General features: G+C 40.9%; 1 protein-coding gene and 1 pseudogene across 4 annotated transcripts; both read left to right on the top strand.

Annotated features, from left to right (window-relative positions):
* The first annotated feature begins 31050 nt into the window (after positions 1–31050).
* Positions 31051–239571, top strand: AIG1 (androgen induced 1). Of its 4 annotated transcripts, none has more exons than XM_037034809.1 (6): positions 31052–31511; positions 73107–73262; positions 99104–99205; positions 198539–198654; positions 231548–231711; positions 232508–232809. In XM_037034809.1, the coding sequence occupies exons 1-6, from the start codon at positions 31371–31373 to the stop codon at positions 232531–232533; spliced, it is 705 nt and encodes a 234-aa protein (XP_036890704.1). In that variant the 5' UTR covers positions 31052–31370; the 3' UTR covers positions 232534–232809. The 4 variants fall into 4 exon arrangements, with proteins under 4 accessions (XP_036890705.1, XP_036890704.1, XP_036890703.1 ...); XM_037034808.1 differs by lacking the exon at positions 232508–232809 and adding an exon at positions 238897–239571 and having other exon boundaries at positions 31054–31511; XM_037034810.1 differs by lacking the exon at positions 198539–198654 and having other exon boundaries at positions 31051–31511.
* On the top strand, positions 110205–110321 carry LOC118979012 (uncharacterized; annotated as a pseudogene).
* Positions 239572–250441: the final 10870 nt, after the last annotated feature.

Genomic DNA, 250441 nt, shown 5'->3' with positions numbered 1-250441 from the left:
TAATCTCATTTTAATGGTTTTAAATAGCCCCCAAACAGTTCCCTGATCCGAGAAAAGCTAGTGAGCTTATACATAGGTAGGTACATTGGCACCTTGACATAAATTAACACAGAGAGCCACAACCAAATAATTCATTTTCTCCCTGATGGTTCTGAATAACTTTGCATGTGCTCCTCTACCTTCCACCACTGGCTAAATATTGGCCAAGGAGAATGCAAAGTAATACATCCTTTGTGGACTTCTCTTCTAGAAGCCCATGTGGGAAACTCACAGAGAAAGACTTACAGAGAAAAATCAAGAATAAGGAGATTTCTGGAGTCTAACGGATGGGAAGCCTAGAAACTTGGTTTCGGTACTAATTTTAAGAAGCAAGCAACTGAGAAGCATGTCAAGCTTCTGAACAAGGTAACAATAATTAAAGTGTTTTTTAACATTTTAATTGTAGTTACTGTTATTAGCTTAAAGATAAAGAGGGAGGGAAAACACTAGGGATCTTTAGGGGTTTCCAAGAAGATGTCTGTTTTAATCTGTTTGGACAGCAATAACAAAATCCCATAGAATGGTTAATTTACAGGCAGCACAAATGTACTGCTCTCCGTTTTGTAAGTTGGAACACGGAGATCGGCATAGTGGGTGTGAGGGCCCTTTTCCGGTCCCAGACTTTTTACAGTCTCATGTGGTGTGAGGGACAGGGAGCTCTGGGGGATCTCCTTCGTGAGAGCGAGCACCAGCCCAGTCACGAGGGCTCCATCCCACGACCTCCCAAGGGCTCCCTCTATCAACACCATCACCAGTGGGGGTTAGGATTTCAGCGTGCGAATCGCGGGGAGGGGCCCAGACATTCAGATCATAGCATTCTGAGTGCATTTTCTGTTGTACACAGGATCGTTGTATCACGTTAGGCAGAAGACTGGGCTACGGGGCGCCCGCACAACTGGTAAAACATTACTTGTGAGTGTGTCTGCGGGAGTGTGTGCAGAAGAGATTAGCATTTGACTGAGCAGACTAAGAGGCCGTCTTCCCCAATATGTGTGGCCATCATCGGGTATGTTGGAGGACAAAATGGAACAAAAAGACGAAGGGAGGGTAAATTCCCTCTCTCTTCCTGAGCTGGGGCATCCATCTTCTCCTGCCTTTGGACATCAGAGCTCCTGGTTCTTCCACCAGGACTGAGTTATACTACCCACTTACCGCTTTCTCTAGCTTACAGGGAGAGCAGACCCGGGGAACCGCTCGGCCTCCATGCCTGCAAGAGACAATCGCTATACTGAATCTCCTGCTATGTGTACATATATATGTCCTGTTGGGTTTGTTTCTCTAGAGAACCCCGACTAATGCAATGTCATAGCAAATTAAATGGAAACTAGGTAGAATTTTGGATTTTTTGTGTGTCTGGAAAAAAGTAGAAAAAAAGTAGTTACAAGAAATATTTTAGAGAAAGAGACACCATAATGTGGAACCGCTGCCTGCGAAAATGAGGACTGCACTGAGACGTGAGGCAAGCGTGCTACCACCAAAACACAGACTGGAGTGAACCCCGAGGTCAGTGACTAGCATTAAGGCCCATGCAGGGCAACTAAATCTGGAAATGCTAGGTCACTAGATTTAACCAAAAAAATCTTTTAAATCTCAAATGGATATCTAATTAGGAATAGTCAAAAGGGTGTAAAAAGTGTTAATAGAAAGAAAAGGAATAATGAAATTACAATGAGAGATATAGGGGCAGGGGGCCCAAAGGAAAGAAGCCACGTGATATGTCTGGACCTCAGAAGACACTGAAGTATGTAGAAGAAAGGCAAATTAAACTTAAGGAGCGTGAGTAAAGGCCAGAATCGCTCTGGTGATTTGAGAACTCCTGCTACTTTTTGGGCTCCAGGAAGTATGAGTGATAGAGCCTAAAAATTGTCTTGAGCACAGCATGAAAGATGGGGGAGCACCTGGCCTCAGCACACAGTGCCTCTGCCTTGTCACCCATCCATGGCAAGGACAGACGTGGCACCGTGCACGCAGGGGAAGAGGAGACGCTGCTGCTTGAAAGATATCACAGAAAAGATGAATACGATTATGGGATAATGATGAAAGAAACAGAGGAAATAAGTGTAGGGAGGGAAAAACATATATTTCCTAATCTGAACCAGCTGCTCTAGATACATTATCTCATTCAAACTTCACCACAGTCCTGGGGAGTGCACATCACCATCGCCCTTTGAGGCCTGAAGAAACAGGAGGGTAAGAAGCCTGCACAAGGAATATAGAGCTACATTGAAGCTGAGACTAGAGTCAGAGGCTAGTGTCTCTGTCTCCTTGATGTGGAAAAAATAGCATGTATAGGACAGAAGAAACAGAAGGAAAAAAAGCTAAGTAAAAGTTATTGAATAGAAGAAATCCTAGAAGACTGATGGTAAAAACCTTACAACAAGTCACCAATGGTTAATGTCAAAGGTGTCATTGGACTTTGATGGGAAATGATCCTGGACTATTAAGGAAATGAAAAGTACTTAAGAAAACTTAATTTTCACATATGGATTGGTGGGAAGAGACTTGATAATCAACTGAGACACAATATGAAAATTGTGAATAATGAAGAGAATGTCATGTTTCCGCTGGCATGAAAATATGGCCAGATTGTGGCAACAGTTTAAAATTTTCATGAAGGAGACCCCCTGGAGAAGAGTCATCTTCCCGCTCCCTTCCCCCCCAGTTCCTTCCTTCAGCCAGATCTTCCTCAGCAACTCAGATTTTGGGAAATAAAAACGGCAGGAAACTCAGCATTTGCTCTTGGCAGCACGTCTCTGCTTTCCAGACCACCCCACCCCGCATTCCCATTCGATCCATCTATTATAATGTGTATCCTCATCTCCTACCCTCCATAAATATTTCAAATAAAAATACTAGCTTTTAGTATAAAAATACCTCCTTCATAAGCAATTTTCTTAAACATCATTAGGTGACGTTCACAGAGAATGGATAAATCAATAAAATGTAAAATGTCTCTCTCCCTGGACAAAACAGTTTTGAAAATTGTTTATTTCATGAGAAATGCATGACAGATGGTGTGAGTAGTGGTGAGGCATTCAAAACAGTACGAAGTTTCCTACTGTTCAGTCAGATGTTTCCACTCTGTTCCATCCATTAAATGCTGACTTATTTTTCCTCCACGAACTTCAGTTTGGCTTTTGAAAAATAAATAATGCTTTTGGTATCCATGTCAGGTTTTCTCGCACTACTATTGGAAACCTCCACCTGAAATGTAACTTTCCCATGACATAGAATAAATGGTTAGAAGTATCTACAACAATGTAAATATCACTACACACAGAATATAATGCTCATTGTTCAGTGAGAATAAATTAAATTCTATATAATCATTGAAACTATTAAATCCAATGTGTAGATTGATACATAAATATTACTTAAATGTGTTTAGTTACAATTACTGTTAAAATTCTAAACATCCAATCAGCCAATGACAGATTTGTCGAAACAATATTCATAAAAATTGTATTACCTCCAAGAGAGCTCCATGAGGCTGTGTTTGGGTAAACAATGAGAGGTGTTCTCACTGAAACCCACTACACTCTCTCACCGGGAGCTGATGAACACATACCGCTGAAGTCTTTGCACGCCTCCACACACATGCACATATGCAATGTTTAACAGATACTGTTTAAACATGGTCCTACAGGACCCACATTACAAGTCTTCTCATACTTCTCTCTTGTACAGCTTATTTTGAAATCTTTTAAAGAACAAGTTTGTAATGAAAGGAATAATGAGCTTCTGGAGGAAAACTTGTCGATGTGGACAGTGATGTTCCCAGTGGGCTTCCAAATGAAAAGTGTGTAATATTTTCTTTTGCTGTGTCAGATCCTTTACAAAATAGTGTCTCAACATATGCTGATCTATATGCATTTATGAAAAACTGAGATAATTGCATCTATCAAAATACTGTAATCTCTGCTACTATAAATAATGTTTCTATGGACTCAATACTCCAAGATATGGAATCAGCCTACAAGTCCATCAATAGATAAATGTTTAAAGAAGATGTATGCATACAGGAGAATATTGCTTGGCAATAAAAAAGGATAAAATACTGCCATTTGTGACAACGTGGATGGAATTCATTGGTACCATGAAAGAGAAATAAGAGAAAGACAAATATATGATTTCATGTATATGTATAGTCTAATAAAACAAAACAAATAAACAAAACAAAACAGAAACAAACTCCTAGGTACAGAGAACTAATTGACAGTTGCCAGAGGGGAGGGAGAAGGAGAGGTGTGGAAAAGAGGAAGAAGGGTATTAAGAAGTACAAACTGCCAGTTATAAAATAAGCAAGTCATGGTTACGTAGTGTATAGCACAAGGCATATAGTCAATTATATCAGAATGACTGCACCATGACAGATGGTTACTAGACTTTTCAATGTGATCATGTCGTAAGGCAATAAATGTCGAATCGCAATGTTGTCCACCTGATACTAGTATAATATTGTATGCCAACTATACTTTAATTTAAAAAAAACCTATAATCTCTAAAAAGAAGCAAGAAATAGAAAGTATATGTAAATGAAAGACCCCAGTTAAAGTCCAAAAACTTTTCAGCAAGACCATATCTGCTGAAAATCATTTTCAAGGTTATTCTGGAAGTAAGTTGACTCTCTTTGGCAAGCCTCACAAAATGGAAAGTACTGCAATTACTCCTGCCAGTTTTCTGTGTGCAACTGACCAATGCTAATGAGAACCAAACCCCAAACTCCTTTGCTTTAATTTTTTTGTCTGACCAGCAAACCAACTTAACGAATTATTTTATTTTTATAGAAGGGATTTGCAAAGTAGATTGCCATCTGTAATTTTTTTTTTTAACACAGCACTCGGTAGCATAATTGGTTACACTTTTGTTGGTGGTGGAATCCTAATGGTAATTACAAACTGAAGAGAAAACTAGGATATTGAAATCTGAGTAATTTGAAGCAGCATTTTTAAAGTGGCAACAAAATAATTGTTCTATGCAGATTTGCCTCTTAGTGGTTTTTTTTCTCCCAGAATTCAAATTTGTGACAAGCGCAGGTTGGTACTTCAGCTTTACAGAGTTGGAGATTAATGAGCAGGGATTGGGTGGGGACCGGGAAGAGGCCAACCGGTGATTTTATAATGTCATGTGGCCGCCAGTTCAGAGCAGACATCTAACTCCCATCGTCCTGACTTCCATGGTGTTCTCTACTCCTCTTGGCAGGACAAAAACAGTGTGATTCCTTCTTCCAAAGCTACCTAGCTATTTTCATGCATCCACTTACGAAATGGGCATCTAGCATTTATTTGCCAATAATAACAAAGTTAATAGGATCCTGAAACAGCAGTTTCATGACCAATGGTGAATACCACCACTGAAGAATGGCATTCTTAGGTTTCGAGCCTCTTTTTCTGATACAAAGATTAACTAGGATGTGATTCTGCTGGGACTAAATGTTCTCTTGGAGCCAGGGAGATATGATAATCATTATCTTTCATTTATTTTATTTTTTTGATCAGTATTCTAGTTAGCTAAGATTTAACTCAACCACTCCATTCCCTAATTCTACCGGATGTTCTGCTCAGGGGGCAAAACATCGCTAAAAAAGATACAATTCTTACACCCTCTCCATAAGATCATGATTCTTATTGCCCTTAGGAGGAAAAAAGCAAATGCGTTTCTTGGACACAGGAAGCTTTCTGCAATCTGGTTCCTGCCTATCTGACTGATTTCATCTCATACTGTGTTCCTCCACTATTCTCTAGCCACACGTGTTATTTGTTTTCCTATAACATTCTAAGTCATTTTTTAACATTATTTTTTGTTATTTGTACACTTGCTCTTCTCTGTCTGAACATGACTCAGGTCAAGTGTCGTTTCCTCAGAGGGACCTTCCCTGGCCTTCTTAGTTACTATTACCTGATCTTGCTTTCTTCTTCATTGCATTTATCTTTATTTGGAAAATGCTTGTTTCTCTATTTATTTAGTTGTTTGCTGTCTACCTTCTGTTGCTGAAAATGGAAAAAACAAGAAAACATGAACCTCATGTCTCTTTTCCTTTGTTGTTTCCTGGGATTATAACAGTGTCATTGCTAAATAAATCTTTGAATAAGAGGATATACGGAAAAAATCAAGATCTCTGTTCACAAGACCTTCTGGTTATCAGAGGCTTGGATCTATTCTTTGTTTTTCACAACCTGCCAGTGCAAGTGGCTCAGATCTTTGATATTTCTCCAGATTTGGGGACTCCCAGCTGGTTCCAAATTCAGGAATTTTTTAATGTCTTCAAAACTTTTCTGGAAACCTCAAATCATTTTTAATTGTATTAAAGAGTATGGGGACTTAAATGAAAAAGCCCTGGGCAGAGGAGGTGACATGGGAACACCTCACGGAGCCAGTGTGGTTTGTTTCCGGTGGGTGGGATTCACACACAGGACGAAAGAAAAGGAGCATTCTAAACAGAGGCAAAAACATCTGCAAAACCAAAGATGTACAGTTCCAACTAACTAGCAGATGACAAACAGTGGTTAATGTTTGTGGTTAGTGGTTTCTCCATTAACAGGTTTTAAGTGTGACCTAGCATTATTTCCTGCTGGACTCAGAATTAGGGATCGAGTCACTGCGTGTAGAATTTTGCATCATGTCCCCAAACTTCTTGTCTTTTACACATTCAATGCTATTCCCTCAGGGCCGATAGTACTTAGTACTTAGTACTTACCACTCTCTTCCTTGAAGTAATGCGGGGCCTGGAAAAGGACACAGTACTGGGCCAGTGAAGAACTCAGGGCCTACAGTGGCTGTTCTGTTACCTACTGGTTATATAAGGAGTGGGTATAATCATCTTCCTTGACTGTTCTGATTTGTTTATCTCTTTGTGATATTAGCACATTAAACTCTGGGTTGCTATAAGCATTTAACGAAGTGAAGTAATGTAGAAGGTTTTGGAATAAAAGAAGTGCTTAATACATGTTTGATATTCTTCTCAAGAAGTAGTTTCTCCCTAGGAGGAAAGGCTGCCTTGTTTATCTTGGGATCTCCCACCACGCAGTCCCTGCTGCCCATCAGCTTGATTTCTCTTATGAAAAGACAAACAGCCCATCAACATAGCTTTTAATCCCACTTGGGAATTGGACTCTGTTGCTAATATTAATGCATAGAAAATGCAATATTTTATATTATAAATATCTCAACATTAAAAAGCTCCCATTGCATAAATTTTCTTTAAAGAAAATGAAGATCAAAGGGGTTAACGGATTTTCTCAAGAGGATGTACGTCAGCTAAAGGCCATGTTACTCCTATGAGTTATTTCCTATTCCATAAAAAGCCAACATATATTAAGTATCTATTCTGTGTCAATCACTATCATGGGTATTTTCAAAGAAAGGTTTTTAAGTCAGGACAATGAGAAAAAATTTAAATACGATCTTGCTATTTGGCAGTTACTTCTTGCATTCTAACAGTTTCTATCCTGACTGACTGTTGAATTTCATTTTGCTTGGGAATGGTTAGAGTTAGATGCCCCTACCTAAGAGTGGATTGTGGCCTATTTCAGTCCACTGTCTAAGCTAGTTAAATTCCTAAAGTCACAGGACAAGTTTTAAATTACTAAATTTTAATTTAGCCTCCTTTCCCCACTATAGCTCTTTCCTTTACCCATACCTCATTCCTCTGCCGGCCTATGACCAACAAACTCAGCGTAAGGTAACTCATGTCACATTTGATGAGTGATACTGTTTAGGTAAAAAAAAATCTGCTTCTTCATTCTAGGTGGAAACTGTATTTAATTTAGATAATATACAATGTCATAATATGTGATAAGTGTGATGATATATGGTGAAGGAACACAAAATTTTCCTGCTGCTTTGAATGCCAAATTATGTGATGCTGTGCTTCATTTTTATAATTAGAGGTATAAATTTGTCATATTTCTCAAGAGAGAACTTACATTCTATATGTGTGTGTGTATATATATATATATACTTACTATACCATGTATGTAAGCCTATCATATATGTGACACTATAAACTTACCATAACTGAGTTTCTTATTTGTAAACATTAAAAATATAAATAAAACTTGATGGGTTAGTCACAATATTAAAATCATTGGGATGAGTGTTTTTATTTTTTCCCATCACATTTGCAAATTAACAATATTTTATAAAAATCTCACTTCTATCTAGGCAATATTAAACAGTTTTGGAGTTGATATAGAGTAAAAAGTCTGAATTTGGTTGAAAGCTGTATAACAATATTTTTAGAAGCTGTTTTGGAAGCAGTTTTATAGAGTGTAGGGCTTGACACATGTGTTCATCAAGTTAACTATTAACACACAGTAATTTAGTAATTATGGCTTTCCTTTTTATATTGTAAGAATACATGCATGCTTCAGTGAAAGATGTAAGACAAAGATCTCTTCTTTCCATGTAGGGAGAGTATGTTACCTGCTCAGGTTCTTCCACTCGATAGAGGTAAAACCTGTGTGTTCAGTACCTCCTTTTCCCTGCTGAAGAATTATGTTGTTTTTCAATGAATTTAGTAGAAATATTTATTTTATGCTTGTTAATTTGCTATTTGTCTAGTACTGCTTTTTGTTCGGCCTGTAGGTTCTTTGGCTGATGTTAGGGTAGATGAGTACATAGAAATATTTACTGAACTTTGAGCCTTTCTAAGTTTCCTGTGAATGCTCTTCATTAGTCTTCTGCATAACAGTTTTATCCTTTGGGTTGTGAGCAACTCGCTGAAGAAATAACTAGGAATGTAGATAGGGTAAGAAAACATTGTATTTAAAAAGCAGTGATTTTTTTAGAGCTTCCAAGATGGCCAAGATGCCAAGATGGAGGTGTAAGTAGATGTGCTTTGCTTCCTTGTACAACCAAAAGAATAAGAACAAATTTGAAAACCAAAAACCAAAAAACAAAAACATAACAACCCCTGTACACACAAACACACACACAAAACCAGAACTATCAGAATTTCTTAACTATGGAAATCCAACAACCAAGGAGTTAAAGAAAAAAACATTCATACAAACTGGTAGGAGGGGCAAAGGTGGGCAGCCAGGGTAGAGAAGACATGTAGCAATTTATGCAAGGGAGGACCAGGATGGGCTAACTCATGGTGGGCTGGGTGGTCCCACATTTGTGTAGGGATAAGCCACATTTGTGTAGGAACAACTGGGGAGTGAGACAGAATCATAACCAAAGGTTCCAGTGCCAGGAAATTAAAAAAAAAAAACCTCTGGCTGTAAAAATCTGTGGAGGTTGTGGTGGTGACAGAAACTCCCAGCCTCACAGGAGAGTCAGCTGGACCCATAGGGCCCTAGAATGTACACAAGCCTACCCACCTGGGAATCAGTGCCAGAAAGGTCCAATTTGCTTGTGGGTAGCAGGGGAAGTGACTGAAAGCAGGGCGAGAGCTGAGGAATCAGCATTGTTCCCTCTCTGACCCCTCCCCCACATACAGTGCCACATCGCAGAGTTGCCCCACCCTAGCAAATACTTAAGGCTCCACCCCTTACAACATAATAGGTGCACCAAGACAAAAAAAAATATGGTCCAAATGAAAGAACAGATCAAGACTCCAGAAAAAGAACTAAGTGAGGAGGAGACAGCTAATCTATCAGATGCAGAGCTCAAACATTGGTAAACAGGGTGCTCACAGAAGTGGTTGACTATAAATGCAAAATAGAGGAAAAAGGGAAGGCTGTGCAAAGTGAAATAAAGAAAAATATACAGGGAACCGATAGTGAAGAGAAGGAAACTAGAACTCAAGTCAACAATTTGGAACAGAAGGAAGAAATATACATTGAACTGGAACAGAAAGAAGAAACAAGAATTCAAAAAAAAGGAGGAGAGGCTTAGCAACCTCTGGGACAACTTTAAACATTCCAGCATCCCAATCACAGGTATGCCAGAAGGAGAAGAGGAAGAGAAAGAAATTGAAAACTTATTTGAACAAATGATGAAGAACTTCCCCAGTCTGGTGAAGGAAACAGACTTCTAGGAAATTCAGGAAGCTCAGAGAGTCCCAAAGAAGTCAGACCCAGGGAGGAACACACCAAGACACATCATAATTAAATTGTACAAGCTTAAAGATAAGGAGAGAATCTTAAAAGCAGCAAGAGAAATGAAGAGAGTTACTTACAGAGAAGTTCCCATTAGACTATCAGCTGATTTCTCAAAAGAAACTTCATAAGCAAGAATGGGCTGGAAAGAAGTATTCCAAGTAATAAAAGGCAGTAATCCAAGATGACTCTATCCAGCAAAGTCATCATTTAGAATGGAAAGGCAGATAAAGTGCTTCCCAGATAAGGTCAAGTTAAAGGAGTTCATCATCACCAAGCCCTTATTATATGAAATGTTAAAGAGTCTTATCTAAGAAAAAGAAGATCAAAACTCTGAACAGTAAAATGACAACAAACTCACAACTATCAACAACTAAAACTATAAAAGAAAAACAAATTAAGTGAACAACTAGGAACAGAAATTACAGAAATGGAGGTCACATGGAGGGTTATAAGCAGGGAGTGGGAGAGGGGAAAATGGGGGAAAACATACAGGGCATAAGAACCAAAATTGGTAGGTACGAAATGGGCAAGGGGTAATTAAGAACAGCATAGGAAATGGAGAAGCCAAAGAACTTACATGTACGATCCATGGACATGAACAAAGGGGCGAAGGTGAATGCTGGCAGGAGGGCGTGTGCAGGGTGGAGGGGGAGAAAGAGGAAGAATTGGGACAACTGTAATAGCATAATCAATCAAATACACTTAAAAATAAAAAACAGTATTTTTAAATGTATGCATGTGTTCTATTGAATCATGCCATATATTATTGGAGTCCGAAAACATGATAGTATAATTTCAAAAGAGTTGCTCTATAGTAATTTCTTTCATAATTTGCACACATGCAATTGTCTGCCTACTCTTTTGCTCCTGTAATAATAGCGAGGTTCTGTAAACTCCATGCTTTCCACAAAGATTCCTTTGACAAAATTGACTCTCTAAAAGAAGATACCTTCAATAAGTCTACAATTACAGTCCCCAGGAGGTCAAGAAAATGGCTCCTGCATCCTTTGGCACATCCACACCATTTTGAGCACCTCCTTACTTTCTGGTACCACAAAATATTCCCGATTTGTCTTACTCTTTTTTAGGAGGTCTCAATCCTAAAATCAGCCATTTCTGTATGGAGTTCTGAATTCTTTTACTGGGGAATAGTTCAATGTATTACTAATAAAAAGGAGTGCTCATAATCCACTACTCTAAGTCAGTTCTAAAATATTAGTCTAGGAAACAATGTGAGTTAATAAGTGGCAGTAAAAAGGTGAGAAGAGACATGTGGGAGCTTGGATGCTTATCAAGAAATTGGCTTTACAGTAAAAAGTGTTGCTGGCTTTCAGTTTTACCAGCCAAAACACACCTTGGTGTTTTACATACTATCAAACTGATACTGGATTCGGAAGGTGGGGGGGGGGGCAGACAGAGGGTGTTAAGCTGCCATGGGAGACCTTGTGGGACTACCCAGAACACCTCAGACATGGGTCATAAGCAGGATCATGGATCTAACATTTGAGTCATACGGAAATCTGGGCACAGAGCGTGGGGAAGAAGAAATCAACTTGGAGAGTCGATGAATGAGCCACCTGAGGCCCCAAATGACTTGGTAGTTAGGGCATAGCTTACAAAAAGGTCTGGGTACTCTCTGGCTAAAATTCAACACCATCAGTGAGAGAATCCAAAAGAGAACTTCAGTCTCTACTGCACTGAGAAATGGGATTGAGACACTCAAAGGCATTTTCCATGGGATTTCTGTGGAAAGGGGCGATTCTGTCAGAATTTTAAAGAAATCACCACTATATGGGCCATTTCACTTGATAAATTCAGTTTTCAGAATGACTCTCCTAGGCTGGCATAAATAAAGACAAAGAAATAGCACACCAGAGAGAGAGAGAGAGAGAGAGAAAGTCTTGACTCTTTTTTTCAGGAGTACATTGTGTCATTTTCTACATTTTCATGCCTTTTCTCTGATTTAAATGTTTTTTTGAATTCCTTTAATTTTAAGAGTAGAGAGGAAGGAATCTTCTCCCTGCCCGCCCCAGTCAGGTTAGAATTACTTAGACTTGCTGGGGGTGAAGACCTCCCCAGGCCCCTGCCTTGTGTTGATGCCAGCTCCTCCTTCGGTGGGAAAGCCTAAGAAATCTCTAAGGAGACCAAAAGGTGCTCCTGTGGCTCTCTTCTGGGCCTTCCTCCACGTGGCCTGTCGTCTCTGCCTCATAAAGTAGACACGTGAGCCATAGTCTCGCATTCCACCCCAGAAGTTCACCTTGAAGCGCCTTGAAAAGTCGGGCAGAGGAGGAGTGCCCTCTCTGGAATGCCCCACGGGTACATTTTCACCTGGCACTGTCACCCTGGATTCACCCTTGGCCCTGAAAGCTTCTCCTCACCTGTGGTCTGAAAATCAGCTCGCCCTCATCCCACTAGCTTTATTCCACCGCTTCAACTGATGGTTGTTGGTGACAGTAACATCTCTGCTATCTGCCTGTGGGGGGGTGGAGATCATGAGGTGGTATGTGTTACAATGAGGGGCAATCACTCAGCTGCGCCCTCTGCCAGGGCATAGAGCCATCGAACACATCAGGTCCCCAGAATGCCTCATGAGTTGATAACAGAAGGTACCCTTTTACACACAGGAACATTCTTGAAGTGTGAAGAGACTTAGAAACACAATTGATGATGCAAACAACCTCAGTGGAGCTAAAGTGTCCAGATTCCGAGGGCTACGTAGAAAATACTGGGTCCCCCGAATCCATGGAGCACGTGCAAGACCCAGCTTCACAGTAAAGTTAAAAATGTGAAATGTAAAAAAGTAAAGATCACTGTTCAAAACAATCACTTATCATTTTGGTTAATAAACTACCCCCCCATTTTTATTGAGGTATAACTGACATATAACATTGTGTAACTTCAAATGTATAATGTGTTGACTTAATACATTTCTCCAAGGAGCCTGGTTCTTTTTATTGGAGAACAATGTTAGAAAACAAGATATGGAGAGGGTTTAGTCCTTTATATTCTGAAATCATGGGCATATTTTCTCCAATTTTAATACAGTTCTAATTACAATTGAATATACATATAATTTTATATTAGGCATATACTATATCTCCAATTTAAACCGAATCCTTTTGTCCTATTTTCGGTAGTGCAGAGTCAGGATATGCTAGATTTCTTGTAACATTAATATGAGTAAGTGATGCATGGGTGTTTATTTCAGGAGCAGAAGGTTTTTACTCTTCCTGAGGTCTTGCTGAAATTCTCGGCCTCACAGTTACGGTAACCCTTCACAAGCTCTGTGAACTTACACGGGAGAAAGGAGAAGCTTTGCTCTGTCATTTTGCATTGCCTCAGTAAACCCAGCCATAAAGAACCAGTTCTAACCTAGTTTCTCTTCCCTCACACCTCTCAATAAAGAACGCCAAGATTCTGCCTCTGAAAAGTCACTTTTATACAGCAAAGTGGCAGCGGAGCGAAAAAGGTCCTGAGTGGAGGCTCCATTTTGTGCCATTCCATTTTAACACCTTGTTGTGTGGAATGCCAAAACATAAAGAGCAAATTGAAGAAACACGAGGAAGGCCATTAGTTTTTAAGCAGGTATTGTAGGCATTGGACAATGACAGGCCCATTTGCATCAGAGCTGAAATAAGAACAGAGAAGTAGTGCAATGGGGAACCTGTCAATCACATTAACAGCAAATAGCCTGCTGATCATTTATTTATTACTTATCGTGCAAACAAGAGTGTCCTGTCTAGACTGCAGAAGCGCTTAAATACGAAGGTGTCAATATTTACAAATAGAGAGCTTGATTAAATAATAATAAACATTAATTATAAATTAAAATGAATGGAATATCAGGATAAATACAATTTAGAGTTTATCAACATAGCCTATTCTCAGAAATTGTCATGGACATGGTTTAGGTTAGCAGCTAAATCTGATTTGGGGAACTGGGTAAAAAAATGCTTGTTTAACTCTTTCAAATTAGAAAAACATTATTACCCCAAAAGGGTCCCTGACTGAACAGAATTTAAGATTTTTATAACCAGTGGTTTTGATATTTCCAAATGTTTTTATTTTATATTCACATTTTTACTCTATCAATTTTGTTTCCAATAAAAAGAGCTACAGGAAATGGTTTACCTTGACCAAATTTGCCAACCATGACTTCTATAGCCTTAATCAAGAAAGAACACTTAAAAGACAATTACTATCATTATTTTGTTAGGTAAATCACAAAAATGCATTGTAGAACTCAATATATATTTAGATAAAGTCAGGAAATAGCCCCCAAATCTTTTAAAGTGTTTTTTTTTTCATTTGAAGACTGAGTTTCCTCTTTTGCTGAGTTGTGCAGTTAAAGGGGTATTTCATTTGGAGAGTGCCGCCAATGACTCACGGTAAAACAGGGCAGGGAGCAGTGAGCCAGGCCTGACAGAGGACAGGCCCGCTCTGCCTCCTGGGAAGGCTGACCCACCTTCTAAAACGTATAGCCTGCATTCCAGCTCATGGGCACTTGCCCAGAGGAAAGGAATTGAGTACATCCTCAGGGCCAGGAACCGAGGGGGGCCCCTCGTAGTCATTACCTCCATCTAGAGAGTTCTTGGCACAGGTGTCAGAGGGCTGAGCTGAGAGAGGAGATCCATGGTGTGATACCAGCATCTCAAATCCTGTGCAGGACAGGGTGTCCGGGGAAGCGAAGCAAAGTCTTAGCTGGTGGACTGGGTTTCCGGATTCCAGTATCTGGTAGGGAATGGGCAGCATAAAACAAGCTCCTAGTTTTCTGGGGCGGGGGGGAGGGGGAAACCAACAGGTCATTTTACAAAGATATTGAACTGGATTAAAAGAGAAGCCCAAATTTAGGATCAGAGGCACATAACAAACAAGGGTGTGTTTGGGGACAAGATCACCTTTTAAGAGCATGGCACTGAAGGGAGATTGTGATTTGGGCATGCGGGTAGAAGTTGAAGTTCAACAGGGGGTATTTTATCCTAGATCGACTAAAAAGCAAAGAGGTCCTGGGCTCAGGAAGGCGGTTGGTGGAGGAGAGCACCATGCTAAGCAGGGAGGAATTCAGGACTGCTCTGCTGCCTCAGCCAGCCTATCAGTTCCATGAAGTTGGAACTTGAGGTCAAGGTTTCTGTCTGTTGGGCCAGAACAGCTTAAATATTGCCCGACCCGTGGCTGGAGCTCGGTTAGTGAACGGGAAGTCAGGAGGCTCGGCACTGGGGAGCTTTTGGGAGCTACAGCAGCTCCGATGAGAGAGGGAACCAGTGCGATGTGGTTGAATGAATAGGATCCTGGGATACACAAAGATCACTGGGTTAAATCAAAGGACAGCTGAACGAAGTATGGACTTCAGTTAATTAGAAGTTCACTTAATTCCTTGTATGCTGTTTGTTACAAAAGTATCATAACGTAAGACGGTAATGACAGGAGAAACTGGGGCCGGGGTATGCAGCAGTCTCCTGTATTACCTTTGGAACTTTACTGTACACACAAAACTACTCAAAAAAGTTTAGTTTTAAAAAATCAGACTCCTTATCCTATCTTCTTTCTCTTGTGAAGACTCTTCTCTGTCAATGAGAAAACAGGATTTGTAATTTGCTTGATCTGGGTACTTGTGTTATCACCAGACTCAAAATGTCCTCAGGGTGATATGAGATTAATGCGTATGCAGGGTGGGCCTAAAGTAGGGTTAGCCTTGTTCATGCAGAAACAATAAAACACTGTTTTATGTTCTCACAACTGGAATCTACTTTTGTTCTACCCTCTATTTTGTACATGTTGTATACAAAAATTGGCTCATTTTCTTACCTACAACTCTCTTTATATCATTTCAAGAGCGAAGAACAACATATTCTATGACCTCACATATAATAATAATACTCGTATTCATTTGAAAAAAGCATATTTCAAAAACAATGTCTTTGCAAAAACTGGAAAACTTTACTTTTGTCAATAAAAATTAGCTTTTAGGTTAATATTGGAAATCATTCCAAATTTAATTTACCCCTTAATTCCTTGTTTCCTTCATCTCTTTCTGTTCTTTTTCACTCTACTCCTCCCCCCTTCTCTTGCTTCTCCTTACTCCCGTTTCTTTTGCTTTTCATTTTAATAGATTGGAAGTCCTTACATAAGCAGGTTTTTAATGAATTCTTTCCCATTCTAACATTATTTATCAACTCTACAAATTAGTAAGCTGGATATCTATATCTTACAGTATTTTGTGGAAATTCTACACTGATAGCTGATAACTATAAACATCTAAACCAAGACTATCTTTTAATTTAAAAAAATTGAAGTTCGGGGTTTGGGAAGACTGTCATGATGAGCTATACAACTCCATGTATTAGTAAATAGCAGAACTGGGCCTAAATCCAGGCATTTACCTGGATGCACAGTGTTGCCTTCACTCTATAAAAATTACTTTATTTGCAGAGTTACTCTAGAAATTTCCCTTCGTTTAATGAGAAAAACAAGTTTGTGCCAATAACTATTTGCCTGAACTTTATCATGTATCGCTCCAGGAGGATGTTGTGAATCTTTATACAGCTCGACTTTATTATCTCACTAAAAGGCAATTCTGAGAAAAATGCATGATTCTCCTTCTTAGGTGAAACCCCAGCTAGTTAATAATTTATAAAATAATTTTACTACCATATGGATTTTTCTCCCATCTATCCCATTGTATAAGTACATATATGTGATAAAATTTTAATACTGTAAACAGTGGTGTTGTTTTTTAAATCTTCTCTCCAAAGAGTTGTAAAGCTGTGAAGGAAATGGAATTTGTTAGCCTTGAAGGTGATGCTATAAAGACACATAATTACTTGTAGGAAGAGATGTGTTCATTTGTACACTGTGGGCTGTTTTTATTTTGTGGCTGCAGTCTATTTGCTGCAATGTTCTCTGAGGGAATTTCTGCTTCTCTCACAAGTGGTCTATGTTCCAAAAGACCTACTAGATTTAATTTCTAATATCCTTTCCTTTCCCTACAAGTCAATGTACTGCTATAGTAAAGATGTTTCCATGTCCTTAGAGCATCTCTTTAGCCCAAAGTAGCAGCTGCCTCAGGTGATAGCAACTGATAGCAACTGTTGTCACCATATGTGACCTTCAACCATGGTTCATGAAACAATGGAAGAGCTTTTAGAGGTGACTGGAAGTAGGGCTCAGTAGGTCAGACCGTTGTTTCGCCAGGTGCTGGTTCCTTGTTTTGCTGATGCAGGGACCCTGCTCAGTGGCTGAGTTTGGTTTGGCACTTGGTGACTCTGGCATCACCCATTGGCATCTGGATCCTAGGCAACGGCCTTTGACCTGGCCATCAGTCAGAGCAACACACCATCTCAGAGAGACCGGTGGGGAAGGGAAGGTGAAAATCTGTGCCACCCATCCATTTCTAGAGGATTAAGAAAAGCCTAAGTAATTTTCTTTTAAAATTTATTCTCCTCAGACATGTAAAGTCAGGGCCAGTACAAGTTCAACCTTGAATTCCCATTTGGACCATATATGTGTTTAATTTCCATTTTTTTTTATTTCCTATTTTTTTATAACAACGTAAGCATCACTGGAAAAAAATCATTCGAAAGGAAGAAGTAGCGGAAATCTCCAGCTCACCCCTCAGAGAAAACTACTGTTCACATTTGGTGTATATATTTCCAGCTGTTTTACTGCATTTATGCAAACATATATCAAAAAGTACTATAAAAAATACACGGTGTGGTCTCTATGTGCATACGAATGTATGTGACTTGCCCTTGCTTTCTTACTGGGTGTCTTTCTCTACCAATACACAGTGTCATTCTATTCTTTTTAACAGCTACATAGGACTCCACTCATTATATGGAGGAATCGTAATTCATTTAACCAGTTCCTCAGTCATGGACATTTACAGTACTTTTATGTTTTTGCAAAGGGTAACATCATCATACATAAATTTTCAGAAATTACTAGGATAAAATATTATTCCAATTTATACTTCTACCAAGAATATATTTATCTATTTACCTATTTACATACCATCATACCTAATATCATAAAATTTTAATCATTTTTATTCTTTGCAGTCTAAATAAAATTTATTTTTATATACTTATAAGTGAGTTTAGGTATTCTTTAAGGAATATGTTCAATAATTATCTGTAGTTCTTTCATGCATCTTATGTTCATATTTTTATAATATTTTCTGTGGTGGTGTTTTTATTTTTTTGTAGATTTGTAAGACAGAAAATATTATCAGCTTTTTCCCCTCTATGTTACAGGAGTTATTTAGAAAAATGTTTGTATTTGCAGATGATATTAAACATTAACTCTTTTTGATGTTAATGTCACATTTATTTCACTGACTCAAACATATTTCCTGTACACATTATTAATTTTCAAGTAATAAACTTTTAAATTATATAAGTAGCATGTGAATGCATTATGGTTGTGAAAAAGTCATATAATGTAGGTAGAGCAATTTCCTCTAGCCTATCTCTCATGGCAACCCTCATTATTGGTTTGTTCCTTATTCTTCAACCTGCTTATTCATTTGCACACTATCACCAGTGACTAGTTCATACATACCTACTGTGTGAGAGCTTGTCTTCCACAAGAGTTCTGTTTTCTAAGGATCCATGACATCCTTTGGGAACTTTTCACTGAGGACCTATATAGATATCTCAGGGCCTAGGGGTTTTAAGCTCTTGATAGATTAGAATCAAGATTCCTAGAACTGGATTTTTTTTTGCATAAAGCAGAGAGCAAAATCACTGATACATCTGTGAATAAGGACTTGAAATTCTTCCATAATAAGAAACAAAAATTTATGACACTGGAGCTTGAGAACTAAAGCAAGCTATTTGTCTTAGGCCAAGGACAAAATACGTTCACATAGGTTTGGATGCCCAGAGTCATAAAACCAAGTATAAATTCCTTTTGAACTGCTGAATATCATACATCAGGGCAAAAGCAACATGAAACTGCTCAATAATAGGGCCCCAGAGCATTTGACGAACTCTTTAAAATATGATGGATCCAATTGCCATGAAAACAGTCTACGGCCATACCACCCTGAACGTGCCCGATCTTGTCTAATTGCCATAAAAACAAACTATGGACTCATTATTAGAAAAATTAATTTTGGAGGAAGTAAAAATATTAGACTTATTGAAAAGGGATGTGAATAATAAAATGTTTAAATCGTTCGAAAAATAAAGTATTTGGTTCACAAAAGGAAATCAATGACTGGGATTCAAAAACAAGTGAATATAAGAAAGAACCTGACTGAAATCCTAAAAGCAAAAAAAAAAAGGCTTATTTCAACATGGCTGTTGAAATAAGAAAAACTCAATACAGGAGTTAATAATAAATTATATAAAAGTAAACCGATGAATTGGAAGGCAGATTTGAGGAGATAATTATGAATTGGACATAGAGGGATAATAAGAAGATATGACAGAATTTAGGAGACCTAGAGGAGTGATGGAAGAGTTTTCTTAGAGGAGTTTTTAAAGAAGAGAATAAAGGAGAGAAAATATGCGACAGGTTATGTACACAATACCTGGAAATTTTCTAGAACTGAATAAATATTGAAAATGCACAAGCATGTTAAATAATCCACATTTTAGATATGTTATATCGTGCATAACATTAATTATTTTTAAAAATACCTGCGAGCTACCAAGGAGAACATATAGAGCAGGGGTGTCAAACTGGTTTTCATGGGGGGCCACATCAGCCTCACAGTTGCCTCCAAAAGGCCAAATGTAATTTTAGACTGTATAAATGTAACTACTCCTTAACAGTTAAGCAACATCTTGGTGCTGCCACTGGGTAGGAACAAGGTGGAAGGCTGGATTGGGCCTTCGGGCCTTGTGTTTGCCACCTGTGATGTAGATTGTCCCAAAAGAAATGCCAAGTACACTGACAACAGAGTTCTCCCTGGCATCAGTTAATTTTAGAAGACAAAGGCAAAGTGTGTTTAAAGTACTATAGGAGATAGAAAGACTATCAGCAAAACAAATATTGAGGGGTTTTCTTCTCAAAGCCAGTAGATCTGCTTTGCAAGAAAAGGTCAAAGAAGTTCTTCAGAGAGAAGGAAAATAACATGTCAGAAACTAGAATTTATGAGGAAAAGAGAAAATTATAACATATTTGCACTTAACAATAGAGCATCAAAATACAGGAGCCCCAAACTTCCATAACAGGAAACAAAAATAGACAAATTCACTATTACATTGGAACATTCACCACTCTCCATCAGTAATTGACAGACCTAGCATGGGGGAAATCAGTAACAACATAATTAAACTGAAGTGCATTATCAATCAACTGGATTGAATTGATATTTATAAACTATTGTATCCAACAACAACGGAGAGTGTACATAAGGAAACTTCACCAAGATAAGAGCACATCCCAGGTCCTCAAAACACCTTAACAAACGTAAAAGAATAGAAACCATACAAACTATGCTCTCAGACAACAGTGAAATTAAATTAGACGTTAACAAGAGATAGCTGGGAAAATCCAAAAATATTTGGTGATTAAACAACACACTTCAAAATAACAAATTGGTCAAAGAACTCTTAAGAGAAATTTCAAAATATTTTGACCTAAATAAAGATGAAAATGCAGCTTATCAAAATTTATAAGATGCAGTGAAAACAGTGACTAGAGGTAAATTTTAGCACGAAATGCATATATTAAGAGAGAAGGGAAATGTAAATTCAGTAATCTAAGCTTCCACCTAAGGAAACTAGAAAAAAGCAGAGCCAATTAAATACTAAGTAAGAAAAAATAAATAAATAAAATACAAATAAAGCATAAATTAATGAAATTGAAAAGAGAAAAAATTGAGAAAATCAATGAAATCAAAATCCAGCTTTTTAAGAAGAACAATAAAATTGGTAACCCTCTAGCCAGGTTAATAAAGAAAAATGAAAGACAGAAGTTACAAATATCAGAAATGAAAGACAGGCTATTGCTGCTGGTCCAATGAACATTAAAGAATAATAAAGGAATATGGTAAACAAGTTTATACTCACAAATTTGTTAACCAATGTGAAATGCACTAATTTCTTAAAGATACAACCTGCCAAAATTTATACAAGAAGAGATAGGTAATTAGAATAAGCCTATGTCTATTAAAGAAATTCAATCAATAATTAATATCCCTCCAAAACAGAAAGCACTAGGCCAGGTCAGCTAAGTTCACTGGTGAATTCTATGAAACATTTAAGGAAGAAAAGACCTCAATTCTCTACAATCTCTTATAAATAATGGAAACAGAGGAACTACTTCCTAATTCATTCTATGAGGCCAACATTACCCTAATATCAAAATCAGACTAAGAAATTTTAAGAAAAAAAATGTCAGACTACTATTTTTCATAAGTGTAGATGCAAAATCTTCAAAAGTGTTAGAAAATGAAACACAACAATACATAAAAAATTATGACCAAGTGGTTTGCTCTAGGTGTGCAAGTTTTGTTCAAAGTTAAACAATCAATTAATGTAATCCATCACAGTAACCTGCTAAAGAGTAGAAATCATGTGATTATATTAATAGAGGCAGGAAAAGCACTTGACATACTCCAATACCCATTTATGAATAATACTCTTAGCAAAGCAGGAATATAGGAAAACTCAATTTAATAAAAACATATTTTAAAAACCTACCACTAATATCACACTTAATGGTGAGAAATTAGATTCTTTCTCTCCCAGGCTAAGAACAAGATGAGACTATTCCCTCTCACCATTGCTATTCAATATTGTACTGAAAGTCTTAGGCAATGCAATAAGACAAGAAAAGGAAATAATAGGTAGGTATACAGATCAGGAAGAAACAAATTAAGCTGTTTTTCTTCACAGATGATATCTACATAGAAAATCCCCCCCAGAACAACCACAAAATTCCTGGAAGTAATAAATTATTATAACAAGTTTGCAGGAGAGAAGATTAATACACAAAGGTCCACTGTTTTTCTATATAAATGCCACTTGCTCATGGGACTGCAAAATGGTTCAACCACCTTGGAATACGGCTTGTCAGCTTCTTACAGCGCTAAATGTAGTCTTAGTATATAATCCAGCAATTGCACTTGCTGCTATTTACCCAAATGAGTTGAAAACGTGTGTCCACAAAAATCTGCACACATGTTTATAGTAACTTTATTTATACCTACCAAAACTCTGAAGCAACTAAGATGTTCTTGGATAAATAAACTGCACACATCCACACAATGGAAAATATTATTTAAAATAGGAAGAAGTAAGATGTCAGGTCACAAAAAGACACAGAGGAAACTTAAAATCATATTACTAAGTGAAAGAAGCCAGTCTGGAAAGGCCACATACTATATGATTACAACAAAATGAAATTCTACAAAAGGCAAAGCTACAAGACAGTACTATGATTAATGGTTTTCAGCTGCTCACAGAAAGGAAGTGAGGAATGAGTAGGTGGAACATGGGTCATTTTTAAGGCTATAGTGAAACTATTTTTTATGATACTGTAAGGGAGGATACAAGACATCACACATTTGTCAAAACCCATGGAACTATACAACACAAAAAAGAATGAATAATGGTCAAGTGTAACAAATGTACCATGCTAATGCAAACTATTAATAACAAAGGAAACTCTATGTGGCAGGAGAGAGGGTATATACGGGAAGTCTCTGTACTTTCTGCTCACGTTTTTTGTAAACCTAAAATGGCTCTACAAAATAAAATGACTCATTTAAACAGAATAAAAAGAAAAGAAAAAATGAGCCTAAGGAAAGTTTTAAATCCAGCTCTTCTACTACTAACAAGTGTGACTTCAGGCAAGTTACGTAGCTCATCTGAGCCCCAGTTCCATCCCGTGTGAAAGGAAGGGCCTTCACTGGGTGATCTCGCAGTTTTCCCCCAGAGAGAGGAGTCTATCATTCTATGATGGTCAGTATAAAGATGTCTGGCCTCCAAGATATACTAAAGCAAGGGAAGAGGGTACTATTTTGAAAGAAAATGATTCATCAATTTAAGCAAAACTTGAACATCATTACACAGTTCTGGAAAATAAATAAAACTGAATCTAATTATTGAATGAATCTGATGGTCAAATGAAGAAATAGAACATAAATAGGCATTGGTGAAGCATTCATTTAAAGAAGCTAGAACTCAAAATTTTAAAAGATAATTTCAGATGCCTCAGACTCCATGAAATTAAAGGACATAGTCAAATGATAACAAAAAGATTGTCAATAATGCAAGTTTCATGAAAATTATTATGAAATGATTTTTGACTCTTGGGATTCTTATCTAAAATTTTCTTGTCCTTATGCATTAGACAATAATGTCTATAAAGATGCTCAAAACAAATGTTGTTTCTGCCTGACATGGTATGTTTCTGTCAGATATTAGCATGGGTGAAGTAAGCAGCTGTGAGTGGAGGTCAGAATTTTAACACTGGAGAAAACACAACCAAAACCACCCAGCTAATCAGTAGCAGGAGATTCAGACCCTACAATGTGATATGCACTGACTGGCAGTAGCAGACAGCATGATGTAACGATTAAGAAGCCAAATACATGGTTTCATATCCCAGTTCTCCCATTTACTTGCTGTAGGACCTTGGCAGTTTAACTAATTTTCTCTACGCTTCTATTTCCTCTTATGTGAAATGGAGACAATGGTAGTAATCACCCTCGGCGAGGATGAGTTAATAAAGTGCTCAGATCAGAACTTGGCCTACAAGTATTACGTGAGTGTTTATTAAATTAAAAAATACATAAATATAAGCCTTAGTCTCCTTCGTAGTATCCCCCTATCCTATGATCCAGCACTTTCTAAAGCATTCCAGGAAATACCCCCAAATATCTCCTTGTACCACCATTTAGCTGCCTGTGAGAGAATAGGGGTTTGGGTGGAAGTCTGGCAGGCATTGGTTCAGCTGGAGCTTTGATGTCAGGAGGAACATCTCTGAGATTCTCTGGTTCTTCTCATGCTTACAAGGTGGCTACTGTAGGTCCAGCCATCACACACACAGTGAAACAGGAAAGATAGGGATAGAAGAGGGCTGGTCTAGTGAAATATTTCTCAGGAGTCTTCTAAGCGCTTTCCAACTTTACTCAGAACTGTGGCCTGGCCCAGCCAGATCATGGCAATCCCAGGTAAACTCCCAAACATCCTTATGGACCTGATAGCTTCATCTATGTTCGGAGTCTAGCTGTCAGTGATAAAAGCAGTTCACCAACTTTTCTTGACAGATGAATTTTTGAGCAGAATGGAGACTGAATGCTCAGCTGCACAGGGCGTGAAATGTCAGAACTAACCTTGGCTCCAGCAGGGCTACTTGGGTACCAGGGTCTTCCCTCACAAGGAGGGAACAAATAGCTCTCTCAGCTCTGAGTTGGCCAACCTCACAGATCATTTAACCAGGCCTTGGCAGGCCTGCCTGACACTGCCATCTCTCATGGAAAATCACATGTCTCCTAAAAGCGAAATGATGGGTGTTTGGTGTAATTTCACTGAACTCTTCTTTTGTGCTGGGTGTTTATTATATTCATTTTTAAAACAGACTTTTAACTAGCTCTGAGGATAACTAACACAGAGGGCCAATAAATGGACTGCAGACATTTTAGCTGCCCTCCCTAAATTCCAGAAAAACTTGCTTAATATGGTAAGAAGTAGCAGCCCATCTCATCATCCCAGCATTCCACATTTCTGTGCTGTTGCTTTATTACAGAGGCCACCAGTTCTCCCAAAGGCTCGCCTTAGATGGTCAAAGAGTCTGGTCCCAAGGGAACAGTTTGATTAGCTGCTTCACATAATCTCAGACTTTCGGGGAATACAATGCCCATGCTACAAAAGAGAGAGAGAATGCTGTCTGACACAGGTGTCCCCTATGGATTGGCTGGTTCCATTCGAAGGGCCTCTTGGAGCATTCCCCTCCAAGAAGGTGATGGTGTGCATGCCAGGGAGGCTCACCTGCTGCCCCGTGGGGAGTAGATGCCACGATTGTCACTTAGCATAAGACAAAAGTGCTTCCTAGTTGGCAGAGTCTTTGCAAATATAGGTATAATTTGAGAATTTCTGCCAGGGCTGGGCCTTCAGAAATGAGTAGAATTTTGACAGATGGAGAAGATGATATGAATTATTAGTGTTCCACGGGCATGAAAGGGTAAAAGTAAATGTCGAGTTTTGGGGGAGGGCAGATAAGTATTCTTATGATAATGGAATTCATAACTCTTTGAAAAGGTGCAATAATGGAAGTTGAAATGCTAAGTTAAGGTCAAATACACCATGGAAGATGTTGAGCACCATGCTAAGGAAGTGAGAGTCACTGTTTTTTAGGAGAGGAGTGATAAAAATCCAACCTAAAATCTCAGGAAGATAATTCTAGTGGCAATGCTAAGGGTGACATGGAGACACAAGGATGAGGTGGGGAGAGCAGGTACGGAGTTTATTCAATAAGGCACAAACAGTAGAAATAAAAATAAAGGCTCAGATTTGAGAAATGTCAGAGAGAACAGATTACTGGAATTTGACCACTAATTGGATATTGGGGTAGAAACTGTTAGCGATCTCTCCCAGTATCTTTTTTCCTTCTATCAGCCTCCTAGAGATGCCAGACACTGCATGGCTTAAGACATTTATTGTCTCCCAGGTCTACAGGATGGAAATCAAGTCTGTAGAGTTGGTTCCTTTTGAGGCCTGTGAGGGAGAATCTATTCCAGGCTTCTCTCCTGGCTTCTGGTGACAGTCTGCAATTCCTGTCATTACTCCAATCTCTGACTCTATCATCAATGTGGCATTCTCCCTGTGAGTCTCGGTCTTCTTATAAGGACCGCAAGTCATCTTGGATTAGGGACCTAATCCACGTCAGTATGACATCATCTCTTAACTAATAATATCTGCAATGTTCCTATTTCCAAACAAGGCCACTTTCAGAGGAATGAGAACTTCAGCGTATCTTTTGGGGGAACACAATTCAACCCACAATACCCCCCTTCTTTGAAAATGGAGCCCTGATTTTGGACTGAGAAGGCCCAGGATGAAGGCTGCTTTTTCTAGCTTTGGCCACTTGGAAGGTTGTGGGCCATGAGGTGAAGGTGGAATGGTTGTGGACAGATTCTTCTGCAAGCTTGCCTTCAGAGACAGTGTATGTGTGCCCTTTTGACTTTCCTGTCTTCATGATTTCCTCCATCCTACTTCCAGAAATAGGGTTGTCAGCTTCAACAAAAGCCATCTTCACTCTCACTGATGACGATGACAGGTGAGCGATGAGGCCCTTTGGACACCGTGGGTAAGGTGTTAACGTAACACCCTTTCAAAAGGATAATCCAAAAGTTTCTATCTGCAGCTGGCTGTAGCACACAGCTGTGCTTTTTTTACTTTTTGGCTGACACAATTTTTAAAAATTTGAATTAAAATGCATTTGTGTTAGTTTGTTATAGACCCAGCCATGCCCCATACCTTACTCTGGCTTTACTTAGCTGTAATGCATGCCTGCTCTCTGAAGGATGTGCTGTTAAGACCTCTGACATACCTTTTGGCTATCTGTTTAACATTTGTTAGGCTAGAGGCTGAAGGCTGTGGGGAAGGGCCCCTGGTGGTGGTGGTGGTCCACCCTTTCTCCACTACCCCGAGCAAGTGAGTTTTAGTATCAAACTCATGTATGGATTCTACTCAGCAACACAGAAACTCTGCAATTAACCTGACACCTGAAATTTAGCAACAATTTGTGTAATTCTCTAATGTTTTAGGAGGTCTCTCTTCACCAGTTACTTCATCCAGCAAAGTAGTTTATAAACATGTGTCTTCTATTTAAAACACACAGTCTCCTTCTTGAGAAGAACTTTGGTTAGGGGATTACCTTGCCACACTTCCCGGAATATTTTAGCACCTTAAAGGTCTGACACTCTCAGGCCATCTAGCTCTGTCCAACACTTCAAACACAGCAGAGTGGTGCAGTTCCCAGAGACTGGGGGACACTGCAGAAGGGGCAGTTTTTGAGGAGGAAATAACAAGGTCAATGAGTACGTGTAGAATTTGAATCACCAGCCCTGCCTGGTGTGGCTCAGTGGATTGAGTGCTGCAAACCAAAGGTTCACTAGTTCGATTCCCAGTCAGGGCACATGGCTGTATTGTGGGCCAGGTCCCCAATGGGGGTGCATGAGAGGCACATTGCACCCCACAATGTGAGAGAAACACATTGATGTTTCTCTCCCTCACTTTCTCCCACCTTCACCCTCTCTCTAAAAATAAATAAATAAATAAATAAAATCTTTTTAGAAAAGCATTTGAATCACCAGTAAGCCATCTACGTGGATCATTCGGAGCAGGAAGACCATACCCTATGTCCCAGAGGGGTTCTCAAAGTGGATTTACACCTAGTGCTGCCAGATGTGCCAAGTCTGGATATGTGCACACACACACGCACACACGCACACACACACACACACACACACACACACAGAGTTCAACCAGGACACACAGCATGGGCTAATGCACAGAAAGTTTCAGGGGAGTGGGAGGATGTTTCAGATCTATATGAGCTCTACAGGTGACTCGCTCCACACTACTCCACACTACTCCATACTACTAATCTCCACAGTACTTTCTCTAAAGCTTTTCTGCGACTCTCCACAGAATCCTCCTTATGTAGAAATCTCCTCACTGAGCAGACGTCCCTAGAGCAAATACGGTCCATTTATAAATCAGCAGAAACTGCTGCAACCAGCGACAGGAGCACAACTGCTGATAGATGCGGTAAATAACAGCCCGTAAATAACAGCCCTTCCTGGTAATAGCAGAAAAAAAAACCCACACACAACAAAAACCCTGACTAATTAAATGCATTGGCACTATGCTTCATACCTAAGGCAATTTAAAAAATCTGCAATGAGCATAAGGTGTTGGAAAAAAGAATGATTTTGACCTATTTCTTTCACTTAAATCTTAACCTTTCCAAACTGCCTGCTATGGCAAAAGATCTCTGCTTGGCTCAATTCATATAAACACGTGTGAAAAATACACACATTAGGTTATAAAAGGGTGGTTTTTTAATTGCTGTTAAGCTACAAGTAATCCTTAAAAGAATGACCTTCTCAGCTCAAGACATTACAGGACATTTGTAGCATTGAAAAGCTGGGAACAAGCTAAATATCTAAAAACAGAGAAAAGTTTAAGCAAAACATATGTTCATATCATGACATGTTATGTAATAATTAAACATAATTTTACAAAGAGTTTTAAATAATCAGAGAACATTCTTCTTAAATATAAAGCAAAATAAATCCACATGGTGCAAATTGTTTCACAGTATGTCACAACAAGTTAAGTAAAGAGGGGTGGGCCAAAATAGGTTAATAATAATAATAATGATAATAATAATAATCATAATAATAAATGCTAATACAAGAATAAACCTTGTTTGGGGTATACTTTTCCCCACATTGTAAAAAGACTTGCAGGTAAATGCTGAAATGTTTGCAGTGTTTTCTCTGGTTGGTGAGAGGCCTTCCTGTTTTAATATCATAAATATGCTACTAGTATAATAAAGAAAAAATAAACAACTCAAAGCTGTACTTTTTGTGACAGTACAGGGGTCTTTCCGATGCCCAACCCTCTCAGAGGAACACACCCCAACTTCCGCCCTGTGGTGCAGACAAAGGTGGAGGAGAAAAAAATGATTTGTTCATATATATTCATATTGTTAGAAAATGCTTACCTAATGTACATACATAATCAAAGGAAATACATACACATAGAATATTGTAAGGATATATATATATAAACAATTCTTCCTCCCGCATTTTTAAGCAAAGACCCACGGCTCTATGAAGTTGGCTTCTTGGAATACAACATAAGGGAGACGCAGGGGATCCTGTCATTTCCAAAACTAGCAAGGATTATCATCACTAACATGTCAGACACCCTCCCCCTCAATGAAAAAAGAAAGAGTATCATTTATTAGCATTACTCAAGGAAGTATACCTTCAGCCCACATACAGACTATGTAAGAGTAAGGGCTATTACAATTTCAAAAAAACCCACTAATATAACTAGATGCTAAAACAGGGTCTTGAAATACCTCCTTGAGAAACATGTTTCCATGAGAGTCACAGGGATAACGCTATTCTCTTCCATCCCTACTAACTAGGTGGCAGAATGAAAAAGATAAACAAGTGACATGTAAATATTTCCCCTTACAATGTATTCTTTAACTCAAATATGGAATCATCATGTAAATATTTATCAGTAAATAATGTACTGCAGTTCGTAAAAAAAGGATAACTTCCTATGAAGTTTTAAAAGCAATATCCCATTGTATTGTTTACACTGTAAAAATGCAATCAATCACTAAGAATATCTTGAAACATAATTCAGATTAGATAGTATATAAAAAGTAAAATGAACATCCTGGACATGGTAATACATAATTACCAAGAAGTTCCCAAAAATTGTGGACTGACATTCTCTGTAAAAGATTTGAGTCAAGGTTTATGTAAACATTTCATTAAACCCCCCCACAAAACTCTGTCTTGTGCAATCACAAGTAACAAAGGCAACCCCGTTGAAATAACTATAGCACTTCTTTGAGTGCTATAGTTATTTACTTAAAAAGAAACTGACCACAGAATAAAATTTTAAGTAGCCTTATGAAAATATTTTTATGGTTTTTAATGATGAGGACAGGGAGTCTTATTAAAGATTTTTTAAAATTGTAAGGTAGGAAGTCATATCAAACTAAAAGGATATCCCATGAACAGATAAAACTTTATCAAGGACTTAGCAAGACAGATCTTCAGATCTACTTTTCAATGACAATCTTACGAACATGTACCATGGACACACAGTTAAAAAAAATTAGACCCAACTTTACATGAAGAGAAAGCTACAAATCATCAATAACAAATAGTTTTAAGCTGGTGGAATATTTTTGGAATTATCTTAATGTTTTTGTGACATCATTTCTACTAGCATAACTATAAGGCCAATGTAAAAAATCTACTGGATTTCTTAATTTTGGTTTGGAGCTTGATTGGAAAACTTCAGGCAAACCTTTGTGAGGCACTCCTTTTTCTTTCACTTCGCCTTCCCTGGCCCCTCCCTCCACAGTCTCTGACTCTCAGAGTATTTGGAGAAGACACCTGTTTTAAATAGAGCCACAGGAAATGCCTATGTTGTCTTTTCATGATTTGCCTCTGCTTCTGGTTGGCTAAAATGTGATCATGTTGCCCACAGACTGATGAAACTCCAATGTGACAACATTTACTGGAAGGCAAAGGACATCCAGTTTATATTTATTTTCCTTCCATTAAGCCCTGGATGTGTAGTGCAGGAAAAAATAAATAAGTGAAAGGGCAAAGCCAGTCTAACCCTGAAAAGATTAGTGTTAAGTTACACACACGAGTTTTATATCCAAACTTCGAATGATTTGTTTTTAAGCAGAATGTAATCTTGTAGCATAAAGTTATCTCACTCTTTCTTTATAACCTTTTATTTATAAACCTCTTCTTCCAAAGTTCAGTCTGTCTTCTTATATATGAACAAAATATTTATAAACCTCCAGTGGAAAGAGCAAGGAAGTCTACTGGTGAGGGAACTTCATAATGATCAGTAAATAGTCTTAACACTACAAATCCAATCGGGTCCAAAATAAAGCAGTCACTCTACCCGTGCTCACGTTGACAGCCCACGGGTTCCGTAGCACCAACCATCCTATGTATCCAAGAAGTACAAACCAGGGACCCTGCTCCACACACCCCCGTTCCCCGAAATCCCGCAGCTGGAACACTTGGTCGACGCTGGAGCCTTCTTCGTCAAGGCAGGGTTGCCGACTTTTGGCCCCGCCCCATTATTGTCACTGGCAGCAGCCCCTAGAGGTTAGAAGGCGTTCCCTTTCTGAGCCCTGCACTTTCACCGGGATAACCCCACCCACCCACCCACCCAGCCACCCACCCACCCAGCCACCCACCCAGCCCAGCCCAGCCCTGCCCTGCCCAGCCCAGCCCAGGCCTCAGGCCCCGCCACTCCCGGGAAGCCTAGGGGGCGCCCCGGGCTGGGTCTCCCGGGGCCCTAAAGCACTGGAACAGAATGACGGAAATGACGAAGAGCTGACGCCACACCGCCTGCCCGCTGCGGCCACGGTTAGAGCCCGAGCAGGTCGCCAGGGCACTCGCTGTCCCAGATCCAGTGGGGCTCGCTCCGTTCAGCGCCGTCCCGCCCCTCCACCTTCTGCGCCCGGCCTCCTATCTCCTGCACTCTGCGCCACCCGCGTCCTCGGCCGCCCAGCCAGCCCGGGCCTCTGGTGAACATGGCGCTTGTCCCCTGTCAGGTGCTGCGGGTGGCGATCCTGCTGTCCTACTGCTCCATCCTGTGCAACTACAAGGCCATCGAAATGCCCTCGCATCAGACCTACGGAGGGAGCTGGAAATTCCTGACATTCATAGATCTGGTAAGGCTGTCCTCTCCCTTTCCCCGTCCGCCCCGCACTTTAGCCTGAGAATATCTGTGAGTGCTCCAGCGCCTGTAGGCACGCGCCGCCAGCATCCACTCTGGTCCTCGCCTCTTCCCCACTGATTGCGTCTAAAGGCCTGCCTACCCTCTCGGTAGCCCCTTTGTACCACCCACATTACCTGGTTGCTGTGGTTCGAGTGGAGGTGGGGTGCAGCCAGGTTGTGGGCTATTTGGAGGGGAACACAGATATGCTTCTAAGAGGTGACACGGAAGGATGCCCACCTTAGTAAATGGATTGGACGACCTTGATCATGAGGGGCCTCCGACTCACTCGCTCTCAAGGTGCTTTCCAGAGTGCCCGTCGTGGGATCAAGTTACAGCAACTGTGGAAACTGGGTACTGTCGAATTACTTGGAGCTTCCTCTGCAAGGACCAAGTCCTCCACGCAAAGAATAGAAAGCGCCTAATAAAGTTGTCTTTTTTTGCACCTGGTTATTTTTGGGTTTGGCCCATTGTCAGTAATTTCCTTACTTCCTGTTACCCAGAAACTTTAGGAGATAGAGATTTTCAAAATACCTTTCCAGTGCAACTTTACACCCCGGTTTCCTACCATTCCATGTAAAGTCTGCATTAGTTTGCATACACAGCCCCTCTCTTGGCACAACTTAATAGCTTTGGCAACTGCAGGGTTTTTTTGTTTGCTTGTTATTGTTTGTTTGTTTGTTAACATATTCACTTCTGGCACTAAAAGGGCCAGAGAAACAGAACATGAACATAAGGCCCAGGAATGACATGGGGTGGAGTGTAGGAACTTCAGAATGAAAGGTGGCTAATTTACTCTGGGTCCAATAAACCCTAAAAGATGGCCACACTCAAGATGACCAACAAAATCGGGGTAGAAGATTCAAACAAAAGCAACCCATGCTAAGGACTACAGAAGACACTGAACCAATTCCTGGGATGCCAGAACTGTCTGTCCAAGATTATACACCAGGTTGGCTACACAAGCAAGATTGTCATCTCTAATCTTTGGCCCTCCATTTTGTTGACGAGAACTTGATATTTGCTCTAAGATATTTCCAAAGGCTTCAGATCTGTCAAAAGACAAAAGTGCAGTCACAGAGTTTTTGTTTAGAAAAACCACCTTACATTTCTGTCACATTAGGTTCCTCAGAGAGGACCTTAAGTTCTTTTTCCCCCAGTCTCCAAATTGGGCTTGTACCCTAGGGCACATGGTGTACCCAAGACTTCCCAGGCTTTCAAGGGTATCATTTTTCAAATCTTCAACTTCTACGTCTTTTTCGAAGTTGATCTCCCTCTGAATATAGGTAATACCTATCGGTTCTTATTTTCTTTGTCATGTGCTCATCCATTCACCCAAAGGATGAGCACATGACAAAGCTCTCTGTTGTATTTACCTGTTCCTTTTAGCCTTCAGAAGCTAGGTGACTTTTCTCCAAAACTGTCTTCATATTTAATTGAAAAACAAAGTCAAGCTTGTTTTGACAGGAAGGTGTATTGGGTTGACTGGCTCTGCCAGTTATGATGTACAGTATACATTTGCTATAGAGTGAGTCAGTGAAATCTACAGCCTTGATGTTATCATACATATGCACACACATGTGTGCATCACATATATGATATATGTCATATACACATCATATATATATATATATATATATATATCGGTGTTAGAAATCATGTCCCTTTTTCAAGTGTTTAAACTTATGTTAAAATGTTTAGACGTTCCCTTAAAATATATGCCTAGTTTTTCAGAATTCTTTTAGGGGCTCTGTGAACAAAATTCCCCTTAGGTCACTCCAGTGTCCCCTTCCTCAATCAGATCTCACTTAGAGCTGGCTCACTTCCATGTCACCAAGGAGCAGTGTTGACCTAAAACACTGACGGAGCCCCCAGCAGAGCCGCAGGAAGTCGGAACAGTTCTCAGACGCACCTATGGATTAGATAAAGTGTGGAGCGGGGCAGAGTAGGGGGTGAGCCCCTGAGAAGGATAGAAAGTGAAGGTGTCGGCTAATCCATGAGAAATGACTGCTTCTCACATTGGCGCTGCTTACTGTGTGTTGAGAAATAAGACTCACAAAGCAATATATTTCTCATAACCCCTGTGATGAGAAGCCATGGTAGGGCCAATTTGACTCTACTTAATCTGTCATATACTTTATACTTTAGCATTAGATCATTGGACTTGTCTCTTTTAAATGATGGTCACCACAAATTGACTTGGTCTATCAAAATTCAGGCATAAATTCAAATTGGATACTTTTACTTGGTTTCATATCCAGATTCAGTTTGTATGGGGCCTTCAGCCAGTCATTCAGATTTCTTACTCTCTGTGGTTCTGATTGAGATATAATCTCTTTAACCATGAGTTCTTGTGAGACATTTATGTGTAGAATATATTTACAGAGGGATACCCAAAGTGATATGTATATATCAGTATATATACATATGTAATATTTACATATATGTATATACAAAAAGTCCAGCCATTGATCATATAATGAGAATGGTTTGCATAAACAACATTGATATAACCTTGCAGCCAAGGAGAGGGGCCTAGAATGCTCATGTGTGAACAATGATGACTTCACTGTACCAGTCAGTGGGGGTGGTAGACCCCATTGAGTGAGCGTGCCCACTGTGTGGCCTTCATATTCAAAATGATTGAATGAGTAGAGCAATGAATCTATGTTAGATTTTGTGATAGGCTTGAACATTCCTCCCAGAAACTATTCAGATGATTCAGAAGGCTTTGGGGGAGGATGCAATGAGTGCAGTGCAAATTAAATGTGGCACAAATGCTTCAAAGATAGTAAAAAATCTGTTGAAAGTGATCCACATTCTGGAAGGCCTGCAACAAGCAGAACACCCGAGAATGTTGAACATGTATGGGCTGCAATCAACAGAAATCAGTGACTGACAGGTAAGAACTAGAAACTGATCTGGAGATTCCAAAACTACGGTGTCCAAGATCTTGACAGAGGATCTCGGCATGAAACGTGTCGTGGCAAAATTTATTCTGCAGCTTCTGCTACCAGAGCAGAAGGAACATCATACTGAAGTTGCCGGTGACTTGATTCAAACTGCTACCAGTGAACGATATTTCCTCAAGAAGGTCACAGCTTTGAAGGGGACTAAAGGGTCATTTTCCAATGTACAGTGTTTCTTGTGTCTTATATCTTCTTTAGTAAATGCCTCTATTTTTCTTATTGCCTGGCTGGATATGTTATGGGCAGACTGTATGGATTTATAGTCTTTAGAGCTTAAGTATTGTATAGCTGTTAAAACAACCAACCTGTCAATCCTTAGGAATGGCATGAAAAGATTAGGCTGCTATAATTTATCCATTTAACTTTTCATTTTTGTGTGTTAAAAAAAAAACTTGATTGCTTAGTGCCTTGGACAGTTTGAACGATTCGAAGGTCATTAGAGCAATTTTGGAAGAGGGTTTAGCTTCTCCAAATTTCAAGGAGAAAACCCTTTTTCTGGTCATCGGGGCTAGTGGGGTGTCTGGATCTTTATCCTGGTGGCCACAGTCTGGTTCTACGTTCCATGGCATCAGTTGGCCAGCATGCAATGTGGAAATCTAAGGCTACATGTGTCCAAGAGCAGATGGTTGCGTGGTAGGGGCCGTTCCAGCTGCAGCCATGCCTTTCTCTGAGTGTGAGTCATCCCACCAGAATCAAAGCTCATGGTTAAACGCTGCAATGCAAGATACTCCTCTCAGTGATTTTACACTGTTATTCCCCAAGAGCTTCTTTTTCCAGCATTAAAAAACTGCAAGAGAACTACAGTGCTTCAGGAAAATTCAAGTTTGTAAATGGAAATGGAATGCTGTGGTGTGGTAGGCAGAATGACGGGTCCCTAAAGATGCCCATGGCCCCGCAATCTATGAGTATCATAGGTCACAAGGCAGAGCAGAGTTAAGTTTGCTCATTGGCTGATGTTAAAATAGGGAGATTATCCGGGATTATCCAGATGGGTGCAAAGTAAATCACACACGTTCTTAAAAGTGGAGGGGGGCAGAAAAGGAGTCAGGTGGACGATGTGACTGCTCAAGAAAGTGACAGAGAGAGGCAGCATTGCTGGCTTTGAAGGTGAGGAAGGGGCCAGAGCCAAGGGATGTAGAGGGGTGTCTGGAAGCTGGAAAGGACAAGGAAATAAATTCTCCCCTGGAGCATCCAGAAGGAGCACAACGCTGCTGACACCTTGGTTTTAACTTGCTGAGACCCATTTGGGACTTCTGCCCTCCAAACATGAAAAATAACAAATAGGTGTTGCTGAAGGCACTAAATGTGTGGTAATTTGTTACTGCAGCAATAGAAAACTAGTACGGGCGGCTTTGTACCCTCTGGCCTAAAAACGAAATTCTAAAATGTTGTTGTACTTAAGCAATGACTTAGCAGTTCTTCGTGTGTGTTAGGTAACTGTGTAATTTGTATTTTAACCAAAGTACAGGTTTTAGCATTTACGAAACTGTGCGGAGGAGACGGACATGTAACAACAGGCAATATGAGAATCTATAAACACGGAACAACACTGGAAAAACTAGAAAAATACTTTGCTGTAAAGTATTTTGGAGACTCTCACTATGCAACATGCCCTGCCAGGAGGAAAATACCCTTAACTGGAAATAAGCTTCAGAGAAAGAAAATTTATACTAACTGATTTCAAATACTTCCTTAACCAATATTACAGCTGATGAATTTTCTTCAGATGATGCAGATTTGTTCACTTACCACTAATGAAACAATAATTGCCCCCCTCAAATTATGTAACAGTGGCCCCCAAAATTATTAAAATAAATAAACCAGAATAAAATAAATAAAATAAATTAAACCAGAATAAAATCAGCATAAATAAGGTGCATGTTGAGGCCTCAAAGTAGTGCTGGAGTTTAGTAAGTATTCCTATACTTATGAACAAATAGAGTTTTTCTTACCAAATTTTAGGTGAACATTCTTTTCCTGTCCTAACTCCTCCTAAAACATTTAAAATCATAGGGATTTTTTAGGGGGAATTATCAATCAGAACTTTATTCAGATATGTGTGGTAGAATGCTAACACATAAGCCACAATCAACTTCTTTGAAAAACATGAACTGGACATTTGTTACTAAGAATTAAACTACTACTGACATTGGGTTTAGGACCTTTGCTTTTTAATGACTGAATCAAAAATTTGGCTCTCCCATTTGCTCTGCTTCCTGGTGCCCACCATTTTGAGAGTTACCTCTTAGGGCTGCATCTCACTCACTGTTCTCCCTGTACTGACTTCGGTTATGCATGCGCAGAAGATCGTTTTAGGTCTTGCCTCCTCCAAGTGTGGTCTGGCAGCCAGAGTATCCACCTGATTTGGGAGCCTGCTGGAAATAGGGAACCTTAGGCTCCACCCCAGACCTTCTGAATCAGAATCTACACCTTAATAACACCATCGGGTGGTTTGTCTGCACATTCTAATGTGATAAATGTTGCTCTAGGCCACATCGTTTCTGCTTTGTAATTTAACATGGAATAGTTTATAGAACACAGCATCCATGTATTAATTCTGCCTACTGTATTTAAAACACCTTTAAACATACCCTTGTCGGTGTGGCTCAGTTGGTTGTAGAGTTATCCTGTAAACCATAAGGTTGTGGGTCTGTCCTTGGTGAGGGTCCATGGCTGAGTTGTGGGTACAGTTTGTAGTCAGGGTGTGTGTGAGAGACAGTTGATCAGTCTTTCCCTCTCGCATTGCCGTTTCTCACGCTCTCTCTCCCTCTCTGTTCCCCTCTGTCTGAAAGCCAATAAGAATGTACTCAGGTAAGGATACAAAAAGAGTTTAAACAGATTTCAAAATATATTGAAGGTGACTCTTATGGTGAATTGGTTTAAAACGTGTAAAAATGACAACTTTAAAATAAAAGGAAGAGAAAAATGTGTTAGGCACCAGGGATAGATATTTATTGCCATTATAAAACAAATTTAGCTAATCTTCAGGGCAACCAAGGCGAAAAAGAATACACATTTGCTTCCATTGTCCCTCGTGTTGGCATAAAGGAAGCAGAGCAATTTATCAGAAAAATGCAGTTCTTTCCAGGTGCCGACTTTTGAAGGTCATTTATCACTCAGACTGTCATACAAAGAACATTGAGTAGAAAGTAGATAATGCTTTTGATTGATTTTTAGCAGAATATATAGGAGTATTTTTATAGTTGATGTTTCTTATATCACGATTTGAGGAAAGCCAGAGGCATGACCTTATATTTTGACTGGGTGAAGGCATTTTTGGGGAGGTTTAAAGTAATATAATTTAGGCACTTATTTTTGTTTTCTCAATTTTTATTGCAAAAGAACTTAAGAAAAACACAGAGTGAGAAGGGTAAATAAGGGCTCAGATGTTGAAATACTTGGGATGTTCAAAGTGTAGGAAATAGTCAATATATTTTTTGCTTTTAGACATGCTAAGAATTTTTGACTTTTAAAAAAATTAAAAAGATACACTTACATAAATGTATTGAACAATGCATTTGAGTTTTTCTTATATTTTACCTATTATAATAAAATATTCTTGACTCTAGTTCATGGCTTAATATTAAATAGGAAATAAAATATTTTGAGAAGGGATTCTGTCATTATGTAACTAGGGTACTTAGTTTGCCAGTTAAAACCACAGATTGCCATGTGAAGGCCAATAGTTCATTGAGTCCTCAGTGGAAAAATGAAGTGGGTTTTTTTTGTTTTTTTTTTTTTGGTTTGTTTTTGGATATTTTACAAAGGGTGAATCTGCATTTTTTTAGCAGAGTCATTCCTGACCCTGAAACATACACATGAACTTAAAGGGTTAATGCTTTTTCTTAGCCTTGGGGAAGAATTGTGAGTACAGTATTTTGCATAGAACCCGCTTTACCTTCTTTGAAAGTGTTGTTTTGGATCAAACATGAACTAGGGGCCTGGTTTTGTCAGCGTGGGGAAGGTAGTGGAGGGCGTTCTCACCCGTTCCCTTTCTTAGTTGCGACTGTTATTGAAATTACAGAAAGTCATCTGACCGCTCTTTGAGGTCACTTCTTTCCCCATCCCTGCCATTCCCCATCTCTGCTATAACATTTAGCAAAATTAGTAGCTGCTCTTGAGGGTTTTCATTTGCTTCTCTGTGTTACCCTGAAATGTCACGTGTTGCTGTGGGGCTGCTAACAGTAGTGTAATTTTCCATACTGAATCAGATATTCCTGTGATCCCAGTGTGCTTGGAAAAACTTTACTGCTTAGGATTCCACAACAACTGGAATCCTAAGAGAATCTCTGGTGCCTAGCATTCTCTGACTAGACAGCTAACTGGCCATTTTCACCTGCAGGGCATGTGTCCTACCTCAGCTCAGCAAGCACAGGGCCCCCTTTCAACACGGGATGTCTGTGGATCAGATCTGTTTTGGAGAAAGATATGGAATGTAGCTTTGATAGGCTCGGTCAAGATGGACTAGTCAAGAATAATCAGAGAAATCACTTGAATACTGTTCTTTTGAATCTTGAGAAAATAGAATGCATTCATTACAGTATTTTAGAAGCATGGCATTCTAAAAAGTCAGTTAGATAAACACATAGCCCCTTCATATTGACTTATATTTAGATGTGTCAGACTATTATTATTTAAGAATTTAATTTCACAAGCAACACATAGAACTATAGAAAGTTTGTATAATACAGAGAGCCATAGGGAAGAAAATATATCCCATTTCGATTACCCTTAATTTGCTGTGCATCTTACATTTGAGTGCTTTAAGATGGCATTTATCTGAGAACTTCATACACACACAGAGTCAGACTACAGTTATATATATTGTATATGTTTACAGTGTGTGCACATATGTATAGTCAGATTGCAGAAAAATCCTATTTTTATAAAAATCATTTTAAATTACAGAGAAAAACATCACTCAGAAATGCCGATGTTAGTATTTGGTGTTTGCCTTTTGAACCATCTATATATTTCTTTAAAATAAAAGCTCAATACATGCATACTGCCTCTATGAATTAATATTTTTAATTAACATATACTAAAATGAACCCCTTTTGGTATACAGTTCATGAGTTTTGACGGATGCATAGACTCACATAGCCACCACGACAGTCACCTAAAATATCCCTGTACACTATACCCTCATAGCCAAACCCTCCCCTGAATCTTAGTGACCCCAGATTTGTTCTTTATTCCTATAGTTTTGCCTCTTCTACAAAAATATGTGACACACAGTACCCAGCATTTGAGTCTGGCTCTTTTTGCTTAACATGATGCATTTCAGATTCCTACGTGCTGTTGCCTATTGATTGTTCCATTTTGTTGCTGGATAGTATTCCACAGTACTCGTGTATCACTGTTCGATCCACTCATAAGCTGAAGGGCATTTGAGATTTTCGTAGTTGTGGTGATAGTAAAATAGCAGCTATAAACATTGGGGTACAAGTTTTTGCATGAAAGTGAGTGTTTGTTTTTAGTGGGTTATGTACCTAGGAGTGGGACCTCTTGGTTACATGGCAAGTGCATGTTTAACAAGAAACTGCCCAACTGTTGTCTAGGGTGCGTGTGCCATTTGCATTGCCAGCAGCAGTGCATGAGCGATCCGGGGCTCTGAGTCCTTGTCCGTGTGTGACATCCTCCGTTTCTCTTCTATGTTAGCGGTTCTAATAAGCCCTGTGTTATTAGGATTTCACTGTTGTTTTAATTTGCATTATACTCATGGCTGTGCATTTTCTCATACATACAACTTCTTTGAGAAGTGTTTGTTCAAACCTTTTGCTTATTAAAAAATTAGATTGTTTCTTATGGTTAAGCTTTGAGAATTTTTTGTGTATGGTGAATATAAGTTCTTTGTCAAATGTGTAATTTGCAAATATTTTCTCCCAGGAGTATCTTTGCATTTTCTTAGTACAATAGTTTCTTTTGCGGAGCAAAAGTTTATCATTTTGATGGCATCCAAATAATTTTTTTTTATGGAACATGCTTTTGATATTTATCCAAGAACATTTTCCCTAACTCAAAATCACAAAGAGTTTTTTTTCTTCTAGTTCCTTCCAGGAGTTTTACTTTTAAGTTTTTAGTAGGCCAACAGTCCGTTTCGAGTTAGTTTTTTCGGTATGGTATGAGTTAAGTGTTGAGTCTTTTCATTATACTTTCTTTTTCTTGCGTACGTACAGTTGTTCCAGCGCCATTTCTTGAGAGCTCTGTCCTTTCGCGACGGCCTTTGTGCCTTTGTCAGAGAGCAGTTGGTGTGGGCCTGCTCACAAGTACCGCGCTGTCTTGATTTTTGCAGCTTTATCACAGCTGAAACTTTTCAGTTTGTTTGGGGTGTTCTAATTATTTTGCCTGTGTTTAAATTTTAGACTACTGTTGCTCATATCTACCAACTGTTCCACTGAGATTTTTGAGTGGAATTCTGTTGAAGCTATAGAATGATTCGGGAAAACTTGACATCTTCACATTTACCCTTTTAATCCGTGGACATGATACAACCTTCCATTTATTCAGATCTTTGATACCTTTCATGGACATGTTGTCGTTTTCAGCATATAGCTCCTGCATTTACCAACTCCTCCTGTGTTGGTAAATGCAGACCTGTTTTGTTTTTACTGGTGCTATTATCAACGGTATTTTTAAAAAGTTGCCTTTTATTTTTATTTTTTAAAAGATTTTATTTATTTATCTTTAGAGGGGACGGGAAGGAGAGAAGGAGAGGAATATCAATGTATGGTTGCCTCTTGTGAGTCCCCTGCTGGGAACTGGCCTGCAACCCAGGCATGTGCCCTGACTGGGAATCAAACCCCGATCGTGTGGTTTGCAGGCCCGTGCTCAATCCACTGAGCTACACCAGCCAGGGCTGCCTTTTATTAAATATGTTATGTTTAATTAACATTTTTATTGAGATTTGTGTCAGCGGTAAGACATAATACAGAGAGACCTGGGTAGGCTTTACTCAGTTCCCCCAGGGTGCCATCTTGTACAACTGAATCATAATATCACAACCAGGATATTGATGTTGAAGCTGTCCAAATAGAGAACAGTTTACGTCACCACAGCGTACCTCGTGGAGCATTTTTATGGCCACACCTACCTACTCCCTTGCCCCCACCCCTGACCTCTGTCAACTATTGGTTTATTCTCTGATTTTGTCATTTCAATAATATTACATACAAGGAACAAAACAAACAAGCAAGCAAAATAAAAACAAAGGCACTGAAATAGAGAACAGGGGGACAGTGAACAGAGAGGAGAGGGGAGGGAATTTCAAGGGAAAAGGGGGAAGGATTTACAGGAACTAGTATAAAGGACACATGGACAACAACTAAGGGAGGTGGAAATGGGAGGGAAGTGGGGAGTATTGGAGGGGTGGGCTGGGATGGGAATAAAAGACAGAAAAGTGTTCTTGAACAATAATTAAATAAAAAATTTAAAAATAGGTGTGGATAGATTAAAATAAGATGTTTTTAAGGTAAGCTATTGAAAAACTGGAATTGGATATTCATGAAATCTCTGAAGAAGGGGAGAGTTTAAAAAATAATATTACATAAATGGTGCCACATTTGTGACTTTGGGGGGTTGGTTTTTTGCTCTCAGAATAGTTCCCTGGAGATTCACCCAAGTTACACGTGTTGGTGGTTTGTTCCTTTTGCTGTGTGGTATTTCGTGGTATGGGTGGACCACAGTTTGCTTAACCAGTTCCCCATGAAAGGATAGCTGGATTGTTTCAAGTTTGGGGCTATTGTTAATAGAGCTGCTATGAACCTTCATGTACGGGTTTTGTGTGAACATAAATTTTTATGTTTTTTGCATAAATGTTCAAGAGGGCTGTTGCTGGGTTGTATAATAGTTGTCATTTTAGTTTTAGAAGAAACAGCCAAACTGTTTTCCAGAGTGGCTGTGGCATTTGACATTTTAACCAGCAATGTGTGAGTGATACAGTTTTTCCTCATTTTTGCCAGTTACATGATGTCAGTGGTTTTTTTTTTAGCAGTTTTGATTGGTACATAGTGGTATGTCATTGTGTTTGGAGTTTGCATTCGACTAACAGTGGCTGATAACACTGAATGTCTTTGAGCTTACTGGCCATCTGTTTATCCTTTCAGTGAAACAAATAGTATTACTTTGTTAACTTGTCCTTTCTGAGGGTTTATTGCTAGCTCATTAGGGATACATTTGATTTCTGCACATCCATCTTGTCTTGTGATTTGGCTGAACTTACTCATCCTTAGAGCTTTGCTATGAATTCCATGTGATTTTTAAAAAGTAGACAGCCTTAGCCCTGGCTGTTCTGGCTCAGTGGATTGAGCACGGGCCTGCTAACTAAAGGGTCACAGGTTCGATCCCCAGTCAGGGCACATGCCTGGGTTGCAGGCCAGGTCCCAGTAGAGGACACATAAGAGGCAACCACACATTGATGTTTCTCTCCCTCTCTTTCTCTCTCTCTTCCCTTCTCTCTAAAAATAAATAAATAAAATCTTTTTAAAAAAGTAGACGGTCTTGTCATCTGCTAATAAACAGTCTTCTTCTCTTTTAATCTCCAGGCCTTTTATGTCTTTTTTCTGTTTCATTGTATTGTTTCAGACTTCTAATATGATATTGAATAGAAATGGTTAGAGTCAATATTTCTGCCTTATTTTTTAGGAAGAAAATAGTCTTTTGCTGTTAAATATGATGATAGTGATAGTATTTTTTTCACTTTTCATTTATTGGTTTTCCTTTATATTTTCTTCTACTCCTAGTTTGCTGGAAAGCTTTAAAAATCATAAATGGATGCGGAATTTTCTCATAGGCACCGACTGCATCTAGTGATACGTTCACATGCATTTTATTTCTTTTTCCTGATAATATTGGTTGATGTTAAAATATTGAACTAGTGTCGCACTTGATCGGGACATATTGCCCTTTTACACATTGCTGACTTAGTTGGCTGTATTTTGTTGATTTTGTCTCTATGTTTATTATGTTTCGAGGAATACTTGCCTTTTTGGGTGTGTGTCTGACTTCACGATTAGTGTAATTCTAGTCCTTGTTGGTCTTTTGTGTCCTAGAAGAGGCTGAGTAGACCGGCTACTACCATTCCCTGACATTTTCTATAGAATGTATCTGTGAAAAGCACTGGGCCCGAAGTTTCCTTTGTTGGGAAGTTTTAACTAAAATTCTCATTTGGTTGATTACAAGCTGGGGAACTATTCAGTTTATCTACTTTTTCATCATGATTTGGTAGTTTCCGCTTACTAAATGTTTTTTTTACTTTTTTAAAAGATTTTATTTATTTATCTTTAGAGGGGAAGGGAAGGAGAAAAATATCAATGCACGGTTGCCTCTGGTGAGTCCCCTGCTGGGAACTGGCCTGCAACCCAGGCATGTGCCCTGACTGGGAATCGAACCGCGATCGTGTGGTTCACAGGCCCGTGGTCAATCCACTGAGCTACACCAGCCAGGGCCTTACTAAATGTTTTTTATTATTTTTTAAATTATATTTTATTGATATGTTATCATAGTTGTCCCAGTTTCCCCCCTTCGCCTGCCTCCACTCGGCACCCTCCACTCCCTCAAGCAATCCCAACAGCATTATTCATGTCCATGAGTCATGCATATGAGTTCTTTGGCTGCTCTATTTCCTATACAGTACTGTACACCCCTGTGGCTATTCGATACCTACCTATTGGTACTTCTCGTTGCCCTCATCTCTTCACACGTTCCCCCATATCCCCCTCCCGTCTGGCAACCATCAAAACGTTCTCTGTATTCATGATTCTGTGTCTGTCCTTGTTTGCTTTGTATGGTTTTTAGATTCAATTGTTGATAGATACGTATTTATTGCCATTTTATTGTTAGTAGTTTTTATTTTCTTTTAATTAAACAAGTCTCTCTAACATTTCATACAATAATGGTTTGGTGATGATGAACTCTTAGTTTTTTTTCTTATCTGGGAACCTTTTTATCTGCCCTTCGATTCTAAATAATATTGTTGCTGGGTAGAGCAATCTTGGCTGTAGGTACCTGCTTTTCATGACTTTGAATATTTCTTGGCAATACCTTCTAGCTTGCAAAGTTTCTTTTGAGAAATCACCTGACAGTCTTATGGGAATTCCCCTGTAGGTAACCAACTGCTTTTCTCTTGCTGTTTTTAAGATTCTCTCTTTATCTTTAACCTTTGACATTTTAATTATGATGTGTTTTAGAATGGGCCTCTTTGCATACACCTTGTTTGGGTCTCTCTCTGCTTCCTGGACTTACATGTCTATTTCCTTTACCAAATTGGGGAAGTTTTCTTTAATTATTTTTTCAAATAAATTTCCAATTTCTTGCTCTTTCTCTTCTTCTGGAACCCCTACGATGTGAGTGTTGGAATGCTTAAAGTTGTCCTTGAGGCTGCATATGTTATCCTTGCTTTTTGGATTCTTTTTTCTTCTTGTTCTGATTGGTTGTTTTTTGCTTTCTTATGTTCCAAATCACTGATTTGATTCTTGGCTTCATCCACCTTACTGTTGTTTCCCAATAAATTGTTCTTTATTTCAATTAATGTCTTCTTCATTTCTGATTGGGTCTTTTTTATGCTGCTGAGGTCCTCACTAAGTTCTTTTTTAAAAAATATTTTATTGATTATGCCATTACAGTTGTCCCATTTCCCCCCTTCATTCCCCTCCATCCTCCACACCCCTCCCCCATCCCCCCTCTAGTTCATGCCCATGCGTCACAAGTTCTTTAGCTTCTACACATACCATACTCACTAAGTTCTTTGATCAGCTTTATAAGAAGTGTTTTGAACTCTGCATCTGATAGATGGCCTATCTCTACTTTGTTAAGTTCTTTTTCTGGAGTTTTGATGTATTCTTTCATTTGAGCCATGTTTCTTTGTCTCCTCACTTTAGCAGCCTCCCTGAGTTTATTTCTATGTATTAGGTTAAGCTGCCATGACTCTCTGACTTGGTGGCGTGGCCTAATGTAGGCCCAGCACTAGCAGTAGCCTGCTGAGATTCACAGCTTGGCTTTGCCTCGTAAACTTTAAACTCAGCACAAGTAGCAACCATCTCGATTGCTTTATAGCTCGTGCAGGGTAGCCCCAGGTAGAACACAAGCGGGGACTAACCTTGACCAGAACCACCTGGGAAATCCCAGGGCCAGAGCACTCAGTAGATGGCTATAGACCACCTGTATCTGGAGACTAGCCCTGCTAGTCTTCCCTGCACAGCTGATCCTCCATGGAGGGCTGAGGTTGGTGGTCAGTGGTAATAGCCAGTTCTTACAGCTGACTGGCCTAGGTAAATCCCTCCCATTGACCTACCAAAAGAATTCAAGGCTCAAGTACAAGAGGAGGGTGTACTCAGCCCACATGAAGGGTGCACATTTAGTACCCAGATCGGGTGATAGGGGAGGCTGTGCCACTGGACTCTATAGGACACCTAAATGTTTTCTATTAATGTTCTAATTGATACATGCTTACCTAAGACCGGGGACAAGAACCATGATTAGAGAGTATTGTAGTCATTTTAAGGTGAAACTAATTGCTTAATCACATATAAGATTCAGAGAGGATATAGAATTCAGCAATTAACTGCACAGGCTCTGGGGTAAGATCTTGGGCAAGTTACTTATATGCATACATGTGTGTATATTTTTCATGATTAAAGTTACACAGAACTAATCTGACTAAATATTTTCTAGTGGAGATAGTACTTTAATGAATGCATAACAATTTATTTGCAATTAGCACTGAAAATACTAACCTGAGCAGTGTAGCTTATATGAATAAATATAAATTGATATGCCCTAACTGGCTAAATTAGCTTTAATAAACTATTAATGTGCTTTTATCATTCATCAGTTTCAAAGGTGAACTCCAGTCATATAAGCCTCACCCACTCAGACTGTCCTGTCTTTGCTCTTCAATTGTGACTTCAAATAGCATAGAATAAATGAAAGAACTTGTGTCAGTGTCACTCACCTTGATGCCTCACAAGGTGAGTTCCCTGGGGCTAAGATTTCATGTACATGTATACTACCACAGTGCCTTGCTGGTGTGGAGAGTTAGTAGATAACTATAGGACAATAATTGGTAAGCAGTTTTCCTAATGACTGCTCTTTCTTCAAAAAATAATAATAAAAAAGAAAATATCTTTTAATCTAGACATGGATCTCTATCAAATATAAGTGAGAAGTCCATAGGAGCGTACCATAGATACTGTGATACAGTTGCAATTGCTTTATGTCTAGTTCACATTTTTTACTGAAGGTCAACCTAATATAACTTAAAATGATCTTTTATTCTAATACATTTAGCGTTTCCATATGTTAACATGAGTTACACTCGTACGTACCTTCACTGTAATAAACATAATCTGAGCCAATTTCTGTTTGCTGTAGGAAGCCATTATGATGCGACCTATTTTGATATTTTAAAAATTGCCATTAGTGACCTTAGGGACAAATAGGAAAGGGAGCAGCACTGTGCCAGAAGATCTGAAGTGTCAATAGAACGCTTGTCAGATGTGTCTGTCAGATGTGACCTCCCTGGGTTTTTTTCCACGAAATGGGCTCACTGTTATTTTGTAGTGGGAGAATATCCCAGTCTTTATGCCTCCTTCATCTCCTCATTTTTTAGAACCATAGATTCCATGTCCCAACATCACAAACACATACTTGCATATCCTCAATGACCATATCCCTTTTTACATTCATTGTTATTCACCCAGAAAATCTGTGATCCTAATTAAACCCAACTACCTCCCCATTCCCGTCTGCAACTGAGCAGGTGAGCACTGCTAAAGAAAATCACAGAAGCGTGCTGTTTGGTCTTGCTTGATAGTAGTGACCACAGATATCAGGTGGGCCCTCAGTGCCTCCAACAATGCACTGCATTTCCCTAGTCAGTTGAACCTCCTGCTTTCACAGTGCCTCCTTCACCTATGTCCCCCTGTCTTTTAATCTTGGTCATCCCTTCACTGATCCTCTCATTGGTCTCTCAGAGAATGAGTAATCTTCCCATTGGCCAAAGAGTCTAATGAATGAACTTGCTGCTTGTTGCAGTATAGATGGACTTGGAGCACATCATGCTGAGTGAAATAAGTCAGTCAGAAAAAGACAAATACTGGATGATCTAGTTCATCTGCGGAATCTAGTGAACAAACTGAACTAATCAGAAAAATGGAGACAGACTCATAGATGGAGAGCAGGATGATAGCTAGTGCAGGGGAGGTTAGTGGGTGGAGGGATTGAGCAAAAAGGAGAAAGGACTCATGGACATGGACAACGGAGTGGTAATTGCCAGGGAAAGGAGGGGGAAGAGGACTAAATGGAACAAGATAAATATTTAAGAAAAACAAAAGCAAACCGAAGAGACTTATACATTCTCCCATCATCATCACATCGACCAATCTACTTTCAATGAAACTGCGCTCTGTGTTCCCTCCTGTTACGACAGATGAGCTGTTTGCTCTTCTAAGGACTTCTCTTCTGGGTGCGCATGCTCCATGGCTTCTCGCGGGCTCGAAGATTCCATCGCTGAGATTGTCTCCTCTTCCTCCTATAGTATGTCACTTTCCATTTTGATTGCTTCATTTCCATACATCTGCAAATATACTATGCTACATCCCATTGTAAACAAAACAAAACAAAATTTATCTTAGTCTTGAGGTTTTTAGTGTCACTCTATTTTTTAAATTTATTCTCAGCCAAACACCTTTGAAAGAACTGTCTACACACCCAGTTTCTCTTCTGCCATTCTCTCTTAAACCCATTTTGCTGAAAGAGCTATAATGAAGGTCATCAGTCACCACTACATTGACAGATATAAGGGCCACTTTCAAGTATTTATTTAACTTAAACTCTCAGCAATATTTGATCCAGTTAGTTACTTTCTGTTTCTTGAAACAGTGTCTTAAACTTGGCTTCTGTGAAAATAGGCTCTTCTGACTTCCCTACTACTTTTCTGGCTGTTTCTTCTAGGTTCCCCTGTCTGGTGTCTCTTCCTCTTTTGGGTCTCTCAATGTCCAATGCCCCAGAACCAGTCCTAGATCCTCTTTCATAGTCTACAGTCACTGGCTTGGGGGTCTCACCTAGCGTCATGGCGCTCAGTCCATTCCATGTGATGATGGTGCTCTAGGCTTACATCTGGAGTCCCAGTGTCCCTTGAATTCCGCATTCCTGTGTCCAACTGACTGCTTTATGTCTCTGCTTAGAGGGATAATATATATTTCAAATTTATGCTCAATATCAGTTTTCTTGGTTTCACCTCCCAAACTTGTTTCTACCACATTGTTCTCCATCGCAGTAAATACCACTATTGCCCAGGACTATGGTATAGTACAAATCCAAAGTACGTTGTTCTAAATGGGTCAATTGAATTTTTATTTGAATCTCCTATATATTTTTTCCAGTGTGCATCTTATTTGTTTGAAATAGACTTAATAATGCAACAATTTGGCAGGACTTTGTAACTCCTAAAATGTTTAACATCTCTGAGGAACTATTATACTAATTACATGATGAAAATGGCCAACTAACATCCCTTTGTTTGAGATATTGTGGAAGATCAGAGAATAACCTTCATCATGGTCAAGAACATAATGCAAAAAAATGGTTTTAACCAGTTTTCATGTCTTGGACAAATTTCAGCAAAGGCTTTTAGGTTTTTTTAAATTTGTTTTTACCTAGCATATTCTGATTCTACCAATATGGATGATTGACATGCCCAATTTTAGACTTAACTATAAAGCTACAGTATGAAGACAGTGTGGTATTAGTGAATGAGTAGAAAAATGAATCAATGGGAAAACAATAGAGCCCGGAAATAGACCCAAATAAGTACAGACAGCTTGTCTCTAACAAAAGAGCAAAAGCAATTCAATTGAATAAAGATAGTTTTTTTTTTTTCAGCAAATGGTACTGGAAACAGGACATCTACAGGCAAAAAAGTGAATCTAGACATAGACCTTATACCCTTCATAAAAATTAACTCAAAATGGATCACAGACTGACATGGAAAATGCGAAACTATAAAACTCTTGTAAGATAACATAAGAGGAAATATAGATGACCTTGCATCTGTGGTCCTCTTGGGTATTTTTAGATACAGCATCAAAGCATGACCCATGAAAGAAATAACTGATTAGCTGACTTCATCAACATGAAAACATGTAATTCTCTAGGAAAGATGATGTGAAGACAATGAGAAAACTAACCACATACTGGGAAGCAAATATTTGTAGAAAACACATTGGTAAAAGACTATTATCCAAAATATACAAAGAACTTTTAAAACTCAACAATAAAACAAAGAAACCTGATTAAAAATTGGCGAGAGACTTTGCCAAAGAAGATATACAGCAGCGAGCATAGGAAAAGATTTTCACATCGTATGTCATTAGAAAAATGCAAATCAAAACAACAAAATACGGCTGGATACTCATTACAATGGCCAGGATCCAAAACACTGACAAGTGCTGGAAGGACCCGGAGCAGCAGAAAGTCTCATTCATTTCTGGAAATGGTTCAGCTATTTTGAAAGACAGCTTGGCTGTCTCTGAAGAAATTAAATATACGCTTACCATACAATCTAGTAATCTGTGCTCCTTGGTATTCACTCAAAGTCAGTGAAAAGGTATGTCCTCATAAAAACCATCACACAGGTTTTATAGAGGCAATGGAATAGTACTCAGCTTGGAAAAGGAATACATTATCAAGCCGAGAAAAGATAGGGAGAAATCTAAAATACATATTACTAATTTAAAGAAGTCAATCTGAAGAGGCACATATTGTATGAGTCCAAGTGTAAGACATTCTAAAAAACACGAAACTATGGAGACAGTGGTTGTCCAGGGTTGAAGGTAGGGGGAGGATGAATAAACAGAGCAAAATGATTTAGGCCAACTAAAATACTCTGTATGACACTGTAATCATGGAGAGATTTACTATACATTTATCCAAATCTATAGAGTGTGTATCACTAAGAATGAACCCCAAGGTAAACTGTGGACTTTGGGTGGCATGTCCATGTAAGGTCATCAGTTGTGACAGCGGTACCCCTCTGGTGAGGGGTGTTGATAACGGGGGAGATGACACTGTGGACCCAGGAGTTATATGGGAAATCCTTGTAACATGCCCTCAATTTTTCTGTGAACATAAAGGTGCTCTAGAAAGAATTATATCTTATTAAAAGAAAAAGTGGGAAATATCAAAGAACTGAAAGCACATTATTAGCTCTTTTTATATGCTGTCACCACTACGGCTGACTTTGTAAGCTTTTTGGCCAGAAACATTGCAAAGATCAAAGAACTTTCAAAGGGATTTCTAATTAGCAACAAATATAGGTTACTCTGTACATAATCCAGGCTTGCTATGCCCCATTCTTTATAGTCTAAGCAAGATCGAGGCTTCTCAAAAGTTAATCATGGGAAAAATGATAAATATGAAAGAGTGTAATTGATGTATGCCTAAGGTATTACACCAACTTGTGTCACTGATCTTACTAGTGTTGTTGCTTTCTATGTTCTCTTTCCTTCCCAACCTGTATTTCTGCCTCCTGCCTGGAGGTAGCTACCATTCTGAATGTTGTGTTTACCACTCCCTTTAAAAAATACTATGTACTCCTAAACAATACATTGTGTTGGTTAGTTTAGCTTGATTAGGGCCTTCATAAGATGGTCTCATTATGAGGCTTTCTTTATCCAAATAGAAATAGCATGCTTAGACAGGCGAACTTGACAGCACAATGAACCATTGTGCTGTTGTTTACATGCCTGTATTCCTTATTGCCTTCAGTACTGTGTAATTTGGTCGTACAACTGATTAGCCAATTAGGAGTTGGAGGGGTGATGTGTAAATGTTACTGTCTAACTGACAGAATGATTTATTAGAAGTGTATCTCTGCGGAATTTCACCTGCTTTGTTGTTTAGGGGGCCCAGTGCCAAACCAAAACATGTGTGTCCATGGCAGACCTGTGGCCAGCTTTTTAAGAAAATTCTGCCAGAATTGAATTCCATTCAAACATAATTTGGGTTTGGTTAGCCGATGGGATTGCATTGATTTAAAAATATATTTACCTTTTCTATAGCTTCGTCCAGCATTGCTGAAACTTTCAACACACATGGCTGTAACCCAAGGGCCCTGATGCCATCCACTGACTACATTGATTTAGTTTTTGCCAGGGCTTGTGCTGGTACTCTGTGTTCTTCCCATGCCAACTGCCAAGTGAATTCTCTGAACTGTCAGATTTCCATGGAGATAGCTTTCCTTTGCTCTTCGCATGGGGCCCATTGACCCAGGTTGTTTCCTTTGATCTCAGAGATGGTTGGACTTTGGTTCTCATTGAAATATTCCTTTGGTTTTAGTACTTTGCCTCGATGTAATTTGGATAGGCAGGGCTATAAATTAGTTTTATAAGAGAAAGCAGAAAAAAGAGAAAGTAACCATAACTTTGATCTACAAATAAAAAAAGAGCATTGATTTACTTTAGGAGATGATAGAAGTCAATATTATGAAAACTGTTAGTTGAAGCTTTGTAATTGGAAAAGTGTTCCCTTAATACTTTGTTCTCTCTTTAGTCCCATTGCTTTAAAAGGGAAGCGAAATATGCATACCCTGATAATGATATTATAAGATGCTAGTGATCATACATAAAATTGATTGCCTTAAATAATGAGTTATTCTTATTGTTATAAAAGTTAGAATTTCAATTTTGGTATGCATATCTGAGAAGTTGTTATATTTCTTGTAACTCTCTTTACTCATACTGATGTTGAACTTATGCCCACTAAGTAGTGGGCATAAGTAAGTTTATAAAAGTGAAATGTCAGGTTACTAGCTTTTATCCTTCAAGTTCCAGTTTTCCAGGAATAGGTAAGAAAACATGACGGTGAGGTAGCACACGCAGAGGCATCTGGAAGACCAGTGGGCCGGATGCTCAAAAAAAAATTCTGGCAAGCACATTTCATCAATGAAAGTAAAAAGTGTCCTGCAAGGGTGGTACCTATCAATTATTCACAACCTTGCATGAATTACTCTAATTAGGCAATCACCTTGTTCGCCTTCTACCATCCTAGCTTAATTTCTGGGGAATTACTGGTTAGAGGAAAGAGGAGCAAGTCGGAAGGGCTGGGGAGGGGAAGACCATGCTTAAGAGTGTGAGTACCTGCTAGCAGGGGGTTGGGAGCAGGTGGAGGTCTGCTCCAAGCCTCATGGGGGCTTAACACCGTTGGAGGGCAGCGTGCGGCTCTGAAAATCGGAGAGCCGAAGTCCAGAGCTGTTTGGCATGAGTCCCGCAGAAACCACCTATTCTGACTCCTGACTCAGGAGCAACCATTTTCAGGCCAAAGAATGACCGAAAACATGTGGGAGATGTTGAATGGAAATGTCATTGTTTTAGGATTCTTCAGATATTTTTCAAAACCACAGACAGATAATATTAATTTTTTGGCACTGCATTCACTGTATCATTCTGAAGCCCTGCATGTAAAAGTGCCCTAGATAAAATAATAGGGGTTGGTATTCATTTCTATCCCCCTCATACACCTTTACTTTTTGTTCAGTTAACAGATATCTGACTTAATTTAAAAAAAAAAACTTAGTTATGAGCAAAGACTAGACACGCCAAAGTAGTCATTTAATTTTTCATCAAAGCTAAAACCAAACTAAAAAAAACTGTATGTTGGATTGACACTTTATTTTTATATTATTCCCAAATTCTGAAGATTTGTGTCTACATTAGGCACAAATACCTAGCGTGCATATATGTCTTAGGCCATTAGGAGTGAATGTGTTCTTTCAGAAGGTGTTATTGAATTACACATAAAAGGTAATGAAAAATATCCATTTTTTAGTCAGTTGACTTGTTGACTCCACAAACACCTTCTCAGTGCTTACTGTGTGCTGCTTGGGTAGGTTATGACAGGACAGTGACAAGCAGTGCACTCACTGAGGTATCATTTATAGCACTGACAAGGTCGATGTGATGAATGCAAAGTTTTCTGAAGTGAGCTACTGTTAACAGATCTTGAATCATAGGAATGTGTGCTTGAAACCTGTATGATCTTATTAACCGATGTCAGCCAACCCAATAAATTTAATTTAAAAATAAATGATTTTTTAAATGTTTTTTAAAAGGTAATATAAAGTGAGCTACTGAAGGTTCTTTTTCCTGGTACCTTCTCACCCAAAATTATTCACTAAAGGCAAATTACTAAGGTCTTGGGAAGGGTTAATCATTAGCCCAAGGTTCTTCCGAGTAAATGAAATGAGTGAAAATTCCATGCCCCGTCAAAACTTCTTGCTTTCCTTTTCTGCCCTAAGTGGGTGGCCTTGTCAAGGTTCCTGACTGCTCTTGCCACTTCTGGTGGTGATGACAGCGGTGGGGATGATGGGAAGAAATTTCCGTATTTTAACCGACCCCTGAGCGCTCCCCTGAAGCCCTGTGTGAGCAGAGGTGGAGGTGAGAACTGGTGCGTGCTGGTATCAGGGAATCTGCTGCCTTGCCTTTCTAGTGCTTCCTTAAGACTCTTAAATTTGAGTCTTAAAACTAATTATTCCACGGAAACGTACAAGACCCTAAAATACAAATACTAACAATGAAAAGTAACAGTGCTTACAACCCTATTGCCTATGGCTTGGATTTTTCAAATCCCTTCATCATAGTAAATGGAGGATTCCGGCCTCCTAATTCTGAAGGTGGGGTTTCTTTCTGACCTAAAACATTAACCCTCCAAATTTAGGTTGTTAATGAAAATAACATTGAATCCATAATCAATTTAGGGAGAGTTCGCATTTTGCAGTATTGTACCTCTCGAGAGCAGAGCACATTTCTCCATGCCTTTAGGGCCTTTTTAATGTCATCTCAGTAAAGTTTTCGTGGTGCTGTTCGTGGTCGTCTTGCACATCTTTATTAGCCGTATTCCCAGTTATGTGCCTTCTTTTTAGTGTAGAGCAGCTCTGGTTTGTACCCAAGCAAAATCTCCCTTTGGGCTCACACCCTTAAACCAAATGTCACGGAGAAACTCTATTGAAACTAAAGAGAGGAAGTACCCTTGCACCTTGAGGAGGAGGTGTGGGGTTCGTTCTTCCGTTGGGTTGAGGTAGGTGAGATGCAGTATGTCTTGTCCAGATGGAATCTTTGAAATACCATCGTAACAGCAGATGTGTGTGGGAAGAATGACAGAGTATATTGAGAAGCAGGCTGACTTACTGCCTTGGGTAATTTCATAGTTGAATGAAGAAACCAATGTGTGTTTGAAGCATCTAAAGCACAGCCATTGAGGGGAAACAAATGACCATTCTAAGTAAATAGATTACATCCTGGACCTATCTTCCTAAACCTATGGATTTAACTTCACCGATCACCCGAGATTAATGTTTTAAAATAATGATCACATTATTATTAAGGTGACTGAGTAGGGGAGAAGTTTGTTGTATTTATCATTAAGCATATTTCCCATTAAATAAAAAAGAATCTTCAAAATTCAGTCAATCATGTGTGAGTCACTGAGAGCATTCTGTTTCAGAGTTGAAGTCCTTTGGAAATATATCTGTTTACTACTTTGTTTTTCTTCCCTTTCCCAGTCATACTTTGGGAAAAAATATTTCTCACTCTCTGACCTGAGTATCTCAGCTGCACTTCACTTCTCCCTGTGGCTCCTGACTCCTGAAGACCATTGAAACCGCTCTTACCATGAAGCCAGAGAGGCCTCTTTCTTGTCAGATCCAGTGAAAGCACTTCAGCTTCTTACAACATTTGGGGTTATTGAAACAGCCCTTCTCCATGGAACTGTTCTTTCAGGTCTTCCCTGACAGCCACCGTCCTCTCCTCGTCCTCTTCACGTGTCTCAGACACTCTTTTTCAGGCCTGATCTTGGGCTCCCTTTATTCTATAAGTGTTGGTATTGCACGCCACCCATTCAGACTCGTTGTCCTATTGCAGACTTTCATTCTGGTGGAACTTGTTCACTCCCAAGGGGTTCGCTGACAAAGCAGTATTCCGATGTTTTGGGAGGCTGTTTTCCTACCCTACAAACACATGTCCAAGTTACCTGATGGACCTCTCCAATGAAGTGCCCCAGAGGCACCTTATATGTAGTATGTCAGAAAGTAAAATTTGTAAACGTGCTCTTCATCTTGGTCAATGGCACCCTTTCCAGTAGCCCAGAAGCATGGACGTGGTTATTGATCCTTCTTTCTCCTTTCTCCTTCCATATCCAGTGCTGGTCAGTCTTATTCCTTCACATCCTTAACATAATTCCAGTCTTCTTGGCCTTCATCTCTATGACTACTGCCTTTTTTCTGTTGCCACATGTTCTCATACCTGGCCTCTTTTAAAAAATATATTTTATTGATTATGTTATTACAGTTGTCCCATTTCCCCCGTTCACTCCCCTTCACCCCCTCTCACCCACATTCCCCCTTTAGTTCATACCTATGTGTCATAAGTTCTTTAGCTTCTACTTTTCCCATACTCTTCTTACCCTCCCCCTGTCTGTTTTCTACCTACTATCTATGCTTTCATTCTCTGTATCTTTTCCCTCTTTGTCCTCCTCCCACTCCCCTGTTTCTAACCCTCCATGTGATTTCCATTTCTGTGGTTCTGTTCCTGTTCTCGTTGTTTGCTTAGTTTGTTTTTGTTTTTGTTTTAGGTGTGGTTATTAATAATTGTGAGTTTGCTGTCATTTTACTGTACATTTTTTATCTTCTTTTTCTTAGATAAGTCCCTTTAACATTTCATATAACAAGGGCTTGGTGATGATGTACTCCTTTAACTTGACCTTATCTGGGAAGCACTTTATCTGCCCTTCCATTCTAAATGAAAGCTTTGCTGTATAGAGCAATCTTGGATGTAGGTTCTTGCTTTTCATGACTTGGAACACTTCTTTCCAGCCCCTTCTTGCCAGTGAGGTCTCTTTTGAGAAATCAGCTGACAGTCTTATGGGCACACCTTTGTAGGTAACTGTTTCCTTTTCTCTTACTGCTTTTAAGATTCTCCCCTTATTTTTCATCTTGGGTAATGTAATTGTGAAGTGCTTTGGTGTGTTCTTTCTTGGGTCCACCTTCTTTGGGACTCTGAGCTTCCTGGACATCCTGGAGGTCTATTTCCTTTGCCAGAATGGGGAAGTTCTCCTTTTTTATTTGTTCAGATAAGTTTTCAATTTGTTGCTCTTCCCCTTCCCCTTCTGGTACCCCTATAATTTGGATGCTGGAAAGTTTAAAGATGTCCTGGAGGTTCCTGAGCCTCTCCTCATTTTTTTGAATTCTTGTTTCTTTTTCTTCATTCTTTTCTGATTGGATGTTTCTTTCTTCCTTCTGGTCCACTCCATTGATTTGAGTCCCAGTTTCCTTCCCATCACTAGTGGTTCCCTGTACATTTTCCTTTATTTCACCTAGCGTAGCCTTCATTTTTTCATCTAATATGAGACCAAATTCAACCAATCCTGTGAGCATCTTGATTACCAGTGTTTTGAACTGCACATCTGATAGGTTGGCTATCTCTTCATCACTTACTTGTATTTTTTCTAGAGCTTTGATTGGTTCCGTTGTTTGGGCCATTTTTTTTTGTCTTGATGCCCCTATTACAGAGTGAGGGGTGGAGCCTTAAGTATCCATGGGGACGGGGTAACCCACGTCATTGGGTTGTGATGCTGTATGTGGGGGCGGGGTCCAAGAGGGAACAATGGTGCTTGCTCCACTCTCTGCCAGATTTCAGTCACTTCCCCTGCTTCCCACAAGTAAATTGGGCCCTTCTGGTGCTGGTTCCCAGGTGGGTGGGCCTGTGTGCATTCTAGGACCCTGTGGGTCTCTCCAGTGAACTCTCCTGTGAGAGTGGGAGTCTCTCCCAGCACCTCAACCCCCCCAACAGGTGTTTTCCATCGGTGCTTTTAGGCTTTATTTCCCAGCGCTGGGGCTCTGGGTTGCGTGGTCTGTCTCTCTCCCCAATTTTGCCTGGTTTATCTGCACACAAATGTGGGACTGCCTGGTCCACAAGCCACCTTGTGTGCTGCCCGTCCACCACCTGTCCACCATCCTTTGCTACGACCCCTCTCTGCCCTGGTGCTCAATTCCGCCCTCTCTACCAGTCTGGATGAAGGTGTCTACTTTAACTCCTTGGTTGTTGGACTTCTATACAGTTCAATTTTCTGTCGGTTCTGGTTGTTTTTTGTTTCTAAATTGTTGTCCTTATTTTGGTTGTGTGAGGAGGCACAGTGTGTCTACCTACACCTCCATTTTGGCCGGAAGTCCTTCATACTTGGCCTTCTTAAACAGCCTCCTCGCTGGCCCCTCTGCCTTCGATATTGTCACGCTCTAATCCATTATCTGTTCCCACAGTGATCTTCCAAACATGCTACTCCTCTGTTTATAACTATAGGGGTTCCATTTTTCCCTTTAGCACTTTTCCTTTTCCTTTAAGCTCTTTATCATAGTTTTCTAAACCTAGTCATACTCAAGCCCCTCTCTGCTTCTTCCACCTTATCTCTTGACCATGTCCCTTCTCTGCCTGACATGACTGGTCTCCCAACGATCTTACAGTTTGTTCTATCACTCTGCCTTCCCTTTAGTAGTGCTGCTGCTTTTTCTCAGAAGGGGGGCCCCTTACTACCCTTACTGTCCCCCTTACCACCCTCCTTCTAGGGACTGCCTCTTACTCATTCTGCAGAACTCAACTCAGAGAGAACCTACTCCAGGGGAGACCCTTTCCCTTCCTCCCCACCAGTCTAGACTATATTATTTTGCATTAGAAGTGTTTGCTTCTTTTGATTACCCGAATCTGAACTTCTTGAAAGCAAGAAGCCTTTCATGTCTGTGTCCTCCCTCAGTGTCTGCTTTTATGAATGGGCACCACACTAGGCTCTGGGGATGCAAAGATGAATAAGACTTCATCTCTGCCCACGGCGCTCTCACACTGTAGAAGGTGCTACAGAAACATCAGCAGATAATTACTGTGCAATTTGTTAAGTGCCACATTACAGGTATTTACCAAACAGGAAAGAAGGAGCACCTGATTCTGGGTCTGAGAGACTTTTGTTTAAGTGTACACAAGGGATCTCTAGAGAAATGATGTGTGGAGAGATAATCCTCTGAGTAAAGATCATCAAGGAAAATTCCTGGCAACACGCAGCCTGTTTCTCCAGGGATCATTCCCTCAGATCTCTCTGATGCAGAGAATTACATGGGAGCTAAAATATTTACAAATGATATGTGAACATGCAAATAAACATTATGCACCTTGGTTGGAGCGTTAGATGCATTGAGATGTGTTTGGGTTGGAGAGATACTTGTGCGTCAAGCTTAGCTGAGACTTGAAAGAGGCAGCGACTTATTTTGTGTACCTAGGAACTCTCTGACAAAAATTCTAACCCTGCTTGAAATAAAATTCATGCTGCTTTCATCTGTAAATGTTTGCCTTTATGGTAAATAACAGCCAAAAGCCTTGAAAGGTTCATTATATCTTTTTCAGATATAATGTGAAATCCCAGAAAACAATCCAGCAAAAGATCTTTATATGTTGATTCCCCTTAGCCACATTCCAGGAGAGGAATCCAAGGAAGGAGCCTGGGCAGGAGATGTAAGTGCAGGAGTCATTACCATAGAGATGGTATGCAAAGTGAGGAGGCGGAATCAGATCTCCCAGGGGCTGACCCTACTGCAGCTGCAAGAGAGAGGAGGTTCAACGATGGGGCCCTGGGTACATCAGAGGTTAGAGACTGAGAAGGTAAGGAAAACCCAGCGGAGAGACAGTGTCATGTCCAACAGGGAAGAGGAAAGGGTCAACTAGCAAAACAACCTAAGTGGAAGCACATTAGATGTTGTATAAACTGCCATATAGGAGATCATTAGAAGCATTATGCACTTTTGGAAAAATGCAGTAAACCATGATTTTTGGTGCAGATTTTGATTGGGGTTTGTTTCATGCACCGCCTTTAGACTGTGCACTGTGGTCACCACCAAAAAATATTTTTTCTTGTTGTGTGGTGAATTATTTGTCTCAGGAGAGGTTTGCAGATGAATTACTCTTTTTAGAAGGGTGTATTTTTATTACTACCTGTTGGAACTCCATAAGATTTTGAATTTCCTTTTTTCCCCACCACAACAAAAGTGATGACACTAGCTTTATTCCTTTATGGGGTATATTCGCCATTTGTTTTATTGTTCTGTCCATATACGACTTTGGCTTTTGGTGTTTTTTTCCTATTTATTAGCATCTAAACACATATTTTATATGTTCATGGGAACAAAAGTATGTCAAGATCAAAAGAAGCTGCAGTTACTATGATGAGAGGAAAATGCCTTGCTTATAATTCTATTGATGTAAGACAGTTGTTAATTATTTTGTAAACATGTGTTTTATATTGATATACTTAATATATAGATTTCTACAGTGTCGCTGAAATTTTTTAGAACCTATGTTTTTTGTATTTTGCCCCAGAATTTACGGTAACACCACTCCTCACAGTCCTTTTTCTCCCTCAACTCTGCTGACTTTCGTCTTATCCACCCTGGAGCTTACTGCCAAGCCCACCCCTGCATCTCACTGTCATCGAGAACAGCTTGATTTCTAGATCATTCTCCAACCACGGTCTCTAGCTTCATATTCTCTGAAACTAAGAGTCCTGGGATTTTACAAATACTCCATCTAGAGGTAAAATATTGTGGATTCATTGGTGAACTGGTGGAGAACAGAAATGGAGAGAACGGTAAATTACACCTTGTAGGCTCTGCATCATTAAACTTCAAAATGATAAGATTAAACTAATTAACTTGGTATAACAATAGCCAGGTTGAGTTAAAAAAAAAAGCAAACATCGTCTGACAGGGAGAGACACTTCTGGAGCCCATCCAGCAGCTTTTGTCTGAAAGATCCTATTTCTGAAGGCAGGAGTCGGCATCCAGAAACGGGGAGCTGCCTTTAAAACTGTTTTAACATTCACTCCCCTGCCAAGTAATTGTCCACAATTGCATAGACTTAGCCTTTACGTAGACTCAATGTTTGACCAAAATCAATAGATTTCTGAATATTTTAAATAGCAACTTCTAGGGTCAGAGGTCATGTATTTCTATTGGTTGTATTCACACAATTTTACCTGCATATGTGCGTATACTCATAATATATACAATTTAGTTTATGATACATAGATTATGTATGCGTGTGTGAGATTATCTGATTCTATAACATCTAATCAGTTAAGATCTGATTTGGTCTTCAGGTCTAGGTCCTTTTTGTTTAGGTTTCAGGTTTATCTTGCTCTTTAATGATTATGTTTGGCACTTAAATCATCTTCTGCTAAAGTAATTCATTACCATGGGTAAAAATTTAGAAGGGTAAAGAAACATTTTATAATGTTAGAAAGTCTTCAGAATAGACTTGTGTTATAAAAGATGCACCCCTTTTCAGCAGTCTGTCGTTACCATTATTGTGCTTACATCTAGATATCGTATACTTAGCAAGTGAAGAGTGCACTAAGGTAGAACGTAAACCTTTCCAAGCACATTCACACTTACAGCACAACGTACAGTCATTTAGTAGTCTGCATGTCTGCATTAGTAGTTTACTAAGTGCTTTGTACCTACTACTTAATCAATACATATTTACTAAATAAATCAATGGTGTGTTTAATAATAGTGTTCAAAATTCACGCTAATATTAATAGTTTCAAAAATCTTTCAGCCTATCAAAGTGGCGAGTAGCTCATAGTGTCAGTGAAGCGCAGGGGAAGCACCCGGAGGGGAGGGTTGTGCTACCATTTGCAGACTAGGATGGAATCTCTGGGAGGGCCCTGCCGGGCACGCTCTTCCTGGGCTGCTGCTGGAACACGGCGTGATTGCGCCCATTTGCGGAGCCAGGCCAAGTGCCTTCTTCAGATGACTCTTCTCCCTGCTACTTATACATCGAAAGCGATTATGTGATATTGTAACGAATTTTGTGGACGAGCTTTCCTTTTCAAAGCTGCTTATCCAAATGCATTATTTCTGACTGCAAAGCTTATTTTTCTTTCTTTCTATCTGAATGAATTGCTTGCCAAGGGTGATTTATGGCTTACTTCATCGATTTTCAGTAATGAGATAGAGCAGTATGAGGTAAATGTCTGCGTACATGGGCAAGGATTCTAAATCACATTCTGAAAACCACAGGCTTGATGATGCAGTGAGTCCATCTCCTCAAAAATGCTTGTGGTGAAGATTCCTTGAAAATGCTTGGGCTTAAAGCACATCATTTAAATGACAGATTTAGAAAATAGAGTTACAATCATTATAGTTAGAGAACCATACTGGCTTATTCAAGCAAACCCTCTCCCAGGGTACTAGAGGAAAATTCACCAGGCAGTGCATCTGATGGATGTAGTCTCAATGGCCGAGGGAGGCAGAGAGAGCCTCTGGTACTTCTACTAAATGCATTGATTTCTCTGCAGAGTAGCATTCGGACATGTAACTGATCGTAGCTTCCATCTAACTGGTAGACTCCATACTCTCTATCACTGAGACAGACCCCTGTGGCTGGAGGTCTGCTAGGGATGTCTGGTTGTCTTAGGCAAGGAAGGCACTGGAAACCAACTCGAAGGAATCCTTGTGGAATTCATTCAGCTGATTTCTTACTGAGTTACTGTCGCATGGTGCCGAAATTCTTTGGGCATTCACCCTTGATACTGATAATAAGGAGAAGGAATTATGCACCATTAAAAAGTAAGATATGTGTGGAATGGAGGGGGAATCCCTTGAAGATTATGTTTAATGGTCCTGCTATTTCATGGCTTTTGGATCCTTCTCACATACTATTTAACTTCTCAGTCAAATTCACTCTTCACTGAGCACAGATACTGTCATGGATTGGTTTCTGGCCAGAACTGCCTTGAAAGTTTTATGAACTGAAAACAAAATCATGGTTTTGGCTACATGCTGTGTGACTGTAGGTGAGATACAGAATGGCCTCGAGCTCACACCATTTCTTTAAATATGTTATTCAGTATTCTGCATGGGAGAAATCACACACACATACATGGTGCACATACACCACACACAAATGCCATGTATGTTATGTATGTGTGTTATCTATCCATCTAGTATACTGTTCTTTCCTAGACTACATATACATTTATTAAAAGTCACAGGATACTTTGTTCTCTAATTATGAAACAGTTCAGGCAGATTTTCACTTCTTCTTGGGCAATTCCCCTTAAATCAGTGCCCTTATCCTGTCACAGAGAGGACCCCTCTAGGACTTCCCTTGTGACACCTGTAAATCTCCCCCCCTCCTTCCCATCTGTTCTCTCTGCCGTTTTTTTCGTTTCATGATCTATATCATTCTGGTTTTGTCTCTGCCCCTCAGAGTTCCATGTTCTTGTTTCTTCTGTCTCAAAGTCACTTCAAGCAAAACCTTCAAAATAAACATTATGGTACTCATTATGTTCATTTTATGGAAGTACAATATAAGTAAAATGTGGTACACTGTAGTATAAGTCCCTGGAAATTTTACTCCCCAAGGTCAGGACAGCTATAATCTGGTCTTCAAAAATTCATATAAATAATGTTTCAAATTCTTATTTAATGTGAATTTCTGCTCTGGTTCATTCTTGGTTCTTGCCTGAGTCTGGCCAATTAGGCAGAAATGTAAAAATTACCAGCTAATTAAAGTAATGACATGACCTGATATATAGACTATAAGTTTGGTGCAATTACACATAATTGAGGATATTGAAGATGATCTAATAAAATGAAATTAAAAAACCTATTCTGTATAAGCCCTATCATATATATTTGGGACTAAATGGTAGAAGTGTAATCAATTTGCCCTATACAAACAATTTAATACTAGTTTAGTGCATTCCAGAGGAAAAAAGGAAAAATATTAAATTAATTTAATGAAAACCACTTATGTGTAAAAAATATAAGGATATGAATGGAATTTGGGTACATTCCCATACTTGTGGAAATGAATCCTATACCTAAAATGACTCAGAGAGAGTCGTTTCTCTGAGAAATGACCGAAAAATGCAGTGATTTCCTGACAGGGAGAGTTGAGGAGATGGAGAGAAGATGCAGAAGGAATTAACCAGTAGAGAATGTTCTAGAGGAACAACTGCTAGAGTGACTCAAAAATAACCTGGGATATGTCTCTCATTCTGATAAATCCCTGTTTGTATTTCTTGGGGAGAAATGGTACAATTGACCACTTCATCTCTATACATGGCCCAAAATCATAACAGCAGCCAGCCTGTTAAGAACTCAAAGCCAGATGGTGCATGTGTGTGTCATGCTGAGTTGATGGTGTGGAAATGCCAGCTCTGCAGAATGCCTGGAGCCGAATAATGCTTCCAGGTAATCCTACTGGAGATTCTCCCTCGTATCTCCAGACACCCTTGACATTTTTAACAGTTATTTTAATGAGTTTTGAGTTGCAGTGGACAACGTGACACCTATAGGCAATAGAAAAACACAAGTAAAATGTCTCTAATATGATTTGTTACCTGTCAGCTCAAATCAAATTCTAATCCTGAAGCAGAAATCTGAGATGGTTTAAAAGTATTGGTTAATTGCATCTTAAGTGAGCAAATAACCAAAAGTCAGTCCTTGTTTCTCCCCAGGAAATAGCAACCTATTCCATAATCTCTGTGATCATCTTTTGAGGATTAGTCAGTGTGAGTTTGAATTTAAAAAAAAAAAGACCTGGCCGAGGCTCACAGTGCCCTCTTTGCCTCCTGTTTGTAAATTAGGAGGAGATCAGTTTGTACGAGCTGTTTTTCCTGACCTCTGAGTATGCCCTTTGGGGGCAGTGCTAGCAGGCAGGGGTCAAGCTGCTGGAGAGGTCTGCAGACAGTGACAGGGTAGCCACTAGGTGATGGGAGTGCTGTGTTAGGTGACACCACTGGATAAGAAGAAGATAAATCAACAATAGGAAAGTGCAACACTTCCTAGTACCATTGATCTTAGAAATGGCTAAATGTTTAGACTATTGCATTTATATTTGCAGAAATTCCTCGGTTTTTGTATTCTAGAATACCAGATTCTGTTCCCCCTTTTGTATTTTAAGGTTCCCCCCTTCTTTTGTAAATCTTCAGAAAGGCATGTTTGCCAAGAATCACTGAATTGTTATTTATTTAACAAACTTTATTGAGTAATTTAATTCCTTGCTGAGTCAGGTTTTGTTTCCTCTATTTTGAAGCTCAGCTATTGAGGTACATTAATGAATTCACCCTTCATTATTATAAAGTGCTTTTCTATATTTTTGGTAATATTTCTTAATCTTTAAACTCATTTTTGATATTAATAATTCCAGCTTATGTTTAGTGTTTGCATCCATATGCTTCTAACAAATCTGCAACTTTGTATTTAAACTACTTTTTGCTTGTTTGATTTTTAAGTGCAGTCTGTCAGTCTCTGATTTTTAATTGGAGAGTTTGAACCATTTGCATCTAATGTAATTATAAGCATCATTGGCTTAAAGTCTGATAGTGTATTGTTTTCTCTGCCTCATCTATTCTTTGTTCCTTTCTCTCAACTTCTGACTTCTTTTTGGTTATCTTCATTTTGTTAGTATTTCATTTTATTTCCACTGTTGGCTTGTTGTCTGTGAGAAACAGAATTCTTAAATTGCTCCCCAAAGATGGCCCCCTCTAGTCTCAAGAACTTCTGTATCAATGAGCTCTAACCCCTCGGGTTGTGTTATGATATATGGCAAGGCTGACCATAAGAAGGGGCATTATCCGTGGAAGCCTGGTCTTCCCACATGAAGCATTAATTAAAGGCAGGAAACTTTTTCAGTTCGATGGCAGAAGGAAAAGTTAGAGATATCGGAAACGTGAAACGCGTTTGTGTTCTGCCTCTAGTTTTGACAGTGGAGGTGGCCAATTGTGAAGGTTGGAGAGCAGATTCGAGGGACTGAGAGTAACTCTAGCTAACCGCCAGCCGGGAAACTCGAACCTCAGTTTTGCAGTCAACAGGGACTGGGTTCTACCCACAACCAGCCAGGTGGGCTTGGAAGTAAACCCTTTAATGAAGCCTCCAGACAAGAGCCCTGTGTGGGGACCACTTGGATTTGGGGGTTAGGGTTCCCTGAGCATGGAAGCCAGAATAACCCACCTGGGCTTCTGACCTACGGAACTGTGAACAAATAAATTGGTGTTTTAAACTGCTAAGTGTGTAGTAATTTGTTGTGCAGCAGAGACAATTAACAAATTAGCTAAAAATCTCTACTTCATTCTTTTAGTAGTTGCTCTAGAGTTCAGAGTATATGTCTTTAACTTATCACTGTCCGCTTCCAAATAATGGTCTATCTCTTTATATATAACTAGGAACTTAATGACAGTCTGCATTTCATTCCTCCCTCCTCATCCTTTGTGCTATTGTTGTCAAAATTTTACTCCTAAATATGTCTAAAACCTCACAATATATCATTATATTTTTGCTTTAGTCAATTATCTTTAAAAAATCAAATAAAATAGAAGTTAAATCTGTTATATTTATCCACATATTTACTATTTTTAGCAATTGTCATGGCCTTGAATAGAGTTGAAGTTTTACCTAGTGTTCTATTCTCCGTTCCTTTAATATTTTTTATAGTGAAAGTCTACTGACAATGAATCTTCTGTGCTTCTCTTTGTCTGAAATGGTCTTTCATCTCTGACAGTTTCCCCCCCTTTAGAGAACTTTAAAGATATCAGTGTTTTCTGACTTGTATTGTTTTACATGAAAAGTCTGTATATTTCCTGTCTTTATTTTTTTGTATGATGTATCTCCTTCCTCTAGCATCGTTCAATATCTCATCCCAATTGTCAGTGTTTGATTGCAGTGTTCCTTATGTAGTTTTCTTTGTATATACACCATTGTTTAGCTTGTTGAATCTACGAGTGTATAATTCTCATGAAATTTGGAAAAATTTCAGTCATTGTTTCTTAAAATCCTTTTTCTACATGATCTTCCTCTTCTCCTTTAGTACTCAAGTATACATATTATTAGATTGCTTGACATATTCTGAGAGTACACTGACATTCTATTAATTTAAGTGTTTTTCTTTCTCTGATTTCTTTTGGGTAGTTTCTGTTGCTATGTATTCAGTTTTTTTAAGAGTGAATATGGAATTTTTTTAAATTTTTTAAAAGATTTTATTTATTTATCTTTAGAGGGGAAGGGAAGGAGAGAAATATCAATGTATGGTTGCATCTCATGAGTCCCCTGCTGGGAACTGGCCTGCAACCCAGGCATGTGCCCTGACTGGAAATCGAACCGTGATTGTGTGGTTCACAGGCCCACGTTCAATCCACTGAGCTACACCAGCCAGGGCCTGGAATTTTTATTTACACTTTTTGAATCTGCATTCATAAGTAGGCATTTTTAGTATTAGGATTAGTTCATTGATAACTTTTTTATTTTTCTCTATGTTTTTATTTCTCTTGATTATTAGTGGGGTAAATGTTTTTTTAAAATCTGTATTCAGTTTTTAATCTTTCCTTCTGCAGTGTGTAATATGTTATTATTTCAGTGACTTTTATTATGCCAGTGATTTTTTAATTCTAGGTAATGTCTTTCTAATGTTTAAAAGTTTATTTTGTTTTTTATATGTCTTTTATTTCTCTCATTATTTTCATTTAACTTCTTGAACTTATTTTATTCGTTTTTTAATATTCTTGTCTGCCAGTTACAATATTTCTGTCATGGTGTACATGGAAATCCTATAGACTGTACCCAAAAACTGCTCAAACTAATAAATGAATTTGGCAAAACAGTGGGATACAAAGTCAATATCCAGAAATCAGTGGCATTTTTGTTTACCAACAATGAAACACCAAAAGCAGAAATCAAGAAAAAAATCCCATTCGATATAGCAAAAAGAAAAATAAAATACCTAGGAATAAACCTAACCAAGGAGTTAAAGACCTGTACTCAGAAAATTACACAACACTGAAGAAAGAAATCAAGGAAGACACAAACAAATGGAAATATATACTGTGTTCATGGATCAGAAGAATTAACATCATCAAAATGTCCATACTACCTAAAGCAATTTACAGGTTCAATGCAATACCTATTAAAGTACCTATTACCTATTAGTAATGGCATATTTCACAGACATAGAACAAACACTCAAAAATTTATATGGGCCCTGGCTGGTGTAGCTCAGTGGATTGAGCACGGGCCTCCGAACCACACGATCGTGGTTTGATTCCCAGTCAGGGCACATGCCTGGGTTGCAGGCCAGTTCCCAGCAGGGGACTCGTGAGAGGCAACCATACATTGATATTCCTCTCCTTCTCTCCTTCTCTTCCCCTCTAAAGATAAATAAATAAAATCTTTTAAAAATATTTTAAAAATTTATATGGAACCATAAAAGGCCCTGCATAGCAGCTGCAATTTGGAGAAAAAAGAACAAAGTAGGAGAGATCACAATACTTGATACCAAACTGTATTACAAAGCCACTGTAATCAAAACAGCCTGGTACTGGCATAAAAACAGGCACATAGACCAATGGAACAGAACAGAGAGCCCAGAAATAAACCCAACTCTCTACAGTCAATTAATATTTGACAAAGGGGGCAGCAACATAAAATGGAGTAAAAAATAGCCTCTTCAACAGATGGTGTTGGGAGAACTGGACAGCTACATGCAAAAAAAATAAAACTCAAGCACCAACTTACACCATACACCAAAATAAATTCAAGATGGATAAAAGATATCTTAAATATAAGCCATGACACCATTAAAGTCCTAGAGGAGAACATTGGCAGGAAAATCTCAGATATTTCATACAGTAACATTTTTACTGATATGTCCCCTAGAGCAAGGGACATGAAAGAATAAACAAATGGGATCTCATCAAAATTAAAAGCTTCTGCATGGCTAAAGAAAACAGTATTAAAATAAAAAGAGAACCAACTGTATGGGAAAACATATTTGCCAATGATAGCTCAGACAAGGATTTAATCTCCAAAATATACAAAGGACTTACACAACTCCACTCTAAGAAGACAAGCAACCCAATTAAAAAATGGGCAAAGGGCTTGGACAGACATTTCTCCAAGGTGGACATAGAGAGGGTCCAGAGGCACATGAAAAGATGCTCAATATTGCTAGCTATCAGAGAGATACAAATTAAAACCACAATGAGCTACCACTTTACACTGGTCAGAATGGCCATTATAAACAAAGCAACAAAGAACAAGTATTGGAGAGGTTGTGGAGAAATGGGGACCCTAGTTCACTGTTGGTGGGATTGCAGACTGGTACAGCCATTATGGAAAACAGTATGGAATTTTCTAAGAAAACTAAAAATGGATCTGCCTTTTGACCCACCAATTTCATTGCCAGGATTATATCCTAAGAACCCCAAAATACCAGTCTAAAAGAACCTAAACACCCCAATGTTCATAGCAGCACAATTTGCAATAGTCAAGAGTTGGAAGCAACCTAGGTGCCCATCAGTAAATGAATGGATCCAAAAACTATGGTACATTTACACAATGGAATTCTATGCAGCAGAAAGAAAGCAGGAGCTCCTACCCTTTGCAACAGCATGGATGGAACTGGAAAGCGTTATGCTGAGTGAAATGAGCCAGGTGGTGAAAGATAAATACCATATGATCTCACCTTTAATAAGAACCTAAACAATAAAACAAACAAACAAGCAAAATATAACCAAATACACTGAAATACAGAACAGGCTGACAGTGACCAAAGGGAGAGGGGAGGGAATTTCAGGGGAAAGGGGGAAGGGTTTGCGGGAACAAGTGTAAAGAACACATGGACAGCCTTGGCTGGTGTAGCTCAGTGGATTGAGCGCGGGCCTGTGAACCACACAATTGCGGTTCAATTCCCAGTCAGGGCACATGCCTGGGTTGGAGGCCAGTTCCCGGTTCCTGGCTTCCGGCAGCAGACACATGAGAGGCAACCATACATTGATATTTCTCTCCCTCTCTTCTTCCCTTCCCCTCTAAAGATAAATAAATAAAATCTTAAAAAAAAAGAACACATGGACAAAAACTAAGGGAGGTGGAAATGGGAGAGAGGTCGGGAGGGATGGGTGAGTGGGCTGGGATGAGAGTAAAAGACAGAAAACTGTACTTGAACAACAATTAAAATAAATATTTTTTTAAAAAAACAACCAATATTTCTGTCGTGTATCTGTTTTTATTGAGTGGATTTTCTCCTGGTTAAGGATTTCCTACTTCCCGGCATGCCTAATAACTTTTGATTGTATGTTGGCTCTTCTAAAGTTGGATATTGTTGAGTGATTGCATTGTGTTATCCTCCTTTAAAGATTGAAGAATATTGTGTTTGCAGGCATTTAGGTTTCTTATAGATCAGCTCGATATTTTTGAGGCTTGTTTTTAAGTATTGTTGGAGTAGATTCAGAGGAGCTTTATTACAAGGCTATTTTAGCACCAATATTTAGGTATGAAACTTCTTAGGTGTCTACTGAATACTTGGGGTAGTCAACAGGGCCTCCCTGTTTGATTGATCAGAACTTGAATAACTCTCCATTCTGAGTGAATTCTGGAAATCGTTTAACCTACAGCTTGCGGTAGGTAGAATTCTAAAATGACCCTTAGTGGTGTTAACACTTGTAGAATCCCCTCCCACTGGGTTTTGGAAGATAATACTTTATCTGGCAAGAGGGAGAGAGAGAGAGAAAGAGAGAGAGAGAGAGAATTTCAAGGTGTGCCTGACTTCATCAGATGATCCCTTTAAAAAAGAGATTTCTCTGGCTGATTGCACAAGGAAAGTTCCAAATACGAAAACATTGATTATATATTAATTTCAAATGTCTAGTTTATGGTTAAAATGCAAATCTGGTACTAGTTACTTGACCATAGAATTTTAAAATTCACTTACTTTGCAGCTCACTAAATCCTGCTATTATTAGCCAGTCTTTAGAAGTAGGAGAAACTGCCCTGGCTGGTGTGGCTCAGTGGGCTGAGTGCCAGCCTGTGAACCAAAGGGCTTCTGGCTCAATTGCCAGTCAGGGCACATGCCTGGGTTGTGGGTCGTGTCCCCAGAATGGGGTGTGTGAGAGGCACTCACACACTGATGTTTCTTTCCCTCTCTTTCTCCTTCCTTTCCCTCTCTCTAAAAATAAATAAATAAAATATTTTTTTTAAAAAGTAAAAGAAACTAAGTTGGAAGGGAAGGAATTGAAAGAGAGTAACTGTATCCCTGAAGCATAAAAACCACTCTTTTTTACCAAAAATATTTCCAGGTGACTTAAAAAAGTCATGACTTAAAAAAATTTATGACTTAAAAACTCATGTGGAAAAATTTTATAGTAATGAATTATACAGAGAATAATTAATAAACTTCTATGTACTTTATAATCACCTTAAGAAATAAAATGTCAGGAGTACAATTAAGGCCCTTACGTCCTTTCCCTAATTTCTCCTTGTCAATGTACCTGAATTCAGTGTCATTAATTCCCATACATTTCTTCATATTTTACTTTATATACATGCATTCTTAAAATTATCTTTGCATTTTTGAAATGTTATTTAATTTCAAAATGTAGGGTTTTTTTCTGATTTCCTTTTTTGTTTAATGTTTTGTTGTTCTGAGAATGAAAAATTGACTAGTGCTTAGAATTTCATCATGTGCGTATACAGCACAATTTATTCATCCAGTCAGCTACTGAGAGACATTTGGATCTCTCCGGCTGGTTTGAAGCAGTGAGTGCTGAAACTAACTTTCCCACAGATGGGCCGAACACACCTATGGGTATGGGGGTTTCTGTCGGGTGTGCCCTTCATGCAAAGTCAGTGGACACTAGAGTATTTGAGTCTTTACATGACTAAATTATTGCCAGTTGTTTTCAAAGTAGTTGTCTCAACTTGCATTCCCACCGTAAGGTTTCTAGTTGTTTCACATCCTTATAACCCTTGCTCCTATCAGAATTAATCTGTGAATAATTATATAGATGAGAAATGTAATTTTATTGTGATTTTATTTTGCATTTCCCTGATTATTGATTATACAGAATGCCTGTCAGTAGGTTCTCTGACAGATTGGTATGGATATGATTATTCCTGAATATGGCTATTTCAATTTCTCAAATCCTGTTAGGGTGGACTTACAGATGTAACATCTGAATTCATAAGGTACGCTATGGAAAATGTTCCCAAGTATAAAGTTATTCCCTGAGTCATTTAAATTATTTCTGGTCATCACGGCATAATTTGTGCCAGCCATTTGGTTGTGCCATGCTCAGGTGTGCAAGTGTTAGCCTCTCCTACTCTGGCTTTTCTGGTTCTAAAGAGAACAATAAACCTAAGTCATTGAAGCAAAAAGAGAGTCTAAGTTATTAGGCAGAATAGACATTACTCTGCCTAAGACTGGCTAATGGCAACAGGATTTGGTGAGCTCCAAAGAGCCCAGTGTATTATATATACACATATTGCAGGCTTTTTATTTAACTAAATCCCATGACGGAGTCCTTGTTCCAGGGAGTTTTCAAAGTGGCTTCTATAAGAGTTGAACAAAATGAGTAACAGCGTGAGCGTGAGCGCGCTGGTGCTATGCTAAGGGGTAGAGCCAGGTGGGTTGCAGGCCCCCTCGTCCCTTTGCTCTGTGCCTCAGGGGGAAGCCAAGGACAGCCCTTTCCCAGATTCTCGCCACTGCCGACGTGGGAATCTGCCGAGAAGAAATTGTGTCTTCTAAACAGGTAACAGGTAATTGTGTCCTTTACAAATACATACATCTTTTTAGAACTATTTCTGGTGGAAGGAACCACAATAATCCCCCTGAATCTCTTCTTGCTGCTAAAGGGGCGTGGTTTCGAGCCCAGGGAATATATGTCTTTTCCCTAATTCTGACGATCCTTTGCCAAGCCATATTACAGTGTGCTGCCTGCCACCCCCCGCGGCTCTGGATCATCCATGCTTTACCCTCACTTTAAGGATTTCACGAATAATTGGGTGATGGCATTTCAGTGTTTCTCTCTGTTGTAGTCCAAGTGAGGCACAGCTAAGGTAAGTAATGCAATTTATAGTAGATTTGGGAATGTACAGTTGGTCACTTTATTTTGGGGAAATGACTAAGCTTGAGTATCGAAGTTTACAGTGCTTTGTAAAGACTTTAGTTCATAAACACTGAAGATCTGAGGAGTTTCTTTAGTTCCAACTTGACAGCAGTTTGCTCTGCATCAGTCTTTATTTTTGCATTCAGTTGATTTCTCTGTGACTCACGGACTAGACTCTTTCTGCCACTTCCTTTGGTAAAAATTTCTAAACCTATCTGATTAGAGCATAAGAAGGTTTCTTCACATGCAGACTAAATTGTCTCATTTATTATTTACACTACCCTGATCCTCTTCTTTGCACATCTTCGATGTTTGTTAAACACCACCCGTCAATATAACTAGACCATAAATGTGATAGTTCAAAATCATGGGCGTGTCGTTTTGATAATTGGTGCCTTTCTGTTGAACCATGGGTGTACATCCATGTTTTGCACTTGTCCTTAGGTCAGCAAAAATGAAAGTAAGGTTTTTAAGATGAACTTTATCACCTACCTTTCTCTTTGTTTTATGTTTATGACCTGCTCTTTAAATGGGCTTCCGATCTCCTCTTATCACCAGTTGTGTTGCCCACATGTAGCTGTCGTGGACTAATACCAGCCGTTGTCTCCCTCCAGGTGATCCAAGCTGTCTTTTTTGGCATCTGTGTGCTGACTGATCTTTCGAGTCTTCTGACTAGAGGAAGTGGGAACCAAGAACAAGAGAGACAGCTCAGGAAGCTCATCTCTCTTCGGGACTGGACGTTAGCTGTGTTGGCCTTTCCTGTCGGGGTTGTAAGTATGATGTAGATTGCATTTTAGCTACAAAGAAACTCGGGTCTTATTTCAGAGTTCCGAGAGAAAGGACTCATTATAGGCGGTTGAAGTATTGCTTTGCTCTAACTGCCGTCACAAAGCACCACACACTGGGTGGCTTAAACAGCAGAAATTTTTTTTTCTCACAGCTCTGGAGGCTAGAACTTTGAGATCTAGGGCTGGTTTCTCTGAGGCTTCTCTCCTTGGCTTGTAAGTGACCTCTATGGACACATATTGGATTAGCCCCACCCCCTGCAATGGCCTCATTGAACCTTAATTTCCCTTTTAAAGGCCCTACCTCTAAATACAGTCTGAAGTACTATGAGATTAGGAATTCAACATAAGAATTTCAGGGAGACACAATTCAGCAGTTTCTTAAATTACCCTAACTTGAAGTGTATGGCCCTTGGGTCTATGATCATTCTAGTGTTTTTGAACTTGAGAGAGACAAAGTCAGAATTAATTTATACTTCTTCCGTTACCCAACTGTGCCATTAGTCGATATCACTTAAATAAATGTTCAATATTTGGATCTGTTCTGAACATGTTAGGGTCTGTCTGAAACATAAACCGTATTTCATTAAAGGACCAGGAACCTATGAGATTCTGCAGATATTTTTTAACGTGTATAGAGCCAGGAGATGAGAGAACTCATAAATCTCAAATTGTGAGTACAAGTAAGAGTGTATGGCCTCATTCATATTGAGACCTTTCATTTGACAGCTGATTTCTGGGTATAACAGACACCCAAGTGACCTAGACCTGCATGTATCACATCCAAGGTCCAGTGGAACAGGAGTTGGAAGTTGTTTCCAATGGTTCGTATTCCCGTTTTCAGATCTGTAGCTGGTGGAAGCTCAACATGCTTCTTCTCAGACTAATTTTTGCTGTGTATAATGCACACCCACATTTTGGACCAAAACTTTCAGGAAAAAAGAATCTTTCATTTTAATTTTTTAATTCAATTACTTATTTGTTTATGTTTAGATACTTGTTTTTTATACTATAAAAGAATTTTAGCATTTATTTTTGAATACCTTTTGGTACAAGAAATTTTATGTAAAAATAATTATGAAACAGAAGCACAGATACAAGGTATTTCAGGTATTACTACCCATATATAATGTGCTTCCTTATTTTTCCCTCAATAATTTGGGTAAAAAGAGCACACTATATATAGTAAAATATGGTAGTAAGTGCCCAGACTATCACTGAATTGCCTTTTTTATGGACTGAGTTGTATGTTCCTAGATAAAACAGCCCTTAGCTCTAGACAACAACACAGGAGGTTTATTATCATCTGGCTGCACTTTTCTCATTCTTATCCCCTGAAAACCTAAATGGGTGCTCAGATTGAAGCTATCTAGAAAATCTCTCAAATTCTATTGCTTAATGTAACAGAGTTAAGTGTTTTATGTATTATTTAACATTTCCTTCTTTGGACTTGCCTCCTAGAATTCTAATGCTTTCTATCAAAATAGTCATCTAAGAGAAAATTGCTATTGGCATGAGGTACAAAAACATACACTTCCCGCATAAAAGACTTATTCAAGTCCGTATGCTTTTTTGTTTCTTTTTATCCCTCACCCCCTTGGTATTTCTATAGACATGGCATCGCCTCTGGAATTCTTCCCTGGCTGGAAGGAACACAATAGTAACACAATACCAAAGTAAACAGGGATACAATAGTACCGTGTATTCCATCAGCTCTGCCTCTCCTTCTGTCATGTGATGTCAAATGGTGTCTCCAGGGCTTGAATTGTGAGTCTTGCCACTCTTATCAAAGGCTCATTACATCTGCTCTTTGGACCTTTGGACATGACTTTGGCCAGGAACTTTTTGCACCTGCTTGAGACTTGAGGTATTTGTTATATACAGATTATTTGATCCATGTTTGGTACATGCTTCAGCTTGTAAAATGAATGGGGGACTTTTTGTTTGATTCCTTGTTTGAGCACATCTGACATTTCCCTCCATGCTTCACCATTTTTGTTGTTTTCTTTGTGTCTTAAAAGAGGAAAGAGCAATAATACCTTTGGTATCTTCTCTCCTTTTTAAACCGGAAGTTATAAAATACTTTTTTATTACATATGTATGCACCTTTCCTAGCTGAGGAGTGTCGTAGGAAAATTTACAGACAAATAATCCATTGGAAAGGTACAGCTTCACTGATTTCTTTACCTCATTTTTTTCCTGCCCACTGATACTTTATAGTCAATATTTCCATTTTTTTATAATCTTCCCTGTTTTTATGAGTCACTTACCATTTTATAGTCACTAGCCTTAGGTTCCTCTGTTACATTTGTTTCTTCCCTTCCTCCCTTTCTCCCTTCTTCTCTCTCTCCCCACCTAAGTATTAGGAAGAATCCTGGCCAGTAGTCTCCAGAAATCCCCTTATGTTCTCCACTGTTTCTCTCTTACTCTTTCATTTGACTTTTTATACCTATTTATCCAATTTCTACCAGATTTCCGACTCGAATACTCACATATTTATTTTGAAGCAAAAACTGGCAAAGGGCTTCTTCCTAGACCCCATTAATTTTATTGCAAAGTTGTATTAACACAGGGTATAAACTTAGCTTTTTACATGCATTTTAACCTGTCAAATATCAAAAATTTAACCTAGTAATGTTAGGGATCAAATTGACTTTATTTATGATTCATGAATTGGATACCATCCTCTGTAGCAAATAGAAAGGAGATCCACCGAGCAATAGAAAAGGAAAGATTTTTTTAAAGGCAGAAAGGGGTCAGAAAAAGAAATTATTAGGAAAGAATGTGCCGTTTCAGGCAAGGTTGCCCTCCTAAGGGGATCAGAAGAAGCCTATATCCTGGATTATCTCACTAATGCCGACCAGGTCATTTCGTGTTCACTGGTTAAAAGTTACATTCCTGGCCAGTGGAAACTATAGCTACCCTAAGTATTAAATCTTGGTTTGCTGACCTGGGGCCTAGCATGAGTGACTCCATTTGGGGTCTTTTGTCTCTTTTATAACAAACCCAATATATTTTTGTCATCAAAACCTATAATTTTATTGTTTCTTTTGCCTTCCTTTCCCCAAGCCTATTTCCTAGCTGTCTTTTCCTTGCCTTTGCTGTGACCTCAAGAACTGTCGCCTGCTCCTTCTGGGTCTCCCCTCAGAGCCCCCAGCTGTTCAGTAGGTCCTGGAATTCCACTCGAGTTCTACCTTTCCTCCTTATGAAAGTGTGAACCCTTCCTGGAGCAATGCCCCGAGGAGTCATTTGCAGAGGCGTCAGGTTCACTCTTGTGGTGGCTCCTGGCCTGGAGTAAGGAGCCCAGCCAGAAGGGTTTTTCAACATGAGAAAGAAGGGAACAGTACTAATGCCCTGGACCTGCTGGACATAGAGTTATACACATAGCAATCCGCAGAGTAAGAATGTTTATCATAGGAGCAAATGATTCGTTATAACATTTGTAATTAAACATCTTTCACTGTGTTGGTTACAGTCAAAACCCCCAGAGCCTTGGGTGCAGCTTCCTAAGGAGGAAGGTGCAGAGCCGCTCAGAACCTGTCTGTGGCTCCTTCAGGCCCCGGGCTCTGGTGGCCAGGTGACCACCCACCTCTCGGAATGTCTCCCCTGCTACTTTCTGCTGCCTTCCTCAGCCCCACACCTTTTGTTTGTCATCCAGAAGTTTGCAGGGAAAACTGTCTATTTTTGCTTCCTGGTGCAGGGCAAAGAGGCAGCGGGCAAAAACAGAGGGCATGGTGGCAGCTGAATTTAGCACTTCTGCCCAAATTTTCCCGAGGAGACCTCTCAACCCCAGGCTTTTCCTGGTGCTCCCATTCTCTGTCTCTCTCACCTCAGCTGCAACTACAGCAGCAAGGGTAGGTTATCTAGGGTTTGCATTTTTTACACTAATGCTTCCTCCCATAAGGAGGTTAATTGAGAATTGACAGTAATTGCTTTATGCGGGCACGAAGCCCTCCATGTGGCTTTGTGACCCATGACCCTAATGCATCTACTGCATGGATGCCCTCTATCTCAAGGATGTATAAAAGTAAGGAAACATTCCAGTCAGAGATAATTGGAATAAAGTTTGTTGCAGCATGACCCTGAGGAAATCAGGCAGAGTTGCTTGAGTGAGCGTAGCATGTGTCATCCTGATTTGAGCAGATTCCCATAAACGCTAAGCTGGCCTTGGTTAGTAATGCTAATGGCGGGAAACCACCACCACTCCCAAAACCTTGCCACTCACTTTGCAGGCGTAACCCATGGGAGGCTCCTCTTACCATGTGCAGTTTATTTCTGAACCCTGTCACCCTTTTAAAGAAGCATTACAAACAATTCTATGACATTATGTGGTCTGGAAGCACTGAAGCTTATTGGGAGCAATCAGACTAAGAATGTCTTTTGTCTCCTGTGAGTTCATTGCCTTTTTGGCTGGCAGATATTCTTCTAGTTAAGAGAATAGACTAAGGTTTCAACCCCCCCAAAAAAATGATGAGGAAAAAGAGTAAGAGCAACAGGAAAAATGAGCATGATGAATCCTACATGTGTCTCCAACTGCTATCCTAAGTAGCCCTTTTAGTGACAATGCTCATATGTTTTCCATTAATTCAAGTCTATGCATCCCATTCAATTGCAGCTGCTTGGCTTGCGTAATACACGTAATTCAATCTCATCACCTCCCCAGTGTACCTTTGTCCATGGTGCTACTTGGTGGCTCTAGACCAGATGCTGTCTCCTGCTAAACTACCCTTGACCCACTCAGGGTGACGACGGAGGATGCCCCGCCCTTAATAAAGAGGAGTTGTGTCTGGGAAAGTCCTGGAAGTTTGGATATGTTCTAAGCTGTGATGAGCATCTACTATACAAGGGACAGACAGATCAGCATGTACCTGATGAACTTTTCTGAAGTTTGACTGCCTTAGTAAACCATTTAATTAATCTTTTGCTCCTATGGTATTATTAACATGTTCTTCTAAAGGCTTAGGGAATATTTTATTCTAGTCTAGGATCCTTTAAAACTTGTTTTCATTCTTGTGATGAGAACTACATGCATGGTACCTGCTTCCTGAGGAAACATGGAAAATGGAATTTGAAATCTCAGATACAAACTCAAAGAAAGTGCATCCACAGATTTTCTTTTTAAAAATGTTTCTTGAAAAGTCTTCATTTACTGACACACTAGCTTAAGCAATCTTTAAGAAAAAAATTTTGGTGCCTATACATTTGGATCTTCAAAGCCTTACAATTTAAAATACATTATTTTTATTTCTGATTTTAAAAGTAAGAGTTTAATTTAAATATAAAGAAAATATTTTAAATGATATTAATTACTTATATTAATGTCTGTCAATATAACACACAGGAGAAGGGCATTTGATTCTATTTGAGGTTGTAAATAAAAGCAAATGCCTTTCTTTTTGTGTTTTTTTTTCTTTTTTAAGTTACATTTTATTGATTATGCTATTTCAGTTGTCCCAATTTTCCCCTTTGGCCACCCTGCATGATCTATAAAGCAATCTGAGATGTCTGCTACTTGTGCTGGGCTTCTCCAAGCCCAGGCAAAGCCAAGCTGTGAATCTAGGCTGGCTGCTGCTAGTGCCAGGCACGGGGTCACTTAGCAAGAGGTACTGGGGCTGAGGGGTACCTGAGGTCTGTTGTTGCTTGTTTGATAGAATTTAAGAAGTTGTGAAGCATGAGCCAAGACCAGCCATTCATGGAAAGGTCACAGTTAACAGTTTGGGTGGGCCCATAAGTTGCGTGGGACAGAGCCTCAGGGGATCTCCAGGGAGGGGCAATCATTGTTAACCAGGTTGATAGAGTCTCAGTTATGGTACCTGCCTGCTGGCTCTGGGGCTCTGTAGGGGAAGGGCTCAGAAAAGGAACAAGGACCTCTGCCCACCTTTCTGTCTGGAAGAAAGCTGTCCTCCAGCTTCCTGCCTTGATGCCAGACACTGCAGTTCCCCCTGTGTGCCACTGGTGCCTTTCAAACTGCTACCCCAGTGTTGGAGTTCAGAGGGAGTGAGTCTGAGTAAGTTCATTTGTGGGTTCTTTAAGAAGAATGCTTGGGACTCCAGAATTTTCTTCCACCAACTTAATCCCCATTTGTTTTTGCACCCTGACATTTTGGGGACTTATCTTCCTGGCACTGGAACCCTGGGCTGGGGGGCCTGGTGTGGGAATTGGACTCCTTGCTCATGGGATATCCATCCTGAATTTTTATCCACCACACATGGATGTGAGACCAGCCCATTCCACATCTTCACTTCCTCTACCAGGCTGGAATCAATGTGGTTTCTTTAGTTCCTTAGTTGTCAGACTTCCCATTCAACTTGATTTCTGACAGTTCTGAATGATGGTGGTCCTACATTGCAGTTGTAATTCTGATGTGTTTGTGTGAAGAGGTGAGTCATGTGTGCTTATGCCGCCATCTTGACAGCAGTCTATCTTCCTTTTATTTTGATATTAAGGGGGAAAATTTTTTAAAGCACATTGCTTACTTTATCCTATAAACTCTACATTTAATTTTAAAATACAGTTAATATCCACTGATCCTCTCTGTATTAAATTTTCACAGTTACCTACAATTAAATTCTTTTTTTATTTTCTTTAGGCCTGCTCTGATATTTTAAGTTTTCTTCGCATGCCCTTTCCTATTTAGTCTCCTTTAAAGTTAAAAATACAGGATCTGTTAGGTTTTATTTTATGGTAAAACCCAGTTCATTTAGAGTTGAATCAACAATATGCTTCCCCTCCCCCCAACCTGAAATGAGTGTGAATTGAGTTGCCTAAAAAGGAAGATTTACAGATGAGGATTCATTCAAGATCAATAAGCAAAATGAGCCTTTTCCTCCCCAACCAGGAGAAATGTTCAGAAGACTGTACTTACCTAGTCTAGGTGAGTGGTCTTACAATGAATTTTTGATAGAGTTTTCAAAAGACCAAGGTGTTAGTGTGGTTAGACAGATGTAGCTGATAGGGAATCACTTCTTTCTCAGTCATCTTATATATTCTTTTCTCCTAAATGAAAACCGAAGGTTTTCTGCCTACGCGACCTATTTAGTCTGTACATGGTCATGCTAACTCATAGTAGTCAGCTTTCTCAATGCTTGAAGATAGATTTCTTCAGCACTAAATATAATCTTGCTTCACAAAGTTTATTGTAAGTGCTCATTAATAATCACGCTACAGTGAAAACCACACGTTTCTATCCAGAACAGTCAAAGGAGAAAAGTCTACCAGGCAGCAAATACTTACTTAGTGCGAGGAGCCAAAATAGTAGAGACTAAGGATTGGTCTTGTCTTTCCAGGGTCTTGCAGTTTAGAGAAGGTGACTTTATAAGCTGTGTTACTAGTAAATTATGGGCATGATGGCGCTGACCAGTTTGGTTTAGTTGGTTGGACATCATCCTACAAACCAAAAGGGTAATTCTCGGTCAAGGCGTATGCCTGGGTTCGGGGTTCAGTCCCTGGTTGGGGTGCTTATGGAAGGCAACCAATGGACGCTTCTCTCTCACATCAGTGTTTAGACAAACATCCCTCTCTTTATCTCTCCCTTCGCTTTCTCGAAAAAATAAAAAGAAATTAGTACAAAATAGAAGAGGGCATGATAAGCATAATACTACGTGTCTAAGGTACAGAGTAGCCCAGAAGAGGAAGTGATTAATATTAGTGAGTGGAAGGTCCTGGAAGACATCCCAGAAATGATGATATCTGAGCTCTGTTTTGAAGAACAGCTAAAAACCTCCTGGATGTGTAAGTTAATGGTACGTCCGCCTGGAAGGAACAATGTCCCCAGATATCCCCCAGCTCACTTTTCCATTTCATCCAAGTCTCTGCTCGGATGATTACCCCTTAGAAAAGCTTCCATGAATAACCTATAGAAATTAGCCTCCCATTATTCTCTATCCCCTTACCTTGTTTTATAGGCTCCATACTGATTACCATTCACTGGCACATTCCATGGTAGTTTTTTGTTTCGGTAGTGTCTGTTTTTGAGTGTCTGCTCTGACTTGGTACATTCCGTATGGTGCCAGGGGGCGGTGTATCTGATATACCGCTGCAGCTCAAGCATCAGAAGCCGTTGAAGAAGCTGACTACCATGAATAATTCAGTATTTGCTGAGTAAATATCCCACCAACCGTGACTTAAGCAATAAAGATATTTAATATCTCACAAGACAAGAAGCCTGTAAGCAGGTAGTTTCAGAGTGATATTGCTCATTATTGTCATTTGAGACCTAGGCATTTTCTGTTTTCTACTTTTCTGTCACCAAGTGTTGACTTTTTGTCCTTGGGCTTGCCACCTACTGCCTCAAAAGGGTTGATAAACACCCAGCTTCGCATTTTCACAGCTGTATTCAAGGCAGGCAGAGGAAGACACTCTTTAGGTTGCTCCCCCGCCAACCCAGGTTTGTCTCTTCATCAGAAAACGAATCTTTCCTGGAAGCTCTGCCAGCAGCCTCCGCAGGTCTCCTCGGTGAGGACTGTCACTTGGCTAGACCAAGACGCATGGGAGGCTGGGACAGCAAGTAGCAGTGAAGGGGATGAGGTTTCCATGGGGCTGAAACCAGCTCTGATTTGCCTTCATTGGTTGGCACACTGATCTCAGACAAAAATTAGGGGTTTGGGAAAGTGAGAGTAAGCAAATTTTGAGAATAGCAATTAAACAAAATAAGTAAAAACTAATAAGATTTTAGATTAACACTGTTTATATGTGTTAATATGAAAAATAGGTACAGTAAAACTATGACACTTATCATGGACATTTTTTATTATGGCTGCAAAAAGCATATTTCTATTCCCTGCCAATACCATTTTTGTGCATGTTTCAGTATTATCATAAACAACTATCTAAATCTGATACATGAAGAAGTTCTTTATGTTACACAATTGGCCAAATGGTTTATGTTCAGTTTATGAGTGTCTGACATGTGTCACAAGTGGCCCTGTGGAGACCACCAGCTCAGATATGCAGACAACTGAGTCCAGTGAGTGAACTCTTCCTTTCATCGTCCCCTAGAACTTGTAGAGAATTATCTTGCCCTGTGTATCATTTTATGGAATTACCACTCTCTCTAGGCAAGGAGCCACAAAAATATCTCAGAAAATGAAGATCGCTTCTTTCTGCATTTATATCCATAAGTGAAATGTAATATATGAACTATGTGGTCAGGAAGAAAAAGAACTGATCTTCAGTAACATGAATAATGTGATACATACTAAAAAATAGACATATGATTCCTGTTCTCTAAAACAGGATCCCCAGACCAAGATCTTTTCTGTGTCCTTGTTTGGGGACCAGGAACAAAATGCAATATTAGTTTTTGTTTAAAAGAATAGAAAAGGGGAAAAGGAACACTATTCATTTTTCTTCCTCCTTTTCTGCATATCTGTGTTTCTCCCTGTCTCTCATTCTCTTTGTCTTTCTGTCTGTCTCTCTTGCCTCCCCTGCCCCATCCTTCTACCCAATCATATCCTTCTTTTTTTAAAAAGGGAGCTGATTTGCTGTGTGGGTGTTCTCGAAATTACTACCATTCCTGTGGGCATTTTGAGGTAACTCTTACCTGTTTAGCTAGATCAGAGTGTGCTGTGATATTTCAACCCACATCAAAAGGAACATTTTCCCCCAAGGAAGGGGCTAGTGGACTTTCCACCTACACAACATTTATCAGCTGTTAGCTGTGCCCTGTGCCCCGGGCACTTACCATGCTGATGATTTGCCGGTCCTGGATAGAACTTTCATTCATCATGCCTTTTTATACAGAAGAAAAGTTGCAGCATAATCCTGAATCTGAGGGACATGTGTCACAGACACGGGTGGGAAGTTGGGATGGGGAGGAGTGGGGAGGGGGAAATTGTGGGGGAGGGATGTGTGCAGCCAGACTTCGCAGGCAGTCCTGCTGGCCCAGTGCGCTGTCTCCCCGGCTCCTCTGAAGAGCAGCATTGAAGAAATTTCCCTTCCAAATGCCCCTTTATCTTGTGGATTGCCTGTGCATCATTTACTCATAGGAACAGATATGAGCTAGGACTTGGGCTTGTGCTGGCGGACTTTTCTGCCACATGAGGAGAACGAGGGGAGCTGTGTCACAGAGGGGTCAAGGTGTCCTTCTGTCCAGTCCACTTCTTTGCTCCTCCGGGTTCTCTACCAACTTGTTCACCAGTCTCCAGGAGGATACTGGCAAGGTATGTGAAACGAGAAAGAACCCCAAGCATGAATGAGAGGTGTATTAGAGTTGGAAGGCATGAATGGAGGTGAACTTTCTGCGCTCATCTCTATGACCTCATTCCGTGGTATTAGCAGGGCTCCTCTCGTTTGTTCTACCTTAAAAACCTACTACAAAATTAGAACGGCCACCTTTATACCAGCACAAATAACTAGACAGAAAGAAGGCTTGGCGCACCCATGCCCAGAGTATAACGTGAGCAGATCGATGTCAAAATGAGCACTGGGTCAAGGAAGGGAAACAGCCCTGAGATTCACTGCAATAATAACATGTTTGTATGAATATTCAGAAATACTACCTGTGCCCCTCCCGCCACATTACCTTAGAGTTCTAATGAAGACACCTCATTCCCAGAGGTGGTTGCTGTCACCTCCCTTTTGGGGTCCAGCCTGTGGGCGAGCAGTTTTACTTACACTGTCTGAGACTTTGCACTGTCTCTCTTCCATCGTGGCAAAACCCACAAACAACACACAAGGTTAAAAGAGCTAATAATGAGAGCTGACTTCTGCTACATGCTGCTTCGGGCCAGACACTGCCCAAAGCTTTATTCTAGTTATGTCATTCTTGTTGTCCCAACAGGTGGGACTTCCCGTCACTCCCACTTCACAGAAGATGCTTCCACTTTAGTTTCAAAGATGGGGTCCCCACTTTTCAGGTCACTTGCCTGAGGCCCCCAGTTAAGTGGGGTGACCAGGACTTGAAGCCAAACACTCTGAACAATGGAGCCTTTGATCTTAGCAAGTACTATAAACTTTCTTAACAAAGCAAACCTAACTTGAGTTTTCATCATTCGCTTGATAGAAATTTTTAGCTTCGTACATAAATTCTGAGCTGACCACAATTTCTAATTTAGAAAAATGCATCCAAATAAGAAAGGGAGTTATGCAGAGTCTGGATCAAAAGTCACTGAAGCTGTTTCCTTGAAGCTGTTTAACAAAAGGCTCTTCGTTTGTGCTCACTGCTGTGCCCCTTTGATGCAGTAGTTGGCCCTCTACAGCCAGTGGTTTTATGTGGTTTTACAGGCAAGTTTGCAAAATACACATTTTGGCAAGAGGAGAACATCTTTCTGGTGTGTCTTCTCATTTCAACAATTGAACACAGATTTAACTTCCCACATATTTCTCCAATATGCTTATTTTCAATATGTGAAAATAAGGTCTTATCGGTAGAAGTAACTACATTTTTTGAAGTGGTTACTAAATGTATCAAATACCATCTGTAAATCACCCCTGGGCTTCCAAGAAGGCATGGTTCATAGCTGCATGATTGCACAAGAATCTTTTTGGCAAGAAACGATACAATACATCCTGCATGGGTATTCTAACAAGTGAACTGCACCTACCCAGTGAGATTCTTTTAGCAAGAATTCCTTCCTGAGAGCCACTTCATTCTGCTACAGCAAGAGAGTTTTCATTCAAATCTTCTCTCCTTTATAAGTGTGTAACTTACCCTCTCACCTATTTGCAACAAGGACTTGAGGTGGTCTGCATCCGAAGTGGTCTGACCTCACAGGCCTCAGTGGTGCTCAGCGAAGGCTTCTGTAAATAACCTCGCCTGCGTGGTGTCTTTTGTGTTATGTCGCAGGATACACAGAGGAACTTCTACGCACTTTATCTTGAAAAGTGAGGCAAGCCAGAACATTGGGGAGAAAACTTCCAATCTAGCACATTTAGTTCACATTTATTGAGTGCTATGTCCAGCCACTGTGCTGGACATGATGACATCTGTTCACGTACCTGGAAGGGGATCGTCTGTGAACAAGAGGCAGTAGACGGTAGGAAGCATGCTGGTCCCTGCAAACTGTGACAAGAGCCCTGGGCCCCGAGGTGGGAATGCTGCCGCGGCCCTGGCCGTGCAGGCTGGTCTGTGCTTGGCCCAGTCCCACCTCCATAAGATGCCTGCCATAGTGGGCAGTAATGTTGAATGAACACTTTGCGCTTAAAGAGTGTGAAGCAAAAAGGGGAGTAAGGGAGTAAGGAAAAAAACGTTCTAGGAGAAAAAAAATACCCACACGCAGGAGATTTTCTTTGGATTTCCTGGCTTTAAAAAAAATTTTTTTTGGCACATCAACATCAAAACAGATGTTTCTCCCCAATCCTGGCACCTTCCTGAACTGCTCATCTTCAAACTAAATAGTTCAGTATAACATCCTGGCTCTTCATTGATGAGAAGGGCTCTTCAGCCACATACACACACAAAAAAAAAAACAAGCAAAAAAATCCATATTGGTTAGCAGTTCCAAGGGGCGGTCTGAGCAGATGACAAGGATTGCAGGTCAACCAAATGCCAGGTGCTTGTTGTCAGAAGATGGTGGCTGAGGCTCAGAATGAGACGGGCATCTGTGAGCCCTTTTGGTTCCAAAGATGACCATTCACTTGTTGATTCTTTCCACTTTGTTTATATGACACAGATCAGCATGGGATGATTTAAGAGGCAAAAATGAATGTCCACACACATTTTCACAATGAGCATTTATTACTCTAATAATTAAAAAACAGAAAGGTATGAGAAAAACCCTCACACAACTACTCATATTTGGGAAAGAATCACAATTATGTTGGCAAATGTATTCTCGTTTAGAGATGTTCATGTTCTAAATTTAGAGGGTAAACTGTTTATAGAGGACAAAAGAAGGAAGATTTATATGTAGTTGACATGGTACTAAAAAAGAAATTCACCAATGTCTCCAAAAGTCCTTTTCCTGTTGCAAACTATGTACAAAACTTGCGACATATTTTCCTAGGTTGTTTATGCATATAATCTAAACTGAACAAAGACAGAAAACCTTAACCTTCTTCCTGTCCTATCTCCTTGGCAACCAAGAGGCAGGGAGGGGGCCATTTGTGGGTGTCCCAGTGTGCTGGGACAGTATTCAAGTGTCATTATAGCCCAGAACCCAAATGCAGACACTCACTTTGGTCCATCAATTTTGGGGTGATCCTTCTCTCAGTAAATGAACTCATGCCAACTGAAGCGTAGTTCAGAAAAATAATTCAGCAATATATAATGACAAAAAGATTGTCAGGAAGACTGGAGTCTGCGTAAGCTCTCCTTAGAGGCAGGACAACTCTGAAGAAGACGAAGGATAGCCAGAAGATTTCTGGGTGAACTCAGATCAAGGCAGTAATTGGAGATATTCCTGTTAGGTCGTCAAATTACTATCGTGTGATGCGTCCTTTTGCACCATAGGGACTGACTTGCAGGATAAGTCAGAATGCTGCCTTGAGTGGCGTGAACCCGGTTCTCTGTGCAAAGCTGAAGACACATTCCTGCTCTTTTATACCCATAAGCTGCTACCCACTATGGCGGTCACTTCTCCTGTTGACACATTCTTCTGGGAAGGATGTGATTCGTTCTGTCCGGCTTCAGCTCCCACTGTTACAGTAGCATTCTGGTCAGGCTGTTCTGACCCACTCCCAAGCTCTCTTACGAGGTCATTGACGCAGAGCCACCTAACACAGGACACTTCTACGAAAGATGCTCTAGTTACTTACATAATTAAATGTTATTAGATTTGATTAAATGAGATTTTTCTTAATTTTATTCTCAGATAGTAACTTTAAATTCAAGTTGCAATTAGCTGGATGTCTTTCCTATGTACTTTTAGCTGCCCTGTGGATACTCATTTTAATGTAATCCTATCTAATAACTACACTATAGTCCCCATTTTATTGAAAGAGGGAGAGAGAGAGAGACAGCAAGAGTTTGATTATTCAGCGATTTTATGATGACAAAAGTCCAAATAGTTTCCTGAAAAAGAAACTTCTATCTCTGCTAATTGATTGGCAGTGGTTCTCTAACATGATACAACTAGTCTTGTGTGAGGTTTATGGATATGCTTAGTTATTTTATTTGTTGCCTCTTGACAGACAGTGGAAGAAGCCTTGCTTAATTATTTTGGAGTGGAATTCAATCTAAAACAGAAATAACTTTGAACCCATAAGAACATGATGACTTATTAAAATGCTAAGATGACCCACATGGTGGGGTGGTCTCACCTGTGTGAGGTAAAAAGAAACAAGATGTAGTCAAAGGCTTGAGCCGTGGAGACAGACAGACCTGGGCTCTAGTGTTGCATCCAGCACTTCCTAATGAACCTGCCACTTCATGTTATAAGCTCTCAAAATCTTAGTTTCCTAATGTAAAGAGAGGGCTCAATGACACCTAACTTATCTGAGTTATTTTGAAGGGCAGTGAAAGACATGGAGTATTTAGAACAGTGGGTGGTACTTGACAGGCAGTCAAAGACCGTGAGCTTCCGTCAGTTTGCCCTACAAATGGCCGCATGTCACAGAGAGTGGCATGTTCGATGACAGCACCCATTGGTGAGGCCCGATGCCTCCCCACTGCAAACACTCACTCAGGAGGTTACTGAAGGCAAGTTCTTAAAATCCCAAGGGTACACGTGGTCGTGCCATCCACAATCCCAGAAGGAATTCTTGTATTTTTAGATTTCTAAGTGTGTAGGGATTTTTATTCTTTCTGTTACTGATTTCAAACTTAGGTGCATTTTGACCAGGGTCTATGATTAGTAAGATACTGGTACTCTGAAATTGCTTTGAGACTTTCTTTTTTTGACCTCAACAGGGGGCCAAGTTTTCATATTCGCAAGGTGCGTGTGAACAGAAAACACGTGTCAGACTATGGCACCTGGAAGCGCATATCAGGCCATAAGCACCCTTGGTTGTCTTATGGTTCTAATGACTCTCTTACAGTTATAAAGTTTCAGGGAAATTTTTCCTTCTCTTTCCTCTCAATACAAAGCTAAGGGTCCAGCCGGATGTTTCCTCACTGCCCTCTTCTCACACTTTACTTATCACGCCTCCATTGATGTCCCACTGTATGCAGGCCCTGCTAGAGGACCCAGAAATGAGAGTCTTTGGTGTTTAATTTTTCTTTTTTTTAAGATTTTATTTATTTATCTTTAGAGGGGAAGGGAAGGAGAGAGGGAGAGAAATATCGATGTCTGGTTGCCTCTTGTGCGTCCCCTGCCGGGAACTGGCCTGCAACCCAGGCATGTGCCCTGACTGGGAATCGAACCGCGATCGTGTGGTTCGCAGGCTCGCACTCAATCCACTGAGCTATACCAGCCAGGGCTAATTTTTCATTCATTCAATTGTTAATTCCTTCAGAAGCAGGTATTGCTCTGTGCAAAATATATTTTTAGAGACTGAAAGCACTGGCTCTGGGGTCCTGCCGTTTGGCCTCACATTCTGCTTGGCCTCTTATTAATTTTTAATTTTGGGAAAGTGGTGATTGCTATCTCAAGGTAGTTGTGATTGTTAAATAAGATCTTGCTTGTGAAGCCCCTGGCCCCTACATAGTAGAGGTGTAACCGAGCCTTCCTAAAGCACTGGGAAAGATGAACAACACTCCTAAATATTCTCACAATGACAAAGTGCAGTGATGGAGAACACATTCGTGGTTGCCAGGGATGAGGTTGCAGGTGGGTGTGACTCTAAAACAATAGCATTAGGGAGTTTCTCTGGGCTGATGGAACCCTTCTGAATCCTGATCAGGGTAGTGACTACACAAGTGTATACATGTAGTAAAATTTCCACAGTATACCCTCCAAAGATGGCAGCACATAAAAACTCATGAAATCTGAATAGGTCTATAGTTTAGTTAATAGTCTTGTACCAATGTCAGTTTTCTGGTTTTGAAAAACCCACCTATACATAACACATTATTGCGGGAAGCTACATGAAGGATACCCAGGAATTCTCTGTATTATTTTTCAACTTCCTGTGTGTCTTCAATTAATTTAAAATCAAAAGTTAATGCCCTGGCTGGTGTGGCTCAGTGGATTAGGCACCGGCCTGTGAACCAAAGGGTCACCAGTTTGATTCCCAGTTAGGGCATCGGCCTGGGTTGCAGGCCAGGTCCCAAGTTGGGGGTGTATGAGAGGTAACCACACATTAATGTTTCTCTCCCTTTCTTTCTCCCTCTCTCTAAAAATAAATAAATAAAATCTTTTAAAGAAATAGAGAGTTAAGAAATAAAAATATAAAGCACCAAGAGAGACATGACAATGCAACAACAAAGAAATAGATTGGCCCTTGCTCCAAAAGAGTTTGCATTCCACTGAGGAGAGAAACTAGTCATTACACTGCCGATTGTTTAGCCACAGTTACACTGAGTGCTATGAAGGAAGAGCAAAGCGTGGCATGACAGCATATGCAAGGAACAGGGGCCACTCAGGGGAGGGTTCTTGATTTTTCATCCCATCTATATGGTAAGGATGGGCTGGGAAGTGGTGGGAGGCATTCCAGGCAGAGGGGCAGTGTGAGGCATCCTTGAAGAGAGAAAGAGCTTTCTGGTAGCTGAGAGGGGCCAGCAAGTTCAAGAGTATATAAAGGTCAAAGTTAAATGGGCTAGTGTTACAAGCAGAGTGTCATGGTGGGCCAGGGAAAAAGTCATTACTTATGACAAGAAATTGGAAGGATAGGACCGCACAATAAAGGTAATACTTGATAGAGCTTAAATTTTGAAAAAAAAAAGGAATGAATTTCAAGCTGCAGTTATAAAAAGTGCAAAGAAATGGATACTTGAAATGTGTGGTGAGCTTGGGAAACTGCACATAGTATGGGGATTGGGTTCCTGGAAGAAGCTTGAAAGAGACTGGAAGGAGAATGTGGGGCCAGGTCACAAAGGCACACCTTCCTTTTTTTTGCATTCAACTTTATTTTATTTTATTTTTGAATTAATATGATATCATCCTGTATTTTATCTTATTTTTCACATTGGCTTTTTTATTTTTTATCTTTTAAATTTTTGTGTATTGGGGTGATATTCGTTAATAAAATTATATTGGTTTCAGGTATAGGATTCAATAACACATCCTCTGTATATTGTGTTGTGTATTTACCACCCCAGGTCAAGTCTCCTTCCATCACCATTTATCCCCACTTTGCCTCTGGTAATCCCCATCCAGTTGTCTGTACCTATGAGGGTGGTTTTTTTTTCCCTAATCCCTTCACCATTTTCATTCAGGCCCCCAAACCTCTCCCTCATGACAGCTGGCAGTCCGTTCTCTGTGCCCATGATTCTGTTTTTATTTTGCCAGTTCATTTTGTTCATTAGATTCCACATATAAGTGAGATCATATGGTATTTGTCTCTGACTGGCTTATTTGCTTAGCGTGTTTTCCAGGCCTGTTCATGTTGTTGCAAAGAGTAAGATTTCCTTCTTTTTATGGCCGAATAGTATTCCACTGTGTCAGTGTACCACAGCTTTTTTATCCACTCAACTGATGCGCATTTGGCCCGCTTCCAAATCTTGGCTGTTGTAAATAATGCTGCAGTGAATGTAGGGGTACATATATTTTTTGAATTAGTGTTTCAGGTTTCCTCAGATATATATTCCCAGAAGTGGAATCACTGGGTCATAGGGCAGACCCATTTTTAATTTTTTGAGGACCCTCCATACTGCTTTCCACAGTGGCTGCCCTAGTCTGCAGTCCCACCAGCAGTGCGAAAGGGCTTCCCTTTCTTCCCACCTCACCAGCACTTGTTGTTGTTGATTTTTTATGATAGTCATTCTGACATGTGTGCCATGATATCTCATGATGGTTTTAATTTACATTTCTCCGATAATTAGTGACATCGAGCATCTTTTCATGTGCCCGTTGACCATCTGTATGTGCTCCTTGGAGAATTGTCTGTTCAGGTTCTTTGCCCATTTTTTAATTGGACTGTTGGGGGGGTTGGTGTCCAGTTGTATAAGTTCCTTATACATTTTGGTTATTAACCCCTTACCCGATGTACTATTGGTGAATATGTTCTCCCATTCAGTGTGTTTTCTTTACATTTTGTTGATGATTTTCCTTGCTTTTATTTTGTGCAAAACCTTTTGATTTTATTCTGCAAGCAAAGTGGAGGGGCAGCATCAGAAGTTTTAAACTGAGGAGTCCTTAAAAGTTTTAATAAGAAAACTCTGAGTTCAAGGTAAAGCACAGACGTAATATTTTTAAAAAACTGAAGCCATTGGGTCTCACCAAGAGGCTACCTCCACAATCAGGATTAAGGACACTATGGCCTGAAACCTTGTGAAAGCCAGCTCAGCATGCAACAGTGACCTCAGACCCAGACACTCTGCTTCTGGGAATGTTGTCCTCTGGCGTGCATAACAACATACACAGAGCATACCTACTGCAGGATTATTGGAAATAGCAATCATTGCAATCACTGTGCACATCTGTTAGTGTGCGCTTAAGTAAATGATGGTGCATAGTCATACAGTGGGGCACTATGAAGTGCTTAAGGAAAATGGGGTCTCATCAAGTCAGATAAATTGCATCAAAAGAGTATTTTCTCGAGCCTCCCCTTTCCCTGAAGAAATGTGTGTGTGGGGGCATATTCCGCTTCATCTCTTCTTGGGGGAGGCCCTGTGGTATCTATGAGTGCAGTGCATGCTATTCTTTTTCTCACGATTGCTCATCCTCACGTTGGTCTGTTCCCCCTGCGCCAGCTCTTTGTGAAAGGCTGGAACTGGAAAGAGGCTAAGCAGTGAGTTGGAGCAGTTTGAATTTCCAACTGTTTTCCTCCACCACCACCACCCCCTGGAAGAGGGCCTCTTTCTGGGCTGTACTCATTCCTCCTTCCTTGGCTCATTTTGATCACAGACCTTTTGTATGGTGACAGCTTGGTCCTGGCCACCCGAACCTGAGGCTTAGTAACCTGAGGCTGGTTACTGTGGATCCTTTCTTGTGCACCTTAACCTACCTATGTCCAGCTTCTCGAACAGATAGCAAACTGGCCCATTTTCACATTTAACATGAGCACTTAGGACCCTTGAAGCCAAGCAGGGATCTGGACATTTCCCCAGTGCTCTCATGCATCACAGACCTCCGGTTCCCAGCAAGGGTCATTTCGTGTGCCTCCGAGTGCACCATCTGTAACGTCCTCTCTGTTATGCTCACTCGACCGGAGAGCCCTTGTGCCTTGTTTCTGACACCAGAGTCTTCCCCGTCCTGGTTCAGTGACCCTAATACTTGGCAGTGCTTTTAAAAGAGTGATGTTTGGTTATGGGTGTTTTCTACTTCCAGTGGTTTCATTTCTGTTTCTCATTCTCCTTATTCTTGGTTGATTTCAGGAAAGAGAGCCGCTAGTCTTCCATTCTGATCTCGAGTGCAGAGGAGGATTATTTTAGGATGATGGGAAGACTTAACCAGGTGAGGGAGGAGTTCACTCCCCCTGAGAAGGGGTGGACTAGAAGAATAGCCTTCGAAAGAAGGACATGAGAAGGCCGTATCTTCCTCGCTGATGGAGGACTAACTGTAGGGCGAAGAGAGAGAGAAAGCTGAGGTCAGCAGGGAGAAAAGTGGAGGTGTAGAACAGTATTCGCTCCTGTGGGCAATGTGGGGTCTGACACAGATGAGAAGTGGCATTATACCTTCGTTCATTTATTCGGGGCACTTTCGTCATAAATGTATTACATGCCCAGCATTGGGGAAATAACACTAGACAAGAGAGACAGGTTCTTGTTCTCTTGAGACTTCACTTTCTCATAAGAGAGTCAGGCAATGAACAATAACAACAGCAACAAAAAGAGCCTATTTTAAAAAATCAGGGTCTATAACAGAAAATAAAGGCGCAGTGGAGTCACCAGGGAGGCTTCTATGAAGAGGTGATGCTGTAGCTAAACCTGAAGGAACAGAGAGTCCGGCCATGGGAAAACGTGGTAAGAACATTCCTGGCACAGAGAGGAGAAGATGCTATGGCCATGAGGCAGGAAAGAGCTTAATGAGTTTCAGGAACAATTAAATCGCCAGTTGGAGCTTATAGAGCCGGAGAGAATATGGTAGGAGCTGAGGTTGTTGAGAAAGGCAAGCACCAAATCACATGAGCACTTACAGGAGTTGGGTTTCAATTCTCACATTATTTGTTCATCATGTGAAATATGAATAATCTGGATAAATTATAAATTCTAATGAAAAAATGATAGTTGAGAACCATGAAAAAAGCCACATAACATTAACATGTGCTTTAGAAACTCTCTAAATAGAGATTCTGGTTTTAAGATAATTTAAGCAGAACTCATGGCATAAAAAAGTATAGCCTTGGCTGATGTGGCTCAATTGGTTGGAGCATCATCCTATAACTGAAGGGTTGTGGGTTTGATTCCCCATCAGGCCACATATGTAGGTCATAGGTTCAATCCCCCATCCAGCAACTAATTGTTACTTCTCTCCCACATTGATGTTTCTGTCTCTCCCTTCTTCTCTCCCTTCAAGCAATGAAAAATGTCCTTGGTGAGAACTGAAAAAAGTATGATGTCATTCATAGCCTCATAATTACAAGTAGAGGAAATCCATGTCACACTTCTAGGAATAAGTACTAGAAACTAAGTGTACTCTGGAATAAAAGATACTACAGCACTTCAGAGGGCCCTAGGCTTCACCACACAGTTCTGAATTTGAGGGTATGGCTGAGGGAAGTCAGTCAGGAGCGTGCACTCGCTGAGTCGGGATCTAGACCTGGAAAGGAGAAAGACAAGGGCCATGTTAAAATGGGACACCCACTTTGTGCATGGGGGTCATCCAAGACAAAGCCAGCTAGTGTCCAGAACACACAACTTATGTTCATGCTTTGTATGTTTGGAAATAAAAATCACAGCTGGAAACCTGTCTAAATACAATATTACCTCTAAGCAACGGTATGACCATGGAAAGAATTGATGGGAAAAAGGCATGCATAGGAAATCTGCAAGTAAAGGAATAGAACCCAAAAACAGAATTTAAATTCTTCCAATCTGTATTTGGTGAAGTCTGAGTACTAGCAGATTTGTTCTCAAAGAGAAAGCAGCTTCATAGGATATATCATGTTGAAGCTGTAGACTTTAAACACACTCATTTATGTCTCTCTGTTTTCCTTCTTTCCCCTTCCTTCCCTCATTCAACAGTGGATGTCTGAGATCACACTAAATGGCCTTTGTAGACCAATCTATAGATAAGTAACTTTTCTCTTTAGCCAAATCCATGGCACTATTCTCTGCAACATCCTTTGTATTCTAATCTGTTTTGCTAAATGCCAAAAAACTCCCCACTGATCGATGAAGCTGCTTCTTAGAACAGGCTAATGCCAATTAGCTCCAGCTTCCGTGGGACTCCATAGAAGAGACTCCTCACAGAAAGAGACAAAGAATGAACCCAGTTGCCTGTAGCTTTCATTTCTAACAGTTCCAGGGGTTCAAATGAGGGCCTAAGTGACTTGTTGTGACACAGGTATTTTTTGTCTGGGACACTTGGATGACTGGAAAGTGACAGTGCTCCTTTCGCTCTCAGCTCAAGTACAGTATTCTGGTCCTGGCAGCTGAGAAGCAGCAGGTGTGTGCTGAGGAATGGCTGGCCATTGGTCCTGGCCCGAGAGGAGCTTCTCCACAACAGGGGAATGTTTCACTATCACTTAGCCTGTCCAAGAGCACCTATTTTTATTTCACATTCGTGCCCTGGTAGTAAAGCTCAAGCTTATTTTGGGTTTGCTGGTGACCGTACAATCAGGAGGATATCAGTGCAAAAAGCCAAGAAGCTGTCACCTGTGCCGTGTTTATATCCCAAGACTTGTTTAGAAGGCTGATTACTCAGTTAGCCGTGCCTCTTGACCTTCTAGTGGTACACTAAGAAAGGTGACTAACATGTTCTTGAGAGTCACTTCCCTTTTAATAATCCATATAATTCCCCCAATATATAGTATGAAAGGAACCAGATTGCACTGTTAAGTATTGATCCCACAATGCTCTTTGCCTGTGGTAAGCACACTGAATGATCATTTGTGGTTAACAGAAAGTAGCTCCCATCAGGGGTGTGCTGGTGAATGACTAACAATGAGTTCTGTAGGGAAATAAACTGATCTGTAGTATTTGCTGATATCCATAGTGGAATATTAAGAACAACTTTATAAATTCAGAAAGTGAGATGAAATAGAGTAAAATGCAAAAATAACTAAAACTACCTCAAGGGAATAAAAAAACAGGATACTCTGTACTAAAGAAATTGAATTCACAGTTAAATCTCACAAGAAGACATCCAAGTTCAGATGGCTCCACTGGAGAAGTATATCAAATAGGTAAGGAAGAAATAACATCAGTCTTGTTCAAAGTCCCTCAGAATAGAGGAGGGAACACTTCCCAATCTATCTTGTGAGGCCAGCATTATCTTGTTACCAAAATTAGAAAAAGACATTATCAGAAAAGAAAACTAACTATAGATCAATATACCCTATGAATAAAGGTGGAAAATATATGCCCTGGCCTGTGTGACTCAGTTAGTTGAATGTCATCCCACAAACGAAAAGGTCTCTGGTTCGATTCCCAATCAGGGCACATGCCTGGGTTGCGGGCCAGGTGCAGGATTGGGGGCCTGTGAGAGGCAATCAATCAGTGTTTCTCTCACACACTGATATTTCTCTCCCTCTTCCTTCCTCTCTTCCCCTCTCTCTAAAAATAAATAAATAAAATATTTTTAAAGGGTGAAAAATATCCTAACAAAATGTCAGCAAGTTTAATACAGTAATACAAGAAAATTATAATGCAAAACAACTAAGAATCAAAAGTGATTTTAACATTAAAAAATCAATAAATATAATTCATCATATTAACAGAATAAAGGAGAAGTTTATACAATCACCTCAAAATACAGGCCAAAGCTATCTGAAAAAAATCAGTACTCATTTATTACATAATAATTCAACAATAGATGAGCTATTCCTCAACTTGCTAAAAGGCGCACAAAAACCTATAGCTAAGATCAAACTTAAATGTTGAAAGACTTAACACTTTCCCAAAAAGGGGGAAGAAGGCAAGAGTGCTTCCTCTCAATTACTTCTAATGAATATTGTGCTGAAGGTCCTTGGTTGTACAACAGGAAAAGAAAAAACAATATAATGCATACAACTTGTAGAGGAAGAAGGAAAACCATCTTTGTTTGCAGATCATGCACATATGTAAATCTAAAATATTTTATAAAATATTATAAATGCTTTTAAAATACCTCATAAAATAACTCAAACTACTAATTAAATTTAACAAACATAAAGGATACGATGTCCACATACAAAAATCACTTGTGTTTTTACATACCATCAACAAAAATGTAAAAGAAATCCAGTACCATCTACAGTAGCATAAAAAATCAAATACTTAGTGATAGATTTAACCACGTGTGAAACATCTGTATATCGAAAACTGCAAACGTAGAGAAATTAAAGAAGGTCTAAATAAATGGAGACATGAATTAGGTTTGCGGGTTAGAAAACTTAATATGATTAAGATGACATTTCTCCTCCAATTGAATATATTCTTTCAATACAGCTATAATCAGAATTTTAGAAGTATACTGTTATAGAAATTAATCAGCTGAGATTCTAAAACTTGATAGGAAATGCAAAGGACTTCAAATGGCCAAACTGGTTTGGGGAAGAACAGAGAAGGGAGCATGTGGTAAGCAGAATCATACGAGGGCCCCAAGATTCCACCCACACCTCCCACCCCCTGCTGTGCAGCCTCCAATAATTCTCTTCCCTTGAGTGTGGGAGGGGCCTGTGAACACCATGGGATGTCAGTCTCACAATTAAGTTCATTATATGGCAAAGGTAAAGGGATTTCCACCAGTGGCTCCATCTAGGATGGGAATGGCATAATGCCTGCATGCACATCAGACCAAATGTAAAGCTTTGGTTCTCACTCTACAGAAACAGATGCCTCTTAACCATCTCTCAGGTCAAGGAATACATTTCACAGTCAACACTCTGGCATCAGACCCAGGAAGGAGGCCCACACAGACCCTGAGGCATCCTTGTGTCTACTTGGGAACTCCAGCGCCTTGGTTTCTTGGGATGTGGCCTAGAAGAGCAGAGGTGCGGGCTGTGGGTGGACAAGCCACTTGGCCCCGGGATCACCTCACTCTGCAGTGAGGGAGGAGGCTCAAGGTGACTAGAGTAGGACCTGCCAGAGGAGGACAGCTCACACTTTCATGGATACACAGGGATGACTTCAGGCTCTTATCATAGTGCAGGATCAAAACTCTTCAGGATGGGAGTGTGAGCTCCCATCTGTATTCTGCAGAGCTTGTATATCTCACAAGCTCTCAGGTGCTGCTGATACATGGGACCCCACTTCGTTACCGAGGCTGTGAGCTTGAGGCCCAGGTTTGAGGGAAGGTCATACGGATAGTCACTAACTACATTTGAAGTCTGCAGTGGAATGAATAAACTAAAATTGTGGATAATTAAAAAATTATGCACTGTCCTTAGAAAGATCCTAATGATAGTTAGCCTTAAGCTAGTAATAGATTTTTTCTTTTTTCATCTCTTACGTGTATCAACTGAGTAAAAGTAGCTGACCCAAAAGCAGGATTGAAAACCGAGGACCCCAGTCATAGTAAAACTATGTGTGTAGCCTACATTCTCATACTGTAATTATCATTCAGTGTATTTTGTGAAAGAATAAGTGTTCATAATACCCTAGGCTTTAAAAGCAATATTTTTTTCCTGACCAGATAACCCATGTTGTAATTGAGATACTTGGAAAAAGAACTTGGAGACCCATCTGATTACTAGCCTTGAGCTATGACCACCAGGGGTTTCAAAAAAGGTGGCATTGAAATATTTATTATTTTCATTAATGAAATGTGGGGACATGGTTGACATAAGGAATGAGATGAAAATTATTTCTATTGAATATTCATGTTGCATTTATCATTCTGCAGTATTTATTATTTGAGACATAACTTTGATTTGAGACACAGACTTTGATACCTCCCCCGGGATGGTTCCCTTTACCATGCTGTGTTTATAGACTGTTTACAAAAGCATTCACTGTTTTCTTTTAAATTCTGTGCTGCAGGTTAAGACCTTGGGCCATTCGTTTCTTTATTGTATCTGCACTTACTCTCTCATCATTAGTTTAAAGAAAGATGATAATAAATTCAGGACTCTACTCTCTTTTGATAATTAGATTGATGATGGGTCAAAGTCAAGCCTCTGGAACCCAGATGAATTTACAGGTTATTCTGAGAGAATGAGGACTCTCCCTTTGCCCTCCATGTGCTCTACTTCTCAATACTGCTAAAGCTCCTGTTTAGGCTATATAAATTAATACATTTGCTTGCAATGGGAGTTCAGGACAGTTTATAGCAGTGATTTTAATGCTGTTTGTGGTGAAATAGGAACTTGAGAATGCAAAGATTAATTTAAACCACATGATGGGTTCCAGGAAAAGGGACACCCGCTACAGATTCTTGAATGTATGCTGACTCTGTACAGTAGGGAATGGGATCCAAAAACCACCAGTGAACTTTTAAACCCTCTTGAGAGGAATCGAACCAACATAGTCAGCCCATGGAGGGAGCTATTGCGGACAACAGACAGACCATCTCTCTCTCCCTCACAAACATAGCCCTTTGCCTGGGAGGACACGATCGAGAGATCAGGGAGAGAGGAGAGACCTCAACCATCACCACTAATGGCATGAAGTTAGAACTGTCTTTCTACTCATTAGCTGGTTTACTGATTTGTCTTTCATTACAGATTACAAATTCTGTTGAGTTATTTGAACAATAGATGATTAGCAAATTGTATGTTGTGGATAGCTAGTGAATTTGAAATAAAGGATTTCTTTTCTTTTGCAGTTCGTTGTAGTGGTGTTCTGGATCATTTATGCCTATGACAGAGAGATGATTTACCCGAAGTTGCTTGATAATTTTATACCAGGGTGGCTGAACCACGGAATGGTGAGTCAACTAAAACAAATGATTGCCTGTATTTCTTAGAAACTTGATTATTAAGTGCTGTTTTCTAGCTTAGGCTTTCTGTAGCCTCAGCCTAAAAAGCTCTGCAATGTTGGAAGGTTATAATGCAGTTATAACCAAAGAAGAATACTGAATATAAATAAAAAACGTCTTCCCATGAAATTGAGTCACAGTTCAAACTATGCAGTAGACGACTCCACAGTGTGTAAGAGGCATCCGTGGTGCTCGATAGTACCATGCAGCCAGCCCATTGTGGGGTGAAGTGGAGCCATTGAGAGGCTTGTCCTCTCTAGCAGCCCCAGGATCGATTGTCACCTGCCCAGCTGTGGACACCCTACTCCTCCTCAACTCACATCAGTGGGGTCGTGTGGGAAGTACGTGTGTGTTGTGCCTGGGGCAGTTCCCCCGGAGGAGCAGCAGGACTGTTCCATTCCCTGGGAGCTGGGCCCCAGAGGTGTCCTCAGTGGTGGCTGCCTTGTCAGGGTCTGCCATCCAAGGGCATTTGCCTGCAGCTGCTTGGTCTTTTCCTTCTTGTGCGTCTAATTCTTTCTGATGCCTTGGTCCTCAAATACCGTGGATGGTCTGCACATCACTTTACAGGATCTGAAGAGATGTTTTCTGCAGAGAAATTGGGTGTCGTCTTCCCTTTCTGCTTCTGGAACTGAGTGCGGTTTGGGTACTAAGAAGCCTGCATTTTGGGGGTGACAGCAACTTTTAGACTGTCACCGGGTGCTCCTGGGGAAAAGGGCAGCCCATCACAGAAATTATAAGGGAGCAGAAATCTAGACATAGTGCCTTGAATGTGAAAGCCCTTTCATGACTCCATGTCTTTGACATCTGCCTCACATGACCTTCCCATTCTTTGCTGAGAACCCCCTGCTTATCCTTCTGGTTTAGATAATAACATCGCTAAGAAGTCTTTTCTCACTCTCCCGTCAAGTTAGCACTTCTGTCACTTGTGCATGCACAGCACTTTCACATCTCTGTACCCACATCTGTGTCCCCCACAGAAATGTTACACTCCCAGCGCAAAACAGCAGCCTGCCAACTCCAAGCACTCTGCCCAGCTGCCTGGCTTATCGTAGGGTCACTGCATATTTATTAGATTGATGAATGAATTCAAGAGTCAATTTCTATAATGCCTTGCCAGACAATACTAATAGCCATTGTTCTTATGAACCTACTGTGTGCCAAGCATTCTACAGTGGCTGTATCATTTCATAGGTATTATGAATGAGAAGGTATGATCCCTTTTACAGATGAAGAAACTTAAGCTCTGAAAGTTTCTGATACCAGAAGGGCCTTAGCTGAGGACAACTGGTCCATCAGGTGCTACGGAGGTACAGTCCTTGACTATCTGGAGCCCTCACTGCACAACATTACCTTCTGGCCAGAGCCTGAATTACACCTCAGCAGATTCTGGCACTATTTAACCTTTCCAACAGGTGGTTTATTGAGCACGTACACAGCTGTTAGAACTTCAACATGAGTCTCATCATTTTCCCTTGATTCAGTTGAATGGATTAACATTCTCACTCTTAGAGGCAAATAGAAATGCAAGGAGGATTTCAGTGACATAAATGTTAAGGAAAGAAAAAGATAAATTTATTAACATCAAATTCTCTCAAATAATACGAGCTCAATAGGTACTTTTACAATGAATTTCATCTCAGGACAGATAAATGACCATTTCTTTGTTTTTCTTCATATTTCCATTCATGTTTCCAAGAGTTATGGACAAAGAAGTTGCTTGCAGTGGCTGAGGAATATTTTGCAGTATTAAGTAACTTATATTACCCTGAATTTGCATGGATGAAATTTTAAATACAACATGCCCAAAGCAAAATGCTGGTTATTTGAGATTGGCAATTAAAATATGAACATTAAATGCTGGAATCGTGAATAATTACATTTTTATAAAATGTGCAATAATATTTGTGAAATATCAAAAAATTAAATAAGTGTTTTCAGCTTTGTTTAAATTTTATTTAAAAGTTTAATAATAATTAACTATAATTTGTATTTGCTTTTAATTTTAATAGACAACTTTGAATATTTAATTTTAAAAATAGAAAAATAATTCAATTATAAAATTTTTACAGTAATTTTAATTCATATTTTAGTGAAAACATTTAAAATGTTGACATCTTGATTATAATTACATTTTACATTAAGCTGATGTTAGATTTAGTTTATCGTAATACTACTAGCAGAGCTCAAATTTTATAAAAATGTCCTTTACAAAACAAATTTCATGAATTTATTGATATGAATGCAAGAAAATAAAATTTTGAAGTATTCATATTAAATATCTTATATTCATATTTGTAATTTATGTCAATTTGTCTTTATTTTACTACTCATCTAATCACACGTTTTCCTATTTTGTTTTATGAAAATATATCTAACAAGGTAGCATGATAGAACTTTTTTTTAATGCTTCACTTAATTTGTAACTTCTAAATATTTTCGCAAGTGGCCTGTGGCTCACTGGTCCTATTTGCTGTTGCATGTTTAAATTCATAACTACATGAATTCCTAGAGAGAATGTTCTCTGTACTTTTTAGAGTCTCAACATGATTTCTAGGGACCCGGAGCCCTGAACCACAGAACTCAGATGCAGTATATAAGTCTAACGTGACACCATTTCAAAAGACATTATTAAGTCAGTCTTGAATTTATAGCATTTAAACTTCCCAGCACAAAATTAGTGAGAAAACAAGCGTAAAGGAAAACTCACAGACTCTGAAATTCACAGGGTTTTCATTTTAATAAACACTAAGGTTGCCAGAAGTCAGATTTGATTATAATTAAAGGCATGTATTTTATCACTTCCTTTCCACTCTCTACCTCTTTTTCTCGGCAAGTAATCCTAAAATTTATTTGCAGAAGAGAAGAGGAAGGGGTAAATCGATGAGTTAGGATAGTAATACACTCTTGGTGTGTAACCACTAAGTTATCTCCAGGCTCCATGAAAATAGAGCCTGGAATTTTAACTTATTACATATAACTACAGCAAACTTAAATAGACTCAGTTCAGTATCCAAAATAAAAAACCATCTATCCCTAAAGCCCTATTCATTTTTACGTTCCCAGCAATTCAGAAAGCACATAATGACTACAAGACTTTCACTGTCAATGATAAAAAAGATGTTTGTGCATTTGCTTTTGAAACTTGTAAGAATTTCAGGTTTATGTTTATATTCTTCTACTACCTTTCTATCCTCAGTCCACGGGTGACCAGACAGGTGATATCAGCCAGTGGGTCATTTTCTAAAATGCCGTGAGAAAGGTCACAGACAGTTGTGTGAGGATTCTGCGTGGCTGCAATGTGGGGGGTGGTTCTGTGCTTTGATTTAATCCAATCCAGCAAACACGTAGTGAATACCTGCACTATGCAAAGCACCCTGCTAGGCACTGGGTGGTTACAGGAGAAGAAAAACACTTGCAGTTTTAGAGGGTAGAAGTGGCATGTTAGAAGTGGAGGGAAGTAAGTAGGAAAACAATTCCACAAGCCAGCAGAGTAGTTCCCAACAGGCTAGGTTCGCTCTGACAAGGAGAAGCCCCATTGTTCTGGTTGTGAAAATAGAAGCCTGAACCTTTCTCTTCTGGCAATTATAGTTTTAAAACATTGCCAATGGAATAAATATACATGTACTCCAATAGGTAAATAAATAAATATTTAAACTCCAGCATGATTGCAGACTCTCTGATGCTGTAACAGGGAAAAAAACAATGAGACAAGTGTTTCTGCTGACTGAAGACCTAATTAGTGTTTATGAAGTGCTTTGAAAAGGCCCAGTACTGTGGAACCGGGTTACATTATTATTATTACCACAGATCTTTAAGCAGACATGACCTAAATATTCTTGGAATCACAGCAGGAGTTTTTCACTCCCTGTGTAATTCATAAGGAGAGAAGAAAAATAAATCCCACCTCTCTTCGTGCTTGATTTGTCCGTCGTTCTTGTTGTATGTAACTGATCCTCAAGAGAACCTTAATCTAGGGTACTATTTATTCTGTACAGCATTATTTTGACATTTGGTAATTACTACAGTTTCTGTACATTTGTCTTTCCCAGAAGAAAAGGCATTAAATGCTGCTTGCGTGATCATTGGTTTTGCAGGAACTCAGATTTGACATTTTTCTTTTGGTGAAAGAAAATGCACAGTTCGTGCATTTCAGTGCCCAGGGATCCTGTGCCACCCTGAGAGTGGGTATTTCATAAAATAAGACGTTAGTTGAAAGAAGACCATTGTAAACATATCCTACGAAAAAAGAAAAAAAAACCCTGACCTTTTTCAGTTTTCCCAATACATTCTAAAGTAGGTAAAAGATATCTGGAAATTATTAAAAATAAAAGTTCAGACTGGAACAAAGGTCAGAAATTTCTTGGGAACCTCTTTCTAAGACTCCCAGTGGACCTCCCAAAAAAACACAAAGAAGACCCCAAAGACCCAGGAGCAGGGAGGGTTGCGTCCACAGTGAGGTAGTCGTGTTGAGCAATGTTGCATGCTGTTCTGGGGGAGGGCGGGTGAGCTTGTTTTCATGTTCAGTTTTACTGACCATAGCTTCTCTCATTGTGAATTTTTATTTGTGATCATTAGTTCCACGAAGTCCATCCACTTCTTCTGTCAGGTTTTGCTGATCTGAATTTTGACATGAGGATTTGATCATTCTATTTAAGTCAGTAATCAGCTTTAAGGTTACTTAATTCCAGTGGTTGCCAATTTTATTTATTTATTATTTCAACCAGAAATATTACAAATTGGAGAAAATGTATTTTTGAAATCGATGTTTGAGAAACGTGGGGAGAATTTTTTGAGGTAGAGACCAAAAGGGTTTTCCAGGTTCGCACGTAAGAATCTTAGAAGTCGTATCTCCATCCTAGCAAATTAAAAGCCAAACAGACTGAAAAGTCAGCAGCTCTTTTTGCATCCTTAAAAGACAGGAAGACACAGGGAAAACTGCTGCCCCTAAGATTGGAGAGGCAGATATGCGTATAAAGAATAACAACTTACTGGGGCAGAGATTCATGAGCAGAAAGTACCGTGGGAACCAGTACCAGGATAGGGAGACCTGAACTGTAATTTGTGGATTGCTGGAGGCTCAGAGTGGACAAATGTGAGAGTGGAAAACTCCAGGGGGACTCAGTCTTAGGGGTCCTCACAACACTGTGAGATCTACCCCCAGAAACCCCACAGTAACTGTCTGAAAAAATAATCCCCTCCTGCTTTTAGCATCAGGAGGGGGAAAGTCAACCATTTTTTAAATACACCGGAGCATCCTGTCCTTAGCAAGGTCTGCGTCAGGGGAAGCAAATCACAGCCTAAGTCCCTGAGCCAGAGGATATATCAGTACAGTCCTCAGAAAACTGAAAAGTAAAGAGAACAAAAACTGAAAGAAAGCAGAACAGAATACACAAGCACCGTGGGACAGATACAAAGGTGCAACACATACATGATGAGGTTACCAGGAGCACAAAGGGAAAGGTAGAGAAGAAATAAGACAGAGAATGTCCCCCAGATTGTCAGACATGAAATCAGATCCAGTAAGCTCACGAAACACCAACTGAGGTAAATACCAAAAAATCTACACCTAGGCATATTGTTTTTTAAATACAGGTAATTGGAGATAAAGAAAAAAAACTGAAAGAAGCAAAAGGAATTGAGAGAACTGGAGAGAGAAATAGGACCTGAGAGAGGCTAGGATGGAGAAGGGGAAAAGAGGGGAGAAGAGGAAAGGAAATGGGGTAAAGTCATGGGTGAGAAGAGCAGAAAGGAGGGAGGTCCAGTGAGGAGATGGAAGGAAATTGGGGGGTGGAGAGAATTTACAGTGTCCTAGGATAAAGAGGGCGCAATGGCTAAGTCATACTGTTTTTTTTTATACCAATCTCCTCCATAGCGCTTTGAGATTTGGGGGTTAATTTTTTTCTCTGCAGGGCTTGGCACATTATTGGTACTCCGTAACTATCTTATGAATCCACAAATGTTAGTAGATTGAGCTGGCCTCCTTAGGTGTTCCTTAAACACATCGAGCACCCCCCTTGTCTTGTAACACTGTTCCCCAGAAACGTATTTGGCTCGCTCCTCCACCTCCTCCAAGCCCTCGCTCAGTCTCACCTTCCTCTGAGCAGCCCACTGGGCACCACAACCACCCCTGTGCCTCCCAGAGTTCCTCCCTGTGCCGTTTATCTCCCTCATGGCACTCACCAACTTTGACTTGTTACATGATTTTACTTATATGTTGTATGGGTGGCTCATTGTTCATCTCCCTCTGCTAGAATGTAATTTCCATTAGGGCAGAGGCCTTTTTTTTTTTACTGAGTTATCCCAAGCACCTAGAACAGTACCTCTACATAATGGGCAATCAGTGAATGTTTGTTGCAATATTCCATGTCCCTGTGTTCTCTTGTTTTCTCCCCCCACTTTTTATCTTTTCCTCTTCGTAATAGTTGACAGAAAATGCAACCCCAAACCATTCACTTCTTTCCTAACTTATATTTTACTTTACTCTTCAGTCTAAACTTCAGTACAGAAAAATTCTGCATACCAGGCCTGCTGCCCACTCCCCCATCTCAGAGGATCTTACAGTTTTTTACGTGTCATATTACTACTACTGCCTGAGAAGGCCTGGATTGAATTCTAAAGAACACACCCTGGGTACCTGGAACACCTAAGAGCTACAGGCAAGGTATATAATAGCCTGGATCAAATTTATTGAAAAGCTTCCATATATTGACTATTTTATCTGGTTATTATTTATTCCTTCTCTAGGGTAATTGACGGTGGCTTTTGAAAGCAATTTCCTGCCATCGCAAATCCCTTTGTAGAACTAATTTTTCATGCAAGGGTAGAATTCAGGGCTAATAATATTTGGCTTATACTCTGCCCTGTTTCTTGCTACATTTAATAGATGAGCAAGCCTAGCAGTAGTATGAGTTCATCAAAAGGTCTGTAAGTTATATTCAGATGTTTTAGGGTCAGCAAAACCCAAAATGTGGTTTACTCAAGTTTTTTTATCCCTAATCCTTAAATCCATAGATATTTCAAAGTAAACTTAATTCATATGTTTCTCATTCATTTGCCATTAGCTCTTCATAGTCAGGCGAGGGGGTGGGGCCGGGAGGAAGGTATTGTCTTAGGAACTGGCTTCCTTCTTCACTACCACAGACAGATCATTCATTAGTCACAGACCCAGCTCTTTGGCAGAAGTCCATCCCTTTATCCTTTCCAGTTCCCTTTTAATTGAAACTTCAACCTCAGCAAGCATCTGTGATAACTGCCAAGGAAAGTGAAGTGGAAAAAAGCTGCATTTTCTATCATGGAAGCACAGAATCCCAGAATCTTAAACTTAGAAAGTGATTTGAGAGACCCCCTTACCCACATCCCATGTGATATTTATACCACCTGAACAACACCCGTTCAGTCCTTGCTCGAGCATCTCCAGGATGCAGCTGCAGCTGTGAACCAAGACCCTGGGTCTTCAGCTGTATGAAAGGTTCTTGCAAGGAACTGAGTCTTCTGCTGAAGTGTCACTGTCCATCCCTTCATCTGGTCTACAGGGTTCAAATGCCAGTCCTCTTTGTTTTCCTCGTGTTCTCTTCTAAGAGGATCTCACTCGCCCCCATGACTGTGGTCTCTGCCGTTATGGGTCATTCCCAAGTCCACTTCCGGGTCCACCTTCCCAAGGAGCAATCACCCTCTGCAATCTACACAGCGACCTTGAGGTGAACATATTGAAACAAACTCCTTACATTAACCCCTCCTCTAAATCTTGTTACTCCTCTCATGTTGCCATCTTAATAATGGCAGGATGCATCTCAAAGCTCCTCTTAACCACATCCCCCATAGTTAACAAGTGCTATCAGATGTACCTCCAAAGTAGCTGTGAAGTCTGCCCCAGCCTCCTCGTCACCGCCCTCCCTGCTTTGGTTCAAGGTGTTATCATCTCTCAACTGAGCTGAGGCAGCAGGCTCATTTCTCATCTCTTTGCTTCCCCACTGTCTCCTCACCACATTCTTCTCCACTTTGCTGCCTCAGTTATCTTTCTAGAAAAGATGAAGTTCTAATGACTCCCTGCTGTTGGGTTGGCCAAAAAATTTGTTTTTTTTTCCCCTAAGATGGCTCTAGTAGAACTTATTTGTCTTGAACTTCATCCAGAACAATTTTGTTACACTGAATTGTGACAGCTGTCGTATCAACATGCATTTTTAAAAACGTATCGAAATTGGTGAATTTTTGTGTAGGCATTTTAACATTCAAGGTGGAAGAAAATATGCAACATTTTCAGCATATTGTGCTTTATAATTTCAAGAAAGGTAAAACTGCAACTGAATCGCAAAGTAAAAGTGCAGTGTATGGAGAAGGTGCTGTGATTGATCAAAGGTGTTGAAAGTGGTTTGCGAAGTTTCATGCTAGAGATTTCTCACTAGGTGATGCTCGGTGGTTGGGTAGACCAGTTGGAGTTGATAGGAATCAAATGTAGACATTAATTGAAGACAATCCATGTTATACCACATGGAAGATAGCCAACGTGCTCAAAGTATCCAAATCCCTAAAGTTATTGGTGGGAATGAAAAACGTGTCTTATTTTAGGGGAAAAACTAAGCAGACTTTTTGGCCAATGCATTCCTGTCTTGGACACCACCCGTGAGTGACTGAAGCAGTCCGCAGGCTCCTGGGCATCTGGGTGCCTTCTCACTGCATTCAGAACACCTCATTCACACACCTGTGAGTTCTCTTATCACATTGTTTGCTTATTAATTATTCATGCATTTATTCGTCCAATAAACACATAAATTATGTGCAAGGATTAGCCAGCTGGTGGGAATGTTGCCCCTTAATATAGCCCCTTTCCTCCGTAGCGAATGCGTTACTTTCTGTGAGCTAGAAATATATCTACAATCCCATACACCCAAGTGCAGCTGCTCACATTGCTAACTATCTCTATGCATTAGGATAGCACGGCTGGTGGTAGTGTGCATTCCTCTCTACACGGACCCCACTGCCATCACCACACATAACAGAATGTCTTTTCTGCTCCATTCTTTTTATCACATCCGATTAACCCAAAAGAGCCACTGTGTTTCTGATGCTGTGTTTCTAATAGACGCAGATACAAAGGTCACCTAGAAAGAAAGACTGAGTCAAATGATCTCTCCAGTTTTCTCTGGTTTTATTATTCTGTGAAAACAGTTCCACTAGTGGGAACTGAAGTGTTTGGTGTGGTAATTCATCAGGTTGGCCGTGGAAGTACATAACACAAGGCCGGCCACATAGTAAGCCTTATACATGTAAGTCATGTAAGTCCTCTAAAATAGGATAGAATAGGGCAAGATCACGTAAGATGTTGAAAGTTAGTAGCTAGTGATTTCCATTTATTATCAAGTAACAAGGAACAAGTTCGTGTCAAATTGTCTAAAGCTTCAAGGAAAAATGCCCTGGTGGAAACCTTATATTTTTAGCCAACCTGAATTCATATGTACTTCTAATGTAAAAACTTCATGCACTTCCCTAAAAGCTCGAATAAAATGTAAGATAGTTGTCCTTGATCTTAGAATCCAAATCTTATTTTCAAGCATTTCCCCTCAGTTGCACCTACTCAAAGGAACATTGCTTAAATTCAGAATTTGACTGCTAATATTCACACATATGGCAAATATGAACTAATCAGACCACAGATATTTTGCTGCATTCCATGGTGTCTCATTTATTTGTTTAATTTGCAGCTATAGCAACTAGATTCCACCACTTTAGGCTTTTACACAGAGACCTACAGTCTGATCAGCTTGGTTGAAGTTTGGCACTCAGCACTATGCTCAATTGAAGACATATGCACAAACTCACCACATTTTTTAAGCTGGTTTTCACACGGGGCAGATATATACTATTTGCATAAAAAACATGAAAAGCAATCTTCTGCACAAAAGCAGTAGACAATTAAAAGATACAGGGACCTTCTCTTCCGTAACATTTCAAATCTTAAAGTTTTCTTGGCATGCTTCTCAAAAGCCCATCTGACTCTGAAGCAGCCTGTCTCTCCACAGAAAGCTCACTCCAGCAATGACTAATGGATTGACCTGGTGCCACACTAGTGCTGCTCCACGCATGCTGCTCTGCACAAGACGAGCCTTTGGAAATGACCTTGAAACAGAGTGTTGCCAAGTTAATGAAATATGGGCCTTCAAGAAGTGCCATTTCTCCAGCAAGTTACAGACGGGTATTTGCGACATTGTCAAAGCGCAGCCTCTTAATTTGGCATTGGGTTATCAAGAGTGTTTAACATACACTAGGAATGATGTTCCCTCTTGACTTTATTAGTTGCACTTTGTAACAGGTTGGAAAAATTAGGTAATGGAGAAATTGGCATTCCACTGTTGTTTCTCTTAGGTGTTTTCTTTTCAAACTTTTGCTGAAGGGACAGAAGATGCCCAAAGGGTGAAGGTGCAGTTAGTGGATAACGAGAAGATGATAGGAAGAAGTACCTCTCTGCACTTGTAAACCGCCCAGTTGATAGGTTCCACCTCACCAGATTTAGGCTCCAGGAGAGGAGCATCGCCTTATCACAGTGTGCACAGCCATAGAATAACCTGTTGTAGTTTAGAAATGCTCATTGATGTTGACGTCAGTTGTTGCCATGCCGTTTTCCAGACAGTGAGGGATGTGTTTGTGTTGGTGCACAATGTCTCCCTTCGATGGCGCTTCTCACGCTGGTGAAGTTGGCTGACATTTCAGGATTTGGATAATGAAGCTGTGCTTTCACCTTACCTGGTAGTCAGTGATCAGTCTCCTGGATTGGCGTGACTTTGAAATGCCAGCTTCCCTCCCTGTGGCCCTGCTTCCACAACCATGCAGGGGGTAAGGCAGGCCAAGGTCAAAGTGGGATGGTTGGAAGAGCACTGGGGAGTGAGAAGTATTCTCTGAATTCATTCTTAATTTTCTTGAGATAACCTTTTTTTATGCAAAGTCAGATTCAGTACTTCTTTTTAAAAAGACAAGAGAGAAAGAGATCAAAGGGCTCCAGCGCTCTGGGTGTCATGTCTTTGGTGCTTATGGTTCGCAAGCCACCGAGTCTATCCTCTCGTGCTGGACATGGTTGAAAAATAACAAAAAGACCATTCAACCCCTTCAAAGCATTCTGAGAAGATTCTTATAAAAGACTTCTGGCCATTCTTATTTTTTAAATGCTGATAATCCTCACTAAGTAATCCTGGGAAATAGACATCTATAAGATCAGGGCAACAGACTGTCAACAGCAACTTCCCAGAACATTCCTTCTTCCTTCATCTGGGATTTTTCAATAAGTAATTTGATATTTCTGTAAGTTTATACTGGAATCACTAAAATGAAGGCATTTTTTCCTTATAAGCTCAAGCCTTCCAGAGTCATCATTTTGTGGAGTTACATAAGGGAGCCTTGCAACTAAGCTAAAAATCTAAATTATAGAATCTAGCTGTGGCAAAACTCTTCATATTTTATTCAGTAACATAGGTTAAAACCAATAACACATTTACAAAGCGTTTTTTTTTCATGCAGTCACTCATAATAAAGTGAAGCTTGGTGATTTTATATGCCATATGATAAATTTTGTGCTTGTGATTTTTTTCCCAGTTGCCTGATTTTGGTATTGCCTGAAAGGTTCTGTCAGTGGAATCTCAGAAAGAGTCCATTTATCTTACCCTACTTTCTTTATCTATCTATATTTAGGGTGATTCATTCTTAATTAGAATACCACACCTTGTTTTTTTACTCTTAAATGTTTTTGACTGGAGAACACATTTTCTCAGATAGCCCCCATCCTTAATTTAGAGTCTGTCGTATTAATATGCCTAATTTTTAATGTATTTTCTAAAACACTTCTCAGCTTCTTTTTTTAATCTTTTTTTTTTTAGCTTCTTAAATAAAGAAGGGATGGGGGCAGGGTGTGGAGACTGAAAACAGGATGAGAAAAAGAGAAAGGCATGTAGCAGGGACAGCAACCATCAGGTACACCATGAGTTCTGGTGCTTAGTAGCACCAGTGTAGATCTGGTGTAGACCACAGGACCGAAGGTACAGAACAGAGAGAGAAGGCCCAAGCCAACGAGATTTGACACCCAATAATCATTGGTCCTCGACCTTCTGCTAACGTCAGCACTGAGCACTACCTTTCTCCTCTTTATCATATTTTTTAGTTCTCTTTTGAGTAGACATTTAGAAATGAGGAATTGGTGAGCTTGCCATAGTCAGCTTAGTCAGACAATATGTTTACCCCATAAGNCTTTTTTTTTTTTAGCTTCTTAAATAAAGAAGGGATGGGGGCAGGGTGTGGAGACTGAAAACAGGATGAGAAAAAGAGAAAGGCATGTAGGAGGGGACAGCAACCATCAGGTACACCATGAATTCTGGTGCTTAGTAGCACCAGTGTAGATCTGGTGTAGACCACAGGACCGAAGGCACAGAACAGAGAGAGAAGGCCCAAGCCAACGAGATTTGACACCCAATAATCATTGGTCCTTGACCTTCTGCTAACGTCAGCACTGAGCACTACCTTTCTCCTCTTTATCATATTTTTTAGTTCTCTTTTGAGTAGACATTTAGAAATGAGGAATTGGTGAGCTTGCCATAGTCAGCTTAGTCAGACAATACGTTTACCCCATAAGTTATATTCATAACCTCACCCTCCTAATTTTTAGAATCATATGAGATTATTTGTGTGTATAGGAATAGAATGTAAAGTATTTTCTTATGAAAAAAATTCGTTCTGCATCCCTGCCGAGCTTCCCCCAGTTGAACAAGGACTTTCTTTCCAAAGCCTCAGGTAGGGACTTTCTTAGCCTTTATTGTGACTGGGTGTCACTTTGTCCCATTTGCTTTCATTGCAGAGTACCTCAGACATCTTCTTTGTGCCTTCATATATATGATTATAAGGGAACACACGATTGAAAGGAATATGATCTTGTATTAGTCAGCATTATCCAAAGAAATAGAATCAATAGCACATGAGCAAATAATAAGGAATTAGCGCACATGATTATGGAGGCTGAGAAGTCCCAAGATATGCAGTCAACAAGCTGGAGCCCCCAGAGAGCCGATCACATCGTTTTAGTCCAAGTCAACAAGCCTGAGAACAAGAAGAGGCAATGCAGTGGGTTCTAGTCTGTGTCTGAGACCAAAGGCAGGAAGAGAATGATGTCCCTGCATGACAAAATGCAGCAGAGTAAAGGGGCAGCACATTTTTTCTAGGTCAGCCTTTTATTCTATTCAGGTCCTCGGTGGATTGGATGGGACCTGCCCGCATTGGGGAGAACGTCTCCGTTACTCAGCCTACTGATCCGAATGTTCATCTCACCCAGAAACACCCTCCTACACACACCCAGAAAAATGTTCATCCAAATACCTAGCCCAGTCAGGCTGACACATAAAATTCACCATCACCAGTCCCCATTGAAAACCCCTCTTTTCCTTTAAAAACAACTCCACTTCTAGATGTCTGCAGACTGCCTTCCTTCTCAAGTGCCATGAAAATTGCACTTGTGTTGGTCAACGCTGCTTGGTCTACATCTTTTGCTCAAGGTTCTGATGGGTTCAGTCCAGGAGGGGACCCATGCACCATGAGTACTTTTTAATGTTCCCCTCACAGGGTTCTGAGGAATAGCTAAAGTTGGTTTGAGAACCCTCGACTTTGTTGGTCTCTGGGCTTCCGTAGAGTCGAAAGTGGTTAGTGGAAGAACACAAGAGGAATGTCACCATGGTTGGTGGCTGGGGCTGAGCCGCGTGGAGGGTATGGCGCACAGACAAACCTGTTGAATGTGCATAACCAGCTTAACCCAACCCTTACGGGCCAGTTGCAGGATGGCACCCGTACCTTGCTTCCTGCCGGGGTAAAATACTGGCAGCATCCCAAGATTCTGGGAAAAACAAATCAATATTAACATTTCTTAGCAGATTAAAAGCATAATACGTCAATTCGTATTAATCCTTGGCAATATTTATAGAGTTAAATTGTCTGTAACTAATTAGAGATGGCAGTTAACAGGGGACATGGGTTTCCTCTGAGTTATATGAAACAAAGTATAAATCTTATATATAACTCTATTTCCTACAGAAAGGATTTTTTGCTTGTCAGTGGGATTTTTTAAAGTTTTATTTTATTTTCTTGGATCGCATTACTTTTCCATAAATCCTATAAACAGAATTACAGTGAGGTGAGTCATAGTCTTAACACTTTTTTGAAGCTGCTTTTGCCAATGCAGCTTGGAATATAGGGGATTGAAAAAAACAACTGTGTTGGAAAAACATGGGAAGGGAAGGGAAAGGAAAGGAGGGGAAAGAGTGAGGCAAAGAAGGAAGGAACAAAGAGGGGAGGGAGGAAGGAAGGAAGGAAGACAGGAAGGAGGGAGGGAGGGAAGGAGAGAAGATACAAAATATTTGACTTTAGATTATATTTTTTAACTTAATGACATTACATTAAAGGTAAAATGTTTTGCGGTATCTCGTTGGTGGGTTGTAGACAGCTTTGAAATACAAATGGATTTGGATTTCAAAAGTTCATGAGCTATAGTCATTGAGAACTGGGAACATAGTTCCCCACAGAAATTTTGTTATATAAGTAGCAATTAATGTTCCAGGCAAGCTCATAAACTCTCCTCCTTCTGTTTTGAAGCTGAATGATTGTGCATTTACAGTGATAAATAGTAGGCTACAATATTGGAAACTTGTAGATCTGAAGAACAAAAAAAGCAATAAAGTCAGTTGTGGAGTCGCTTAAAACTTTTCACTTCAATGCTGGTGCTGGAGGGAGACCAGCTTTGATTTGGGAGGCCTGGAGGCATTCAAAACACCTAATGTTGATGTTTGAGGGCACCCACCGCTCAAAGGAGCCAAAGCCATTCTTTCTCGAGGGGCTCTGCAGCCACACTGTGCTTTAAGCTTAGCAGGAAACCCCAGCACTCTTGGACCATGTGAATAAGTCCTCAATAGAATGCCGCCTTTCCTTTCTCTAACAAACATTGACAGGGCACACACTAGGTGTGATGTGCTCCTTACCACTTATGCCAGAAAGAAAGCAGGAAGAACCCCTCTCTTTGTGGAATTTATAATCTAGTGGGGGAGACAGTCAAATAATTATACAGATAGATGGCCTATGACGCATACATTTGTATGAAAAAATATTGTGTGACTATTGAAGTTGATACCTATTTACAAAAAATAATGATGAGTCCCACAGTGTGTACCTGGAGATGGAGAGGAAAGAAATCTTTGTTAAATACCTGCCATGGGCCAGCCACTTACTTTAGGGCATCTCATTTCATCCCGAGTGACCCTGAGAGGTAGAGGTCATTATCACCACTTCTCAGATGAGGAGCTGAGACTTGGAGTCATCAAGCAATGCATCAAAGATGGGAAGACATTGGGCCGCAGAGATGGGGCTCAAACTAAGCCTGTCTGACTCCAGGCACTTTCTGCCAATCCATGTGGAGATATTTCCTATCATTTTACTCAGTGTTATAAGATGCGTTAATGTCCACCTCGAATTTAGTGATGGAAACAGTACTTTCTCTCCTGATGCTGGTGCTTCTTTTCCTCAATGCGAGTTATTTCTGCCTCTTCTCTGATGCTATATTTAGTCCTCTCATCCATGGCCAGCTCACCCGTGGTTCCCAGTACAGTCTCCTCTCCTTCTTTCCCAACATATATTTTTTGTCTGATTTTTTTTGTTTTGTGTTGGTTTTTGCTGCCCTGAGCATTTCATTGCAAGCTGCTTTGCCCTTTTGAAATATAGTTAGAATGCACATTACATGAGTAGAAAAGAAACAGATGTGACTTCTGGAATTCCTTGATGGTCTCTTTCTGTACCCTCCACCTGACTTAGGACAGAGCCTTGCACTCAAGAGTGAGCAATAGGGATCGATTGATTATTAACTGGTTAACTGCAGCAATTCTGAAGGACAGCTCTCGTTGCTTTACGGAGAAGTTGTTGGCTCAGCTTGCTAAGTTAACTTCACTGGAACACTTACCACTTTCCTTTTCCTTAACAGAGAGTTATCTTTTGCATTTTCTTCTGTCACTCATAAAGGGATAAAGGACCAGGCGCAGAGTTGGCAGGCACCACACTTCTCTCTCTTGCTGGGCTAAGAACCTTATGGGTATTATCTACTTGATCCTTGCAACTTTATCGTGCTTCCCATTTTCCTGAAGGAGAAACGGAGCATGAGCGAACTTAAATGATTAATGGGGAAAGCGAGGAAATAACCTTTTTCCTGGTAATTCAGCAATAGGTAGAAGAAAAGATTAGGAAAAGAAAAGAGGACTAAGAAAAATAAATAGCTTCAGGTGTGACCAGTAAAATGCAGAAGAGGGCTGAGAAGTGACTTGTACAGAAATCCTTCTCCCTGCCCATCCCCTGCTTCACTGACCAGGATGTAAAAGTCGTGTGCAAATGCGTATTCTTATATACATGAGACTTTCTGTCATCAGGGGAGCATAACTTGGGGGGTGAGAAGGCTGTACTTAGAAATTTCTTAATCCACATATTTATTTTGATAATTTTAAGTTATACAGTTTAATGTTTGAACAGAAGCCTAAAGATCTCCTTCATTCTTCTGGGATCACCCTTGTTTTCCCATGGATCTCTCAGCCCACACTCACCCCAGAATCCCTGGGAACGTGGATGTGTGCTTGGCCCCCCTACCTCTTGGCAGGTGGCCTTCCCCCTGTGTGCCCCAGCGAGCTCCCGGTCATTACCGCCACCTGAGATAGCATCTTCCAGCACGCCCTCAGCTCTCCAGAACAGAAAGACAAAAAGCAGGGTCCTCGCTGCCTAGTCACACTGGAAAGAGGGAGAACCCCATTGTGAAGGACCCCAAGAGGTGAGCACCATCCAGGGAATGAGGAGGAAGCATCGTAAGAGATGAACCCATTCGTGGATATTTGCTTAACAAATGCTTGCTTAGTACCGTTATGCCTAGGACTTTTCTGGGTACTCATTTCATTCTTCTCAAGGGAAAAAAAAACAACCAATCAAGAGAGAAAAGTTCCCCTCTTCCCGAAGGAAGAGGAGGAAGAGCTCTGGAGATTGGTTTTCAGGAGCTGAAATTGGAGGTCTAGGGCAGACTCAGTGATTTGGGGAGAATGTCCACTCATGATGCGTGTAGGGGATGCAAACTAATCGGGTGTATCTGGAAGAGGAGTCAAAGGTGGGGGCTTTGCTGGAGCCATGGGCAGGGAAACAAGGAGGGTCTTCGATCTGGGAGAGCCTCACGCACCAAAAACTATTTCAGGTTTTACCTTTTATGACACAAGAAACATGTCGAAGTTTTGCATGAGGCAGATGAATGAATTCACACATTGAAGAGATGGGGAAAGAAAAGAGGGGTGACTCAGGCACAGGAACAGCATCTGCAGAGGCAGGAGACGCCACCGTATGTTGGGCAAAGCACACACTGTGGGATCCCACAGAAGAAGAGACGCAATGAGGCAAGGACACTGGGAAATCACCCAGGGCCGGTCCCCAGCCACCCAGTGTCCTGGCCAAAAAGACGAGTTTGATCCCAAGAGCTTAGAGGAGCTGTTGAAGGATTTTAAACAGAGGGAGGGCAGGGTCAGACATTTTAGAAGGCTTCCTCTGTCGGGGTCAATGGAGGAGAACTAACAGGGACAGCCTGGACTTGGAAGGAAAGACAGGAAGTCTGAGAATGGAGCTTTGGTCAACACCCACACTCCAGGGAGGAAAAGCCGGCAAGATACCATTGCACGGGTGGGAGAATAGCTCTGGGAGGAAGGGGCCCGAGAGAGGAGGACTCTTCTGGAAGGCGGGTCAGTCACATGTGCGTCCTGGGCCACAGAGATCAGCAGCGGACAAGGGTATTGAGGAGTGGCAAAATGACCCAGGGGACAAACCAGCAGAGAAAAAAGGAACCTGCCTGAAAGGCAAAATGTAAGAAAACAAAATCCCATTGATGTGGCTTTTTTTTTTAGGTGATGGAAGGTGGATGGTTTCATATTTGAAGCCAAAAACAAAGGCAGATTGAGAAACAGCCTTTGAGTGGTAGAGAATTGCCCCTCACTGGCCTTGGCTCCCTTTTCTCTAGGTGAATAGCATGCTGTGTCTAACATATGCCCCTTGCAGGGCCAGAAATCTCCCCAGCTACACAATGATGGTCTTTGGTGTTCTTCCTACCGCTTAATGTCCTGTCCATCCAGAATAATTTTCTCTGTGTTGATATGAATGTTAATCTATACATAGTAAGCATAAGTCACAGGAAAATATGCAGAAGCATAGTAACACAGAAGTTACTTGTTTTGCACATTTCTTGAGAAACTTTAAAATAATTATTCCCACTCCTGGCTTCTTATTTGTCAGCACACCCAAAGCAACAGAAGCAAAAATAACAAAAACATACTTTGATTCATTGGAAAGTTGCATGATTTAGATGATTTCTCCCAAATATTCTGAAATTTGATTTAGATACTTAAAGAGCCGTCAGAAATTTCTATGGACCCGTCATTAGAGATAAGCCATTTGTTTTTGTGAGGATTCAAAAAAAGAAAAATGTATTTTAGAAAATCGATGAAATCAGACTTGACGTGGAGAAAGAGTTTTCTGGGCAGACGTTACTCAAAGACTTTGGACCGAGGGCTCCAGGCTTCGACTGTTTCTCAAAGTAAATATGCAGGTGGGAGCCAGGAGGGGCCTGTCCAGAATGGGCTGTGCGGTTGGTGTTCAAATGAGCCCCGTCTGCCCCTGAGACCACAGGTGAGAGATACATGCTTCTGGGTTCTTTCTCATAGTTTCTCTAATCTTTCTGGCAATAAAAAAGGAAAAACTCATCAGGAGTATAAAGTGTTATTGAATCTGCAGCAGTCGTCATGGTTACCTGCATAGTTTCATCACTTTATTAATGTGTAATTCCCTTTATTTCTGGAAATATCATCATAGTGAAACATAATAGTCCTCAGCCTCTTAGTGAGTTTCGCCATATGTCTCCGAGACGCTGCCGATGGCTGTGACAAACGTGTGTGGTTTGTGGGCCATCTGTGTGCTGAAGACCCAGTTAACTAGGACATCATTGTTCAGGAAAAGGCAACTTGAAGGTAATCACTCTTGAGAATTCCTTAAAAGTTCAAATGCTTTCTTAAACAAAAGTGCCTATTTTTCCTAAAGGGAAATGTTCCAAAGCTGAGTCTTTTTCTAACTACAAGAATTTAGGTTTTCTGCCATTAAATTTTAAAGTAATTATCATTACTTTCTGAAGTCACTTTGAGGGGTTCAGGAATTTTTCATGATTGATTCTTTTAAAATTGATCTTTTCTAAATTTGTTTCTTGTATCATAGAAAGACTTTTATGAGACACTGTTGTTAATCAAGGTTTTTGAGCAAGGATTTCGAAATACACCCTCCCACTGCCCAAGCTGACGCTAAATAAAATAGTTCAGTAAATGACCTTTCAGGCTAACTGCATATGTCAGGGGCTGCTGGCTGATCCCCGCTTTCCTTTCTCTTTTCCTGTGCCAGACTGTATTTCCCAGCATTCCTTGCAGTTAGTTCTGACCTAGGACTCAGGTGACAGTGGAATGTGGATGGAAGTTATGAAGATCACTTCCAGGTCTCATTCACAGATCCCTCCCAACTTTTGTTTTGGGGCTTGTCTGCCAGTCTGCACTCTCTAGTAACTGGGTGGGGCAGAGCTTCCCTGCTGACCAGGAACACCTATTGTCATGGAAAAGAGACAACCTTCTGAGCAGTGAGGGTTGTGTGCTGTGTTACCCTAGCTAATATACTGTCAATATTTCTTCAATGTGGGCATATAAACTCTGGGAAAAGGTCCATGTTTTTCATCCACAACATTTCCCTGTAGCTTATCTCATAGTCTTTAAAAGAAACTGGCATTGTAAATCTGAAGGCCCCTCATCCAGGTCGGTGGGTAACTTTGCGGGGTTTTGACAAGCACTTGAGACCTGAATGGCTATAGCAATTTTACATAACTGGAAAACATCGCAGACCCTTGTGACTTATATGCATGAGGAGTCCAAGGAGTTGGAATTAGGCACTTTTCTGAATACTTCCATGTGCCAAGTACTGTGTCTGCCCCTCCAATATATGTGATTTATTGTCTTTAATTAATCTTCAAGGAAACTGTTATTCCCATTTTACAGACTTAAAGTGTCATTTAGTTTTAATAACTTCTTCATCATCACAAAGTAGCAAGGAAGGATTCAAAGAAATGTGTGCCTGGAACCAAATTCAGCCAAGCTCTTTACTTCGCTGCTTTTCGTGGCTTACACTCCGTTCACCGCATCAGTTGATCATTTTGCTCTATGACAGATTGATAGCTAGTAATAATTGCAAACATATGCGAAGACTATTTGATTATCTGTGATGTTGGGAACAGAAACTCTCATTAGATTCTAGTACTGACATTGTTGAGTTTTACCTTCTACCTTAATTAAAATATCAGAACAGTCGCTGCAATAGATAGCAAAATAACAGTTCTTTAAAACTGATGGCTTGGAGGGTGGCAGGCCACCTCTTCCTCACGAGGTTAACCGCGGCCCCAGGCTCTTTCATCTAGTGGCCTCTGGACCCTCTAGGGACTCTTCTTCATCTGCATGGGGGCAGTTGACGTACCACATCAGCCTTTAAGCCTTCAAAAGAGGGCACAGGAAAGGAAGGGGCAGATGTCTTTCCAGTTAAAGGCATGACCCAGAAATAGCAAACATCACTTTGGCTCAAAAAGTTGCATGGTCTTGCTGCTGTCTAACTGGAAGAGAGTCAGATGTGCTGTCTTTCCATGCCTGGCCTTGTGTCAGTGCTGTGTTCTTAGAGAGGAGGGGACAAGAGACCCTATGGGACAGAGAGCAGCTTTTGCCACACCTTCTCTCACTTCCCATTGTTGATGAACCTGAGACTGGGAAGGATCCAAAAGAGCAGTAGCAGAGAAGGGAAGAAAACAAATAAAGGAGACTGAGTAACTCAGAAATTGAGTCTCCCCTTTCTCCTTAACGTCTTCCAGAACATATGCTAAAAGAATCAAGGATTAGTGCCTTGCACTAAATCACTTTAAATTAGTCTATAACTATGAAATCAAACATTCCCTGAATAAAATGATTGCATCAGATTGAGGACATAGGAACAAAGACCAGATATTAAATAATATTAACTGAAGAGAATCAGTTTCATTAGGTTTCACATGTGGTTAAACTATAAAACAAAAACCTCATCTGGTAGAGATATTTACAGAGGTCTCTCTATAAGTGAAATGATATGATGTCTGGAGTTTGCTTTAAAATGCTCCAGAAAAAAAAAGAATGGGAAAGGGGGTTGATGAAGAGATAAAATTAGATTGGGAAAATGTCCTAAGTTGTTGAAGCTGGATGATAGGTTCATGGGGGTTCATTATGCTATTCTTTCTACTTTTAGGTATATTTGAAATATTCCATACCATAATAAAAAGTTAAATAAATACTAGTTCCAGGAAAGAAAAGCAGTTTTTGGCAGTGCCCTGACATAAGAGCTCATTTCTGTACTCCGGTTAAGTACATTCTTAAGTTTCCAGTGTATTATTGTTTGTTCTGCCTGCATACAACTGGCAAAAACTCATTTCATCTAAAGAATTCACTAACAATTTGCTTTTGAGCCAATTAAGTAAGACATTAGTGAGTGCCTGCTGTATCTAGTTGTGCAAATGAATCAAAAAATGAGTAAGATGAGGCTCCTGACCACTAAGTTTAAAGTCTAATCAAGAGGATAAGACAGTCTCTCAAATAAATCTAATTGAAGAGAGGTACACAAGAAGACTTAAACGTTAGGAAATCGCATCAAGTTGGAAGGATGGGGAAAGACTCCTGGGTCAGGTATAATGAGCTTTAAAGAGGGGGTAGGCTTTTGATGGATGGAAGTGGTGGGGAGAAAGGCTGTAAGCCAGAGAATTTGAGATGGTTTCCTGGTGACAGGAAAGGAAGGTATGGTTTTGAGTGAATCTGAATGTCCCATTACAGGAAATAGGGGAGTAAAGTTGACCTGACAGAGAAAATTCCTGTTCTTTAAGGGGACATGTCATTTTTGAGGTACCAGTGAGACTTGAGAGATGTCCACCTCCAGATGTGGTGATAGAGCACAGGAGGAGGGAAGCCAACCATGTGTATTGACAGTTGAACCTGTAAGTAGATAGTAGCAGGCATTTCTACTGAAGAGAATAAAGCCTTTTTAAGGCCAGTTTTATTGGAGTAGAGCACAGTCCCCGACTTCTCTCCCCGCCAACTGGACGCCTGTCACATTACCGCCCGAGCTCTGCCTCCTGTCTCCCCGACCCCCCACCCCGGTCTGTGCAAAAAATTGTCTTCCACGAAGCCACTCTCTAGTGCCAAAAAGGTTGGGGACTGCTGGTAGAGGGCGGAAATGATGGCATCATTATTTGAAAATAATGACAGGATGGTTTTCAAGACAGTTGGAGTCCCTGGTGTGACAGGGTCTGTATTTTTCTCTCAGCACGCCTTTCCCTTCCAGAGCCCTCTTATCTCTCGTTTTTCTCTCCTCGTTCCTCAGGCTAAGCTGCTCCAAAGCGGCGCCTGCACAGAATGTCTCCACTAGCTGACTTCCTTTCACTCTTTAACTCAGTCCGAGTCCGAATCCTGCTTCCTCCGGCCACTGAAACTGTGCCCAGGGCATCACGGAGGGTTCACAGTGCCTTCCACATTGACAGTGCTTGGGTGCCTTTTGCCGCTCCCTCCCTTGACTCTCTGAGCAACACTGGACCTGACCAACCTGACCAGCCACTCGTTTTTCCTTGCAGCTCTCTGCTTGGCCTCGGGCGTTCTCCTGGGTGCCGTTTCCCATTTTCCTCAGACTCCTTCTCTCCTGAACCTGTACCTGTTGTGGGGCCTTAGGACCAGTACTGGGCTTCGGACAGACTCTCCTGGAGGGTGTTTCCTGTTCTACGGTTTCACATTTATATCTCATTTGAGTCCTGGACCCACCTACTACCTCCACTTGGATTTCTCACAGGTGTTTCATATGTCACACAGGCTGAAATTTGGACCCCCACCCCCGTCTCTGTTCTCCATTTCAGTAAATATCACTACTACCTACCTACAGCACAGGTCAGGCCCATAAAGTGAATTGCTTTGTTTGCAAAGATCCCCAGGACAGTTCCGCTAGGAGGTTCAAACAAATACCACTCTGTTGCGGACTGTCTTTTGATCTTCAGACTGTTCCCTCAAGTGGCTGAAGTGTGTAAGCTGTAAAAATAAAGGTTCTCACGTAACTTCGTTGTAACACAGCTGTTTGATTCAGCACCAGTGCCGGCTATAAATGTAAACCTGTGGTTGGATTTAAGCTATATATTTTAAAGGGTTTTGTGGTCTGCTGGTTCTGGGCAGCCGGACTCTGAGCCTGACCATGCTCAGTTACAGTCGGGGCCAGCCCCAGGGAGTTCCATCAGTAGAGGGGACCCTGAAGATCCAAGGGCGTCCATCCTGCGGCCTGCGGGGCTGCATGTGGCTTGGAGTGGCTGTGAATGTGGCCTAACACAAAATCATAAATTTACTTAAAACATTATGAGAATTTTTTGTGTGATTGTGTGTCTCAGTGTATTTACTGTGTGGCCCAAGACAACTCTTCTTCTTCCAGTGTCTCCCAGAGACACCAAAAGGTGGGACACCCCTGGAGGAGGTGCCCATTCTGCTCTTCTTTCAGCTGGATTAGAAATCCACGGGTGCAGACCTCTGCACCACCCTCCACTTGGCCCCGAGTGGTGAAAACCAGAAACCCTAGTTCCCCTTTTCTGGCAGGGAGCTGGAGACACTGTCCTTCCACAAGAGAATAGTGTTAGAACAGGTCTGCGTCGTGTCCACGCCTCATGAGTCTGTGTTCCCAGTGGAAAGGCACAAGGATCTGGGGGAAAGAACCCGCTGCCGCTGTCCCCTGCAGAGTTAGCTAGTGATTCGTAAATCTGATTGGTACAGTTGTTTCAGTCTCTTCTTATACTGCTTTCTACATCCAACACAGACTCGCGTAGCATTAGTTATTTAACAGATGAGGAAACTGAGCATAGGAAGTCAGCAGAGCACTCAAAGACACCAAGCATTAAATTCAGCTTGTTCAATTTCTGTTTGGACCCACTCTGTTACACCAAGTTGCCTGAAGACTACCCCTGAATTACTTCTTCGCATGCCTACTGTGCCCTTGATATAAGACGTACCATAAAATTAACTCAACAACCGTTTGCCCAGATAGAGGAAGCACCAGCAGATCAAGTGTAATTATAACAGGGCTGTCTTTTAAAATTCTAACCAATGTTTTCCCCTTGATAATTCCTTTTTATCTCAGGCTTTTAGCTTCAGGATAAGCTAATGGCAGAAAACAGAGGCAAATTCTTGTCCATTGACCCCCCAAAATTGCCTCATGAAAGTCAAAAAGGATAATCAGAAGCCGGGGTTGGTTTTAGCTTGCTTTTGTTCATTACAAGACAGGATTTTTAAAGACATAAACTTTAACAATGTCTTCAAGGTTTGCTTTGACGATTTAAATTGTCAAGCCTGACAATTTAGTTGAGCTGCGGAGAGTGGAGGGTGACGTCTGAGAAGCTCCCTGTCCCGTAGGAGCGAACATCCGAGCTGCAGGCAGGAGGAGAGTGTGCAGTGGGACAGACGCTGGGGGACAATGGGAAGGTACGCCTGCTCTGCTTCTCCTGGCGATGGGAGTCATGGAAACCCCAGGAGCGTTCAGGAAATCCCGATTCCAATCATCGTCAGGGAGAGGCCACACCTCGAAGGGGAATCCTGTGTCGGCATGATGTTGGGAGGAGAGAAGCAGCACCGACCCACTGAGATGTCCAGGCTACGTGGAAAATGCCTTAGAACTCCCTGTGTCCCCAGAGACTGCCCTGGGAGGGGATGGGAAGGGCCTTGCTGCCCTGTAGATAGGTCACCGGATGCTATCAACAGATGTGATGTGGATTCCATGCTATGGAACAGAGGCAATGTCAGCAACAAAAGCAGTGTGGGTCCCCAACAAAGAGCCAAAGCAGGGGCTTATGGCCCTGATGCCTCTTCCCTGATATTATCACGACATGTAGAAGCCTGCTTAGAATTTAGTTACTACCAGACAGAAAAGGGGAAGGGCAGGACCCTACTTTCACTATGTTCAATTTCTGTATTTGACTGTGCAATAACTGAACATGACCGCGTGCCCCTGGAAGTGTCTGTAGTTTTAGTAGCCAAGTTACTTAAGGTCACAGAGCTGGAGATGCCTGCAGCCAGGATTCCAGCCCAGGCAGCCTGAGTATGCACAGTCCCTGCTCCAAGCCTCCATCTATGCTGTATCATTCTCTCCTGTACTGTCTCCACATTTCCCCAGTGAAATGGAATGGCCCATGACCTAACTTAAATCACATTATAGAAAGGTAAAAGGTGATGGTGAGGTCCACCCTGGGACTTCGCACATCGATTTTAAGATGCATAAAAACCTTGGTAACACTAAAATGTCAACTGGACCTTTTCTTTTCTCTTCATCTCTTCTGCCACTGCTTAATCCATGTCTTATTGGGGTGATTACAGATGCCTCCAAATTGTAGAGATTAGACTTTTTCTATATAATAAAGAGCGAGAGAACTAGGAGCGATGGATGGAAGTTTTAAAGAGACAGAGTTCTATGCAGAGTCAGAGAGAACGTCCTCATAATTTCAGATATCCAAAAGTAGAATGAGTACCCTCAGGGGGCACCAAATGCCACATCCTTTGAGATGTTAGAGCATCATTGGGGCACCTGCTATTAAGAAGGGACCTTGTAGAGGGGAGTTAAGTAGAGAACATGTGGTTGGATGATGTAGCTTTTAAGGTCTCTCTCAACTTTGAAATCCTGCCACTTTAGAGTGGGGGTTGTGAGTGTCAGATTGCTGTGTGTTTAAGCCATGAAAAATGAGGACATGGAAGCAGTGAAATAGACTCGTTTTTTGGGGTACCAGTGAGGGAAACAGAGCTGTATAGTATTGATATTATCAGGTAGCGTTGAGGAAGATTTTAACACTGGGAAAAACTGAGCAGATTTGTATATAGAAGGTAAGGAATTCATAAAAAGGGTGGGGGGGTTAGAGTTCTGTTCCTATATCTGTTGCTGCATGACATCAAAGCTTGGTGGCCGTAAATGACAGCCATGTTTCAGGAACTGAGGCAGGGTCGACCACGGTGATTTTTCTGTTCCACACGGTGTCGTCAGGGATCACACTGTTGTATTTAGCTGGCATGGTCCTGTGTCCTGGTGGGGATACCTGGGAAGCTGTGGTCAACTGGGACTATTGACCAGGGGCCCCACGTATGTCCTCACCGGTCTCTCAGGATAGTCCATCTTCTTCCACGGTGGCTTTAGAGAAATGTTCCGGAAGGGCCAGGCAAAACCACACGGCTTCTTCGGACCCAGTTAGGAGCCTTAGAGCATCACTTCCAGTGCATCCTGTTGGTCCATCAGATCCCTGAGGCCAGGTGAGGCTTAGGAGGAAAGGAGCTTGGTGCCAGGGCTCAATGAGAGCAAGCAGCAAAGAATTTATAGCTGCCCATGATCTCCCATGGAAACAATCAAGGGAACAAGACACTGAACAGTGTTGGGAGTCCAGGTGAAAGCAAAGATAGGATTATCCTTAGAACGGTGGCCAGGCGTGTCTGCCATAGAGATAAAAAAGAGAAAAAGAGGTTCAGGCCGTGGGGACACACATTTTGAAATGAAAACCGGAGAAAGTGGAAGGAGTTTTTTCAGAGTCCAGGTGATGCAAGGCGGTCTAGTGGGAGGAGACTTTCCCACTCACCGTCTGCGTGCTGCACCTCCGCGTCGTTCCCACATTCTGATGGAAGTGGTCATTCCTGGTCTCACCAGGCATGTCTCACACAGCCTCTGGTCTAAAGTCCGTGACTGCAAGACTTTCCGCTCACATGTGTAGTGGTCTGTGTATAGCCTGCAGCACTCAGGACTCCAGTGTTGTCCAGGGCTGAGGGGAAGTGAACTGGGTCCCCTGGAAAGTGAGCCCCTCGGAGGCTCCAGCCCCACTGCATGCTTGAGGGGCTAAGCAACAGAACCAGGAATCTCAGCTTGAGTAGCAAAATGCAGTATCTGCTTTTTGCAGGTTATCCAGATAATCTCTTCCAAGCCTCCTCTGGATGAAAATGAATAGACAAATAAGACAAAACAAAAACAGAGTCACTTGAGGGTGACATTGGCAGGTGTTCAAAGCCGCAGTGGTGGTGGCTTGGCTCCTGCTGGGTGCACAGAGCTGCTGGGTTGGGTCGCTTGGTGCGAGTCTGCTGGTATGCATCCTTGGGGTCAGTATCTTTAGAAATGGGCTGATCGGGGAGTAGAAGGGGGTAGAAGTGGGCAAAGGGGGCTACATGGGGAGGGAAAGACACTTTACTTTGGGAGATGAGTGCACGATGCTGTGTGCAGATGACGTTTTATTGAGTTGTACACTTGAAAACTGTACGGGTCTGTTCACCAATGTCACCCCAATAAATTCCAGTAGAAGGAAATGAAAAGAAAGAAGTCTGCTAATTAATTGTCAAGAAATGTTTCCCTTCGGCATGGTGTCTCATCCTTTTCACATTATATATTTTGGTGATAAGTGATGAATGCATAAATGCATTACCTTTGCTCAATCAGTGTTTTCTGTCGATGTAAAGTGCACAAATCGGATTCGTTTTAGAATAGCTGAATTTGAAATGTGACATTTTGCCGAGTCAGACTCTCCCTTGCCCAGACAACACACATGTGGATTTTCAGTTGTTTTCTTTCAGAAATAATATATGTGTGTTGTGCCATTGATTAATGTAATACTGCGTTAATGTGCTGTTACCACACCGTGGGACATGCACGGGTTCTTTCGGCCAGCGGTCACGAATTCCCTGGACCAGAGTTTCTAATAAAATACAGATTGCAGGGCGAAAAGAAAAAAGCATCAGCGTGAGAATTTATGGATAGCAAAAGCGCCTGAGGAATCAACTTGTCATGGACTTGCCAGTGGAAATACAGTGCGATTGTTACATGACTTCATTCCTATAAATCATTAGACGTTGGCTATCTCTCTTGATTTACCAAATCTGTGTGTTTGAATGGCCCAGCTCTCTAGGTTGTTTCACAGCTTTTTCTCTCTAAGTTTTCACTTGCTCCAGTGTTTGTATAGTTGTAGTGTCACCTCCAAAACTTCAGTGAAGGCTGACGTAGCCACACGGGTGACAGGGCTCGAGCAGCCAAAAGTAAAACTGAATTCTTCACCATCCATTGCAAATTGCTGCAGGCCACTTTCTCCAGCGCCTTGCCGCTCTAAGTCCAGCGTGGGTCATTCCAGGCCTATTTTAAGTAACAGCTTTTCTTTTGTCTTTCCTAAGGTTATTTTCAACCTTTAACCGCCGTAGTTTTCCTATTCCAAAAATCTGGAATAATATTTTTCTAGGTCAATTCACTGAAGCAGAATTTAACTGAATGAACCCATCCCTGATACAGTCTATTCAGCTTTGTAAATTGAGATGCCCCTGCAGTCTGCTAAGAGAGGGCCTAAATCCACCTTCCTCCTTTTCAGATTCCAGGAGGGTGGATGTTTGCAAACATCTGTTTGATAGGAGAAACAGAGACAAGTTTGTGCTGTGAGTAAAAACCTACCTTAGCCTTAGCATGACTTTAGGATTCAGAAAGTAACACCTATTCTTTAATCCCCTAAACCTTTTTAAGGTCCTTAAGAAAGTAAAAAATTACAGAAACAAACAAACAAAAGTATGGGGCTCCTTAATGGAAAGAATATTTCCCTGTACCCAAGATTTATGAGGCAGCATTTTGCTGTAAATAATTTACAGCTATAATCAGAAGATCATTAAGTTCAAGCATGCAGAAAACCATTTCATGGTCTTTGCTAATAGTGCTAATAGAGCCCAATTCAAATGAACTGGGGGCACTCATATTAATAATATGCCTTCCAAGTCCAACTGATGTTGAGGGAAAGCAGAAGGTAGTTCTCTTATACTTTAGTGTTTTTAAATAGGGATATTATGTATGGATTTTGTAAAATAAATATCAATTGAGATCAACAACTAAAAATTAAGGTTGATGAGAGCATCCCTGTGGTAGGTGGTTGTGTTTAAAAGCCATATGCGAAGGGGACAAGGCTCCTGATGTCATAAGCCACATACACTCAGGAGGCATTAGAATGGGCACCCCCTTCGTTCGCAGGAGAGGTGTGGCCCGAGGGTCCCGGGGGGACAAGTTGGGAAAGCCTCCCAGATGTCACCTCTTTAGAGGTGAAGAATGCAGTGCTCTTCTCTTTTGCCCGAGTCGCAGTGACCTAGAGCTTAGATTCCATTCCTGGAGCACCCTTCCCATGGAACTGCCAGAGAGACTACCTCCCGTGTCCCAGTGACACAGCCCTCGTGTGTTTTTCTGGTGTTTGGATTCCCAGCATTGCAACTCAGAAGTTTATTTTTAATTTTAGAATTTTCCTTTCCATTAAAAAAAATCCCTGAAGATTTGTGGCACCACTGTTATTTCTGTTAATGTCATTGCTTCCATAGCAGCAAGCTGAGACTGTATGAAGCTATGTTTATGACAAAGCAATTATCCAAGTGAACATTATAGCTACATGTAGCAAAGCCTCAATTTAGATCTCCTGTAACCATTATACCGCGCGCGCACACACACACACACACACACCCCTTCCAATGTATGTTATAAACACAGTACAATCGGCTAGACTGTCCTGTCCCTGTCCACAAAGCTTAAGTGTGACTAGTTTCTTGGGGTTTTGTAGCAGAATGAAAGCTCAGACAGCAAGTGTTCTGAGCCAGAGGCAGCGCTTCTTCCCTGCTCTCAGTTCCAAACAGGAGTGGAATATAAAAAATAAAGGCACTTGTACTGACATTAATCCTTACATTTAGGTTTAAGGAAAAAAATAGAGAGTAAACAAAGAGAATAAATTCCCATGTTTTGTAGCTCATTTTGCTAAGCATAAACCTAACATTTGTTTTGCCTTGAGGGTCTTTTCGGAATTTCAGTTGGTACAGTCATGTGTTAATTTAGGACGTGTCAGATGTGCTTCACCATCTCCCAAGTCAGAGATTTCAGTAGCCGTTCTATGGAGAAATCAAAGGTCTGCATGAGTGGGAATTTCTAATTAGACCTAAGTCGGTGTAAAGTGAGATGAGAATGATGTCTAGGGAAGTCATGCTAGGGAACCCCCTTCGAGTTTTTATCTTCACGTGAGTAATAGGGTTGGCCTTCCCAGATGTTTGAATGTGGCTTGGCATTATCCATTGTCTCTAATTCCAAAATCTTTCTGGTCAGCACAGCTCATATTCAGTTGAGCAAATAAAATGTAATTAAGGAATAAAGTTAATGTTTTTGAGTCTTTTTTGAGCAACATTCATTATCGAAATCTAACTCAGCAACATTGTCTGCAGAATTTTGTAGCCATTGTGAAGAAGTACCATAAAATTAAGAGCAATGGGCCTCTTCCTCCATTCCTGCTGAGAGCTTACAGTTGCATGGAGAACAACACAGCTTTACATCCACAGGAAAATAGATGGATACAAAGAAAAGAAGTGAATTGACATGCATGCAGCCAACCATGTTATATAATCGGGGGCAGGAAGCATCAGTGGATACAAGGTCTTGGTAGATTGTCAAGGCTTAATTCTTATGAGACATTTGGAGAAAGGGAAGGCTGTGACTTATTGAGGAAGAAGCATAACGTGCTTTAGATGTACCCAGCAAAATAGGCCTCATAAAATCAAGCAACACTGCAGAAATTAAAAATTAAACTCAACATATTCATATTGCATTAAAGCAATCCCATAAAACTGTCTAATTTCACATTCACTAATCCAAAGCCTTTCTAAATGATTTTAGATCTTTCCCCAGCTATTCTAAAATTCACTTTCTTTATCCAGAACATTATCACCTAAGATCCTTAAAAACAACCTGTATTTTATAATTCAGGAAAATTGCCATGGCCAACAGAAATCAAAGCAGCCGGCTGGGTGCTCTCAGGAAGCCATTGGCTTCTGGGAGGAGATGAGGGAAGAGCACAACAGGGGTACCCCACTAGTGATGCTGATAAGGCAGGGCCCACTCCAAAGGAGACGCCAGAGAAATTCATAGGGAAGTATCACAAATAAGAATGGCACAAATGTGTATGCTGACGTGCTATGCAGGAGACAGGATGCTGAGAGTGAAAACCGGTGCAGGTCTCATATTTATACTGTGTACTAAGAACAAAGGGATATTGGTGTGTGAATATGTCTCTATAAGTGCTCCATACACAAATATTAGTTGAGGTGGATGGAGGTTGATGAGATGTGATCTGAATGATTTTTTTAGAATTCCAACCGTAAGTTAACTTCTACAATTTTTTCCCCATTCTTATATGTAGTATGACACCTGTCCTGCATGTCCTTTGTCTAGCCCAGGTTTCTCACCTCAGCAGTATCAACTATTTGGGCCAGATAATTGTTTGTTTGGGGGGAAGGAGGCACATTGTAAGATGTTTAGCATCATTCACTAGTAGCAACCCCTCCTCACCCCCAAATGTGGCAACCAAAAACGTCTGAGACATTACTGAATGACCCCAGAGAGCAAAATTGCCCTGGGTTGAGGAGCACTGGTACCTCACCAGTAATTCCAATCCCACCTGTTCTTGAAAAACAGTTGTGTTGGCTAATGCTTCTGGCCCACTCTCCTCTCCATCTTCTCTTCTCACCAACACTGCAGTCTTTGAATTTGAAGCTCAGCAGGTACTTTCCCTAAACTCAGCCAACCCCACTCCCACCACCACCCCAGCCAAGCTGGCTGCCCTAGGATGGGGAGGAGGTCGTACCCAGAAGGGAAGCAGTCAGCTGCAGCTCACCATTGTGCTTGCACAAGGCTGGATTTGGGTTTTCCACCCCACTCTGCCCCGCAAACTCTTTCCTCCATATCCCTGAACTTTGAAGAGGTTTGGGTTTGGGGACCCGAGAGCAGAAGGAAAGAGGAGGAGTGAGCTTAGCAGAGCAATTAGAAGGGAAAATAAGGTCAGAGTGGAAAGAAGCATTCCAGAGGAGGACACTGGTTGAGAGCATGGCATGAACATGCTCTGACAAGAGGTAAGTCTAAGAGATGCTTCCACACACGTTTTGAACAAGGGACCGAGTAATGAATGCTGATTTGTTGGTGTAAATTTCTCATTACTTTATAGTTAATGCCCATTGAGGCCTTAAAACTGAATCATAAATGAACATGTGGTTCCATACAGAGCTGCACTCTTGAGGAGAAAAGGTGAGATATATGAGTGTGGAGAGCTCAGGCACGAGAGGCCCCTTGAGTTCAGCTCCCATTCAGACCAAACCGTAGGGGCGCCCTTCTGAGCAATACCAGCATGGAGAGCAGTCAAACGGCAGAAACCAAAGTGGATTTGAAAGGCGTATGTGCCCATAGCATAACGCCCAGTCTTCCACGACAACAGCTGAAGAAAGCTTAAAGGTTTCTGCTCTCATACCAAGAAAGGCAGACTTAACCTGAAAAGCCTATGCGCTGTGTGGGAGGTGTGCCGAGGGGAGAATATGGAACACATCGCAGTCATCCCCAGGTCAACTGCCTAAAGAGCATTTTGGTCCCAAGGCTTAAATATTGAAATGGACTCATAAAGAGCACCCCTGGATTCTGAACCTGTGCAGTTGTTCAGAAAGCTTTTGGTATTTTGCAGTAAAATTAAAATGGAGGGAGTTCTTTTTTCCTTAAAAGTGCTAAATGTTTTCTTACAGTACAATTTTAAATATAAGTGTATGCGTTTAGTTATATGATTGCCCCATTTTAATAATTGACCTCCAAATAATTATTGTGGGATTACATGTCAACTACTGTGCTTGAAAATAATATAAATAAATACATAAACAAGCAAACACACAAATAAATGCCCCGTTGATAACTCTAAGGATCTTACCATCTAGTGGAGAAAAAGACAAGAAAACTAACAACCATAATGCAGGTTTTTAAGTGCCTCGACAGAATTTGGGATAGCATAATACGAGAGGGACAGCTTATAACTCAGACGTGAAGGTCAGGAGAGAGAATAGGTATCTGGAAAGTTCTCTGTAGGAAGATAAAAATCTATGAGAACAATTCATGAAATAGAATTATTATATAATGTAGCTGAGTTGAGATTTTAAATGTCTGTTTTGAGAATTCTTATGGCTCCCCATATAAATGAGGAAAGATGGACTGTAATCAAATAGAGAGCTGGAATCATAAAGAAACATAGATTGTTAAGTTTGAATAATTGCCACATCACCAAACAAAAGAATAATAAAATATGTGGTTGATTTTTCCTATTAAGAGAACTTGCCAAAACCTAATAAAACACTCTTGATATCTTGCTTCATGAAGTAACTGAAGGGAAATGTCTCTGTATTTTCCTGCATTTCATGTCACTGAGATATGGGATTGCCAAGACATGCAGATAGCACTGCCTGGACTAGATTTAGGGGTGACAGGCAGGCCTGGAATGCTGGTTACTCTCAGCAGGCAGGAAGGAGAGCACTGGATGTGGGGTCAGAACACCTTAACGCAGGCCCCGTTCTGCCACTTCCTAGCTGCGAGATTTTAGATGGGCCTCTTAACTTGTCTGAGCCTCAGTTACTTCATGTGTAAGACGGGGCTTCACAGGTTGGCTGCAAGGGTTAAATAAAATACAGGTTACATTTATCCATTGTGTCCCTTGATTCGCCATTGAGTGAATGGATCTTCTTGTGCAACCGTACAAGATCATACTCTAACTTATAAGCACAATTGCAAAATATGTGATGACAGGCAAATGGAAGTCTTCGGCTGTCTTCCTACCCTCCCACCCGCCTCAGTCTGTCCTCACTGTGGCAGATCTGGCTTTATTAAACACAGACTGATTATGTCACTCTCCTAAGTGACACCCTCCAGCGCCCTCTCATCGCTGTTCAGGGGAAACCCAAGGCCCCTTGTGTTCTAGTGGGTGATCTGTGCCCACCTCTCTGGCTGACCTCTGACGTCTCCCGCCCAGGCTAATGAGCCTCATCCTCTCTCTCTCCCCTCTCTGTGTATTTGCATTGCTCGCTCATGTTGAGAGCCCCTTGCTCCCACTTCCTTACCCTGCAGATTCCTTCCTAGTTCTTCACGTTCAACTCAAGTCCCAAAATCTTCTTCTGTGCCTTCCATGATGTGTCAGTGTCTACCTTCCCAAGAAACTTCTCTTCCCTGAAAGTTTATTGTCTGTGCGGTTGAAATCGAGAACTATGGTTGATATAGAAATTGATCCTGGGGTGGCTTTCAGGAAACTGGCTGTCAAGGAAATAGGAAGAATTGGGAATAGATTATCTAACCTAGATTAGGTAGAACACAGAAAAGTCCTATTTAAAATCCAGAATGCAAGTCTAATAGCTCATGGCACCCAGTGGTGAACGAGTGAATTCAAGGCACCTGTGTTCACCTGGCGTCAGCTGCTCACAGAGCACAGTCTCGGATCATCACTGCCATGGAAGAGCAGAGAGGATATGAGGGGTCAAGGCCTCTGAAGTAAGAGACAGAATGACAGGCTCACATCCACACGTGCTTGGTCCAAGGTAAAAGAAGAATCTAAGAGCTTTCTGATGGCCGTGTAAAATGATTCCTTTATATGGCCTCAAAACAGAGATTTAGAAAAAAGAACCCACAAAGTTTGATCCTTTGGGTTTCAAATCATAGTGTTGGCTGAGCTCACAGTGTCTTCAGGTCTCTGAGAAAGAGCAGGGCCCGGGGAATTGGAACAGTTGATTTGAGGGTCTCCGAGTGCCTGGAAATCCCTGCTCTCGTGAGCCTCCCTTGCACTTGGACATGGTTTCTCCTCCTTGCAAAAGTCACGGCTGCTCCGTAACCTGTCGAAGTTCCTTGCCAGGGGAAGCCACTTTCACCATCTCCACTAAAATACCAGAGTCTTATCTGTTCTTCAAGCCCAATTCTTTGGAGTGGATTTTAGCCTATTGTTTTTAAGTGCCAGAATTTCTCAAGTTCATGCGTCACAGTAACTTGTATTTGTGTGGGATTCTGAAGGACTCCATGAGTGAGGTTCACTGAATCTCTGGTTTAGAACCCTCATAATTTTCGCTACTAAAATAAAATGCATTATTGAAGTAACAAATCATAAGTATTAAATATATACAACTAAAAGCAATTTTTAAAGAAACAAAAATTATTAAGTATACTTGGCACTTGCCTCATTAATCTTCATTTTTTAATCAATAACTTCTCTATTTTTTGTTTCTCTTCTTGTTTTTACTGGTTTTTATTTTATTTTTTTTTAAGATTTTATTTATTTATCTTTAGAGGGGAAGGGAAGGAGAGAAGGAGAGAAGGAGAGAAACATCAATGTATGGTTGCCTTTTGTGAGTCCCCCGTTGGGAACTGGCCTGCAACCCAGGCATGTGCCCTGACTGGGAATTGAACCGCAATCGTGTGGTTTGCAGGCCCACACTCAATCCACTGAGCTACACCAGCCAGGGCACTGGTTTTTATTTTAAAGGAAATATAAACACATTACAAAAAATAAAGAAAACATGACCCATTATTTCATCATCATTACCATTTTGGCTTATTTCCTTTTGGACTTTTTCATTTGCTTCTCCCCCTAACCATTATGGTAGACATCAGGCATGTGTAGAGCTTTTTAAATTTAACACATTGCACACATTTTAATTTCTTTGTGTGTCCATAGCCTCTTTTTCGATGGTTGCATAATATTGAAAAGAGTACAGTTATTAACTTGTGATTATGAATTATTGAGGAAGGGAACTCTGCTTTATTATACCGAGCAACTGATGGGTTTTCAATTACCATTCGTTGCATTAAATTGAAATTCCTTGCCCAGCCTAAGTTTGCAATGTTTTAAACACTATTCTAACACATATCTTTCTAGGTACAGCTTTTCACACATTTTTACTTAAGATGGATTCCCACAAGTGGAATTACTGGTCATGAGGTATGACCATGTTTATGGCTCAACGTGTGTTGCCAAATTACGTTCTTTCTGGAAGGGCTGTATTGATGGACAGCAAACCCCTGCAATGCATGAGATCACCCGTTTCACTCCACCCCTGTCAGCACTCACGCAATGGAAGGAAGTACAGCGTCTCATTGTGATTTTAGGATGAACGTTTTCTCATTTGTGTATTTAGTGATGGCATTTGCTCATTTGTGAATTCACTGACATAAGCAATTTGAATAAACTCTAAATGGATTGAGGATATTAACTTCTATGAACTGCTAGTATTTTTCTCTTTCGTTTCCCCCCATCTAGTTCTGGGATTTGGGCGGAGCACCTTTCCTCTCCTTTGTTGAGAAACCTGTTAGCCCTCTTCTGAAAGCACCTTGAGCTCTGAAAATTGGCGACCTTGTGAAAATGCTCCTGTCACCTCGCTTTAGCTGCCAGCATTAACTGACCCAACGAGGACAACTTATTCATAACTACTGTAGCTAATCCAGGAAACACTTTAAATTACCTCATCCTACATGCCAGTATTGCTTCCACAGGCAAAAATAAAATAAAATACCATATGTTCTCCATTGTTACTGCTCTTTTCCAACTAGGAAATTTGCCTCTTTTTGACCCAGTTTTTCTACCCAACTTCCTGTCCTTGAAGCAGGTGTTTGACATATGGCTTTACAAATCTTTGTAAATTTCTATCTGTTTCTAATGTTCTGTAATGTTTTAAAGTAGCCAGGTTACCTACCTCTCCTTACCAGAACTTGGGTCTATACAGAATATAAACCATTCCCACGATCTAAGGTAGTGATTTCTGAAAAATAGGCGTCCTCGAGGATTTCTTGTTCATTCTCAACATTTTGCAGATCATAGCTTTTATTGTTTTCCTAACCTCTGCTACTTCCTGACTCTGTAGTTTGTTCTTTCCCCAATTTTCAGCTTTAGGAAAGAGGAACTCATCTTTTTTAATAATCCTTTGAGAAACTGTTGCCCTAATCCTGTTTCCTCAAATTTCACCCCTAAACCCTAATTAAAACATCTTTTGGTTCTGAGAAAGCCTGTGTGAACTGCAGGACACTGAAAATAGGCCCTGTGCTGGTTGTTCCAATTTAAGTAAAAATGGTACTTTACAAAGCATCAGAACCCAGGTATATACTTTTGTTAAAGGGAATACATACTGGCTGGCATCAAACTGAATAGAAACAATCTCCATACCTATAAAAATCAGTATCTGTGTTTTATGTAATAAAACATGGGGAAATTAGTAAATCATAGATCAGGAGATGGGTTCTCAGACAAGTTTGCCACAAATTAGTGATCATTAGTAGGTCACTTTACTTTTTTTGAGGCTCGGGTGCATATCTGTAAAACTGGACCCTATTGGTGATTTCCAAAACATGAAACAGTTGAGTCAGAGAACTCCCCTGACTGAAGGGAAGGAAATGAGGGAGGCCAACTGAGAGTTCCATCATCTTAACCTCCCCTGGCCTTCCATGCCTCAGGGCTTCAGAGACTGCTCCAAGGGGCCCTCCCTGATCACTCCATCAGGATGTGATCGTTGACCAGGCACCCACCGAGTTCTTTGCCAGCTGTGACATTATCTACTCTCCAGTGGTTAAAATGTGGATCATGTTAGGATTTGACCAGGTAGTCCAGATTGCCAGGGCAAGGCCTGGGCATTTGGGGATGTTCGTGGATGGAGAAGTGATCTTTCCATCTGACTATACAAGTTCATTGGTATGTCATGGAATTATTTGTAGTATGAACGATGTGCTTCAGTGTGTCACGGAGTGTAGTACGAGTCGTTCTACATTGCCTCCGTTAGTCCTCATTGCCAGCTTCACCTTGAACTACTCACTCTGACCCATTCCACACACACTAGTCCAGCTGGTGGGGCCACGAGACTTTTGCTGCTGCCTCTGCCAGAGGGGCTCCAGCCTGGCCCTGGCCCTGGCCCTGATTTTAGGTTCCATGTGTTTGTCACCTGCTTAGAGAAGTCTTTTTTGATCATCCTAACTGAAGATATCCTGAATACACTCTCTTATTTAATCCACAGCATTTATTACTATTTGCATATTAGTAGTTGTTAATTCATTATATTTATGTTGACTTCTATAGTTTCTGAATCTCTTCACACACACTCAACTGTGAACCTCTAGAGAATAATGATATTGTCTGTCTTATTCATCACCAAATCCCCAATACCTAGTAAACTGCCTGGCCCACAATAGATGCTTGTAAATATATGAATGAATAAGTAAACTAGAGAGGTAGTTATTATAATCTGTATTGTACATATGCATAAAGTGAGGCTTAGAGAGGTTTGATTACCAACTCAGAGGCACATAACTAGTAAATGATAGAACCTGGATTCAAACTCAGGTTTGACCCTAGAGTAACTCTTGACTATTATTTGGAATCTCTTGGTTGAAGCATTTTCAACTCTAATCAACGCCCATCTCTACTTGGTGGGGTGTTAGTAAGATAATGATTACAATGGCGATGAAAATCATGACGCCAGTCATTGTATTCCCCATGAGTATTTCCTGGGCCTCTTTCTTGATCATCTGCAGAGCACACACCACCTCACCTGGCAGCATGCTCATTGCTGGGTACCTCTAATTTATAAAAAGTTTTCTCTTATCTGGAGCCAAAATCTGCCTTCATGCATCTTCCACTCACTGATTCTAGTTTATCCCTCTTTAGCAAAGCAGAATGAATCTTTTCTAGCTGCTGGAGTGGAGAGGAAGTGGGCAGCAGCAGAGTGGACTTGGATTTCCCTGATTTCTTGCCCGTGTGCAAGTACCTAGCCCATCAAGCATTCCCATGTAAGCGATTTGCCTGCCACGGTGCTTTAATGTGCAGTAGTGTTGTTGTTTCATCTTAATTAATGGTGGTATCCTTTTCCTTTGCCAGTGGATAAGCGCACTCTTATTAAGGAATCTGGGTTCTCACCACAGGCTTTGAACGATCATTGTTGTCTTTGCAAACTGCCCTCCTATGAAAGAGGTGTTCACACTAGACTCACTGTTCACCTCCAACTTGAACGTGGTAAAAATTGACGAGGAGATGTCTAGTAAACTCTTGAAGCTCCTTGAAACCATGGCCCAAGACAAACCTGCTTAATTCTCTTCCTTTGTGGTCTCTGGCTTCAACTTTTGGCCTTTGAGAGTGTTTCAGTCCAAGCTACACTGCGGTCACTGTGGTTTCCACTGGTGGCAACTGGCTCCCGAGGATATTCCTTATGTTTGAATCTTGTATGGCTCATAACTTTTATCTAGATCCAATTTCTTTGGGTGGTTCCACACGAAGAAATAGAGAAAAATGTGATAATAACAGCTAATATTTACTATGCTCTGCGAGCCAAGAACTGTTCTAAATCCCTTACTTGGATTATCACATTTACTAGACAATAACTTGTCTTGGGAAAAGAGTGCATTCCCTGTGCTGAGTGTTTCACATTCATTATTCCATTTCATCCCTACTCTGCAGTCCTACATTATGGTATTCTAGCTTCTCAGTGATATGACTGATTAGATGCAATAATCCATACAAAGTGCTTAGGACAGTGCCTGGCAGAGACTTAGCGCTCAAGAAATGTGAGCTGTCATTATTACCATATTTCTTACTTAATGCTGCAGAGATTCAGTATTTTTGGATCTAGATTCACACTGAAGCACGCATTTTTCTGGTTTAAATCAACGCCCAGGACTTCAGTAGACAGGAGGATAAGGCAGAAGCAGCACCAACCCCCAGGGCAAGGGATCTGCGGCTGAGTGTTGAGTTCTTCCATTTAATGGATTGAACACCCCAGCAAGTTCCTCGACTCCTGAGAGCTTTCATTTCCTTGTGCACGCATGAGATAAGTGAGCCCAATGGTCTCTCAGATCCTCTGTCCCCCATAAGTCCCCCCACAAATTTCTTTGTCAACACGTGAAACTTGCTGTGAGTCTCATAATTCTACCGTCGCAGCGGACACATCACATTAAAAAGACCCAAAGCACCAGCATGGAAGGTTCTTCAGGAAATGCTTGGTAAGGAAGGTAAGACAGGCACCCCTAGGATTGATTCCTTCTGTGTGTGTGTTTCCCTGCCCTCTCAGCAGGGAAAACGCCTAAATCAATTGGCGACCCATTGATTTAGGTGTTTTCAGGGAAAGCACAGCATAAAATGCACTTTGGCACTGTTATTTGTTTGTTTTAATTTTATTGTCATGATTCAACTGCAAGGGAGGAGGCAGGCTGTGGTAAGGAGAGCACCGGCCCAGCAGCCTCGGAGCGTTATCCCAGCTGCAGCGCCGCCACTGTCTGGCCCTCGGGCAAGCGGCCGTCGCCTTCCTTGGGCCTCAGTTGTTTCAGTTGTCAAAAGGGGTTGTGAAAAAATTTCTAACCCGTATCATTTCATTAACCAATTTCACCCCAATAAAGTCACTAAAAATCAATTTTAAGAAGTTCTTCCAGTTTTTGAAAAACTCTGTGCTAGTAAGTTCTTTCTATGAGAACAATACTCTGGTGAAATCTTACGGACAGAAAAGCATTTTGTCTCCCCTTTCTCTCTTCTTGGCCAAGTGTAATGAGAGTTGGTGTGGAAAAAAATCTGCCGTGAAAAGGTTCATTCAGCCTTTCCTTAATAGATCGAGTGGCTGGTATTTCTCCTGGCTTCTGAAATACATTACAAATCACAACCTGGAAAACGTCCCAAAGCAGCTCCAAGCCTTCCTGCTGGATTTGGATCCATCTTCAGGTCTTACGCTGCTGCTCATCCTTAACAACTGACAAAATATTTACTTTGCTCGGTACAGAAAAGGGTAACATTTTCCAAAATATTAAACTAGGTTGGATTCAGAACACAGACAATGAGGCAAAAAGTTGGACCTCTCTTTGAAGCCATGTCGCTGAATCATTTTCCAGAGTGCCATGAGAAAGAGAGCCGTAGTGCCTGTGTGTGCCCCGCGGTAATTCGGAAGGGGCAAAGCCAGCCAGCCCGTCTAGCACACACCCGCTGGCGTGTAGACCAGAGGTTCTCAAAGGGCGGTCCCCGGTCCTGCAGCATCAGCACCACTTGACCCCTGGTAAAAGATACAAATTCTCCCCCGCCCACCGCAGTCCTGCTGAACCCGCAAGGCCCAGCAGTCTGTGTTGTAAGGAGTCCTCCAGGTAAATGAGCTCATGTAACGGTGCTGGTGAAAGTGTAGAACCACTGGTGTAGGCCTGGGAAGGCCACAGGTACTTGTACCTCTGAGTTCAAAGTTACTAGTGACAAGACTACTAACTTAAGTTGTCATTAATACAGTAGTTTTCCTAATGTAAATGACCTTGTATGTAAATCTGAATGTTGGGCAGGTTGCTTTTTGAAATACTTTTCCCACCATCACCCCCACCCCCTTCTCTATCCCCCATCTTTCTCGACCCTCTGCCCTTCACCCCACCTATATGCCCACGGCAATAATGTCTGAGTTATATTTGGCCCTTCTTAGGACTGTAAAAACACACCACAATTTGTCCTAACATACCTGTGAGTAGCTAGTGATTTTGATAAGAACTAATTGCACTTTTTGAAAGCTCATATTGGGGTTCCTCCTAAGATAAAAAAGGGGGGACCAGAATTGTATGACTGCTATTCATAATTCTCTGTCCTATCAATTAGTTTTATGGTTAATAAAACTATTTTTATAAATCAACTGTGATTTATTTCCAATTAAATTACTGTAAATTTTTCTAGTTGCCAGCCTTAATTAAGAAGTAGACTGCCATTGTCTCTCTAAAATTGCCAGTAATTTCTGGGAGGAATTAAGCTAATCCTCCCCAGCACCTCCTCCTGCCACTCCCTAATGTCCCCTTCCTGTCCCCTCATCCATGTGCATTACCTGCCTGGCCACTGCAGGCATCTGAGCTGTGACCTTTGTCCTGCAGTCTCAGGCTTGGCAATGTCATCTGGTCCCAGGGTCCTGCATCTGTTGATTTGGAAGGCTCACAAATCTGGGACTGGAGTGTGATTTTGCTCCCGGGTTCCAGCCAATATCTCCAACTGTTTCAATATCCTTCCAGCACCTTCAAGACCTTAAGACTACACATCCAAACCAGAACTTATCATCTACCCTAACCCGACTTTCTGACGTCTCTGTTTCTTTTAATGAACCTCCCGCTCCCTGTGTCCTCCACGGCCTGTTATAAGTCAAGGCAGGAAAGGAGGTGTAGTGGAACATTCATGGGTTTCGGAACTGTACAGAGCCAAATTTGAATCCAGCCTCTACTACCTACTGGCTACACGTGCCATAAGGCACCTCCTCAGGTCTTCAGCTTCTTCATATGTAACCTGGATGAGCTGGAGAAATCAAAGAGGAAAAGTACGTAAGAATGTGATTGTGAAATGTATTGTCCAAACCAAAAACATTGAGAATGAGAGAGACCGTTCTTAATAATTATCCCATAGTCGAAAAGCAAAAGGCATAAGCTCAGACTGTGCCAAGAAAAGCAGGATATGTGTGTCCATCCTCACTATTTACTGTTATGAGTTGTGTCCTCAATAAATACTAGTCCCCTCTCCCTACCTTCCTGCCATTATAGTTTGCCCTCGGTGTTTTCTGAATCTGCCCTTCACTTTCACACCTTCTGCCCCATCAATCCCCATCACTGAAGGATAATAATGGTCTCTTGATGAAGCTCCTTGTCTTCCATTTCTCCCCTCCACTACACTGTATGCCCTGTGGCCAAATTAATCTTCTGAAACCTCGTCTCTTAAAGCATTCCCTGCTTCGAGACCCTTTAATGACCTCCCACTACCCACTTACTAACATTAAAACTCCCAAGCGTGTCATTTAAAAGTCTTCATGTTTGAGGTCCAATGTATTTTTTCAGACTTAACTTCAAGCCCCTCTCCTTTTCCTACACCAACTTCTTGGCAAACTCAGCCACCTCCCTGTCTTATGCCTTTGTTAGTGAAGCTCTCTACCCCGACTGTCACACTCTTCCATCCTGTCTCCACTCTTAAAATCCACTTTGTCCTTCATGATGGAGTATGACCTCTTTCAAAATGCCTTCCCTAATCCTCCCAGTGAGAAGCTCTCCCTTTAGGCCCTATATTCTCCAAGGATGTCGCATTCATAATCTATAGCACTGGATGCTCCCTGTTTTACATTCTAGTCAAGTAGGTTGAGGTTTTAGACACCCTCCAAGTAAGGGGGTGGTGAGAGTACACCCAGGCCATGCCACGTTGCTTTAGATAATTCATGTATAAAAGCCACTGGGTGAATGCTTGTTGAATGAAGAAATAAGGAATGAAAGTCACTTTTGCCCTGCCAGCAATTAAATACTGCCATTACCTCTTCAATTAGCTAAAAGTTCCTAAAAATATATGGCAAAGATTCTCATTTATTTTGCTCCTTTTAAGAAGCAAGAGGTTGAAATCATCCAGTCAGTGACAGTAAAGATTCTAAAATGACACATAACTTTCCCCTGAATCTTCATTTTGATGCTATTAGCCTGATTTGGCCAATTTTTAAAAAATCATTAGTCAAAAAAAAATTTTAGAGACGCATATAGTGAAAGTCAGGCATCTGCCTACATCTCGGGTATTGAAAAATACTTAAAAATCAGTCTCCTTGAATGCCTTTCTCCAGACTCCAAAATGTGTGGGACAATTTTGTCTTGATTCTTTTCTTCTGCCCCATTTAGAGAAGAAAATTTGTGTGTATGCACTAAGGCAGTTTGTCTCTACTCTCTCTTTGGCATTGGTCTGTGTGACTGCTTCATAGCAGGTATGACACACAGGTTGTTTTTTTTAAGAAAATAGATGTGGTCAAAGGAATAGGTCTTATTTCAGAATTTTAATTGTTGCTCAAAGTTTCATTAAGAGGAAGAAGATCCTTGTGTCCAAAGATATCTTTCGAAAGGTACCAAAATAACTCATATAACTTTCAGGATTTTCCTGTTTTTATGTTTACCACTGGATTGACTCACGAAAGTCTGGTGTAGTGAAAAAAATCACACCTGTACAACCATACCTTAAAATGGCAGCTCTAGATTCCATTCTTCCTAATTTTTTAATTTAAGAGATCATTTTCTTGGCATTTAATCATTGCTCAAACAATTCTGCCAACTGCTCTGAATATTTTTACCCAAGACTTTTATCTCAGTATGAGTTTTCAGAAATGAAACTATAGGCACTTAACCCTCATTGAACTTGAAATGGTTAGGCCTTCAAATGTGCATAATTTTATAAAAATGATATATGTACTGCTTAACTTAGGTGCCTATTAAAAATTAGTGGAATTACAGGTGGGTGGCTAATTCACATCACCTCTCAGGAAACTGGGATACCAGGGACAAGCCACCAATCCTGTTAGAATATTTCCAAAGATAATCTAATGTCCTAAAGAAAGATAATTAACTATCTGTGTGACCTTCTGTCACTGAGTTAAGACTCTTGAACACAGATAATAGACTTCTCAGAGGCGGGAGTGTTGGCCAGAAAGCAAGAATCTCTCCTGTAGCTGGTCGGTCAGTCAGTCATAAATGCCTGCCCAGTGCCTGCTATAGACTAGGCGCTGGGCTAGTATCAGGGTACACTCCAAAGCACCCAGGAGTGGCCCTGCCACGAGGAGTGTGCTACCTAGCAGACAGGAGCCGTTGCAAATGTGCCCGGGCCTTTGTCCGTGCCCTTCCTTCAGCCCCATCTGATGCGGTGGTCACCAGGAGGAAAGCTTAAGAAAACATCAGTGAGAGATATGCTTTAAAGGTCCTCCAAATTGGGAGGACATTCATCTAAACGATTGTAAAATTAAAATAAAAACAAGAGCAAAAAATTTAAATAACAGCCTAACCTTTATAAAGATTTTATTTATTGCTTTTTAGAGAGAGGGAAGGGGAAGGAGAAAGAGGGAAAGAAGCATCAATGTGTGGTTGCCTCTCACACACCCCCTGGGTTAGGGCCCAAAACCCAGAGGTGCACCCTAACTGAGAATCAAACCAGCAACCCTTTGGTCCGCAGGCCAGCACTCTATCCACTGGGCCACACTAGCCAGGGCTAGCTTTTAAGGCCTAAAATATCTCAATAGCTATGCAGAGATCTAGGCTTCCAATTTTAGGCCAAAAGAGCTCTGATCTCTTTGAGGCACAATCCTTTTCAGTATAGAAAAATATCTTTGTGGATATTTTAGGGTTCTTTAGAAGGAAGGGCCAAAGGCTCATTCAGCAGCTCTGGGAGTTGGGTCGGGGAGGGGCTGGGGGTGGGACGTAAAAGCTGACTACAAGGTTACACATGTCTGGGCACCAGGACAAGCCAGGGAGATCTGGGGCTGCGGAAGAATGAGGGTCTTCAGTTGGGGGTCTGCATGAATGTGACTCAGATGGTCTCCCAGGGCCCACTACACTCTTCTTTATGATGCATATCTGTTGTCTAGCTTCTTTAACCTTCTCTGGTTCTATTTTTTTCTCTTCTTAATGATTTTCAAACACTTGTGAACAATGAAAATGTTTCTGCAAACAATATCTTACATGTAAAGCTGATGAGGGTGGAACTGCTCTGGATAAAGTGGGTGGGGGCTTGGCTCCTCCCACCAGGCCTCCTGACACGAGGCCTTGTATTACTTCCACAGGACCCCAGTGACTCCCAGGAATGTTCTTTTGAAAACCTCTGCTGTGCCCTTAGCTTTGGTTTTCTCAATTTATTTTTTTCAATGACCATACTTTTACACTCCCTGAAGAGAGAATCTAATGGACTATTTTATCTTGTTGCACCTGACTGGACTGTTCTTGAACAAAGTGCCACCCTTGATCTAATCAGTGGTGGTCAACGTGGGGGTAGAGTTCACACATGTAAAATATGGCTGTCCCTTCAACATGGGCCAGGTGAGCTAGTGTCTCGGCAGGGACTGTGTGTGTTGCAGCAGCACTGCCACATCTGCTGCATGGTGGAGTTGGAGCAAGTGTCGGCGCCTGAACCAGGAGAGGACAGCACCAGCTTCCAACAGCCCAGGCCAACACACAGGACAGAGCGACTGAGGAGCAGGAAGTAGAATCCAAACAGTCGTTATGGGCATCTGAACATCCTTTACGCACAAGAATGAGAGGCTCCGGGCTTTGGACTCAGGGAACTGTAGGAAGCTCAAAACCAATAAAGAAATGATTGTTGCCAAAGTGATGGGTGTGGTCCAGGGGACAGGAGAAACAAAGGTAACCTTCATCTTCCTCGTTGTGTAGGTGTGGAGTTAGCTTTTTAAAAATGTATTCTTTCCATTTTCACGACGTTAAGCATAAAACGCCAACTCATTCTCAATTTAAGAGTTAAATTCTTATTCTTGGGAGAGGCAGAAGTTGCTTTTGTGCCCACATGAGACACTGCTTTGAAGGATGCCTGGCCACAGTCTTTTTGGTGGGGTTGGACTGTACCAGCACGGTGGTAGAAGCCCAGATGGGAGGCTAAGAGAAGGATCTGTGGTCCTCCCAGCCAGAGGACACTGAATGTGGCCCTATGTGGGCCCTGTTCCTCCAGCAGACGGAAGGCCTGCCTCCAGCAGTGCCCTTGGACTTGGCATCAGAAACTGTGAAGGAAGCAGCTTTGCTGCCTGCAATTCGAACAAAGTATTTGTACTTACTACTCATACTTGAAGACCATTGCCTCCAAAAAGAAATTAGTCTGAAGAAACTCATGTTATAACAGTTCTCTTCCGCCATCTCTTAGGTTCCATCACAAACAAATAGGTGTAGCTTGTTGGGAGTTGCGGGAAAATAGGTATTTTATTATGCACCATACATTTTCACATTTGCTTCCCAGAGAAGGTGATGGTGAAACTGAGTCTTAGAGAATGAAGAGGAGCTATTTTCATGAACAAAGTGAAAAAGGCCCCCTCGCTGAGGGATCACGGACATACCTGTAGACCAGCACTATCCAGGAGAAACATAATGCATGCCACAAGTGTGATCCAGATTAAACAAAAGTCAACAAAGCAGGGGAAATCATTGAATAGTACCATATTTTCAGACTATAAGATGCACTCCCCCCAAATTTGGGAGGAAAGGGGGTATGTTTTATAGTCCAAATGTAGCTTGCCTGGCTCACTGCGGGTGTTGGGGGTGTCCTGGCAGTGCCAAGCAAGGGAGGCAGAAGCGGAGTCTCTGCTGTGGAATCCTATAGTGCCAGGGAGGAGGGTACAGGTGGCGCAGGCTCATTAGGAGAAGAAAGCCTGCGGCACCCGTACATGCCTACATCATGTGGCTGGTGTGTCCCCCATTTACATTAACAGAGGCAAATTCCACTGCGGGGTCACTTGTCAATGTGGTCCCACAGCTGTTGCAAAACTACAGCTCCATGCTTGGACAAATTGGGATGATGGGAGCTGTAATTTGGCAGCAGCTGCAGAGACACATGGGTTGTGCAAAACTGCTATCCCCATACAAGAGTCTTGCACAACCTGTGGCCCTCCAGCAGCAGATCTCCCCACAACAGTGTCAGCAGCAGACCCCCCATAACAGTGCATCATCCACTGATGTTCTCAGCTACGGCACCCCCATAACTATGAAGGGCACAGTGCTGCTAGTTCTGTCCTTACTGTATTTGGTTGTAGAAAGATACGATAGCATACCACAGTCTCCTGCTGAGTCTCCTGTAATTGTGGAAAGATGTGAAAGCAGAAAGGATTTCCTATAAAATCCCTTTTAAACAGAAGGTAATGAAGTACACCAAAGAACGTGGGGACAGAGCAGGAGAGACACTTTGGGCCACCTCCAACTGGAAAAAATGATACAGGAATGGAGAAAACGGGAGGATCAACCACAAAGAACGGACAAAACAGAACAGTGTTTTTGTGGCCATGCTGCAAAATGACCACAGTTAGAAGTGGGTATGAAAGAGTGGATCACACGTCACAGGAACAATGGCATTTTTTATCTACAAAAAATGATCATATATGAAGCCAAGCATCTTGCTGCAGAGAAAGGCGTTGAGGACTTCACTGGATCAGCATCGTGGTGCCGCAGATTTATGAAGAGATGTGGCCTTGCTATGTGCACCAAAACTAGCATTGCACAAAAATGCGTATAGAATATGAATCCAAGATTGTGTCTTCTCACAAATTTGTCATGGGTGCAAGAAAGAACTGGATTTGAAATAAGCCAGATTGGGAATATGGATGAAGTCCTGTTAACTTTTGGTGTTCCATCTAACAGGACTGTTGATGTGAGAGGTGCCAAAACCATAACCGTGAAAACCTCAGGGCATGATAAAACCCATTACACCGTTGTGGTGTCCAGCTGTGCAGATGGCACCAAACCGCCACCAATGCTGATTTCCAAGAGAAAAAGTATGCCAAAAGAGGCAATCCCATGAGGACGCATTGTTCATGTTCATGACTGAGGATGGATGGATGAAAATGGCATGAAGATGTGGGTAGAAAAAGTGTGGTCCAAACATCCTGGAAGGCTTCTGAAAAACCCTGCTCTATTAGTGCTTGACCAGTTTAGGGCACATATCACTCAAGCCACAAAAAAGAGATTTAAAGAAGAGAAAACCCATTTAGCCATAATTCCTGGGGGCGGGGGGGGCGCTTACCAGCTAGTTGCAGCCTTTGGGCGTTTCCATTAACAAGCCATTTGAAGTTTTCATGAGAAAAGAGTGGAATAAATGGATGGCTGCTGGACACCATGACCTGACACCAACTGGACGAATGAAGAGGCCACGATGACCCCAGTTTGCAAGTGAGTGAAAACCTCAGGGCAGGCAGTTAAGGATGAGACCGTCGTGGGGTCCTTCAAAAAGTGCAACATCAGCAATGCCTTAGACGGCTCTGAAGATGACATCGTCTACAGACTGAGTGAAGACAGTGACACTAATGATTCTGCGGAGCTGAGCTTCATAAAAGTGGACGGTAGTGATGAGGAGTGCTTGGGGTTCCCTGATGACTGGAGGAGTTTCCGTGCTTAAAGCTTAAAGTCAGTGGTGATGGTTGTTAATGCTGCTGTTGAGTTCTGTTTACATTTACCTGGGCAAAATATTATGTTATTTATGTTATTAAATATTTTACCACATTTTTCCGTCAAAATTTTTTTTCTATTTTCCTAGTCAAAAACTTAGGTGCATCTTATGGTCTGAAAAATATGATATATTTTATTTAATTCAACAAATCCTGAATATTGTCACTTAACAAATAGTCGATATTTTAAAGTTATTAATGAAACACTTTATATTCTTTATTTTGTACTGAATTCTAAAAACCTAACCTGTATGGTATACACCTAAGACACAGATCAATTTGAACTAACCATATCACATGTGTTCTGTAGCCACGTGTTGTCTAGAGGCTGTTGTATTTGACAGCACAGGTTCAGCTGATAGAGGAAAAGCTCTCAGCATTAAATGAGCAGGGAGTTCCTTGAGATACCTATTGCACAGGCTAGATGTGGAGATGGGAGGGAGATGAAAGGGGGAGGGAGATGAAAGGGAGATGCAGGCAGACACCAGACCACAAAGGCCTCAGATGCCAAGTTCAGGAGTCTCGATTTAACCATGAAGGCCCTTGGGGGCCTTCAGTGCCTTTGAGAGGCTTTATGCAGATCACGTTTGAGCTTTGGGAAGATGACCCTGACAGCTGTGGAGGGTCGACTGAGGAGGTACAGTGCAAGGAGCACTGACGTTCCTCTCTCCCTCCTTGGGTCTCTCTATGTGTAAGGAAACATGCCTATAAACTCTAGCAGTGAGTAAATGGCTGTTCTCAATTTCAGTGTTTCATGAGTTTCATATCATTTGGGGGGCCTTTATGAGAATTTGAAGGATAAGGTGGAAGAAGAATTAAGAATGTCAGGTTGTTAAAGAGAAAACATTGGGTGGGAATACCTTGGGCTCGGACTAAGCAGCTCATGCCATGCCTCTCTTCGTCGGAGACCCCGGCCTCCCCAAACCACTTTGTGCAGGAATTACGCCGTTACTCACTGCACACGTGCATGGCAGAAGGCAAGCTTTCTGGATTCGTTTTCTTCTCGGATTGCCTGCTTTATGGGGTCCTTTCTTCTTCTTCCTGCCTGTGCTTTTGCCACTTTGTTCCATGGCTTTGTCAGTTTCTAATCCAAAAGATAGCATGCAAATAAATTTTATATGTGAAAGTAGATCAAACTGAATCTGGTTAAGGTAACATACTAGCCACGCCCCCCTTTGTTTAGGCTCAGGAGCTTCCTGAACTATGCCAGTTCTCTTGAGCCAACGGATAATGACTAACATGTATGTGGAGCAGCTAGCAAGACTGGAGGCCAAAGCAAAGGGAGGTGTCGCTCTCACTGATGGAGGAGGTGCCTGTGCACGTCACACCTGCCTCCACTCCAGGCACCATCCAACCCTCCTGCCCCAAGGCCCGGAAGTGGCTAAAGCAGCAGGTAATTCTGATGACTGTCACTCACATCAGGACATGGACCACCCAGGAGGCTCTGTCTGGCACCGCAACCGCATCTTAAGTGGTTTCCAAAACTATTTCAAAAACTACAATATCTTAAATTTCAAAACCAAGTCCTCAGATTACACAACGTTGATGGGTTCATTTATTTTGCCCAAATTAGAGCCCAGGCAACCCAGGAATGATTGGTGGTTTGATGAGATAACAGAAATGAAAGGGGAAACGAACCCTGCGTTAAGTTGTTGGGGAACTGCCTGGACTGTGCCGGGCCACTTGTTGGTAACTGCTGTTCCTTCTCCACTGTGTGCATAGTTTACCCAGTTAGTAGATTATTTGAAAATAATTTTTGCCCTGACTGCTGGGTTTACATCATCCTCAAACTGAAAAGTCACCTGTCCATTCCCAGTCCAGGCACAAGCCTGGGTTGCTGGCCAGATCCCAGGCAGGGGGAGTGAGAGATAAAAATCCCCTTCTCTAAAAATAAATAAATAAATAAAGTCTTTAAACAGAAAAAAAAAAGAATTCTTTCTCCCTTTCTTTAAAAAAAAAAAAAAAAGATCTGCATTTTGAGCCCAGTGTTCTTGGGAAGCCAGCTGCAGCGCCTGGCTGGCATCTGTCCATGGTGCTTGTCCTGCGTGATGGTGTTCCAGAAACTGCAAAGCCCCCGACACACCCTCTGCCCAGCCCTGTGCTATGGGGACAGTGTCTCTGGGAGGAGAGGAAGACCTGGACTGAGATAGTTTTCCCATCATTTAAAGAAAACAGTAGGTCATTAGCCTTTTCAAAGGTAAAAGGTTTCTCTTTCTGAGCTCTCCACACATGCTTACTCATAAAGAAAAAAAGAAAAGAAAAAGTAACCAGGAGCTGGAAAACTGCGTGAGGTCGATTTCCATTGCTTTTGTCAGTTGTCTTCTTTCAAAGGTAGATTTGAGTGATTAAGTGATAATAAGATGAGTATCCCTCAGCGGATTTCCCAAAGAAAAGAGAAATTCCTAGAGATTTCCCCACTGGGTTGTTTTTGAGGAGCTTGTTTCAAAAGAGAAGAAAATATTGATTGAGCGCAGACTAGGAGGCTTTGTCTTTATAAGGAAAAATTATTGCTGGAGAAATAAAGCTGGAAGGGGAAACAAACCAGTCCGCCAGTGTCTCCCCACTGGGCCTTCCCTTTTTTTAACCCGACTTCTTCGAGTGTCCTTTTTGGAGAAGGGGAGTGAGGGTTCCTCAGACAGATCCTAATTAGGATCCTTTTACCAGGAAAAATGGATCCAAATTGGACTCAAGAACCTAATCAGTACCATTGATAATGCGGCGGGACAGAAACAGTTGGACTTTTCCCTTAGAAACTTGCCTTTTACAACCGGTGATGAGTATTCTATGATGCATGATACTAGGAGATGAGGATGCAAGCGGACTTCGACCAGATTGCCTGAGAACGTGACAAACGGGTTATTCCCCTTGAAACTCAAGTATCCTCCCCTTCCTAAGAAAACAAAAATGAAATGAAACAAACTGTAAATCTGCAGCCCTGTGAACATGCATTTATTCATTCATTCTTCAGTCATTCATTGAGAGCCTACTAGATGTTAGGTAGGTAAGTGAGGGGCTTAAAGTGAATGATAGACGACTCTGACCTTGGAGAGGTAGCAATTCTAGTGGCAGAAGTGGGTTAGGGAATTGTTACCTACAAGGTAAGGGGCAGGATGTGTGTGTGGTGTCAGGAAACCCCAGGAAATGGGCTTTTTCTTCCAGTGGAAAGCTATGAGGATTTTAGTCTATGCAAGACTCTTTTAAAAAATCAAATTTGGTATTTTCTGTCATCCTTGAAGGTCTCCATTAGGACACACTTTATGTTTCTACAATATATTGTTGGAAGAAGAAGTAAATGCTGTACTTGGGGTACTTTTGCACTTGGTTTTTCATGTGACTATATTTTATAAAATGATTGCAGGGGAAATTTGTGGGAAATGTTCAGATCTACAGGATTTTTGTGATTTGAAGCCAAAGCTGTGTGTCAGAAAGGACATGTATCAGATTATGCTGCTGGAACGGAGAACAGTGGCCTTTTTCTGCTAAATGCCTCCCTTGGGTTCTCCATCTTATTCCCTTCTTTCTCACCTGATACATTTTTACTTTTGTTTAGCCAGCAACCCCAAAAGGAAGTGTGACGTCTTACCTACTCAGGATATTTTGGTTTATTTGGCCCTGGGAAGCCTCTGTGGGCTTTACAGGCTGTGCCAGTTCTCAGGAGTAGATCGCGTATGGCTGGTGTCCCTCCTGGTGACCTTCGCCACCATCTGGGTCTGGACCCGCGTCTGCCCGCTCAGCCCAGCAGGGCAGGGTCTCAGCTCTGAGTTTGCAGATGCTTCACCGGGACTCGGCTTCCATGACTCATGCCATCTGTTGGTAATTTGTTGTTATTCTGGAGTTAGGGGTTTTCAAAGGTTTCAATTTCTGGAGTCCCTCCATGAAGTGCACTGTCTGGCCATGGTTTTCTGACTCCAGCTTCCCATCCGGTCTCGGGCCAGGCCCCAGCTCTGAGTCAAGCTGCCATGGACGTAATGATAATGTTCTTTGCACTTCAGAAAGCTTCACACCAAGTTCCTGTCCCCTCCTGAGCGAGTTTCACTCTTCATGGGACTTGTTTGAAGTTCAGCCAAGCTGGCAGCCCTGGGGTTCCATTTTTACAAGCTCTAGCAACAGTAGGCTGCAGTCCTCTGTGTCACCGTGCCATCTGCTTGTCCTTTTCCCTTTTCAAACTGTAAGCAAAGTGAGTGAGCTACCTACACCAAAAACAACCCCCCAGTTAAAGCACATTCACATCAAGTCCGCCTAAATGACACTGCTTTGTCTGTTCTAAATCACATTTCTTCCTCATATTTCCAGAAGAAATTTTATTTTCATCAAACACATAGAGAGTAAGAACAACGAACATGTATTTTTTTACATACCACATACTGTGCTACATGTTTTATGTTCTTGTGATTCCATTTTATCTACAAAAACCCAATGAAGTGCCATTCTTATCCCTGTTTTTGCATATAAGGAAATTGGGGCTCTGATAGGTTAATTAACTTACCTGTGACCACTGATAAAACCTAAATATAAACCCCACTGCCTGTCTCCTCAATATAAAAGCTTAATATTTTTGTATACTGCCCCTTTCTTGATATTAATTATCCAACCCTTGAATTTCAATGCCTTGGACTGAAAAAATCCCTTTCTTCTTAAATAGAGCCTCATGCATCCATTAGCAATTCCCATTCATTTGTTCAACAAATATTTATTGAGCATCTATGGCATACACCATGCTGAGTCCTGAGGAGCCAATTATGAAGAAGTCTTGTCTCATGGAGCTTATAATACAGTTTGGGCTACGTTTACTTGTGTGATAAATCTTTGTAAAAAACACTAGACAGTCACTGTGCTAGGAACTGGTGCTATCCAGTCAAAACGAATACCATCCCTTAACTGTATTATACCCATAGTTAAGCTTTCCAGTATATTGGAACTCTCAGGAATTGCAATTCCTAGATCAGGAATCAGAAGAGCTGGATTCTAGCACCAGTATTTATTATGTATGTCTTGTCCAAGTCATGGAACTTCTCTCTCCCTTTCTCTCTTGGTTTCTTTACATATTAAATAGATATCATGGAAGGTTACCTCCAGCTCTGTAAAAACCCTTTCTACTTTAACTGGCCTTACAGGGGAAGCTAGGGTTTAGAATTATGGAGAAAGAGAAAAGAGGTAAGTATAGGTTTTTGAGAGAAGCAGGAAAAAACTTCAAGCAGCATGTTAACCAGATGGCTTCAAGTCACAGAAAACATGACCAATCACTTAAAAACCAATATGAATTAATTTTTCCACATAAAAAAGACATCCAAGGAGAAGTGTTTCTGCTATTATTTCAATTGCTCAACAATGTCATGAAGGACCGAGTTTCTTTCTAGGTTTTTCTGATCTGCCACCCTTAGGGTGTTGGCCATTCATCCTCCAAGTTATTGTCCCGTGGTTACAGATGGGTTCTGTGGTTTTCAGAATTGTTTTCTCATCCTGGTGTCCAAAGTAGCAAAGAAGCCATAGGAGAAAAATGTCTTTCTTCCTAGTGTCGCGCTTTCTGTTGTTGTTTTCACTCTGGAATAGAAGCCTTCTTCCCTCTGACATTTCCTTTTATCTTATTGGCTACAACTGAGTTACATGTCAAGCCCTAAACCAATCATACTTAAACCTTTGGATCTGAGGTGGGGCTTCTACATTATCTGAAGTCACGGAACCTCTTCCTGCTACAATATGTGGGTTTGATTTGCAAGGAAGAAAGAGATTGGGCAATTAAGAATGTCTGTCATAGAGAGGTGAGTGGAAGCAGACACTCAAGCAATGGTCATTTAGCCTTAGACGAGCCTAGAATACTTGGAGACATTGTAATGAGCAGGAATAGTCAACAGATTAATTCTTGAAAAGATAGATCCTAAAAAAAAAAAAAAAAAACGACAGCCAACTTTTGCTGTCCAAATAGGTTTTGTGTTCAGAGTAGATTATCCATTAAAGGGAAAGCTAGGAGATAAAGTTGCCACTAAGAGGCTCCTATGAATTTCCCATGATTGGCTTGTATTTGGAATGGAGAGGGACCGGTTACAACTGCTTTTTCATCTTAAATTCAGATACTGGAGAAGTAATTAACAAGGAAGATCCATGCTCACTGGGGCGGCCTAAAAGAACTCGGTCATGCAAAAGTTTTTGTTGAATTGAATGCCTTGATACAAAGAAAAATAGCATACAGTCTACTCACAGGCAGAAATTTTAGATTTCTATGCATTTCCAACTGTAACTGCAGTATAATGAACGCTTTGCCACACACATGAATGCTTATGCCCAGAATACAGCCCTGGGAAGGGGCTGGTCAGTTCTGCTTGGAATGGGGCAGGTGGGGATGCAGGTTGGATGTGCAGGGGAAATGATGTTTGAGCTGGTCCCTGAAGAAGGGAAAAAGGTATTCGGAGTTGAAACACAGAGAAGGACAATGGACCAGGGGAATCTTATAACAGAAATCAAACTCCTCTGACTCTTTTTCAGCAGACACTGAGTGTTAAGACATTCAGGATCAAAAGAATCAACACTTAGACCAGCTAATTGGAAAACCTGCCCTTTGTTTTTGTTGTTGAGATAGACTATTGCTATGGCTTCAAAAAAAAGTGAAATAAGCTAATCAGCGGAAGACAAATACTGCATGATTTCACTTATGAGGAATCTAATAAATGAACTAACACGCAAAATATACTCAGAGGTAGACATCAGGATGACAGCTATTGAGGGGGAAGGTTAGGAGATGGTAGGATCAAGCAAGAAGGAAAAAGGACTCATAGACATGGACAACAGTGTGGGGATTGCAGGGGGAAGGGAGATATAGGGGAGTTAAATGGTAATGGAAAAAACAGAATGATTTTTGTAAATGAGGAGATGATGGATGCATATATATGGCTGTTTGCTGATGAGCTGAGGGGCTGGTCTTGGGTAGAACAGTGGACAGCAGCCCCTAATGAATATGGGAAGGACTGTGTGTTCAATTCCTCGCCTGTGCTACCGTGCAATCTTGTTTCCCTCTCACCTTTCCACATCCATTCGTATTTATGGGTCCATCTTGTCCTGGAAGGTTCATCTCCTAAACAGTGACATGTGCACCATCACAGCTCCGGCCATCCCATGCCCAAGGACAAGACCTGCCACACTGTCGATGTTTGAATCATAGATGTTAAACAAATGAGTGATAGAATAAGCTCCATGAGAACTTGGCCATGGCTGTCCTACGTGCAGGCCACACAGACAATTGGAACTTATGAAGTACTCTCCTGACTTCACTATATTGAGCATATTGGGCTCCAGATGTTTCCTTCTGACTAGAATGTGTGACGTGTGCCAGTAGGTAGGGAGCAGAGGCCAAAGGTCTTCCTATAATTAGATACGTGTAACTATAAGGGTCTGAGTCAAAGTGAGCCACTGCCAAAGCCCACCTAGAATGGGCCAAGAGACTCAATGAGCAGGGATCAAACATGCATTCAAACTGCGCATGAAAGGGAGTATGGCATAGAGGGGTTAATTTTAGGTCTTCAACCAGCTGTTTGAAGACTGGTTTCATCACTTCCTGGTTCTATGACTTTGGGCAAATCACTTAAGCCCTTTATGCTTCAGTTTTCTCATCTGCAAAATTGGGCTGTTGTGAGAATGAAATGAAGATATGTGTGTCCCTCTATTTTATCGCATGGCTGGCAAATAGTGAATACTCTACACGTGTTAATGACTTGAGCTGCACAACAACCTAGGAAATAAGTATGACTTTCCCACTTTGCAGATGAAGGAAGTTTGGCTTAGTGATATTAAATGAGGCCCTGGATCTGCTAGGTCAAGTAGGTGACACAATCAGGATTGAAATTTAAATCTGACACTACAGCCTCTACTGTAAGAAGTTGAGTGACTGCAAATTATGCTATGAGGGTCAATCTGTTGACCTTAACGTTGCAAGACCGTAACTGAGACTTCCATTAATAAGTCTCCTTTAACAAACCTGGCATTTCTACGTGAAACGCGTGACCCACAGATGCCTCTTTCTGCCTGGGATCATGAAACGATGGAATCACAGATTTGAGAACATCAACCAATCACGGTTCCTCTTTTTCAGACCAATTTTCCTAACACTTAAGGCTGTCTATGGTAAAGAAACATTTTGCTTTCTTTCTTTGTAATTTGAAATCTGCCAAGAACCAAAATTTTTATAAATTATAATTTAAAAATGATTACTAGAAAGAGGAAATGAAAAAACACTCTAACCCCAACTTTTGTATTATTACATTTAATGAACAAATTGCTAAAGAAATTTCTAGAGGCTTATTCTCAATTTCTGTACTTATCTTTTTATGGATCTGTACTAACAGCCAGCTCTGATGCACAGGCCGCACTCAGAGTTTGTGGTGAGAAGAACTTCTTGTGAAGAGTTTTCAGACAGAAGTGATACCAATGCCTATTTGGCTTTTGCTTATGAGGAAGTTCCTCAGATTTCTATGGATTTACTTATACAAATACTGACCTGCTGTTTTCGAGGTCACCTGGAGAACCTCTATCCATCATCAGAGGGCATGAGAAAAATGATCTGAAGAAAGTAAAACAAAACAAGAAAATCACAGCCACTACAGTGGATCTTGTGCTGGGCACATGGTAAACACTAAAGTCACTTTTAACAAAGGCTCAAGAGAGCCCCTGAAAGAGACAGGCCCGGGGAGCACTTCAGAAACACTACTGCAGCCCAGAGCTAGAACAAACCGCCAAGTGAAACCCCTAGCCCTTGCGAGTTAGACCAAGCCATTTGGGGGTTGTTAGGTAGCATTATGCAGAGCCCTCTCCCCCACCCCTCAGCCTGTATCCCTTCCTCAAACCTGACTCACTTGGCGACTTTTCCCTCAGGTCCAAAGTCAAATTGGCTGTCACCCTCTTCGCACTTTCAGGATGAGGCATTAAGAGAAAAAAACAAACAAACAAAAAAGCCAGGCAAGGAGAGTTTATTCTCATGAAGACCTTCTATTATACCTCCTATCAGATGTTCCACTTTCTATTTCATTAGCTTTTATTTTTATTTAACAAGTACTTCCACTATGCTTATTATATGTCGGGCACTGTTCTAAGAAATTGGTAAACATCAGCTCACTCAATCCTCATAATAACCCTAAGAGGTGGGTTCTATTACTCTCTCTGTTTTATAGATGAGGAAGTACAGGCACAGAGCACTGGAGGATCATCCCAAAGTCACACAGCCGGTTGCCATCTATGGCAGCCCCCTCCTTGTCCCACGGGAAAAGGAGAAGTAGAAGGAAAGCCTTAGAATGAGTGAGAGTGATGGCAGTATGAGGGGAATGGAGTCTTAGTCCGGAAGAAACAAGACCTCTAGCATGAAAAGCAGCCAAATCTCGGGAGAACCACAAGGGACACTAGGCATGGTAAGGGAAAACAGACTTAAGGCTGAGTGGCAGGATTGGCATGTAATGTGAGCAAATAGAACCAAATCACACCAAAGGACATGGGAGGACCCCTGTAACCATAACAGCAACGATAAAATAGCTATGTTCTTTGTCAATCTCTACCGTGGGGCAGCTTACATACATAACTTGGTTTAATCCTCACAACCCTATGAGAAAGACAGCATTACCCTCATTTTTCAAATGAAAACATTAGTAAAAATGCAGAGAGGTATAATAAATTATTCATAGCCTCACAGACACTGATTGGCAAAACTAGAATTTCCATCCAGTTCTATCATGATCGCAGGCCATTTCTACTTGACCACACTGTCAGAGTTGATGACCCCATGCCATGAGGGTTTGGGTTAGCAGAATCTAAACCTGTGTGCAAAGTCACTCTGTGTCCCAGAGTCTCAGAACTACGTTACCTGCAATTGGAACTAAGTAAGTTACTTGTTTTTTCCCCCAATGGAGAAAACCCAAGAAAGACAAACCTAGTTACCCATTGACTAGACACAGAACACAGAACACTAGATGTTAGACGCATGCATCTTACAGGAAGAACAGAGACGTGAGAGCTGAGAATATGTCCCCACTGAAAGTCCTAGGGTACCTGTCTCTCTTACAACAGGTCGTATGTGGTGTGCAGAAGGTGACATGTTACCGAGCCTAACGCCCATCTGATGCCCTGGATGGGTGGCCCACTAGGGTGACTGGGCTCTTCCAACATTGTTTCCCTCCTAGGTCTACATACAGTTTGTGGACAGAGCTGGTTCCCAAGACCAGACCAGAGGGTGTGTTCATTGCTCCACAGGCTTGTGTGAAATGTATTCCCTTCCTTTTACAATATTTGCTGGTCCAGCTACTTCTCGACCCTTTGTAAACAATCACTTGATTGTGGGGGAACATTTGCAGTGGTCATATGTAGATGCTAAAACCATATTGGGTGTGTACTTGGAATTCTATCTGGGATATTCACAGTTTATCTAAAGCAATTCAAGAGTAAGATCATAAAAACAAGTAATTCTGGAACAGGCCATCAGGAGTGATGGAATGCCAGGTGAAGTTGGGAAAACAGCACTGACAGGAATTTCAAAAGGAAAAGTGGTGGGAGGCTTGTGTGTTCTTGAAACTGGCGAGGTGCTTCCCCAGAATGTTGTACTTACTCAGAACCCTAGTTTTCTCTCTCTTTGAGTGGTCTCCCAGCTAAAAATAGCTGGCTAAAGTATCCTAGACATCAAAATGCCAGGAATCTTTTGACCAGGTGAAGTCTCATCTTTGAAGATATCTGACCTTAAGCCACCCCAGATCAGCCTGTCCATATTATTTGATAACAGACAGTGGTAGCGTAGGTATTGTTAAGTGCTCATAAAGGATGGTGGAGGAATAAGGCATTCCACAGCTTGCTTGAGGAGAGGAAATCGTGGTTCAGAAGTATTGCTGTGGGTTACTCTTTTACCACCACTGAGGGTGGAATAGGAGGAGAAATCCATCCCCTGCAGTATGGGAGAAAGGAAGACATAATAGATGGAGATTTTCAGGATTGAGTTGAGATTAAGGGAAATGGGGAAGTGGGGAAGGAATGCAAGAAACATTGTAATCTGTGCTTGCCAGGCTCATCTGTGACTAGATGTTCGTTTAGTTTGAACCGGAAAGCATTTCCCACCCACACATGCATCCTCAATGAAAAGGATGCAAAGGTGGTACTCATTTCTCAACCCTCCCCTCTCACTCTCAACACAGACATAGCTAATCAATCACAGACTCTTCCCTGCCATGCTAGCACTTGGCATGTAAATCCTTCTCACCCAGTGTTCCAGGCAGAACAGTTGGCAGATGAGTTTAAACCTGTTTGCCTTCTCTTGTCAGCACTGATAATGCAAAGATGAGTAAAACCTGGCTCCTGACCTTAAACAACTTGCAGACTTGAGGGAAATAGACCCAGCAGGAGTGACTTATATATACTATTTCAAGATGAAATTATAGAATTATGCATTCGATGGTGTGGGAACGTGGAACAAAGAGTAACTATTCCTGAAAAAGTGTTTTCTGGAGGAAATGAACAGGAATGAGATTAAAAGGAGAGCATTCACTTCTCAGTCAAGGTGGGATAGGCCTGGGGCTTACCGTATTTTGCTGTGTATATACGCACTCACATTTTTGTGTGTGTTATACACAGGATTATTATGCCCATTATTATATACCCATGGTATGTAACTGTTATACCCATGTATAATGTGCATGCTCATTTTTACCTCAAAATTTGAGGCAAAATATGGGTAATTTGCATGGCCTGTGAAGGTGCTTTCTCAGCCTAGGGTCTGAGTGGGAAATGGCAACAGGTGAGGATGGGTGGCAGAACAAGGTCAAGAGCAGTCTCTCCTTGATTACCAGGTAAAATGTTACAGATTTTTTTTTGTAGAAAAATTCCCATACTGACTGAGATACCATGGGAGCCATGAAATTACTGCAAAAGTTCCACGAATTCATAGCCCACTGAGTAGCCCCCGAAATGTGGTGCATGTACCACATAGGTGTGCAGTTTATAATGTTGCTGGTGAGAACACCCGGTGTTCTTTGAGTAGAAGATCCAGGGAAGAGAAGGCTTTCACCTTCAACAGTTTAATCAGAAGTGCCACAAACCAAACACCGTGGCCATAAAGGTTCCCCTTGAGAACTGATTGAATTGTAAAAATGTGCTTCCTACACAGGATGGGAAAACATGGGCCGTTTGGAAGAGTCCTGGGATCTGAATGTGTTTGCTTGGGTGTTTTTACGATATCTCACATCGTCAAGTTAGCTCTTCTTTTATTGAAGAATATATAAACTCAGATTGGGCTCACAAGCTCATAGCACTTGTTACCATGAAAGCCTTTTCCTGACATCCCGGAGTACTTGAACTTAGTATCATTCTCTGAGAAGTCATTATATCTAAATAAATACTCAATGAAGGAAATATGCTCAGCTATTAATCTGACTAATAGTTCAACTTTTGAAGAAGAAATGATCTGTAACATTACCACTAAATTAGCATCATTACGGATAGAAACCATTATTGCATTTGTGGGAGGGTGCACCTCTGAAATTCCAGTTCCTAAACAAGGCTTCTGGGTTTATTCATCAAAACATTGAACATTAGCCAGTCCTCGGTACCAAAGTTAATATTATAATCTTTTACGTTTGCATAACATAGTTGGCAAAGCACTTTCTTATACATATGTTATATCATTCAATGCTTCTAATAGCCATTCAAGGTAGGTGGAAAGATATTATGAAACCTGTATTAGTGTTAAGTATTGCCATTATCCTGTGGATTTTTTACACAAATGCCTATATAAACAGAATGAAACAGGACTGGATAATTATCAACAATGAGAAATTGGGACATTAGCCCTTTCCCATCCCATGCCAGTTAAGTCATAGAGGGGTTATGCAGGGTTATTGAGAGTCCTTTCATATTTTTAAGGTGAGTAAGCACTCCAAAGATGAACCTACTGAACCTAATAACAAACTGGGTCCCATGGCAACCTGGCAGCATGCAATTTGAGGAATTATCCCAATTTGAAACATTGCTATTAATAGCACATTTTTCATAAGTACAAAATGTACCCCTGAAAGCATGAAAAATGAAGTCAAATTTGTAAGGAACTGAAGAAAAGGGAGGGAGGATGAAAGGAACAGGGCTGGGAAGGAGAAGGGGAAGAGGTGCTGGTCTCTGGCAAGAGGTCAGGCAGTGAGGGTGTAACTGGTGCAAGCCACCAAAGCAGAGAAACTTTAGGATTTGCTGTCAGTTCTTTCTGGACAACATGTTGATATGCGCAGCAGCAAAGTCTACTTTCATCGCATCTATTTATGCAAAGTAGTGAAAGAAGATGAAGAAGAAAGAACATAGCTCCCAGAAAAGATTTTGCGTGTGTAGAGTTTCGTGGCGGTTTCAGTCCCCCCAGGGGCGCTGCACTAAATTGACTGCTCTTTTCATTTTACTGATACTATAATGGAATTTGATTCACTCTAATTCGGAATCGAAGATGTTTATTCATTTCATATGTCAGTACAAAATCTAGTCAGGAACAAATATTGCCCCTCCCAAAGATACAATCATGCAGAATGCTAATTGCTTTGACAAGAAATAAACAAGTTTTGGATGAGGGTGATATTCTTTGCTATGAACCAATGAAGCAATCTCAAAAGTGGGGCTCTTCATCCCAATATTTTCTACCGAACAAGTCTGGTGTTTCTGTCCTGCAAACAAGCACTGCTAACTTGGTTAGCTACTGCTCCTATTCATTCATCTCTTTGTTCCAGGGCTCGCAAACATCTTCTGTCATCCCGATAGCAATACAGCCAATGAGTACCCTCAGCAGAGGTGTGTTACAGGTCAGTCTAGCTTATCAGCTAGCAGCCTAGGCTTTCCAGAAACACAGGTCGGTGTTCATGTCACAAAGCTCAGGGTTTAAGTCCTGACTTCTACTTACTAACTGACCGATCCTAGAGAAGGTATTTAACCCCCCTAAGTTTCATTCAGTTTCCTCTTAAGGTTAGTTAGGAAGGAAATGAGATGATCCATTTGAGTCATTCAACACAAAAATGGGCACATAGAAAGTGTTCGTTTTCAAAGTGGTTAGTAAATGTTTGTGCATGAAGCACATAAAATAATAGCCATCATTTACTGAGCAATGTATATACCAGGCACTGTTCTACCCATTTTGCATGTAAGACCTCTTGTAATCCTCTCAACAACCATATAAGGAAATCAAAAAGCTTCCCCTAACTGTGAGAGTTAGCCAACTAGAAAATTAGAGGGAGCAATGTGCACACAAGACCATCCTCACTCAACTCTGACATCAATTGCAAGTTTGGGGATTCTCAAAATCCTCCACCATCCAAAAATCTGCTATCAGGACTCACAGAACTCATTGAACACCATTGTTCTACGAAAAGGATACAGATTAAAATTAGCCAAGAGAATGAGGACATAGAGAGGGGTCTAGGAGGTGTCCAAGGTGGGTTGCAGTTTTCCTTTCCCCTTACAGCTATTGATGGCATTAGTTCTTCTCAGTGACAATGTGTGACAATGCGCACAGAATATTGCCAAGGGAAGCTCACCTGAGCCTTTGGTGTCCAGGGTTTTTATTGGGGCTTAATCATGTACTTCCTGCATGGCTGACTGCTAGTCTCCACTCCTTTCTTGGAGGAAGAACTGATACCAAGTAGCCTAAAGCCCCCATCATGAAATCACATTGTTAGACTGTCTGATGACAGAAGCTCCCAGGCAAACAGGCACTGCTGTCAGTGAGGACTTTTCAAGGGCTTTGAGAGCAACTCCTAGGAGCTGAGGGCAGCCACTAGACTGCTTCTTGGGTGAGGTTAATTCTTCACTACTAATATACCCATTTTATGGATGAAGAAACTGAAACACAGAGAGGTTAAGAAACTTGCCTAAGCACTCCCAGCTGGTAAGGAGAGAGCCAGGATTCAAAGCCAAGCAGTGTTTCTCTGGGGTCTTTAAACACTACTCCTTGTGGCCTGAAGTATGTTCATTGACTCTCACAATCATACTGATTGTAAATGGTAGGACCTGGGTGGATCTGGTTAAAGAGTTCTCAGTCTTGCCATGTTCCTCTGGCTTTTGCTTAGAAAAATCCAAGAGCCTCACTAACTGCCTGTCTAAAAGGCTCTTTCTTCCTCATAGGTGAAGCTGCTAGTAATTCTCCCTGGGTCTTCCATGTGGCATGCTGAGCCACGCTGAGCATCAGTGGCTGTCTCAGTAGTAAAGTGCCCCTTTGTGGTTTCCTGGAAGTGTCATGTGACTATTAAGAGTCAATGGAGTTTGTATAAGCCTTGAAAATAATATTACTTATGAAGTTAATAATTCTGTATTATTTCTACAGGAAATAAAGTGGTACTGGTACTGTTAGTAAATGCATGTAAGCTCACGGGAAGGTGTTGACAGTCACATGCCTTAAGTGTCTTTAGGAAAGCATGGTTAGGGTCCCCTCGTTTGCTATAGTACATTGCAATGGCATGAGAGTGATGCTTCCTTAAATTTTTTAAATTTTTATTTATGGGTTTTAGAGGTAGAGAAAGGAAGAGATAGAGAAACATTGATTTGTTGTTTCACTTACTGATGCACTCACTGGTTAATTCTTGTATGTGTCCTGACCTCAACCTTGGCAGATGTGCTCTAAGCAACTGAGATACCTGCCTAGGGCCTTCCACATTTCTCCAGAGGCTGTCTCTAGTACCCTGAAATTTGGGATGCAATTCTAGATACCAAGCTACAGCTGGTTCCTTTAGGAAACTAGTCTCAGTTGCTTGTCCGAAGTGGGTGGTTTCGAGGAGAGTAGTGGGAAGAGAGCCACACCCCCATCATCAGCCTCAGAGGAGAGCTATTCTGAGTAACCACTGCAAATAGTAGAGGGCTCATTGATGAAACCAAAGGGGCAGGTGGTTCCCACCCACGGACCAGCCATGCTGATGTTTGAGGCCAGCTCATCACAATGGTGGAAGTCAAGCCATGTGAGTTCAGTTGACTGAACTTGAATCAAGGCAGAAAATCAGTGTACTTCCTCCCCTACTTCCTACAACTCCCATCAGTTAGTTGAAATCCTCATTAATCCAGGTGAGGCAAGAACAAGATAGACATTTTTAAAGTTCTGCAGAGACCCTGAGGTGCAGCAAATGTCAAGCCTGTAATAGAACTGTAGTTTCGCCGTGATTTAAAAACTTAAATTTGCAAAATATGTGAAACAGGACAACCTGCCGTCTAATACTCATTTTCAACATCTAGGGCAGGCTTATTCTTTACAGGGAAATGAAATGACCAGTCCCCACTTCTATTTTGGTTTAGAAGAGGGACTGTTAGTGTCGAGCATGTAATTAAAAGTTAAGCACATAATTAGATAGTATGTATATTTTTTAAAATTAGGGCAAGTTTACCACAAGGTAATTCAATTGTCATTTACCAGTATGTTGGTTGTTGAAGTGTTTGCACACTGGATGCAAAAGAATACACATGAAGAAAATTGTAAAGCTATTTTCAGGCAGAGAGATGTTGTTTGAACTGGTACATCTTCTGGGAAGACAACAGGTTGATTAGAAGTTACTTCCTGTCAGTATGTACTAAAAAATAATCAGTAATTAAATATTTATTGACACCAATAGGATATGCTGGCTGGGTGTCAAGTTCTTTCAGGTTGAGAGGAAGAAGCATGGGTTGCTGAAGTTATGTGGATATACTGGAAGGACAGATGGGAAGGCTAAGGGAAGACATAAAACCGGCTGGGCAGCCTCATGGGCGGGCCTCACAAAGTAAACATTGGTCAATACTAAGGCTAGGACTACACCGTAGCTCCTTTCATCTGGTAGTAGTTCTGGAAACCCAACAGCAGCTCTGACAGATTCCCAAGTTCAATACTCAGTTCTTCCATCTCTGCTCCTTTCTCTACTCAGTTAAACTTCCTGTTTCACTACCAGCTCATGGTTTCTACAGCTGTTACAAACTACTATCACACCATTTCATAGCTTCTGTTTACTCAAAGCTCCTCCTATCTCATCGGCTTCCTGCCTTCCTCTTGTTTTTTGCTTCAGGTCCATCCATCCTACTGTTTGCTGATACTCTTTATATGTCTGGCATTTAAAGCCTCTAAAAGAAAAGCTGGCCATAGTCATGCCTCCTTCTATGTACCTCTATTGGGAATGTTTTGCAACAAACAGGTCACCATAAGAGCCACTGCCTGCCTGTAGGAAGATGTCTTTGAATGAATCACTGGTTCCTTATCCTACTGGCTTTGACCAGGAATGTAGAGTCATAGGATATACATCATGCATGGCAAGCCATTCATGAGAAATCCCATAGAAAAAGGAAACCATGAGCATGGTAGGCATCACGAGGCTTCTCAGAATGTGCTGTAGCCTGTCAAGAACAAGACTAAGCCACACCAGAGCCCCTGCTAGTTGAGACCAGGCTTAGTCCCCTTTCTGACCCAGCTCCCTGTGTGCTTTGTACATAGGCCCTGGTGTTAATTGCTCTTCTCCATCAGAGAGAAGATGCTAGTATCTTATTTCCCTGTCAAGGTTGGCTCTAGAATAGGAAGCAGTTCTTTATATTCTTCCACCCCCTCCCTCTGTCCCTGAAAGAATGACATGGCTTTCTGTTTCAAGTGCTTTCCTACTAATTACTATGATTTGAGCATGGGCTAACTAGAATGAAAAACACTGGGGAATTTATAAATCTGAAAGAAGTTCCCATGAGCCCTGTCCAGGTGGCTCAGTTGGTTGGATCATCATCCCATAAACCAGAAGGTTGCAAGTTCAATCCCTAGTCAGGGCACATGCAGGAGGCAATTAATGGATATTCATTCTCTCTCCCCCCCCCCCACTTTCTCCCTCCCTATCTCTACAAAATCCTCAGATAAGAATTAAAATTTTTTTCAAGTTCTCACTAGTAATTTATACTGAAATGTAAAAAATGTCAACAAAAATATATTCATGCCTTATCTCTAGAATCTCTGAATATTACCTATTATGGCAAAAGAGTAATTATTAACTCATACAACAAAAATACATGATCAGTTAAAGATCTGGAAAGGAGGAGCTTATCTTGATCACAAGTGACTTTCTATGAGAAATGCAGAGGAAAGTTAGACACAGAAGAGGGGCAGACAGTAATTGCAAAGGCCGAGATCAGAGCGATGTGCCCACAAGCCAAGAAATGCCGGCAGTCTTTCAGTGCTAGAAGAGGCAAGGAAGGATTCTCCCCTAGAGACTTTGAAGTGATGGTATTCTTGCTGACACGTATTTCATAGAAATATGAAATAATTTCATATTTCTAGCATCCAGGACTGTGAGAATAATAGTTTGTTGTTTTAAACCACCAAATTTATGGTAATTTTTATAGAAGCCCTAGGAAACTAATAAATAATACTGTCTTAAGTGTTCCACAGAAGTCTGCGGAGTTCTTACCTTGAAAACCAGCCTGTGTAATGCTATTTGTTTGCAAACTAGAGTGGGTTTTGGCCTGAGGTAGATTCAGGTAGTGCCATGACTTGGTCTGCTGAGGCAGTTGGCCCGTAAGCTCCATGACTCTAGCACTGTGCTACACATTACAAGTGCTTAATAATCATTAAATGAATGAAAAAATTTTCTGGTTTCCTCATGATTGTTTTTGCAGGTTCTGTGCACCCAAATGATGCCTGTGGCTCCAGAAAGCAGTGCACTTTCAAGCTGCAATTTTTCTGACCCTGTTTCGGGTCCCATCCTGGTCCCTGGCCTTTGAGGATTCTTTCTATAGTTCTCCTTTCACCATGCCCATGCACACTCTGGATAAGAAAAGCAATCTTCCCTCCTTTTTGTTCTCTTTAAACTATTCAAACTATTGTTTCGAAATAAACCCCATTACATCTTCTTTCCACTTCTTCTCTTTATTTCTCCATCTTCGAAGCTTAATCAAACCTCATCTCCCCTTGATGTTACCTCATCCTTTTCTGTATTGCTTATTTCTCTTGGGAAACCAGATATTTATGTGAATACCATCCCTTCTGCCAGACTTTTGAATAGTTTTACCTTTCAGTTCATCATTCCCTTAATGAATAATATAGGAAGAGCTAATTGTATTGGAACCCAGCAAATATTGCACAGTTGAATTGAAGGAAAAAATGAGGAGAATTGAGGAGGTTGAACAAGAGTAGAAAAAACATGTTGTGATGAAATCCTTAACAGGCTAGGAAGATAATAAGGTAAATAAAATTATTTTGAACAACATTAAGGGCTCAAATGAAATGGTGGTGGACTGGTCCAAATTCATAAGAGTAAGGTCAGAATGATTAGATTAATCTACACTTGGTTTCTTGGTTGTTCCTATTGCTCCATAACAGTTTACCACAAACTTAGCATCTTAAGACAATGCACATTTTACCCTGGCCACTGTTGCTCAGTTTATTGGAGGGTCATCTCATAAACCAAAATGTTGTGAGTTCAATCCCAATCAGGCCACACACCTGGCTTGCAGATTCAGCCTTCCTGGTTGGGGCATATACAGTAGGTGGCTGATTGGTGTTTCTGTGTGTGTGTGTGTGTGTGTGTGTGTGTGTGTGTCTCTCTCTTTCTCTACCTTCATTGCCCCCCTTCCTTCCTCTCTTTCTGAAAAACAATGAAAAAATGGCCTTTAGTGGGGATTTAAAAAATGCACATCTATCATCACACAATTTCTGTAGGTCAGGAGTTCAAACATGGTTTAATTGGGTCTTTTGCATCAGGGCCTCCCACAAGGTATAATCAAAGTGTCATCTAGGTTAGGATCTTACTTGAAGGACTGAGTGGGGAAGGATCTCCTACGATCCCTCGGCTACTAGCAGGATTCGTTAAGGGCTGTTGGACTGAGAGCCCTAGTTTCAACCTGGCTGTTGGACCCTCAACTTTTGCCATGTGGGCCTCCTTGCCGCATAGCTACTTGTGTCATCAAAGCCAGTGAGGGAAGTAGCCTGCTAGCAAAATGGAAGTCACATTCTTATCTAGCTCCATCGTAGAAGTGGCATTCCTTCAACCTTACCACATACTGGAGGTTAGAAGCAAGTCGCTGGACCAGGCTATGCTCAGACAAAGCCATGGATACCTGGAAGCTGAAATCATTGAAAATGCATCTTAGAACTTGTCTGCTGCATGTGTTAAGTACCAGAGGTGTTCCCTAAGTTTTTCAAATGGGCCATATTCTTAAAAGATAAGGGTGTTTTACCCACAATATATCAAGGATCATGTTGCCCAAACTACTATAAATAACCAACATTTATTTATTCCACTGTTGGTCTATGAGAATATGCTTTCCAGATTTCAAGCTGGGATACTGAAACAAATTCTTCAGTTAACAGATCTTCAACATAGCATATAGGAAGTTAGAAGTTCTATACCTCCACCATCAGGAACTCATTAACTATTTTACACTGTGCATAGGAACAGATTATTCCCAAACAAAATATTTATCCACAAGCTGATGTTTATCAATGTTGCATTTACTGTGTAGTCATTCTATAAAAGTCCTCAAAATTTGCACTGAAAATCTAAATGTTCTTACAGGGAAAGTAAATCATTTTCGAAGTCATTCAGAATATGTTCATTCAAGGAACATTTCAAACCATTTTTAAATCCTTAAAGGGAAAACAAAAACTTTCACTGTGGTAATACCAAATCCCCTAAGCTGAAGTTTCTGGTGCTGGCTTGTTTACACCAAATCTCAGGGGTTAATGTTATTGATGCCATCTCCTCTCCCTGCAGACCAATGTGGAAAATCTGCCTATTTCTTCTGCTAGCAGAAAAAAAAAGTCTTTTGAATTTTTAGTTTCATCAAAGACTGGGTCTTTCTCTTTTTGAAGTCTCCCCCTACTTCCTAGCCATCGGGGAGTGCTTTGAACTCAGCTCCCACTGACCCTGTTTCTGCTTCAAAGGCTTCTTGCTTTCCATGCTGGGAGAAAGTGCCTTTTGAAAGTGGTGGGTTCCTGCCTTACATGGATCTGTCAGCAGCAATAAACAAAAATAATAATAAGCAGCAGTAGCAGGTCATGGTTATTACGGAGATCTGGAGAAAATGTGGAAGTCAAAGGAAAACCATTTAGCAGCACTACTTGGAAGATAGGGGATTTAACTTGCATTCTTCTCTGTGGAACTGCAGGGTCTGTAATGTGCATAAAGCCGGGAGTGGATTCTAAAGTGGCCCATCCTTAGGTAGAAATTTTGGCCCACGTGAACATCCCAGAGTCATTATACATGAGAGAGTCCAAATTTAAAACAAGTTACTTCCATGGGAATCTTCCCCGGGCTCCAGAGAATTTAGATCCAGCCCTGAGGCAAAGTCCTAGACACCCTGGTGATCTGTCTGCTTTGTTTCATCTGCAAACACAACCTGAAGCTGAAACTCTTGGAAATTTCTCTTTTTCTTTACTTCCTTCTTTTTTGTAGATATTGACTCATAGACTAGTTACGGGTTGATTCTGTTGTGCTTTTTTTATTTTTGCAGTTTAATTCTCCAATTATATATGTAAAACTTTAGCTCTAATGAAGTGTTTTTTATTTTGTTTTCCAATGAAGATATTACTAAAGTTGTTGTGATGCCTTGTGAGGTGATTAAAAACGGATCTTCCCCACTCTAGAAGTCTCTGATTCTGTGAACTGTCAGAAAATGACAGTTCAGGGAAATTATCAGGGAAGTCTATCAGCCAGTGTGTTGTAGAGTAACCCTTAAATTGCTGTGTGATACAGAACAGTTCATGTATGAAGAGCTGGTTCTGTAATTAGCAACAGCAATTGAACCACAGTTTCTTCCATATATGAAAATGGCTCTTTCAGTCATGGGGTGTATTGCTAGGGCTGCCGTAACAAAATACAGTCATTCCTCGCTATGTCGCGGTTCACTTATTGCGGCTTCACTGTACCGCAGGTTTACAGTGAAGTCACAAGAAGTGAACCGCGATATAGTGAGGGACAACTGTATACTTTACTGGTGAGCACCCACATAGAATTTTATATGTTGTTAAAATTACTTAGGTTTAAGAGTGTAGAAAGTGTTTAAGAGCATATGAAGTGTTTATAAGTGTGGGAAAGGTTAATAAGGGAGTGGGAAAGGTTTATAGGAGTGTGGGAAGGGTTTATAAAGCCTTAAAATATATATAAATAATAAAATAAATATAACACCACTACTTCGTGGATTTTCACCTTTCATGGGGGTCTCTGGAACATAGCTTCCAGGATAGGTGAGGGATCACTGTACCACTGACTGAATGGCTTAAACGTAGGGACCTCAACCCCTGGGCCACAAAGCAGTACCAGTCTGTGGCCTGTTAGGAACCAGGCAGTACAGCAGGAGGTGAGCAGGAGGAGAGAGAGGGGGGCAAAGCTTTGGCTAATATTACAGCCTGAGTTGTCTGTCCCCCACCCCCACCACCAGCATCCTCCCCTGCTGTGGAGCAATTGTCTTCCACCAAAGGGATCCCTGGTACCAAAAATGTCAGGGACCACTGCCTTAAACAACAGAAACTTATTTCTTATAGTTCTGAATGCTGGGAGTCCAAGATCAAGGTGTCAGTGTGTTCAGTTTCTCCCAAGGCCTCACTGCTTGGTTTACAGATGGCTACCTCCTGCGTCCTCACACGGCTTTTTCTCTGTGCACTTGTTTCTCTGGTGTCTCTACTTCTTCTTATAAGGACACAAGTCCCATTGGATTAGGGCCTCACCCTTATGATCTCAATTAACCTCAGTTTTCTCTTTAAAATTTCCATCAGGGGTTATGGCTCGAACATATGAATTTGGGGGAAACATGAAACAGTTTATAACATGGGGATACCCACAATCCCCAGAGACAGCTTGAAGGTCATAAATGCTTTATAAGATATGTGTGAGCATGTGCATATGTGGATTTTTCTGGAAGGAGAGTTTACAGCTTTAATGGGAATTTCAAAGAATTTTAATGGGTAGGATGCACTGCTTTTTATCAACCTCCTTAATTATCTTTCCAGGTTTGATGGTATATGTGAATCACTCATAAGGATGCTATGATCCTATACCCCGATTACTCCATTCTCTGTAGACTTTGAGATCTAGATTCCATTTGGCTACTAATTATTAATCTTTTCAAAAATTAGGGAATAGTCGGGGACCATGTCTTTCTATCTTGCTGAGATAACTGAAATGATGATGCTGTATTTTTCATCATTGTACAGTTTTAAAGGGTCTTCCTTTGTAAATAGTGATTTAAGTGCTTAAAAAACATAGCTTTATAAATCTAATAAATACCGGGGGTAGGTAAACAGAATAAAAATCAAAAAGCAATTATGAATTTAGGACATGGTAATCATATTACAAAACTTAATTAGTTAATTAGTGAATGAAGTTGAACTTCCCCATATAGGCAGTGTTGTCTATGCCTATCTAATATGTGGCAAAAAGCAATGAAAAATGTGGCAGAAAATGGCCCTATGGTAAACACCTAGAAAAATTAAAAACTTTGAAAATGGAAAACAGAGGATGAATGACACCTGAAAAGCCATCCCTACCCATGGTGCTTTCTCGTTCTCTCTCTCTCTCCCTGTCGCTGCTCTTCTTGGGTCCTATCATGTGCTCATCTCTGGGGCTACTGCTTCAATTGCATATTTGTCCTACTGACTCCTTAAACCTGAACTTAGGATTTTCATTCACCATCAGTAAATTTCATTTTGATAGCTTTCGACATTTTTCTTGCCCAATGATTTGCATATTTTTCTCTGGTTACGGAACTGTCAAATCCAAACACAATCTTTCATGAATGGTAAGTAGATATAAGTGGAACTTATAGCTGATCTAAAGTGGGAAAAGAGCCCTGACTGGTGTGGTTCAATGGGTTGGGCATTGTCCCACAGACCAGAAGGTTGCCAGTTCGATTCCCAGTCAAGGCACATGCCTGGGTTTCAGGCCAGGTCCCTGGTTGGGGGCATGTGAGTGGCAACCAATGAGTGTTTTTCTCACACTTCAATGTTTCTCTCCTCCTCTTTCCCCCTTCCTTCCTCTCACTCCAAAAATAAATAAGTAAAATCTTCTTAGAAAATGAAATAAAAAATAAAGTTGGAAAAATGTCCTAGTGAAATAAAAATATACTCTACCCTGTGGGTGTAGTATAAGTGGGAAATGTGATATTTCCCTGATCCTAAGTAGTACACTCTGTGTGGATCCCCGGTCCATTAGCACTTCATAGCTGATTATTGCTTTCTTTGTTTAGCACTCCCTATATGCTGGAATATCAAAAACAAAAAATAAAATTGTGTTCCCAGTTTGTTTTGTTGTTTTTAAAGAGAAAAATTAGCTGAGACATTTATTTTTACCGATGTGACTTCCTGTAAAAATATCAGCAGTAGATGGGAAAATTAAAACAACACTCAATTCCTTTTCCTCATTGTTGGACAACGACAGCAAGAGGGACTAGGAATCTTAAAGCACATCATTGGCTTTGGAAACATGTGCAACCTTTGGTCTCATTTGCCCCCAAAACATGCAGCTGGAGTCGCAGAAGTGACTATTTAGGACATCCTGTGACTCTCTGGTGAACGGCTCTTTTGGAAAGAGTCGCTTCAAAACCCTGAGTCATTTTTGCTGCAGTCACTGTGTCAGGACCACAGACAGCTGGCAGCTCCCACCGCCAAGGCCCGTGCTTGATGGCTTTCAGGGAGTGCTCCAAGATCCCGGGGTCCCATCCATTCCCTCCCTGCAGTCAGTAGCTGTGAAGCACTAAAATGAAAAGAAGTTTGAAATATGTTTCTTCATGTTTAGAGAAACTCTGAATATTTCCAGATAACATGACTGTTTAAAAAAAAAAAAAAACTTCACTGACCCTGAAAAGAATGTAGGAAACCTTTAAAAAACAAATTGAACTTTTTAAATTAGTACAAGTGCAACCTTTTTGAGTTTGGGGGATTTTCAGTGGAAAAATACACTACGGAGTTTCTGTATGTGTGTATGTAAACCAACTGCTATAGTTAAGCATGTATATGGTTACAGAAGCTTTATTCCTGCTATTTGGGATTTGTGTTTGTTTTGGTTTTGGTTCGGTTTGTTTGATTTGGTTTGATTTAGTTTGGTTTGGGTTTTTTTGTTTAGTTTTGTTTTGGTTTGGTTCTTACAACATTTTGGCTCTAAATTGATCAGCAAAGAAATAAAGTTGTGATGTTTTATGTAATTTGCCCCAGGTAATGCAGAATTTATGTCAAAGCCAAGTTGAGATTATTTTTTAGCCAGGGGTTTTTAATGTGCTGTTTTAACTAGCCAACACACCATCCCTTGTTTCTTGAGTTATCTGGTAGATTCTAGATACTATAGAGGCCATAGGGGACATAGAAATCTAAGTCACAGGCCCTCTCCTCACCTGTGTGTACTCTGTCCTGACTGCACAAGCCCAGTCGGTTGATAGGCCAGGAGAAGTTCTTCATGAGTTCCAATTTTTACTTCCACCCAGTATGTCTTAGGAAGGTGGAGACTTAATCTAACTTAGTTCTTAGTTAGACTTTGGTGACAGGCTACGTCCCCCTTACTGCTCATCACTTCCTGCCAGCCCTCAAGGTTAAGCATGTCCATGTGCAGCTGGTGGTGCTTTGTCTATTGGGATTTTCAAAGGTGAAGAAGAACGATGGAAGGGAAAAGAAACTAGTAACTGTTGAATGCCTGTTTAGCCCAGCTGCGGGTTTATATAATTTAATCCTCATGAAAATCCCATGAATACCTTATTATCATTCCCACTTAACAGATGAGGAAACTGAGGATCAGAAAAACCAAGTAGAGATCAGAGCAGAATTAAATGATATAGAGACTAAAAGCACAATTCTAAGGATCAATGAATCCAAGAGTTGGTTTTTTTGAAAAGATAAACAAAATAGACAAGCCTTTAAGTAGGCTCATTAAGAAAAGAAGAGAGAGGACCCAAATAAACACAATCAGAAATGAAAGAGGAGAGATTACAACTGATACCACAGAAATAGAAGGGATTGTAAGAAATTACTTTGAAGAACTGCATGCCAAGAAATTTGAAAACCTAGGTGAAATGGACAAATTTCTAGAAAAATATAATCTTCCAAAACTCAATGAAAAAGAAACAGAAAACCTGAACAGACCAATAACAGCAGATGAAATTGAAGCAGTGATCAAAAAACTCCCATCACACAAAAGCCCTGGACCAGATGGTTTCACAGGAGAATTCTACAAAGCTTTTAAGGAAGAGCTAACACCTATTCTTCAGAGACTATTCCAAAAAATCCAAAATGATCGGAAACTCCCAAACTCTTTTTATGAAGCCAGCATCATCCTAATTCCAAAACCAGATAGAGACACAACAAAGAAAGAAAACTTTAGGTCAGTATCACTGATGAACATAGATGCTAAAATCCTCAACAAAATATTGGCAAATCGTATTCAACAATACATCAAAAAGATCATACACCACGACCAAGTGGGATTCATCCCAGGGATGCAAGGATGGTTCAATATCTGCAAATCAGTAAATGTAGTACACCACATAAACAGAAGCAAAGACAAAAACCACATGGTCATATCAATAGATGCAGAAAAAGCTTTTGATAAGGTACAACACCCATTTACAATAAAGGTACTCAGCAAAGTGGGAATAGAGGGAGCATTCCTCAATATAATAAAGGCCATATATGAAAGACCTACAGCCAACATCATACTCAATGGGCAAAAACTAAAAGCTTTTCCACTAAGATCAGGAACAAGACAAGGTTGTCCACTTTCACCACTTCTATTTAATATAGTATTGGAAGTTCTAGCCACAGCAATCAGACAAGAAAAGGAAATAAAAGGCATCCAAATCGGAAAGGAGGAAACAAAACTGTCACTGTTTGCAGATGACATGATAGTGTACATGGAAAATCCTATAGACTCTACCAAAAAACTGCTGGAACTAATAAATGAATTTGGCAAAACAGCGGGATACAAAGTCAATATCCAGAAATCAAAGGCATTTCTGTATACTAACAATGAATCAGCAGAAGCAGAAATCAAGAAAAAAATCCCATTCGATATAGCAAAAAGAAAAATAAAATATCTGGGAATAAATCTAACCAAGGAGGTTAAAGACCTGTATGCAGAAAATTACACAACACTGAAGACAGAAATCAAGGAAGACACAAACAAATGGAGACGTATACCGTGTTCATGGATTGGAAGAATTAACATCATCAAAATGTCCATACTACCCAAAGCAATTTACAGATTCAATGCAATACCTATTAAAGTACCAATGGCATATTTCACAGACATAGAACAAACACTTCAAAAATTTATATGGAACCATAAAAGACCCCGAATAGCAGCTGCAATGTTAAGAAAGAAGAACAAAGTAGGAGGGATCACAATACCTGATATCAAACTGTATTACAAGGCCACTGTAATCAAAACAGCCTGGTACTGGCATAAAAACAGGCACATAGACCAATGGAACAGAATAGAGAACCCAGAAATAAACCCAACTCTCTACAGTCAATTAATATTCGACAAAGGGGGCAGTATCATAAAATGGGGTAAAGATAGCCTCTTCAACAAATGGTGTTGGGAGAACTGGACAGCTACATGCAAAAAAATGAAACTCGAGCACCAACTTACATCATACACCAAAATAAATTCAAGGTGGATAAAAGACTTAAATATAAGCCATGACACCATTAAAGTCCTAGAGGAGAACATTGGCAGGAAAATCTCAGATATTTCACGCAGCAACATTTTTACTGATATGTCCCCTAGAGCAAGGACTATAAAGGAAAGAATAAACAAATGGGATCTCATCAAAATAAAAAGCTTCTGCGCAGCTAAAGAAAACAGCATTAAAATAAAAAGACAACCAACTGTATGGGAAAACATATTTGCCAATGATACCTCAGACAAAGGTTTAATCTCCAAAATATACAAAGAACTCACACGACTTCACTCTAAGAAGACAACTAACCCAATTAAAAAATGGGGAAAGGACTTGAACAGACACTTCTGCAAGGAGGACATACAGAGGATCCAGAGACACATGAAAAGATGCTCAATATCACTAGCTATCAGAGAGATGCAAATTAAAACTACAATGAGATACCACTTTACACCGGTGAGAATGGCTATCATAAACAAAGCAATAAACAACAAATGTTGGAGAGGGTGTGGGGAAAAGGGGACTCTGGTCCACTGTTGGTGGGATTGCAGACTGGTACAACCATTATGGAAAACAGTATGGAATTTTCTCAGAAAACTAAAATTGGACTTGCCTTTTGACCCAGCAATTCCACTGCTGGGATTGTATCCTAAGAACCCTAAAACACCAATCCCAAAGAACCTATGCACCCCAATGTTCATAGCAGCACAATTTACAATAGCCAAGAGTTGGAAGCAACCTAGGTGCCCGTCAGTAAATGAATGGATCAAAAAACTATGGTACATATACACAATGGAAATCTATGCAGTAGAAAGGAAGAAGGAGCTCCTACCTTTTGCAACAGCATGGATGGAAGTGGAAAGCATTATGCTAAGTGAAATAAGCCAGGTGTTAAAGGACAAATACCATATGATCTCACCTTTAACAGGAACCTAAATAACAAAACAAACAAGCAAGCAAAATATAACCAAAGATACTGAAATAGAGAACAGGCTGACAGGGACCAGAAGGGAGGGAATTTCAGGGGAATTAGGGGAGGGATTTAGAGGAACATATATAAAGGATACATGGACAACAACTGAGAAGGGTGGAAATGGGAGGGAGGGGGGAGTATGGGGGTGGGTTGGGATGGGAGTAATAGACAGAATACTGTACTTAAAAAGTAATCAAATAAACTTAAAAAAAAGAAAAACCAAATAGATGCTCAAGGTCCTCCAATTTAATCCATGACATCAGCAGTATTTGAATCTAGGTTTCTCCTAAGACAAAGGCCAAATGTTTCCCATTAGACTGAACCATTTCTATACAGTTACTAATGAGGATAAGCCTTCAATTTCCTTACCAGTAAAATAAACTCAAAAGTATGCCACATTGGTTGATCTGTCATCAAATGGGAGAGTCATGAACATGGTTGAACAAATTAAAGACAGTTTGTGTTCCTTCGGCCTCTTCATGAATTGTTAACCACCAGCAAATGATGACTCAAATCATCAATAGAATTAATGTTTGCATTGACTGAGGAATGCTGAATTACTTGTCATCCCAGTGCAAAGATTTCTCCTTAACCATGGCTAACGTTAAAGAGAGCAATATCTTCCATTTTACCCACACCTTCTTGCAAGACTCATAAAACCTTTCTCTAAAGACTTTTCTTCTCTCAGATGTTTCTTACCCTACAGCCTCTGTTAGCCAATGAAGGCATTTCATGGACTCTGTTGGCAGAGAGAATCAAAGAGGAACATGTAAGTAGATGGAGTAAGGAATCAGTAGGGTGACTGGCTCTGGAAATTATAAATGGATGCTCAAATTGAAAACAACTTGAGGAACAATTGAGGAAATGTCTCAATTCTAGACCTGAGAATTCTGATTGAATAATGTGGGCTAGCAGGATCTACTACACTTCTGTTTTCTGTCTCCATCATCTGCCAAAATGTGCTTTTCCAGGCTCTCTGTTGAACTACATTTGCCAGAACATCGATAGACATTTTCCAGTTCTTATTTTGCCTTCTCAAGAGTATTAAATGCTGTTGACTGCTCTCTCCATGCACCGCCTAGCTAAGGATTCTTCCTCACAATTCACACCGACATGAACCTGAACATCATCAAGGCTCCTTATGTCTAACATGCTCATAACCAAAGTCAAGAGTGTACATCCCCCAACTCCTGCCAAAATATGGCCCACTCTCAGTGTTTGCTGTTCAGTTTGGCCAGCTGCAAACCAAAAGGGAAGGAAGAAATGATTGTCAGTGTGTTGTTTGAGCAGTTTTTTGGATAGTGGATAGAGAATACTGGAAGAATAGTAAGAAGGCAAAATGACTGATGATTCATTTATTTTGGGACTTACAGCATAGGAGCTGCCTAAAAGTTTCAGTTCAATAAGATTCAGAGATAGTGACCTGGAGGCCAGCTGAACAATTTCTGTGGAGTATGTAGGCCAAAGTCATATTGGAGAAGGGGTTAGTTGGTGACAGTGAGGTTTTCTACTTGAATGTAACATTTTTTAAAGCACCTGGAATAATAAAATCAGCACCAAACTAACCCCACAATGGGTTGAATTCACAGAAAAATGGGAAGTTAGAGGAGCCTTCATTAGCTTAGAATTTTCTTTGCCTCATGAGAGGAAATCTAAGTAAGGGCACCTTCAATGAGAGCAGAAAGCTAAGCAAACAACTCTACTTTGCAATGATTTAAGGAACCTCTGGAAGTGCTTTTCCTTCCTTGACGTTAGTGCCATGAATTTGAGTTGGCTGGTAAGTTTTGGACTGTAGGAAAAGCAAATGGTTAGTTTATGGTCACTTTCTCTCAGTGATTATCTTTCAGACAGCATATGAGTTATGAGACAGTATCTAACCTATCCCACTGTTGAAAAAGAGAATTGGATGGCACGTTCAAGGTGCTGCCGCTGAGAGCCTTTCAACCATTGCTGCAGCCCAGCCGTGGATGTTTCAGTGAAATAAATCAGAGACAGCAGTCTAAGAATTTGCAAGAGGAAGTGTTTTCATAATATGGCTTAGCAAAAACATTTTTATATGAAATCTACTTGCAAATTTAAACTGCACCAGGGAGAGGTAAATGGGTTTATATACTCCAAGTAGCATAGGAAGTATTAAATAGTTCATGTCGTTAAAACACAGTGACATCATCGCTGAGGTTCTTTTTTCTTCAGGAAATTGAAGGTTCCATCCACAAGTAAGAGGTAGAAAGATTTATTTCCTGTGGGAGAAACTCACAGCCTGCCTTACATGTATGATGTCACTGGAAAACAAAAACTGCCCTATTTTATCTCATCATTTTTTTCAAGCTGAAAAACAAAGGGAGCAAAGGTAGGGAAAATAAGTGAATTTGGGGAAGCCTTGGCCTTTACATGGAGAAAACTTCTGCCAAGAATCACATGAACTCACTATTTGATCACATACCAGTTTTGAGAAATGATTCTTAAGGGTTTCCAGAATGAAGGGAGGGTTTTTTCGCAAGATTAGAAAAAGAGGGAGGAAACAAATATACATCAAACAGAACTAAAAACTGAAGTTTTTTTTTTTTTGAAAAGGTTTACAACCTAGCAAGGAGAAGATCTTAGAATGATGTGTAATAGTTACAGTTTCCACTAGAGTTTCCCAGAGGGCCAACCCAGGAGTAAAAAATTGTTAGGTGGGCCACAGACGGGGAGCTGGGCAATATACACATTTCTGGTTAAACGTTGTGGTCAGTTTTTTCAGAAGTTTTTCAAAGTCAAGTTTCAACGTGTTATTATTGCAAACCTTTCTAATTTTCTCCCCTTTACATTCTTCCTTAAACAAATCTGCTTAGCTAGCCTCAAATATTAGACATAAAATTAACGTCAGAGATAAGCAGGAGGGTACTAACCCAGTGGACAGTGGATGGCCACAAAGAATGCTTGTTAGGACCCTTGGGTCCCGGTGGACTTATTTGAAAACTTAAAACCTAAGACACCGTGACTCTTTTGTCCGTGACTCTTCTCACTGTGTGTAAGGGGGAGCAGATTAGTACATCATCCTTACTCAGCCCAATTGTTTTTGATTTTTCTGTTTGTGAAGTCACATGGTCTTACCCCAGCATGACTAATGGTGACCCAGCATTTTTAAGTGTTTCTCCAGCAAAACAAAAGTGATCTCACATTCAGCTCTACAGCTCTTACAGGATAGCTCTTTCTTTCCATTTTCTAGGTCCTGGTATTTTTCTGGGTTTTCTACCTTTCTCTTTACCTACCTAAGCTTCCCCCTCCTCCTCACTTCTATTTTATTTCTGACACTGGGAACTTACTTGCCCTTTCTCCTGTTCATCTTCTAAGCTTACTGTAAACTGCATGCTGTTTTATCATGTTTCTGTGTGTTCTCAAAAACTTGATACTTGTATTCTAATATTTTTCTGTGTCACATATTCTTTAAAGCATTCTTTTAAAATTTTTAATGAATTTACATTTAATAATAAAGGAGAACAGGTAAAGAACATTTGAAAAATATAACAACGTAAACACAAAGATGATCACTCATGATCCTTCAGACAATGGAAACCACTGTTAACATTATACTCTATTCCTTTTAGATTGTTTTACAAATAAGAGTTTTAAACAAGATAACATAAGTGTTCCGTTATGTTCTTTGAGGCCTAACTCTAATAAGTGTTTTATTAATATCTTTCCATGATTATGTAATACCCATGGAACGCATACATCTCAGTTAAAAACCATTCCCTCATTGTGGTGTTGGAGAAGGGGTTAGTCAGGGTCAGTTTGCTTCTGAAACAAAGAAGTGTGTTCTTTGTCCACATTCATGAGTGTGCGCTTTTCACCTCATTCTTGCCACATGAAGTATTCTTATTTTAAAAGAAAGGTTTGCTAATGTAATATGTGGAAATGGCTTTTCATTTGAATGTGACTGCTTATTAGTAAGAGTGAATGTATTTCCATGAACTTGTTTATCATTAGTCTTTATTCATTAATTCTTTCACCCCTTCTTTGCTTTTCTATTACTTTGTACCCCACACGGCTAATTTTCAACGCTTCTCCTCATTCCCTCTGCTAGTGTTTCCTCCCCCCTGTTATATTTGTAATTCTCTTTTGTCTTGTGTCCAGTAACTTGTGGGGCAGTGGGACCCAAACTGCATTTTAAGATTATTTGTATGAGTCGTTCTCAGCAGGTGTCTTCAAGGCCCCACATTCTTTTTTGGTCCCCCACTGTGAAAAACTGATTGGCAGCTGGTGACGGGCAGGGCACTGGCACTCTGCACTCACAGGAAGCCCCGCAGGAGATGCCCAGAGCCATGGCGGAGGAAGTGCGGCCAAGCCAGCACAAGGTGGGGGACCAGATGTCGCCCGATTGTATTCCATTGAAACCCAAACAAAGCCCCGCATTCGGGATCATTTCCTTGAGACTCCCCCGTTGGAAACTGGCGCCAATCCATAACCTCGCAACAGCTGGTCTCCCCATGCTAGGATTTATGTGCCTTGCATAAAACTTTACCTGCGTGTTATTGATTGGTTTCTATAAAGCAATCAAACACTATCTCAAAGACCCAAAGCATACTGCTCTCTGCTGAACATAAAAAGGGACCATAGATCACTGAACGCGCCAGCAGACTTATTACAGGCTTGGGAACTCTGGGAAGGATGCATTTTCCTTGTTATTTATGCCGCCCATGTTAACCTCGAGGCTGTAGCCCGGCATTAGCAGCTTCGCAGTGACAACGCTCTGCTCTGGTTAGGAGACCAAGCCCGTTCTTTGGAAATAAATTATGTTATATGAAAAAAAAAAGCTTTCAGGGGACACCAGCAGATGAGAAATCGTGCTTATGTTTCTCATCAGCCGGTTCATGTTGGGAACCCAAAGAGTCTTTCCAAACGCTCATTACTTATTATGGTCCCTGCCATTTGCATTTATGCCTCCACTCTCCGCCTCCGCAGGAAGGTGAACTGTAAGCCTGACAGTTTTATTTTCTGAATATCAAGGAGGAGAAACAAAACAAACAAAAGCCATCCTCCCCACCACCCGCCCCTGCAAAAAAATTAAAATAAGCGATATGGTAGTTGTGCTGAACAGCAGAGGAAGGTTTTAATTTTAACACAAAACAAGCATTTTTTTAAAGAAAACGTTGAATCGTGAAAGCACATCAATATAATAGAGGAATATTCCTTCCTGACCTAAATCCAGGAACTGCATTTTATGCATTGCCTCTGTAACTGGCTACCCTGCTCTTTCAATCACTTGATAAGGCCTCGGTGACTCACCCCCCCCTCTCCCCTCAATCCCTTTCTCATCCTCTCTCTGGCTGCCTGGCGGTCCTCAACCCAGATTCTCAGACCTCACAGTGAGATTTTGGAGCAAACCCTTTCCATTAGAAACAAACAAAATAAATTGTTTCCATTCCCCAAAGGAATGTGCTAAAGCCTTTTTCCCTCTTTAACATGGATGCAATTTAAGTCTGGCAAGAGCTGAACCCAATATACCTCCCTTGGAAGACAAAGCTTTGTGAGAGAGACCCTTCTAGAAGGAGTCCCTCATCCTCCCTGTGAACTTAAAATGACAAAAGACCAGCGCAGTCCATGCCTTAGGCACCCACAGTGTTTCTGCAGAATGCTCACCCATTCCCTCATTGCACAAAAACGCATTAAGCACCTACTATCTGGAGACCCTGTGGGCAGGTTGCTCCAGCCCGGGAGGCTGTGAAGTCAGTTCCTGCAGTGTGTGCATTGCCCTTACTTACACTCTAACCCTCACCACGCCCAGGGCATCCACATGTCCTTCAGTGACATTTCCCTTCATTACCGTGGTTTTAGAATCCTGCTTATCTGCAATGTTCCCGTAGGTGATGAATGAAAAGGAAACAAGGAGAAGACCATACCCATTCATGGCAGGTATTAAATGCAAATTAACTGAGCTGATCTGTCAATAGTTGATCAAAGACAATCACGTGATCAAGGGCCAAGTTAAACAGAGCCAAGGAACTCAACCTGGAGGAATATACACAACTCAGAAAAGCGACCCTGGCCTTTGCCAGTGTGTCTCTCTCCTTCCCTGTCTCATTACCCATCTACTTTTGTAAAACATATGCTCCAGGCTGTGTCTGTCACAGGAGTCTGACATCTCTGCTCAAATCCCAGGAGCCATGCTGCTTCCCCTGGGCAGAAGCCGTCCTCACAGAGGGTCAGACCCCATGTCAGTTTGGGCCAGAGGAAAAGGTGTCCTGAGACCACGTCGGACTAGGACTTATTTGTCTCTCTTAATATATGGACACCTGATATTCTTAATGCACCCTAGCTTTTCCTGTTCACAAATTTATCAAAACATCTATTTGAATCAATTTATTAAACCCACAATTGAATCAATATTTGAAACAATTTATACTTTAGTCTGTTCCACTTTCATGGCTGCCTGTCCTTGTCTAGTGCAGCACACCACTGTTTTGTCATCCCCAGCTCACTTTGTTCCAAGCCCCAGTCATTCCAGGAACTGGCTGTCATACCTAGTTCATGCACCCCACACACTTCTTCATTTTATACCTTTGGACACGTGTTCTCCCTCCATCTTCCTGATTCTTCAAACTGAAAAGATTCTCAAGGCTCCCAGGGAGTTCTGACCTCATCCACTTCCTTCTTTAATGGCTCCCAGAGAGCTCGATTCTACAACTGTCAAAGTGAGACAGAATACGTTGGCAGAAGTGAGGGATCCACCTGAAGGCAAGAGCTGGTGGCCAGCCCTTGACAGCCCAGCCTGCAGGAAAGGAAATCTCCCGATGAAGGAAGGTCAGCCCCACTCATCACCATGTACACGGGGGATTTTCGCAGAATGGGGACCTGACTCGGAGGAGCCAAAGTCAGGAGGTGTGGGGAGGAGTCTGCATGCTGTGTTCAAGCTTACAAAAATGTGTCTCTCCCCACAATTAGGCTGCAGGGGCTAATGGGAATGTCAGGTTCCTTTGATTTGGCTGAGCTTTATGAGCACAGTGCAGTAATACCACTGATCTCATACTGACCCGAAATGGGCCAAAATAGCAGGCTTACAGAGGGCAGTTGTTTGTACAGGAAATAGCACAGGCATGGATAAATGATAATAGAATTGTGTTCCACATACTCACAACTGTGAACCTACATTTGCCCACCCTGTATATGTTTTTCATTGTATTAAAATGAGGAGGGTTATGACTTGATATATATGCTTTGGGAAATAAGGCTATTTAAAATATTGGTCCATGGGCGAACATAACAAAGCACAGTGCTATAAGGAAAAATAAAACCAAAGGTCAGTTGTGTGCTCTAGATACAGAACCTGAAGCATGTTTTTCCTTCCAGCCACCCCCCTCCCCCGCCCCAAAATGCACTGTCACACAGGGAATGAGAGTTCTGTGCTCTCCACACACCTGGCATTGTTCCTAGAGCTTCGAATCCACAGTGACCTGAACTCGATGGCCTACTGTGTGCCTTAGTCAGCTAGTCAGAAAGTGTTGAATAGCCACTAATTGATCCTGAATCTTAAAAATGATTGTGTTCACTAACTATGACGTGTTTAATAAGAAATCCAGTTCCATGTCAAGGAGACTTATTAGCACATATGACCATTTACTAAATACAGTAGCTGGCTTCATGGGCGCATCAGGCAGCAGAGGAATGTTACCACATGCTGGCCGGTCGGTGTCGAAACTTCTGAAAGCGCCAAGGCCCTGCAGGTGCTGATGGTGGTGCGCTCACAGCCCTGCGGTGCTGTGGGAATCGTCAGGCTTGTCCTTGCAGGTGCTTCCTCCAATTAGTTCATAGACAGAGGCTCAGTGACTGTGCTGATGACTGTGTGGCCAAGGCTTGGAGTGGGAGGGAAACTTGGCTTGAACGAAAGCCACCTGTGCTCGGTGGATGCTGCAGTGTGCCGCCCGGGTCCCCTTTGGGACTGGAGGACTCACCTCTCCAGCAGCTGGGGGCAGTGTCCTCCTCAGCGCTGCACCATAGGCCCTCTCCAGGAGGCACCCTCATCTGAAAAGAGTGTTTTCCTACTGGTCAGTCCCCTGACCCCAGCGTGGGGCACCTCTTCAGAGCTCCTGGTGGGGTCCGCCAAGGCCCTCAGTGAGAGGGACGCTTCTCAGGCACATGGCAGGGACACTTTGCCCTCTGCTGCATCACACTTCCTTCTCTCCACCCCACCACCGGCTCCCCTGGCAGCCTCGGATCCTCCAAACTTCCTAATCAGTTTTCTCTAGGCTGATTCCATCTCAGAGTCTGCGTCACGGAACCTGATAAGGCATCTGACCTGTGACACTACAACGGTCCAGGGAGCTTGCATCCAAGGGTACATGTTAGGAATATTGCATTATAATGTAAAGGATGAGAGCGACTGAAATAAAAAGGCAGAGAGTAACCAAAAGGAAAAAGACAATCTCAAGCGTGAGGATGTGGAACAAGTGAAACTCTTACACACTGCTGATGGAAGTGTAAATTGGTACCTTCACTTTGGAAACTCCTGGACATTATCTGCTAAATAGCCAGGGTCATATCCTGCTGTTTCTTTCCTGGATATGTACCCAAGGAAAATGCAAACATATTCACCAGGAGAAAAATGCACAGGAGTGTTCATAGCCGCAGGCTTCTTCAAAGACTAAGTTGGAAGAACCACAGAGTCACCTGCAGCAGACTGGGTGAGGTGACAGTGTTGGAGCCACACAATGAAGTACCACACGGCCGTGAGAATGGAAGCCTGCAAGTCCACGCCTCAAGTGAGTGAATCTTACAAACATGATATTGAGGGAAAACAGCCAGGAACAACAACAACAAAATACATAGTGTATCATTTCATTTAGGTCGGTGTCAAAATCAGACAAACCTACCCTCCGGTGTTCCAAGTCAGAGCGATGGTCACCAGGGGAGATTAGTAGTGACAAGAAGAGGTTCAAGGGAGATAATGTGGGCGGCATGTATCCTGTATCAGTCAGTTTCTTAATCTTGGTGCTGGCTACAGGAGTGAGTTCACTCTGTGAACATTCGTCTTCTGGACACCCAACTGTGCACTTTTCTGTATATATGTTATACTGAAGCTGAAAGTTGGCACAGCAAGAGAGAGAGGAAGAAAGGGCCTGATACGGAAGAAATGTGTCTTTAAGGATTCTGGCACAAATTCCTCAGATTTGAACACAATTTCTGCTGTCCACTGCTGCAGACTCTTACTGATAATTGAGGTCCAGAAGGACGCCAGTTGGCTCCAAGTTATGTAGCCAACTAATGGTGAATGGCTTCCTAGCCCTGTCCTCTCTCCACTTCCTCACAGCGAGCAGAGCCCGTGCAATCACTAGAGTCCTTACTGATCTGGACTCACTGTTGGCCAAATATCATCAGTGCAGCCTAAGCAAGACATAAAATGTGCAGGGAAATAAGGCTTGAACAAAGACCTAGAGGAGCGTTGAACTTGATACACCGTGTCCAAGGTAACAGAGATGCCAACCATTTCTCAGAGGCCTCTCTCCTCACCCATGCCCCACCCGCACTTGTGTAACCATCAATAGGGCCTTCTGTTTAAGAGACTATAGAGAAAGAGGGTTGAGCCATGAACTAGACTGCCTCTTTCTCCCTGGACTTTCCCCTGTAATCTCTGAGAGAACACTTGACAACTCAGTGCTTTAAGGGCTTCTTCTGACAACATTACCTATGTCATGGCATCGTTGTAAAAAAAGAGCTGTTATAGCTGCTTTGTATTTTTTAAAAATAGTGCTTCTGTAAGAGCTTGAGTTTAGCTTAATAGATAATAGAGATGAACTTCAAGGTTAAAACCGAAATGTTCCCTGTTCCTTAAGTGTGTGTGCGTGTGTGTACACATGTGTATTTGCATGCGTGTGTGTGGATTGATGTGTTTGTATGGTTGTGTGCATGAGTGTGCTCACAGGTGTGTTTGCATGGTGTGTTCTTACAAGTATGCGTGGATATAGTCATATCTGCATTTGCATGTGTGTATGTTATGCCCATGCACATTCTCTGTTAATATGAGTCCATTTGCAGGGTGCATGTCCCTGGCTCTCTGCTTTCAATTACACTCAAACTACTCCAAAACCCCTCCAAACTAATCCTAATCAACTTGGAAGCCACCACACTCAGGCCTGAGGCTGTCAAATGTGAGTGCTTACAGATGTCAGTGCAGGAATCCAGAGGACAGATCGAGGCTTAGTCACTGAAAAAGGCGAGCCAGCGCATCGCGGCTCTAGAGCGCTAGGGCAGCCAGGAGAGGAACGTGTCGTGACCGTAAATCAGTAACCTCTTGGACACCATCCGTTTCTGAAATATGCCTGGTTAATTATGCCAGTGCACACTTGGCAACAGTACTTCGCTCCAGCATTAACCTAATGCTTTTTGCATGAAGCAGGATTATAACTGGTTCTCATAAGTCAAATTTGACATTTCAAATCAGGCTTTAAAGGTTTGGGTTATAGATTTTATAATGTCTTCATGTCCAACATAATTGCTCTTATTGCTGCTAGCAGACATTTGCCAATCAATCAGAATATCATTTATTTTATCATAAACAAGAGTAAATCAAAACCACTTGAAGTCTGTACTTGAAGACTCAGTGAAGAAACTTCTTTGGGATCATTGAAATTTCCTTGGACATATGACAGAGAAGTGTGGTGAAATTACAGAAGTCAGTGGAAATATTACTATATTCTCACTTCAAAAAATTAATGCCTCTATGTTTTGTGAATATATATAGCTTTAATTTGATGACGTGATCCCATTGAAATATGGTTTGGGGCAAAGTAGCCCCTTTCCTTTCTGTAGTAGAAAGTTATAATTTTTGTGTTTTAAAGATGAATGTATTATTTTTATTTACTTACATATTTCAGCTAGGAACTTATTTTTATAAATTGCCTATTAACTAGGGTTTACTTAAGGGAAAGTCATAACATTATGTTCCTTGAACAAAGGTTTATTGAGACCCCATTAATTTCTCTGCACTATTGCAGGGAGCTAAGAATGCAATGGTCACTAAGGTGTGCTCCCTCTCCCTAAAAAAGTGCTTCCAACATATCAGGGGCACTTTCCTACTTGTTAACTAGAGAATTACAAGGCACATTAACATACCATTATATATATAATGTTACACACATGCGTGTATGAGATATACACACATGTGCAGCATTAAGCACCATAGTGTAGATATGTAGTGAGAACATTAATAAAAAGGGGGGATTAATTCCTTCTGGGATAAGGGTGATGATATGGAATGGCATTAGTCAGAATAAGCTAGTTTATTCTAAGGTAGCAAATTATCCCTAAAATCTTAGTGAACTAACCTCACAGAGGTGTATTTCTCACTCCACACTGTCTGCTGCAGCCCAGAGAGAAGCCGACTCCAGAGCGGCTTCTTTCCAGGCTGTGACTCAGGGATCCAGGATGCTTTCATCTCGTGGCCTCATCATTCGAACATATGGATTATGGGTCACTGTGATGAGGGAAGTGAATTCACACAAGCTGGAAATGCCTAGAAGTGTTCATATCACTTTTTAAACAGTAGGCTGTTGACTAGAACTAGCCATAATTGCCTTGCCTAATTAAGAAGGTGCAAGGAAGTGTGAGGGATGGTTCTTTGATGAGCTGAAAATGACGTTGCCATAAGCGTATGCTAAAGAGGAGGTCCCAAATATCTGGGGAATCCAGTAAGAGAAGAGTGTGAGCAAAGGCATGAACATGTGAGGCCTCTTGGTGGAATGGCGACCGTCGCCAGTACAGAGTGGTATGAGGCTAATCCAGAGAAGTAGGTTGAATCTGACAGTATGAACCTTTGAAAGCAATGCTGAGAAATGGACACCATCCATTCTGGACTTTGTTCTGAAGAATTGAGAAGAGAACCAGAGAGTCATAATTGTGTTTTTAGAGCAGTACCCTGGCATTGGAGAAGGCTGATATATATGGATGAGTAGAGTTGTTTGAGCTCAAAATAATTTTTGAGCAGCATGGAGCATTAAAATCTAGTTTCTTACTTTGGGGTTTCTTTTTTAACTTTAACATGCCCCTAGAAATGAGTTTTGTTTTTCTATCCTTGTTCCTGAAACTTACCAGTGTGCCATGGTCTTTAAGGATGCTTTCAGTTTTACTGACTATAGAGCAGTTGGTTAAATTTCCTTTTGCCTTCTCTCCTACCTCTACGGTACCCCCCATGGCTCTCCCTCCCACCGATGCCCAGCCCACCCTGTAAAATGCTTTCAACATACTGTTAAGGATTGTAGGCTAAAGAAAAGACCAGGAAGATAGCTCAAATAGCATCTCAGGAAGAGAAGGCATCTATGTGTCCATAGATTGGTTATTCTGACTCCTGCCCCTCCGCCTCTTTGATGCTCTCAGTGCCCATGGGATGAGCATAGGTCTGGTCTGATCATCTTCATTTTAAAATTGAATATGGAGACCATTCATCCTTCAGCCCCAAGAGTCTTCTCAAGTTGAATGGTGTGGATGAGGGAAGGTCCCCGTTTTTTTCTCTTAAGCACAACCAAAAGGCTGAGAGTTTCGCTTCCTAACACCAATTCTTCCACTGGCTACTCCCTTATTCTCAGGTCTTCCCAATTGTTCCAGAGTTGGTGTAGGTTAAGAACTGGCCTCAGAAGCCAAATTACCCAAACCTAAGCTCAAATCTACCATCTTCCAGTTGGTGACCTTGAGCAACTGCCTTCACTGCTCTGTGCCTCCGTTTTTATGATATGGAATTGATAATAATATATGTGCCAATGAAGCCTTGTGAATTGTAAATGAGGTTTAATCCATGTAAAGCACTTACTACAGTCCCTAGCATGCAGTAAATATATTAGACAGTATTATTTAGCAATTCGTCTTCTATAGAGATTTCACAAAAATAACTTGAATTATTTTTTGCACGTACTATGCAAGCCACTTTTACCATAAGATTTCATGTAATCCTCACGCAACCTTAATGAATTTGGTCTTTTCTGGGGTCAGAGAATTCAAATTTGTACTAGCTTAATTGAAATGCATTCCCAAGGACAGTAACTTAGTGAGAGCAAGGATCGTCATCTGCTCTGTTCTGGGACACATTTTAAGTGCCTGGAGTTATGAGTGGCACATAGTAGAAGTACTAGAAGTATTTATTGAATGAACAAACAAATGAGCCTAGGAAGCAGTGTGTCTCTCTCAGTAAAAGCAGAGGTTTGGAGTCAGGTAGACCAGAGGTCTAATGCTGGCTGCACCATTTACTAATTCTGCATTACCTCTGACAAGCTAATTACTCTGTTCCTCCATTTCCTCATTTATAAACTAAAGGTGAAAATAACTATTTCATTAGAGTTGGTGTGGGAATTAAATGCAATGTTGGTGGCGAATATCCAGTATAAAACTGAGAGTATATTGGTAGCTATTTTATTACTGTGTACTCAGTGTTTGTGCACATAAATTAATAACAGAGGGATCAACATAAAACACAGAGGGATAGACGAAATCATATTTACATATTTATCTGCCAAATATAAATTTGCCAAAATTAAAGACTAGCTTTCTTTTTTTGTACTTTTCCCTTCGTTGTCTTTTGTGTTGTGGTGTGTATTAAAGTAAAAGAGAAAACAAGAGTAAAAAAGGGGAAATTGTAGGTGGGGAGGCTGTGGGGAGGCAGGGAAGAGGGAATGCAGAGGAAAACCTAGAAGAAAGTCATGGAGAGATTCGAGCCCCTTCCCTGAGGAAAGAGCAAGCAGGATAAGAAGTGAGGGAGGGAGAGAGGGAGGGAGGGAGGGAGGGAGGGAGGGAGGGAGGGAGGAAGGAAGGAAGGAAGGTAGGAAGGAAGGAAGGAAGGAAGGAAGGAAGGAAGGAAGGCAGGCAGGCGTATTGGTAGACAAATCTCTCCTCTCTCTAACCCATCCTCCACACTGCCTCCAGTTTGCTCTCTCTATTAATATCCAAATGTGTTTCTCCCACCTCGATATACCTTGCACTCTACAGAAGGGGTTTAAGCTTATACAGGTATCTCTGCTTCCTACAGGACCAAGTCCACAGGAAAACCCTCTGATTTGGCTTATGCCTTCGTCACCTGTCTGAACGCAGTTCTCCATGCTCTTTCATGTTCGCCAACTATAGCATGCCCCACATTGTAAATAAACTCCTTTCTTTATCCTTTCTTCTACTGGTGAAGTCCTAGTCACACTTATCAACTCAGTTCTAATGGCTTCTGCTGTATACCATTGTCCTTAACTTGTCCACTGCACCATCACAGGGCTGCCCATCTGCATATAGCTCATCAGATTGTAATCCTTTGGTTGCCTGAAGGCAGTCATCAAAGGCGCTCTTCTCTGAGAACCACAAGTATGACTTGCAGACTGTTCACGGAAGAAGTGAATTCCTTTAAATCACTTTAAAGTCACTGCTAGGTTTTAAGATACCACATGGGACATCTCCAGCATCACATTTACAAGAAGAATTTCTTTTGGTGGCCAACGATTCTGGATGGAAAAAGAGGCCCCGCCTTGGGGCCCCTCGTGACACACAGACCCTTAGCACCTTGTGGATACCTTCACCAGGAAGGTTCAGCAAGAGACATTAATGGCCCTCGAGTCCAAATGCTTTTCAAATGCAAAAATAATAGACCAGTAAAATGGTGCCACTCACCTAGTATAATCGACACCTCCTTTGCTCTTAATTGCAAAGATATGTATGTCTTGATTTAATGTGGGTTACTATTTGGTTTATTGGGCCTAAATATTAAAACCATGTCCTAAGAGTTGTTGGGACTAATGTTTGGACTGAACGAGTCCCAAATTTAGTATTGTTCCCATACAGAGTTTGGGAAGTGCCTGGAACATACTGGCACTCAATAAATACTGGTTCCACCTGAATCTCAGTTTCTGATGCTGGATCGCCTGATTCTGAGATGCCTGTGTAAGAGCACCTCAGACTGATGTGACAGCCAGCAGAAGCAGATGTCCAACACCACTCCAAAAAGGCACAACCGGGAAGGCTCCGGCAGTTTCCGGAGAGATCTGACCTATTGCAGGCATCGACTGCCACACTCTAACCAGTACTGCAGCCCTTAGGAGAGAGAGGTGCATGACAAGGGAATGTTCCTGGAAACCGTAGTGGTTAAGACGTGCACTTCCCTGCCATTTAAATCAATGAAATATCTCTCCGATGAAGAGAATGAGGAAGGGTTGCAAATTTTGGGCTGACTCATTAATAAAATGAGTAATCACAGTTTCTGGTGGTATGATAAAATGTTGGGTCAGGCTTTCAGAGTTAAAAAATTTGGTGTCTCAGAGCTTGCCTCACCTTTGTCTCCAAGCTGCCGGGGATCTCACTGACCCCTCCCTGCATCCACTGATATATATAGGTCCCACCCAACTCCGCCTTTCTCTGTTTTCACCAAATGTTCTACTTATGTGGAGAGCCCAGAGCTTCACAAAAGTAAGGAGTGAACAGGATCTTACAATCTTCAGCAGTTTTTCTGACATCACCACTTCTGTTGTTTCAGATCATGTTTTCCTAATACAATGGGCATTACCCTCAAACTTGAAATTCCTTCTTCCTTTATTACAGAATTTAAAATTTTCTCTTTCTTAATCCCCTCTTATTCTAGAGGAGATTGAGAGGGAAAAGAGCAAACAACATATTCAACTTGCAATCTGGAGTTCACAACTATCTGTATGCTAGAGCAGTTTCCCATGTTATTTTTATTCGTGATTTACTGTGCACTTGTCAGGACGTGGCAGGAGCTCTCCCTCATCCCATCCTCCCAGGCAGCTCCGCTCACATCTCTAGCCCTACCTGCATTCTGATGCCCACAATGATGCAGCAGCAGCTGGGCACGCCCTGTGCACACTCATGCACTCGCACACAGCCATCCTTCAACTTTTTGTTTATGATCGAAAGTTGTCCTAGGGATGTAGGCAAATCTAGATACCCCGACTAACATGAAGGCAAAAACTGTGGTCTGCTTATGTGGAAACTACCAGGAGCACTACCCCACATCCAGTAACCCAGACACCTTGGGAGTCAGGCCCAGCAATCTCATTTCTAACAAGCTCGCATTACTCTGAGAACACCCCTGGGGCGCTGCCTGTGTCCCACAGATGCAAATAAGTAGACCTGGGGCTGCCAGCTCTCTTGTTATTCGGCTACACAGGGGCTTGTCTGGTGCACCTTGCTATTCAAAAGCTGGTTTTGCTTCCAAGGAAGGAAACTGCTTGTATCTGGTGTTCACAGGGTAGGGAACAGTACTCTCCTATTTAAAAAATATTTGGGAGAAAGGAGATAGACCAGAGAGGTAGCAGATCAATGTAGTCTTCGTATGTCATGTGTTGCTTTCATCATGTACACTCTGATTATGGCCATGGTGTTGAGCTTTAAAGTGAACTTGAGTGGTCCCCTAATTCATCCACCCTACTTGCCTGAATTCATATCACCACACAGCATAGTTTGCATTTTTCTATTTATTCTAAAACTTTCCTTTAGTTCATAGGCTACTGATTTAGTTCATAGGCTACGTCACAGGCAGTCAAACAGTTGTTCCCAATAGAGAGTCCAGATCCTTCCTGTACAGTGTAAATCCATTTCCGTGATCTCATCACAGCCCACTGAATTCCTCCATAAATACCTAAACTTCCTACTCATCTGTCTCTCCATTTTTCTGGTAAAAGGACATCTGTTCATAAGTGAAATAATTTAGCAGTTAAGAAGCACAACTACAATTTATGATCCTTCATTCTAGTACATAGGTCATGTGCCCTGATGACATGCAAGATAATTTATGTGGCACAGGGACCTGGCACTGAATAATACTGAGTCAAAGAGTGGAGAGGTAATTCCCTCTCAATTATTTTCCAGTCCTCCTGGTTCTGTTTAGCAGAGTCTCTGTGCCATGCTAGTATGCCTTGAATGCCCCCCTAACACTTTTAATACTCCTACTTAGTATATATAAAGCAGACCTCAGAATTAGTTTTTACATATTTGGGAAATGTTTATTAAGATCAATTACTTTTCATTGTATGTGTGGTTATTTTCTACTTATGACAAATTATATTCTGTCTATGAGAGTTTTTAAGTTCCATAAGTTTCTTTTTAAATACATTTATGTAAGAAAAAAATTTAGAGTAGGAATATATTTTTGTGAAAATCAGGTAGCATATAACAGGCTGAATTATGACTTTTTACTTTTGTATACCTAGGCACTTGGTATTTATGACTTTTTCTCCATTTATTTATTTATACTTATTAATATACACATTATAGATATACATGTGTTTTATACATATATAATGTGCTTTATTTAATCCAACCTCCTCATTTTACAAAGACCAATACTGAGCTTCACAAATGTGCAAAAACCTGCCTAAAGTCTTATAATGAGGTGGGCACAGTCATCACAGATGCCAGTTTTCCAGTCTTTCTACACTGCTTTCTTTTTTGGATCCACTTCTTCAAAAGTTTTTTTTTTTTTTATCCCATCTCCCTCCCATCATAGCTAAATCGTGGGTCCTTTCTCAAATCCAGCCCTCTGCTCAGGTCTGAGCATCTCTGTGCCGAGGCGACAGACACTGCCCGGTAGATTCCCTCTGTAGGGAGACATTTGCTGGTCGGTTCTTGGTGATAATCTGATCATTGCTGCCCCATGGAGGGAATTTATGAAAACTCTATTGAGAAAAACACAAAGGATGCAGAAGACCAAGATGGATTTGAGCTTTCCTTTTTAGACACAGTCTTCCAAATACAGTCTCATTAAAATCAGCAGCAATGGAAGATTGAGCATGGGTTGGGATAACTACTTACATCCTAGACCAGTGCTTTCTAGCACACAGTTTATAGGGGAGATCAAGGATTTCCCCCTCGGGCTGTCAACCCTTCCTCTCGCTTGGCACTTAATAAAACAGTCAGCCCTCAGTAACTCAGCTGCTGGGCAATTGTTCTATTGATAATATGCTGCAGAAAACAGTCCAACACATTCTGAAGAGCCCCCTCTGGGAACCAGCCTTTATCTCTTTCTCTGTTTATCCAAAGTATATCTACACCTGCATGAGAAAACTGTAAGTCAAAAGGTTTGAGGAATAGAAACAGATCATTCCTGGGTTTGCCTTTTTTAGTTATCCAACGATCCTTTATTGAAATATTTTCCTCTGTAGTTCTTAAGTAGCCAGGCATTCCATCACACCCTGTGGGTGTCGCCCATGATGTCATGAGGGTGGTGGCCATCAACATCACAGCCAGCAGGCCAGGCAGTCCCAGTCTCCTTTCATGGTTCCAGAAAGCTCTGTGTAGATCGGCGCTACATCTATCAGGCAATGTTCACAACCCCTCCAAAGTGCTGTTTCCTGCCTGCTTGTTGGGTCTTCGCTTCTCTGCCTCTGTCTGGTTCCTGGAGGGCTTTGATGCCAGGGCAGAGGCAGAAGGCACCACTCAGTCTGGGCCTGTCTGTTCTGAATGATCAGGTTCACGGTCATTCTCAGAGCCTCCCAGTCACCTGTTACCTTTTTTGGAGACAGACCCAAGGGTCCGATCTGGGGTCCAGGGCAGAGGTGGCACCAAATCCCAACTCTTGCACTTCCGATGTAAGACTTGGACCCTGTTGGGGAGAACTTAGGTAACAGAGCAGGGGCGTCTGTTGCCAGAAGAACCCCATGCAAGATGGCCGAAGAAGTTGTGCCTTGGCCTCTTCTGAGCCTGAAGCTGAAAAAGCTGCCTCCGACCATCTTTAACTATCCTTGAACTCCTGAAAAGTTCTGACTTTAGGCCAGCTGATTTTATTGGGTATTATTATTCAGAAGGTTTATATATCACAGCGGGGAAAGACACATTTAGCAAAATACATTTTTTACAGTGAAGATTTTTGTTTATTTTGAGGCTAAACAAAAAAATAGATCTGGTCTCTTGAGAAGCAACATAAGCAATGTACAATCACATACTTCCACATGTTTATTGTGTCAAAGATCATTTAACTCATATCTTGTAAAGATATAATTCTAATGTAGAAAACAGAGTATGGGATTTGGAGACAGACAGAACTGGTCTTGAACCTTACCTCCAGACTTGCTAGCTCTATTATTTTGGGCAGGATTATTCCCTTTTCCAAGTAATTAGTACCTCATCTGCAGAATGGAGTTAATCATTCCCACTTAAGATGTTGTTTTGAAAAGTAAATAAATCATCTGCACAAATATTTATTGATCACCTCCAAGGTGCCAGGCTCTCGTCTAAGTACTACAAATACCACAGTGAGTAATACATGAGATTACCATTTGGGGACAGCTGATGGTCTTTCGTGGTTCTTGGGTCATTTAAGTGCAGTATTGCTGGGAATAGAAAAAATCTGGATTTCTTGTACCTGTACTTCTTAAACAATTATCCCTCTTGTTACTACAGAGTTTGCGGTATAACTCAGCTTCTAAAGGTTTCTTAGAGATTCAGCATGACCATCTTTAGAGTTACAGTTTTTCAAACTTATACAATTTTAGCTACCCGCAGGGCAACATTTATGTTTGCTATAAATATTTTGCATGAAATATTTTACTCTTTTTACTTTTGTTAAAATATACTATTTATTGGTAAACATAATTTGAATGATACATTTTTAGAGAGGGGGGTATGCATCCTTTAGTGCCTGCAAATTCCTGATGAATAGCAGTTGTTATCCTGATACAGAAAAAACCTTCTCCTGAGATTTCCCGCTAGCCAAACAGGCCCAGGCAAAGCTGGGCACAACAAGAACTTTTGTCATTCGTTTTGTCACTGGTGGAAGAAGGAGCTCCCTTTTAGTGGCAGTGGTGCCAGGGATGAAGTAATCTAGGAAGATGTGTATTTTTCAAAGGGATTCTCTGCCTGGCGTCATCGAAGTACCTGCTAACACTTCCAGGTAATGACATCTGATAATCAGCAACTATGCCAGGCAAAATAATGATAACTGGATGACTAAAAATATTTAGATGTTTTATTTGAATTTATATAACTTTATAGAAAAATAGATGAGTTTCTGATCCCTTTGGAATAATAGATGACAAGATAGAGTTGGGACATTATTTAGTAGTAACAAGTCAAAAATAATATTGTCATTCTATAACTCACACACAGGCCATTTGAGTCGGCATTATTTTCAGTGTAAACACTTTATTTGCGTGGATTTTTCTTCTATGTGAGATTTGATGAGACTTGGCCTTATTGCTAGCTGTATATTTGAATTTTACATGAATGCAGCATTGTAAAACTATTGTTGGCAGCTAAAATTGTTGGTGAAATTCCAAGCCAGTGTCATCTGAGGTGACTAGGTTATAGGGGAAAAGAAAACCAACAATAAAAAGTCTTTAAAATACATATTGTCTTTGAATTAACACACGTGTACATTTTGCATGGTTCCCTTTGGAGCTAATTACACTGTTTTAAAACAGTAATAGAGAAACAAAAAATAAAGAAATACAAAGCTACCCAACTGTAGACTCACCCACCTGACATTCTTGTGCTCTAATTACTAATATGTTGCTCTAATTACTAATATGTTGGCAGTGCAATCAGTTATCTAGAGAGGAGTACTTAAGGGAAAGAATTTCCGGCCTTAATGTTTCTTACAAAATCCTGTTGTTATTTTTTTTCTATGAGTATAAATAGTAAGTTCCTCCAAAAATGTTCATCTCGATCCCTACCATGTCTTTTCCTGGCAAGGCCTACCTGCAACCTGACTCCATTTTGCTACAATACTTATTAGAGTTTAAAAATGACATCATTCTATTTTCTGCTTTTTCCTTGAATATGCAAACAATAGAGCAAGACTAGAATGAAGATTCTTCCATAGCTGTTATGGGGTTACTAAATAGCATCAGTTTTTACTTCTGATGATTCTGTTCTTACTTCTGTCAGCTTCTCACTCTTGGGAAACTAACTCTGCAATAGTAGAAGGTAAATCAAGGTAAATCCAGTTTTACTAAGAAGCTCTTTGTCTTTGATATTTGCCCACCAAATTTCAGTACCAAGGCCCTTAACTTTCCTTTCCTCTTACCAAACTGTGGCCCAAACCCAGCCCCCTGAACTGAGTAAATAGAGTAACCACTGGATCTGAAAAACAAGTGGTAATATTCCACCCAGCTTTTTTACATTCTGTCTTCCAACATCAGACCCAACTCTACGCACGGCTGATACAGTTGGTACATTATTCCTGGAAACTATTTTGGCATCACTCCTAACTTGTTGCTGATACACACATAGGTTGGCATTATATATCAACATCCTTAAAATTTTTATTGCTTTTGACTATAAGAAAAAATGTAACATCCAGATATTTATAAAAAGACTTCTATAAAAATATTTACTATGATATCATGATATTTTTAATAAGTGAAAATTTGAAAATCTTTTACTATTTATTGTCCAAGAACAGAAATTTGTGAAATAAATTTTTGTACATCTGTAAGACGGAATTTTAAGCAGCTATGGTCAGGGTTGATACTCTTAGAGGGATTTTTAACATGGCATATCAAGAATTCTCATGCTACAATTTAAAACAAAATTCACGCTCAGTTTGATCTTAACTGTGTATAAACAATATGAATGGTGGTAGGGACATACACCAAAGTATTAACACTGGTTATTTTTATTCCTTTCTTGTGTTCCATTTTTCCTCTTATACATCTTTCTGTGTTATACAAATGCCTTTTTATAGACATAAATAAAATTTCAAAAATTAAGAAACAGAAGAAAAATACCAGTGGAGCAATACTTGCGTTCCCTGTTTTTATGTCCATACTCAGCTCTCTGATGTTTCGCTTCTGCTGGGGATTTATGCTATCTGTTCTCCGACTGGAGACAGAACAGCTACTGAGGGGCGATGATGAGAACCTGTGTCACCTGGTCTCTGTTCTTTTTCAGCACACAACGGTTTTGCCCTTTATATTGATTGAGATGAGGACATCGCACCACGTGTATCCCAGCAGGAGCAGTGGACTCACCGCCTCATGTATCTTCTTTGTTGCCTATATATCATGGTAAGGACAGTGCCTGCTGGGCTTTTGTGTTGTATTAGATTCAGCACTGTGAAATTTGGGCACATATTTCATTATGGATATAATCACTAACAGATTCACACTGCGTGCCTCATTTGGTCCAAGACCTGGGCTTTGTCTCATTTCCCCAGATGCTTATATTTTTAGAAAGTATATGCCAAACCTCACACAACAGGAATTTGTTGAACAATCCCATGTAAGCAGTGGTTCTTCCAAGGCTACATTTTTCAACTCTTTTTCAAACTAAATGTTTTTCTTGGACACCAGTTTTATTGCTTAAGGGCTTTTGTGCTTGGGATTTTTTGTTGTTGCTTTTGTTGGGGAGTGGGGGAGTTGCAGCAAATGCAAATAAGGATAGAAAAAATGACCTCTTAGAGAAGTGACTCTAAACTTCATAGGAAGCAAGGGAAAATGTACATTTCCCTGAGTCAGCTTAAAATCTATTCCAGAATTAGTTATTACATATTGTATCCACTTAATGGTTTTGGTTTTTAAAATTGGGGTAAACAAATCACAAGAAATCTCCAATTGATCTATTGGGCATAAGTAAGTCCCAAGTGGGAGACGCCAAATTTATTTGATAAGACTTTGCCTGATGAGTGTGTTGCACATTAATTGCAGTTCTTACCATGTTTTAATGTTTCAAAATTGTTTATCTTAAGAGAAAATTTCTTATGTCTCTTCATCATTCCAAGTCCTCTTTGATATATTAGCATACACAGGAGGGGTCTCCCCAGCCAATATTTCTGCCTCTCAGGATTCTCTTGTCCTGACTTCTGGGTCACCAGCCTTTCCTTTAAGCCTGAAGTACTGAATAATGTCCTTCCAAACCCATCAAACTCCTGGAGCTCTTTGGGAGGCCCAGTGTTCATGGAGGGTGTTGTTCCAGCCAGACCAGAAATATAAAATAAAGGTCAGTTCAGTACTTCACAAACTGTGTGTGAATGTACACATAATGCCCCAGATCTAAACAGAGAGGGGATCTGCTTCTAGGAAGTTATGCCCTATGACTACATCTAAGTGGACATCCAGGCCACAGACCTCAGAACAAATGTGCAGTATTGTGCCCTAGTTACCGTCTAGATCTGTTTTCCACCTAAAACGGTAAGTATTAACTTTGTCTGATAGAATAGGTCCAAAGGATCAGGGCTCATGGGTAAAGAGTTGTGAAGTTACATCTTAAGAATGAAAATGAATGTATGTACTCTGTACATATGAACTTGATGATCAAATGACTCGTGTCTTTCAGAGAGCCATGTGGGGGGGCTACACAATTATTCCAGAGATGCTGCAGTGTTCACAACATACCTGAAATTGCCTACAACATTTGTTTAAACATCAAATTTTACTCCTCCCTCCCCCAAATGCATTCTCATTGTTTTGCATTCATATTTGCTTACCTATGGGAAGGGAATTTCCTTACTCTGGGAACTCTGGGTGTATTTCCATGAATTCATTTATATGCCATCAAATTATCTGAATCTCGTAGAGCCCCAGAGGTTTCGAGCACCGTGCACTTTCAGATGGTTTTTCTCCCCCTGTGGGTACAATCAGTCCACATTCCAAAGAGACACGTGGGAAATACTGCACCACATCATCTTCATTAGAGACCCCAAGATCCCTCGTTAAAATGAAGCATTACTCATGCTCTTCATACCAAGTGAGGCTTGCCAGGTCTGCGTACTCCCTAAGCAAACCAGTGCTTGTCTGGACACGTATTTGCATTAAATAGCACGTTCTCTCAGACACATCTGAGAAAGCTTTCAGAATAGGCTTTTTGTTGTTGTTCCGTGTTAGGCATTTATAGCTATGCCAAGACCTAAAGGGTGTCCCTCACATCATCTCACATTATATAAATCCAGGGATTTTAATGGTTATCCAAAAGGTACTGGGTTTTGCTCTCTTTCAGACTATCTCAGGGCTGATAGACCCGCAGAAGTTTTGGTGTTATGAAATCGGTTGATAGCATGTAAGGGTCATGAGTAGACATTCCACAATCTCATGTCAGGTGGAAGAAAGCATTCCTCTTATCACACGCTAGTTATAAAGTAATTAGATCTCCCTCCCTAGTCCCTGTATGATTGAGCTGATCTATACCTCTGGGACTGCTGGCCAGGCTGGCCGTCTGCTTTGCTCTGATTCTAGCTTTCTCTCCATCTCTCAAGTCTCCCTCCCTGTCTGAAGCTGCTGTCTTCCTGGAGTTGGATAGCAAGCATTGAGAAAGCAAGGGATACCAGAACTTTCTATCACAGCCTAGAGCCCATTGCACTTCTCCCTCCGTGGCTCCATTTCCCAGCCCCTGCATCAGTCCCACTCAAGCTCTGTGTCTTGAAGTCGTCTCTGACTCCATTCATGGTCACTTCCAGCTCCTCTCACTTCTCTGCCCACTTACCCAGGGGCCTGGGGCACAAACATCTCCTTGTCCAGTTACGGGGGCTCCTTTCCTGCACACCTCCCTCCTTCATCGCTTCCCCACACACTTCTCTGCGCCTATTTGTGAGATTTCCCGAATAAATGGGATGATCCACATTGTCTTACGCAGGATACGACACAGGGGACCTCTTGGTTTCCAGTGCAACAGCACTTACAAGAAATTGTACTGGAGCCCACAACTTTGAGAGCCGCACCAGTGCTTTTCAAACGTTACTGAGTTCCCAAACAACCCTTCAAGATAGGGATTGCCCAGCCCATCTTACAGATAAGGAAACTACAACTTGGAGGGATTATATGACTTGCCCAAGGAAAAGCCACTAGTTTTTGTTGTTGTTGTTGTTGTTGTAGACAGAACTATAGTGCATGCATGTCCTGGTGTGTAGCTGCAGAGTCTATACAATTAACCACTCTCTCCACTGCCTCTTCGTGTGAAGAGCGACTCCATAGGTGAACGGATTAAGTGGGTTTTGAGTGCTGTTTCTATAGTGAAGCAATAAAACACCAGAACCAGCCAAGTCTAATAGTTAAGGCCACTTCCTGGACTTGAGTTCTGACTCCTCCACTTAACCTTTAGGGGCTTTAACCCATTTATACTCATTAGGTATAAAATAGGGACAAGGATAGTGTGTATCTCTCGGGACAGTGGTGAGGACTCAGTTACTTGTATGTAGAACACATAGAACAATGCCAACATACAGTAAGAAGTTTCCATATATGTTGTTATTTTTTTATATTTGCAGTTCTGAGAAACTCCTCAATGAGTAGTAGCAAGAGCACATAATGTTTTTTATGAAGCTTTTCAGAATTTTAGTTCCAATCACGTTAAACCCTTTCTCTTTCTTTTATTCATCCTCACTCACTCATACACTTTTCACTTTAAAAACCCAGACCCACCAAGATATGAAATATCACCTTTGTTCTTTTAAGTTTAAAAGGATCATCAGATAATCTTGAAGGGAAGCTGAGTAAAACAGAGAGCTTTAAGATCATGGGATGTTGACTGCTGTCACCCTAGTTGGCAAATTCTGCAAAGCAAGACACCCTCACTTCACCTGGTGGCCACTCTGTTCCTTAGCTGCGTCCCCACCCCACCCCCAGCAACTCATATCCTTGTCCTCCCACTGAAACTGCTGTTGCTTACTGCTCTGCTTTTCAGTCTGTAGGACATAGAAAGAGGAAACTACTCCAGGTAGGAAATTGACTGCCCCAAGGGTTCAACAGTGAGTCTCCAACCATCCCCTAACCATCACCCCTCCCCAGCAGTTCTCATCCAATCGGAGCCCACAGGAGGTCTCAGGGACCTTGCATAATACATAATACATGCAAACCACTAAATACACAGCATGGGCAGGAGTAAGGCAGCATTAGGGAAGAGGGGAAAAAGAGCCCCGGAACATTCTTCTTATGGATACATATTTCTTGCCATTGCAATGAACTTCTTTAAAACAAAGTACAGATTTCTGTTTTCTCAGGACCCTAATTTTTTTAACTTCCATATTCCAAATCTTATTACCCCAAATGTGTTCACTGTATAACTTCCCAACCCAGAAAATAAAACAAAATAAAATCAAGATAAAGTCATCTTTCTTTTGTGATTTAATTCCAAATTGTCCCAAATCAGAGTCCTGTCTCCCACTAAACTGGATTATCCCTCAGCTGGGCAATTGCAGATTTTTTTTTCATGTTGAAACTTTTCTGTATTTCCTCAAGTTTCTGCGGGAAACATCCATTATTTTAAAAACAGAAAGCAATTCTTAAAAATAGAAGTGTACACAAACTTAAAAGGCATGGAAAGAATTTTTGAGCCATGAATGAGTAAAATTTTTACCGTAAAATTTGTACCCTCTTTACTGTGAAAAATAAATTTTAGACCACATCAAAATCCTCCTTGTTTAATTGAATGCTTCTTTGCCAGTTAAATACTAGTTGGCCAACATGCAGTTTTTCTGTGACCAGCATGTGACCTTTTTCTCCATTCAACATGAGTGTTTCACTCCATCATAACAGTCTACCTGGATGACTTTTACATCTGTAATAGTGTGTGAAAGTTTTCCTGATTTCCAGTCATCAGAGAACTGGGACCACACTGCAAGAGTATGGTGATAAGTAGACATTCTGAAAAGGTATCTTTCTTGGAGCTTATAAGAGACAGCAGAGGACTCTGCTCCCTTACCCATCACGAAAGCCTTCCACACTTTTTGCCATGCCCACCTTCCCCACTTTCCTTCCTCAGCCTGGCTGAGGAGGAGAGAGAGGGTCTTTGCAGTCCTGAGTCTTGTGTCTAGGGAAGCTGTTGGAGAAGGAAGTGTCCCCCATACTCACAAAAGCCCATTGTAAAAGGCTCCAAGAGAGTCCCTGGTAAATATCAGGGGTGAGACAGGATGCAACTTGGGAAGCAGATTTGCTCTTCTTCGTCGTTCCTCCTACAGAGCATTAGAGGGTGTGGCAAAGTGGAGAGAGGGGCAACTGTAGGGCAGCCTATATCCCATCATATGTGGCAATGACGGGCGTTTCTTATAGATCTGGTTTGATATTTGGGGGATATCACTGGGCTTGAGCTGTCTTGATGATGACCCGTTCAGGAAGGACAGTCCCTGGGCAAGGGTTTCCCGGCAGCAAGAAACTGTGGCATGCGCTGCCGTGAGCAAGAGCTGGAAGTGTTTGAATAGGTCAAGATGGAGAAACCCTTCAGAGACCCTTACGCACCTCACACATATGTGCCCCATACAAAAGGGAGCATCTCAGCATTTATCAGTGGGAGGTTGGTATTAACCAGACAAAGTTGGCTGACTACTTGTTCAACTACAGGCAGTGATGTCAGGAATTGTTCATCCTTCTCCCATTTCCACTCCCAGAACAACAGGGAAGAGACATCTCAGAACCAGGATATGTCCTCCCTTTCTTTTTCTTCTTTTAATTTATCTTTAGAGGAGAAGAGAGGGAAAGAAATATCAATGTATGGTTGCCTCTTGTGCATTCCCTGCTGGGAACTGGCCTGCAACCCAGGCATGTGCCCTGACTGGGTATCGAACCGCAATCCTTTGGTGCACAAGCCCACGCTCAATCCACTGAGCTACACCAGCCAGGGCATGACCTCCCTTTCTACCCCAAGATACTGGAGAGAGAGGGGCACAATGAAAGTGCAGAGCCCCCTTCCACTGAAGGCTCCAGCAATATCCTGGTTGGTTCAAGGAAAGCAGAAGGCCAGTGTGTTTGGAGCAGAGTGAGGGGAAGAGTGAACAGAGATGCCTGGCTTGGGGAGACCATCTTGTAGGGCCTCATGGGCCATTGTAAGGATTTAAATCAGCATGAAATTGAGAGTCTTTGGAAGGTATTGCACACTACGTTGATGTGATCTGAGATGTTTTAAAGTATCACTTTGATTTCTGTGTTGAGAATGGATTGGGAGCAAGGATGGAGCAGGAGGACAGTTAAGAGGCTATAGAAGTGACCCTGGTGGGAGATGACATGGCTTGGACCACAGTGGTAGAAATAGCAGTGGGAGAAGCAGAAGGGTCCTGGATATAGTTTGAAGATAGAGTCAGCAGGATTTCCTGTTCGATTTGGGCCAAATCCAAATCAAACTCCAGACTCGGTCCCTTTCCCACCTTTTGAACTTGCTGTGTGGTAGGTAGAATAATGGTGCACAAAGGTGTCTGCATCCCAACCCTTTGTGAATGTCACCTCCCATGACAGAAGGGACTTTGCAAATGGGATGACATTGAAGATCTTGAGATTAGCCTGGATTATCCAGGTGGGCCCAGTCTAATCATGTAGTTCTTAAAAGGGGAGCCCCTTTCCCAGAGGTGGTTAGAAAGGGACGGAAGCATGAGGGACCAGTCAGAGATGTGACATAAAAAGGACTCACACAGCCGTTGCGAACTTGGAAGGTGGAGGAAGGAGACCGCGGGCTAAGGAATCGTGGCTGCCTCTAGCAGCGAGGGAAGGCAGGGAAACAGATTCTCCGATGGAGCCTCCAGAAAGGAACACAGTACCCCCCCCCAACATCTTAATTTTAGCCCCTGAAACCTGTGTTGGACTTCTGACCTACAGATACATTTGTGTTGTTCTAAGCCACAAAGTGTGTGTTAATATGTTACAGCAACAATAGATAAGTCACTTATTCTCCCTCTGTCTCGGTTTCCCCTTCCGAAAAAGAGGGTGGTGATACTTAGAACCAGAAACTGGGTATAAAATGCCTGCCATGTAGTTGGCATTGTACTGAAGAGTGTGTAGTAGCCACTGTTGTTGTTCTGTGTATGTGTTAAGAATACTCAGCCATAAGGTAGCCCAAACTCAGCCCCTTTCTGCGTGTTTCCTCACTCGTTAACCAGGTACGCCTACTGTGGGAGGTTGAGGTCCAGACCCCAGCCATCAGGCAGTCCTTGCTCAGATCCCCTCTTCCTAGGGGTTCTGAGCAAATTCCTTAACCTCTCTTTGCCCCATGTTTACCACCTTCAAAATGAGAGATAATGCCTGCCGCGTAGAACTGGTGTGAGGACTAATGAGCTTATGGGGAACTCAGGAAAAAATAGCAATTTCCTTTTTCTTAGGCAATAAAAATCCCAAATGTCTGAGGAGTCTTTATGAGAAATACTCATGGCTTTTTCTCTCTCTTCCCCAGCACCCTTATTTTTCTTTTATCTTCTCTTCTTCCTATGAATTTGGGTCCTGCTTTGTGGGGTTTGTGTCCTTTTACAACCAATGCTAAAGAGCTTTCTGAAATTTTCTTATGGTTCGTATATTCAGTTCTTTCCTGAGCTCTGCTTTTCCCCTGACAACTGGGAATGTCCTTGCTTTCCCATTATTCTAATCTATTTATTTTTACAACCATTTTGTTGAGTGTGAGTTACTGTTCTCATTTTCTAAGGAGGCAACATCTATCTAGACAATTTAGGGATTGCAGCCTGGAGTGTGGCTTGCACTAGCTACCTCAGAATGTCCCTCTGTTGATTAAATCAACGTTTTTAGAACTTCATATGGATAGAAAAGGATTACTGTGCACATACCTGATCTCAGTTTTCAGTATGTATTATTCTGAGTTTCACCTTCTCCTACACCCAGACATTCTGGGAGAACATGAAGAACTAGAATTCCCCATGTGCTATTAAACAGGACCTTTGAGTCATTTTATGTGTGGTCTTGATCCTTTCCGTGCTCCCCAACATCCTCACCCCACATCCATACCAACACCACTGCTGCTTTCCCTGTTGTCTTCTGGAATCACCAATTTGAAGCCACTTGGGTCCTTGATGTTACTCGGAACTTTCACTTCGTACGTCTCCAGCCAGCTCTACCTGTTCCTCTTCACCTCCCTCTCCCCAGACTCTCAGTAGATGTCCTTGTTATTTATTTCACAGAGAATATTAAAGGCTTCGAGTAACGTTTTTGGTTTCTTCCTGCACCCACCACTCTTGGCTTCTGGTGACAGTAGGGGGAGAATTTCTACCCCTTCCATCAGGTAGCACTTCCCTCTGTACTCTGTCTCCATCCCCTCCCAGCCCTTCATCCGTCCATCACCACTTCATTCTCCTGTAACGTCAGTCTCACTGCGAGATCCTTCCCATCAATATTTGAACACACTCCAGTCCTAGTCTCCGCCTTAAAAATAATTACTCCTCTGGAACCATCCTCACTGCCTTTTACATACGGCTACAGCGCTTCCTTCCTGCTCACAGCCAAGTTTCTCCAAAGATTTGTGTCCACTGTCTCTACCCCCAGTTACATGCTTAAGAGACAGGACAGTGTGGCCATCAGGAAAAGAGATTCATGAGCTAGACTGGGTGGGCCTGCGTTCTGCTTCTGCAGTCCGACTTTGGGCAAGTCACTTTACCTCTCTGTGCCTTTGTTTCCTCTCCTCTGGAATGGTATGGTAAGAGTACGACTTCAGAAGCTTATTGTGATGACTAAAGTAATACTAATCTTTAGTATATATGAAGCACGTAGAACAGTCTAAGCATAGAGTGAGTGCTCTGTTAACATTGTCATTCACCCATTCCAGGGTGGCTTAAGCTTCATTATTTTAGCAAAACCTTTGCTGATCTCACAAGTGACTTCTGTTTTGCTAAATTTGTTGAATATTTTGTAGACCTCTTCTCAATGGACATGTTAGCAGTTATATCATTCTGAAACAACCCCCTGCCTGAATCTTTCTCTTCCAACTTAGATGACATAACGGTCTCCCTGTTTTTCTCACAGTTCTCAAAATCCCTCTCCGCATCATTTGCTGGCTCTTCCCTCTCTACCCAAACCTCAGTGTTGGAGCTTTTATAGCTCTGCCCTGGGTCGTCTTCTTTTTATTTATTATTTTTTTAATTTTATTGTGGTAAGAATACTTAACTTGAGATCCACCCTCTTAACCTAGGTCTTCTTCTACTACCTACTCTCCCGTGTCAACCCATTCACTCCGTATTTCCAACCACCTCCCTCGCAGATCTCCAGCTCAGAGCTCTCTCCCAAAATCTGCTCACAAGACTCTCACACTTAGCAACTGCGAACCAAACTCACGTGGTACCTGCTTTCCCAATCACACCCTCAAACTGTATCCCTTGGCATTGCCAGCCACCCAGTTCTTCATGCCAGAAATCTATGATGCATCCTCAGCCCATCTTTCTCAGACCTACATACAGTTACTCACTAATCTCTGGCTCTTATACCACCAAAGTACTTTAGAAGTCTAACACGTATCTCCTCTACTGCCAACACCATGGTCCCAGCTGTAGCTATTTGTCTCCTGAACCACTGAACAGAACTGGCATTCTCCCGTCACCACACCTGTCTATCCACAGGGCCTTGGGTGATCTTTTAAAAACACCTATGATCATGCCACTCCCTTGCTCAGACTATGGATGCCTTTCCATTGCTTCTAAGGATAAAGTCCAATATTCCTGTACATAGTGTTTGGGGCCCTGTATTACCTGAGCTTGCTGACCTCTCTACCTTCATCTTCTTCCTCTTCCAATTTATTCACTACTTCCAGCCCTAGTGACCTTCTGTTTGATTGTCAAGAGCAATATGTTCCTTCCAACTTCAAAGCTTGCACATTGTCCACACCACTACTCAACCCTCTCTCCCTCCCAGTCCTGTCTCCCACAATTGTTAACTCACCCTTCAAATCTCAGCCATGTATCTTTTTCTCAGGGAGGCCTTCTCTCGTTCCCAAGACTTGGAACTAGCTTCACTCTACTCCCCCATTCATGTCTACTGAGGGAGTTAAAAAATAAAAAACTGTTGTTTTTATGTTATTATTTGGTTAATTGCTTTCAAAGTCTACCACCCAGATTCCCTTCCCTCACTATCTAGAGCAAGAAAATGAGCATTTGAAATGATCTTAAAGAAAATAAAGAGAGCATCTTTGTCTAGTGTTTTCTAAGGGTTAATGCAAGCACATGTTCTTCAGACTTCACATCAATCAACATGTCAGAGAAAATATTCTTAATACAGAATGCTTAATAAGAGAAGTTGTGACAGTATGTGAGTTTTAAATGCAAGCAGATGAAGTAGAAAAAATTTAAATTATATGTTTTATATACTTAGGAATTATATATACCTTCCTCTTGGCTCAACTAAAGCCATATGAAGTGTTTATAATGCTTCTACCATCTATTTCTCATATTGAATTTTAACTTTATTTTCTCTTCTCTCACCTGCTTGATTCATTCAAATTGCCCACTGAACCTGATAGACTTGTAGGAGGAACCTCACAGACGCATTCCTTGTCAAAGTGCCATCCTGTATGGAAGATGACCCAGTTTGGGCAATAGAAACATGTCAAGTAGAGGAAATCCATTTGTTAGCCAAATTGTAGCCTCCTCATTTTCCTGAGCAAGGTTCCAAGTTGTCTTTGAGAGTGTGAGAGCAGTTTGAAGGCTCGGAACATACTCTCTGGTGGCTAATGGGAGGGATTATGTGACCATCTCTAAAGTGGCCGGAGTCCTGCCCCATCTCTGGGAGAGGGTTCCCACAGCCTGCAAGAGCTGGGAGGGACAGCGTGCCTTCCCAGTGCCCAGCAGGGCTGCAATCGTGGGAGGTGCAAAATAAAAACTGGTTGAAAATAAACAATTTAAATGAGGAAACATCTGCTCCAGATTGGATCCTCCAAGAGTCAAAAGAAATTTGCAGTTGAAAAGACGTTTTGTTTGAGATAAGATGGAAATGGGAGGACAAATGTGGTCTAAAATATGCATGCAAAACTTTGACTTTATCCATTTAAGTAGACCTATTTCTCTAATAATTTCCCAAATAAGAGAAGCACCTAGCTTAGTTATTATTAACATAGCATTTTGAGACTCCCATAATCTGAAAGATCTGCATTCATGTTGATGCAGGGGAAAGTTTATCAACTCTCTCAAAGAAGTGTTATTTGAACCTCTACCAGTTGTCAGGCGTTGTGCTAGGGGTAAGGGGTAAACAATGTGTGGTGCTTCTGCTCTGCTCTCAAGTAGCTGACAGTTTATTAAAGGATAAGAGAAATAAAAAAGCACTGATCATACTGTTGATAAGAGTTATGGAAAATAGGAGAAATAGAGATACACACTGCCTAACTCAGACATACAGGGCTATGAAAGGCTTGTTGGAAGTGACATGGAAGCTGGCCCTTGGAGAGCAACTAAGATTAGCTACATGAAGGCTGTGTTAGAATGTTGCAGACAGAGAAAAAAGATGGTGTGGGGGCAAGAGGGAGAAAAATCACAGGCAGTCAAAGAAGTTTAATGCCCCTGAAACCATCGACATTTTGCCTTTCTCTAATCACTACAATCGAAATTCTGTCTCTACTCTCCCCACCAAAGCTGCTTTATTTTACCCTTCCACAATGTCCTACTTTGAACAAGTTTTCTGTTCCTTTGTTTGTTTCGTTAGTTGATTGACTTGCCCATTTCCCATGATGCCTGGCTCTGTCTGGTGGCTTCTCCTCAGCCTCCTTAGCAGGCCCCATCCATCCCATTCCCTAAGGCTCAAATCTTCTTAACGAACTTGCTTGCACTGCTTCCCCACCCCAGGTTCCACCTGTTTGCTAGAGTTTGTTTTATAATGCAAATCCAGTCGTGTCAATCCCTTTACTTAAAATTCTTCAATAGTGCGGTCTTTTTTCCCACTTTGGATTTTGTCTGTTTTTTTTTTCTTTTTTGGTAGCACTTTTATTTTGCTTTATAGCAATGACGTACCTTTGGGGCTATGATACTCTCACATGACAGTAGAAAAATGGGGTATGTAAGTCATCCTTAAAAGCTGAGAATTACGTACAAAATCTTATGTAAAGTAAAACGATGCATAAATTTACAGGTACAAATACAAATCATTATGTGACTATAACAAGTGATGTAGCCCCATGATATCTTGCTGAGAAAACATTGAATGAGAAAAAAAAATGGAGTCTGAAGGCCCGGGATTAGCTGTTTGCTAGCTCTGTGGGAAACTGCAAGAAAGAAGTGACCGTTCATTTATAAAGTCATGCAGCCTCTAGAGACATTCAGAAATTGTCATTAGTACTTTGTTCAGATCTGATCGGATGCTAGAGGAGTGAACAGCTCACTAGAAATTCAGCTAAAGAGCCATCACATTAGGCCAAGTCCCTTCCGTAAGCACAGAACCCAGTCTCCCTTTGTCACACAATTGCCCACCTGACTATATTAAACTGTAAATCAAGAATTTTATAAAGTGTATTATAAAAATGGTTACCTTGATTACAATGTGAAATAATGCTCCTTGCCTGTCTCTCAGACAAGGGCAGTTGTCTTTTCTAAAAAGGATGCTCCGGGTGAAAGAGTCTAACATAATATGTGTGCCTGTGCCAGGGTAAACTTGTACTTGTGAACTAACTTGTCCGGAAAGTGCTGTGTATCTGCCAGCAGTCCATTTAAAGGTGTTTGCAGTGGCCATCAGACAGGCCAAACGTATCAGTGTCCTCTTACTAAGTCACATTTGCTGGAACATAAAGAGAGTAGAAATACACCATACTTGCACTCAAAGGAGTGACCATCTCAATTTCATTGTGGTTGGTTCCAGAGCTGTGACATCTTCTTGTTTTAAAGTCAGTAACACCAGCATACCTGGTAATACCAAGAGACCAGATGGTGCGTGTTGCCCTGGCATATAGGTCCTTTGCAATATAAGCCTCACATCTTATGGCTGAATTGGAAGTGTGCTCATGAATGCCATGATTTCATGCCTGCAAAGGATGGCTAGAAAGAGCTTCTGGACCTAAAATCCTCTTTCAGAGAACCTCAACTGACCTGGGGACCTCTGTTCACTTCTCCCAGGAGCACAGTTAGCAACGATAGCTCCTGATTGACATCTGTGATAGGGCAGCGGCACTTCTCCTTGACATTGTGTGCAATTTCCTTCTCAGCTATAATAGTGAAGCTGTAACATTTTTTTTCTCACAATCTTTAGCGATGCCAAATCTCAGCTAGCTGAGTCCAGAAATAAAGTTACATGGAGCAGGTATAAGCATTGTGGATAGGCATTGTGTAGGTGACACCGTAACTCAAGTCTCTGTACATAGCCATGTGTGACAATAGGCACACAGGAACAGAATGGCCAGAATAGCAGCCTGTATAACTGGGCTACTGAAGGTTTCAAACAGGATCTGCAGCAAGAGGCCTAGAGGTTCAAAGGAGCTTCCCTGGGAGAACATGGTGCTTCTCAGGAGCAACAGGAATCACAGCAGGAGGTGTGATGTCTGACTCCCCACCTCACCCAGTAGGAATCTCATCGCACTGGTAGCATGGCAGATACCTCTTTTGTTGCGGGTTCACCATCCACATGGTTCTCCTTCTGCCCCATACATACCATGACTTCAGTTATCTCAACCAATGAATAAACAGGGGCAACCAGGCACCATATGGTCCTCCACAGAGACACCTCTGTTCATGCCTGAGCAACATTGAGGGAAAGCACAGTGATTCCTGCTTCTTCTCAATACTTGCATTTGCTGCACACACAGAGGTGGAGAAGAACTGGGAATGAAGCAGCGATGGCATCTGGAGAGGCTTTTATTGCTGAAATCCCGAGGTGGTCTCAGAGGCTGCATATGACCTCGCCCCTGCCTACCTGAGCCATCTCACCTCCTGAACCATGTTCCTTCTTGCTTCTTGACACTCACATACGTTCTCCCCTCGATCCCCAACCTAACCCCTTGTGGTTGTTGCTGTATGCCCGCCTCTTGCTAGAAGGCGAGGCCCCCAAATTTATTCAACACAGAGATGAAGTAAGTAAGGGAAGGCTGTAAGCAAATGTTAATGTAAGGTTTGGTGACCACAAGCTGAGTAGGTGGTTATCTTTTGGTTTCTATTTTCTTCATGATATCAGGTAATCTAAATGCAAGGAGGAAGGTGGTTGGCTTGGAAGGGATTGTTTATTTGTTTTGTTTTTTCAGAAGAAGTATATAATAAACCCCTATTACCTGTCACCAAACTTCAACAGTTGTCAATAACATGTTGCCAAACTTATTTCATCTACACCTCTATGTCACTGGCTTTCTATAGATATAATTCATACACCATAGAATCCATCCTTTTAAATGTACAATCCAATGGATTTTAGAATAGCCACAAAATTTTGCAACCACCGCTACTGTTCCAGAACACTACTATAGCCCCCCCAAAAATCTTTATATACTTTACACAGTTTCTCCCTATTTCCCCTTCCCCACGGCCCCTGGCACTAACTACTCTACTTTCTATTTAAATTTCTTACTCTGAGCATTTCATATAAATGGAATTCTGAAATGAGTAATTTTTTGTGTGTCTGACTTCCTTCACTTACCATGAGGTTTTCAAGGTTCATTCATGTTGTAGGATGTATTAGCACTTCATTATCTTTTATGGCCAAATAATATTCCATTGTATGAATATACCGCATTGTGATTATCCAGTCATCAACTGATGGTCATTCTTCAGGTTGTTTCGACTCTTTTTGGCTAAAGATGAATGTATATCATTATGAAGAATCCACACAGCTAAAGGGAGAAAGAGCTAATGGGAACAAGGAGGAATCTGGGCGACAGAGAAGGCCTGGTTGAACATGAGACCACACAGTAATGCTGCACAGTCATGTCACGTCATGGCACACAAAACCCATTGAAGTTGGCTCTGCTTCTTCCTCAGAACGCCACTCAAACTTCTTATGGTTCCAGGAACCTGCCTTTATCTTGTCTTTCTTACAGTGTTTTTCTCTCTGTGGGGACCATTGTCTTCCAGGCCTCATCCCCACTCGAAGTCTATCTTGAGCCTCAGATCAGTTGTCGCTTCCTCCAGAAAACCATCCCTGGACACCCCGGATTGGTGCTAGGTGCCCCTTACAAGTATGTCCATGCATCCCTTCATCTCCTCATCACAGCTCATACAACACTGCTTGGAAACTTCACCTCTCCACCTCCACCTGGCTGTAAGCATGTGGGCATGAATTACTGCTATTATCAGTGCCCGAGGCTGCCTGGTGCATACGTAACTGGGGCTTCGTAAAGTTGGAGGAATGGCAGAAAGGAAGGAAGGAAGGGAGGCAGGAGGAAGTGTGCACTCCAAACCACAAATCCATGAGGTTCAAAGATGCTAAGAACGAGGGCATGATAGTAATGTGGATTTCATTCCAACGCAACAGTGATTGTGATTCCTCAGAGATGAATTTTCACAACTTTAAAAATAAGTGAGAGCTGGAGTGATTAAAGTTAGTCAAAACGTATTTATTTTTATTTTTGAACATGCTCACCATCAAAGTTGAAAATAAATTTCTCAGACATATTCACTTACTAATTCTCCCATCTTCTTTCTTTGTCTACATTTGGTGTTCCATTCTTCAGTGAAGGCTTCTAAAACAAAACTGAAAAGTGGCAAGAGGCTATTCACTCAGGGGGGCACAGGTAGAGAAGAATAGGATACTAGCCAGGATTTCAAATATAACCTAGTATAAGACATACCATTTTAATTGACAGTGGAAAGTGGTTTCCCCCGACCCATTACCATTGATTTTTTTAATTCAATTTTAATTTATTTGTGTTAATTCTATTAAAAATTGTGCCTATGCATTTTCTCCAAAGTGATTAAATTATGGAAAATCAGGATTTTAATATTATTGAGTTAATAGGGATATCCCCTTAACTTGACCAAATAAATTTTTCTTTAAAATATCCAGCTATAGAAAATGCAGCTACATTAAAAAATGTATGCACCAAGCCTTTGAATGAATTTTCTTTGAGGGAGGCACTGTATAAATGAAGAAATATTTGACACATGCTAATTAAGTGAGTTTGAGCTATTGAAATATAGCAGGCTATGATCCAACTTTTTAGTTTGCTTTTAATAACTTATTTCTAAATGTATGCATCTTCCAACTAACTATGTAACTTGTTTTTACAAGAGACACATAAAGGGAGATGGTCTTAAATTGACTCTTGCTTTGTAATCCAAAATATAACTTATTGCAAGTTCCCCTGTGCTTATCTAATAATGAGGTTGGACAAGAAGAATGCTGCCTCGAGTTGTGATGTTCAAGGCATTCATTAAAGTTAATCATCAGTGCGCTTGCATAGAAGCTTTATGCCTAACGTTGATCGGCCCTTTGTTGTGTGGGGTTTGCTTGCATTCAAGTACCAAGGAGCTCACCACAAAGACCATTAGGTAAGTTTCCATGGCAGCAGTTCTTCCTTTGTTATTCCCATTGGGAACATAGACAGTACGGAAATGCTCACCGTGTCACTGCTTAATGAAAAGAAATTGAATATTGGTAATGCAGGACAGTCGAAGGTGGTCTTTGGGTGCAACACTGAGGGCGGCCATGCTGGCTAGTCAGGTTTTCTTTCAAGCAGCTTCCCACCCAGTGAGACTAGTGTCCCTTTGATCTTATCACATTATGACCTTCGGTGGTCTTAGTTATTGCTCTAGGGACAAATGGAACTAAATGGTGAACAGAATTATTTTATTAGTGCTGAACCTTACAAAAGACAGGTTTCTGTTCGTATACTACTAAGACTGGTATAAAACTATGGAAGGGAGAAAAATCAACTTTTCAAGATATGAGGATAATAGCAAGGAAAGACAATAGCTTTGGGTTTTGGTTATGTTCATGTATGTGTTCATTTTTCCTAGTGACTCAGCACCTGGATTTGCTCATTGTCTTTGTTGTCTCAAATAAATGCATTCCACTAAGTGTCACATCCCCATGGTTGTGAGCCCCATGTTTGAGCCCCCTAGCAGCACAGGGGAGCTTTATTCTGTAGCCTGTCTGGTTCTAACAGGGGTCACCAGAGAAGTCAACTGGTGTTCACTCATTCAAATAAACAGAACAATTTATTTACAAAGGCTTAGCATCTGTTCTTCTATTCAGTCACACCAAAACATTGTTTCTGCCACTTAGGAGAGAGTAAAAACTGTAACTTAACTCTTGATTTAATTTACTTTTCTCTTTCCCGCGGGCTAGGAGATCTGAAAACATTTATGAACTGGGAGAATTTTAGTGCTTCAGTTTTAGCTACTTAAATTTATTAAATTTCCCCAGGGCATGTACAACTTTCCCTTGTAGTGTTAGTCTTCGTTACATACCTTCATGCATTAGAAGTATGTAAAATTTCTGCCATATATTACACATACTTCAAAATACTTTTAAAAGAAATCTTCAGTGAGATGGAGAGCATAAATTAATAAGGAATTAGATATGAATTTGGCCAGTGAGGCAGAAATGGAAAGGACCCAGGACTGAGATGGAAGATTTAAACTGAATCAAGGGTTTAAGATTTCAAGCTTGAAGTGGTTGGGAAGCAACATTCACCTTTTAGGTGGAGTGGATGATGGGGGAATGTGGGCTTTTCCAACGGACAGACAAAAGTGAGATCAGGACAAGGATCGAAATTCCAGATCAGCAGGACTAGAAACCAGGGCAGGGGGGCAGCAGGGTGGGATACTCATGAAGGGTATGGGATAGAGTGGAGAACTGTGAGTGGGAAGGAGTAGAGACAGAGCTCCAAAGACAGCCTGATAGGATCCTGCACTACTTCCAGAAACCTAACAGCAGACCAGACTTTGTTCCAGAAGAAGGAAGGCCTTCAAATGTTTCTGCAGTGTGCAGAGCACTGCTGATTTCCCATTTTAAAAATCAGTAATACACAACATTTTGCCTCTGTTCAATGGATATAAAATGTAAAATATTACTCTGCATTTTGAATGCAGCCTCCAGTGATGAGGTGGAAATACTCTCTGCTTATTATTCTAAACCATCTATATTATGGACTTACCTTTATTCACTGCTTTATTTTTACTCCAGGTATATACAGCACTCACTGTATATTGACTCTGCTAGCTGACAGAGACTCAAAGATGAGTGAAACCAATGGTGAAAAACCAAGCAAAGCTCTTGTGTTTCTAGCAAGGAGAGAGCAGAAGCAACCATTTTGAAATACAACCAGAGTATTCTCAACAATGAAAAGGGGAAAGACTTTACCAGAGGCTTATAAACCCAAAGAAAGGGCAATTACCCAATTCTAACCCCCTCTAGCTTTCTTTTCTCACAGACCAGGAGCACAAGTCCATTAGAGCACTAAGATTGAACCACATGATTATAAAACACATCGCCACCCCACACTAACCACCACTTAACAGGGCCCCAGTATAACAGTGGATTACAACTGACAGCTACAAGACATAAACTCTATTTAACAAAGAGTTTTGAGTTCGGAGGGAAACTCAAGATAAAGGGAAGAGAAAAGCAAGGACATTAAAGGAAATTGAAGCTTCTGGCACCCATGGCTATAGAAAACACTAAACACAGCCCAAGTCCTAGTCAGAGCGACACTAAAGTCCTGTTTACTTCTATTTCTAGTGCCGGAGACATCAGGCCTGATTTTCAAAAAAATTACAAGGTATGACAATAGTAAAAAACAAAGCAAAAGTCTGAAGAGACAAAGCAAGCATCAGAACCAGATATGGCACAGATTTTGAAATTATTAGACAAGGCATTTAGAATAACTATGACTTATATGTTAACAGTTCTTGTGGTAAAAGTAGACAACATGTAAAAACAGGAGATTTACAATCAGAGAGTTAGAAACTTTAGGAATGAATTAAAAAGAAAGGCTACAAATCAAAACACTAACAAAAGTAAAGAACACCTTTTGTGGGTTTACCAGGACACAGGACACAGGCAAGGACCAAATCAATGAGCTTGACAATATTCAATAGAAATTTCTCAAACTGAACTGCAAAAGAAAAAAAAGAATGACAAAAATGGAACAGGATATTCAAGAACTGTGGAGCAAGATTAAAAGGTGTAACATACACAAAATTGGAACACCAGAAGAGAGAATAGAGCAGAAGAAATACTTGTAGTAGTAATGGCTAAGAATATTCCAGAACTGATGACACGAAACCACAGATCCAGATTCAGGAAGCTCAGGGATTACAAAGCAGGATAAGCACCAAAAAAAGTACAAATGCCATGTTCAAGCTCAAAAGACCAAAGACAATGTCTTGAAAGAAGCTAGGATGAGGATCAGGGTAGGGGAGCACTATTTACTTTTAGAAGAATGAGGATAGGATTAATAGCATACTTTTCATCAGAAACTACTGTAAACAAGAAGAAAGTGGAGTAAAATACTTTAAAATGTTGAAATAAAAAGACCATCAACCTAGAATTCACTGTACCCTACAAAATTATCTTTCAAAAATGAAGGAGAAATAAAGATCTTAGACAAAAACTGAGGGAATTCATTGCCTGCAGACCGATCCTAGACATGTTAAAAGATGTTTTTCAGGAAGAAAATCATACAGGTTAGAAACTTGGATCTACATAAAGAAAGGAAGAATGTGCAAAAAGGAATAAGTAAAGGCAAAATATAAGCTTTAATTTCTTTATTCTTAATTAATCTATTAGTAAAGTGTTGTTCACATTACAGCAGTAACAATGTGCTGGGTAGTTATAGTATGTGAAGAAGTGAAATGAATGAAAAGGTTATAAGGGATGGAAAGGAAGAATTGAGAATAGCTTGTTATTAGGTATCAGAACTATCTAGGGATCAATATTTGGAAGTGTATTTAGATTTGTTGTAAATTTATATTGCAACTATAGGGAAACACTAGAGAAAAATTGCAAAAAGAAGTATAACCGATATTTTAAGAGAGAAAATAAAATGGAAGCATGTAAAACAACTAAAACCAAAAATATATAAAAGAGGGAAAAGAAAACACAAACAAGTATAATATAAAAATACAGAGTAGTTATTAACCCAACTAAATCAGTAATCACTTTAAATGTGAATTATCTCATCATAGCAATTGTCACAGTAGATTTAAAAAGCAATACCCAAATATGTGTTGCATACAAGAACTCCACTTTAAATATAAAGATATAGATAAGCTAAGAGTGAAAGGATGGAGAGAGATATAACACACTAACACTAATCAAAACGGAGCTGGTGCAGCCAGATTTATTGCAAACAATGCACATGTCAGAACCATAACATTGTAGAAAACTGAATGCTTTCTCTTTAAGATTGGGAATAAGGCAAGAGTGTCCACTCTCACCGCTCCTATTTAACATTGTCTAGGAAGTCCTAGCTAGTGCAATTAGACAAGAAAATAAAGTAAAAAGTACATATAGAGTAAGAGAAAAGAATAAAACTATCTTTGTTCATAGATGACATGTAGACAACCCCCCAAATTTTACGAAAACACTCCTGGAATTAAGTAGTCACTGGATACAAGGTTAGTATGCAAAAATCAATTGCTTTGATATATATTAGCAATGAATAATTGGTATATGTAATTGAAAACAATACCGTTTAAAATAACACCAAAAAAGGAAATACTTAGATATAAATCTAACAAAATATGTACAAGATTTATATGCAAAAACTATAAAACTGACAAAGGAAATAAATAACATGTAAATAGGAGGATACACAGTCTCCGTTCATGGACTGTTACGGTGGTAATTCTTACCAGCTTGATGCATGGATTCCACACAAGCCTAATTAAAATCTTGGCAAATTATTCTGTGGGCATTGACGAACTCATTCTAACATTTGTGTGTGAAGGCCGAAGACCCGAAATAGGCAGCTCAGCATTGAAAAAGAAAGAGAAAATTGGAGAACTGATACTACCTGACTTCAAGACTTTCTGTAAAGCTCCACAAGACACTGTGGTCTTAACAAGAGAATAAACACAAACGTCACTGGGACTGAATAGAGAGCCCAGAAATAGATTCATATAAATATAGTCAACTGATATTTCACTAAGGAGGAAAGAGACTTTCCTGCAGAAAGGGTATCTTTTCATCAGATGGTGCTGAAACACACCTTACACCTTTCACAAAAGTTAATTCAAAATACATCATAAACCTAAATGAAAAGCTCGATACTATACACTTCCAGGAGAAAACACAAGGAATACAAGTTTGGCAGAGCTTTTAGATACAACACAAGAAGCATAAAGAAAAAAGTACTGAAAACCAAGCTAGGCCTCCAAAATGTGTTATAAATGTACTAGGTCAATAAAAGATAGGGAGAAATGAGAGGAGAGGTTATAAGAGGGCTGAACTAGCATATTTCATATTAGGAAGTCTTATGATTAACATCAAAATTGATGACTCAAGAAACATCAATATATGGCTATTTTTAAGAAATATGGGTATAAAATCTAGAAGAAACAGCTGAAATTGTTGAAGGTGGCCTCCTCTGGGGAGCAGGGCAAGCCTTGGGAAGGAGACCAAGAGCTGCAGGTGGGTGGGGCAGGGAGTTCCTGCTTTTTTTAACGAGCTTTCTAGAACTTTTTGATGGTTTAATTCTGATTTAGAAAGTTGAAGTAAAGTTGAAAAAATGAACACTAACACTCAACTTGAAAAAATAATAATCCACTCTACCCCTCCTCCATTGCCCGAGTCAGGGCATAAGCCTGAGGTGTCGTCTAACGCCTGAATCACTCCTGTTCGACAAGGACGTCTGTCGCAAGGTGGGGACAGCATCTGTTTCATACCCTGCTGCAGTCCCAGGTCGGGCACATGCTAGGCACCAATATACACTGGGCGAGTGAAAACGTCATTCCACAAAATTGGAGCATCCCATCAGCCGTGCAAGCAGCACACACAGGAGGGTGGCGACAAGTAATACAGACATGGCTTCACTATCATTTGACACTGAGCACTGCCACAAAGCAGGAGCGCAAGAAATGTCTGGAAAGCTTGCTGGCCATTAAAGGAGGTTGGCGATTAGAGAGAGAAAGATGGGTAGTCCAAAAAAGGTCGCAGGATCGAGGAAGATGGAACCGTGGCAGGGGTCACCAGAATGGTGTTTGTCACGCTGAGAAGAAGAACCTGCTAGGAGGAGAAGCACACGGTGTGCTAAACACTGCAGCCCATGTCTGCAGAATATGGAAACATTCTGATGATTTTCTGTCGTGGCATTTAGGACGTTCCTCCTCTCTTTCCAGAGCTAGCAGTTTGAGCGCATGGGTTTCTCATGACCAAAGCCAGTCCTGATGACCATTTGGGCCGTGAGTCCCTCACTGACTGCTCTCATGTTCCCTACCAACATGTCAACTTGATGTTTGGTCACCTGTATGCTTTGAGAAGGTCCAAATGATTCAAGTTAAGCAAAACCGATATGACTTTTGTTACGGGAAACTCGAATTGAAGCCTCTCCAAGGGAATATGACCACAGGACCAGGTAGAAAGTGTGACTCAGAGGTAGATCTTTTGAAACCGGTTGAGACATGTGTTAGGAGAAAATATTCTGAAGTCAATGATGGCCTGCCTGTGTGGATGAATGACCCTGATATTTGCAATTGAGAAGCAGGAGAAAAACACATTCACTCCCTCACTATAAGAATTCAGGCCGGGAGGCACGCACAATTTGCCCCTTTCCCCAGGGATGGGTGGAGGGACTTGTAACCTTGAAAACATCTTTGTGTGTGAGAAGCACAGAAAAATATTATATATTTTTGCACAGGGAGCAGCAGTGGGAAGGTGTTTTGTTTATTTGTTTATCAGTTTGCTTGTTTTCTATCTAACCAAAGTGGACAGTGCTAACAACTTTACATTATTTCATGCATACATGTCTAAGGTGGGCAGTTTATACCCCTTTCCCAAAAGGGAAACTGAGGCTGGAGAAGTTCAATAATATCCAAGGTGACCTACTGGCGTGTAGACGAGCTGGAAGTTGATCCAAAGAATAGATGACACGGGTACATAGACAGGACCAGCTACATAATTAGCAGGGTCAGTGCAAAATGAAAATGTGCAGAAGTGATCAAGGATTCAAGGCAGTGACAACACAGCATTGAAACAAGCACAGGGCCCCCGGGTGGCTGCCTGGGACGCACAGCCTCCAGGCAGCCTGGTGCTTAGACCATCTCAGGCTCAGTGTATCTGCACTCACTCCGGAAAGAAAATTGGAAAGACTTCGGTCAGTCTTAAATGATGATTATGCCTTAAGAGACTGCCTTGCAGAGTACTCCATGAAACCCACAGTACAGGAAGGATCAGATCATTCTTCCTGTAACGTCTAACATAATCTCTGGAATTGAGTTAGGGGATATTTCCACACTGCTTCTGATGGGGCCCCTCCGGTTGGTATTTGCTTGTGGATGGTTGCTCTAGCTCTATCACACACATGGCCAAGGAGCACTTTTGGAGTGCTGTTCCGAGAGCCTTGTTGCTACCCCCACGCAGACATCCTCTGTCATATTCCCTGGGACCTACAGTCTTTTCAGTGGGAACCTGGGCAGCCCCTCTGCACCGTAATCTCCTCAAGGGCACCCCTTTGCACCCTCACTGTTGCTTATTCCACCTGGCACAAACTGAGCACTCCAGAAATGTTTGCTGAATAAGCGAAGGAGTCCATGAATTCCAGAAAACTCTGGTAGAATTCTAGGTTTTCAAAAATGTGATACAAACAAGGCTTCATGCAATCAGTACTCAGAAGATGGTCCAAAAGCCCTATAGAATGACCCTAAAATGAAATGAATATGACTAAAGAGAAGGCCAGGTCTACAGTCAGCATTTGAGGCAAAAGTCAAACATGCCCTTGAAAAATCCTTCAAAAGCATCAGAGTGGAGGTACCATGGGAGACACACAGAGACCCACTGGGTGAGAGCTGAGTCATGTCCCTTCTGTCATTCCACACCGAGATACACATTCATTGCCTGCCAAGCAGTGTAGTAAACTCCAGTAGGCTGAATGCATAGGTGATATGCCAGTTTCTTAAGAAGTAGGTCAGTGCCTTCTCTGAAGGAAGTGTTTATGACTTTATCTGCAGTGGTTTTCCTCTCCTCTGAGGAAGTTTTAAAATCTGATCTTTGAGTTTTATAAGAGACTTAGTCTTACATTAAAACTTCACCAAAACTGACTTACCTTGCATCTTGCAACGTTTCTATATTTCACACATTTTCCATAATGAGCATGAATTACTTTTAGAGTCCATGGAGGGAAAAAGAAAAAATTTACCCAGAGACTTTATGCTTTGATTATTTTTGGTTCTGAGCACATTAAAAGCCTTGCAGAGCCCTGTTCCCATCCATCGCATCTTCGTGGTCAGAGCACTGGGGACCCTGCTGAGCGCCACGTCCCTGCTTCCCCACAGATTGAACCTCCGTTTGCCCCACACCTCTCATCTATAAAATGGTGCTACTATACAGAATACCTGCCCCAGGGAGTTGCACGTTGCCTGTCAGTGAGAATTCAGTATCAGTAGCTATTGCTATGAGCTGTACTGCAGTGAATTTGTTCTATCCTGTCTTATGACCTAATATCCTGGCTGCCAAATAGCTTGGCTCCTTACCAAAATGTGAATAATAAAACAATTTTTAAATCCTCTTTAAAATAAATGTATCATAAGAACTGAAAGGTCATCATTAGGATAAAGAAAGGTGACAGACCTGGCTGGTATGGCTCAGTGGATTGAGTGCCAGTCTCCAAACCAAAGGGTCGCTGGTTCGATTCCCAGTCAGAGCACATGCCTGAGTTGTGGGCCAGGTCCCCAGTCAGGGCACATGAGAAGAAACCACACATTGATGGTTTTTCTCACTCTCTTTCCCCCTCCCTTCCCCTTTCTCCAAAAATAAATAAAATTTTTTTCTAAAAAAAGAAGAGTGATAGAGCCAAAAAAGGGAGGGACATTGTGTCTCCTTCATTACAGCTCCTCCAGGACCCCAGTGACCTCCACAACTCGTGAGCTATGTGACAGGTTGAAACTTGGCCATGTGGCATAGAGAACTACTGAGCTTGACAAGGTCAATTTTTCTTTACTTACTATTTACCATTTGTATCTAGTCAGCATCCAGAGTAGATGTGAATGATACACTTACTACCTGAAATCAGAAAAATAGCTTGCTTCTGCTTCGTAGGTGGAAAGTCTGTTTCTTTTTACTATTATTGTTTGGTTATAGTTGTCCCCATCTCCCCTCCCCATCACTCTCTCCCACCCTACCCACCCCTAGCTCCCACCCCGTTTTCTTTTTTCCATGGGTCTTTTTGTACATGTTCCTTGATGACCCTTCCCCCTCTTTGCCCTGTTATCCCCTTCTCCCCTCCCCTCTGGTTACTGTCAGTTTGTTCTTTATCTCCATGTCTCTGGTTCTATTTTGCTCACTTGTTTGTTTTGTTGATTAGGTTCCACTTATAGGTGAGATCATATGGTATTTGTCTTTCACCACCTGGCTTATTTCACTTAGCATAATGCTTTCCAGATTCATCCATGCTGTTGTCAAGGATAGGAGCTCCTTCTTTCCTTCTGCTGTGTAGTGTTGCATTGGGCAAATGTATTTTCTAATTACTCTCAGTTCTTCTCAGAGCTACTGTGCTAATAAAATGTAACCTCCTCTACTCTTGAACCACTTGTTCATTGGCTTCAAGACACTACACTTTTCTGTCTTCCTCCCAAGTCAGTAGCCCACATTTTTTTTTCTTTTTTAGCTTCATCCTTAGCTATTCCTTAAATCTTGATCTTTTTTAAGGCTCCGTTACAGACTCACTGTATTCATACCTTATCCTCTATCTGAGTGGTCTCAGTCTGTTCTGGTGGCTTCAGCCACCATCTTTTTGCCAATACACCCAAAACCTGTATTGGCACATCAGTCCTCTTCTCTCCAGTTCGAACCCATGTAACTGCCTTCAGGATATCTCCACTTGGATATCTTACAGGTACCTCAAACTCAACGTGTCCAAACAGAACTGGTAACCCCTCAAACCAGCTCCTTTACAGCATTCCCTGCCTCAGGAACTGGCAGCATCCTCCTCCTACTTAATCAAGCAGGAATCTATGATTAATCCTTAATTCATCTCAGTTCCCTAACTGCCTAAGTCCAGTCATAATCGTCAAGTTATCTTAATTCTATTTTCCAAATCAGTGTGTTTCCAATGGACTTTATTGTGAATAAAACATATACAAAACATCCTTTGCATCATGACCCCATCAACACACATGTGCATGAAACTCATCAAGTGGAAGTTCCACAACCCATTTTTATCATCACTGCAGACAAGGCCTTCTGATATTTTCTCTTATGTTTTCTTCTAGTCTTACTTTTTAAATGCTAGCAACCAGTGTGTTACTGGCAAATGTTGCATTGGCCAAAAAGTTCATATGTTTTTTTCTGTAAGATGGCTGTAGTAGCACTTAGCTGTCTATAACTTCATTCGAAACAATTGTGTTAGACTGTATGGTGACAGTTGTCATATCAGTGTGCATTTTTTAAAAACGTATCAAAATTGGTGAATTTTTGTGTAGCCATTTTAATATTGAAGATGGAAGAATATGCAACATTTTCAGTGCATTATGCTTTATTTTGTCAAGAAAGGTAACATGCAACTGAAATGTAAAAAAGAGAGAGATTTGTGCAGTATTTGCAGAAGGTGCTGTGACTGATCGAACGTGTCAAAAGTGGTTTGTAAAACTGAGTGCTGGAGAATTTCTCGCCAGACAATGGTTCATGGTTGGGTAGACCAGTTAAAGGTGAGAGCAATCAAATTGAGACATTCTCTGAGAACAATCAACCTTCTAACCTGAGAGAGATAGCTAACATACTCAAAATATGTAAACCAACAAAATTATTAGTGAAAATAAAAAGTGTGTCTTTTATTTTATGGAAAAAACCTTACGGACTTTTTGACCAACCTAATATCTAACAACTCACTCTTCGGTAGCTGAGGGTGGGTAAGCCTGATGTGCATTTGACATTCTTCGGTTGAATTTGAACCACCAACCAACCAGCTTGCAAACATCGTGAAGATCCAATAGCCCGCTCTCCTGGCCACCTGATTTATTTCACATTTATTTAACACCCCTCAAAGACTTCCTGATGTCCACCATAGGACAGTCTACAGTTCTTACTATGGCTTAAAAAGCCACCCATAGGTGGCACCTGCCTGCCCTTCATGTCCTTTCTCCCTCGAGCTCAACAAAATGTTGTCTTGTTGAATATTTGGAAACTCTCCCTATTTTGGGGTCTTTTGACATGTGATTTCATTTGGCTAGAAAGCACTTGCCTCCCATCTTTGTTCAATTAACTCTTACTCCTCCTATGGTAGCTTAAATGCCATTTTGTTCATTTACCCTTTCTTCTATGTGACAGGCCTGGTGCTAAGAGCTGAGGATACAATGAGAAGTAAAAACAAATGTAGTCCCTCGCCTCACAAAATTCAGATAGTCTAAAGGGGGAGAAATATTATTCAAACAAATATGTCATTCAAATTTAAGTACTAATTTAAAAAGCTTTAGAAATAGAAGAGAAGCCCTGGCTGGTGTAGCTCAGTAGATTGAGCATGGGCCTGCGAACCAAAGGATCACGGTTCAATTCCCAGTCAGGGCACATGCCTGTGTTGCAGGCCAGTTCCCAGCAAGGGATGCATGAGAGTTGATATGCATGCAATGTATATCAATGTATATCAATGTACATTGATATTTCTCTCTCTCTCTCCTTCCCTTCCCCTCTAAAGATAAATAAATAAAAGAAAAGAAAAGAAGAGATTCATGGTTCTGAAAGAGCTTATAAAATCTGACCTAATCTAATAGGCCAGAGAAACCTTTCCTAAGTGATGAGTGGTTAGGTATAATAATTGAGCTAAGATATAAAAGCAAAATATAATTTAATGAGTCTAGGGGGTGGGTAAAAGCATAGACAGGGAAAAAAGCATTTGAAAATCTGCATGGCAGGAAGGAACGTGGAAAAAATCACAGAGCCAAATGAAAGCCAGTGTAACAAAAGCAAGCTATGGTATGGAGGGATGAAACAGGTAGAAGCCATTCTGTGAAGGACACTCTCCACTTTGCTAAAAATGTGGGTCTTTAACAAAATACAACGGTGGAGGCATTCACATGTCCAAGCCAGCGATATAATGTGTTCAGATTTCTGGTTTGAAAAGATCCTTCTGGCAGTTGTGAGGACGAATTGGAAGAAGACACAAGTAGATATGGAGAGAAATGAGAAACTATGACAATACTTCAGACAGAGATAGATGATTATAGCATGCATTCAGATGCTGGTGATAGAGATGCAAACAAAAACATATTGGAGAGATGTGTGAGATAGCCATGACAAGACGAAGTACTGGGTTGAAAAGGTGTGGTGAAAGAGAGGAAAGTGACAAAGGTAACTCTCAGGTTTGAGTTGCAAAACTGAATGGAGCTAGCGTCGTTCTCAGGGATGAGGAACACCAGCGGAGGACCAGATTTGAGGGAAACGAGTATGTGGTTGGCTACAGATATATCAAAACTGAGGTATCTTTATGATGTGCAAAATGAGATGAGGTGAGGACTGTTTGATTAACAGTTCATAGGTCTTGAATTTGTGAGATATTCAAGTATAGGTAGTAGACAGGAAGCAGTGGGCATGAGTAAACTCGTCAACTGAGAATGTATCACCAGCATCTGAATGCATGCTATAATCATCTATCTCTGTCTGAAGTATTGTCATAGTTTCTCATTTCCATATCTACTTATGTCTCCTTCCAATTCGTCCTCACAACTGCCAGAGGGGACTTTTCAAACCAGAAATCTGAACACATTATATCGCTGGCTCGGACACGTGAATGCCCCTTCCATTGTATTTTGTTAAAGACCCTCATTTTTTTTAATTAAGTAGAAAATTTTATTTAACTCTTGTTCAAGTACAGTTTTCTTTCTTGTATTCCCAGCCCTGCCCTCCCCCAGTGCTCCCCACCTCCCTCCCATCTCTGCCCCCCACCTTAGTTATTGTCCATGTGTTCTTTATATTTGTTCATGTGAGTACTTCCCCTTTTACCCTGTGATTCTCTCCCCTCTCCCCTCTAGACCCTGTCAGCACGTTCTGTGTTTCAGTGTCTTTGGTTACATTTTGATTGCTTGTTTGTTTTGTTGTTTAGATTCCTGTTAAAGGTGATATCAAAGACCCTCATTTTTAACAAAGTGGAGAGTGTCCTTCACAGAATGGCTTCTACCTGTTTCATCCCTCCACACCATGCCTTGCTTTTCTTATACTGGCTTTCATTTGGCTCTGTGATTGCCACATTCCTTCCTGCCATGCAGATTTTCAAATGCTTTTTTTTTTCCTGTCTATGCTTTTACCCACCCCCTAGACTCATTAAATTATATTTCACTGAGAACCAAACCTTAAGGAAATTCAACATTCAATGGTTGGGTAGGGAAGAAGGAAATCACAAAAAGATCCAAGAAGAACAACCTCACATATAGGGGGAGAACCAGAAGAACTCAATGTCAGCATGTTTTGGTGGATTATCAAGAACAGAAGCCTGACCCTTGTGGGTGGAGGAATAGTGCAAAGTGCAGACATGGAGTCAATGAGTGTAGACTCATTGGAGAAGTTAGTTTTGAAGAGAAAGAGGTGTGGAGCAATGTTTGTGAAGTTGATGGAAAATCTTTTGCTGTGCTTTAATGGAAGACATTAGAGCATATTTATCAGCTATGAAAAAATTGACTTAAAAGGAAGTTGAATACACAAGAGAAAAAAAAACACTGATGGTGAATGGAAGGTCCCCAAAAAGGAGGAAATGATCCCTGGCACCTGTGACATCCTATACTTAACATTTTCTTCATTCTACTGCACTTAATATCTGTATTCCTCATTGGACTGTGATTCATGAAGACCTGAATCACCTTTGCCTCACTTACTTTTGTATCCCTAGTGTCAATCTCAGGACTCAGGAGGTATTAATAAATGTCATTTTTAATTGTACTTTAAAGGGAATGACTTTGGAGGTACATTTAATAAAATAGACTACCCCACAAGTCTTATGGTACTGTAACACGTGCATATGCTAAGTCCTCTACAAAAACTATTTGGGTGATTCAAAAAGCTGCAGCCATGGGCAACTCATAATTGGCAGCCTCATCACAACAATGAACACACTCATGCATCACTTCTCATGCAGAATTTTTTAGCAAAGAATCGAATCACCCAGGTGATTCAGTCCCCCTATAGCCCAGATTTGGTGCACTGCAACTTCTGGCCTTTCCTAAAACTAGAATCACCTTTGAAAGGGAAGAGAGGAATGTTCAAGCGTGATGCCAAATTGGATGCAAATTTACTACTCAGTTATTTTGAATGCAATGGCCACACAGTGCACACGCTCACTCCATGGTGTCTACCGCCCCCACTGAGTAGTATAGTGAAATGGCCATTGTTCATGCATGTGCATTCCAGTCCACTCTCCTTGGCTGCCAGGTTACATCAATGTCACACAAACCATTCTCATTATGTTAACAGTGGCTGGACTTTTTCCAAACAGATTTCATATACTTATGCACACATGTGTGCATGAGCACACAAACACACCTTGGTTATCAATTTTTAGGCTAAAATTAAAATTGATATCATTACTTTAAGCAGAAGCTATTTGGGCATTAAGACAAGACAGCGTTAGATTAAGATAGAATTTGAAAGGTAACCAAGAAGCAAGAACTCTCTGCAAACAGATGAGCAAGCCCATGAGTCACGCATGTGCAGAGAATTGAGCCTTGATTATATCAAGGAAACAAACGGTGAAAGCACAGCTTGTTGGGACAAGAAGATGCATCATTCACACTGATCCAGGTGAAATCCCACATAATAGGACTATTGCATCTGAGATGGTTGGATGGCCTACTAAGTCAAGAAAACTTTTTAAAAAGAAAACCTTTACTTCATTTTTGAAGGCAATAAATGTGCCTCATTTAGGGAAGCAAGTCTGTGCAGCAGATAAGAAATCATATGTGCATTCTTTTCCTATTTTTCTAGACAAGGTCTTTAGTCTACTGTGTTTGTTTATCTGTGAAATGGGGATAATCATACTTCAGACGGTGATTGAATAAGGTGAATGGGATTATGTATCATATTAAAGCACATATTCTGCCCCAAGCTAGTACTGGAGTGACAGAGTAGTCATCAGTTTAAGAGGTAAGAGACAGGGGAAACATATTTGCTGTTTGGTGATGGGGAGAGGGCAGAGATGCACAGAAACTAGGATGCAGGGGTGATGATGATGTCATGGAAATGTCAGGTTAGAGATGCTCCAAGTAGAAATGTGCAGTGGGCAACCTGGGGCTCCAGAGTTCAGGGAGAGTTCAAGGCTGGAAATAGACATTCAGGAGTCAGCTACAAATAGACAGGATGTGGTCATGGTTACCTATTCAGTGTCATGATTCCATATGGACCAAAAATACACTGCAGACAATGTCTGAAGAGTAGAGACCTGGTATCAGAGACATTACCAAAAGCTTCAAATGTAAGTTTCATTTTCTGGAAGCAAGTAGAATGCCAGCAGCAGGTATTTAAAAATATGACTAGCATTCATAATTTGAATTGCTCGCCTATTCGAGGAAAGTTTTACAGTGAGTCAGATTATTTTATAAGTTGATTTACAAAGTCAATTATAGATCTGTGGTATTGCATTTTGGGGATATTGCATGTTATCTGAATGAAAATTAATAAGCTGTGTGATAGGCACACAACACTGTCTACACTAATTAAGACAAGATTAGGAAAATAAAATTGCCTCTAACTTATGAACAATATTAAGCATCAGAATCTCATAGGATTCTGGCTGCTCCAATGAGAATAGGTTATAGAATAGACTGTAGCCAAGGTACAGGAGGCTCTTGGCATGGTTCTGTTGAGAGGTGATGAAGACTTGAGACGGTAGTGGTAGCAACGGTGAGAAGTAGACAATTTGGTTATATTTGGAAAGTAGAGCCAGTTCTAACAATCAAATTTCTAACTCACAAATGCTTCAGCCTTTAAAAAATAATGACTGGCTTGGCTTCCTCTTTTGGTAAAATATTTTTGTTTGGACTGTTATTCAAGCTGCCTGGCTGGATCTCATGACCACCTCTTCCCTCTGGGGCAGTGTTTCTACTTACTGACTCCCCCAACCAAGGAAAGTTTTTGGGTGTATTTTCCCTAATCTCCACCTCGTGAAAATACCTTATTGTGCCAAAAATACACAGGGTGGGACAAAAGTAAGCTTACAGTTGTTCATATAGAAATAATACAATTAATAAATGATATTACAAAAATAAACTCTATGTTTTGTGGACTCACAACTGTAAACCTACTTTTGACACACCCTATACATAACATAATATTCATTATTTTCACCACTCATGAGTGTACAATTCAGAGTCACAAAATATATTCACTATGTTGTGTAACCATCGCCACTACCCATTCCCAACATATTTTCGTTATCTCCAACATAATCTCTGAACCCATTATGCAGTAACTCCCCATTCCCCAATTCCCCTTAGCCCCAGGTAACTTCTATTATACTTTCTATCTCTATGAATTTGCTGCTTCTAGTATCCTATTTAAGTGGAATGATATGATATTTATCCTTTTGTGTCTGGCTTTTTTCACTTAACATAATGTTTCCAGTATCCATCTATGTTGTAGCATATATGAGAACCTCATTCCTCTCTAAGGCTGAGTAATATTTCACTGCATGTATATACAACATTTTCTTCATCCACTCACCTGTTGGTGGACACCTGGGCTCTTTCATTCTTTTGGCTACTGCGAATAATGCTGCTGTGAACACGGCCGCCCAGGTGTCTGTGTCCCTGCTTCAGTGCCCTTGGCTCTAGACCTCGGAGTGGCATTGCTGGGCCCATGGATTGTTAGTACTACGGCTAAACTGTGTATCAGCCTATGTTCCATGCCTAACAGCCTAACTGCTTCCTTTTAGTAATTGTGCTAGTTATGTAAGATATTAACATGCAGGAGTCTTGAGCAAAAGGCACACTGGAATTCCCTAATACTGTATTTGCAACTTCTCTGTGAACCTAAAATTATTTTAGAGTTAAAAAAAAGAAGTAAAAGAAAACAAACAACAACAAAATCTCTGGTAGCTCCTAAGTGTCAGAAGCAAAACCATGATGGGCACTGATGAAGACTAGTTGGAATGGGGGGGTCCATATTTGTAATATTAGCAGCTTTGAGATCTGACCTGAAAGTAAATTCTATCTTGGTCACCGTTGCAATTCCATTGCAGGGTGTGCTGGATCCATCACGTAACTGGGATGTGGGTGTATCCGTTCCTGGAACACCTTGGCTCAGGACCCAGAATCATCTTCTTCGGGTCTGCAGCCATCTTAATGAACTTTTTGTACCTGCTGGGAGAAGTGCTGAACAGCTATATCTGGGATACACAGAAAAGTAAGTATTATTTAGGGGAGTATAAAACAAGAGAATTCCTGTCGTAAAACCTTGTGCAGAGACTGAAGGAAAATTCCACTGTAGCACAGAATCACGTAGGAAGACTTACCTTTTTATAATCACAGCATTAATCTAAGAGCTCCTGGCAGTAACCGGAATGGTTTATTACTCACTTTGTCTTATTAGGTAGTAAAATATCCAAACCTAAGAGAATAGAAGCGTGTCTATAAAATTTTATAAGGAGTTTACTCTGATTAATAAAAGACAGCCTTAGCTAAAGAACCCCCAATTAAATAGTTTAATTATTAACTGTAACCAATCTTTCCCTGGCTAGTGTGGCTCAGTGGATTGAGCACCAGCCTGGTCACCAGTTCAACTCCCAGTCAGAGCACATGTCTGGGTTGCAAGCCAGGTCTCCAGCTGGGGGCATGCAAGAGGTGACCAATCAATGTTTCTCTCACACATCATGTTTCTCTCACTCTCTTTCTCCCTCCATCCCCCTCTAAAAATAAACAAATAAAATCTTTAAATGTAACCAGTCTCAGTAGAAGTCACCCAGATCTCCAGTTTTTACACCATCCTTTCCAGGGGTGCAGTAGCCTCAGAGACGCCTCACCACCATTCTGCTCAACCTTTAAGCAGCACAGAAGGCTCAGGCCACTGAGATTCACCAGTGACTATCATGTTCAAGGGTTGAAGTGGCAAAGAAGTTCGGGCAGTAAAGGATAATACTTCATTGCTGCATAAACTCTCTTAACCTACGGATTGATTTCTCTTTTGTTTCTATTTACGGCAGAGCCTCCACCCCGGCAAGGCATGTAATCTTACCCAAGCTGTGCAAAATCTGACCAAAGTGTGTGTAAGATAACACAAAATTGGGAAGGTGGCCAAAGCAACCGTGCAGACATGTAGTGACTTGGGTCCTGCATGAGAATCCATCTAAAGGCAAGATGAAGTGGGGATGTCAGAGACCTCTCTAGACATCACCAGGAAATGATCCACTTTCCACAGACGTCAAGTACCCTACTGTGTGCCAGACACTCTGCAGGGAACGTGATCTAATTAGACAAATAAAGCAGTCATTGCATGGTCATTGAATCGGGCTTCTTATGTGTGTGGCTCTCCCAAGATGGTATGCCTCAACGTACCAGCCAATGTTAAATGGCCCAAAGGAATCTGAGGGTTTTTTCCCCAGCAGCTGGCTTGATTTGAATAAGTGGTCTATATGTAAAAGTGTCAAAATTTTTTATCCCGTTCAGGCCATAACTTGAGGGCCCAGAAACCATATTTTAATAATTTTCCTTTCTGTTCAATGGGAATAGTAATCTTTCTCTATTAATTAACTTATAAAAGTATTTAGTTAACTTTCAAAATGTATTCAAAGTTAAATACCCCCTGGCAGGGTAGCTCAGTTGGCTAGAGCATTGTGGGTTCGATCCCCAGTCAGGGCACATACCCAGGTTAAGGTTTCGAGCCCTGGTCGGGACACGGGCAGGTACTGGAGGCAGCTGGTTGATGTTTCTCTCTCACATCAGTGTCCATCTGTCTGTCTGTCTCTCTCTTTCTCTCTCTGTCTTCCTCTCTGTCTAAGTATCAATAAACATAGCCTCAGGCGATGATAAAAAATTTTTTAAATAAAAAATAAAATGCAAACCTTATCAACTTTTGGGGGAAAGGCCATATTTCAATTTAAGCTAATATGTCCAATGTATGTTATTCAGGAAGTGTTTATTCAATCAAGCCTGCTTCCCCTCAACTGGCTTGATTCCAACAGTCATTCGGCCATTGTTGTATAACTTCTAAGAGAGAAGATGGCCTGAAAACCAGGAGGGAAAAAAAGTTCAATCTACATAAATAAAATACTACATTTTAGCAACTTTGAGTAAGAAGTTAAAAATAAGGCCCTGGCTGGTGTAGCTCAGTGGATTGAGCGTGGGCCTGCGAACCACACGATTGCGGTTCGATTCCCAGTCAGGGCACATGCCTGGGTTGCAGGCCAGTTCCCAGCAGGGGACCCACGAGAGGCAACCATACATTGATATTTCTCTCCTTCTCTCCTTCCCTTCCCCTCTAAAGATAAATAAATAAAAAATCTGTAAAAAAATAAAAAATAAAAAAGAAGTTAAAAATGAGTAGTAAAACTAAGGGTTGTTATTTTTAGTCATCTGTTTAGTTTAATTTGTGCCATTCTTTGAAGCAACACGAGTTACAGTTGACTAATATTTTGTAGCTCATGTCAGGTTTAGAGATTAATTTTATCTACTTGGGACCATGTAGTTAATTCAATGGAGACAGAGGTTTTGTGCCAAGAAATCATCTTTTTCACATCAGAGAGAGATGACAAACTAATGGCCTCCTCCAAACCTTACCTGCAGAAAAGTTTTGTCAGGCCTCCATAGTGGGACTTTTATTTGGAACCAACACTTTGAAACTGGGAGATCTCATATAGAGGCCAGATTTTTTATCTCCTCAAATATTTTAAGACCTGGCAACAGTGGTCTGGAGCTGAGGGTCAGTTGTTCCCTTTAAATGGTGCTCTAATTTACCCTAGTCCCCCTCTGGCCACTTTGCTCAGTCCCATTAGTTGGCTTGCTCTGCAGGTAGTTGATTTGAAACTGCCAATTAAAAGCAGAGGAGGAATCGAACAAAAAAGAGAAAGGACTCCTGGACTTGGATTACAGGGTGCTGATTGCGGGGTGGAGGAGAGTGGTGGGTGTGGAAGAGGTCATAAGGAGGATAAATGGTAATGGAAACAATACAATAAAAAGTATTTAAAGATCAAAAACTAAATAAATAAAAGAAGTGTGTGTTGTGTGTGTGTGTGTGTGTTATAGAATGAATCGAATACAATGGAGCACAGTATTACGATCCTCAGCACATTTACTACACCCCAAACCAAATTCCTCCAAGGAGCAGGAATGCCACATTTGGCCCCCCTTCTTTTCATCCATAATGACTTTGAGTGGCTCGACTTCCTCCACTGGGAATGTTATGTTGGCCTCAACTACAAGATGAAATCACATTGTTACAGAATCCTAGAACTAAAAAGGAGATCAGAAATCATCTAAACCGACTCTTTCTTTTTATTAAGAAACAACTGAGGCCCCGAAATCTTAAGCAACCCACTAAAAAGGGCGGTTGCAGAGCCAACACCTGAAGGATGTTGTTTCTAGTGAACTATCAGAGTGTCTCCACCGGAACACCAGACCCGCGAGAGTTCAGAAAATTCACCCAGAGCTTATCAAATAACAAAATAGACCAACCTGATATGAGCTATGAAAAAAGGCTTTTAAGGGAGGCTAAATTTAGAGGTATTCATTTGCTCTTTTTAAAAGAAAGTAATTCCATGAGACTTTGTGGATAGTGTATTAGTTCGCTAGGGCTGCCACAATAAAGTACCACAAACTGGATGACTTTAACAATAGAAATGTCATGTCTCACAGTTCTGGATGCCAAAATCAAGGTCTGAGCAGGGTGGGTTCCTTCTGAGGACCATGAGGGAAACTTTGTTCCAGGCCTGTCTCCTCCACTTATAGATGACCATTTTCACATTCACATGGCATTAACACTTATATATAAGGCTGTCTCCAAATTTCTTTTTTAAATATTGTATTCACACTCAAGGATATTTTTCATTGTTTCTAGACAGAGAGGAAGGGAGATAGAGACAGAGAGAGAGATAGAAACATCATTGTGAGAGGGAAATATGGATGGGTTGCCTTCTCATATGTGTCCCGACGGGGGATCAAACCCACCACCTGGCTGTGTGCCCTGACTGGAGATTGAACCCAGGACTTTGGCCCATGGGACAATGCCACAACCAAATGAGCCATTCCAGCCAGGGCCAAATTTGTTTTTTTTTATAAAGACATCAGTCATATCTGAGTAGGGCTCACCCCAATGGCTTCCTTTTAACTTGGTAAAGACCCTCTCTCCAACACAGTCACATTCTTACAGTACTGGCAGTGAGGTTTGGGGAGACACAATTTAGCCCATAGCACTCTGCCTTATGCCCCCCAAATTCATGCCCTTCATTCATGCAATATACATTCCCAATAGCCCTCAAAGTTTTTCCAGCATCTTAAGTCCAAAATCTCACCTTAAATATTATCTAAATCACATGTGGGTAAGCTGGGGGTACAGTGCATCCCAAAGCAACATTGCACTCCAGTTGTGAACCTGTGAACCCAGGAAGAAAGTTGTCTGCTTCCAAAATACAATGGCTGAACAGACATAGAATATATGTTCCCTTTCCGAAAGAGAGAAGTCGCAGGGTAAGAAAGGGTCATGATTCCCAACCAAGTCTAAAAGCTAGCAAGGCAAATTCCATTCCATTTCAAGGCTTGAGAATAATCCCCTTTGGCTGAATGTCCTGTCCTCGGGACTCACCAGGAGGGGGGCTGTGGCCCTGCATCCTTGGGCTTGGGCAGCAGCCCTACCCTCTGGAACCAAGAACGATCCATCCCCTAAAATGCTTTTGGAGTTAACTCTTCCTTCATTTCATCCCGTCCCTTTCAGTCTATGTCAGCAGGGTTTCTGCTGGTACCAAATTCTCAAAAAAACCTTTTGGCTTCCCACGTAATTCATGGGGGTCCAAAGCATCCGACAGAGCATCCCCTACAGGTCCTTCCCAGAGTCTGCTGAGATGATCAATTGGATTCACAGGTCACGTACCTGGTCTCTTTCACAAACAGTTCGGCCACATCCTTGGCCTTCTCTCACATTCTAAGGTCCTGGAATTTAGGACCTCAACAAATTCTGTGGGGGACACAATTCCACCTACAATACCTAAAATACGTCTGCACTTTAGCTAAGAATTTTTCCCCATTCCGATGTGTCATCTTATTAAAGTCAAACTTCATATGACCAGAAATGGAAGCGTCCAAGGGTGAAAGGCCGGGGTGAGGGAGGAGAAAGCAGATGAAAGGAGGTCAGCACCAGGCCTCTGACACAAACTTGCACCTTCCTTCTCTGCCAACTGCCCACCAGGCAGCCTTGTCCCAGCCCTGCACTCAGGTTGCGTCCCCACCCCCGCCCCCCACCCCCGCCCCAGCCCAGGGAAGTCACAGATGAGTTAGTCTCTGGGGATCAGTCAGCTCTTCCTCTGTGTCCCCGAAAGCACCTCCTGCCTCAGCTTTGTGACAGGTTTCTTTCAGTTAGGTTTCATTTGTGTGGAAATTATACCTGTGGCTCTTCCATGTTATTTACAGCTGACTAATTTTTCCCTCTACCTACCAGCTGCCAAGTGAAAGTAGGTGGGGAGCCGTTTTCCCTGTCTGGGTCAGTGAGCACCCCCTGTTCTCCACCCCCGCTTTTGAAGGTTCCGCTCTTACTGCCAAGCCAACCCAGCTGCAAGAAAACACTTAGGAGGAAAACGAGAGGCAAGCGGCTAGCTCCCAATAGCTCCTCCACGGGGATGGACAGGGGACGGAGTGGGGGTCAAGTCACATGGGTTGTTCCAGCGGAATCTGTTGTGTTTGTCTGCCTTTGCCTTGGTTACCCAACAACTAAGGCATCGCCTGCCTTCCCCCCTCTGCCCTGCCCCTCCTCCCTTTGGATGTCATGACTGCTCCGTGTGAAGTTTCCCTTAGTATGATTCTGGGAATTACTTTGGAAAAAGTGTTACAGATCTCTGCCAGTTCCTTAGTCATGCAAACCAAACCTGAAAGAATGTCTAAGGACACCTGTTCAGAGCATGTTATCCAGAGCCCACTGCCACCACCCTGACCCTGCAGAACACAGACTAACAGCCGAGATGGGAGGGGCACATCCCTCCTACCCTAAGCCCTATCATGGTGGCCCCCTGCAGTTAGGCTTCATGGGTTTTTATATTGCGAAATTCCGTAGGTTGTTCTGTTTTCCCTCTAGCCCAGCCTGCTGAAGCCTCCTGTGTTTACTGTTTATTAATTGATTTAGTAAGGTTTAATGGAGCTCCTACTGTGAAAAAGACACTGTGTTATGATGTGCTAGGGATATACAATCCGAAATAAAACAGTTGAGGGCTCTGTCCTCAGAGAGCTTGCAATTTACAAAAGAACACCAACAGAACCTTCTAAGCAGCATTTGGTCATTCTTTTGTCCCAGCAAAAAGTGTTCGAGAATTTAGTGTCACAGAAAAATACTCAGCTAGAAAAACTGAAGTAGGGAGCCATTTGCTCGATTTCACTTTAATTCATGAGAATGACTTGAACGTTTTCATCTCCAGGAAAACGATACATCATTAACTATTCGCTCCAGACAACAGACAGAGGTCTTACCAGCCAGATCCATGAGTCTCAGGAAGAAAAACAGTTCTACCAGTCTTGGGGTGAACATAGGGAGAACTTAAGTTTAAGTGCAAATGGGTATGGATATAAACAGTTCTTGTGGCTAATGGGCTGCGAGCTTTAATATATATATATATATATATATATATATATATATATATACACACACACACACACACACATATATATATATACATATATATATATATACATACATACATATATAGATAGATAGACAGATAGGTATATTTCTTGATTTTTTTAAAATCCAGAGTCCTTGTGCCCTGGCTGGTGTAGCTCAGTGGATTGAGCACAGGCCTGCGAACCACACAATCGCGGTTCGATTCCCAGTCAGGGCACATGCCTGGGTTGCAGGCCAGTTCCCAGCAGGGGACTCATGAGAGGCAACCATACATTGATATTTCTCTCCTTCTCTCCTTCCTTTCCTCTCTAAATATAAATAAATAAATCTTTTAAAAAAATCCAGAGTCCTTGTCTTAGAAAGGGACAGGACTGAAATAAAAAAAATTAAGAAGGTCAGTTAGGAACTCATCAGCCGCACACCTCCTTTCACTAGAAGCTGGTCACACAGCAAGCAGTCCAGTCGGGGACTTCCATGCAAACTCAGTGAGTCAAGAACTAACTTGAGTCCCTCACTCCCAGAAGCCGTAAGAACTGAGTGTGTCCCGGAGATGTTCTGTCCTGATTTGGTGGGAAAGGGTGGCGAGAGAGGTCACTGATGAAGTTTCTAGAAAAAGCCATGAAGGACTTCTCTTCTCAGCTAAAAAGAAGGGGTGAATGCGGGAGGGTGGGTGAGAAGTGTTGAGAGGAGAGTTTTGGGGTTTTTTTTTAAGCAGCTTGGCAAAGCTGCTCCTAGTTCAATCTGATGCTCACATAAAGTGCTCTGCCTGTGTTTTAGGTATGGAGGAAGAGAAGGAGAAGCCTAAACTGGAATGAGATGGAAGTCTACACGGAAGAGCTGAGTGGAGCCTCCAGTGTAGACTCGTTCCCCCGGGCGCTGGCAGTGCAGCAGAGGAGGCCCCAGAGGCCTGGACGGAACTCGCGTCCACCTCCTGGCCCCAGAGGAAGGGCACCTTTTATAGAGACACGCGGTCTACCAGGATAGAACCCAGTTATTTCCAAAATAACTCCCCCTCATTGTTTGTCAAAGGACTCTTTCCAAGTTCATGATTGATGATAACATTTTTTTTCCTCTCCTGGTTTTTAAAACTAAAATGGGTCATTGGATTTTAATGTGCACAATGTAATACCATAAAGAATAAAATGCTATTGTGTTTCTTGTTGAGAGAATTGGTGAAAATCAAAGGCGCAGATGCGGAGGAAGGCATTCGTGTATTTGTCCCCAGGTGGCGGGGGTAATGAACCTGGGTCAGTGTAAGTCTGGAGGAAGTGGAATGGGTGGTTCGTCCCTATTGCAATAACGTCACAGTTGCCTCAAAAAGGCAATGTTAGTAAAAAGTATGTCGATTTAGTCAAATCCCTGAATGTTTTTGGATCTCATGGTTTAACCTTGTGAAACTTCTCCTAAATGCAGACTGTGACTTTCATAAAGACCAGGCAGCTCTTAGTCTGATATCTGTGTGGTACATCTCAAGCCCTAACAACACTGGCGTCCTCTTTCTGACTTTGTTTCTATTACTTGTTGAAAATGGTTTTACTGAACCTGGTTCTTATAGTTTAATGATTATAAAAATCTGTATCTTTCCGATAAATCCAAAAAGAATCATTTTTTGAAAAAAAACCTAATTTACAAAGTGTTAGATCATAATTAGTTTTCAAGAATACTGATGCAGAATATGTAGTAAAACACACAAAAGTAAATCTTAGAGAAATATAATGAAGGAACGAATAAGAATAAAAGCAGCAATTATGTAAGGTAGCAGGAAAAGAACAGTGGAATTGATAAAGTGATTATTATAGTATTTCATCTATACAAAGAACATTAAAACATGAAAATTACTGATATATTAACTGAAAAGAAAGAGGAGGAAAGACAAATATAAGCACAGATGTGAAGCAACTTTTTAACTGTAAAAATATATTTTATAGCTCTATGATAACAAAGTCTTAGTACCTAGTGAATTATGCAGATTTTAATGAAAAATAAATTCAGTAAGAATCAGAAAGCTGTAATAGACTGACACTCATGGAAGATATTTTTTATGTTTCAAATGGGGAATTGGATCCAAAGATCCTTTATGAGCAAGTTCTTAAAAACTTTCAAATAACAAATCTCATGTTATTTAAATCATTCCCAAATTACAAACTGATAAAACACTTCCCGAATTATGTTTCAAAATTAATCCTTAATAATAAAGCCAACACAGCAAAGAAAGAAATTTTACTTGCTTTAACTAAATGCTGGCAACATCAACCCAACACTACACAAATAATTTTTCAAAACTATAAGTAATGTTTATTCTAAAAATTCAAGGATGGCTTAATACTAGGGTTTTTTGTCAAAAGCCTTGTCTCAGTGATGCACAAAATACAAAATCATATGATTCTCTCCATAGTTGCTCTAAGGCACTTGAGAAATCTAAGCATTTATTTCTGATAATACCATTAGTAATACAAACATATTTCATATCATGAGAAAAAACAGTCCTCTCAAACACCAAACGCATTTCATTTGGGGTCAGAGCTAAAATGTCCATGACGCTATTATTGTTATTGTTCTGAGATGTTTGGAAATGTGAGATCCAGCATCAAATAAATTATTCTTTGACCTGGACAGAAAAGTTTCATGGTTAAAAAAAGTTTTATGTAAGTACGTAACTATAGTATTGATGTTATTAATGGAAAAGAAAAATGTGGTTAACGAATAACAGGAAAGGGGCAAAACCACCATTTAAAAGGAAACCATTTTTCCAGATGACTCTCAGAAGTGGAAACCGCAAGGAGTGGAATATTTGTAAGGAGTTTCTGGGACAGTTCCTCAGGGACCTGGTGACTACCCATCTCTGCTAGCAAATTACCTTTCTTACTTTGGCCACCAAACTGACGCCTCAAGAAGCTGAAGCCTGTGGGTTTTCGATAGAAAGCTGATTCAATTCGTAGGATAGTAGTTTGAATGTATACCTTACTTCTGTTTGAAATAGAATTATGTGATCAAGTTTGGGGTTCAGTTTGGTTTTCTCGTGGTGGGTCATCTTTGTTTGGGGAACGCTGGAGACCCTTTCTGCCAGACGGACACCCAGGCCTCTCTCTCCAGGTGTGTGGAATGCCCTGACGCCCGTGAACCAGGAGCTGCTGATGCTCTCACTGAGCCTTCATAGGCATTCGGCTTGCCCCGGAGCAGAGTGCGCCACTGCTCTATGAGCACTGAGTGGGGAGGAAAAAATTATCAGTGGTTTTTTTCTTTGGGCTGGGAGCCTCCCCGCTTTCCCCTGTCAGTTCTCAGAAGGATGCTGTGTTTTACCTTCTTCTCTATACACAAGTATGAAGTCCAACCCAACACCCACAGTGTCTGGGGAGAATGTTCTTCTACTTCAACTTCTAGAACCAGAAAATCAACAAGTAGATAATGCAAATTAGTATACAAGCATTTAACAGGAAATTGTATCAAAGATGCAGAACAAGGAACAGCTTCTCATATTATTTTTCAGACTTAATACACTTCCCAAAATAAAGCCAGAAGAGTACAAATTTCCACACATCATTGACAAGAATACTAGTAACATAAGTCTAATACTATAAAATAATAATTGTCATTGGTCTAATCATGTGTTTTTTTTCTTCTAAGGGACTTTTTAAGAAGACTAATATGATGAAAAGATATGCTAAATTCTGGAAAAGAAGACTTTATTCTTAAGATCTCATTTCTTCCTTCAAATAATTTATTTATAAGTGCTATACAATTCCATTTCAAAGTTGCCAAAGTTGTTTTTTTTAATTTAACAGAAAAATAAGAAAGTAAAAACAACTGAAAAAATCTTAAAGAGGACAAATAATTAAAGTAGATAGTACTCTTAAAACAAAAATGCAGCAAATAAAACAGAGTGGTACGACTTAAGCACAGAGAGAAAAATGAACAAAACAGAGAAAACAAGCAGGTTTGTGTGTGTGCATAAATTTAGTGAATAATAAAGGTGGCATTAATAAGGGCATAGTAAATGATTAAATGGTGCTGCAACAAATGAATAGTTATTAGCTAAAAAAATAAATAAATAAAGCTAAACTTCTCCCTTAAACCACACACCCACATGCACACCATAGGTACACTTTTATATATATTAAATAATGAAATGTCCCCAAAAGGTACAAAATAAGTATAATAAAATATAGATGAATAGCTGATCCTATAATAAAGTAATGAAAAAAGTATGTAGCATTTATGTACAATGTATGTATTAGGAAATTGCATATTATAAAAAATAGAATGAGGAAACTGAATAACACACATACACATGTATGTATATGTGTTAGGAACTTGAACCTACAGGTCTGGTAACTGACATAGTGTCCACTAATTGGGACAAAACCTAAGATGTGTTCAAGACAATGTTAACACCATTTCCTTATTTAAGAAACCAGGAGAACCAGCCTGGGATGGGGTTTGATTATAAACTGGGTTTCAGATTTCTCTGTATGTAGGACAAGGGCTATTTCAGTGAAACTGTAGGAACAAAACACATTCCAGGTAATTGAGGAGCTTCTGACTCGAGTGTGTTGTAAAAAAGAAGAGATAGCAACTACAGAATACTACTTCAAAAACAGAACTTGCACCTGTAGAACAAAAGCTATGAGGGTAATATGAATCGAATGTGAAAAATCTTGGTTGGTAAAAATTCTGGATTAGCCTTTGACGGGGACACCTCTCCCAGTCACAGGAAAGAAGGAGAAAGAAGTGTGCTTGGAAGTGAGCTTGCAAGACAAAAAACAAAACTCATGGACTTCTTTGGGATGGCTGAAATTTACTCCTCAAAGTATCGCCCAAAGAGAGTGAGAGAACAGAACATGGGTTGGAGTTTGTGATACACCCGAAGACAGTATAGACTCTGAAAACACAGAAGGCCTTCTGGGTGGCACTGATATTGAGGAGAGGCTGAAGATCAGGAATTACCTTGCTGATACCTGGGATCATGTAGAGATTTTCTCCAAGAGAACACAACAGGCATAGTAACAAAGTTGAAATTTTGTTTGAGAAGAGGGACTGCCACAAAAGGATGAGCTAATGAGCATCAGGGGTGGCTGGAAGGATGAACGTGGGGTCTGGAACTGAAAAAGAAAGAAAGAGGATAAATGTTGGGGCACAACAAAATGATCCAGAAATTGACAGTCTCAATAAGTCTCAAAAACAGATGTACCAAGGAAATGAGGGCCATAGACAGGAAGTCACGATCAGAAACAAATGGTGAGGGTTTAACATTGCAGGGATGCAGATCATACTACCTGGGGCTCCCTTTAGTTAGTAGGGTGTGGTAGCAGTGCCCCGCCCCAAGGATGCCCAGGTTCTAACCACCAGAGCCTTTAACTATTACCTGTCATAGCAAAGGAACTCTAGGTGTGACTAAGTTAAGGATTTTGAGATGTGGGGTCTGCACTAGATTTTCCACGGCACCCAATGTAATTACAAGTGTCCATCAAAGAAGGAAGCAAGAAAGTCACAATAAAAGAACCAATGTGACAATGGTAGCAGAGACTGGAGTGATGCGAGGAAGGGGCCACAAGCCAAAGAATTTGGGTAGACCCTAGAAGCTCAAGAAAGACAAGGCAATGGATTCTTACATGGAACCTCAAAAGCAATTCTGTGCTCTTAACACCCTGATTTAGGACTTCTAACCTCCAGAGCTGTTAGGTAACAAATTAGAGTTTTCAGCCAAGTTTGTGGTAATATGGAAAATGGACACATGTTAAAATTAAGCATTTGTACATATTTATAGGGGCTATTCTTGTGCTATGCTAAAAAAAGAGGGTAATGGCCACAGGGTAATATCAAAAATTCACATTTGTGAATTTCTAATAGTTGAGTGACCAGCACTGTTGTCCCTCATTAAGCCAAACCAATTATCCAATCTTGACAAGCTGATCTAAGTTATTCAGACTCATCAGATGTATTGAAATGGAAGTGCCGATGATGGCTGAAGAAGTCTCCATGGAAACATTCAAAACATTTAGATGCTTTCATGCCTATTCATCAACAAAGCAATTAAAATTTTTGAGGCAGATGACCCTAATTTCAAGTACAATTCAAAGGGCTTTGGAGTGATGACAAGTGCCTTTGCTTATTATAAAGAGATTTGCCAGGAAGGGAGAAAGGCATCCTATACCCAAACTTTATTGAAAATATATTTTTAAAGCCTCAGTCAAAACAATCCATGCAATAAAAGTCTCTCAAGGGAATTTTGCAAGTGTGTAAAAGCAAAACAAAACATAAAAGCTTTTTAAAATTATATGTCTGGTTTTACGTATATGCACTAGCATATTAATAAGTTTGATTGAATAGCCTCGACATAGATGTGTGCGAGAATGAAATTCATTCATTTTCAAGCAGCACTAAATGTTGTGGACTTTCGCTCCTGCAACCTGCCCAGGCCAGATATACTATTTCTTTATTCCATTCAGGTTTAAAATTTATTCCTGTGCTTTTTGAAATCTGAACTGTCAGTAATCCCTCTCTCTTCTGTCTTTTGCCTTGTGCCTGGGTAGGAGGGGGAAAGACCTATGCTTACACAGCAAATGGCATCAGAGCTGGCAAGTTCCCTCTCCGCCTCAAAGGCCAACGCAGCTGGGCTGGGATCAAGTGTTGGCCCTGGGTTCTAAGTGAGGATGAAATTATTAGCTCTCTAGGGAACTCCCCAAGGTCCCATCTTTGCACAGTTCCCCTGTCCTCTTTTCCCCTATTACCAAGGCAACAAGCAATACATCCCAAAGTCTCCACTTCTGGCAAGCCCCAGCTACCTTCCGTGGCATGCACCCATCCATCCTTTCCAAGCCAGGAGTAGAAACACAGGCTGCCCTTGGGCACTCTTTCTTACAGCTCCATCAATAGCAGCTCAATTGCTGGCTCAGCTCAGTGGCACACAACCCCACCCCCACCCCCACCCCACCCCACAGTCCTTACTCAGGGGAAACACAACTTGGGAAACACAGATTTCAACAGAAGAGGTTGGAACAGATAGACACTTCCCTGCTGCCTAGCCCCAGGCTCTTCACCAAGGGAAGGAGAGGGGAAAGGCATTGTTAGTATTTACTACGTGAACCTTCCTTCAGAGGTCTGATCCTTGCTCCAGCTTTGTCCTTTATTCTATAAAGACTAAAGGAGGGGTCTTTAAGAAACTGGCTGTGCTGGATGCCTTTTGTTAGTGAATATCACAGTGTGGGGCTGGCATCACATTGGCATTTCACAGAGCGTAAAAGGTGAGACACTTGGTAAGTTTTATCCTGAACCATGGACTCCTGTTAGCAGTTCCAGGGAAGCACAAATGTCCCTCATCACCACTGTTTTTTATGTCTATATTAATTTTGTATTACAGTCATCATTAATTCTGGAATTTTTATATTACAAGATGGTTTTGCCAAGGCAGATCTTCACTTTAGAGGCAGTTTTGAAGTAACTTTTCTATTTAAGCTGAATCAAGTTGCTAGTATAATCTTCGCACCAACTAAATGATAATTTAGGAGGTCATGATATTGCTTCCAAGAGTCCATTTGTAACTCTGAGATAAAGATTTCTGAGAATGAAGGGGAAGAGGGAGGAAGGGGGAAAGTCCAAAAATAGAGTTTGCATTTGTAAGACAGCCTCACAATCAGCAGCATTTATTCTGCACTCCAGTAGAATGTTAAGGCAAAGTTGAAAGATGGTATATCATGCCTGGTGAATTTCTGCCTTGAAGAAATTAAGAGGTGTGGAAGTACCCATGCCCAGCTGTAAACAACAAGAAAAGATTGGTGACTTTCAGACATCGGTCAACAGAACTGGTTATGACTGTGAACCCTGAGAAAGGGACATAAATGAAACGTGCCCTATGATCAATCTGGCTTTGTGCCTAGAGGCATTTCCACATTGCAGTGCTGGGCAGGAAACCCCAAACTACGCCTGCAGGTCTCACTGAGTGAAGGAGACCAGTTCAGGAAGACCAGAGTGACCAAGATTTGTGCAAGACAGTAACAGACATGAGGAAGTTATAAAGAGAAAGACGTCCAGAAATCTGCATGGAATCCACTCCAATCTTGGCTGAATATCAATGTGCACATGAATAATGAAACTCTACAATTTGGGGGGAAAATGCTTACACAGGAGCTATAAACTGAATAAATCCAAGAGCTCACATAAAAACAGGTATGATTTACAATGTATTCCCACTAGCCAGAGTGAAGGGGCCTCAGTAAAACACACAGGGTATTCAGAAGGCTCAGGTGTTTGTCAGAGTTCTAGGTAAAAATTACTCTAGGCTCACTCTTAAAAAGCTTTCAAAGAAGCCTCAAAATTACTTAAGTAATCCTCAGTAACCTAATTGCCTGCCAGAATAAAACACAACAGTCTCTAAGGAAAACTCTGAGGGAAATAAATAAAAAGTCAGTACTCAAGACAAAATTTGTCATGCCTGGCCTACAACCAAAATTTCAAGACATGCCAAGAGTCAAGAGAACTTGACCCAAAACCGGGGGAAAAGTCAATCAATAGAAATAGACTCAGACTGATAAAGAGATGAAACAGGCAGATAGGGGCACTTGAACAACTATTATAAATACACTCCACATGTCAAGAAGGCAGAGGGGAAAACTGATGTGACTGGAAGAAAAATGGAAGATAGAAAAAATGCCAATAAAAATTTTTAGATATGAAAAATACACTGAATGGATTTAACAGATTAGAGACTTCGAGGGAACAAAGGATCAGTGGATGTGAAGGCATTGCAATAGAAACCACCCAAACTGAAGCACAGAAAATAAAAAGACTGAAGAAATAAACACAGCTTCACTGATCTGTGAGGTGTTATATATGCAATTGAGGTCCATTGAAAAGGAGAGAAAGGAGGAAGAGAAGAAATAATACTTGAACAAATAACGACAAAATATACTCCAAATTTGTTGAAAACGATAAATCCATATAACTTAACATATCTCATACAGTACAAAAGCTAAGGCAATCACATCAACAGGAATAATAATAATATTACTGTAAACAACGGATAGACAACTTTAACATAAGTCACACTTTTATATAGAAAGGAACAGAGGTAAGAATCATAGATTTCTTCTCAGAAATGATGCAAGCCCAAAGACAATGGAATGACATCTTTAGAGAGCTGAAAGAATATAACTGTTAACCTGGGGTTATACACCCAGAGAAGTATATTTTGGTAATCAAGGAAAAACAAAGATTTTTTTCCAGATTAACAAAAGTGAAGAGAACCTCATCAGCATACCTGCATGCTACGCAGAGGCAAATGAGAGCCCAGATTTCCACAGCAAGCGAAGAACATTTAAAATGGAAAATTTCTGGGTAAATATAAAAGTTAGTTTTCTCATATTATAATTTCTTTAGAGATAATGAATGTCTAAAGCAAAAATAAAACAGTATCTAAACAAAATATGGCTAAGATACGTGTAGAAGTAAAATATATAAAAACTTTTGAGCCCCCAAAAATTAGGAGAAAATTTTGTAAGCTTCTTCCATAATTCATAAACTGGTATCATGTTTTTGAAAGTAAACCATCAAAAATCAAAGCAGCAATATTTAAACCCAATGCAACTAATAAGAAGGTGAGATATAGCTAATAAACTAGGAGCAAAGATAAAACGGGATACTAAAAATACTCAGTTATTAAAGTGTTCTGTATCTTAATTGTGGGGGTGAATCCACGTTTGTACATAACTGTCAGAACTCTTCACACTGCACACTTTGAGAAAAGTTAAGTTAGATAAAAATAACCTCATGGAAAGCATGAAAAAAGGGGAAAGAAACATAAAACAGGTAGGACAAATAGAAAATAAATAGTAAGATTTTATATTTAAATCCAACCACTTAATAATTACATTAAATGTAAATAGCCTAAATACTTCGATGGATGCAGCTGTCTCACTGAATCAAAAGGCAAGACCAATCCATGTTCTGCCTATAAGAAATTCATTTTAAAAATAAAAACACAGGTTAAAAGTAAAAGAATTGAAAATATATCCCATGTTCTGGTGGTCAGAAGCATCTAAACTAGCTGTATTACTAGGGTGCAAAGTAAACTTTACAACAAAGATTATTACCAGGAATAAAGAAGAGCATGTTATAACTCATCAAAAAGACTATCTCAAGTGTGTGTGCAACTAGCAATACAGGTGCAAATGCATAAGGAAAAAACTAATAGTTTTGAAAGAGAAATAGAAGAATCGATCATTGTAATAGAATATTTCAGCATTGCCCTCTCTAACTGATAGAACTATACAAGATAGTAAGGGAACAGAAAACTCAACGTCACCAACCAACTTAACGCAATGGACATCTATAGACCGCTCCACCTAACTACAGAGTGCACACTCAAGTGCACATGGACCTATGTACTTGGTAAACTACATGCTGAGTCATAAAACAAGTCGCAAATATTTAAGAGTATTTAAATCATGCCAAGTATATTCTTCAGCTAAAACATAATTAAAATGAACTAAGTAGAGTTGAAAATTGAACATATCGAAATTCAGTGCTGCTAAGGACTAGTGCATAGATGGAAATGTAAGTGGTAGATACTTATTTAGAAAAGAAGATCTAACATGCATGGTGGAATCTTCTACCATAAAAGTTAGAAAAATAAAGCAAAACAAGCCAGAAGGAAAGATGGAAGGAAATAATAAGGACAAGAACAGAAATGAATAAAATAGAAAATGAACAGGTAAAAGAGGGTATGGTGGGATAAGTAGTGATGAAAAGAAACTTTGCTTGGAGTGATAAACACACACAACATGCAGAGGCAATATTAGAGAATGGTACACCTGAAACCTATGTCCCCCAATAAATTCGATATAGATAAATAAGTAAGTAAATAAATAAATAAATAAAAGTAAACAAACAGTAGTAGAGAAAACCAATGAAACCAAAAGCTGGCTCTTCAAAAACAACAATTAAATTGGTAAACTTCTACCTAGACTAATCGAGAAAGAAAGAGAACAAATATTTACCGTTACCAGGAATAAATGAGAAGAGATCCTATCCTATGCTAGAAATGCTACAGACATTAAAAAGGTAATAAGAGCCCTGGCTGGCGTAGCTCAGTGGATTGAGCGCGGGCCTGCGAACCAGACGATCGAGGTTCGATTCCCAGTCAGGGCACATGCCTGGGTTGCAAACCGGTTCCTTGCAGGCTAACTACCAGCAGGGGATGCACAAAAGGCAACCATACATTGATGTTTCTCTCCCTCTCTCCTTCCCCTCTATAAATAAATAAATAAAATCTTTTAAAAATAAAAATAAAAAGGTAATAAGAGAATATTATGGACAAATTAATTCAAGCTTTCAAATTCCAATAAAATTGGCAAATTCCTTGAAAAGCAAAAATTACCAAAATGTACTCAAGAAGAAATAGAAAACTGGAATACCCTATGTTAATTGAATAAATGTAATACATAATTCAATTCTCACAAAGATAACTCCAGGCCAAGACGGTAAATTCTATAAAACACAATAAGAAGGAAATAATGCCAATCTTGCACAAACACTTGCAGACTATAGACAAGGGAGATAAACTTCCCAACTGATTTATGAACCAGACTCACCCTGATACTTAATGCTGCCCTTAGGCCCAACCAGTCAGGACACTTGCTCTGGGCTTTTATGCCTCAGGGAGCTTCATACTTTGGTGCACCTTCGTCAAGATTTCCTAAGCACCCCTCTGGTGCCTGGGATCAACTGGGCTGGCAGTGCCAACTTGTTGAAATGCCTTATGCTTGCCCTTTGACCCTCGTTGGTCTTAGTCCCACGTTCTCCCTTTTCTGACTCTCTACCTTTCACATGGGGTTAACCAAATGCCTGATTTGCTCCGGGACCCATACCTGTGAGGTCATCCCAAGGTAAGATTTCAGTTCCCAAAAGAAATGCTGGAAAGCAGAGGGCTCCCTCTGACACGCACAGTATTACTTTTGTGGGATCGTGAAAGTATGGGTTTTCAGAGCGGTGCCTACACACTGATTTTGAGTGACTCTTACTTACTTATGTCAGACACAGAGCAAGTTTAGATGTCTGGACTACTGCCAGAGTTCACTGCCAACCCTTGTCTTTGAGCCATGCGTTTGGACCCATACCCAAGTTGCCCCTGTACCTTCTGACTTCAAGGCTGCCCATGATCACCTGAAGGCAGCAAGAATGTTTTTGCACTCCCCATTTCTGGCATCTAGGCTGATCCGTCAAAGCTGCCTGCAAGGTCCCTGGGCTGTCTCAGTCATGCTCCAGAAGTACTGGTGCCTGTCTCCTCTGGGGGCCTTTGAGATGGTTGCCCTTTGCCTTTCTGATTGGT

Source organism: Sturnira hondurensis, unplaced genomic scaffold (genome assembly GCF_014824575.4).
Source record: "Sturnira hondurensis isolate 20B ecotype Veracruz unplaced genomic scaffold, ASM1482457v3 Scaffold0022201, whole genome shotgun sequence".
NCBI lineage: Eukaryota > Metazoa > Chordata > Mammalia > Chiroptera > Phyllostomidae > Sturnira > Sturnira hondurensis.
Note: the sequence above shows the minus strand (reverse complement) of the source record. Positions and strands in the feature narration are given on the sequence as shown.

Excerpts from the sequence above, each read along its gene's own strand:
- AIG1 (XM_037034808.1), top strand. The coding sequence starts at position 31,371 with ATGGCGCTTGTCCCCTGTCAGGTGCTGCGGGTGGCGATCCTGCTGTCC. Across the intron at positions 73,263-99,103 it reads TGGCCTTTCCTGTCGGGGTT|TTCGTTGTAGTGGTGTTCTG; the intron begins GTAAGTATGATG and ends TTTCTTTTGCAG. Across the intron at positions 99,206-198,538 it reads GGTGGCTGAACCACGGAATG|CACACAACGGTTTTGCCCTT; the intron begins GTGAGTCAACTA and ends GTTCTTTTTCAG.